The sequence below is a fragment of the Poecile atricapillus genome, chromosome Z, assembly GCF_030490865.1.
Source record: "Poecile atricapillus isolate bPoeAtr1 chromosome Z, bPoeAtr1.hap1, whole genome shotgun sequence".
Classification (NCBI taxonomy): domain Eukaryota; kingdom Metazoa; phylum Chordata; class Aves; order Passeriformes; family Paridae; genus Poecile; species Poecile atricapillus.
The window spans coordinates 3,309,822-3,598,179 of record NC_081289.1 but is presented as its reverse complement, the minus strand read 5'-3'; the positions used below and the strand labels follow the sequence as shown (position 1 = coordinate 3,598,179).

The 288,358-nt window shown below is 44.3% G+C and overlaps 6 protein-coding genes and 2 long non-coding RNA genes across 20 annotated transcripts in view; 2 read left to right on the top strand and 6 right to left on the bottom strand.

Annotated features, from left to right (window-relative positions):
* The window catches only part of LOC131593022 (6-phosphofructo-2-kinase/fructose-2,6-bisphosphatase 3), a 17,512-nt gene extending 8,152 nt beyond the window's left edge, over positions 1-9,360 (bottom strand). For 3 of the 5 annotated variants that reach the window (XM_058865168.1, XM_058865167.1, XM_058865171.1), the window contains exons 1-9: positions 8,751-9,360; positions 4,401-4,526; positions 4,007-4,103; positions 3,694-3,760; positions 3,486-3,560; positions 3,127-3,183; positions 1,221-1,345; positions 276-483; positions 1-23 (exon numbers count right to left, since the gene is read on the bottom strand). The exon at positions 1-23 is cut by the window's left edge and continues 124 nt beyond it. In XM_058865168.1, coding sequence (XP_058721151.1) covers positions 1-23; positions 276-483; positions 1,221-1,345; positions 3,127-3,183; positions 3,486-3,560; positions 3,694-3,760; positions 4,007-4,103; positions 4,401-4,526; positions 8,751-8,829 — 857 coding nt within the window. In that variant the 5' untranslated portion in view covers positions 8,830-9,360. The remainder of the gene's footprint in view (positions 24-275; positions 484-1,220; positions 1,346-3,126; positions 3,184-3,485; positions 3,561-3,693; positions 3,761-4,006; positions 4,104-4,400; positions 4,527-8,750) is intronic. The other 2 variants (XM_058865172.1, XM_058865169.1) reach the window with 2 other exon arrangements.
* A 31,031-nt stretch (positions 9,361-40,391) lies between these two features.
* LOC131573388 (splicing factor 45) lies at positions 40,392-52,736 on the bottom strand. 2 transcript variants are annotated; one of them, XM_058827314.1, is made up of 12 exons: positions 52,654-52,736; positions 51,314-51,454; positions 50,072-50,188; positions 49,078-49,244; positions 47,102-47,199; positions 46,526-46,582; positions 44,724-44,865; positions 43,619-43,770; positions 42,924-42,997; positions 42,493-42,591; positions 42,102-42,174; positions 40,392-41,956 (listed from the first exon to the last, which is right to left on the bottom strand). In XM_058827314.1, the coding sequence occupies exons 2-12, from the start codon at positions 51,434-51,436 to the stop codon at positions 41,853-41,855; spliced, it is 1,206 nt and encodes a 401-aa protein (XP_058683297.1). In that variant the 5' UTR covers positions 51,437-51,454; positions 52,654-52,736; the 3' UTR covers positions 40,392-41,852. The 2 variants fall into 2 exon arrangements, with proteins under 2 accessions (XP_058683297.1, XP_058683298.1); XM_058827315.1 differs by having other exon boundaries at positions 47,102-47,196.
* Positions 52,737-68,177: 15,441 nt separating this feature from the next.
* Positions 68,178-82,995, top strand: LOC131572994 (interleukin-2 receptor subunit alpha-like). The gene is made up of 7 exons (XM_058826485.1): positions 68,178-68,467; positions 77,044-77,229; positions 77,446-77,568; positions 77,867-78,094; positions 79,823-79,876; positions 80,764-80,836; positions 82,090-82,995. Exons 1-6 carry the CDS (start codon positions 68,392-68,394, stop codon positions 80,814-80,816), a joined length of 720 nt encoding a protein of 239 aa, XP_058682468.1. The 5' UTR covers positions 68,178-68,391; the 3' UTR covers positions 80,817-80,836; positions 82,090-82,995.
* Positions 82,996-88,228: 5,233 nt separating this feature from the next.
* Positions 88,229-108,173, bottom strand: LOC131592576 (endonuclease domain-containing 1 protein-like). The gene is made up of 3 exons (XM_058864155.1): positions 108,054-108,173; positions 92,071-92,389; positions 88,229-90,065 (listed from the first exon to the last, which is right to left on the bottom strand). The coding sequence occupies exons 2-3, from the start codon at positions 92,353-92,355 to the stop codon at positions 89,505-89,507; spliced, it is 846 nt and encodes a 281-aa protein (XP_058720138.1). The 5' UTR covers positions 92,356-92,389; positions 108,054-108,173; the 3' UTR covers positions 88,229-89,504.
* LOC131592573 (endonuclease domain-containing 1 protein-like) lies at positions 102,038-108,147 on the bottom strand. The gene is made up of 3 exons (XM_058864152.1): positions 108,054-108,147; positions 105,903-106,221; positions 102,038-103,902 (listed from the first exon to the last, which is right to left on the bottom strand). The coding sequence occupies exons 2-3, from the start codon at positions 106,185-106,187 to the stop codon at positions 103,339-103,341; spliced, it is 849 nt and encodes a 282-aa protein (XP_058720135.1). The 5' UTR covers positions 106,188-106,221; positions 108,054-108,147; the 3' UTR covers positions 102,038-103,338.
* Positions 108,174-111,554: 3,381 nt separating the features above from the next.
* On the bottom strand, positions 111,555-117,186 carry LOC131592574 (endonuclease domain-containing 1 protein-like). Of its 2 annotated transcripts, XM_058864153.1 has the most exons (4): positions 117,170-117,186; positions 116,977-117,089; positions 114,013-114,331; positions 111,555-112,928 (listed from the first exon to the last, which is right to left on the bottom strand). In XM_058864153.1, the coding sequence occupies exons 3-4, from the start codon at positions 114,295-114,297 to the stop codon at positions 112,383-112,385; spliced, it is 831 nt and encodes a 276-aa protein (XP_058720136.1). In that variant the 5' UTR covers positions 114,298-114,331; positions 116,977-117,089; positions 117,170-117,186; the 3' UTR covers positions 111,555-112,382. The 2 variants fall into 2 exon arrangements, with proteins under 2 accessions (XP_058720136.1, XP_058720137.1); XM_058864154.1 differs by lacking the exons at positions 116,977-117,089; positions 117,170-117,186 and adding an exon at positions 116,472-116,658.
* A 24,364-nt stretch (positions 117,187-141,550) lies between these two features.
* LOC131592578 (uncharacterized) lies at positions 141,551-145,899 on the top strand. The gene is made up of 3 exons (XR_009280671.1): positions 141,551-142,373; positions 142,532-143,037; positions 144,414-145,899. It is a non-coding gene; the product is annotated as an uncharacterized LOC131592578 (long non-coding RNA).
* A 1,186-nt stretch (positions 145,900-147,085) lies between these two features.
* Positions 147,086-271,360, bottom strand: LOC131592577 (uncharacterized). Of its 7 annotated transcripts, none has more exons than XR_009280666.1 (5): positions 270,139-271,360; positions 233,780-234,040; positions 211,091-211,140; positions 150,682-151,283; positions 149,574-149,627 (listed from the first exon to the last, which is right to left on the bottom strand). It is a non-coding gene; the product is annotated as an uncharacterized LOC131592577 (long non-coding RNA). The 7 variants fall into 7 exon arrangements; XR_009280669.1 differs by lacking the exons at positions 149,574-149,627; positions 150,682-151,283 and adding exons at positions 153,995-155,253; positions 159,082-159,147 and having other exon boundaries at positions 270,139-271,348; XR_009280665.1 differs by lacking the exons at positions 149,574-149,627; positions 150,682-151,283 and adding an exon at positions 147,086-148,079 and having other exon boundaries at positions 270,139-271,343.
* Between the last annotated feature and the right edge of the window lie 16,998 nt (positions 271,361-288,358).

Genomic DNA, 288,358 nt, shown 5'->3' with positions numbered 1-288,358 from the left:
AATTTGTTCAGTGCCACTGCAAACTGTGAGACATAAGAAAAAAGAGGTTGATTCCTGGTCCATAGCTTCCCAATGGGCCTTCTCCCAGTAGGGCAGAAAGAACAGCCTTCTGCTCTGAGAGGAAGGGCAGCCACACATTCATTGGTGCCCAAGAGCTACAGATGGACCCTCAGCAGCCCAGCTGTCATCAAACATCCACTTAACCCAAGGCACAGCATCTACTACAGCCAGATCACTCCTGGAAGCCACAGGGGAGTATTTTCCTTCTTCCTCACCTTCTTGCCCCTGTTGGAGAGGCCAGAGTCTCCTCCAATCCTCCCCTTGAGGTTGAACTCGCTCTCGCCATGCCGACAGAGGTAAATGGTGCGGGGCTGGACGTGGATGTTCATCAGGTAATAAACAATCCTGCTCTGGATGTGATCCTGAACCCTGTTGACCAGGAACCGCCGGCCAACATCGATGACTTTGATGAGAGAAAGTTCCCTGGGGACAGACAGACGTCATTCTCAAAAGCAGCCCTGTGAGTTATCTCTGTCCATGTAATCACGGGCTCAAAAGGATTTCCTGCAGGCTATTTTCAGCAGGGAGCCAACAGGTAATGGGGGTTCATGGAGGGCTGAATAGCAGCAGTGTAATCACCACCCCTCCTCTTGCAGCAGTAAAGAGGATTAAACAGGACTAACAGGGAACATGCTCCTCCCCAGGACAGGGATCAGCAGGACTGGGATAATCTGTGCAGGGCACACAGACGTGTTTGTGAGCAGTGGAGAGGCTGGGAGGTGCCTGCAGAGTCAGGCAGGACAGCAAAACTCTTCCAAGACACACAACAACCAGGCAGAAGCCACAGGGCTTGCTCAATCCTGTGGTTTGAGCCAAACAGTCCCTTCCTTTAACTGGGACAATGAAAAAAGCACCTCAACCACTCAAACTCAAGTGCTTTCCCAAAGCCTTTGTATTTAGACCAGCAGAACAAGGTTGAAAACAGCTCATCTGAGCCCAGAAAAGCCTGGGAAGGCAACAGTGCCCATTTCTCTGGCACAGGGCCTGGGGAAACCAGCATTTTCCTATAAAAGGCCTGAATTTGAGGTGAGGCCTGGCCATAAACCATTCTAGCACAGTCAAGTGTTTGAAGACAAAGTGAAATACAGCTCCACCCTTCACTGCTCCTCTCCTGGGAGAAGGCAGGTGCTCAAGGCAGCTCAGAAGCCAAGGTCTCTTACCTGTCATAGTCATCAGGGTCAAGGGGCTGGTAGCTGGCTTGGTAACAATTGATCCTCTTCATGAAATCCTCCATGGCATCGGTGGAATTACAGTCCCGGTAATCTGGGCTGGACAATTTGACTTCCTGCAACAGAAAAAAAAGCATGCCACAAGGAGAGGTTAGGAAGCTTTCCAGGCCAGACAATGCTAATCTGGAATTTCAAAGACCTGCCAAGATGCAGTGATTAGCTGAAACCAAGTGATGACTACTTTACAGTCATCACTCATCACAGGGCAGAAAAGAAGCAAACTAGACCTAGAATCAAGCATAATTTGATATCAACCATTGCATGATTAGTAGAGACACTCATCAGCCCACTCCCATTCTCCCAAGAGTTGGGGTAGCACTTCAGCACCCAACAGCAGGAAAACAGCTTCCTAATGGCTAAAAAAACCCCATCAGCTTCAAATTCAAGCTGAGAAAGGGAAGTGCATGAGCTTAGACAAGATGCTTATCCCAGCTCAGCAGCAGGACAACAGTAAGACGGCAACATTCAACCCTTTCTGTGCATTATTTGCTGCAAGCTGTTGGGCTGAGAGACATTAGAAACAGAATATGTGAATATCCACAAACCTCATGGACTAAGTCCTGCCTGAACTAATCTAACAGGCTCTTTTTCCTGAAGATTTGGGCTTGAACAGCAGCATTACACATTGGTAGCTTCACAAGCCATCCTGAAACCAACAGGATAACATAATGGATTGACACATGTGGCAGCATCCCAGGCCTGGGGTGTATTTTCCACACTGATCCACACTTAGCACTACTAAGAGCACCATTCATCTGCAGTTCCCTGTGGAGCAAAATCCCACGCTCAGCTAGGAGCTCATTTTCTCGCCCTTCAAGCATTAGTTTCCAAATAAAGGGATTAAAATCCTAAAAAAAAAAAAAAAAAAAAAATCCAGCTTGTGGAAAAAAATAAAAAGGAGCAAACTGATCATTTTGTTGTAGAAAAGGCTGTGTGCAACCTCCCATGAAGCTGGTCATTGGGACAGCAGCTCCCAGCAGGAGAAAAAGTCACTCTTCAGCACCAGCCGCTGGCTGGCAGCACCATTTTTCTCCAGTGAAGCCATGTTGGTTCTCACCAATCACCTTTTAATTTTCCATGTGTCTCAGCAGTTTCCAGAATGGTCTGCTCCATGATCTTCCCAAACACTGATGTGAGACTGAGCCTGTAGTCCTTCAGTTCTGTCAGGGCTTTGTCTTTCCTAACCCAATCCCTGCTGCTCAGACAATCTCTGTATTCCTCCCAGGCTGCCTGACCTTGTTTCCATCCTCTCTCTGTAGGCTTCCTTTTTGTGTTTGAGTTTGTCCAGGAGCTCCTTGTTCATCCTGGCATTTTTGATGGCTTCTCCTTTGCTGGGAATGCATCACAGCTGAATTTGGAGATTATCTTTGAGCATTAACCAGTTTTCTTGGGCCCCTCTTCCCTCTTGGGCTTTTTATCCCACAGTACTCCAGGCCAAAATCTGCTCTCCTGACATCTCACTTCATAGCCACTGCAGCCCAGGCTGCCCTGGAGCTTCACATTCCTCACCAACCCCTCCTTGTTGGTGATAAGGTGCAACATAGAGCAAACAAGGAGGGAGAAGGAAGTCATCAACACATTCCAGGAACCTCCTAGACTGCTGTGCTGTCCCTCCAGCAGATACCAGGGAGGTTCAAATCCACCATGAAGACCAGAGCTTGTGAAGAAGACATGCATCAGTAACAATCTTGATTTTACAGAACATAGCATTACAGAGTATCATATCTGCATGTTTAGTCGAACAAAAGGGTCTCTGTTTATCACAAAGGTGATGCCATTGCTACCTCTCTATGGAAGGAAAGTAGAAGCAGGACAATTCCACCAGTTCCACACTTACCATAACGTTGGTGGCAACTACGTTGGGATCATTGCAGACAGATTCAATGAAAAACACCTGCGAAGCAAAGCAAAGCCCAGCTGAAAGACACCAACAAGGTTTGTAACATCCAGCCAGCTCCTTGCTCAACCCAACCTCCTCCCTGCTTGACCAGAGAGCTCTCCCTCTGCCCCACTCCCATCCTTTCCTTCCCCATGGCTCAGAACATGGGATGAAGGAAGGGTTTAATATTTTTAATCAAACCCAGCACTGAAATCTCCCTCCCACAGGAGCAGCATGAGAATAACACAAGTAAAAGATACACCAACTCTACACCACAGTGGACTTCACAATGCAGGCATCAGCCCCATGGCACCAACCTTGAATCCGTTCTCTTTGGCAAAGTTTAGGATCATCCCTCTCCTCTCCCTTGTGGTATTGGTGGCATCAAAAACCTTTAAAAGCAAAAGATCTCAATTAGCACCACAAAGGCCTGGTTTCCCAGTGATCCCCTCCTCAGAAAAGGGACTGCAGAGGAACTCTAGGGCAGCACAGCTGCCAAACCCCAGAGCACATCTGGGAGCTCACCGCAATCTGCCCGGCCTCCTCCGTCAGGTACAACTTCACATCCCTCAAGGCAGCCATGGCACATTGCCTGCAAAAGAGGGGACAGACGTGTGGCCCTGATGTCTTCTGGCTGTGGTGATCACCCTGAAGTTACCAATCCTGTACAGATTCAGTTTTGAGCTCTCAGAACCCTCCTTGGGCAAGCAGGGGAAATTCAAATCCAGGGCAAACTCAGAGCCCAACTTCTCTGTTCATCACCCCCAAACTGGGTAACTGTGCTGCCAGCCACAGCTTCACCACCATGTGGGGTCAGGGACAGGGTGCCCACACTCACCTCCTGACTTTCATGGCTTCCTCGTTGTCAGGACGGAAGAAGTCATAGGAGCTGTAATGCTTCACGGCCTCGCGGCGATACTCCCCAACGTTGAAAACTGGGTGGAAAAACAAAACAAAACATCAGAATGAGGGACATGACTCAGTTGTGCAGCTTCTGCAGTTAAAGCAAGCTCAGACCAAGAAATTACATCCTCAGAGCAAAAGGCTCAGGGCATCCCTTGGACTTCATAGTGAAGGAGAACCTTAGCTGCAGCAGGATGTGAAAACAGATATTGGGCCTGTGGGATCTTGGAAACATCCCCCACTACCTCCCATCTCTCAAACCACTGATCTAGAGGAATTCCTGGGGACCAGACCTCCTGCTTTCCCCTGGAAGCCAGAGCAAGCCTTACCTTTTGTGGGGACACCAATCCAGTTGAGGTAGCGAGTCAGCTTCTTGGAGATGTAGGTCTTGCCACGGGCTGGGAGGCCAACCATGACAATCACAGTGGGGGAATTGGCAAGCTGAGGCCCACAGGCTGCAAGGAGAAAGAACAGGAGCTGTTAATTCTCCAGCTCTTCCTGCATCAACCCTACAAAGCACTTGTTTTTATCCTGACTCCTTCCAAGTCCTTCAGCAGCTGGAGGAAACCTGAAAGCCACAGCAAGAACATCCTGATAGGCATGAAGTAGTCAAGGGCCCAGGAGCTGGCCTAGTCTCCCAGAAAAGCCTGAGCCTTGGTTTCCTTATCTGCAACCAAAAATTAAAAAAAAAAAAAAATGAAGTCAAGCACACTTCACATCCCAATGGCTTGGCCAATTCCATGAAAAGATTAAGGATAGCCAAGGACTTTAAGACTCTGCAGCACTGCCTGTGCTGAAAAACCAGGCCTGGTCCAAGATCTTCACCCACAGAAAGCATCCCCCAAATTACTTGACTAGATTTTTAGCTGACACACAACCAACTAACTGGAACTACCAGCATTTAGAAGCAGATATCCAAGTGATTTATCACTTTTTTCCTCATAAACCCAAGCTGGGTTGTTGGGATTTTTTTTTTTTTTTTTTTTTTTTTGTGGTGGAGAGGGCCCATGTCAAACAGCTGGAAAGGAAATCCAGAGGCAGCATTTGCAGGACAGATGGGACCCTGCAGGGGATTTCTCACCCACCCTTCCATTCACCCTGTGAGCCCAGAGACCTCATAGGAAAGGAATGCAAGGAGTGAGTGGCTGGTGGCAGAGCCATAAAACCCAGCTTAATTATGGCCTGGGTGGAGAGCTCTGCCTGCCACAGCTGCCTGAAGGTGGGACCAGAGGATGGAGACAGGGCTGGGGTAGTTTTTTGTCAGTGTGGCTCTGGAAAGGGCAAACCGAGGGGTACCCACAGAACATGCAAAGTACATGGGATCACCTTCCCCTTCTAAGAAAAGGAATAAATCCAGCAGCTGGAGAAACCAAATTAAGGCCACGAGGAAGAGTTATGGCACTTGCAACCAGATGGCAGAGGAGAGACACCCATCATCCTCCTAAGTCTCTCACCAGAGCAAACTCAGCAGGCAAGAGATTAGAAACTACCTAAAATATATTTTCTCATTTTTTGTTTCATACATTTCACATTGCCCAGTTTGGAGCTGCCCTCACACTCACTCCCTTTGTGAAACCTGCTTCCCCCTCAGTGCAGCATTTCAAAACCCCAGGGCAGCTCCCAAAGATTTGGCAGCAAGTGCCAATCTTCTGTGCTGGGGCACAAGGGAACTGTGCAACATAGCCAGAAAAATACTTTTTCCCCCTCTAACAATCTCACATCCTCATCCAAGCTATGAGTGCAAGTCTGTTTTACACAAAACCCACACACTTATTAGACAAAGGAAGAGGAAGGAATTATACCTGAATAAGGAAACTCTTCCTTTCCCTACCTGCCAGTGGACAAAGGCTGTCAAAGAGTAAAGCCAAGAGTATTTGGGACCATTAAATAGCACTCCAGGAGTGAAGGGACAATGCTGGGTAGTGTTCATGTCCCTGCTGCTCCAGACAGCTGTGACAGCCCCAGGGCTGGCAGTGTGTGGCCACACAGGTGCCACCTCCCCAAGGGTGCTGCAAGGGTTAGACACGCCTAATTCAGGAATCTCCCCCCAATTTTTGCTGCCCTTGGACAATGGAACAGCACCTGGGAAGCACCTCCCAAAACACCATGGCATCAGGGAGCAACTTTTCATCAGGGATTTGAGCCCAAACCAAAAGTCTCCGGGAAACTTTGCATCAGGGATGAAACAGAAGCCAGTGTTTTGCTCCCAGTCTTTCACAAAGGCCTCATTCATCATTTCTTTTCATCACTGCTGGGAAGCTATCAGGGATTTCAATACATATTCATTACTCCTTATCGACATCTAGCCAGGTAAGTCAAGGGCAGGGATGACTTTCAGGCTCAATCAGAGGATATTTAGAAGGAGCTCATCACTTTTGCTATTTGCAAGGTCAGCTTCACCAGTGGGTAAAAAGGAAGAGGAGAAAAGAGAAGAACCAAAAACAAAAAAACCAAAAAAAAAAAAAAAAACCAAACAGCACGAGAGGGAAAGAGATTTGCTTCTATAAAAAGTCGAATAAAACAGCCACCTCTCCATTTCAGGCATTTTTACTGTTTCCACATGAGTATTCCCCAAAACCTCCCACAAGCCCGGAGGGCACGTTCCATTAGTCCTATTCCCCCCTTTTCCCAGCTTCTTCCCGCTGCAATTCCAACACCTTCACGGATGCACTCCCCATCGCAGGCACACATCCCAGGCGTGTGTTCCCAGCGAGCCGGAGGGACGGGCAAAAGCAGCGACGGGATGGAGAGAGGCAGCGGCAGCTCCTTCCTTTCCTCCCGGAGCATCCCCCTCCCCTCGCCCGCCTCTGCCCAGCCAGCGCCTTCGACGGCTCCGCTTTCCCAGCCCCTACGTGAGAGACGTGCGGCGTGACAGCAATTTAATGGATCGCCGTCAAAAGGCCAGCTGAAGGAATCACTGCAGCCTCCCCTGGACGAGAGATCACACAATCGGACTCGTTATTGCACGGCCGGGGAGCGAGCGAGCGTCCTTCCAGGGGATGCTCCCAGGGATGCGCCCGCTCCCTCCAGGCATCGCGCTGGATGTGGTCTCGTTATTCCTCCCTTCCCACACAGCTTTGGAGCCCTCGCTCTTTGTTGCTGCTGAGGAATTAATAGCACCTCGCACTTAAAGTACCTCGAGTTAAAAAAAGAGTAAGCTAAAAAAAGCCTAAAAACCCTCTTCTCACATTGCACAGCGTCCAGCGCGGCTTGTTCCCACCCCAAGAAAAAATAATTAGAAGCCACATTATGTTATTAATAAGCCCCTCGATGCCTTAATATGTTAAATATGTTCGGTTTTTTCCGCTACCAATAGGGAGCTCTCTCTGAGAAACCAGGTGACTGAAGTGGCAAAAAACCACTGCATGCACAAGGGATTTCTTTCAGAGGTGCCAGTCCTTGAGAAAAATCCAGCCACAGAGGTACACGTGCAAAGCATTAAGCCGGGAGACGTTTTACCCCACTCTAAGCAAAGCCCCTTGGCTGCCCAGATGTGCAGCCTGTTGCTGAAATCCATTTCCTCGGCAGCTCCCGCTGCAGAGCTGCCCTTGCCAGGCACAGGCTGCGCATCCCAACATCTGCTCCAGGGTGCCTGACCCACAGCCACGGGCAACAGCATCTGGCAAGTTCATAGGATATATATTTTTCTAAAAAATAATATTATTTAGAAGGGAAAACTTTTCAGCCAAGGTAAATAAACATCGGAAGGGACTTCAAACGCCTGATGAAGGCAAGCATCGGAAAGACTGATTCACCCAAGCCACTTCCATCCCTCGCCAGGCGAGTGCCACCCCCCCATCCCGGTTCCGCACATTCCTGCGACGCTCATTTAGAATTAGGAGTCGCACAACTGGCAGGTTGTCAGCGTAGCTGGTGGGCGACTTAAAGGAGCTGCTTCCCGAGATTTCGGATTGGATCACGATTCAAGATTTGTTTTATAGTAACACCGGGATGACCCAAACATTTTTATATTCCGACCTTCAGAGACAAGGGGAAGCTACTGCAGAAGTTTCAGCACTAATTTCTGCCTTCCCCTCCACCTGCCTCCTATCTCATCCCCACGGGGTTGTAAAGTGCACACGGCTGGTGTTTGGTTGGGTTTTTCTTTTTTTCCCCCTAAATCCACTGCCTGAATCCTCCCTCCACCTCCAAAAAAAAATAAAAAAAAATTAGCACACTAATTAGACTAATTAGGTTTGGAGCAACCTGGTCTAGTGGAAGGTGTCCTGTCACATGGCAGGAGGGTTGTGGAACGAGATTATCTTTACGGTCCCTTCCAACCCAAACCATTCATGATTCTGTCATTAATAAATCCCCGGTCGAGCCGCTTGACAATCCCAGCTGAGCTGGAGCCCCGGGTGCGAGGTGAACAACCTTTTAATGGCAGGGCTGGGAGCGGAGAGTGGAAATGGGGCCAGGCGTGTGCGGGCACCTCCCCGCAGCCTGCGCTCTGCCATGCGGGGCCATGTGACGGCTGCACCTTCCGAGCGAGTCACGGGATGGCAGCGCCGGGATGCGGGACCGCGGGGATGCTGGGCACGCCGAGGGGAAGGGATGCGGAAGGGATGCTGCAAAGAGCCCCGCCGCGGTGCGCACAGAAAGGGGAGAGAGCTCCCCACCCTTCCCATCCCTCCATCCCAATCCCCATCCCGCCGGGATGCTGCCGTGCCCGTACTCACAGCGGCGGGGCAGCGCAGGGCGGTTGTCATTGGGAAGCCAAATCTTCTGGATGCGGCTTTGCGTCAGCTCCATGGGCATTTTTAAAACAAAGGTCTTTTTGCGCTCCGCGTCCACCTTGATGCGTTTGCGGGAGGGAGGAGGAGGAGAAATAAAAAAAGGGGGGAGGGGGAAGGAGGTGGGGGAAATATATGATAAAAAAAAAAATAAATAAAAAGGGGTTTTGTTGCAGTCGGTGGTTTTCGGCGAGCGGCTGCGGCGCTTTCGGATGCTGCTCCGAGCCTCGTGAAGGTTTTACGGCAGGAGGGGGAGGAGGAGGAAAAGGAGGGCCGGGTCTGCAGGGCACAAAGCCGGGCAGGAACGGCCCCAGTGCAGCCGCTGCGTGCTGGGAGGGAGCGAGGGCGAGCCCCGCCGCGAACCGCGATGGAAAGCGGGGTGAAAAAATACAGTACTAAAAAAAAATAAAAATTATCTCCCCTTTTAAATTGGAAAAGAAAAAAATTACAATAGGAGAAGAAAGGCAAGAGAATCTCCACGCGAGGCAGCCGGCGAAGGAGCGGTGCTACAGTCCGGGCTGCTGCTGTGGCCGGCTCCGCTCACGATGTGCCGGCAGCCGCCGGGCCGCCTTTTCTATCCCGACAGGCCGGGACCGCCTCCGGGGCGGGGCGGGGACGGGAGCTGCGGCGGCGGAGGAGGAGGAGGAGGAGGGAGGGAGGAGGAGGAGGATGATGATGATGATGATGATGAAGGGGGGATATCGGCCCGGCCCCTGCTGCCCCCTGGCGCCCGCCCCCCGCACTGCAGCGCGGACAAAGGACGCGCTTTGTTCCGCGGGGGGGACGCGGCACCGACACCCCCCCCCCAATACCGCGGCTTTGGGGACCCCCAAACTAAAATATTTATAGTTAAATAAGTGCCCTGTTTAATTTCTCACGTCTTTTCAACCAACGAGGGGAAATGATGTAAAAATGATGGAAGTTGATTTTTTTATTAAAAAAGGAAAATTAAAACACGAAAATAAATCGCTTTTTCAAAAACTATTTTAAAAAATTAAAAACGCAGTGAAAGATGTAAAGAGAAAAAATAAAATTAATTAAAAAATAATTAAGAAAATAAAATAGGGAATAGAGGCGAAAATAAGAAGGGGGAAAGGAAATAAACTAAAAAAATGGGAATAAAGTTGAGCAAAATAAAAAAAAATGCATTTACAAAAAGAAGTAAACTAGCGATAAATAAAATTAATAAAATTTAAAAAAATAAAAATATAGGGGAAAAAAAAGAAAAAATAAAAAGGACCCCTAAGTACACAGCGGTGGGATGGGGGGTGGGCTCCGCCGGCGCGCCCCTTGCGCCCCTCACTCCGCGGCCAGCGGGTTCGGGCCGGGGGGTCCCGGGGGACCGGGGGATGCCGAGGGGTCCCGGGGGGCCGGGGGATGCCGGCCGGGCGCTCCTGCACGTCGCTCACGTCGCACATGCGGTGCCGAGCCGCCTCCCCCGGAGGGGATGCCCGGGATGCGGCGGCTCCGCCTCTGCCCGCGGCCACCGCGGCCGCTCCGCCCCGCTCCGCGCCCGGGCGGGGCCGGGAGGCGGCGGGGCCCCCCCGCATCCCTCCGCCAGCAGCGGCTCGGGGGCGGCCGCAGAGCTGGGGATGCTCCGAGGGGAGCCTCTGCTCACAAACTGGCGCAAAATGCTATCTTTTAATCGATATTTTTAAAATTTAATGTTATTTGAATTTAATAATCTCGTTTAATTATTTATTATTTAATGTTTTCATATCATTACTTTATTATCTATATTATTTTATAATTTTACTATTATTTTTTCTTAATTATGTCATGTTCATATACAATAAATATTACTATCATCATCATCATCATCATCATCATCATCATCATCATCATCATCATCATCATTGTCATCATTCTACTATTAGTTTATTAAACTTCTTGATCCACTTGCCAGGTTCCTGCAAGTTACGTTTCCACCCTAAATCAGGCACAAGCAGCACCCCAGCAATGCTGACACACCCACACTGCCTCTGTTTGCAGCACGGAAGGGTTGGGACCACCCTGAAAATTCCTGTGATGACGCCCAAATCCCAAACACACAACTGCTCAAACTCCCTTGTCCCCCAGCACTGATGGGGATGATCCCACCTGGCATGGAGGGGTCTCACTGGGAGGATTCTGGGTGGGAATTTGCCACAGCAGGGAAATGTGGGAATGTGTCGTGGGTGGGAAGAGCTGTAGAGGTGGGAGCATCTGCTTTGATGGTGTTTAATAAAGCAAATTTTGCTTCGAAATTTAAATCCTGATAAGGAGCATCTCAGATACCTAAAATGTTCAATCACTTTTTTTTACTTAGGGCATTTTCCTCCTCTGGAAGCCAAGGCTTGTATTTTTGTAATGCATTTAGAAAGAAGATATTTCTGGCTAATTCCTTACATGGAGCCAAGATGGAGTAAAAAGTGCACAATCTTTCCCTCTCCTACACAGGGAAAAAATATTCACAGGCAAAAAGGAAAAAAAATAAAAATAAATTTTAAAAAAAGCTACTATGAGGGAGCTGGAAAAGAACCAGAGATTTGGGATGTGGGAAGAAAGATGGGAGAGAGCTGTGAGTGCTCCAGTTGGCAAGGATAGGATGGGAGTCAGGCACAGCCCTCCCTGGACCACTCTACACAAAATCCCCAAATCCTTTTCACATGTAGGGCAACAGAAAGTCGGTTCTCAGCTAGAGCATGAGTCAGAAGGAGGACAAAAATTCACATGATTTTACAGGACAAGGAATTTGGGCATCATCCCCCTTCCTCCAGCAGCTCTCTCCCCTCTCTGTGGCTCTTTTCCACCTCACAAATCACCACCCCCACGACATGAAAAGGAGCCCGAAAGCGAAACCCTGCCTGAATTAAAATCACAGTCGCTTCAAATTAGATCAACCTAGTAACTCTTGGCTTAGAAACTCCTAAATAACTGGAGCGGAAAGCTTCAACTCCTAAATAAGTGGCCTGGATTTCAAAGGCACCAGCACCCAGCTGCTCCGAGGGAGGTCAGCTGGAAGAAGAACTACTATTTATAAGACACTTGCACCCCCGGGAGAGGGCAGGGAGCAGGACTGCACTAGGTGCACTCAGAGGATTATTTTTCCCCCTCCCAAACCGTGCTATGCAAAATCCCAGCTCCCTAAAAATAGCACCTGAACTGGTAAATAAGATGTTGCTCGCAGCTGCTGTGCAAAGAGCCCAAAGGGGTGCTTAGCTCAGCGATTTTTCGGGAAATCAAGTCACTGATGCAGCCTGAATGTTGTCAGGAATAGGTGTCAGCTCCTCTGGAGCCACAGAGGCACAGTGTGACATGGGACAGCCAGTGATGCTGACCCACAGCCACACTGTGTGACATGGGGTGGAGGGAGTATCAACAGCCAGTGTAGGCTGGAGGTGTGCCATACATACCTGTCCCTAAACCAGGACAATGCCACAACCAGGAGCTGGAAAATACATAATAAATGAGAAGGGACAGGGATATAAATGTAATGCCAGGGTTTGAAATACGAAAGTGGTAGATGGGAAAAAAAAACCTGGCCTTGAGCATCCAAAGGATGAATGCAGCAGGTCCAGAGAGATGGGAGAGGGAAGTACAAAAAGGGAGAGTCTGGGAGAGAAGGGGAAAAAAGAAAACATTTCTGTGAGAATGGGTATGGGGTTTAGTCTTCAAACTTCTCTGAAACACCAAAACTAAAACCTCTCAATTCCCTCTTTTGTTCCACTGCTGCTCCAACGTCAAACTCACCTAGCAACCCATCCTGAACAGTGGTATTAGGCTCTGGATACATCCCAAAATAACAGCTCCAGACTTCATTCTCCATCTCTTTTGGAAGAACCTACTGGTCACCAGCCAGCCTTCCCTGACATCCTCCCCCTGGCATTAAAATGCCAGCACCAGCAGTGATTGCTCTGGCGAGCCCCAACTCTGACTAAGCCATGATTCACTCTCCTCTTTTAATGTCTTTTTATTTAATTTATTTATTTATTTGATTCCCTCTAAAGGAAACTTGGAAGGGAAGGACCAGTCACGTTCTCGCCTGCATTCAGTGCAACACGCATCCTCTCCTTTGGACGTGGCACGGGGGTGCAGGGGAGGAGATGCCTGGTGGGATCCGAGTCACACATCCAGGAATTCTTTGCACAGTTAGAATTTGGAGAGGGTGGCTGGGAGCTGTGAGTGCATCACTGTGTAGGTGCAGCCACACATGGGCTCCATTCATGTCAGGGCAGCATCATCTGCAGCGGTTTCCAGTATGGCCTTGGATTATCAGCCTGGAATGTGGGCACAAAGTTCAGAATCACAGAGTGTTTTGGGTTCAAAGGGATTTTCAAGATCATCCAGTCCCACCACCCTGCCATGGGCAGGGACACCTTCCACTATCCCAGAGTGCTCCAAGCCCTCTCCAACCTGGCCTTGGACACTTCCAGGGATCCAGGGGCAGCCACAGCTTCTGTGGGCACCCTGTGCCAGGGCCTCAGCACACCCACACAAAAGAATTTCTCCCTAATATCCCATCTAAATCTACTCTCATCCGGTTTAAAGCCGTTCCAAAGTGCTCCCTACCCCGGGAGGGTGGTTGCAAAAGTCAGGCGGCAGCTGCCCAGATTCTTATTTGTGTGTTAATGACATTTTCTTGCAACAGAAAAATTTATTCCTCTGGGCTGACCAAGGGACATTTATATGGTTACCAGGGGAAAAGCACAAAAAAAAAAAAAAAAACTAAAACAAAAACAAAACAAACAAAATGCTACATTTTGCATTTTAGTGGGATACTAAAGAAGTCAAGAAAATTGTCTGCAATATTTTTCGGGGAATTAGACGCTTTCAGAAATGTCAGGAAGGAAACAAAGTGGTTGATCCCTCCTCTTGCCAGCTGGATGCTGAGTAGTTTTCACTGCTGATGGCGCTTTCTTTGGAAGGACTTGAAAAAAAGCTGCTAAGGGTCACGCTCGTGGCGGGGAAGGTGATAAATGTCTGATTTTTATCAGGCTGATAAAAATGTTTGGATTTGGAGAGGCAGCTGGAGTTCACGGTCCTTTGTGCCTGCAGTTTCCAATTGCCGCCCTCGCCCCTCGCAGGTATTTCTGTTACAGGAATAAACAAACAAGGAGCGAAGTGTGAACTGTACCTGTATCAGCAGGACATCACCGCTCCCTCTCCTTCATCCCGCCCAGCTCCTGATGCCCGGGAGGGAATACCAAGAGCTCCTGCATCTATCCCTGTAATGGATCGGGGTGTTTCTGCCATGGAAAAGAGGTTTTTTTATTTCCTCTCCTCTAAGCAAGTTGTGTTTTCCTTCCTCATTTCTCGCCTCTCACCCTCTGTTCTTGCAGTCTTTGCTTTTCCTTCTGCTGCCCCATCGGCCCCGCTGCCGGGCAAAAGGGAGCAGAAACCAAGCAAAACCATCTCTTCACGATATTATTTGCAGGGATTAAGGGATGTTGCTCAGCACGGGATTTAAAGACCCCTACCCTGAGATCAGGGGAGAGCTGCTGGTGCCTCTGCAGGACCCAGGCAGGGCAGGGAACATCGTGTGCCCCAGAGCTCTCCCTCCTTTCACCAGCCAGTGCAGACACGCGTTCTCCTGGCTGCAGACGAGCCGTGCAGTTTTTCAGCCTGTTGCACCCTCTAATTGCACCTGATGTGCTCATGAAACTCCTTTCTTGGTCGGTTGTAAGAAATTCCGATCATTGCTGACAACAGCAGGGCACTGGGACACCGCAGCAGCAAGACCTGGGCTGCCACACGCCTGCCTGTGGGTGCAGCTTTGCTTAAAAATAGCCACAAGCAGAGAAAAGGGGGAAATTCAACGGGGTTCAGCTTCTGCCATCGAGAAAGCAGGGCTGAGCCCCAGAGGGGGAAATCCCCACATGGGCACAGGGCATTGCTCACCCCGCATTATCAGCCCCAGTCAAACGCTGCACCCAGGGCTGGCCTTGCTTTCCTGGCAGCCAAGGGACAGGAAAAGCCAGGAAGGGGTTGCAGAAATGCAGAATTCAGCTGATTCCAGTTTGGGAACCTGCTGCTTTTGCTCAGCCCTCTGCACTGAGCTCCCCGTGTGCTGTCACTGTCACACTCAAAGCCATGCAGGAATTCTTTCAAGGACAGTAAACTCTTCCTGAAGCCAACACTTTGCAAAGTTGTTTGTTTGTTTAAATTCTTTTAATTTATAGCTCTTCAGGCAGGAGGACAAGGGTTCAAACCTTATTTGTTTTGAGTGGTCGGATCTGTGCCAGCTAGAGGTCTTTGGTTTTAATTGGCTGAGTTAAAGGGTAGCAGGAAAGGAAATAGGAGAGTTGTAAATGCAATGACTGGCTTTGATGAATATGGGGAAGAAGGAAGGATGAAAGCCTGTATTCAATCTCAATTAATCAAATTAAAAGCAAAATAATTCAAGGTTTCCTCTACTGTCCTCAGAGAGATGGATGCCTCCAAATGTTTCTTGGATGGTCCTTGGGAAGACCCAGTATATCTAAAGACCAAAAATGGGGAGGTGTACATTGGGTGTCCATTAGCCAGGACTGAGGACCCCAAAGAAGCCTCCCAGATAAAGGTTCATATTTAAGAAAGGAGGCTTATTTGTAATTTTTAAAAATAATTATATTCTGTAATTCTCAAAAACTGTAATTTGGAGATAACATTCTGAAGCTGCAAACATCCATTAAAGCAGGGACATTTCTCAAAGCTGGCAGGTCTGCTCAGAAACGGGTCCAGGAGGATTGAGCAACGTCCTGTGAAAGTTCCTGACTTTACAAGACTAGTGCAATACAAAACTCACCCCATAAATGGGCTAAGTCATAAAGCTAATTGACTCCATTAGTTGCAGAGAGGGTAGATTTAGGGTAGATATTATAAAGAGATTCTTCACTGTGAGGGTGGTGAGGCCCTGGCCCAAAGAAGTTGTAGCTGCCCCATCCCTGGAAGTGTCCAAGGTTGGACAGGGCTTGAAGCAACCTATGTTTTGTGGAAGATGTCCTTGCCCATGGCAGGGGGTTGGAACTGGATGATTTTAAAGGTCACTTCCAGCCCAGGCCATTCTGTGATTCCATGAAACATGGGTTTCTAAAGTTAATTAGAGGGTAACTAAATGACGAGACTTTGGATATTCCAGTCTCAGGAATTTAATACTGGTTCTCCTTGAAATAAAACCTGCCTGCAGAAGTTCAGACCCAATAGCAAGGGTCAAAGGGTGCAGATCAGTCAGAGAGCCGTAATTCAGGTTTTGGCACTGTCAGAGCTTCTGAAAAGACAATATTCATATTAGGCTGACACTGTGTTGAGCCTTCTACTCCCAGGTATTTTTAGTTATGTGAAAGGAACACTTCCCTATTTGCCCAGTTATTTTAAAGTGTGAAATTCCCCACTGAAAATCCTGAGATTGCTTTAGGGTGTAAATCCACAGGATGTTGAACTTGACTTTAGGTTACCTCATCCCTAATCAAGAGGCCACAACCACCTGCGACAAGGCACTGATCCAGCAGAAAAATCCTGCTGGTCTGAGGGAAAAGTGTGTTTACAGGGCTACTCTGTCCCTGCTGCCAGATCAGATATTCCCTGTCCTGCTGCTGCCAGCAGAACTTGGCATGTGTTACCACAGTGCCTTCTCCGGGAAAATCAGCAGAATTGCAGCCATTTGCTCACACCTGAACCAGACCTAATTTAGGATTTTCATGTTTTAACCCTGGCTGGGAGCTCAGCCCCACTCGCTCACACTCTCACAGTGGCATGGGGGAGAGAACTGGAAGGTAAAAGGGAGAAAACTCACGGGTTGAGGTACAAACAGTTTAATGGGTAAAGCAAAAGCCACGTGCACAAGCAAAGCAAAACAAGGAATTAATTCCCCACTTCCCACAGGTGTCCAGTGATCCCCAGGAAAGCAGGGCTCCATCACATGTAGTGGTGGCTTGGGAAGGCAAACACCATCACCCCAAATGTCCCCCCATTCCTAAACATGACAAAATATGTTATGGAATATTTTTGGTCAGATTGGGGTCAGCTCTCCTTGCTCTGCCCCTCCCAACTCCTTATGCCCACCCCCAGCCTCTTCACTGGTGGAATGGGGAGATGAAAAGCCTCGACTCTATGTAAGTCCTGCTCAGAAAAAGAGAGACATCTCTGTTACCAGCACTGTCTTGGTCACAAGTCAGAAACACAGCCCCAGAGCAGCTACTCTGAAGAAAATCACCCTGTCCCAGCCCAAGCAGGCACAGTGCTGCAAAGCAATGCAGCGTTTTGGAGATCTGATGGGAAGAACAAAGAATTCCAGCCCTCCTGTACGCATAGATTGTTATAAGATTTATTTTCATGGAGGTGCCCAGTGGCTGAAGTTGATTGTGCTCACGAAGAACTTAATTCCCAGCCTGGTGATGTACCTGGGATGCAGCTCTCCGGGTCTCCTGCCTGCAGGTGATCAGTGCTGGATGTGAAACCCCCCAGGGATGATGAGCGTGTTCAGCCCATTTACGGTGGAGGATGATCACCCTCCGGAAATCACAGCCTGTCATTATCCCATGGACTTTGCTATTGAACTCTTTCCTAACTTCTCATTACCACCCACCTTTCATTAAGAGCCTGGATCGTTATCTCATCATTGCAGGTTATTAAATCAAACAATGGCAAAGGCTGTGGCCTTTCTGGGGCTGACTCACCTCATTATGTAACAAGCCCGGGCCAGTGACAACCTCAGCATCGTCATGGTGACAGAGAAGCATCTAAAAAGTTGTAGGCAATGATGTGGTGAAGCCAGATACCCCAGAGATGCTGGGGAATCTCTTCAAAGTAATGCCAAAAACCTAAAACACAAAGCTCTGGGGGAGAACACGTGGTGGTTCGTATTTCTGATGATCAAGGAGGACGTGCTTGTAGGCAGCAGCGGGCAGCAGATTAATCAGAGCCTAGGAGAAAGGGTATTTTTTTATCTCAGGTCTCAACCCCCGCTGATAATCAGTTTGGCTCCTGATACAGGGGCTTTTGAAGCAGCATCCCAGAGGGATCTGCATTGCCTGGGAGGCTGAGATGGAAAGGTTCCCCTGAGGGATGCTGAGCAGGGAGGAGGCGTTGAAGCTCTCAGCTCCTGCTGTTCTGCCTCCATCCACAGCAAAGCTGTGGGTAGAGTTTGGGAAGGATTTATGTAATTTGGGGATGTCTACAAGGAACTGGTCACCTTTGACCACTTCTACCACTTGTGGAGAGAAATGGGCACTCGCTTGCACAGAGAGCAATTCAGCTGCCTTACTGTTGGTACTGACTGCAAACCAGAATAAGATGTGTCCTGGAGGAGTTTGTGTCCTCTGAGCACAGAGGGAACCTCAGAGCAAAACATTTCCATGCACATCTTAATGCATGAGGTGACCCAAAACACAAATCCTTGTCCAATCCAGAGTCTCATGCAGGGAGGAAAAGCGGAGCTGCATTTCGAAATTGTGTACGTGCTGAGGATCTTCCCACCTACACCTCACCTTTGTGAGCACGTCTGCCCCATGGAAAACCTGCTCATCCCTGCTTCCTCACAGGGCTGGGGTGATCCAGAAATTGGTTGCCCAACAGTGGCCCACACACCTCAGCTCTGGCCAAGAAGAACCACTTTTGGGACCAGCACCACTCCTGAGGTTGAGCTGTTCCCTGGATCAGCCTCCCCAAGGGCTCCCCTCTCCATTCAGCTGGTGGAAACCACAAGGCATCCAGAGGTGAGGTCTAAGTGTCCCACTTTTCCAGTGTTGCCATGTGCTTTTAAACTCAAGACCTGCAGGCACTGCTTTTAGGAGGTCTGTGAAAGACAAGTGAGAGGGAAAGTGTGTGGTCAACAAGCTGAAATTTAGAATAGTAAGGTCCAGTTTTGTTTCCATATCTTTTGCTGGAGGTCCTTACCGTCAAAACCTCTCTCATGGATCCTCTCCATACCAAGTTTTGGACCCAAGTCACTGGAATCAGATCACATAGACTGCTGGAATGCAGAAATTAAATAACCAAATTTCCTTGTCATGGTTTTCCTAAAATTCTTCCACTTACAGAGCAATGATTTTAATGCATTTAAGTTCTTGCAGGTGATTTTCATTTGTGTATTTCATTTACTTTTTTCTACACCATGGAGACCTGGCTGGGAAAGACAAAAAAGGCTTAAATTGTTAAAAACAACTACCGAAATTGTTTCCTCTTTCCCTGATATTTTCCAATCAGACATGAAAAATATTAATGGAAAAATTCTCTGGAATTTTGGGGCAAGCTGAAACAATATGGGGAGCTTGCTGCCAACATATTTTCTCAAATACATTTATATTTTCCAACCCGCAATGACAAGCTGTTAACAGCTCCTTGGGAAAAAAAGAAAAAAAGAAAACCGAGCTTGATGTTTAGATTTCTGCCCTGGAGTTTAACAGGGTGTAGCAAAGCAGCGTCTGGGTGCCTGGCAGGGGTCACAAGGATGCTCTGCTTCAAAGCACTTGGGAGGGCCTCAGTTTTCTCCCAAACAGCTGCTGTTACTTGAGCTGAGAGACAGAGCCAGGAGGGCATGGCACAGGTGGAAGCACATTTTGACCATTGATTGTGACTCATCCTCACTGAATAACCGTGGACATGGGGGGAAAACACTTTTATTGTGTCTGCTTCAGCATTTCCAGCAACACCACTCATTAGGGAATCAAAGAATGGTTTGGGTTGGAAGAGACATAAAAGATTATCCAGTTCCACCCCCCTGCCATGGGCAGGGACACCTTCCACTATCCCAGGTTGCTCCAAGCCCCATCCAACCTGGCCTTGGACACTTCCACGGATGGGGCAGCCACAGCTTCTCTGGGCAACCTGTTCCAGCACAAACTTTGTGCCATAAATAGGACACCTCTCAAACCAAACAAATGACCCCAGGAGAGGGGCTCCCTCACCTGTCCATCCCCCTGTGCCCCCCTGCACTGCTCTGGTGGGTTCGTGCTCTCCGCACGTCCCGGGCTGGCGCCTGCGGTGACAGCACGTCCCCAGCCAGGGTTTCACATTTCCCAGCCCAGCTGTTTACCCAGAGCTCAGCCTGGAGGAAAACAACTGCTAGACAGTCAACAAGAGATCTGAGGGCCACCCGACTCCTGGGCAGGCTTTCCTGCCAGCTTCCCTATAAAGAAGGAGAGCTGGGCTCAGGCTCAAGGCATGACCTTCCTTCAGTTCATGTTGTTGTAACCCAGGCTGGGACAGCCCCCAGCACCCGACTGATGGGCACCTTTCACCCACTGCTGGGTGAAGATGTTTGTGATGCCTCCAGAGTTCCATGGATGGTCACTGAGGCAGTGGGAGATACAGTTTGTACCCATGGAGCAGAGGCCAGAGCAATTCCCAAACCTGCCAGCTATGCAAAGGCAAGGTCTTTCTGCAGCTGTGGCTGAGGGGGATCCCACCAGGGTGGGTCTGAGATGAATGTGGGGTAGCCAGAGGGTCCCAGGAGCTGTAGTATCCATGCTTTGAGTATGGATGTGCTATGCCCCTCCCTGTCCTGCCCTAAACACCCATGCTCATTCCAGACCTGACCAGCTGAATATCCCTGAAAACCCATCTCAGCCCAGAGACTGAGCAGGCACAGCTCCCTTGCACACGTGCAGGAGCACACGCAACCACCCCAGTCCCTGGCAGCCGCCAGGGCCTTCAGATGCTGCTCAAAAATCTGGTCCTCTTGCATTCAGGCAGAGCCAGTCATGGATGGCAGGGGTGACTAAAGCTCAGCACTGGCACACGCCAGCCTCATCCCACGCTGCCTTGTCCCATCTTGCCTGCAGCCAGGCTGTTACCTGCCAGGCCACCCAACCCCGTGGCTGCCAGCACGGTGCGACAGCACATCCCGAGCCAGGCTGGAAAAGGTAACCTCAGGTCGTCCAGAATTTGGGCTAGGAAAGTCACATCCATAAGAAGAATGCTTCCCACCCTCATGCCTTCCACCTAATTGCTGCTGTTGCAACAGCCCTACATGATTTAATGGTTTATTGCATTGTTCTTTTATTTATGGTGTAAATGTGTTGGATGTGATTGGTTTCTCAGCAGCTGAGCTGCACTCAAAAATTATTAGGAGAAGAGAAAAAAAAAAAAAAAAAAAAAAGGAAAGGAGAAACATGGCAGCAACCAGAGGTGATTTAATGTTTAAGGGAAACAAAGGCTTTGCTGACTGTGTTCCCCCGTGCACAGGATCTTCACAGCTGGCAGGAGTCCATTCTCTGCCTTTGGCAAAGCCACCTTGGAAAAAAAATAAACATAAAAATCACTGCTGGCAGGTGCCTCTTCTGTCTCAAATCATCCTGCTCAGCTTGGTTCAGCAACATGAAGCTATTGGTGGTGAAGCTACTCCTGAGTCCCTCTTCCCACCCCAAGGCCTTGTTCTCAGCCAGGAATGAGATCCAGCCCTCCAGCTGGGAAATGGACCCAGACTGAAAAAAAACCCCCTACTAATTTATTTTTCTTTATTATTCTTCTATATACTGTTTATTCTATAAATTTGTTTTTCTTTATTTTGCTCTGAATGGGAATGTTGTTTTGTGAGCATGGATCCATCCCTGGAGCACCTGGTGTCAGCACAAAGCTATCCCACATTCCTTTTGTGGAAGGGCTTTATCGGGCTGCCTAAGCCCAAATCACAGCTATGTCCTAGTGTTCCTGTGAGAAATCCCTTGCTAACGAGGAGGATTTCTAAGAAGGTCAGTGAGAAGGAGAAAAAGAACAAGTAGAATTCTCAAATTTCTGCTCCAGCCATGTTAGAGTCTCCTATTGGTGTTAAGGTGGGGTGCTTGCCTGGGTCATGTTGTAGTGCATCTGGGTCATACGTGGCATAAGGGCACGAGTTGCCTCCAAATGAATTTATATGGGTGACTGAGGAGCCTTTATTTTGCACTTGTGCCAGGTGACCTGGCAGTCCCCACTTGCATTTTTAGGGGTGGAAAAATTTGGTCTCCCAGGCACAGAAATCAGCAGTTGCTCAGTCCTCACCTTCAAGCCCATGAGCAAGACCCAGGGCAACCCTGCTTATCCCCCAATAAAGGCAGCTAAAGCATCCTGGCTTGATAGAGACTGAAACTGGGAAACCACATCCCTCCTTGGGGCTCATGGATTTGGGAGCAGGAGACAAAATACCCAATTTTTCTCCCAGTACTTATGCCTTTTGGGCTTCCTAGAAACAAAGGCCAGACAAGAGAATAAAAGCAGATATATTTAATGAAGGGCCTTCAGGTACATTAAGGGCAGACAAAGCCTCTCCAAGGAGCTATGCCCAAAAATGGACTATGGTCAGGAGATTTTCAGACAGATACAAGTTTGGTCCATTTACATATCAGGGGTTAATCCTCCAATTACAGCTTCAGATAATGAAGCCATATACCCCCAGTTTGCTCCCCCCTCCCAATTCACTTTTGTTTAGACTTTTCAGGCCTGAGGCTGTGGAGTGTCCTTGGATCTCAGGCCCAGAGAGATTGTTTTGTCTGACCAAATGTGAAGACAGTTAACTAACACATTATATGGAGTTTAGAGTTATGCACTAACTCAGTACAGGATTTGAAAAACACAAAATCTAAGAGAGTAGGGCATCAGTACCACTGGGTGAAAACCAGCCCTGATTGTGGCGGGTTATCCCTGCTGTTTACCAGCCTCAGCTGCTCTTCCTGGAAAGAGCTGGAAAGCAGCAGCAGCATGGCTCTGGCATGCTCCTTTCGCGTGTCTCCGGATGAGGAGCAGCTGCCGGAGCCGCAGCGCTCCCTCCCCGTGCCCTCACCAACGGGACATGCAGGGCCCGTGCTCTGGTGTCCCCGACGTCCCTCATGCCAGCAGGGCAATAAAATAATAAATAAACGGCGTAAACAAGTTCACCCCGCTGCCCTGGGAAAGGTTCTCCCCGCGTCAGGTCGGGTAAACAAGCTCCAGAGGCGGTGGGGAGGGGAATAAATAAATGAATCAGGCTGGTTGAAGGGATGCAGCTGTTTCATACCAGCCCTGCCCGAAGAGAGCCCAAAGCGGGGCCAGGACTGCACAAGGACAGGACAATACCTCCTTTGCTCCGTGGATTTACAATCACCTTCCCCATCAGCATTGTTTCTCCCCAGACCATTCCATGAGGAGACACTTGTCTGTCTCAGCTTGCCCCCTGTCCTCAGATAATCCTTATCAGGGCTGAGCAAAGCTTTCTTTTCCTTGTTGATTTCCAACCCAAATCAACATCTCTCCAGGTGGGGTTTTAACACCCTGCTCCTGACTACAGGGGCTGATTTGGAAGCTCTGCACTGTACTACAATGGAGCGTGCACCAGTAACACGCCCCAAAATGTACCTGCACAGGGAACACACCTGAGGATGCTCTGGCACTGCCAGGATTGGTGCACAGAGAGCTGGATCCATGGATAACAGCAGGTAAAGGCACTGTCAGCACAGCCTCCAGTCCATTGCTGCACCCTCCTGTGCTTCAGTTTTCCCTGCCTAAATTGATAAAGCTGGAAATCATCCACCAAGGAGTAAAGGACAGGGGAGACAGGGAACAAAAAGGTCTCAGCAATCAATTCTGAACAAACAGCATGAAGTCCCTGGAGAAATGGAACAATATTGCTATTAGTATTATTATTATTCATAATAATGAAGGCAAATCAAAAAGAAAGCCCAATTCCATGATGTTTTAGCAACAGGGTGGCATACAAAATGCAGAAGGTTGGGTTTTCTGGATGGTGCTGGTTCCTCAGCACCAAGGAGGGGCACATCTTACTCCAGGCCCTGTGTTTTTGGGAAGGTATTTAATCTGGAATGGGACAGAGTGGGCAATACCAAGGAGATGTTTTCAGAATGGGGTACATGGGAGAGCACAAAATGAGAGTGATTTTGTTATCCAGGAAGGACAAAACTGGGGGATAGCTTTCAGCCTGGAAAAGGATGCTATGGAGAAGATAACAGCTCTTCTTTATACCAAGGAATATTTAAAGTTTATACAAGATATGCTTCCCCAGTGGAATCCTAATTAGTGGAATTCTAATACCCCTTGCCAGGACAAGGAATTCTCCATGGGAAAACACAGAGGAAATCTAAATCTGCTTGTGTGGTTTTGATCTTGAGTCCCAACTGAGCTCCATCCTTTTTTTTTTTTTTTTCCCCAACCTTAAAATGTAGTTATGATGGGGAAGAGAATCAGGTGCCCTGCAGAGATGTGTGTGCCTGCACGCACGCACCAGGAAAACAGGGCTCACACCTTGCTGGCTGCTGGTTTTGAAATCCTCCCACGTCCCTCCATGAAAAAAACCTGTGGTCATCTGATTTAAAGCCTTTGGAGCCGTTTTGTGCCGAGATCAATCTCTCCATCACAGAGGGTGTGTTAGGGAAGCGTTCGGCAGGGCAGCAGCTCCCAGTGGGACAAGGATGGTGGGATGCCAGGTGGAAAAGGGGCCTGGGGGGTGTTGGTGGTGGGATCTGAGCACTGGGGTGAAGCCCAAGCCCAGTCTGAGCTGCTTTCCTGTGTGGCACAGCCACTGAGCTTGGTTCCAGCTCGTGGCTGGAAATACAGCAATGGAGAGTCCTTCCCCATCCCTGTCAGGAGGACACAGAAAGGAGGGGTTTTCCAGCATCCTGAGTTGCTTGGTGGGATGCTGGCCCTGGCAGGGAGGTTATAGCTGTGTCTGCCTGCTCCCAGGTTAGGACATGAGGATATAGCTTCAATATTGTTCTTTGGTTTAATTCCCAGACTTAGGAAGTCTGAGAGGTGCTAACAACCCATATCTCTCCCCACCAGCTGGTTTCTGTGGAGTGAATGCAGAGTGGGTCCCAAAAATCCCACTGGACCTCACAGAGCTGCACCCCCCTTAGAAGCCTTCTACAAGAGTTTCTAGTGGAGTGGTGGTTCCACCTGCAGCTGGTGGCAGCCAAGGTTGTCCCACCTGGCCACCACAACCTGGCAGGTGCCCCCCTGCACCAGTACCACGAGATATGGTGGATTCTGCTGTTTGGTTGTGCATGACCCAGAGAGCAATAATGGGAACAAAACCAGGCATGGTGACCCTGAAATCCACTAAAAACTCCCCATGAGTGGCCATAAATGCTAAAGAAAGTGCAGACACCAAGAGGCAGTGGAAAGTTTGTGCTCACCGAGTGGAACGGTGCAGGGAGGTGCTGGGAGGGCTGTGATGGGGGACAGACACCTGCTCCTTTGGGTCCTTTGGCTCAAGAGGCTGCTGAGGTGAAAGGGGATGAAATGAAACCAAGAGCCAGAATGAAAATACCACAAGAAACACAGGTCAGGGGACAAAGCAGGATGGGAGGGGATTTCCAGCCTTCCAGGAAAGTGTTCAGTGAAAACAAGGTGATGGTTTGACTCAGGCACGAGCCAGTAAGTCAGGCGAGCTGGGGTCAGTTCTGCCACACGTTTCCTCCTTGCCCTTTGAGCAGACACCCTCAACCAGACTCCCCTCAAGCAGCTCCTGACTCCTCACATGGCTTCTCTGCATCCATCAGTGCTTTAAAATCCTGTCCAGTGCCTCTGACAGGAAATGCTGAATAAAACCTTTTCCAGGGCTGCCAGGAAGACACGACATCGAGGCACGAAGGTGACGTGACCGGCAAAGGCAGCAGCATGTTGGTTTGCAGGGCTTTGCCAGCAATCCAGAAAGCCTCCCAAAGCAACAAGATTATCCCTTCCAATACCTAAAAAAAGCTGCAGAAAGGCAGTTCTCCACCTTTAGCTGTAAGCACTCTGCAGAGGCAGAGTTTCCCATCAGGGGGTGTTCTAATCTGAGTCACTGCAGGAGCTGGGACAGCAAGGAAGTGCTCGGTGGCGCAGGGGACAGGCAGCAGAAATAACAGTGCTGGGATTTGGCACAGTCCTGCCCTTTCCCTTCATGCTGCAGGCAAAAGGCACATCTGCTCCTGCTAACAAGAGCCTCCTTGATCTCAGCAAGCAGAAATGAGACCAGGGGATGTTGTAACTCCTGCTAACAGAATGTACAAAGCAGTGAGAGCAGTAGGAGAGCGAGGGATTCTGCCCCTCCACTCCACTCTTGTGAGACCCCCACCTGGATCACCATGTCCAGCTTGGAGTCTCCAGTACAAGAAGGATGTGGAGCCACTGGAGCAAGTCCAGAAGAGGCCATGAAGATGCTCCAAGGGCTGGAGAACCTCTGTTATAGAGGTGGGCTGACAAAGCTGAGGTGTTCAGCCTCAAGAAGAGAAGGCTCTGGGCAGACCTTAGAGCCCCTTCCAGTGCCTAAATAGAACCTACAAGAAAGATATTTTAGCAGGATCTGTTGCAATAGGACAAGGGGTGATGGTTTAAAAGTGAAGGAGGATTGATTTATATTAGATACTATATATATATATATATATATATATATATATATTAGATATATTAGATATAAGGAAGAAATTCTTTATGATGAGGGTGGTGAGACCCTGGCACAGGTTGCCCAGAGAGGTGGTGGATACCCCATCCCTGGAAGTGTTCAAGGTGAGGTTGGATTAGACTTTAAATAACTTCATAGAGTACAAGATGTCCTTGTCCTGTCAGAGGGTTTGGAACTAGGTGATCTTTCATATCCATAACCCAGACTGTTCTGTGCTTCTATCATCATGTGTTCAATCTCTGCTCTCTGCCTTTCAGTCTTATCTCCAGCTCCTTCCCAGACAGCAGCACCGGGATTTCATTTGTCCTTTGACAGATGACAAATGTCCTGCTTGCTGGTAATGCCCTGCCAGCTTATCACCTGCACACTCCCAGGCTTCCTCGCGTCAGCTGCAGTAATTAAATCATATTTTTCAGGAGGGGCACTTTAGGTGAACTCTCCCAACACCTCCTGCCAGCAGAGCTGCAGCCACAGACAGGCCAGGGGATCAGGGCTCTCTCCAGTGCTCCCAGCTAATGCAGCAATGCTGGAAGAAATTAATTTCTGTCCTAAGCTCGTTCCTCCTGCCTGTCCTCGAGCATCCCTGCTAGAAATACCTTTCTTTAATATCTGAAACTGCCAAATGCCTTGAGTTGGCTAAATGGCAGCTATTACACAGCCATGAAGTGCAGATCCTGTGGCAATGCCACTAGCTACGATGCCCAAGGAGAAAGGAGGCAGAACAGAACCCAGACAACCAGGATTTCACACAGACTTCTTGAAGGGACACAGAAAAGTGATGCCAAAGCTGCAAGCAGTGAGAAACTGGCCAAGATGGGGGTGGAGCTTGCATTTTCTACTACAGGATGCTCCATTTCCACACACAGGGTGTGCAAAGATAGCTGAGAGCCTCCAAAATGCTCATCCCAAAGTGTCCTTGTGCCTAAAGCTACCAAGGGTCTACAGAGCAGCAGCCCTTGGGCAGGGCCTCCTCTTTGCACCCTGAATCAGGGTGGCTGTGAGCAGGCCCTGAGGTGAGATGCTGTTCCCAAAAGGCTCCCAGAGTAAAGGCTCAGCTCTTGCTGAGCTGCCTGGAGTCCCCATATTCCTCTGGGAGAGTCAGGAGCACAGCCAGATTCTAACCCAGCTGAAGCCACCAGCTTGAGCAAGGATTTTTATGCATCAAGTTGAACTAGAAGGGAAATATCTTCACCCCCAACTCTCCTGCAAACTCAGGATGTGCTCAGCTTGCTGTGGGCAACTTCTGAAGGGCAGCCACAAGGCCATGCTCTCCTGCCTGGTGGCTCATGGATGTGTCCCTGGGAAGCCCAGGCAGCCCAGCAGCAGCCACTGAGCAGTGCTCCAGGCAGGGCTGGTGGTGTGGGGTCCCACCAGCCCAACGGGATGCTCTAAACTGAGATTAAAGGCTGCAGCCAGGTCACAGCACCTCTTAAGCCACCCCTAAACCTTGTCCCCAAGTGCCACATCTACTTGTCTTAAATCCCTCCAGGGATGGTGGCTGCACCACTCCCACAGGCACCACTTTTCCGGTGCATGGCAACTCTTGTGGTGACAAAATTATTCGTAAAACACACGAGCAATGAACAAAACCCGTCCACTCCGGCCTGGCTGCCGCCCTGGACTCTCTGGAGCTGCAGGCTGATGCACGGAGCTGCTGGAAAGTGCTCTGGCATTTCAAGGTTGACCTCTAGAGGAAGTTTGTAGACAGACGAGCTACGGCTGCGACGGTGAACAGGGGCTGCAGGACGGAGCTGCCGGGGATTTGCAGGGGTCTGGCCAGGATGACAAGCACAGCACGGTGTCCCGACACAACTGAGGTGTGCTGGGCAGGAAAAGCCTCAACTGCTGCAGATCCGCAGTGTGTCCCCAGGTGCTGGAGTCCGTCATTCCTCCCCCTCCTGAGGCTGCAGCAGGGCCACGGGAGCTGCCCTCCAACACGGGAACTTCCCCCGGTCTCTCCCTGCTCCCCAGCTCGGCGCTTTTAAAGCCTCGCACTCTCTGCTTTCCTCCCACCGCCTACCCGCAGCATCTCTCCCTCTGCTCCAAATTAATCCGTTTATCACCTAAAATTAAACCGATCCCTGCAGTCTGCTGCGCTGTCAGGATGCGAGGGTGTGAAGCACATCACGCTCCGCTGAGCCTTAAAAGGCAGCAGAAACCTCGGCGCCGGAGATGCGGGTTCTGTGAGCATCACTGCGGGCACTGCCTCATCCCGTAACATCCTCCCCAGGCAGAGCGGAGAAAAACAATCCCAGCCCCCTCCTCGCTAATCTCATTCCCTCCCTGCTGCCCTTCGGTGCCGTGTCAGTGTGTGACACCTCTGTCCCTGCCCCAGCCCAGGGCTGCCCGCCGGCCGAGGCACCTGTGCTCTGAGCAGCACCTTCTGCCCGTGTCCGGGCACATCCCCGCCCAGCTCTGCCTCCTCCGGCTTCTTTGCCTTGTGAAGAAGATTTTTTCCCTTCCGTTTCTCCACCCAGGAGAGCTGCTGGGAAAAAGGGACCACCACAAGCATCCCACTCTGTGTCCCACCGTGCCAGAACTTCCCTCTGGAAAGAGGAGGAGGTGACATTTAAGAGTCACGGCTTCACAGCAGCCCGGAGAGGAGGGAAAACTCATCCACAGCAGCACAGGAGCACCCATCAGGGCTTTAGGTCCCGTACTCGGAGCTTCTTGCCCACACTGCCAAGCCAGGGGGTGGCAAGTGGGGATTTCTGTGGAAAAGGGATGGTTTGAGGTGCAGGTCTGGGGACACCACGGTATGAGAGGGGCTTGCCCAGGTGAGGGTCGTTTCCCTCTCCAGTCTCTCCTCAGCCGAGCCCCTCCCAAGGACAAAAATGCCCGCAGTTCTCAGACTGCAGCCCCCCTGCCCAGAGCCATCCTGCTGCCCCCTGTCCCCAGCCTCGCACCAGCCAGAGCAGCTCATTCCCCTCGCCCGGGGACAGACGAAAAACCCCACAGAGAAGGCGGAGAGGGGACAGTTGCCCTTTTCGGGCTGCACAGAACACACCCACACCCCACACAACCTCAGGGGTGTCCCCCATCCTCCTCCGGAGCCGGCGGTGCGGCAGAGCCGGGCACAGCCCGGTGCTCCCATCTCCCATCCCTGCAGGAGGCAGCGCCAGGGACACGGACCCACCCCTGGATGCCCAGGAGGTCCCTGCGGGGACATCCCGGGATGCTGCCCACCCAGCCAGCCCTACCTTTGCGGAACGGCATGGAGCGGGAGGAGGCAGGGCTGCACTCGGACGCCTGGGTTCCGCGGACTCGGACGCGTTCTCTTAGATATGCGTATAAAAAAACATATATATTTTCTTCTGTATCTCTATTTCTTTCTTTCCTCCTCCTCCTTCTTTCAGAAGGAAACGGACATATTTGGGCAAAGCCCGGCAGAAACCAGCGTCATTCCGAGGGTGGCACTGCAGAAAGGAGGAAGTTCTTGCAGTTTCAGAGCTTTTAACCCTTCGCTTCCCGGAGACAGCAGGGATAGGAAGGAGGTGACAGGAACAGGACAGGGAGCTGATTGCCTTAGAAGGGGTGGAATGCACTGGGAAAGGGGTTTTGAGTTGATTTGTGGTGTTTTTTTCTTGGTAGGACCAGTGCAGAACTGAGTGTAATGGATGTGATAATGGAATTCTGGCCTCCTGCATCACTTATGCAAATTTCTGAGCTCATCAGAGCACCAATCCCATCTTGTCTGTGGTGGCACTGGGACAAACTGGGAAAACCCAGCTGCTTTAGAAACAAGGAGGTCAGAAACTCAGATCCCCCTGTTCAGCATCTCCTGCCCTTGCACAGGGAGCTGGAAGTTCAGATCCTGCTGTGCTGGATCCTGGGGATGAGCAAATATCCCTTGCCTGCTATCACAGGGCTGGGATGAGCCACGAGCTTTGGAACAGCATCAGGTCTGTGTGTCCTCATCTCTGGAGCTCAGGTTGAAGCAGGAGGTGAAGGTGGAACATTTTAACCTGGGAGGGTTGTTTATTTTTACTGTGGTTCCTTTAAGCACTCCCTGGAGGTAGAAAGAGGCATTGGCTTGGAGGGAGTTCAAGACACACTCTGAACTGTGCACAGTGAGACCCCATCCTTTCATCTTGGTGCTTGACAGCAATACCATGAGCTCCATGCTGTGTCTCTGCTCCCTGCAAAACTGTTTTCCCCTCCTGGAGTCAACAAGACTTTCCTCAAACCATCCCTGGGGTGCTCTAAAGCCTCCCCATCCATCTCCTGCAGGCTCCAGCCCCACCCAGACCACCTCGATGCTCCAGGTGATTCTTCTTCATCCTCCCCAGGAAAAAGCCTGCCAGGTTTGGCTTAACCCCCACTGGAGAAAACTGTCTAGGGCAGTGGGTGAGGAACACTCCATAAAAACACCCCCCAGGCTGTCATGAGAGCTGTGCCTCCGACAGGAATGTCAGGGACAGGGACATCAATGTCCTACATGGCTTTGCTGTCCTGCTCAGGGAGCGTTGGCTGCTGCATGTGGAGCTGTTCCTGAGCCCCAGCACCAAAGGAGGAACAAAAGTGTTCAAGATTTGATGGCATGGGCTGCTGGGCCTCTTCCAGTGAGTGGAACCAGGTACAGCAGCTGGTTTATGCCCTGGAAAACACAGCAGGACAGGCTAGGAGTCTGCCCAAGCAAATTGAGCAGGCAACTGTTTCCCTGGGGAAAAAAAAAAAATCCAAAAATGGAATTTCCCAAGGTGTTTAGTAACCTTAAAGGGCCACAGGCTGGAAAAATTTAATGCAGATGGGTTGGACATCCATGTGCTGTTGCCAGACAGCCCAGAAGGTAAAGGAGAGTCCTCCTTCCCTCCATGTGTCCCAGCACCCAGGTGGAAGGGAAGGACACCCCAGCCATGCCCAAGGCCAGGGCAGCAGGACTCAGGAATTCTTCTTGTCCACCTCAACTCTAACCCAGTCCTCTGTTCTGGCAAATGAGTGAAATTCCTTGGAGTCATGAGCTTTCAAATCTCTACCAAACTAGATTTTCACAGTTTTATTTCCCAGGATGAATGTGGATTATCAGTTCATCTCTAGAAGGATATTTCCAGCACATGATTCCAGGGCTTAGCAAAAGAAACTTAATGCAATATACTCAGGGTTAGACCCAAAATGAGTGTCTTATCCATGAAAATCCATGTTTGGATATTCTTGTCCAAGTTTGTTGCCCATAACATCCTGCTCAGTGCCTGCACATCTTGGAAGGGGCTTAACTCCTCAATGTTTTTTTTTCCAACACTGACCTTGCCTGGACTTCAATGGCACCTCAGCTCCAAAATCTTCCCAGAAGGAGCATCCCAGAGTTTCGTAGCTGTGAGCAGGACCTGTATGACAGGATGATGGTTCAGGTCCCCATTAAGGCCCTTCTGTCACCTGGTCCTTGCCCTGGGATTTGCCCCAGTTATTCTGTCCATTGACCTAGGAAGATCTCGGATGAAACCATCCTTGGTGTCCATACATCTGCTTCCCATTTTCCAGAAAATTCCAGAAACCAGCTTCCAAGCTCCAGCCATCACAGGATCAGAGCATCATTCCCTATATCAGATAATATTTGGTTTCACCCACAGAAAGCACCTCAGGCATCTCAGTGGTGCCAGGCAGTTTAAGTAAGCAGAGACGACTTCAAACATAGTCTGGGGATTTCTGGTGTATGAGGATCTTCACCCCTTACTCACAGTTCAACATTTCTCTCTGGCGTCTAGAAAGAACAACTTTAAAGTTAAAATAGTCATAATTTAAAACTATTACTGAGAAACAAGCTGGTCCCAAAACAATATTTAGATGAAACTAAACAAACTCTGGTCTAGGACAGTGAAATCAGAGCATCTCTCCTCCTGGCAAGCACAAATGGCTGCACAGCCAGAGAGGGTGGCAGTGGCTCAGCATCACTTGAGGTTTCAGAACATGTTGAGCAAACATGGTGGGAAGCACTGATTGTGCCCCAGGGCTGAGGAATGGTCCAGGAAGCTTCCTGAGATCTTCCCAAATCCTGGTTTCTGTGGGAGAGGCATTTGGAGCCTCAGTGCTGCTACCAGCTTTCCCAGACGTGTCCTGTAGGAAGGTGTATACAAAGGAAACAAAAGCATAATTTAATGACTAATATGTTAGGGGGGGTTGTTTAGTTAGAACTGACACAGCAAAGAATCCTTTTACCTGTCTCACACGTTTAAAACCCATATTTCATAGACACATGGAAAAGTTTGGGTTGGAAAGGATCTTAAAGACAATCTAGTTCCAGACCCCCTGCCATGGGCAGGGACACCTTCCACAATTCCAGGTTGCTCCAAACTCTGGCCTTGGACACTTCCAGGGATGGTGCAGCCTCAGCTTCTCTGGGCAGCCAGGGCCTCCCCATCCTCACAGGGAAGAATTTTTCCCTCAACCTCATCCTTAAGCCCAAAAAAACCTCTTTATCCAGGATGGAAATCTAATTTGCCTTCCCCACCTTGCACTGAATCCATCTGTGTGCACAACCAGGCTTTGCATCAAGGGGCAGGGGGATGAAATGAGCTGATGAAATCAGTATTGAACTGTTCTCCCTTCCCAGGTGGTGAGATAATGGGTGGGAGCAGTGTGAGACAGGAATGTCAGTGCTTTCAGCCTGAGAAGCAGTCATGGGGATCTCCTTCGCTGCAAGGCTTGTACTCTACAAGCAAATAAGAATGCAAACATCTCCTTTGAAATATTTATAACATTTGGAATGACTTGCATGGCACAAACCCAAGGAAGACCAGGGTGCTGGGAATTGCTGGCGCTGGGTACACCAGGGGACTTGCTTACATGATTGATTCAGCTTGCAAAGTTCTGTTCTGTCCATTTATAAGATATCTGAGTGCTCAGGCAGGCTCTCCTCCTCCTCCTCCTCCCCTGGGTTACCCACTGCCTGAAGGTCCTGCTTTCCCTATCAGCATCAGGCCCCTTTCCCACTGCTCAGCTGTTCTCTGGCTGAGCTGCTGTGGTCAGACCTAAGCCAATCTCCAAGGTCACACCTCAGTGAGCAGGTTCTGACCATTGCACTTCTGCTTTCAGCCCAGCTTTTCAAGGCCTTTGCAGATCCTCCCACACTCCAGCAGCCAGGCACTGGTACCCAGCTCCCTTTCTCACAGCGAGCTCTCCCCATGTGCTGATCACCAGCCTGATGCTTCAGCCCTGCAAATTTAGCAGGGGAAAGTTGCAGAGAGGCTGGTGGCCTGGTTCTGCTGGGAGAACAGGCAGCACAACCAGGTCATCTGGGCTTAAAATGCAGAAGGGACTGGGAACAATGAGCTTTTGGAGAGTTTACAGCAAATCTCCCCAGTGTAGCCTGACCTTGAGAGATTACTTTCGTTAACCTTTGGTATTAGTGCTGGCATCTTCATATCATGGAGATTAGGTGCTCTATAAAGGTGTGGAGACAAGATTGGATTAGAGAGATGCAGGTCAAAGACTTAGGACAAGGAGGAATGGCTTTAAACTGACTGAGAGCAGTGCTAGATTAGAGATTAGGAAAAAAATTCTTCCCTGTGAGGGTGGGGAGGCCCTGGCAAAGGGTGCCCAGAGAAGCTGTGGCTGCCCCGTCCCTGGAAGTGTCCAAAGCCAGGTTGGATGGGGCTTGGAACAACCTGGGATGGTGGAAGGTGCTGGAATGAGATGATTTTCAGGGCGCCTTCTAACCCAAATAATTTTGTGACCAGGTACTCTTGGTCCCTTCCAGATCCCGGTCTCCTGTTTTACACAATTTTCAGCTTTTGGGTTTTGGAGAGAAAGAACTGGACAGCGTTTCCCAGGAGTGATCTGCAGGCAGTAGTTACTGCAGCTCTCAGGTACAAACCTTCCCAGCTTCTCTGCTGCTGCTGGCTTCAGCAGGTTCCTGAATTTGATTTTGCTCTTTCCATGCAAGAAATTCACTTTCCCATCTCCATTGATTTCTGTGGCTTTGAACTGCTACCACACACCCACCTGGCGCTGAAGAGGAAACGTCACATTTGGAGAAACATCTGCATCCTTCTTCTGATGCAGTATGAGTGACAGATAATCAATTCTATTTCACACAATCCAGGCTTGCTGAGGCAAATTCTTGCCATGCAGTTAACTCCCTCTGTTTTTACATCAGGGGCAAAAAAAAGAAGATGTATTGATTTTATAATGCTAACACCATTTTTTTTACATAAATGCTGATAGCAGCCTCAAGTTTCCAGGCTTTCCCCAACACTGCAGGAAATGTGAAAACCATCAGGCTTTGCCCATGAATAAATCAGGCTGCTGGATAGAAGTAAAACAAAGCAAAACACTTTTAAGTGATCAGATAGAAATCCAGGTGAAGAAAGGGGAAGAAACTATGACCAGTATGTGATAGCTGAAGATATTTTCAAAACTTAATTTCCTTCTTATCCCTAAATCTCTGATTTCCTGAGAAGAGCTGAGTCCTTGCAGGTGAATGTGATACTTCTGGGATCTGTGTCTTTGGATGCAATGGTGTTGTGTCATATGGGATGATGGGCAGGGCTGTAGCTGGTGCAGGGAGATGGATCTTCGTCTGAAATTTGTGCTTGAAACAAATCTCTGAACCCCAGTTTGAGTACACTTCATTGCCACGGGCTTATTTCCCTGGAAAAATCTTTAAATTTTTCTGTTCAGGTCCAACGTCCCTTCCTACGAAGAGGGAAGACAAGACACTGGGAATTGCTCACATCCTCTCCCGGTGGTAACTGCATCACTTCAACTGCACAAACCCAGCACTCTCCCAACGTGGAAAAACACAAAACCCCACCGGTTTTCACCTTCCATCCTCCCAAGAGGAGCTCGGTGTGTTTTGCCAGAGTATCGTTTGAGTTTTGGTTCACAGTTGCTATACAAGTTTTACAAGTTCAAAGCAGAGAAGTCCAAAAGTGCTACCCAGCTTTGTGCCTGCGGCAGAAGGTGGAGAAACCCAAGATGAGTGGAAGACCTTTGTCTTGGCAGGACCATGTGGATTCCTGAGCTGTTGACTTGCTGCAAGCTCTCAAATGGAGGCCAGAGATCAACACCTTAGAGACTGGGAGATGAAAAACAACTCAAGGGCTGTGAAGTGGCAAGATGCTTAAAAGCTGCTTTGAAAAAAACCCCATGCTCTTCCCAGAAGAGGAATAAGAAGCAGGAGAGAAGAAAGGAAAGGGTTAGGCACCTTCCTGGGAAAGATCTTATTTTCCATAGAGCTGAGGGTGTCTTGGGCTTTAAGCATGTGCTGCAGGTGCTGGGCAGGGGCATGTCCTGCGTGGGGAACAGGGCCTGGTGGGTGCAGGACATTTGTGCCCTATCCTCCGATTCCCACATACAGGGCTGAAAGCTTGGAGTGGGTAATGTTGGACACAAGACATAAGGCTGTGTTTCTACATTTCTGTACTAACAACCCCGTGCTCTGGGATTTCCCAATTTCCTGATGTTGAAAAAAAAAAAAAGAGAAAAAGACAAAGCCACAACCATGAGCTCAGCAGGGATCAGGAGTCGGGGTATGAGAGGAAACCTCTGCAGGAACACACAAACACTATCCCTTCAAAATGTGTCCTTTGGCTTTCATAGATGTTTTTCCATTGCACCTTTTACTCTTCAGTATCCATTTCTGCCCCTTTCAAACAGGACTTTGCCCACCCTGACATGGAAAGCTGTGCTTGTACCTGTATACAAAAAGCCACCAGTAAGATCCAGCCCCTCCTGACACAAACAGGCAGCAAGATCCCTAAAGGAGCACAGGATCTCATTTGTATTTATTGTCAGTTACTGTTCGGTTCTGGTTAAAGAACCAAACACAGGCACACAGGGCCTTTGTCATTCATTCTTTCTCTTCAGAAACAGAAGTGAAAGACTTAAGGTTTGCCCACCTTTTTGTCCAGCACTTAAAAGTCTTGCAGACTTCACAGCATTTTTTTTCTTCTTGCCACTAACTGGCTGGGTTGCACCTCGATTGGCACAAAATATTTTCTGCAGTAAATAGGAGGTAAAATCACTTAGACATACAAAGGCAAGCAGCACCTTTAACCCACTGACCCGCAGAAAGAAAGGCAATCTTACCAACCCAAGCACTCATTTAGAAAAAGTTTCAGAGTTAATAAATCCTCCAGTGAGGAGGAAAAAGGAGCAGCTACTCCTTTACTGCTCCTCACATGAGTATCTATTACTACATCCAGGGCTGCTCAGGGGTTAAGGTCTTTCAGCTCTGGCTGATGTTATGAACAGCTCGTATAATTATCAGCTTTTGCATCCTTAAAAAATCCTGTCATCCTCTGTGAAGCAGGAAATGTCACTGAAGTCTTTTGAGGAGAAGGTTAATTTTTGAGCAACCTGGTCTAGTGGAAAGTGTCTCTGCCCATGGCAGGGGTTTGGAACTAGATGGTCTTTGAGAGCCCTTACAATCCAAACCATTCTATGATTTTATGAATCAAAACAAGGCAAAGCAGATGAATTTACCCTCTAAACTACATCACAGGTAACAAAAAGCTGTGTTCACATATTAAACACAAAGTCAAGGGCCACGTGTCCTGCCAGGAGCTGCCTGATCATTTCCAGCTGGGCTTCAGAAGTACCTTCTACAGCCACAACCAGAAGCCAGTGGTGATGTGTGAGGATAAACCAAACGGATGATAAGACACTGGGATTGCTCTTTAACTGCTCTGCAGCTTGAATAAAATCAGCATCACAAGGCAAGAGGGAAGTCTTTCAATGAAAGTCCTGTCTATAGGACACACCAAAAAAATTCCTAAGCCCAGGTGCTACTTTCAAACCCATCTATGAAGAATCTACATCTCCCCAGAGCAGCACAGCAGGAATCCAAATCTCCTGGCTGTGTCCTCTCATTGCTCAGTGACAGCAAATTTACAGAGCACACACTGCTAAACACAATCAATCCCTGTTTGTGTTTAAGGACAACTATCGCATCACCTAAAGGCAGGGATTTCCCTAAGGACTCAATCCAGTACTGAACTTACTGTGACAGAAAGTGCTTGTAAGCAACACTAAGGCTTCCATGATCACAAGCAGCTCCTGCCTTTTTTGGGAAAAGGAATGGGGTTAGTCTTGTACCCAGCTAGGAGCACATTACCAGTGCCAGAGGCATCCCTACATTGACCTCAGCTGTATGGATGTTCTTGCTCTCTTTCAAGTTTTAGAGAATTTTAAATAATTTCTACAATTCTGGGAGAAGCTAGTCTAACACTGTTTCTATGAATGACAAGAAAAGCAGTAGCAGCCAGCTTGGATTCACTGAGGGGAAGTCATGCTCACCCAGCTCAACCTTCCACAATGAAAGACTGGCCTGGCAGGGAGAGCTGTGGGTATTGTCTACCTGGACTTCTGTAAAACTTCCAAACACTGTCATCTGTAAGGCCCTCCTAATAAAGAAGCTCTTGAAGCTGCAGGAGCAGACACCAAAAACTGTCTGAATGCCTGGTCCCAGTGATCAGTGGCTCAGGGTCTGGCTGGAGGCCAGGAGCTGCTGGTGAGCTCCAGGGGTCAGTGCTGGCTCCAGCCCTCTTTAAAACCTTCGTTAAAGCAAATTTGCAGCTCACATAGACTGGGAGGAGTGGCAGCTACCTCAGAGGGTCATGCTGCCACCCAGAGGGACCTGGGCAGGCTGGGAAGAGGCTGGCAGGAACACCACTGAGCTCCATGAGAAATGCCAAGCCCTGTACCTGAGGAGGAGCAATCCCAGGCACGAACATGGGATTGAATTAAATGTAACAGAGGGTGAATCTTAGTCTTGCTCAGGGCCTCTTGCACCAAGTGCTGTGAGGACTGAAAGTTCTTACTCCCCCATTAAGCTTCTGCTTGTGGAACAAGAAGGATCTGAGAGTTTAAGATCCTCCTTGAAACCTTCCAGATTTGTCTATCTTTAAGAAAATTGTATGAGGTTACAACACATATTTTCCATTGCACAGAAGGGTAAAATACCCTGACATGCTCAAATCTCCCACAGGAGCCTGGTTTCAGATAAACCCATCCTAAGGCAACCATTTACATGGACTGCAGCACATGAATTACATCTCCTTCTGAACTTGCTTCAGAATCCAAAGCTCAAGGCTAAGAGATTTTACCATTTTCTGTTGCCACAATAAAAAGCAGCTCCACGAGGAATGTGGGTTTTGGTTGCAGAGTTGCAAGTACAGGGGAATAGGGTGCAATCCCCACACTCCCAACCACCCTCTGCATGTCCTTGGGCAAGATATTTCTTGTACCTGCCTCCCTCCCTCCATGGCTATTCAGACAGAAAGTTCTTCAGGGCAACAATTCTCACTTTCATGTAACAGTGGCAAAGCAAACTTAAGATTTTGACAATAGCAATGTTAGAAATGTTCCCTGCAAGCTACATCTCACATCAGATTTTAGTCTGAGCAGACAAAGTGATAGTCTGACAGGTGAAATTCAACATAGCTTAAGTGCAGAACAGTGCAGGTGAGAATGTAAATCATAACCTATGTGCTTAACGATGGGCTCTGAAATAGCTGCTGCTGCTGCTCAGCAACAACACCTTGGGGTTTTAACAATTAGAAAAGTAATCAAGTCACTAAATCCCTCCTATTAAAATAGTAGCCAGTGTTCTGAATTAGGAAGAGAACAAGGCAGCAAAGGATGATGCCACTGTGCAAATCCCTGTTCTTAAGACCTCAGGGTTGTTAATACACCAGGCACCTCATTCAGCTTTGGGCTGACACGTCCTACACGTCCCTCTCAGCTTCCTGGTGGCTTCAGGACACTCAAGTCTCTCTAAGAAGGCATCTAATCTGAGTTCCCAGAAGCAATGAACAGTTCATATTTAGCCCAAGAGGAGAGACAGTTATTCAATGCATTAGAGAATCACAGCATTTACACAGGTGCTTAAACCAAGGAATTAAAGTTTAAATTCAGGAAATCATACCTGAAAAATACCCAGTGCTTCACCTGAAGCACTATAACCAATCCTGCACTGCCAGTAAGGTAAATATTCTTAACAGACCATCATCCTCTTCACTTGCTGTGAAATCAGAACCTTTTAGGGCATCACACAAAAACAAAAATATTATCGCTTCAGACCAGTCATTACATACGTACATGACAGAATGAGGTGGCTGCACAGTTTCCAGGGTGTAAAGACAAACCACCAAATAAAACTTGGTAGCTGCAAAGAGCTCCAAATTAAGCGCTGCTGAGCCTTTGGAAAGGGCACTGATGAAAGAGAGGAGAAAAAGGGATGTGTAAGCAGGAAGAGCTGGAGGTGTTAGAAAAAAACTTATTTGAGAAACTACTAGAAATAGAAGTCAGTGGCAAGATTCCAGAGGAGGCCAATTCTCCAGCAGAGAAGTAAATTCAGAACCAAATTTTTCATGACATGCAAGATACAAACATGCCTGAGAAAGTCTGAGCCAACACATTCAGAGTGTTGAAAAACAGGGAGAAGGTGCATTCGCAAAAAAATGCCTCCTGCTAAGGAAACAAAGTCTGACACAGAGCTCAGTGAGTGTCTGAACCTTTGCAGGTTTCCACACCTGTAGAGGTTTGTTTGCATCACCTGCTTACACACCTGGCTCCACTGTCACGTGTTTGTACAGCATCCACCATGCAGATGGAACTCAGGGGATGCAGATCTGCTCCAGGTTGGCTTGCTTCAGTGTCCCCATGGTACAGAAAAACACATTTACAGCATGAATCTCCTACACTAAATACTAAATGAACAAACCCTCTCCCCTACATTTTCATGGATAAACTTTACTCCTGTCTTCAACCACAATAAGGATTCTCAGAATGAAATGGTTCAAAAGTTGTCAATAAAGCCATTTTCAGCAAGTGGAAAACCTCCAAGTTACCAGACTGGAAGCTCAGAAGCTGGTGCTAAAAAGCTGAACAGCTGCTTAAAGGCACAAAATCCAGCCTGTGCACCTCAGGGAATGCTTACAGCCTAGTCACTCAAGAGGTATTTGCTGAAATAAGAGCCATAAATAAATCACTTTGCTTAAAACCAAGTCATATTTCAAGCTACGTTCAGATCACCTTCAATCTGTTACCTGTGGTTAAACTTCCTACAGCAGCCACTCAAATTATTTGAGTACCACAAGCAAACCTATGCTAATTCATACCAGGCTATCTTTGTTTTACTACACAGCAGCAAAATAGTGTTGCTCAAAGCCAAAGAGAAAATGAAGAGCAGAGGTAGGAACAGAATCTAGATTCTGTTTTTGCCCCAAGTCCCGTGGTTTTGGTGTCAGGCCTGTTCCTCACCTCTGCTGCAGTGAGGGTGAATCAGAGAAAGTGCCCAGCTCTGGGGGACTGCCTTACACAACACAAGAGCAGAGTAAGGAAGCCAACACACAGCAGGTAAAATACCAGTTTTTTAAAAAATTCTGTTTTACAAGCAAATGTTTGTACAGAGGTTAGTGGAACACAAGCAGACAAAATAGGCAAAACACAAGACCCAAGGGTTTGTCATAGAAATTTGCAGCCAAAACTCAACAGAAGGGCAAGAACTGGAGATATTCACAGCGTTGAACTACAGGTCTGTCCCCCCTCCCCCCAGTCCGTGTGTGTAACAGGAAGAAGATATCCAGCATGAGCTTTCAAACAGCTAAAATGCTCTCAGGGCTCACAGCCACTTCAGTATCTGCACAATTCTGGGTGCAATGGGGCAGAGACAACTGCCACCACTGCAGAGTCACCTCTTGCCAACTCTTTGTCACATACTGTTCCCAAACAAAAAGTAAACATAAAACCAGGAGCAGAGAGCTGTGTACTATTTTACAGCAAGTTAAAAATAAGAGTAGTAGTGTTTAGTAGTTTAGTCTGTCAGCTCTTTAGATTTTCATGAGAACTTCCCTCCATGGCCTCCTATGTTGAAAACTTCCACAGACACTCCTTCCCAAAAGGAAAAGAAATCCTAACCCTGATAGTGTTTGACCTCAAATATAGAAATATAAACAGAAAGAGCAAACAGCAGGTTTGAAATTATTAAACAAAGTCAGTTGCCTGTGTGTGAGTTAGAGAAGTGAGATTCTGACAGCTGGCCAGATACAGGAAGGAGTTTCCCATCTCCCTGCCTAATGACCTGAAATCAATTATCCCTGGATATTCCCAGCACAGACTGCCCAACAGCACAGAGCTCCTGCCAAGAGTCCATTAAATTCCCTCCTCTTTCCATTTCCATGGATTAGACATGGATTTTTTGTTTTGTTTTGTTTTTTTTTAATCTGTGAAGACAGACTCAATCCGTGTTATCTTAGTCTCCATTCTGGCACAGAAGCTTTGTCCTGGAGTCAGGAGAAAAATCAGCTGCAACTGTCCCAATGACCCAAATCACTGGTGTGCAGAGATGAGGACTCAGGAGAGCAAGGCTCTAACTCTAGGAGAGACCATCAGGGAAGAGAAGATCATACACACAGTCCTTGTCCAAAGCTCCAGACTTATTGTGGATCCAGCACAGGGACTCCATGATGAAGCACCAGAACAAAGAAAGCAGGAATACAGACAAAGCATCTCCTCAGCAGTGGGTTTTCAACAGAGCAGTCATCTGAAAGCTCAAAAAAACCAGGATTCCCAGAGCAGAAAGCAGAAATGTGCAATTCAAAACCACACAGACGTGAATCTTACTTTCAAAGGGCTTTATATTACAAAAAAACATAAGTCACAACGAATGTGTAAAATCCATTCAATGAGGCTTGTTTCCAGTCTGCTAGGAAAGCTACTTTTCTCTTCTTTATTCCCAGCCTACTGCTGAAAACGTGATTGCCAAAACAATGACACCTCGAGCTAGATTTTTAAAATCAAACTTGTTCCGCCAGATCCAGCACTCTGAACTTGTCCAGGTTGTAGAAACAAGCCTTCACCACTCTGCCTCCAAAATATCTTCCATTTAGATCCACAACAGCTGAAATTGAAACGAAGAGCAGATCAGCAAGCAGCAATTCAATAAAATAAACATCTCTTTAAATGAACAGCCTGACCAGTGAGACTGTTTAACCTCTCCACAGAAGTTAACTCTGAGGTTCACAGGACACAATTTAGGACCCTACCTTTGATGGCAGATTCAACCCGTTCAAACTCTAAAAATATTCTTACAGCCTCATCATCAGGGGCACCAGGGATCTGAAACAAAACAAAAACCCCAAGCCACATGTAATTAGAACAGTAATGAGAATATTGTCTTCAACTGCTGTTCTTCACAAAGACAGTGAAAGAACAAAATAAAAAGGTTCCAAAAACACAATACTCAAGTGATTTTTGCACAGTTGCTATTCATAGAAGCTTGTATCTTACAGATACAGAAAATCTGGAATTCCAACACAGTAAAGGACCCTGAGAGATCGTCTGTGTATGCCCTCTTAGGCAGTAACACTCCAGTTGTGAGGGATGAGTGCTCAATTTACTTACAGAGCAGCCAAAAAGAGACAGATTATTTCTCACCTCAAAGATGACACATTTTCCAACCTTGCCATATTTCTCACATTCCTCCTTAGTTTCAACTTCAAGGTCTTCATCCACCTCCCCAGCACCAACCATGTTCTGAAAGTCAAAGGATAAACCCAGCTCACTGGATGGAGTCTGTGCAGGTGACTGTGTAGACAAATCACAGATGCTCTGTGAACTGTGACCATGAATCCTTTACAAGCTCAACAGCTACAGGAGGAGACAGATCCCTGTCACTAAGACAAAGGAACTGAACAATTTAAAGCAGTGTTGATTTAATGTCACAGCCTGTACCCCAGGAAGTTACATAATTTCTCCAGAACACCACATGGGTGCAGGCCAGAACTGTTTGTACTGTGCAGTTTTGTATCAGGAACAGAGGTTTAAACATTTCAACACCAAGACACATTCCCTTACTCCCAACTCACCCTCAGTAAGACCACTTTAGTTGGACATTTCAGTATCTCAGTCAAGGGGTTGGAATCCGCCTTCTTGCCCGTTTCTGTTTGAAGACAGAACAGTGAATCATGGAATAATTTAAGATTAAAGCTCAATTAGGGACTTTTATCAGAATATTATTGATCAAACGATGGAATAAAAGACAAAATGTAATTTCATATTGGTGAGGAACAGTTACTTCACAATCACTGGAATGACAGTAAGCAGAAAAATCCATTCCAATGGTGTGAATTAAGCAGTAACACTGACAATGTAGTGCTTCTTTGAGGGAAATAATTCCTAAGTTCAGAACTGTATCATAAGAACTACAAGACTAAAAGTATTCTGACTTCCACCACTTGTGCTCAGAAGCCTGGATGTTGTCTCGAGATCATACAAGAGCAGGGAAATGACAGAAACATCACCAGGATGTGACAGGCAAAAAGCCATGAGGGCAGAGCAGGATCAGCCCTGGAAGTGAAGATGCTTCCCCAACACTAAAGGAGGACAACTGATGGAGGAAGGGGAGGATGAGCTAAAAAAAAAAAAAAATCTATACAGGATCACTTGTCCACAAGAACAAATATGAGTAATTTTTCCAACTCCAATGTTTTCAACAAGGACAGATGGTAAACAGAAACCCAGGAGCTTCATTTCTCACACACTTGGTGCAGGACACAATTACCTTTCTCTGTAGATTCACCAACAATGATCTTGCCACCCCTCTTGCTTGTTTTCTCTACTGACAGTGCTGTGCTGAGCCCCTGTTCATGTTTGCCCAGCCCCTGGCCCTCTCTGAAACCATATTTCTGCATGATTTTGTGAGCTACTGTCCCCCTGCAATGAGAAAAAAAACATCAGTTCATAAAGGCTCCTTCCACAAAACATTAACACTGTATTTCTCCTGAGTGCTCAAATATTCTACCTCCTAAAATTTCTTTACACAGAGGCAGAAAAGACAGGAGCTTCTACAAGTTATATGGCTTTTTTTTTTCCTAAGCAAAAGGCTAAAAAGTCTGGCTAGGTAATGCTAAAAGATTAAAACACTAAGTCACAGAAGAAATAACAAATTGTGAGGTCAAAGAAAGGCAGGTAAGGTCAGAGTTTTAGCCCTTCCTTCAATGAAGTGAGGGTTCCATGGTACTGTTAATTAGAGGTGGTAACAATGCACAAGCTGGTCCAACAGTACCAAGTTTGGTTATCCTTTTCTGGACAATTAAAAAAACCCACCAAACCCAAAAACGAAGTCTCTAAGCTGTTTTTAGCTGAAGATTCACCTTCACTCTGTGAAGTTAGTCACGGTAGTTAACACAAGCATCACATACAAGGCAGGAAAGTAAATGGGCAGATTTGCAGCCACAGCTGCTGTTACACTCATGCAAATACACTCTGAATTCTTGAACAAAGCAGAGCTGAAATGATTTGAAATACCAATTTGCTGCTATGCTATGCAGCAAATTTAAGACAAAGCTGGAAAAGAAACCTAGAACTAACATGCCACCTGTGTTTTCAAGTACACTGCATTGTTTGGCTTGTACAGGCCATAAACACTTTATGCTGGAGTGTGGCTTAAAAGCACGGCCCTGAATGCAACCACCTCAGATGTGTTTCCTCCAGTCCTGCCAATCCACATTTTTTCCTGTATCCTGCCAGTTTGGACTCTCTGAACTCAGACTAACCACATACATGCAATGGGTTGTGCTCTTCTTTCCTGACAAACTATTTCAGTTTTGGTTTCCACCACCTTCCAATGCCTTTCCCCACAAAATGTGCAGGAGTCACTCATTTACCCCATGTTGGCGAGGAAGGAGTTGCTGGGTCCCGTGGGAGAACGAGGTCTCTCTGGCTCATCATACACTGGAGGAGGAATGGCTGCTTTGGAAGAAGGTGCCCGAGGTCTTGACTCTTCCTCATATGGGAATGATGCTACAGCTGGAGAAAACAGACATTTGGGATTTTTTAAATAAAATCCTAACAAATTATGAAAAGGTCTCCCACATAAATCCAAATCAGAAGAATGTTTCCTTTGCACAGTCTGTTTTAACATCCCCTCACCTCTCTGTCTCTCTCAGAAACAACATGTCAGTTATTCTGGGTTTTCCTCACTGGATGCAGTTCTCCACAGCTCTATAATGCATTTATTAACCTCTTATTAAATGGAGAAAAGGAACATTAAGAAACCACCTGCACTACAAAGACTTTATCTGGAGGACAAACTCCCATTCATCAGAAACAGAATTATGACAAAAATAGATCAATGCACACAACTCAGGGCCCAAGGACTGTAATAAAAATACACTGCACATTTGAAGAGAAGAGAAGCCAGTCTATTAAAAAGAATGAATGAAACCCATCTCACTGGCAATTTCTGAACTGCAGCTCTTCCTGGGGATCTGGATATCTCAATCATACTGATTAGATTATTAAATCGCCTTTCACTGACAAGTTAAATAGCAAAATAAAAAAAAACCCATGTACTAAAACACTAGAAAAAATAACTTTTGAATGGACTTACAGACTTTTATTAGACTGACCTAATTTTAGAATATTTCCTTCTACACTAGCTATTGTATCTTATCAAATAGAAGGTCACACATGAAGTTTGAAGATATAATATGAGGAAAAATAATTCCTATTTAAAAAACAGATAGACTGGACTATGGGACTTTTGCTACACCAATATTTTCTTGGTTTTTTCCAGTCTGGATTTGAGCATCAAGTAAGAAGCCATACAAAGGTTTCTTTGTGGGACCATGTCACATTTTAAAATCTCCCTCCTTAAGGATATTTCTAACATTTCCAGACGGTGTTTACTTTTCCTTGACACTGATCAATTGTTCTTAATTATTTACTAAAAACAATGTCTTTCTGTTTTGAATGTTTACACATGTCAAATGCTTTCACTGTATCATTCACTTGAGCTTTGAGGTATTTTTTTCATTTTAATCTTGTCATAAATACAATGACTCCCAAAGAAAAGCTTGTGTGCATAAGATTTTTCCTTATTACTTTTAGAAATATACAACATACTGGTAATTATTTTAGATTTTAGAATTTACAACAGTTAGACATAGGAAAAAAAAGGGAATGATTTTGTTCCTATAGCAGGATGATGCCATCTCGTGGACAACTGAGATCCTCACACCACCACTGCACACAAATCTCTTCAGCTAAACTACCCTGAAAAACTTCTAAAATTTTGTCTCTAGTGCATAACTCCTTTAGTAAGTACCTCCTCAAGGAAAGAGCAATGGAAAAATTCCCTCTCCACACTGTGGAGATTTCTAGTCTACCCAGAAAACCTGACTGTGACATTTCCTCTTTTATATCAGAAGTGTGTAGCTGCACATGGTTGTAACAGCCAGTTTGCCAAGCCATTTGTCCAGCAATACAGAAAGATTTCTTCAGAACAGAGATGTGAAGCAGGGCAGCATGACAGGTGCCCCAGAGCCTGCCCCCATGAACCAAGAACTTGTTCATGTCCTGCTGCTAAAAGAATCCAATGGGAAAAGCAGGAGGACTGAACTGAATAGAAAGCTGAGGGAGAAATCAACACTGCTGGGTTTAGAGAAGAGGATTTTGGAGTACTCACGTTCTTTGTCCTTCTCAACGAGAGAAGTGGGTGGTGCAATGGCAGCTCCTCCCATACCTAGGAGCAAAATGGAACACAACACACTTGGAGGATATCACAACAAACCTGAATTATTTACTGTAACTTTGTTGCTGAAAGAGAATAAAGACTAATTTTGTTTATGCAAAGCCGTATTTCTGATCCACATGACCTGACAAACTCTAAGGGCACTGATGTAACAAACGCAGGAATGAAAAGCTACAATAGTGAAAAACTCAGTGATTCTCACAGCCTGATGTCATGTTTCACCCCTTCCCTGGAAACTACACCATGCAGGAACTTACTACAGGTATCTACAAAACAAGGTTAAACAGAGATTTCCACAAGTAATTTGGCTGCCATCTGCCTCCATGGAAAAATACCAGTATTCTGCATTATATTATGTTGTAATAAAATGCCAGATTTATTCTAAAGGCTCAGAATTAATAGTGTACTCATATGAGGACAGAGAAATACAGAATCCATGAAATAGAACTGTGAATTCCCCTCCCTCTTTTTCTTCTCTGTCCATACCAAAACCATAAGTAGCTCCCTTACTTCTTTTCCGTCTTTCCCTTTCATAATCTTCATCTTCATCAGAATCTGGATCTGGTCGTCTTGAAAACCCACTGGCTTCATGTCTGTCTTTACGCCTTCTAGGAGATACAGCAAGTTAGGATGAGAACCCATGGAAGTTACCTCTTTGTTTTAATTTGTGATCCCACCTCTGCAGGGTGAATTATTCTGCTCCATCCAACTGGCATTTAACATGTTTCCCATGAAAGTGCAAGTTAACACCTTCACCATTTGTTTCTTTGCTTTTACCCTCATGGGGCATTTTTGGTAAAACAGAAGATGGATCTAAACTAAGATCATTTTCCAAGTCAGCCAAGAAGAATGCATGGAAAGGAGGAAGCACCTGAATAAATCCTGTCCAAACACACCAGAGTGGCTGAATGACTACTGTGGAAAAGGTGCTGGAACAAAGAGCAAGGTAACAGACATTGATTAATCAATCACCCTGCTCTGGACAGAATCCCTTTTACATTTCCCATCACAGGCTATATAGAGTAGTATCATTTACTCAATTAAAAAATATCCTCATGCTTAAACATCAGATTGTTGAGAAGCTTGCTTGGCATTTAATGTAAGATTCAGGAATAATTTCTAACGTGAAATAAAAGAAATGCTTGAAAATTTGCTTGCACTTCAGGTGTTATCTGATGCGATCAGGAAATTACTCATTTTAAAATAAAAAAAAAAAGCACTTTTCCTCCAAAGTTAAGAGCACCACCTGGTACACAAATCACATCTCATTCTGAGATCACAGCCACCAAAACTGTGCTAAAGGATACTAAAAACAGGTCCTACTGTGGAGCCACACAGAATTTCTGAATCTCTACACTATGAAATCAAAACAAATGTACAGCCTGTACTCTCAAAGCACGCAACTGATGCAGGTTTGGCTGCAATTGTTTCCCCAGTCTGAAATCAGAATTTATTATGCATTTTTCATCTCTTTTCTATAATGTTTATATGTATAAAGACTCTTGGCCCACACACAAGTACAAATACAACCAAAGAGCAGTAAATGCTGAAGCTGTGGGAATGACATCCCAGAATCCTGAGGTCTTGCATGCCAGCAGGGCAGAGCCTCAGTCACTCCTTCTCCATCAAAACAACAAAGATGTAACCAAGAGAAGACACAGTAACTAGAAATATTAATTTCCACAATCTAAACAGGGCAGCAGAACTGTAATTCCAGACTTCAGATGATTCATACTGTGATGAAGACAGTTTATTCACTTCACTTGAAATGAGCAAATGTAATCTTCTGCCTGGCTGGCTGATATTTTACCACTTATAACAGTCAGATACTGAATCTGCATTCCATTTCTTTAACATGATCACAGAGATTTTCCTCTTCAGGGAGAGGGCATTAAAAATAAAGCAGTATTTTCTTTTGTGCAGAGACAATAGCTTAATAAGCATATAATTAACCTACTTAATAATTAAATTACTGATTGCAGAGTATTAAAAAAGGAAATGCAACTATGCCTCTCAAAGTCTGGGCTAGCTACATTTAAAACTGAATGCATTCATGGATCAGTTTGCAGTTTTTAGGAGAAGAAAGGATGGTTCATCACTCAGTGTGGAAAAGGTTTTTCTGTAGTCAGGTGACACTGACATCAAACACTCTAACACCCGCATGGTCAAAGTCTGATAACGATGCATGAAGTACCCAAATACTGCTGCTATTATTGAAACAAAGTAAATTTAGAATAATTTTGACAAGGGTCTTTCAGCTGAAGAGGCTGCAAAGCTGGTAATTCTTACTGGTTTTGCACTGTTAGGTGATTTCTACCAGGAGCATTAAAACATTTTTTAAAACACTGCACTTGTTTCTACAAGCATGCAATATACACAAAAACTCTAAGAACTTCCATGAAAGTAGAAAAATAAAATTGAACAAATTGATGTGTCTATTCTTTAGATAAGAGTCAATATGCCAAGTGTTAAAAAAAAAGCCTTACTTTTCTCTCTCTTCAATCTCCTTTTGCCTCTCCAGCTCCCTCTGCCGCTGCCGTTCCTCTCTCTGACGTTTCACCACCTTTTCGTAGTCATTTGGGAACATGGGATCATACTCATCTGCCAGGGGAATCAACACATCTCCTGCAGAAAAACCACTAGGGACAGGATCCTGGAAAACAAAATAAATAATTTAGCTGAGATCTGAAAACAACACCCAGTTGAAAAGCAAAAATTTAACACATCCAATTCCTGATTTCTGTAATGTCAGAAATATCCTAATCCCACCAGTGCTAGAAGAAATCTTGGTTTTATTTAAAACTAATATTTCATCCAGTCTCTCGTTACATCAAATTTTTCCCATGAAGAAAGAACCACCCCCTCCCGTTGCAAAATGCAAAGCAGCAGCAAATCAGCATGGACAGGAATTTTTCAAACCCCATTAATGCATTATTAGAAGCTTTACGGCATCTTGCTGCTGCAACCATCTGCCAGAGTCCTCCCACTCAATCTCATCAGGCTTTTTTATCAGCTGCTATTAATAAAATACCAACAGGGGCACACAGACTGCACTCCTCTAATCTGAAAGAATCATTTCAGAACTTTTTCTTTGAAAAAGCTACAGGGAGAGAGTTTCTCTTGATTCCTTACCATAAGAAATCAGTTTATAAGGTTAGGTGGCTTTTCTTTTATTTTTCAGGTCCAGTTCCAACACTGGTGCAAGCACAATTATAGTCATTATTTAGCTGCCCAAATTGATGTCTTAACAAGTAATTTGAAGCTCTCCAGGACTCTAAGAACACTGTTTTATAAGTGCACATTAACCATGGTAATTCCATGCTGTACCACACAGAAGTCTGAATAAAGTTGAAATGTTAATTAAATAATTCTCAGCAGAGGAAGACAGTCTCAGAAAATAATTACTTTTTTGACCACTAGAAAACATTCAATTTCCAAAACGTTTGTTAACAGCTGTGCTTTTAGCTGCTCTGCTCTTACCTTTAGCCCAGCTGCTACATGAGGGGGTGTGTCCACGATCTGTCTCTCATCAGAGGAGCTGCCTCGTTTCAGGTCAATCACTGGAGCAAGGACTGTGGTTTGTTTTGTTCTCTGACTCTGCAAAAATCACCAAAACACACAATGTCTAAAAAAGATAAAGCAGTTTTCTAAAAATCAGCTTACTTGATATACTTTGCAGTGGTAGGTGAATGGTCCTAGGTTTTGACTGGGACCAGAAATACACATTAAAAATTCATCCAATCACTTCAGGTGAGTTTGAACTGAGTTAGTTTCTAAGAAACTCAGATTTATTCTAAAGATCTACTGTTTTTCCCATTTATCATCAGATAAAATATTTTAATCTCTTCTGAACTCTTGAGTTTTCTAATCCTATCCTATTCTTCTGTTAGGCTATGGATACATTGCACATCAGTTACATGGACAAAGAATATAACTAATACAGAAGTCAGTAAATTTCATCCATGCAGTTTGTTCCAATTATCAACTAAATCTTGCCCCTAATTTCAGCAGCATAAATCAGGAATAATTCCAGTGAAAAAATGCTATGGCTACTTAAGTATCTGATATCAGTACTACTGCTTCTTTTAATTAAGTAGTCTCACTACAGAACCTGCACACCCCAAAGAGCACCTGTGTCCTGCCTGAATCAAAATATCAACACTGCTCAAAGAAAAAGGGTGAAATAAAAAGCAGCAGCAGTAAAAAGAGAAAATGGCTCTGTCACAGTCTAATAAAAATCAGCTTGCACTTCTCCCTTTTATCTACTCTGGAAATACTTGCTGTAAAAAATTCTAATACACGGTGACTTGCAGGTTAGCACCAAGATCCTTTTAAGTAACAACCATAATATGATGTAAACACGTAAATAATAAATCACAGTGTGACCCCTACTTGCATTAAAAAAAAAATGTATAAAGATGAATTTCATTATCTTTAAAGCTAAACTTGAAGATCAGCTTTTGGCTCTGCTGGTTAAAAGCTCAGCGATTTGCTGCACATACATCAGTGCTTCCTTCAGTTTAAATTTTGCAACACTCCCTCCAAGAGACATCAAGAAAAATGCATTTTCCCTTTTCCTCTTCAGCTTTGCCAGGCTCTTTGCTACAACCTTGCAGACAAATACCAGCAAAATTACCCCAAATCGGTATTCTGAAGTCACAAACACAATGCACTGAACACAGAAGAAGTCTGAAAGAAAGCAAAACCATAAAGGGACTGTACCTTTGCTTGTGTGAGAGCTGCTTTCTTCACCTGCAACTGAGACTGCAGCAGTTTGAAATTCTTGGACCAGCCTTCTGTTTTAGAATCGCTGGTCTCAACCCCCAAGTCATCGTAAAGTGACATTTTCCCTTCAATTTAAAACTGAAAGAAAATAGAAAAAAACCCACAAAACTCCAGATGACACCACAAACCTATTTCCAGGTTATTTGCTAATAGTTTGCATACATGGGTAGACCACCTTTTATTTAACTTTTCCTAAAGCCAGAGAAAATTGACCTTTTTCTGGCTACTTCTGGTAAATACACATAACTAGAGCAAAGCTGTACAAAAGGGATAGTTTGAAAGGTAATGAAAACTGTTCAAGAATTAATTTAATCCTGCAGTGGAATATGAACAATCAGGACTCAATAGCAAGAAGTTTACTGCATAAAGAAAAAAAGGAGGTTTTGAAGATTATTAAACATCTGGCCTCGGGATGAAACACAGCAGAGGTTATAAAGGCACAGATTCACAGGATGAGGACAGGGTGTTGTAGGAATTCCCACCTGCCACAGAGCAGTAGGATTTTGGCAGCAGGACTAATGCTATCCAAGGGGAGACAGAATGTACTGTCATAGGATCAATCAGGGTAGAAAAGACCTCTGAGATCATCGAGTCCAACCTGTGACTGAAAACCACCTTGTCACCCAGACCAGAGCAGTCAGTGCCACATCCAGTCTTCCCTTGGACACTTCCAGGGATGAGGACTTCACCACCTCCCTGGGCAGTCTGCTCCAACACTTAAACATCATTTCTGGTAAGAAATTCTTCCTAATGTCCAGCCTGAACCTCCCCAGGGGCAGCTTGATGCCATTTCCTATTGTCCTGTCGCTTGTTCCCTGGGAGCAGAGCCCGACCATCCCCCGGCTGTCCCCTCCTGTCAGGGAGTTGTGCAGAGTCACAAGGTCCCCCCTGAGCCTCCTTTTCTCCAGGCTGAGCCCCCCAGCCACTTCTCCTCAGACTTGCGCTCCAGACACTTCCCAGCTCTGCTGCCCTTCCCTGGACAACATACGGATGTACGGATGAATGCACGGAGGGCGCTGTCCCCGCGGGGAAGGGACAAGTGACAAGGCACAGGGGCTGTCCCCACGATAAAAGGAAGGGTGGGCTGCGATCTCCGTCGCTCCGGGAACAGAGGGGGCGAAGCAGGCCCTGACACCCCGCCCCACCTTCCACAGGCCCGGACCCCTCCGAGGAGCCTCTGAGCGCGGCACAGCCGCCCTGTCCTACCTCCACACACCCCGCGGGGCCCGGAGCCGCCTCCCCACACGGCCGGGGCCGGGCCTGAAGCCACCACTCACCAGTCCCGGCGCCGCCGCCGCCATGAGCCGGCGCTGAGCACGGCGGGAAGGGCCGCGCCTGCGCACTGCGCCCCGCGCCGCCTCGCTAGCGCCCCCCGGCGGCGGGAGGAGGGAGCGGCGCCGGCGCCATTGCAGCCCCTCAGAGCCGTCCCAGTACGGACCGGGCCGGCGGGGCCGGGGGCCGGGCGGGGCCGGGGGCTCCCGGAGACTGGGAGGGGAGGGGGCGGTAGGAGTGCTGCCCCGCCTCAGCTGCCCCTCCAGTGGCGAAGAAGCTGTCTGCCCGGAGAATAAGAAGCCCACGTTCCTTCGGGTTCTCACAGCGGACGTCGTGTGTAATCTGCGCTCGGAGCTTTTATTTAATCATGGAGTCCCTGAGCTACGGAGAGCGGCCGAAGCAGGCCACGGGGATGGGGAAGGGTCTGAAGGGGAAGCCCTGAGGGGGCTTGGGTTGTTCTGCGGAAGAAGAGGAGGCTGAGGGAGGACCTCCCTGGAGTCTCCAGCGTCCTCCCGAGAGCAGGGGATTGATCTGTGTGGTGACAGTGACAGGAACCGAGGGCAGGGCTGTATTTAAGTTCATCACTATTTGATGATGCAGATGAACATGCAAGACTGTCTGCAAAGCCAAACACAACCTCCAGCCCTGAAGCAGATAGATCTGGCACCTCAACCTCAAAACATTACAAACATTATCTCTGTATTTATCAGAAAGTCTTTATCTCCAGCATTGCTTCCGACTGTGCTACTCGTGTAGTTTATTTCTCCGTGGTTAAATGAAAAAATAAATAAAATAAAGCTACTACTTCCTCTCCCACTTACGCTGCTTTCTATTAACCCAGTCTTTCTAAAAACATTTATAGATGTGTCTGTTTTCATAATGACAGTGAAAACTTCTTAAATATAAGAAGCAATTATCTTCATTTTATTTATAGAGGATTTCTCAAGCATCTTCCTATGGTTTCTTCCTTTAGCAATGTCAGCATTTTTTAAAGGAAGGATTGATCTAATTCACATGTCTGTAACCTTGTGGAAGAAAAAAAAATCAGCAAGGCACTACTTTTACAGCTTAAGAATCCCACTGAGAAAATAACTATGTATCCTATGTTGAAGGAATCAAATAATTAATTGCATCAAAAGGTACTGAGAGAAATCCCTGTGGATTGAAATGTCACAGAGCAATACCACAGCATGACAGCCACAGGGGGAAACTCAAAGGAGATTAGAATCTGCAAAGGTGGAAAACACGATAGCAACAGGAGATTTCAGTTCCTTCTCAGAACAAGTCATAACAGGGAGGCTAAAGGTTGAATTATCAGACCTGTAAATAACTATCTATTAAAGCCATGAATCAGATAACTCACAAGGAGAGAAGCAGCTCTTGGTTAAGTCTAGAAAGTGCATTAGGCATGGATCAAAACCAGTCCGTCACTGTTTGTAGAAATAGCCGCAATGTATTTGTACACACCCATTGAGGAGCAAAGGAGCCAAGAAAATCCTTCTCATTAAATTTGGGGGGGGGGGGTTTGCAGGCAGATAAAGAAACCTCACCCTGCTGCTAAGGTCTCAGACAGATGAAATGGAGGAGAAATGTATGAGGTCATCCCCAACACTACACATCTTGAAGGTTGGTTAATTGTGGCTGAAATCTCCTTTGCAGCTACATCTGCAAAGGTGGGGGAGCACTGACCAGCTCTGTGCCTCCTACAGACCCTCACGGATGCTGAAGTCTGATCTTCCAGCTATTTTTACTTTTTTTCATTTGTATTTCAAACCCTTCCATGTTTGCTTTTCCTCTTGAATCCCACCCATCATTGCTGTGTCACCAGTCCCACCTCTGTACCTGCCTTTCTAATCTCATGTGGCTCTGTCTTTGTGTTTTCTTGCAGCTCTTTTCTCCCAGCCTCAGAATTTTCTCATCATTTTGAGATGAGTTTGATGCAGCTGGGTCTCCTGAACTCCGAAATGAGGTGAGGAGAGGAGGGGAGATGGGATTAATTACTGGGAGATCCAAAAAGCTGTGAATAAACTGATATTCTCACTGTGAGAAGACTTGATTGGAACCCCTCACTGTACCAACAGGCCAGCTGGAAAAGGTGAACAGCCAAGGTGGTGAAATTTGTTGCAAATCCCAATTTGTTCAGAGTAATCAGCCAAAAGCTGGAAGCAAGAAGTTGCAGAAGGATGGCATGGCACTGGCTGGTTGATGAGATGGCAGATGGGAGTCAGTGGTAATGAATGCAAAGCAATGCACACAAGAGAAAATAGCACTAACAAAACACACACAGCAGCAACTCTAAATCAGCTGCTTCCATTAAGGAAGGAGATGCTGCATTCATTGTGGATAATTTTCCAGAAATGCCTGCTTAGTGAAAGAAGGAAGGAAGTAGGAAAGCAAACAGGCTGCTGGGAAGCATTAAAATCTTAAAAAAGGAGAAAATATCCTCATAAATCTAACATGCACATGCATGTTTGAGTGGCCACCTGCACTCCTGGGTATCTCATCCTCTCTGAGAAGCAGCAGTGCAATAAAAAAACTAAAGAAATCAGATGTGTTGGGTGAAAAGAGGCAGCTGAAGGGGACCCTGGAAGCATCAAGCATCCAGAACGGTCCAGAAAATGTAAATAGGGAGTCCTTATTTTTCTCCCTGATGGTGGTCTCTAAGAATGTGTAAAATAAAGCAGTGCTGGGGGGGTTGGGGGAAGCAGCCTATAAATGTGTAATTTATGTCTCATTTCCCTAAAGCATTAACAGCAGTTTTTGGTGGATGTGGATGATTTGTTTTGTGTTACAGATCTATGAGGGTGAGGGCTGCTAATATGCCAAAATGGCATTAGAGGGCAGTGCATGGCAACCTAACTGGAGGTTTTTTGGGGTTGCTGTGAGAAACCACCCTCTGGAACCTCTGGGGACCAGGAGAACAGAGGGGCTCCCACTCACACAGGTGAGAAATGGCGGGGACCAGCACATGACACAAAAGGAAAACATAAGGGCTGATCAGCGCAGTGTCAACCTGCTGTAAAAGTAGTTAAAAGGCATTAGGTGGTGGTTTCCAACCACTGGTGGAGATCCCAAGCAGAGAACCAACCCTGCTACACATCACACTTTTTGTGATAACCCTGGCAGAACCTCCAAACCTTTCTGGATTTGATTTTCCTTCCCCCCCCCCCCCGAAAATGTTTTCTGCTATCCTCCCAATGATCTTCAGCTTTGCCCACAGGGTAAAATGAATTATGAAGAGGAAAATCCCTGTAGAAAACTTGTCCTGGCTTGGGAAGATCGGCTTAGGTTTGCTGGCTTAAAAAGAAAACAACCCAAACTTCAAGGAGTAACAACCTGAAGGAATTGAAAATGGTTAGAAAGGCATTTGAAATAATCTTTATTCTACTAAGGGAACAGCTGAAAACGTGGCTGTGAAAGCAGTGAAGGATGACTGTGAAAGCAGTGAAGGAAACAGTGCCTTTTGCCATATATAGAATAACCCAAACCCCCAGAAAATCGTGGGGGTTTTTCCCCTATTTTTTACTTGTTTCACATTTTCACCTAGTTTCATACTTTGGCTGAGTTCCATAACTAAAATGAGTAAGAAATGTCTCAGAACAGAAACATTTCAGCACAGATGAAGTTTCCAACATACTTCAATATTTTTGATGACAGCTAAAGAAAACTCCATTGCTTTTGACACTGCACAGGGAGTGTTGCAGTTTGGGCAGCCATGGGAAAAAAAACATGCTTTAAATGAGGAAATGACCATTTTGTCCTACCGCCGCTGTCTCAAGCTTGTTTGAAGAAGCGAGAAAACGTCAAAAACACAACAGTGAAAATATTACACATGACTAGACTCAGTACAGATGGGATATCTGCCATCACTGAGGAAAAAAAGAGTTGTGCTGCTCTGCTAGAGGAAGGATTTGGATAAGAAATTATTCAGAACTCCCCTGTGTTAGCCACACAGTGGGTTTCTGTGCCAAAAATGCAGGTTCTTTACATGTTGAAAATCCCACTGTCTGAGAAACTGGATGGATTTCAGGAGGTTTGTCTTTTCTCAAATTATAGAAGATCCTGAGTTGAAAGGGACCTACAAAGATCTGAATTAAGAACCTTTGCTGGGAGTTGGACTCAGTCATTCATCCCCATGTGTCACTTCCAGCTTAAAATGTTCTATGATTCTGAGATTTTATGAAAATGAGGGGGATGGGGAGAGTTAAAGCTCTGTTGCATTGGTCGCTGGTTTTAAAACTAATAACTGAGAAAGTTACTGAAAGCCAAGTCAAACAGTGAGGGAGGTTTTGGAAGTGGAGAGGAAAATCAGCTTTACAAACATCTGAATGAAAGCTCTATCCAAGGCAAAAAGACAGATAGTCTTTTTGGACTGAAATAAAATTCTGGATATGAGATTAAATTCTAAGAACTGTGGGTTGTTACCGGGCAGAGCAACATCGCTCTGGAAATGCCTCTGCTCTGATGATTCACAGATAGGTGAGGTTACTCTTCTGCTTGCTCAAGATCTATATCAAGTTCTCATGAACCACTGTTTTCAGCCCAAAACAGCTGAGTCCAAGAACTTGAAGTTCAAAGAGAATTCTCTGACGTCCTGTCATGGTGGCTGTCACAACATTCTTGGCATAAACAGAACTATTTGGTGTTAAAGCACAATGATGGGCACTGAGATGCTCATGGATAGTAACAGGTTGCCCAGAAAGATTGTGCAGTCTCCATCCTGATCCAATCCAATCTGAAATGTTTGATGAGTCTGTGATTATTTCTATGGCTTTGTTACTTGCTGCACTACTCCAGAGAGATGAAGAAGATTTAGCATTCAGACTTGCTCTGGATTTACTCAAGTGCTCTCACCACTGGGAAAATGTCAAAAGAAATTCTCCTCCTCCATTAGGTATCCCCAGCTTTTAAACAGATATTCAGCTTCTTTTCCATGCAGAATTTTATGCTGGGACATGGCTTCTTCTGTCTTTTTGCATGGATTTCTTCCCATGTGGATCATGTGCAGCATCCTGGGCCCTGAAGTGTATCCAGTGACACTGATATTCCAGGTGAACTTTTGAAGCTTAGACAGATGTTCAGATTCTGTCGAAAGAAGAAAATGCTGGTTTAGGGTAGTCCTAGAGGATTTATATGCTAACGCTTCCAGATTGTTTCTGCCACAGAGGTGTGTAATGCCAACAGAGACAAGAACACTGAAACATCCTCATGCCTGACCAGTCTGGTCTAAGGGATATGGTTTAGGATTTGGAACTTCCTCAAGCTCCAGGCAGCATTTTCCAGCTGTTTAGAAGTTACACTCTCCATCTTACAAGAGGACTATATATATATATATATGTGGAAATATAGACTCAGAAATGTTGTCCTGTACAATTATAATATAATTAATTGCATCCAGGTTTAACTTTCTAAAACTGAGATGCCCAATACATTTTCAAGCAGGGGCTGTGGCCAGTTGATCTCTAGAACACAATCCTTGGAACAGCACTTTCCTAATTTGCTGGGGCACTTTCCATATTCTACTTTATATTCCAGGACTTATTTTTGGTCATAGTTTTAATTTTATGAAAATACATAATTGCTTACCATGCAGTTTTTGATAACTCTACAATTCACAAGACTCTGCCAGACTAAGAAAAAAAGAGCTAGCTGTGTGTGTATTCTGAGTGTATATCTCATTCAAGACAGGAAAACTTTTATATGTTATAAAACAAGCTAATAACTGGAAGTTAAAACAAGATTAGGACCAAAGTCTGATTATTCTGCATTTTTCTGGGCAGGATTTCTTGCCTCTTCATTCAGAAATATTTACTGATTATTGAAAAGGGCTTGATACTGAACTGCCCTGATGGGTAATGTAGCCCAGCCTGTCAACTCTTATATTTCTTGAAAAAACAAAAGCAGTGTAGCCAGAGAGAGAGTCCTCTAAAGTAATTTCCACCATGGATCAGATCACTGTATCATGGAAGGCAAATGATGGAAATTGAGCATTGAGCTTTCATTTTTCCAACCTGAAAATGTTCACCATGTGCCTTGTTTTTCCTTCTACATTCATTCCAATGCCTTAAACCATAAATGAGCAATGGCCAGGTGTGAGCACTGTCCATCCTTCTGTTCCTGAAAACCAAGGAAGACATAAAAAAAAACCCACCCCAAACCTACTTTTCAGGTAAACAGCATTATCTCCACCATCAGACCAGACCACATGTGCGTAAAAGGATGTGTTATCAAAAATATCTGTAATGGTGACCTTAAAAAAGTACAAGCAGTGCTAATGAATTTCTTGTTATTTTAGAAAGGGACTTTCTTCTCCGTTGGTGCAGAGAACTTCCTGAAGCAAAAACAAATGAAGCTTTTCTTTCTTTCTTTTTAAATGTAAGGTAGAAACATTTTGACTAAACTTCTGCTCTGTTGTTTTCTAGTTATTCAGAATTAGGAGATGTTTTCAATGATCCTTCAGCCCAGAGAAGAGAAGGGTCTGGGGAGAACTTCAGACACCTTCCAGTACCTAAGCAGTCTCCAAGAGAGCTGGAAAGGGGCTTTGTATGAGGGCATGGAGTGACAGGACAAGGGGGGTGGGATGGCTTTAAAGTGACAGAGGACAGAATTACATTGGATATCAGGAAGAAATTCTTTACTGTGTGTGTAGTGAGCTTTGGCTGCCCCATCCCTGGAAATGTTCAAGGGCAGGTTGGACAGAGCTTGGAGCAACCTGGGATAGTGGAAGGTGTTCCTGCCCATGGCAGGGGATAGAACAAACTGATCTTTAAGGTTCCTTCCAACCCAAATGAGTCTGTGATTCTAAGACAGAACCCTATCTTAACTTGAACACTGAACATGACAAAGTACGAGAACATAGAGGCATCTCTGCAGTTAAGATGAGGGTTTTTATCGAGAATTTACTGTAATCAAGAGTTTACAGGTGTTGGGCAAGGAGAAAGGCAAGGAAGTAACTTCCCCAATCCACATTTAGAGTTAGTTGAGGAGCCAAAATTAGGACAAGGTGCCCTTAGCTGTCTCTTCTGGGCTCCTTCTGATGCTTGTTACCTTTGGCAGCAGGTCCTTCTCATGAAGCTCTCCCTCTCTTAGCTCCTCTTGTTTCCCATGTATCAGAAATTGCCATTTGTTGGTTATGATTTCTCATTTCAAAGCTCCACACTGGAGCTGGATGTTGCCAGAATGGAGAATTCCAAGGGCAGAGCCAGGCTGTGCCAGCATGGGGAACTCACAGCAATACCTGTGACAATCAGTGAGTGCCAGCAGCTCTGCTCAGATATGTCACTTTTTGGGGAGTGTGAGAAGCTGAGGTTTGGCTGTGCATGGATGTTTGAGATGGCACAGCAACCAGGATGCAAACCCAGTTGCATTAAAATGGGTGCAGTTACTGTCCTTGTGCAAATATTTAATTTTTGAATTTTCTTGATCCCACTAAAGAGAGATGATACAGATGTAATCATCTTAGTGAATACTGAACAGCCAAGCAGGTAGATACTATAATTCTATTATGATTTATTTTTTCATATTATCTTTCATCTATTCTTTTATAGTCTAAGCTGCACATATCTGGCAGAGCATCTGGAGTACTTTCCACTTCTAACTTTAAATGACCTGACAAAAACATTCCAAATTGAGGAGGCTCAATGTCAGGCTTTTATTAGTCACATCACATATTTCCACTTCCAAGGTTTTCCACTTGCTCACCATGAAAACGGCTAATGAGATGTTTTATGTGTGCTACTCTTTGTATCATGCAGGTGACAGATATAATGAAGATGGTCATGAGGTCATCTGAGCAAGGGGAAGTCTGGCTGATAGGAAGTAAATCAGCTCTGGAAATTGTCCTCCCTTTGTTCCTTCAACACAAGTGACATCAGCCTCTGTGTGACATGGGGACATGTGAAACTCTTTATCCCAAATATTCTCACTTTCAGAGGCTTATTTAATAATTCCCTATATTAAAAGTAAGTTGCAACTTACTCTCAAAAGGAGGGAATGTTGATCTCTGGGAACTAGAAATAAAGACATTTAGGAGTTGGAACCATCTACCTTAGGACAGGACCTAAAATTATAAGGTTGTTTAATGCTTTCTTCAGAGGACTGTATAGGGTTGTCCTTGGTTATCACCATGCAGTGATCAAAATAGACTGGACTTCAGAAGGGCTGAACTGTGATAATCAGAGGCATCAATAGAGGAGAGGGTGAGTATACATCCGGAAGAGATATAAAAGATCCCAGATGTTGGTTTTTTATCTGATTTCCTGCCTGCAGTGTCACTGTACTCTTGCAAAGCACAAGACCATCCCACACATGATGGAATTCTGCTGGATAAAGATGACCTCCAGCAAAATTTGCACATTTTGTGTAGTTGGTAAATACAATCAGATTCAAAGCAAATTGCACTCACTGTCTGAGCTCAGCATTTTGGGGTGAAGATCCCTTTTCAGCACTGAATGTTCTGAAGTTACAAAGAGCTTTGTCCTGATCTCTGGGAGGTTTGAGGACATTTGGCCCACATGAATGATTCCTCTGCAACCTCCAAAGCAAACCACCAGGCAGTTGCCTCAGTTGGATGGATGCAGGTGATGAAATAAGGTCTGGCTGTAAAATGTGCACAGTTTAATTCCTTAGGGTCAGGGGAGAACTTCCTCAGGGTAAGAATACTTGTGTTGAACAGCCTGATAAATAGCTGCTGTTTTCTTGAAAGAACAGCTCCAGGGCATGAAATATAAACTGCTTTATGGAAATAACTCCTGCATTTCGTTAGCATGCTTTATAGTCAGCTCGATCCTGTCTAGGTCACCTTCCTCTTTCCTTTTCCTCTTAAGAGTAGAGAGGCACTGACCATCAGAGGCCCTGAACAGAGCAGGTACTTGCATGGACTTGTGTGGACATCCTGGACCTTTCCATACCACAGATTTGTCAGCTGCAGGCCATTGCTTTCACCTTTAGTTGCATTACCCTTCAAGAGTGAAGCAGTCCAGAATTCAGCCCCAAACCTGCTGTGCTCAGGCATTTATGACCTGTACACTAGAGTCAGAGAGAGATGGTGGGGTTGGTGACAGGGTCTGGACCTGGGACAGCTGACAAATTTCTAGCTCATCTGATTGAAGAGATTAAACCTGGTGGTAGGGAGGTTGCTTTTGCCAAGTGCTGGGAGACTGTTGTGAACACCAAGGTAATGCAGGGCAATGTTTGGTGCTAATTATAGCAGGCAAAGTTTGTTCGTGGCAGTTGAATGCCAGGTGGGAGGATTGGTGGGTATCCTCATACCAAATGAGACATCTGCTGCATTTGGGTGATCACAGCCAGTGCAGAGAAGCAGCCCCTTCACAGTGGAGCTCATTTCACCCCAAGGCAGGCATCAGAAATAGGTCATCTGAGCTGCTGCCTGTCCTCTTCTTTCACTGTGACAGCAGATGGGTGACTAACTCAAAAGTCTGTGTCTACACCAACATCTCATTAACTGAGAAAATGTGAAAACCACCTTATTGATCCAAAATTCTTTTCTCATCTTGTCTCAGCAGTTGAGCTCCTTCAGGAGAAAGACTCAAAGTGCTCTGGAATCCTCCACAGGCTTGTCAAGTTACTCAGATCTTTTCATCTCAAACATCCATCATCTCATGGCCAGGGAGACCTTGGAGCAGCATTCCAGTACCTAAAGGAGACTCACAAGAGGGCTGGAGAGGCACTTCTCACAAGGGCATGGAGTGATAGGACAAGGGAAAATGGCCTTAAGCCAAAGGATGGTAGAGTTGGATTAGATATTAGGAAAAATTGCTTTACTCTGAAGGTGTTGAGGCGCTGGAATGGGTTTCCCAGAGAGATGGTTGATTCCTCATCTCTGGAAGTGTTCAAGGCCAGGTTGGACAGGGCTTGGAGCAACCTGGGATAGTGCAAAGTAGCACTACCCACAACAGGAGGGTTGAAACTGGATGATCTTTAAGGCCCCTTCCAACCCAAACCATTCTGTGACTCTATAATTGTATGATTTGATAATCCAAAGATCCCATCCCAAGCTCACCCTTCTCCTCTGCACAAATAGTGCTCAGTCGATGAAAATTGTTTTAGGTTAACTGCACCAAAGCAGGCCATGGAGATCTACCCAATGGAAAGGGTAACCCACCAGTGAGTTATTTATTTAATATCTTACCCATAATTTCCTGTCTTCCAATGTCCAGCTCTGCTGAACATCAGTGCTCCCTCATTAGTGCTTAATTGTCCCATTTTAATTTGCCCCTTCTACAACTGCTTGAATACTGCTGTCACTGCAGAATTTGAGAACCACTGAATGTGCATTAGAAAAATGTCCTACTGAGAAAATCCTACAGCAACCACAAGAAATCATGATTTCAAAATTCTGTCCCAAATCATCAGGTGTGACTTCTGTAATAAATCTCAGCCTGAGTTACTCTGGCAATAATTGGAAGGATTGCACTTGATTCTGTAAGAAGAGGATTTGGGATTCATCACAAAGATGTTGGACAAAGTCCTGAGCCTCATTTGAAGCGAAGAAACAAGGCATGAACCCTGATTCTGAATGAACTAAAGGGTCAGCTTTAATAATTTCTGCTCAAGAAGGAAAAATTCCTATTATTATCTGTTTCTTTAGCCTGGCTGAAGCAAAATGCATCCTGAGCTTTCTACACAGCTTTTCATTTCCTCTCACTCTGTACTTGTTTCCTGAGTATCATACCAATTTTCACACTTGAACAGCAACTTTTCTTGGTTAGTGGTTTGATCTAGAAATTTTCTAAGCTACCCAAGCTGAGAATTTCTCTAAATAGTTCCCACTACTATTTATTTGTATTTAGAAGTCCTAATTGTTTGCTTTTCTATAAGTAACCCTCAAAATCCATCCAGTTCAGAAGGGCTTTTTTCACCTCCAGGATAAGGCTCTACATTAGGGTCTAAGAACTGAAATGCAACTGTTTGCTTTTAATTTCTGTGGCAGAGAATTTAGCCCCAGTTCTTGGAACATCTACATCAGCTTCCTATGAGGTGGTAAATTCAGAGCTGACTCAACAAAATTCATACAGACAAGATTAGCTGTGCTTTCACTGAGCTAAAGGAAGGCACAGAGCTCTACCTTCCTAAACAGAAGCATCTACCCAGCCCATGAAGGCAAAGAAGATGCAGAAAGATGCCTTCTGACATGCAGCAGAAAGGCTTCTAATGGTGATCTTCAACCATGGGAAGTTCACATGGCAATTTAAGAGGCAAAGGTGGGATGGGAATAGTGGGATGTGCAAAACTGAGCATTAAAACTTGCTCACATTCGTCTCTCTTGATTTTAGATGCCTCTAATAAAGGGGATGTGCCCTATTTAAATAGTCCCTAGACTCCAGTGCTGGAAGGAGACTTGAGGGCTTATCTAGTCCTGCCTAGATAAGCTCCATCACTGCCACTGCTAAGGCTCTTACCTTGTCCCCCTCTCCATCATCATTCCTCAGTTTCAAGTTATTTGGTCCATTATTTTGGCAAAGGTTTTCTAGACTCTTTTTTTCATTCCCATTGCTGCTCCATGCTTTTCTCAGTGTGCAATGCCTACATCTTACCCGTGGCTTCACTGTCACAGCACAAAACAAGGGATTTCTTTGCATGTGCTGTACAGTTCAGAGTTCCATTTAAATTTTTCGTGTGTGACATTTCTAACTGGTCTTCATCATCCAGAGAACTGCTGGAAATACTGAAAAACCAAAGGCTCACCTGGGCACCACCTCTCAGTGCATCCTTCTCTTCTGGCAGTTAATCACTGCTTCTTAATATGCTCTTCCATTTGACACAGTTTTGTACCCTTTTAAAGGCACTTTCTTTTCAGGGATTTGCCAATAAATTTCATACTCACCTCATAATTCATCTAAGTTATATTTCCATAATTTTACAGATAATATAAACAATTGTTACTGAAATCAAGCAAAGAAATGGTATCTTGGGTAGAGAGCTCACTACAGGGGCTGTCTTAAGACTTGGGCACTGTATAGGATTTGTGCACTTTGCAGGATTAAATATACTTGATTCACTATAACTTCCTGATAATAAAAAGAAGAGAAGGAGCAAATATGACCATGCAATAATACACTTCATTTACCAGTTCCTCAATATTTTTTGCTCAGACCAAGGAAATTATGATTGCAAATAAGAATAGGAAGGAAGTTATCTGTATTATTCAGCTGTATTTACACGGGGAAGTATTAAGAAACCCAGTCTAGGCATTGGTGTGTTAAGAACCTTGTGGCAGTACTCACTAAATGAAAACAAATATATCCAAAAGTTTTTAATATTCCTCACATATTTATCTCACAACTCAGCATCAAAGAAAGGAATAGTTAATATGAGTCATGATGACCCTTATCCAGGATGCTTGGCAGAAAAATTCTCAGTCACTAAACAATCAATTTAAATTCTGTTTTCAAACTCAGGATGGATTTTCAGGATGGATTTGTCTCATCCAGCTGGGGATACCTAAAAGACCTGTTGTGCTGTTTAACAATTGTGGGCAGATGGAAGGCATAGAGAGAGGAGATAAGAGTGACTCATCTGATGGATGTAGATGTCCAGAAGAGGAGGTGAATCACTCTCTAGATGCCCTTACTGACTCTCCACTGACTCGAGGGGGAACTCTGACAACTGTACTGACCATACAACTACCTCTTGAATGGAACCCGGTGGACATGGTAAAGATGCTTCATTTAAGGTGTGAAGTTTGTGTGCCTCGTGTCAGCTCCATCTCAGTTTTATGGGAAATAAAAAGTGATTAAAACCTGTTTGGCCTTTATAGATAATTAGGCTGGATGAAAATTTTCTGATGATAATTTTGAGGACATGGTATAACTCTGGCTTCCCCAAACCTCTGCCCTGCAGCAGAGGTGGATGCTGCTGTGGAGATTGGGAAAGGCCCTTGTGGGTGCATAATGTGAGTTCACAACCACCATTACTGTAATTTTAAGGATGCATAAGCTGATTAACAGAGTTTAGGTAGCTGCTAGAGCCACCCCCACACCCTCCCTGGGAAGGTCCATATGAAATGTTATTTCCTTGAATAGAGGACTCACGTAAGAGTGATTCACAGCAGAAAAATTGAATAAAACACAAAGCTTGCTTATTTCAGTGAGTTACATGGATGTTTACAACTGCTTTGAACTGGGAAGGGCTCCAATAAGATCAAGTGTTGCTTTTTCTTCAAGCTGGCTGAGAGACCGGTTTAAGGAAAGGACACTACTCCAGACCAAATGAGTTTGTGCAGAGTTTTAAAAGCACTTACAGGGTTTCAAAAGGCCCTTGTTAAACCTAGACCTAAGAAGGCTGTAGCTCTGTGGTTTACTCCCTGACAACTCCATTTCTGTACTTGTGGTCTTGTGACATTGAATAAAAATAATCTTTATAATCTTGTCGGTGGTGGCCTGAGCTACGTGACAGTCTCTTTTCCTCCCAGCTCTCTGCTGAAAAATAGGACTTACTTGAGCAGCAAAACTCTGCTGGTCAATGGAGGAGAGTCAAGGAGCAGCAGATATACCAGCACCTTCTTTTCATCCTACATCTTCCTTAATTCTCAAAATGCCTTTTTTCCTTTTTTTCACCACTTCCCAGATACACACTGAGTTTTCACAAAACCTCCCTTCCTTTATTGCCGCACCTAATTCTGTTGCTAACATCTCATGTTAATCATCTAAATTATAATGCTAGTTTCTCATAAACCCCAGTTTTTATCTGTGCCTGGGTGTCTTTCTCCATTGCTGGGTCTCTCTGTTCTCACTCTCCTCTTCTCTACCGCGGGTCTGTTCCTTGCAGAATCCTCACTGTTTCTTTTTGTAGAATCAATCAGCAAAATGACTTATTTCCAAAAGCTGATCTGGCTAATTCTTCTCACAAATCATAACTGGTTTTTTCTGACCTTTAAGAGGTGTAAATGCTGAGTTACAGGTCTTTCTCATGCAATCTGTGTTTGTAGCAATGAGCCACCTGAAGTCACCATTCCTTCCAGTGCAACTGACTGTACTTTCCATTCATTTCTGGATAAAAACTCACATTTTCTCATAAAATCTTAGTGGCTGTTACTAACCTGTACTGAGGTTTGTTACCTGAAAGCAAATGTCTGCATGAAAGATTGAGCTGGAGGACTGCAGGAAACTTCCCTCTGTGTCCATCAGTAAAATAGCTGTGGAATTAAATAGTTGGACCAAGCAAGAAATTGAAGCAGATTTTGGCAAGTAAATCCCTTCACCTCAAAAGAACAGACCCCTTTCCTTTAGTAAGGGAAGTTTTGGATTTCTTTCCAGGCAACATAATAAATATGTTTTGCCAGCACAGATGACTGTAGGGTTCAGACAGTTACGTATGTCCAGGCATCTTGTAAAAAAGGTGAAGGATTGAGATCTAAGACTTTCAGACAGATTTTTCAGGAGTGAAACTCTCTACGTCCTTCTGAGGACTTTGGCATGAGCTTTTCCTATTACACTATTAAATACAGAAGATGATTTGATACTAAAGCAAAGGCAGTAAATACCTGTGGAGTGTGAAGCAGCCCCGGGGTGAGCAGAGCATTTTACCCACAGCAGTTGCTTCAGAAGTCTTACTTGTTCTCCATGCCCTGTTGCATTTGGATTTGAGAAGTAATCTCCTGGCAAAGCCTCGCAGCTGGCAAACCCTGCAGGAGGATTTGTCACCTGCATCACAAAGCTGCACAAAATCTCTCATGGAAAGAGCAAAGGGAGCTTTATCAGGAGAAAGGTGGCAAACTGATAGATGCAGCCATAGCAGCAGCTAAAAATGTATTGCATCTATTCCTTAGCTTGACTGTTCAGATGATTTAATTCCTTGAGGATTTATAAAGGAGAAATAAATGCCCAGCATGTATTAATCATGATAGAATACCACAGATAGTTTAAATATGGGTTTTTTTCTGTAGTCTATCCCAATTAATCCTCTAGTTACTAAAAGGAAATAATTTCTGTGGAAATGGCTGAAGAAAAACTACATAAAGTGTGATACTTCCTTGGTAATTTCCAGTTTTCCACTGGCATTTGGAAGAATTTCACTGAAGCATGTCACACCCAGACGATTTAGGAACAAGGGAAACCTTTTCCAAACCTGCCAGCCTCACCCTCATTTGTGTTTTTTTTAAATCAAGCTGTCCATCCTTCAGAAGCTCAACTGTGATTCAGAGAAACTGCACACATGCTTCCATCAAAATCAAATGCAGTGTGGCTTTATCATCACTAACAGAAGACCTCTGAAAAGCCAAAAAAGGATAAGCCATGGAACCTTTTTTTCTGCAGGTAGAGCCCAGAGATGTTGCCTGAGATCCATTGTCACACACCAGACATCTATTCCACAGCCATGGTCCCTCTCTGATACCTGTCCAGCCACAGATTTGGGGCTCAGTGTCTGAACAAACCTATTAAAGTCTCCCTGCTTCTACTGACCTCAGCTGTAGTGAAATGTGAAAGAGCTCTGGAGCCAGGAGCTCTGATGTGTCAAACCACTTCCTACACATGATGGCACGCTCTGCCACAGCGAGCATCGAGTTTGGTTTCCTGGATAACAGACTAATACCTGAACAGAAAGCAGCCTTTGTTCTTTCCCGTGGAGCCAGCAAAACGATGATTTGCTGACCAAAGCCCTCCCTGCACATGTGGGTGATGTTCCCAGACAGCCTCATCAGGCAGTAATCAGCTCCTTGGCTTGATTGGCAACAGCTCATCACTTCTGAGAAACTTCGCCATCCTCAGAGGTGTGGAGAAAAGATGTGGACAAGTCCCATGGAGCTCAAGTGGCTTTTGATGTGGGTCTTGTTTGGATTCATCAAGGGGGAAAATACAGGTAAGAGACTCTTTTTGCCTTTTGGGGAGGGAAAATATGATTTGGGTTTTTTGGTGGCTGTTAGAGGGTGTTCACAACATCCTGACTCCTTTCAGCAAAGGAAAGATGTTAAGGAGCTTAAGGAATTTATTATTCTAAGGAAATGAGAGAAATGGGTTCTGTGCCCACAAACTGTCAACTGCAGAAAATCCAGAGCTTTAGAGGATATTTTTTGTCTGACTAATGTATGTATCCTCCAACCCATCACTGGAACAGTGGGCAGATCAAAGCAGCCTGAGGCAGCCCTCTGAATTTCCTTTTTCCATTTTCCTTGTAACTTTAGGAAACAAAAATAGACACTGAAATGGCAGTACCTCTGTAGGTAAAATTGGTGGCAATGCTATTAGTTAAAAGGTACCATACAAATTTGCTATGGGTACTATAGATACGAAATATTTTTTCATCCATGCCTCTCAATCAGTAGTGCCTATAAACTGTGAATGGAGACAGCTAATCCAATTCAGCATAATTTTACACATTTAAAAATAGTGACACTGCTTAGATTTGGCTTATTTATCATGACAAGTGTGTGCATTGAGAAATGGTCTGGTGATGCATTAGTGTATTTAAATTTAAATTTCTTTGTTCAAAGACAGGGAAAAAATCTTCCATTCTCAAAGCTCCAAAAATGTGCTATTTCCTTCTGTGTCTGATGATGATGTCCAGGCTGAGAGGTATGAACAGACACAGCCTAAGGCAGGCTCTCAGATATGCCGCTACTGTAGCTGCTGATGGATCATCTTTAGCAGGGCTGGGAATTTTCCTTGGGGCTGGCTATCTCAAGGGAAAGTGTGTTGCTGATGTCTGAACTCATTAATGCAGGAAGGACCTTCACAAATGTTGAAGCCCCAGGTGATTTTATTCTCATTATTTTGCCAGTAAATGCTGCACCTTCTCCTTCATGGAGCATTTTCACTGCCAGATGAGGTGCTGGAGCCCACAGGAAGTGCTTGGTGCTGCGTGCAGGAGCAGCACCACGAGATGCTCAGAGGGATGACACACCACAGATGTGTCAGTGGGATCAGTTCTGGGATGAGTCAGGTCCCCCAGATCACACTTTCTGTATTACTCTGCCTGGAACATGTTGTGAAATTTCTTGCTGGCAGGTCTCGTTTATCAGAAACCTTTCTGTTTTTTTGGAAAAAAATTGAGGCGTGTCAGAGCAGTTGCATTTTGTGCTATTTGATGTAATTTTATTCACCACTGAATGAATAAATGCACAGCATTGCATTCTCCACTGTATCACTAAGCTCTTCTTTCCTCAGCTTCCTGTGCTTATTTTCAATGTTTCTCTCAATGTTTAAACATAATATTTATATATATATTTGTAATTTCTCCCTGCAAATAATATGCTAAGGTAAAAACACCACCTTTTACCTATTTAGGGGTTTTTATCACAGAGACACTTAAGGCATTGTGGCTGTAAGTTCTGTTGGTTTTAATTCCTTAGGGAATTAAACAAGGAGACCTGGGAATAGACATAAGCAAAGCAAAGGGAAAGGGGCTGGGTCGAACTGGTCAAAAATCAACCAGGCCTTAGCACATACAGTGCTTTTTTTTATTATTTTGCCTCAGTATCTTCAGCTTGTCCCAGCACTGCAAGTTCAGTTTTGTAAATAGATCCAACCCTAGATGGTGTTTGTCAAAATGCACTGTCAAGAATAAATGTAATTAGAGGGAAAAGGAAATTAAAAGTATTTGTTATACAGAACAGTTTCACTGATAGATTTCAAAATGCTTTGAGAAGGCAAAGCCCTGGGGGACTAGGGAAGCTAAGGCATGGGATGATCATTCATTTAATAACAATTAAACTGCACCTTAGTGCTAAAAAGAAGAGAAATGCTGGTTTTCCTATGGAGAGTATCACATTTATCTCCTTTACTCTCACAGCAGGAGTGCCTAGAAGCTGCAGGTATGGGTGAAGCCTGGAGGGAGGGTCAAGCACAAGGTAAAAGCTGGTCTGTGCTCCTACAACCTTTCCATCTTGCTGTCCATGGTACAGGGATACACTCAATAGATTTGCAAGTTAAACCTGGAAAGGATTAGAACTCACAAAAGAAAGAAATTGATTCAAGTGAATTTCATTCACACAAGATGGGTACCAGATCTCAGTCATTTAAATGAGAGGAATTTCTTTCCCATTATAATTGCATATTAGTGCTGGCTCCCATGGATTTGAAATGCAATGCAGAATACATTAAAGTTGTCAAACACAGCCGAGTGATTCTTTTAAGGTCAACTAGAGAGCAAATAACTTTACAAACTTTTTGGCTACAGTGGCCTTCAGCAACAAAGGGCTCAATATACAGCTACAATTAAAAAAAAATGTTAAAAAAGTGTTTCAAAAGTGTGATCCTACTGAGGAAAAGCAGATATTACAGACAGAGATCCTGCAGTACCTGCTTCTTCAGCTGGAGAAATTGTTTGCCAACTTCATCAGAGGTGAGATGTTATGCCCTTTTTCCTTTTATTGCAGAAAAAAGTCCACTCTTTATCTATTTCTAGAAAGCCACTGCTTCTGACTTTGCTCATTTCTGCCTTCAGAGTATTGTTATTTTGGTCTCTCTACCTCCTTAATGTTCAGCTCTGTCTGCCCTGTTTTCCCCTGTTGCATAAATGCTGTCTTCAAAGCCCAGCTTCTGGATATTTTCTACGCACGGATTCCATTCCCTGACCTTGGTCCTGAATTCTGGAACTACATATCTCACTGAGTCCTTGCTCCATCTCCTCTGATGCTTCCTCAAAATCCACATTTCCAGAGTCCTTCCATGACTTTTCTCACTTGATTCCCTGTTCCTCAGCCGTGCCAGGGGAGCAGCACACTGTCATCTGCTGCTTTTTCTTGATGTTCTTGATTTGTAAAGTGTGACCCCACACATAAAAATATATGACCCTCTCTATGTGGAAAAATACTTCATACATTAGAAAAATCATTACTAGGTGCAGAAAATTTCCATCTCACTCTTGTGATCTCCAGGACAAAGCTCCATGACCATGCTAAGTCCCTAAGTCAAGTGAGATGAATCCTTAAGGCATATTTGAAATAAAAAAATTTCCCCACCAGACCTTTTTTTTTCTTACTTTCCCAAGACTGGGACACACACTTGACAGACCATTCAATTATTCTCAGAGAGGATATTCTCTACTGCCCTTTCAACCCTATAAAAGGTAAGGCTGAGAAAGTTCCAGACAAAGGAAAGAATCTGTATTTCTGCTGCTGTTTAAAAAGACAATTTTTGTTTCCTTGTAGATTAAAATATCAAAGACATGTGTTTTAGTGAGGTTGTCTATTGAAGCAAAATTGTCACACACCAAAACAGGGCTTTCATGTATAATATTCTCAAAACTTGGCTCTGTGTTCTGCTACAAAACCATGTGCCATGGTTGCTTTTAGAGAGTCTGAGCACTGTGGCTTTACCACAGAACCAAGGATGTTACAAACACCCAGAAACAAAAACAAGTGTTCCCCATTCTTCACTTAGTGCACTTTCCATGCAGCACTCTGTGCCCAGGCTGGTCTTCCTCCCTCTCCCTCTTTCCTAATGTTCCCTCTTCTGATTCCACATTTTGAGTCCAAGTCTCCAGCCCAGCCCCTCTGCTAGGGCAGGCGAGAGATCCATCAATACATCAGGTAAATCCCTCTGATTATCAATGTGAACACGTAAGAGCATTCTCCCATCACTGCAGCTAATGAAAAGAAAGCAGCACCTTAAAGCTTTGCTTTGGAGAAGGTTAATTAGGTGTCTGCTGTGCTCTAGGGAGGTTTTTCCAGCTGCACTTCTCACAGAAGGAGCTAAGAATGCACATTTCTGAGGCTAAATTATTCTTAACATGAGAAAGCTTAGTCCACTGTGCAACCTACTCTGGCCTTGCTGTTTATGGAATTCTTTTGCATTGGATACCACTGCTTAGATCAATGGCAAACAGCCGGTCAGCAGGATTAAGCCAAGAGGCCAGAGAAGTGCATTTCTCCCAAACACAATTTTCTATGGTCCTAGAGCTCCTGACAGTTCATATTCCACTTTGTTTTATACTGTTTTTCAAACAGAGACATCTGGTACAGCAAACTCAGCAGGGACTGAAATTCCAGATCCTTAGAACAGCACATTCTTCTTCTCCACTGCTGGGAATATTCAAAACTACCTCCATCCCCCTAAGACTGGTCTCTCCTCCATTGCTGTTTGTATTAAAACTTGTGCCATTTTGGTAATTTTATCTGCACTGTATTTCTGGCTCTTACACTGCAGATTCACTACTACTCAATTATTTTTTAAGATAATCTCTCTATAATCTAAGGTACAGCCAACTATAATCTCACAGGCAAATTACAATAAAGTTTGGGTCTGTGCCCCAACCCCACATCCGTGATCTATTCCCACCTCACAATTTCACATAAGCAATAAATTACATGAATGGGGAAAAGAATCCTCCAGAGCTGAGGCTTGCTTGTTAAAGGATCCTTTGGGAAGAAGTTTTAAAGTTAGAAAAATTTAATTACCATTTCAGTCCTTTTGTCAGCATCAATTCCTTTGCTCTGCCTGTTCAGGTTCATCTTCATGAGACTGGACCATTTAGAGAGCCCAGTTTCACACAGCACATAAATCCCCAGGGCTGATTTAGCTTTTCAGGTACAGCTGGGGAAATATCTTCATTTTGGCCTGGTTTGATTTGTTGGTGCCTCTGGGGAGAGGTGCTCTTCATCCCTGAACTGGGCAGCTGTGTGCAGTGCCTGGTTTCTTCCACTGCTTCTGCCCAAAACGTCAGAACATCCAGTTTCCTACCAATCCCATCCTACTGCTTTTTTAGTAAGGGGAAAATCGTCCTGGTTTTGCACTTTGCTGCTTTAACTTGACATCAAAGTAATGTCAGCACTGGTGACACACAGCCACGTGACAGAGGAAGTTCTGAGTTTAGGTTATTGTGGCATGACTCACTGTGTTTTACCTAGCACTAAAAATACCTGTTACAAATTTTCCCCGCTCACTTCTTGTGGACTAAAGGACTAAAGCCTCATCTATCACTGCTCTGCCAGCTCAGACATGGAAGAGGAACAGGCAGGAGGGTTTCATGCAGCCTGGTACTGCCAGCTCACCAACTGAGAGCAGTTTCGTGGTTGGGTGAGTAACATACTTGGATGGGAAACATGAGGAAAGAAACCTGAAAGAACTGATGTTGATCTAGGTTCTGGGTTTCCGTCCCTCCAGTATCTCCTGTGTGATATCTGGCAGCTCCTGTGGAAATCCCAAATGCCCTGAGACATCTCAAATAGCATCAGACACCCCAGCTCATGCCTATCTGTTGGCTCAGATGACAAGGCTTGCAGATCTCAGAAAAGCTTTTCAGACTTAATTTAGGGAGCACTCCAGCAGAACCAATAAGTCCTTTTTAATTTTTGTGTTTCATGGCTGTCTATTGCCTCAATACACAAGCCTCCTTCTAATTCCAAGGGTTTGTCTCCATCCACTCCATCATAATAATGGAAATCACCTCCAGAATTTCTACAAATGCCGTAGACACCAAAAATCCATTAATATGGGGAGAAACAGAAATTCCCATCTGCCTTAGGAGACCTAAATGTTCTCATAATTCTGTAACTGACAGAAGGGCTAAATCCCTATGAACACAATTATACCAGCTTCTCTGTTTGACCTATTTACTACATCTGAGTGCAGATAAATGCACTCCCAGGACACTTTTGGGGTGTGGGAAGTGAGAATAGTTGGTAGGGGCTGATGAATTTTGTGAATGAAGGAAAGATAGAACAGTGGACATCAGCATAGAAAGAGAAGAAAATAGTGGCACACACCTTGTCATGGGGACGAAAAATTGGAATATGTGCAAAGGGAAAATTAGGAGGCAAACAGAACATCAAGACACCTTAAGGTAATGTGAGGACAGTATTTCAAACCAGTAATAGCAGAAGTGCAACCCTGGAGCAGCTGTGGAAGGGTGCAGAATCCAGGGAAAGCTGGGCTGGGCAAAACTAGGTCTCTACAGGCTGTGAGGCAGGTAATGCCCAGATGTGCTGGCCTTTTAAAAGATTGATATTTTCATATCACACAAACTCAAACAAGTTGATTGGCTAATTACCAGAAAGGTGCAAAACAAAAAAAAACCCAAAAAACAAAATTAATCTTCCTTAAAAATGTAAAAAGTCATAAATCTAGTGAAGGAAAAGATCTACCCTGCCATTCCCTACTCCCTGGATTCATCCAATCCCTTGGTTTTTTTACCACTCACACAGCAAAGATGTTGATTCTTTTAGGGGCAAACCATGAAGTTTCCTTGGGCACAAAGATGGAATGAAGTTTTAGGCATGATTCACTCCAGAGGTCAGTATGGTCCAGACCTCACCAGGTCTGCATCCTTTCTGCAGTCTTCCCAAACTATTCCAGGAGGTGCCATGACACAAAGTGGAAGAAAGACGTGGAGGTGCTGGAACAGGTCCAGAGAAGGGCATTAGAGCTGGGGAAGGGTCTGGAGCACAGGTGTGATGAGAAGAGGCTGTGGGATCTGAGGGAGCTCTGCCTGGAGAAAAGGAGGTTCAGGGAGGACCTTTCCACTCCCTACAACTGCCTGGCAGGAGGGTGCATGGGTTACATGCCCAGTACCTACTTCTTCTAGAAGGAGGAGTAAAAACTGCATAAAGAGAAGCACTTCTGAAGGTATATAAGATATTCTGAGACAATTAAAAGTAATCATGGCACAGGATATTTTGTAATATCCGTATTCATTCACAGCTCCTCCCAGTGTGAGGACTGGTACAACAATAAACCCAAAAGCTGATGACTTTGATATCAAACACATTGGTGATGAGCTCTAGTATGGGAGAAGACAGTGTTTTAAAATGTTATGATGGTTGTGAAAGAGAAGGTTCTTGAAAATGGGAGCAAAATATTTCATGTGCCAATGAAGCATTTAAAAGACAAAGGGATGCAGGCACAAGGTCACAATGAGACCTGGGAAACTCATCTTCCAAAATTCTTTCTGGATCAGAGAAAGGAATATGGTTGTAAAGGTCAAAGAAGATACTGCAGTTATTTAGATGTGAGAAGACAAGAATTTGAGCAATGTGGATGAAATTAAAAAGCTGGATCTAAGGAATGTTGTGTGAGATCCTGCTGCAATGTGGATGTTCACCATCTCCCAAGTGCACCATTTCTGCACAATCCCTGTCTGATGTGTGCAAGTTCAGAAGAACCCAACATTTGATCATCAATTAATAGAATGATTGCCCTTTATGATAGTAGGTTAAATGTTGTGGGTTTTCTTAAGAAGATACTAATGAGTTGTAGGTTTGAGTGCCTTGTGCTAAGATTCAGATCTGCAATCTGCTTCAAAGAGGCTTTTGAAGTCTTGAGGGAAACAAGCTTTTAGCTTTCAGGGAAAGTGAGAGTACATGATCTCAGCTTGCTGCTGATCTGATAACTCTTTAATTTTAATCACCCTGACAGTCTGTGGTAAACCATGTGGTTAACTATTTCGGGTACAATCGCTTCTCTCAAAGCCACAGTCTGATGTAGTTTACAAGGCAAATCCTTTGATAACACAAAGGTACAAGGGGATTAAAACAACCCTTATGCAGATTAGCTGTTAAACTGCTCACATACTTTTTGTTGTTGTCTTCTTCAACCTTTGTGACTTTTACTAAACAGCAAGACAATGTAAAGTGAGAAGGGTAGAAAATATCAAAGTGAGGAAATGAATGAAAAGGGCATTGCAGGGCTGGGGCTGGGAGTCGCTGTTGGTCTTTCAAGGAGAAGGCACTTTGGGAGTCAAGGGCAGACACCAAATGATGAACAGTTATCAGAGACTTGAGGGCCTTTTGCAGTCATTTGTGCTGGTTTTTAAGGCTGCATTAATTATAGCTGCAGAAAATGCAAGGCTATGATGACTAAGAAATTTCACTCCTGGTAGCTGTTACTGTTGTGCATTAGCACAAAAGGCCACAGATCGTGCACCCAAAGATCCAGAATGCCAACCCTTGTGCAACCAGACTATTTGATCCTTTAATTTCTCAGCCTTTAGGCCTTAAATAATCATTAAGTAGTGCCTTTATCAACCTCTGGATGCCCAGCTCAGCTTGAGCAGGCTTTTCAAATGTACTGAAATGATTTAACTTAATTCATTCCAGCTGATTGAGAAATATATTTAGACGTGATTTGCTGATGACACAACACTTCACGTCCTTGTTTTGGACAAGTTATATTTAGGTTTGCAACCTTATTTCACAGTAAGCTGCTCTTTGGTGTCCTCAGACAGAACTGAGAGTCTACACCCATTCCCAATGTTTGCTTGGAGCTGATTGCAACTTTTAATTGCTTACTTTTGCCTATTGCACCTCACTCCATAGACTCCATGCACACTCTGGTGTGGGTAGCTGCTCTCCAAAATGATTGTGTACAGCTTCATTAAGAAAATGTTGATAGTTTCATGTTGTCCATCTGCTGGACATGTCTAGTATTGAGAACAAGGACGCCCTTGATGCATAAAGTAAAATGCCAGGCTGTCCTGATTCTTGGGCTTTCTATCTGCAGGTATTTGCCCAGATCTTCCAAGGCCTGAATTTGCTGATGTTACTGCTGAAATGTATCCACCACAGACCAAACTGTACTATAAGTGTGACCCTGGCTATGACAGAGAAGCTGGTGCATACCAAGGAATTCAGTGTAAGAGTAAACAGCAGGGTGCTGTTTGGGAATACCCACTATTTAAATGCTTTGGTGAGTGAGTGTTGTTTTTTTTCTATACATAGAGGTGTTTCTCCAATGTGTTACTTGGTATAAAACAAATCTGAGCATTAACGAAAGATCTTTTGTGCTTATTTTTCTAAGTTAGAATTTGAAACAGTTCTATCCAACCTGTAAAAACTTGGGTGCTCTGGCACTTTGTTCCAATATTTGTCCTGCTGTAACTTAACAAATGTAACTTCTCCACAGATGTGAAAAATTTGTTGTCAGTGGCTCCCACGATGGAGTTAGAACTTACACAGAAGCCAGAAAGAGAACCAAGGAGCCCTGCAACCCAGAAGCAACGAGACCTTTCAGAGTCCAAACAAAAAGGTAAATAAGAACTCATTTAATACTGTAATGCTTCTCCTGCTGATTTTCATGGACGTAGTGTAAAAATGGTAAGTAATATTTAATTATTTCACAGACGGAAAGAAATTATTTCTGTAATATCTTGGCTGAGTTAAGGGATATGGTGTAAGCAAATGAGTGTTTTGTACCGTAACAAAGAATTAGAAAGGCTTGGTATATCCTGCTTGTCTATATTTTCTAAGAACACAAGATTTTCAGGAACAGAAGCAGTATATAAAATCTGTCTGCTTTAACCTTGTGCTGCCTTGTGCTCCCACAGATTTCTGTGGTCCTCCCAAGACTGTTCCACATGCCTCCATAAGTCTGCCCCGAAAGTATTACGTGGGACAAGTCTTACATTTCAAATGCCAGACAGGTTATGATAAAAGACCCCCCACCTCTGGCAACAGGACGTGCAAGGAGGTGAACGGCAAAATCGTCTGGACCCCCCTTGATATGAGATGCACCAATGACAGCAACCAGTGGCCACCACAGACCATTGGGCCAGGTAAGATGGTTGTGATTACACCACAACAATGTCCTGACCTGCTCATGTGGGGTTCAGACCCCCACAACTCTTGTGGGGAGAGCGGGAGCTTTAAAAACGTTTACTAAAGAAGTCCTGCCACTGAGAGGAAGAAAGAACTCCCTTGTGTATTTAAACACCTTCAGAGAAAGGGGTTTAAATGAAGGCAAATCCTTCCTTAGCCTCAGATTTTGTCAACAGTTTGAATTTAAGGAATCACTCTATCCTGCAAGTTCTATTGATGGCAAATCAGATGTATTTATATAAAAATTAATTGTTTATTAAGACTAATGAACAGGAGGTAACAGACAAAAGATCTTCACTACACAGTATCAAGCTAAGAGAACTACTAACAGATTATAGCATAACATAAAACAGTGCACTGTATCAAGATATCTATATTAAAGCCAAAAAAAGAAATAGTATTGATTATGAGTCAAATGTAACTTACCACTGAAATGATGATAATGTACACAGACAGATTTCTTCACTTAATCCTTTGGGAAGTAACTGTGAAATAGATTTCCCTAATCACAGGAGAAACTCCACACATTTCCAGGAAAATATACAGATTTCTGCTATGTGAAAGTTTGCTGTGGCTTTTATAGCTGTAAAATGAATGGCTGTCAGTGAGAAAATCAGCCTATTTTGTCATGCCAGCCCTTATGACCATACCAGACCACTGCACACACTGTTCCAGCATCAGCCCAGGACTTTCTCCCCTGTCTCATAAATCTGTTTGCCTGTGGTCCCTGGGAGTGCTCCCAGTACAGAAGTCACAATTTGCTGTCTGGTCTTTTCCATCATGACACCATTGAAGATTTCACTTGGTGCTACCAGGATAAAAGAACTTCTTGCTGCGATGGATATAACCCACCAACAAACCAGTCCTAGAAGATAATACAGGATATTGAAATTACATCCATTTAAAAAGTACAAATATTATAAAAAATTTAAATTGGGATTGTAAAAAACATGGGACTGGATCACAGAAGCAGCCCCCTCAGCCTTTAATTCAAGAGAATTAAATTTAATTTCAGTTTCCTGCAAAATGCTCCTTAACCTCAGCAAGGTCAGATCCTTGCAAATAGAACACCAAATATTTATTCCCCTAAGGTGTTGCCTTTGTATTTATTGTGATGTGATGTATGTAATGGGGCTGGAGCTTTCTCAGTTCAGCATTCAGCACAAAAGAAATTAATCAAGAAATCACTATTACAAGATGCCTTGTTAAAAGTCTATCCATATCTCATACTGGGGCAAGTTTAGAGCTTCCTTTTCAGGATAAGAGAGAAATTAAATTAATTTCTTGTACCAGAAAAGTTTTAGTTTACATTTCTGGGCAAAAAACTGGTCCTGGTTGAAACCATGTTTCCAAGTACTAGCTTGGCACCTTTAAAGTCATCATTCCAGTCTCATATGAAGTAAAGATCTTACATGGATTCCATTCCAGTTTACTTCATGCCCACCATTAACAGGTATCAGATCAGAAGAGATGTTATTATCCAGGCTGGAAAGATCTGTTGATGGCCAAGAAACAAACATGGCAATTTTCAAGTGTTCTGTGCAGAGGGCGAGCTGTCAGACTCCACCCTTGGCACTGCTTTGGTGTCAGAATGAGCTGGCTCTTTGCCTGACTCTGTCCTCATCACTGCTCTTCATCAGAAGAGCAAATTGATACAAATATCAAGAATTTCTCTCTCTCCATAGGTTTGACTCTTCTGTCCTCTTTCCCTGTTTCCTCAGGGACACTGCCAGTGACAGGTATGTTGTTTTATTAAAAACTTCACTCAATCACCCAGAGCACTTAGTTGGTCTTTCAGTTTGTTGTTCTATTCCAAAGAGATCCATTTCTGTTAGAAGTGCTACTAAATACGCTGCAAGACAAATCTATATCCATGTATTGTGTGAGGAGTCAATAAAGACAATATAAACAGATTGTTTAAGCACTAAAGCTTTTATAAAGAAGTTTTCAAAGATTTGTAAGGAATGTAAAAGAAAACAGATCAACCAAAAATCCGTTTTATAAATGGAGCCATTTTCAGATTCTTCTCTGAGACTTTATGTGAATTCAACAAATCAGTTCAACTGGAAAAGAGCAGGAAAAAAAGTAAATATTTAAATGCTGAGTTTTTTTCACATTTTCAAAGGAATAAAAAAAACATGGGCAAATAGAACATTTCTTCACAGCTAAACTAGTGCATTTAGATCAGTCTGAAGAGATTTTCTTCTCCCTCTTCCCCATCTTCCACTCAGACATTAGCTGATGAAATAGAAATTGTGTCTTAATGTACATATGTTCAAGATTTTGCACAAAGGCTCTTGATTCCAGCTGGAGTCTGTAGAAAACTGTGGTGCACGTTATGGTGAGAAGGAATAATGGAGTGAGATGAAGGAAGGGAAGGAGGAGTTTTGCAAACTACTCCAGAGACCACAACATCAGTAATCCCTGGTTATTTCACTGTGGTCAGTCTCTTGTTGCCTAAGTCCCCTCTTGCTGGGTCCTGGGAGCAGTGGAGCAACATGGAAAAATTCCTGCCTCTGGGCAGAGGGGCAAGATGAGAGCCTATCCCTAAGCTTGCCTGTTTCTCCCCATTGGAAAAAATGCAATAATTAAGATAACTCCAGGTGCTAATCATATTGATTTTCAGGTTTTACAGCTATCTGGTTTGTTCTGCTTATGATTCCCACTGCCTTTGTGTGATTCACCAAGCAGACAATAAGGTAAGTGGGACAGAATGAGGAAAATGTGAAATCAAACAAATCTGTAGAGGTGGAAGAGTTATCAACTGGATCAGCCTCTCCCTATTGCAGTGCTTAGATTTCTAGACCTCTTCTTTGGTTTTAAATATGACCGTGGATTGTCTGATTCAGCTATTAAATACTGGCACAAGGAAAGGAGGAATCAGAGCTTTTGAAATCAAAAAATCTCAGACCAAGTTGCCCAGAAAGGTTGTGGACTCCTCATCCCTGGAAGTGTCCAAGGCCAGGCTGGAAGGGGCTTGGAGCAGCCTGGGATAGTGGAAGGTATCCCTACCCATGGCAAGGGGATGGAATGAGATGGGCTTTAAGATCCCTTCCAACCCAAATCATTCTGTGATTCTATAATTCTAAAAAGCAGTCTGTGTCCCTTTGTCTCAGTGGAACTGAGAATGGCAATTCAAATAATGGATGAGAGATTAATTCTGTGGGAAAATTAAGGTTAATTATGCAAATACATTGTTTCAGATAGATTATCAGTCTTTTTCTCTCTGGCCAAAGTGTGGGAAGTCTGGGGGAGCATCTGCCACCACAACCATGTAATTCTGTTTTCTTCATCCCCTGATTTCAGAGTTGCATCATGACAACTTTGTACTTCAGATTTATTTCAGTCTGGCCTCCTCCCTGTTTCTGTTACTACACTGAGATGCACCAAGGCTGTTCCTGTTCACAGGCTCCCCAGCCTAGTTAAGCCAAGATGTCCCTGTTTAACATTTGGGAATTCTTCTCTTCTTCTCTCTCTTTGCTAATCCTTGTCCCTATTTCTCTTCATGTTCCTTACTAATTACTGATACTTCTTAGCTGAATGGCGATTTTTCTTGAAAAGTGAGAAGGAATGTCCTCAGGAAATCACATCAGAAGCAGATTTTTGTCAATTAATGACTGGATAATGCCATATAAAGTGTAAACAATGCTTTGAAACATGCTTTAGTGAAAATAGCCAACCATGGTGCAGATTGCCCTGGCCATTGTAGTATTTCTGAAAATATGCTATGCGAAAAAGTGTCAAGAATGATCCACATTTTACCAGCTCCGTGGTGGAATAAAGGTGAAATAGCCAATGCCAGATGAAATAGTAACTGACAAATGAAATAATAACTGGGATCCTAAATGATGTCTTTGTAAAAAATACTCTGTTTTTTCTCATAGTAAATATAGAAGAAGCCATAGAAAACCTGCTTCTTCCCACCTGTAGTGAAGTTTTTTTCCTGTTGTAGGGAAGACTTCTCAGGGAATTGCGGCATTCAGATGCAAACTTGTGAAATTAATGACTTGCCACAGAAGAAACCAGAATGTACCAGTGACCCCAAGACCAGCAGTGGCAAATGAGGAGGAGGCCCGGACACTCAAATCCAACGTGTGAAGGGGGCAGAAGATGTTACAGCTTAACTCTTATGGGGACAGCTTGACTTTCCACCTACAGAGTGCTGGTAGGAGGACTGCACCCCATCACTGACAGATGGGGAAGGAGCCCTGCCTAAAACTAATTCCCAAACCCACTTCTCCTCCTCCTACCATGCAGCAGATGTATTTCTAATATAACTGCAGCCCCTCCCAAGCCACCAGGAGTACATATGGACCATTCTCCCAAGCACATGAAATGGTGCCACCATCATTTCAGCCCACACACCACCCTCCCCACAAACAGAGCAGCTTTGCTGGACACCTGATGTCCCCCTTCCTCTTCCCCACCCAGGTGGGTCAGGCACAATTTTCTCCTCAAACTGTTCCCCTTGGAAATGAAACCCCTTCACGCCCTGCATTGCAGCTGAAAATCTGACTGTACTCCTTTATGGTTCACTATATCCATGCATTCCTCATCACTCCCCTCTTCCCAATTATTTTGGATTTGTGCCTTCCATGACAGTTCCTACATCATTCCTGCAGCTCAGACAAGGATGCTGCAGATCATGGCAGCTGATTAATCTGACAGCTCCTTTTGTAGCTGCAGAGCATGACAGAGCCCAGCACAGAGGCATCTGAGGACAGGCTCAAGCAGATATAATACTTGACATGTTCTTGTATTGTTGGGAATTTGCAAGGTCTGGATATTCTTCTGCCTCTTTTTAGCCATGCTTAGCTGGGTAAGATGGGCTTCACCTGTCTGAATGCAAGTATCTGTGTCTGAGGAAGGCAGTAGGGAGTAACAAGTCCCTTTAGAGACCAGTTTATGTCTATATTGCCTAGATATATGCAATAATAAATATATATAATATACAATAATATATATATTATTATTCTGTAATATATGTATGTGAATATGTATTTATTTATACACACACAGAGATATATAGTTACTTATGTATATATACAGGCCAAATGACTCAGGGTCATGACCTGTTTGTCTGTATTGACTTTAACAATGCCCACATTCACCAGATTAACTACAAATGCTTACATGGCATATGACAAAAGCCAAATGAGATGGATCGCTTCCTTTAGAATTCAGAAGACATGAGGTAGTTTTGGCATAGTTTTCTATTTCAAGATAGAGTGTATGTGATATTGATTTACTGGTTAGGATTACTGTTGAGTCATTCTCACTCTATAGCCTCGATGTTTATATTTCCCATGGCTTATTTTATTCCTGTTGGAACAGGACTTATTTGTATTACATATCTTATCACATGAACCCTCAGTAAGTTCATGGATAACATCAAGTATGCTGGGAATATTGATCTGCTGGAAGGCAGGTTTTCTCTCTCTGGGGTACACACTGAGACAGCTGGGGGTGCTCAGCCTGGAGAATAGATGACTCCAGGAAGACCTTGGAGCCACTTCCAGTGCTGAAAGGTGCTTCAGCAGAGCTGAAGAAGTACTTTGGACATGGGCATGAAGTGACGGGAAAAAGGGGACTGGCTTCCCACTGCCAGAGGGCAGGGTTAGACTAAATATTAGGGATACATTCTTAACTGTGAGGGTGGTGAGGCACAGGCTGCCCAGAGAAGCTGTGGCTGCCCCATCCTGGAAGTGTCCTAGGCCAGGCTGGACAGGGCTTGGAGCATCCTGGAATAGTGGAAGGTGTCCATGCCCATGGCATGGGGTTGGAACTGGATGATCTTTCATGTCCCTTCCAGCTCAAACCATTCCATAATTCAATGAAGTCCTAGGGAGTGGGACTCATGAGTTGTTTTTCCCCATATCCCATAGTAGTAGAGCAGCTTAAAACAAATTTTCTGCAGCTGTTAAAAGAAAACAATGTGATATGTTTACCTGGAACATCTGCATGTGTATTCACAAGAGCTGGCTTATACATTCCCAAACAATGGGGTCAATAGCTCAAATGTTCTGCCTTCTTCACCTGTGCTCTCTGATAATCACAATCTGTCTGATGCTCTTAAACTGCTGGTGTCTAGAGACTTCTCATGCTTGAAACTGGAAGATGCTTAGCAGCCAAACCTTCTCCTCATTCATTTTTTTCTTTTATTTTTTTTCCCATAAAAATCAAGATAAAAACACTTGCTTTTAAATCTTTTTACATATCTAAGATTCAGAATTTACCTAGACACAAAGTGTGGGTAGTCATAGTCATTAAATTCCACCTGCATATAAACCAGCATGGGATGGACAGAGATAAATCACTGCTCCTAGCATTTACTCTCTGAAGGATGGAGGCAGTGCAACCTGTGTACTTCCAGCTCAGAAACACTGGTTCAGCCTTCTTGAGATTGCAGGTTTTTCTATCATATTTATATCACACAGTTTCATTTGCTTTGGGTTTTGAATATTTTGTGAAGGTACTGGGGAAAAATGTAACTTAATATGAAAAGAAAAACCAAAGGATGCCAACTTGCACTCCCAAGCTACAGTACCACTGTTGAATAGTGTTGGCATTTTCTGGACTTCTTCAGTGTTTGATGCAAAACCCCTCAAACCCACCAGCACAGCAGAACCATCCATCCAGCACTTGATATGGATCAGGCTGATCTTGAGTGTATATTCCCTTTTAGTTCTCTTCAGTTTATGGATCTGCCTCCTTGGAAGGTTCTTTAGATTATCAAGCATTTTGAGGATCTGAGTTTACAATGAATCACAAATTAGCAGTTCTTTATAAATAATGTCAGGTAAAACCGGTCTTTGCTTAAATAGTTGCTGCTTTCAGAGTAAACATGAATGTGACCTGGATTCTCAGGAGCAGCTCATGTTGTGGCCTTTGAGTATTCCTTAGAATGGATCTGATGTTTACACAGACATAAATAATCATCTGGATAATTTTTCTGAGCTCCTCTTAAATGGAGTGCCATCTACCAGGGGAGGATACATTTGAAAGTGCAAAAAGACTTGATATGTTTGGGTTTTGTTGTTGGCTGTTGGAGCTCCAATATTTGTATGGTTGCTGTGTGAAATCTGAGTTTGCAAATCCCATTGGAGGAGAGCTCAGATGATAACCGAGAGCACCAGTGAAAAAAACAAATAGGAAAATTCTCCTATTGTGTAATTAGTTTGAATAGGTTTGGTGGTTCTTGTGTACATGGAATGGAACTTCACAGGATTCCGTCCAGGTACACAACAGATAAGTAGTTCCACAGAAATCATAGGAGATAAAATCTTATAAAACTTTCCTAACAGGTGTGGCCTGTGTATTCAGAGGCTAAGATGGTTAAATAAATATCTAATATTGACCTAATTTTTAATCTGACTTTGGATATAAAAATAACACATGAAAATAAACATTTGGGTTTTGATAAATTTAACTTTCCTCTCCTCTAAAAGATCCCAACAAGATAAAGCAATTAGATTAGTGGAAGTGATATTTTTTTTTCCTTTTCTAGATTAGCATTTAATTTAAGACAGGAAACTCCCAGAAAGACCTCCTGTGAGACTCAGGAATGACCCTCATGTCTTTGATCATCACTTCCCAGGAGAAAGCCTCTCTCTGCAGGGTGAGATGAAGAGATGTGCATTTCTCCTGGCCAAGCATCTGGAGATTGGCCTGGCAGCACCACAAACAGAAGGTGTTTCATGCAGAACCACACACAGTATGTTTGCTGCCTACATGGGAGAGATCCGGTAGCTCCCGTGTGCTCAACCCAGCAGATAGGGATGGCATCTCCTGTGCCCAGGGGATGGAAAAGCACCTGAAAGCACATCCCAGGCTGCCTTCAGAATGAGCAGCCAAAGATACTCCTGGGTGAACCAAAGGAGCTTTGCCCAGCAGAGGCCAGATTATGCCAATGTCTTGATTTTTTTATTTCTTCTCTTCCAGAGCAGCACTTAAGAATTGGTTCATCTAATGCAATCTGAACCCTTGCTGTTATTGGAAAAGGGCTAAGCAAGCTGCATGATCCAACCCACTTTGCAGTGAAGTGAGTTTAGGTCACAGTGTCCCCTCACAGCTCCTGGCAAAAATAGTTTTTCCTTAGTGTCTAAAATCCCTGTGACGCACTGGATCCAAGAGCTCTCCCCAGAGATGGACACACACAGAGTAAACTGCAAAATTACCCTCCCATGTCAGTGCAGCTGCCTCTTTCCAGGGAACAGAGGTACTTCCCACCCCACTGTGGGCATGGGCTGGCTCTGGGCTCAGCAAAGGGTTGTATCCCTGTTCCACATTCACACCAGGCTCAGCAGAAAACAGAGGCAATCCCAGATGAAAGGTGGCTGGCAGCATGCTTGTGGAGCTGGGGCAGCCCTCTGCTCAGTTCCAAGCTGGGCTCCTGTGAGAAACACCTCCAATACCTGTGGGAAGGCAGTAGTCAGGTGGATCTTTTACCTTGTGTTTTCCAAGTATTTCACCTGCCTGCTGTGGAAGGCAGGGCATTTCTGCCAAAGTGGTAAAATACTCTCAAATGCCTCTGCTGCAGTCTGATACTGGCTATTTGTACAGGATCTTCATGAAGGAAGTTGTCTAGGTTTTCCCAAAGAGGGTTTAGAGTGAATTTGTCCAGGAGTTCTGCCAGCACCTGTGTTTGTCTAGAGGACTTCTGCACTGCCTTGGGAGTGGTTTTGGTATTCAATATGCTCCCCCCCCATTCTAATTAAATGTTTGATGTTAGTTCTCAAGGTGACTTGGCTTGAGTTTTTTCCCAAGAAATAAACTAAGCAAACGCAGAGAAATGTAAACTCTGTTGTGATTGCAGAACAGGAGGAAGGGGATTTTGAAGTGACTCAGATGATTCTTTTCTTTGTTGGGCTTCCCAGGTGCTTCACAGGCTTGCTGTGGAGGGCAGGGCATTTCTGGGTAGTGCCAGGGGTAAAGGTCCTCAGGATCATGAGGGAGCTGATGGAGGTGGGAGTGATGGAGATGATCAGTGGTTCCAGAGCCTGGTTCCAGAGGGAGCAGTGGGGCATGGGATGAGCAGTGGTGAGGATGAGTGTGGTCTCAAGCCCCAGCAGATGTGCAGAGGTGGGTGAGCGAGTCAGAGGGAACCCCCTGAGGTACAGCAGAGGTGTCTGCAGATGTGCCTCAGCCTGAAATTGCACTGATGCTTTCATCCCATCAGGGGCTGTGTCAGCATTTGATCCCAGGAGAAAAAAATCCATCCTGACAGAGGACCTGGGATCTCAGGAGCTATCCAGCAAAGGGGGTGAGAGTGATGTCCTCACTTTGTTCTCCTAAAAGGCAAAATCTTCTCCTTGGTCTCTATGCAGCCCAGCAGGCACAAGGCAAGGCTCTTGCTGCTCTGCCCATGGCAGCTGGAGGTAACAGGAGCAGAGCTCCCTGGTGCTGCCAGATCCCAGCACAGACACAGTGCCCCGTGTCTGTACTGGGATCTGGTTCCCTGTGCTCAGGTGTCCAGAGCCTCCAGAGCTGCCCCAGGGGAATGGGCCTGGCCTCTGGCTGCTGGCCCAGGTGAGGGTGGGTGTTGCCCAGGGTTCTGCAGCACATCAGCCAGCCCCAGTGAGGCTCTCCAAACCTCAGGACAGCTGCAGTGGCCCGGGGTGTGTCTCCTTATGCAGCTGAGGCCGGCCTGGAGCTCTGCTGGCTGCGGTCAGAGCTGAGACACAGCACACCTGGAGACACCTGCATGGGGCTGCCTCACTCTGCACCTCCACCAGAACCTATGTTTTAGTGCAGCCCCCAAACAGCTTGGTCCCTGCTGCACAATGAGACCCAGCATGATGATGAACAACAACTCCTGAGCTGAGAACTGCAGTCCCAAGTTGTCACCTCTGAAAGTGACACGGCTTGTATGAGCCATTGGCATCCTGGCCCACTTTGTTCATTCCCTTTCACAGGAGAATAACTGGTGTCTGATGCTGACACTTGTGTAGCTGTCATGGCATCCTCAAATTGCATTTGGACACCCAATGTCCTGTGAGGATGCTCTGGGCACCGTAACATTACTGCTGGTGGTAGAAATCTCAGTGAGGAGCAACCAGTGGTTTATATAAATGTGACTCTGCAATCCAGCACTGCAACAAATAACTTTTATTGTAAGCTCTTGCAAACTAAATGATGTGGCACACACTGATCTTTTACAACCATTGAATACATTTCCCCAAATCAGTTTCCCATCAATCTGCAGAAAAGCTTCAGAAGCAGAGCAGAGATTGAAGGTATCCAAGCAGTACATAACAGGGATTTAGCTTTGGCTGCTCAAAGCTTTCTCTATATCTGATGCCAAAGCCTGTCTGTCTGATACAACAGCTGCTGCTCTCAAGGCACACTTTCAAAAGCAAGCAAACAAAAGCATGTCCCAGGATCACATCATCACTGAATTGTTGGGGTTTGGAGGGACTTCTCAAGATCTTCTAGTCCAGACTCCAGGCTCAAGCAGCATCAGCTAGAGCAGGTTGTCAGGACCATGTATTGTTGAGGTTTGAGTATTGCGAGACATGGAGATGTCCAGACAAGATCTCTGGGCAGCCTGAGGTGCCCTGGTCACACAGCCTTGCTAAGGAGGTGAGGGACAAGTCAGCTACACAATTGTGGAGAGCTAAGGGGGAGAGGACTCATTTCTGAGAGCTCTGTACTGAGATGGGCAGCAGAGCAAAGCAGTTAAAAGTTCTGCCCACATCTTTGTGCCTTTGAGCAGAGGAGGAGGTGCCCTGAGGGACAGAACTGGAAACACACCAGAGAATGAAGCAGCACAGACGCTGCACAGAACATTTGTCCCCCTCTACTCTGCTCTGCTGAGACCCCACCTGCAGTGCTGCCTCCAGCTCTGGGGCCCACAGCACAAGAAGGATATGGAGCTCTTGCAGTGGAGTCCAGTAGGGTCCATGAAGGTGCTCCAATGGCTGGGGCGTGTCTGCTCTGGAGAGAGGCTGAGAGAGCTGGGGATGTTCAGCCTGGAGAAGAGGCCCGAGAGTGCAGTACCTAAAGGGTCTCTAAGAGGGCTGGAGAGGGTCTTTGGTCAAGGGCATGGAGTGACAGGACAAGAGGGAATGGTTTCACACTGATGGAGGGCAGGGTTAGATGGGATATTATAAAGAAGTAAATCACTGTGAGCAGGCTGTGGTAGGAGGAAAAGTTACCCAGTGATGTTTTGACTTCTCCATCCCTGGAAGCACTCAAGGCCAGTCTGGGGAGGGCTTGGAACAACCTGGTGTAGTGGAAGGTGTCCCTGCCCATGACAGGCAGGTCAGAATGAGATGCTATTCAAGGCTTTAAGGTCCCATCAAAACCAACCCATTCAGTGATTCTGTGATTCTGTGACATGTGGGAAAAGCCACTGAGCCTTTTCCATCAAGGAAGTGAGGCTTGCTCCCGGGGACAGGCACTGTTGAACAGAGTAACCCTTCTCTCCCCATAGAGTGAAGTCAACCTGTTCTCCAGCTCCCCCAGGCTGTGGTTCTCCACCTGGTTCTTGTTGTTCTCAGCGATGACCCCCCAAGACTTCTTGGGCTGTGTTCCCACCAGGCAGCAGGCAGCTGACCAGATGTGGCTGGGTCTGTTAACCCTCCCACCGGCAACATTGGTGCTTCCAGGCACAGCTCCCGTGATGACGTAGGTGGTTGTACAGTCCTTGCTCATTTCGGTCATTGTTTTAGACTCGTACTTGTTCCACTGGCCATCATTGAGACTTTTGTCCTGGGGCACTATATTGGTGAGGGAGAAGGTAGCCGTCTTGTTCTCTTTACTATCCATATGGCCATTGGGGTTCAAATGGCCACGGGTCAAACCCGTCTTTTTGTCATAGTCGTCAAGGACAGCCTGGCTCTTTTTGATTTGGTCTAAGGTGAACTTGTGTTGATTTATGAGGACTGATTCTCTTTCAATCTCTTGAAGATCATTTTTACCTATCAGCTGGACAGGGAAAGAGAAACATGTTAGAATGTGTACTGAGAGTAATGGAGAAAATTTCTCTGGAGCTGAAGTCTCTGATGGGTAAGATTCCATTTTTTGTCATCTCAGTGAATGAAAATATATGAATCTAAGAAAAATCAGAGACAAGCTCTTCCTGCATGAATGCAAGAGCTGTAAAGAGAAAGGAGCTCAGAATCTGACTGGTCTCATTTTGATTTGTGACCTTTGTGGTCCAGCCTGCAGCCTGTGCTGGGAGCACAGATGGATGCATGAGACAAGGAGCATTTTCTACTCCTTGAATTGAAAGGTGACTTTGGTGACACACGTTCCCTGCCAAATCTGCTTCCCTGTCCTCCTGTCTTCACACCCCAAATCTGCCCAGGGCTCTCCCTGGTTGCCCTCATGCCACACTGGGATTCTGTGATTCTATGATTCTATGATTCTGTGATTCTTTTGTGTTGTTGCTACAAGTGTACCCCACTTGTGGAACACCAGAGGTTGCCTCCTCTAACCCCATACACCAGGAAATGTGCCAGGAAATCAGTCCTGGCACTGAGGTTTCCCTGGGAGGGCTACAGTTCATTCAAGGATGAACTTTTTTTTCTCAGTAAGCAAAAAGGTCTCAGTGTAAATGGAATCTGTTACAGAAGAGCTTAGAATGTATCTCAGAGCAGAACTTGGCCAGGGAGGATTTTCTGCAGCATCACTGAAAAGAAGTTACAAATTGGAGAGAGAGCTGTAACCTTAAAGGAGTCCTGGGGAAACTAAATACTTGAAAAGGGCCTCTGAAGAAAGTTAACAAATCAAAGATATTTTGAGTGTCCTGGGTCCAAGGTCCAGGAGGAAATGCCAGGTCAGATAGGGCTTGGAGTATGCTGATCTGGAGGCAAGTGGCCTGGCCCATGTAGGGGAGTTGAATGGAAATGACATTTAAAGTTCTTTCCAACACTAACCATTCTATGATCCCACAGAAAGAGAGAATGTGGAGGCTGCAGTGGTGCAAGACCAGATTATTTGCTCAAGTTCCTAAGGGTAATAAGATGAAATGATTATTTTTTCATAACTTCAACATCTTTTTGTTCATCTTTAGGGACACGTTGCTCTGGAGTAGGGCATGTGTCTTCCTTCTCTGCTCACCTTCCCCCAAATGCCATCCTGCTACTCTGTCCATAGCAATGGCAGGAATTACCTCTTTTCCTCTTCTGCAATTGGCCTGGTCTGTCTTACTGAAGTTTGTCTGAAAGACATTGCTGAGGGCTCTGTAGCTTGTGGAGTTCTGTCGGTCTGCTGGACCCTTCTGGATCTTTGAGCCTGAGCCAAAGGAGCTCAGGGGTCACTGCCCATGCATGGAGATCACACCCTTCTGACTGGACTGACACTGATGCTCCTCACTTTCCACTGCCTGAAATGTCACTCCAGAAATCCCTCCACAGTCAACCTGACCATGCATCTCTGGTGCCTGAGCCTGCCAAGGCTTTGTCCCTGGGCCATCTCACCTCCCTTTTTGAATTTCTCCTCACTTTTCTCACACCACTCACAAAGCCTGTTTGACTCTTCACTGGGAGCAGATAAGCTCTGTCAGGGATGCAGAACAGCTCAGGGAAAAGTGGGGATCATACCTAAGCAGGACTGTTGGTCCCTCAAGTTTAGCCTCCCTTGGATGCCTTTTCCCCATCACTTGGTCACCCACCACAGCAGGGCACAGGGAGGGGAATCATTTGACTTGTTAATGTAATGGGAAGTAATCTGCTTTGCTGTTCCTGTCAGGTCAAGGTAGCAAACTGGTCACCTTTGGGATATGCTTCATCTCATCCTCCTTCTGATGTCTCAGATGCATCAGAAAAATCATGTGGTGCAGGTGTTTGAAGTTGAATAAGAAAATTCCCACCCTCTATGTCTGTTTGCATGTGCACAGTGTGATGGTAAGAAATAGAAGTGGCAATTTAAATGCTGCAGCTCATCTCTGAGTGGCTGGAGGGTGATGTGCTGTAAGACAAACACTCACCTGCGGCTCAACAAACCACCACACATGAGGTCTTTTGGCAGGTCCAGGGTGATATTTGTAAGCAGAGTACACTGGAATTCTCCTGTCTCTGTCGTACAGGGTGGCATAGTGAGACGAGTTTCTATAGCGTTGACAGATCCAGGCTGGGTTCTGTGGGTGCAGGGCATCATTTGGGGTGGTTCCTGCATAGAAAAACTCAGGACAATCTGCAAAGGAGTTCACCACCTTGCTGTGTCCCAGCCAGAGGCAGCTCGCCAACACCTGCAGCAGCAGCAGCCCCAGCATGGTGCGCGGATTTCAGTGAAGGGCTCTTGTTCCCCTGGAAGGCAAATGCAGAGGGACATTCAGCTTGGAGAGAGCTGGTCAGGTTTTGGAGCCTTTTTGTGCAGGGGGCCAGAGCTGGCAGAGGAGGGCATTATGAGAGACCAGAAAAGGAGTAATTTCTGTCCTCCTAGATATGGAAAAGTCACAAGGGCAGTGAGGGTGAAACCTAAAACAGGGTTTAGGTGCCCAGAGGCAGCAGTGGGAGAAGTCAGCCTGTACGAGGAAGGAGCCAAACCCTCCGGGAGTGTAATCAGCTGTCACAGCAAAGTTATCTTGTAAGTGATGCACAGCCCTGGGACAAGGTCACCTTTTCTCACCTCCCTCCTGCTCTGAGCACCTTCCCACAGCAGACACCTGCAGCTGGGCACAGACTCTGCTCAGCCCCCTGCAATGCTGAGCTGGGCTTTAATCTCATGCGGCATTGGGTAGGGAAGAACAGCGATGCTGCACTTCCTACATGTCTCTGGCTCCATCCAGGTTCACACAGACATGCAGCTCTTCCAGCCAGACCCACTATTGAAGCCCAAATGATCCAATTGGGTTCCTGCCTAGCAGCTGACATTGGGCAATGGGTGTCCTGACCTTGCATTTCCACCTTATCCAACCCCAGCCTCTGGACTTGCAGACACATGGAGAGAGCAAATGAAGGGGCCAAGCAGATGGTAGCAGCAAGTACGAGGGATGACACTTCTATATTATCAGCACAATGCTGCTGCAATGCAAGCACTGAGGGACAGCTCTTCCTGTGCTTGCTTGGGATTCCTGCTGATGCCCATCTTCAGCTTTGATGATTGATTTTCCTGTGCAGTCAAAGACACCGTTGCAGGAATTTCCTGGACAGCCCAATGTTCCATTTTGTCTTTCTCAGTGCTGATGTGATTTTCAGCAGCCAGTGAGATCATTGCTTTATGAGAAAACTGCTGAAAAGCTCTCTGGGATGCTGGCAAGCAAGCAAGGGGCTTTGTGTCCTTTCAGAGGCGGCACAGGTTTGGGATAGCAGGGATGCTTGCATTTGCATTGCCAGACACTCAGTGGAATGATTTGATATCATCAGCATTTGGAAAAAGGTAGGTGGGACAAACTGTTGAAAGGGTTCCTGGGAGAGGAAGCTGCCACAGCCCCTAAAGCACAAAGCCAACTTTTGGCTGGGAAGGGTGTGAGTTGAGGACTGATGAAGGCTTGACAAGTCACCTTGCGCATTTGCTCTTTTCTTATTCTTCTCCCTGTCCCTTGTCTCTCCATTTTTATTGGATACAGGATGTTGAGTTGCACATAGCCCTGCTTTGATCTAAGATATGTGGTCCTTTTCCTCTTTATCAGCCCTGGATCAGGAACCTGGTGACCAGTGAGCTGGATACTGATAACATGATCCACAGGTGGTGACGTATTACAGTGCTCTGCAGAACATGCCCATAGCTGCCCCAAATCAAGCAGAGAAGCGTCTCAAAAGTCCTTTATCGTGAACCCCACAAAAAGATTAAAATTCATCTAATTTACTTAATATCTAATTTAATAGATATATATGAACCAACCTACCGTGAGAAAGAGCAGCACAGGATTCTGCTTGCAGTGCCGAAGTGGCAGGGGACTCTCAAATGCCTCTGCTGCAGTCTGAGACTGGATGGTTTTATAGGATTTCCAAGTTGACTTTTGCAACACCTTGCGTGGGGATTTGGTCCTTCTCCAAATGTTTCCAATGTTCTTCTCCACCCTTCCTAATCAGGCATTAGATATCAAATTTGCAGTTGACTTGGTTGAATTTCTACATCAAGAATGAAATTGATGAAATGCAGGGAAAGAAATGTAAACTCTGTTGTGATTGCAGTACTGGAGGAAGGGGATTTTGAAGTGACTCAGATGATTCTTTTCTTTGTTGGGCTTCCCAGGTGCTTCACAGGCTTGCTGTGGAGGGCAGGGCATTTCTGGGTAGTGCCAGGGGTAAAGGTCCTCAGGATCATGAGGGAGCTGATGGAGGTGGGAGTGATGGAGATGATCAGTGGTTCCAGAGCCTGGTTCCAGAGGGAGCAGTGGGGCATGGGATGAGCAGTGGTGAGGATGAGTGTGGTCTCAAGCCCCAGCAGATGTGCAGAGGTGGGTGAGCGAGTCAGAGGGAACCCCCTGAGGTACAGCAGAGGTGTCTGCAGATGTGCCTCAGCCTGAAATTGCACTGATGCTTTCATCCCATCAGGGGCTGTGTCAGCATTTGATCCCAGGAGAAAAAAAACATCCTGACAGAGGACCTGGGATCTCAGGAGCTATCCAGCAAAGGGGGTGAGAGTGATGTCCTCACTTTGTTCTCCTAAAAGGCAAAATCTTCTCCTCGGTCTCTGTGCAGCCCAGCAGGCACAAGGCAAGGCTCTTGCTGCTCTGCCCATGGCAGCTGGAGGTAACAGGAGCAGAGCTCCCTGGTGCTGCCAGGCAGTGCCCCGTGTCTGTGCTGGGATCTGGTTCCCTGTGCTCAGGTGTCCAGAGCCTCCAGAGCTGCCCCAGGGGAATGGGCCTGGCCTCTGGCTGCTGGCCCAGGTGAGGGTGGGTGTTGCCCAGGGTTCTGCAGCACATCAGCCAGCCCCAGTGGGGCTCTCCAAACCTCAGGACAGCTGCAGTGGCCCGGGATGCGTCTCCTTATGCAGCTGAGGCCGGCCTGGAGCTCTGCTGGCTGCGGTCAGAGCTGAGACACAGCACACCTGGAGACACCTGCATGGGGCTGCCTCACTCTGCACCTCAAGCCCACATTACTGAAGTACCTCTGGAGTTTCTTGCTCCACACACTGATGATGAGGGACATGAGCTTTCAGGAGAACATATAACCATTTCAGGTGCACAGCAGAGCTGGGACTTGGACCCAAGTACATTTTAAAAAGCCCTGATTCAAGGAAAGGTAGTAAAACCATATTGTCCTTCTCTGAGTGTGATAGGCTCTGAGCAGTCAATTTAGTGCAGTTGTGCAGTGGTTTAGATTAGTTAATTTGAGTTTTTTGGCTAACACCTTAATAATATAGGTTTTAGTGCTGGTTAAAATTTCTAGGGTACTTATTTATTTTTTATTACGACATATGGATTAGGAGGATGGTAAAACAGGTTTAAAATTTAGAAGGAATGAAATTTAAAAGGCTGAGCCAGGACTGTCCACCCCTCCCAGTGGCTGCCAGGCTGCGGGAGAAGCCCAGTGCAGCCTAAAATCCAACAGAGTGAGTTCTGTGGCTTGGGCAAAATCTACCCCTTTCACTACACAAATAAAACCTCCGAACCTTTATCCTTTCTCAAAAAAAAAAATGAAAAAAGTAATCAACACATAAAAAACCAACATAAAAATATCAAAATTAGAAGAAAAAAAAATCAAACCTCAAACAAAAGAGAGATGAGGAATTATCAAATAAAGCTAAAATATTCTTTTGGTAGGGCCATAAAAATAAACAATAGCATACAAAAAAAATCTCTTTTAATTCATAAAGATATTAAAAATATAAAATATTCAAACTATAAATCTAAACAAAAACATCCATTAATAAAACCAAACAAATCTTAAAATAACTGATCCCATAAAAATCTTAAAAAAAAAAAATCCTTTGCCCTCAGGGAGAGAAGAAAAAGCCCCTGTTCCCAGGGATGATCATAAAAACAAATAAAAAACCCCTTTACCTTTAAATAACTCATCCTTAAAATAATACTCCTTATGTTCATAACCCGTAAACACACCTCTAGGAGGGCTGTGAAAATAAAAGAAGTCACAATAATAAAATTTTTACTCAAGCAACTACTATTTGTAAAAATAAAAAAACACAAAAGAACTATTTCTTGTAAAAAAAAATCTCCATAACATAACAAAAAACCCTCCTCTCCCTACAAAAACTAATAAAAAACTATTGTATTATTAATACTGCTTTATCATCCCAAATTTTGTCTCTACATAATCAGTTAAGAAAAAGTTAAACAAAAAAAGTTTCTAAAAATTTTATTCTAGTTTCTTATTTTATAAGAATAAAATTTTTTTATTCCTTTAAAATTTTAAACCTGTTTTACCCTTCTCCTAATCCATATCTCACAAGAGAAAATAAATAAGTACTCTAGAAATTTTAACCCCACCACATTATTTAATACCTTAGCCAAAAAACTCAAATTAACAAATCTAAACCACTACAAGTTGGAAGGCCAGATCTCTTCCTCTGAGCACAGCATGGTGTAGGTGACACTTCTGGTACCCCAGCTCAGTCATGTGCAGCAATTTTCTATATCTGGATGTTGCTGTGTTGAGCTCTGTAAATTCTCTACGGTCACGCCACCCATGGCTCTGTCTCTAAGTGCAAAGCTGTCTGCATATAAGCTACAGTTTGCACATGTAAGAGAAGTAAAGTTTTGGTTTAATGGGTGCCCTTAGAGATTCTGTGATGTGGGTGTCAGCTGTTTGGGTACTTGTTTCAAATCTGTCTGCAGCGAAATCTGCCAGATGAACAGATAGTACACAAAACACATTATACAGCATATTCATTAGGAAATCACAATATCTTAAACATATATTTAGTAGCCTTGCAATTCCCACTCAGTGTTTTCTCTCCTTCCAAGATGAGGAATGAATGCTAGTTCAAACTTGTTCTCATTATGCCCATAAGAAAGGGAATTTGCCTTAAGAGTAAAATTTAGGACTTTCTTTTTATTTTATTTTTTTTTTGTATCTTTTCATAATTCTGAAGTACTTCAGAATATCAGAATATCCTTTTATATCATATGTGTACAGAGGAGGAGATAATGAGTTAAAGGACACCACGCCAGAAAAAATCATCCATGGAGCTTAGAATTAACACTTAAAACTCTGTGGAAAACTGTAGTGCAAAGTGAGAAGTACTTTTTTTAAAATGTAAGGATGGTAGAACAGAGAGATGGACTCTGGAGGTCTGTATGCTGTTTGTGCTCCTCTTTTCTTGCATAAGCTTGGACAAGCTCTTTTGCATTTTCTTGCTTCATTTCTCCTGTCAGAGATCTGTGTTTCACTTGCTGATGGTAAAGCACTTCAAAATCTTTAATGGATGTTGTCGTGGATTCTCTAAGCTTACTCCAAATCCATTTGCTCCTCACTTATGCCTTCTTAAAGACAAGAAATAGAACTTTATTTTTTTTTTTTAATTATATGGTATAACTGATATTCTGCAGCTGTTCAAGGCCATATTTAACTGATCCTTTCCACTGTCTGAGCATCCTCTGAGCAGCTCCAAATCCAGAGTCCTGTTGGGTACATTGTGTCACTAATTCTCTTAGGGACATGGTCTGCCAAGAGGTGTTTCCTTCTTCACTGTAATCAGCAGCCTGGAATTTCCAAAGCTCCTGGTGCAACAGAGCTTCACAGGCTGATCTTCCACAGAAATCAGCCAGAGCCTGGAGCACCGTGTGTGGGTGGCTGACGTGGGTGATGCTGGAAACTCAGTTTGTGTCCCCCAAAGCACTGCCAGGGTATCAATGCTCTCTGCAGCATCCTCAGGTGTGTGGCACAGCACTTGGGCAGCAGCATTCCTGAACACCTCCTCACCTGATCCTCAGAGGTTCTTGGCTGATATTCCTGTGTGCCAAAGTGCTGTTGCCCAACAGCAAGGGACATTTTGCCCAGGTAGAGCAAGTGAGAAGCTCAGTGCAGAAACCCACCCAAATGCACAATAGATTAGTAGTTCCTCGGAAATTGGAGGCGTAATCTTACTATGTAACCTTATCAAGGTTGTCTAACAGGAAAGTTTGGCTCCTGGATGGGCCAAAAGAGCTTTGCCCAGCTGCTCCCTCAAGCAGAGTCCAGAAGATGCCACTGTTTTCATTCTCCTGTTCCCTTCTCTTTTAGGACAGCACATGGCAACATGTTCAGTCCACAGAAAGTGAACCCTTGGTGTTACTGGGAAAAGACTAAGCAAGCTGCATGATCCAACCCACTTTGCAGTGAAGTGAGTTTAGGTCACAGTGTCCCCTCACAGCTCCTGGCAAAAATAATTTTTCCTTAGTGTCTAAAATCCCTGTGACACGCTGCATCCCAGAGCTCTCCTCAAAGATGGACAAACAGAGCAAACTGCAGCTGCCTCTTTCCAGGGAACAGAGGTGTTTCCCACCCCAGTGCGGGCATGGGCCGGCTCTGGGCTCAGCAAAGGGTTGTATCCCTGTTCCACATTCACACCAGGCTCAGCAGAAAACAGAGGCAATCCCAGATGAAAGGTGGCTGGCAGCATGCTTGTGGAGCTGGGGCAGCCCTCTGCTCAGCTCCAAGCTGGGCTCCTGTGAGAAGCACAGATTGGAAAAGGGCTCTGAGATCATGGAGTCCAACCTCTGACCTATCCTCACCTGGTCAGCTGGACCATGGCATTGAGTGCCACATCCAGTCTCCAGAGACTGGGATTCCACCACATCCTCAGGCAGTCCATTCCAGTGTTGTATCACCCTTTATGAGAAGAAATTCCTCCTGATGTCCCACCAGAATCTCCCCAGGTGCAGGTTGAGGCCTTGTCCTCTCATCGTCCTGCTGGTTGCTTAGGAGAAAATGCTGACCCCCACCTGGCTACACCCCCTTTTCAGGGAGCTGTAGAGAGAAATAATCTCTCAGAGCCCCCCCATTCAGGGCTAAAGAACTCCAGCAGCCTCAGCTGCTCCTCACAGGCCTTACCCTCCAGGGCCTTCACTAGCGTCATGGCCTTTCCCTGCACTGACTGCAAACGTGGCCTCAGCCTGTGGATCCAGCCTGTCCAGATCCCTCTGCAGAGCCTTCCTGCCCTCCAGCAGGCTGAGTCTCCCACCAAACTTGGTATCATCTGTGATCTTACTGAGGGTTCACTGGATGCCCTCATCCAGATCATCAGTAAAGTCTGATCAGGCCTGACACTGATCCCTGGGGGACGCTGCTTGCAGCCAGACGCCAGCTGGATGTGGCACTGTTCACCAACACTCTCTGGGCCTGGACATCCAGACAGTTCCTGACCCAGCCAACAGAGCACCTCTACAAGCTGTGGGCTGATGGCTTTTGCAGGAGAATGCCATGGGAGATTGTGCCAAAGGCTTTGTTGAAGTCCAGGTAGACACTTCCACAGCCTCCCCCCTCATCTACTAGGCCATCATCTGGTCATCAAAGGAGATCAGGCTCTCTAGGCAGGACCTGCCTTTCCTAAACCTCTGCTGGCTGGGACCTTGGTTATCCTGAATGTGCTGTGTGATCACACAGGACAATCTGCTCCATAACCCTTCTGGGAAGCAAGATCAGGTGGACGTGCTTATAGCTTCTCCTTCCAGGCCTGCTTGCAAATGGGTGTCACAAAAACTCCAGCCATCCGGGACTTCCCCAGTCACCCAGCACTGGTTAGAACTGATGGAAAGCAGCACTCCTCATATATGAAATAAGGAAGAATCCAAGCTGATCCTTTTCTCTGTTGGGCTTCCCATGTATTTCACAAGCTTGCTGTGGATGGCAGGGCATTTCTGATTACTGCCAGGGGTAAAGGTCCTGGGAAAAGCCTGACAAGTTGATAGAAGTGGCACTGGTGGGGTTGATGTGTAGGTTTTGCACAGCCTGGGTTTTGGTAGTGGAGGGGCCACAGAGGTGGCTTCTGTGAGAAGCTGCTAGAAGCTTCTACGGTGTCTGGCAGTCCCTAATGGCTCTGAAGATGGACATGCTGCTGGCCACAGCTGGGCCAATTAGAGCTGTTGGTAACACCTCTGCAATAACATCTTTAAGAAGAAAATAAAAACAAAGTGGGGTCTGCAGTTTTAATTCCAGCCAGAGAAGAGGAGGAGGTGAGACCATGTGAGGGAAACGACATGGGGACACCAGGGTCAGTGGAGAAGGTGAGAGAGGAGGTGCTTCAGGCCCCGGAGCCGAGATTCCACTGCAGGCTGTGGCGAAGATCATGTGGAAGCAGCAGTGCCCTGCAATCCACAAGGAGCCACAGGAGATGCAGAGTTCCTCCTGCAGCCTGTGGGGGAGCAGGTGGATGCCTGGAGGAGGCTGTGATCTAGTGGAAGACATGATGAAGAGAGGGGGTGCCCTGCTCCCAGGCTGCACCCTGTGGAAGAATGGCTCATGCTGCAGCAGTTTGGGAGGCCTGTGTGCCTGTGGGAGGGACTCACATTGCAACAGTTTTGTCAGGACTGCTGCTAGTGAGAGTGGAGTCATGCTGGAGAAGTTCAAGGAGACCTGTCTCCTGTGGGAAGGACCCCACAGTGCATTAGAGGAGGGACTCCTCTCCCTGAGGATTGGAAGAAAACCTTGGGTGATGAACTGACCAAATCCTCCCAACTCTGTCTCCCTGTGCTGTTGGTGGGAAGAAGGAAAGGGTTGGGGAAAGAAAAGGTGTTCTTTTTTTTATGAGGTACTTTGCTTCTCATTATCCACCTTTGATTTTGCTAATAATGAACTCACTTTCTATCTCGACCTTGAACGTGTTTTTCCCTTGGAGTGTTTTCCCTCAGTCCTCATCTCAGCTCATGAAGCCTCCATTAATTTATTTTTCTCTCCTCTGTCCAGACATGGCATGGGAGGGTGAGTGGGCAGCTTTTGTGGCTGCCTGGTACTTGCCAGTGTCAAACCACAACAGTTGGTCAAGCAGCCAGTGGTTCCAGAGCTGGGAATAGAGGGCAGTGGACATGGGATGAGCAGTGGTGAGGATGAGTGTGGTCTCAAGCCCCAGCAGATGTGCAGAGGTGGGTGAGCAAGTCAGAGGGAACCCCCTGAGGTACAGCAGAGGTGTCTGCAGAGGTGCCTCAGCCTGAAATTGCACTGATGCTTTCATCCCATCAGAGGCTGTGTCAGCATTTGATCCCAGGAGAAAAAATCCATCCAGGCAGAGGACCTGGGATCTCAGGAGCTATCCAGCAAAGGGGGTGAGAGTGATGTCCTCACTTTGTTCTCCTAAAAGGCAAAATCTTCTCCTTGGTCTCTGTGCAGCCCAGCAGGCACAAGGCAAGGCTCTTGCTGCTCTGGCCATGGCAGCTGGAGGTAACAGGAGCAGAGCTCCCTGGTGCTGCCAGGCAGTGCCCCGTGTCTGTGCTGGGATCTGGTTCCCTGTGCTCAGGTGTCCAGAGCCTCCAGAGCTGCCCCAGGGGAATAGGCCTGGCCTCTGGCTGCTGGCCCAGGTGAGGGTGGGTGTTGCCCAGGGTTCTGCAGCACATCAGCCAGCCCCAGTGGGGCTCTCCAGACCTCAGGACAGCTGCAGTGGCCCGGGATGCATCTCCTTATGCAGCTGAGGCCGGCCTGGAGCTCTGCTGGCTGCGGTCAGAGCTGGGACACAGCACACCTGGAGACACCTGCATGGGGCTGCCTCACTCTGCACCTCCACCAGAACCTATGTTTTAGTGCAGCCCCCAAACAGCTTGGTCCCTGCAGCACAATGAGACCCAGCATGATGATGAACAAAAGCTCCTGAGCTGAGAAGTGCAGTCCCAAGTTGTCACCTCTGAAAGTGACACGGCTTGTATGAGCCATTGGCATCCTGGCCCACTTTGTTCATTCCCTTTCACAGGAGAATAACTGGTGTCTGATGCTGACACTTGTGTGGCTGTCATGGCATCCTCAAATTGTATTTGGACACCCAATGTCCTGTGAGGATGCTCTGGGCACCGTAACATTACTGCTGGTGGTAGAAATCTCAGTGAGGAGCAACCAGTGGTTTATATAAATGTGACTCTGTAATCCAGCACTGCAACAAATAACTTTTATTGTAAGCTCTTGCAAACTAAATGATGTGGCACATACTGATCTTTTACAACCATTGAATACATTTCCCCAAATCAGTTTCCCATCAATCTGCAGAAAAGCTTCAGAAGCAGAGCAGAGATTGAAGGTATCCAAGCAGTACATAACAGGGATTTAGCTTTGGCTGCTCAAAGCTTTCTCTGTATCTGATGCCAAAGCCTGTCTGTCTGATACAACAGCTGCTGCTCTCAAGGCACACTTTCAAAAGCAAGCAAACAAAAGCATGTCCCAGGATCACATCATCACTGAATTGTTGGGGTTTGGAGGGACTTCTCAAGATCTTCTAGTCCAGACTCCAGGCTCAAGCAGCATCAGCTAGAGCAGGTTGTCAGGACCATGTATTGTTGAGGTTTGAGTATTGCGAGACATGGAGATGTCCAGACAAGATCTCTGGGCAGCCTGAGGTGCCCTGGTCACACAGCCTTGCTAAGGAGGTGAGGGACAAGTCAGCTGCACACTCTCGTGGAGAGCTAAGGGGGAGAGGACTTGTTCCTGAGAGCTCTGTCCTGAGATGGGCAGCAGAGCAAAGCAGTTGGAAGCTCTGCCCACATCTTTGTGCCTTTGAGCAGAGGAGGAGGTGCCCTGAGGGACAGAACTGGAAACACACCAGAGAATGAAGCAGCACAGACGCTGCACAGAACATTTGTCCCCCTCTACTCTGCTCTGCTGAGACCCCACCTGCAGTGCTGCCTCCAGCTCTGGGGCCCACAGCACAAGAAGGATATGGAGCTGTTGCAGTGGAGTCCAGTGGGGGCCATGAAGGTGCTCCGATGGCTGGGGCATGTCTGCTCTGGAGAGAGGCTGAGAGAGCTGGGGATGTTCAGCCTGGAGAAGAGGCCCGAGAGTGCAGTACCTAAAGGGTCTCTAAGAGGGCTGGAGAGGGTCTTTGGTCAAGGGCATGGAGTGACAGGACAAGAGGGAATGGTTTCACACTGATGGAGGGCAGGGTTAGATGGGATATTATAAAGAAGTAAATCACTGTGAGCAGGCTGTGGTAGGAGGAAAAGTTACCCAGTGATGTTTTGACTGCCCCATCCCTGGAAGCTTTCAAGGCCAGGCTGGAGAGGGCTTGGAACAACCTGGTGTAGTGGAAGGTGTCCCTGCCCATGACAGGCAGGTCAGAATGAGATGCTATTCAAAGCTTTAAGGTCCCATCAAAATCAACCCATTCAGTGATTCTGTCATTCTGTGATTCTGTGATTCTGTGACATGTGGGAAAAGCCACTGAGCCTTTTCCATCAAGCAAGTGAGGCTTCCTGCCGGGGACAGGCATTGTTGAACAGAGTAACCCTTCTCCCCTTGTAGAGTGTGGCCAACATGTTCTCCAGGTCCCCCAGACTGACTTTCTTCAACCTGTTCTTGTTGTTCTCAGCAATAACCCCCCAAGACTTCTTAGGCTGGTCTCCATCCAGGCAGCAGCCAGCTGACCAGATGTGGCTGGGTACATTAACCCTCCCATCGGCAGTGTTGGTGTTCCCAGGCACAGCTCCTGTGATGATGTAGGTGGTTGTACAGCCCTGGCTCATTTGGGGCACCGTTTTATACTCGTATTTGTTCCATTTGTCTTTGTTGAGATTTTCGTCCTGGGGCACTATGTTGGTGAGGGTGAAGGTAGATGTCTTGTTCTCTTTACTATCCATATGGCTACAGGCTGCCAAATGGCCACGGTTCAAACCAGTCATTTTGTTGTAGTCCTCAAGGACAGCTTGGCTCCTTTTGATTTCCTCTAAGGTGAATCTGTGAAGTTGGTCTACGAGGACTATTTCTCTTTCCATGTTCTGAAGTTCATTTTCACTTATCAGCTGGACAGGGAAAGAGAATGAGGTGTTAGAATGGAGGAGTACCAGAGAAAATTTCTCTGGAGCTGAAGTCTCTGGCTGTCAAGATTTGATTTTTTGTCATCTCAGTGAATGAAAATGTATGAATCTGAGAAAAATCAGAGACAAGCCCTTCCTGCATGACTGCAAGAGCTGTAAAGAGAAAGGAACTCAGAATCTGACTGGTCTCATTTTGATTTGTGACCTTTGTGGTCCATCCTGCAGCCTGTGCTGGGAGCACAGATGGATGCAAGAGACAAGGAGCATTTTCTACTCCTTGGATTGAAAGGTGACTTTGGTGGCACACGTTCCCTGCCAAATCTGCTTCCCTGTCCTCCTGTCTTCACACCCCAAATCTGCCCAGGGCTCTCTCTGGATGTCCTCACACCACACTGGGATTCTGTGATTCTATGATTCTGTGATTCTTTTGTGTTGTTGCTACAAGTGTACCCCACTTGTGGAACACCAGAGGTTGCCTCCTCTAACCCCATACACCAGGAAATGTGCCAGGAAATCAGTCCTGGCACTGAAGTTTCCCTGGGAGGGCTACAGTTCATTCATGGATGAACATTTTTGCTCAGTAAGCAAAAAGGTCTCAGTGTAAATGGAATCTGTTACAGCAGAGCTAAGAATGTATCTCAGGGCAGAACTGGGCCAGGGAGGGTTTTCTGCAGCATCACTGAAAAGAAGTTACAAACTGGAGAGAGAGCTGTAACCTCAGAAGAATCCTGGGGAAAATAAATACTCCAAGAAGTCCTCTGGAGAAAGGTAATAAAATCAAAGATTTTTTGGGTGGCCTGGGCCCAAAGTCCAGGAGGAAATGGCAGGTGAGATAGGGCTTGGAATATGCTGATCTGGAGGCAAGTGGCCTGGCCCATGCAGGGGAGTTGGATGGAGATGACATTTAAAGTTCTTTCCAACACTAACCATTCTATGATTCCACAGAAAGAGAGAATGTGGAGGCTGCAGTGGTGCAAGACCAGATTATTTGCTCAAGTTCCTATGCTTAATAAGAAGAAAGGATTATTTTTTTTGGTAACTTTAACATCTCTTTGTTCATCATTAGAGAAACATATTTAGCCTTCTTCTGGAGTAGGGCATGTGTCTTCCTTCTCTGCTCACCTTCCCCCAAATGCCATCCTGCTACTCTGTCCTTAGCAATGGCAGGAATTGCCTCTTTTCCTCTTCTGCAATTGGCCTGGCCTGTCTTACTGAAGTTTGTCTGAAAGACATTGCTGAGGGCTCTGTAGCTTGTGGAGTTCTGTTGATCTGCTGGACCCTTCTGGATCTTTGTGCCTGAGCCAAAGGAGCTCAGGGGTCACTGCCCATGCATGGAGATCACACCCTTCTGACTGGACTGACACTGATGCTCCTCACTTTCCACTGCCTGAAATGTCACTCCAGAAATCCCTCCACAGTCAACCTGACCATGCATCTGTGGTGCCTGAGCCTGCCATGGCTTTGTCCCTGGGCCATCTCACCTCCCTTTTTGAGTTTCTCCTCACTTTTCTCACACCACTCACAAAGCCTGTTTGACTCTTCACTGGGAGCAGATAAGCTCTGTCAGGGATGCAGAACAGCTCAGGGAAAAGTGGGGATCATACCTAAGCAGGACTGTTGGTCCCTCAAGTTTAGCCTCCCTTGGATGCCTTTTCCTTGTGGTCACCCACCACAGCAGGGCACAGGGAGGGGAATCATTTGACTTCTTAATGTAATGGGAGGTAACCTGCTTTGCTGATCCTGTCAGGTCAAGGCAGAAAACTGGTCACCTTTGGGATATGATTCATCTCATCCTCCTGCTGATGTGTCAGATGCATCAGAAGAATCATGTGGTGCAGGTGCTTGAAGCTGAATGAGAAAATTCCCACCCTCTATGTCTGTTTGCATGTGCATAGTGGGGTGTCAGGAAATAGAAGTGGCAATTTAAATGCTGCAGCTCATCTCTGAGTGGCTGGGGAGTGATGTGCTGTAAGACAAACACTCACCTGGGGCTCGACATACCAATACTTATGAGGTCTTTTGGCAGGTCCAGGGTGGTATTTGTAAGCAGAGTACACTGGAATTCTCCTCTCTCTGTCGTACAGGGTGGCATAGTGATAGGTGTCACTGTAGCTTTGACAGATCCAGGCTGGGTTCTGTGGGTGCAGGGCATCATTTGGGGTGGTTCCTGCGTAGAAAAACTCAAGACAATCTTCAAAATTCTTCACCACCTCGCTGTGTCCCAGCCAGAGGCAGCTCACCAACACCTGCAGCAGCAGCAGCCCCAGCATGGTGCGTGGATTTCAGTGAAGGGCTCTTGTTCCCCTGGAAGGCAAATGCAGAGGGACATTCAGCTTGGAGAGAGCTGGTCATGGCCTGGAGCCTTTTTGTGCAGGGGGCCAGAGCTGGCAGAGGAGGGCATTATGAGAAACCAGGAAAGGAGTAATTTCTGTCCTCCTAGATATGGAAAAGTCACAAGGGCAGTGAGGGTGAAACCTAAAACAGGGTTTAGGTGCCCAGAGATGGCAGCAGAGGGAGAAATCAGCCTGTACAAGGAAGGAGCCAAACCCTCCAGGAGTGTAATCAGCTGTCACAGCAAAGTTATCTTGTAAGTGATGCACAGCCCTGGGACAAGGTCACCTTTTCTCACCTCCCTCCTGCTCTGAGCACCTTCCCACAGCAGACACCTGCAGCTGGGCACAGACTCTGCTCAGCCCCCTGCAATACTGAGCTGGGCTTTAATCTCATGGGGCATTGGATAGGGAAGAACAGCGATGCTGCACTTCATACATGTCTTTGGCTCCATCCAGGTTCACACAGACATGCAGCTCTTCCAGCCAGACCCACTATTAAAGCCCAAATGATCCATTTGGGGTCCTGCCTAGCAGCTGACATTGGGCAATGGGTGTCCTGACCTTGCATTTCCACCTTATCCAACCCCAGCCTCTGGACTTGCAGACACATGGAGAGAGCAAATGAAGGGGCCAAGCAGATGGTAAGCAAGCAAGCACGAGGGATGACACCTCCATCTTATCAGCACAATGTTGCTGCAATGCAAGCACTGAGGGACAGCTCTTCCTGTGCTTGCTTGGGATTCCTGCTGATGCCCATCTTCAGCTTTGATGATTGATTTTCCCGTGCAGTCAAAGGCACCATTGCAGGAATTTCCTGGACAGCCCAATGTTCCATTTTGTCTTTCTCAGTGCTGATGTGATTCTCAGCAGTCAGCGAGATCATTGCTTTATGAGAAAACTGCTGAAAAGCTCTCTGGGATGCTGGCAAGCAAGCAAGGGGCTTTGTCTGCTTTCAGAGGCAGCACAGGTTTGGGAGAGCAGGGATGTGTGCATTTGCATTGCCAGACACTCAGTGGAATGATTTGATATCATCAGCATTTGGAATAAGGCAGCTAGGACAGGCAGATAAAGAGGTCTCTCTTTTTCAGCCCTGGATCAAGAAGGTGGTGACCAATGAGCTGGAAACTGAGAACTGGGACTACAAGTAGGGACTTTTCCCAGTACTCTGTAGAACATGCCCATAGCTGCCCCAGCTCAAGCAGAGAAGTGTCTGAAAAGGCCTTTTTCATAACCCACTGCATGAGATTAAAATTTATCTAACTTACTTAAAATCTGACTTAAGAGATATATAGTATAGAAACCATCCTGCTGTGGGAAAGAGTGACACAGGAGTCTGCTTGCATCCCCAAAGTGGCAGAGGACTCTCAAATGCCTCTGCTGCAGTCTCAGGCCTTCTGGGTTTCTATGTCTCCAGGAAGAGACAGTTGTTAGATTTCCCCAGCAGGGTTTAGAGTGAATTTTCCTAGGAGCTCAGACAGCACCTCTGTTTGTCCAGCATTTTTTGCAAGGTCACAACTGGAATTTTGGTACTCGATAATCTCCCCCTTCCTTCTTATAGAACAGTTTGATGTTAATTTTACAGGTGACTTGGCTTGAAATTCTTTCCCAAATCATTCCTTCTGTCCTTGCCCTTCTGACTGACAGAAAATACTAAACTGCTGCAAAATTTGTGCATGCATAGGCTCAGATTGCTCCTTGGAGCTCAGCAGCTCCAGTTTAGGCTTTATCTATATATATTTATTCCAAAGCTCAGGAAAGACTTTGAATATTGGAGGCAATGGTGAGGAAGGAGCAAGAGCTTACCTTGAAGCAGAGAAGCTCAGAACCAGCAGCTGAACTGTTCCTTCTGTCTTCTCCCTGGAGAAAGGACTGTTTGAATCCTCAGGAGTGCCAGTGCAATATATACGCAGTCATATATTCACCCCTTAAAAGGGAATTCCACAGAAAAGAGAAGGTTTTCTATTTTTAATCTGGAGTTTTGTTCACACCCACACTGAAATGTGTTGACAATTGGTTTTATAGTTCCCTCATAATTTCTCCTGAATTTGTTGGCTTGCAGCATGGTATGTCAGAATCAGTCAAATATTTACCCAGTCATGAATTTCCCCTTCCTTATAAACAGAGAATTCCACAGAAAAGAGAAGTTTTCTATATTTATTTAGGGGTGTTTGTTCATACCCTCACTGAAATGGGTTGATGTTTGTTATGGTTTCCTCAGAATTTCTCTCAAATTTGCTGACTTGCAGCATGGTATGTCAGGATCAGTTAACAGGGTCTGGTGACTTCCTTGTTCATTTAATCAATCACACCGGCTGCAGCTGCTCCTGCTGCAGCACCTACACGTGCCTCTGTTCCCAACAGAACATCTCTGGTGACATTAGATGGACTCGTCTGTCTCTGAGTACACTCAGGTATTCCCAGTCTGCTCCTCTGCAGCCTCACATAACATCATTCCCATGGCCAGGCTACACCTATTCCCTTGCCTGATTGCCGTGGCCTTGTAACAGCTTCATCCCAGCAGCCTGGGAAGGAGAAGGCTCAGGGGACACCTCAGGGCACCTGCCAGTACTCTGGGAGTCTACAGGAGAGCTGCAGAGAGACTTTGGACAAGGGCATGGAGTTGATGCGTGGGCTGGGGTCTGGGTTAATTTCTCGACAGTGGCAGGTATGGGACTGTGTTTTGGAGTTCTGCTGAACACACAGTTGATAACACAGAGATACTTTTGTTATTGCTGAGCAGAGCTGTCACAGAGCCAAGGCCTTTTCTGCTTTTTGTGCTTCTAGGCTGGCAAGGAGGGTGGGGGTACTTGGAGGTTGGGAGGAGACACAGCCAGGACAGATGACCCCAGCTGAGCACAGGGATATTCTATGTGGCATCATGCTGAGTATAGAAAGTGAGTGGATGGAGGAGGAAGGAGGGGACATTTGGAGTGGTGGGTTTTGTCTTCCCAGGTTACTGTTGGGTGGGATGGGGCCCTGCTCTCCTGTAGGTGGCTGAACACCTTTCTATCCATGGGAAATGGTGAAAGAATTCCTTGATGTGCTTGGCTTGTGTGCACAGCTTTTGCTTTTCCTGTTAAACTATATTTATCTCCACCCAGCGGTTTTCCAACTTTTACTTTTGCAGTTGTCTCCCTGGTCGTGGTGGGCAGGGAGTGAAGGAGAGGCTGCATGGGGCGTGGCTGCTGCCTGAGGTTAAACCACGACATTAGGACAAGGTGAAAGGGCTTGAAATGGAAGGAGTGTAGGTTTAGATTGGATATTAGGAAAATGTTTGTCACTGTGGAAGTGGTGAAGCCCCAGCACAGGTTGCCCACAGAAGCTGAGACTGCCCCATCCCTGGAAGTGTCCATGGCCAGGTTGGACAGGGCTTGGAGCAACCTGGGAGAGTGGAAGGTGTCCCTGCCCACGGGAGGGCATGGAACTAGCTGGTCATTAAGGTCCTTTCCAACCCAAAATGTTCTGTGTTTCAATGATCATTCACTCACTCCAAACGAAGCTGGACTCATTTTCTTCCATTTCCAAAAGTCCAGGAATAATAGAATGATGAGTTGGTTGTTACAATCAGAAATATCCAGGAAAGTGTGTGAGACCAAAGTTTGTTTAAATAAACTGGTTGAGTCATGCAGTTCCTTATGTCTCTGTTAACTTGGTACTGATGTCTTAAAGAAAGTGGGGTTTAGAGAGAATAAGTGAGAAGGCGAATAAGAAGCAGATCTGGTGGAGGTGGGGGAAATTCCTCCTATCTGATGAGATCTAACTGGCATAACAAAGCAGGGCCCAACAGTGTCACATCATTAGCAGGGACCATAAACCATCAAAGACCCCCAACTGAAGTATCCCCCAACTCCACAGTGCTGCATGACACAGGGGAAAAGTGGGACAATCCCATATAATCCTGAACTCACAGAACCTGCTGAACTCTTTGTTGTGCTGGGCCCCAGCCCCAAAGGATCAAGACTGAGGACATCGAACTTGCAAGTGTCATTGCTGGAGCCATGGGGATATCTTCCATGAGCTGTTGGCACCTGGCCTACTTTGTTCATGCCCACTCATAGGAGAAGTAAGTGGAATCTGATTCATAAACTTGTGTGGGTGATATTATGGCACCCCCTGTTTGTGTTTGGACACCCCATGTCCTGCAAGGATGCGCTGGGTACTGTGACATTACTGGTGGTAGAAATATCAGTGGGAAGAAACTGGTAGTTTACATATGAGGTGACCCTGCAATCCAGCACTGCAGCAAGTAAACTTTATTGGGAATGGCCAATGAGAGACTCAGTGGGTCTGACTGAAGTAAAGTTCACAGCTCCTACAGTGCTGTGCTTTGCACTGGTAGCTGGACAGGTGCCGATAACAGACCAGTGTTTTGGCTACTGCCAAGCAGCGCTGTCCCTCTGACATTTCTTCTCCCATCAAAGGGAATGGGAGTGGGCAAGATCCTGGGAGGGGACTCAACCAGGACAGCTGACCCAAATTAGCCCAAGGGATATTCCATACCATATGATTTCAGCTCAGATATATAAGTTAAGGGGAGAGAGGAGGAAGGGGAGACATTTGTGAGTTTTCAGTGTTGGCTCTCCAGAGGAACTGAAGCCCTGCTTCGCAGGAAATGTCCAAACATCACTGCTGATGTGAAATAGAGACTGACTTTTGCTCTCTTTAGCTCTTGCACATGCAGACACACACCTTCCTGGAGTGTGTGTGTGTGGAGATTCCTCCTTGGAGTGGAGATACCTCTCAAGGTCACTTCTCGAGGCTGAGCCAAAGAGATTTGACCATGATCATTGGTATGTCTGAGTAACATCAATCTCTGCTTAATTGTTTTTGCTGGTTTTAATATAAATGCTTTAATATATTTGCTTCAATACTGCTTCATAGTGCACAATACTATACTAGTAGTTATAGCTTCCAAACTGTGAACTAAATAATTCTGATTAACATATTTTTGCCTTATCATTATCATCATAAATCATATATAATTATGTAAATATGTATGGTTTGCAATCCTCAGACCTGTGGGACAAGTTATATAAAGTTTCAATTACATCTATATGATCTTTTAGACGTAAACAATTGACAAAATCTGGGGCTAAGATTGGATCCAGATGAACCCAGACAGCTCCCTGAGAAGGGGTGAGCAAGGGGGTCTTTTCTGCAGCTTATGTTTCAACATGAAGGTTTCTCTATTAACCTTTGCCCGAAGCTCCCATTCTGCCCATAAAACCACCCTCAAAGGAAAGGGACCACCCAGGATCCCTAAATGTTCATGGTCAAAAGGAACAACAAAAATAAGAAGATAGGTAAAATTTCACAGGGTTTTATTAGTAAATTATACACTTGGCATAGAAATTGTTGTTAGTCCCTAAACTACTCTGTAAGTACGTGGTCATTGGTACTCTTTTACGGATAAATTTCCCTGACCTGAAGACAGGTTTCTCACTTCCTAATGGAAATTAGATATCATGTGAAGTCTGTTATCTCAGACCTTCTTGGAAATAAATCAGAGGTCTTTGGGAGTCTTGGGTTGTCTTGTTCCCCTTTACTCCATTTGTTCCCCTCTACTCTGTTCTGGTGAGACCCCACCTGCAGCGCTGCCTCCAGCTCTGGGATCCACACCAGAAGAAGGACACAAAGCTGTTGGAGTGGGGTCCAGAGGAGTCCACAAGGATGCTCCAAGAGCTGGAGCACATCTGCCCTGGAGAGAGGGTGAGAGAGCCTGGAGAAAAGAAAGCTCTTGGGAGAACTTGGACCCCTTCCAGTGTCTAAAGGGTTTTAAAAGAGAGAGGAAGTTTGGACAAGGGTATGGAGTGACAGGACAAGAGGGAATGGCTTTAAACTGAGAGTAGGTGGGGTTAAATTAGATGTTAAGAAGAAATTCTTTACTGTGAGGGTGGTGAGGCCCTGGCACAGGTTGTCCAGAGAAGTTGTGGCTGCTCCATCCCTGGAAGTATTCAAAGCCAGGTTGGACAGGGCTTGGAGCCACTGAGGATAGTGAAAGGTGTCCCTGCCCATGGCATGAAAGCTGAGTCTACATGAATGGTCTTTGAAATTCCTTCCAACCCAAGCCATTCTGTGATTCTATGACATGTGGCAAAAGCTCCTAAGCCTGTTCCACCCAGGATGTGAAGCTTATTCCCGGGGACAGTCACTGTCAAACAGGGAAACCTGTCCCCTCCCATAGAGCTCAGTTAAAGTGTCCTCCAGCTCCCCCAGTGTGAGGAGCTGAACCTGGTTCTTGTCGTTCTCAGCGATGACCGCCCAAGCTTTTATGTAGTTGTTGTCCATCACACAGCAGGCAGCTGACCAGAGGTAGCTGGGTTTATTAACCCTCCCCTTGGCAATGTAGTTGTTCCCAGGCACAGCTCCCACGATGGCATAGGTGGTTTTACAGTCCCGGGTCCTCCTGATCATCGTTTGCTGCTCGTAGTTGTTCCAGGCACCGCCATTGAGTTTCTCATCCTGGGGCACTATGTTGGTGAGGGTGAAGGTGGCCATCCTGCTGCTGTAGTCATCATGGTGGCCATTGGGGTTCAAATGGCCTCGGTTCAAACCCGTCAGGTTCTTGTAATCATGAAGGATAGCCTGGCTCTGGCTGAGTTTCTCTAAGCTGACATTGTATCGATTTAAGAGTGTCCATTCTTTTTCCATAGTTTTAGGATAATTTAGGCCAATCAGCTTGACAAGAAAAGAGGAAAAGGTGTTAGTATTAGGGATGGGATAATGGAACAGATTTCCCTAGAGCAGAAGTCTCTTGAGTGTCAAGATCCCATTTTTTTGTCTGGTCCTGATGTGGTACAATATCAGATTAGTTACTTGAGTTCCTATGAGGAACTAGTGCAAATATCTTTTTATTTCAGAAATTCATTCCACATTTACTGCATTATATTTAGCTTTCCTTTGGAACACTGCATATGGGTTTATTCTGTGATTCATTTTCACCTAAATCAATCCTGCCACTCTGTCCTTAGCAATGGCAGGAATTGTCTCTTTTTATGTCTGTTTTCCTAAAGTTCTGAAGTTTGGCTGAAAGACATTTGTGAGGGCTCTGTGGGTCTGCTGGATCCTTCTGGATCTTTGAGCCTGAGCCAAAGGTGCTCAGGGGTCACTGCCCATGCATGGAGATCACACCCTTCTGACTGGACTGACACTGATGCTCCTCACTTTCCATGGCCTGAAATCCCTCCACAGTCAACCAGACCCTCTCATAAGCCAGGGTCTGTGTCTGCCAAGGCTTCATCACTGGACCATCTCACCCCCTTTTGAGTTTCTCCTCACTTCTCTTGCACCACTCACAAAGCCTGTTTGACTCTTCACTGGGAGCAGATAAGCTCTGTCAGGGATGCAGAACAGCTCAGAGCAAAGTGGGGATCAGATCCCTGCTGGACCACTGATTCCTTAAATTTAGCTGCTGCTGGATGTCTTTTGCCCATAACTTGTTCTCCCACCACAGGCACAGGGCACAGGGCACAGGGAGTAAAACAGTTTGACTTTGTAATGTAAGGCAAAGTAATTTGATTTACTCTTCCTGTCAGGTCAATGCTAAAAATTGGCACCTTTGGGATATGATTCATCTCATCCTCCTGCTGATGTCTCAGATGCATTAGGGGAATCATGTGATGAAGGTGTTTGAAGTTAAATGAGGAGAATCCCATCCAGTGTGTCCATTTGCATGTGTTTAGAGAGGTGGGACAAAGTAGAAATGGTTATTTTAATACTGCTTTTAATGACTGGATGGTGATGTGCTATAAGAGACACTCACCTGGGGCTCAACCAGCCATGTTTTAGGTCTTTTGCCAGGTCCAGGCTGGTAGATGTAAGCAGAGTAGACAGGAATACGCATCTTCCTGTCATACAGGGTGGCAAAGTAATACTGGTTCTTGTAGCGCTGGCAGATCCAGGCTGGTTTCTGCGGCTCCAGGGCTTCATTTGGGGGGACCTCCCGGAAAAAAAACTGAGGACATGAACTTTCAAAGGATTTCACCACCTCGCTGTGTCCCAGCCAGAGGCAGCTCGCCAGCACCTGCAGCAGCAGCAGCCACAGCATTGCAGGAGGATTTCAGTGAAGGGCTCTTGCTCCCCTGGAAGGCAAATGCAGAGGAAGGGACTATAAGAGACCAAGGAGGGGGTAACTTCTGTTCTCCTGGACATGGAAAAATCAGCGCTATAGAGTTGTGCAGGCAGACAACTGGAGGTAAAAGGATAACGGTAGAAAAGTTACATGGGAAAATACAGTTGCTCCTCCTTGGATGAAACACAGTCAGCATACCTGGCCTCCCAAACACAAGGACTAAATCTAAGGTGGGTCTAAACAGCAGGTGGAGTGGAGTGGAGACACCATGGCCAGGCTCTGTCAAAACCCTTACAGAAGAGACACCTCGGTGATATTTTCTAGCTGATAATCTGCATGGCAACTGAAAAACATGGGAGATAAATGAAGATGTCCTGCAGCTGAATCAGCAACCATGGCAAAATTCCTCTCCTTGGACAGACACACATCCCCATCTCAAGGTTACTTGGATGATATTATTGAGATATCCACCCCCAAGGCATAAGAACCCCTCACTGAGAAAGATGTATGACTACATGCAAACACCATCTAAATGTAAAGGAATAGTATAAAAGTGAATTAAAAATGGAGAGAAGTAATGGAAGACTCCATTGTAACTTCTGGGATCAGTTGATGAGCTAAACCTACCTTTTCTCCCTTAGGGATGCCTATCGGGTAAGAATCCTACTTTATGCATGCTGAATGATTACCTCATTGGGGATTAAAGTTTATTAATATGTTGTTCTGAATTAGTATCTTGCTTTGAGTATCTTTTTGCAATCAGATACTTTCACTGGCAAACCTCAAACCTTAACCTGTCACAGTTTTACTAATAGTATTATTCTGTTAAGAGTTAAAAGGAGTCCTCCAGAGGTGCTGGCAGTTTTTGGCAGTGAGTAAAGGTGTGGAGACCCAGGAGGGGTTTCTCTCTGGTTTTTCTCTGGTTGGTGTGTGAACAATCAGTCAAACCCTCCAGCCCAGAGAGCTGCTCAGTGTAGGGTCCCCACAACAGGACACCAACAGACTGATAAAGCAGGAGGGTTTTTGGCCTTCATGTGGCCCTGACAGACTGAACACACACTAGAGGTTTGAGCAAATCTCCCTTTTTCACATGAGAAGGTGAAATCTCAAATAGGTTTTAGGTGCCCAGAGAAGGCAATGGTGGGGAACATAGTCTGTCTGAGGGGTGCTCCAAACCCACCCAATGCCTAAACAGCTCTTGCAGCAAAGTTATCATGGAACTGAGATATGGCAGTGGGACAAGGTCACCTTTCCCAACCCACCTCTGTTGGTCAAGAGCTCAGCTTTTGCACTGGCACCGGAGAAAAAATCCTGCAAGAAAACAGGGCCTGGAAGCCCCTACTTCCAAATGTGGTCTCATAGAATCACAGAGGATGCTGTGTTGGAATGGACCCATCAGGATCATTGAATCCAACTTCTGGCCCTGCCCAGGACAGCCCCAGAAATCCCACCATGTGCCTGACAGAATTATACAAACACATCATGTACTCAGGCAGGTGTGGGGATGTGACCACTTTCCTGGGGAGCCTGTTTCAGGGCTCAGACACCCTCTAGGTGAAAAACCTCTTCCTGATATCCAGCTTAATTCTTCCCTGACTCAGTTTCAGGCCATTCTCACTCCCTCCTGCTCTGAGCACCTTCCCACAGCAGACACCTGCAGCTGGGCACGGACTCTGCTCAGCCTCCTGCAATGCTGAGCTGGGCTTTAATCTCATGGGGCAATGGGCAGGGAAAGAACAGCAATGCTGCACTTCCTACATGTCTCTGGCCCCATTCATGTTCACACAGACATGCAGCTCTTCCAGCCAGACCCACTACTGAACCCAAAGTAATCCAGCTTGGGTTCCTGCCTCTCAGCTGACATTTGGATATTAAGCTACATATACCCTTGGCTCTGACACAGGAAATCTGGTCCTTTTCTTCTTTAGCAACCCCGGATCAGGAATGTGGTGACCAGTAAACTGGAAACTAAGAGCAGGAACAAGAAGTGGTGACTTTTTTCAGTACTCTGCAGAACATGCTCATAGCTGCCCCAAATCAAGCAGAGAAGTTCCTAAAAAGTTCTTTTGCATGATCCCCTCCACAAGCTTAAAATATATTTAACTAACTTAATAACTAAGTTAATATCAGATATATAGAAACCAACCTACCTTGGGAAAGAGCTGCACAGGATTCTACTCACAGCCCCAAAGTGGCAGAGGACTCTCAAATGCCTCTGCTGCAGTCCCAGACTGTTTTTATTTATATGCTCTCCAAGTAGGCAGAGCTGTCAGATTTCCCCAGCGGGGTTTAGAGTGAGTTTGTCCAGGAGTTCAGCCACCTGTGTTTGTCCAGAGGCCTCTTGCAAGGTCATGGGTGGAGTTTTGGTGCTCAATAAACTCACCCCTCCTTTTTATTCAACAGTTTGTTGTTAATTTTACAGGTGACTTGGCTTGAAATTCTTTCCCAAATCATTCCTTCTGTCCTTGCCCTCCTTTACAAAAAGTGGTAAAGAGCTGCAAAATTCAGTGCATGCATAGGCTCTGATTGCTCCTTGGAGAGCAGATGGTGGAACTCAGCAACTCCAGCCTAGGCTTTCTCTCTATATATTTATTCCACAGCTCAGGAAAGACTTGAAATATTGGAATAAATGCTGAGGGAGGAGCAAGAGCTTACCTTGAAGCAGAGTCTCAGAACAGGCAGCCAAATAGTTCTTTTTGTCTTGTCCCTGGAGAAACACTTGACTGATCCCTCAGGAGTCCCAGAGCAATATATACCCGGTCATAAATCTGCTTGTTGTGGTAAACAGGGAATTTCACTGAAAAGATAGGTTTTCTGTTACTATTCAAGGAGATTTGTTCACACCTACCCTGAAGTGGGGTGACAGTTGCTATTTGCAATTTCCTCAGGATTTCTCCCAGGTTCTTGCAGCATCACGTGTAAGGGGAAAATAACCGGGTCTGGTGACTTATCTGTTCATTTCCTCATTCCCCACGAATGGGGACCTACAAGTGTTTCTGTTCCTGGCAGAACATCTCTTGTGGCATTAGACTGACTGGCCTGTCTCTGAGTACACCCAGATGTTCACAGTCTGCTCTTCTGCAGCCTCTCAGACACAATTAGTATGGTCAGGCTGCGTATTTTCCCTTGTCTGATTGCAAAAGCTTCATAAGAGCTCTTATTCGCATAAAGCCTCCTGCTGAGCAGGTTCTGGGAGACCTTAGAGCCCCTTTCTGTGCCTGAGAGTGGTTCACACAGAGAGGAACTTTTGAGAAGGGTGTGAAATGACAGGACAACAGAGAGCAGCTTCAAACTGACAGAAGGCAGGGTTAGATTAGATGTTAGGATTAGATTTTAGTCTCAAGAAGAGCAGGCTCAGGGCACTCTACAATTACCTGAAAGGAAGCTGTAATGAGGTTGAGGTTGGTCTCTTCTACCATGCCAGTAGTGAGAGGACTAGAGGAAAAGGCTTTAAGATGAGACAGGGAAAATTCAGATTAGATATTTATAAAAACGCTTTCAACTGTCACATAAGCAATGGAAAAAGTTGCCTAGAGAGGTGCTGGAGTCACCATCCCTGGGGTGTTTCAGAGGCATCTGGATTTGGACTGGGTGATATGGATTTAAGGTTTACAGTAGTAGAAGTTCACAGTAGTGCTGGGAGGATGGTGCAACAGGATGACCCCAGAGATCTCTTCCAACCTTGGATTCTGTCATTTCTCTTTTTGGCTTCCCAAGTATTTCAAAAGCTTGCTGTGGATGGCAGGGCATTTCCGGGTGCTGCCAGGGGTAAAGGACAGCCCAGGGAGCTGATGGAGGTGGGATTCATGGGGTTGGTCAATCACCCATAGCTCCAGAGCCTGGAAAGCAGAAGCAATGGGCATGGGATGAGCAGTGGTGAGGATGAGTGTGGTCTCAAGCCCCAGCAGGTGTACAGAGGTGGGTGAGTGAGTCAGAGGGAGCCCCCTGAGGTACAGCAGAGCTGTCTGCAGATGTCCCTCAGCCTGAAATTGCACTGATGTTCTGGTAACTGTGACATTATTGGTAGTAGAAATATCAGCAAGAAGCAACTTGTGATTTATATGTGAGGTGACCCTGCAAACCACCACTGCAGCAAATAATTTTTACTGTGAACTACTCAGAAACTAAATGATCTGTCCTATGCTGATCACCAATGCCTATTTACTGGATCTTCTCTGCCTTTCAACTTAGTGGAGGCAGTGCCTACATGTTGCCCTGAGCTGTGCACTTTCTAGATGAGAGATATTTAGTGAGCTCTGCTGCCCAGTGATCCAAATCCCCTGTGCTCTTTTCCATAAGACAAACCTCCATTTCTTCAACTTACAAAAAATTCTGTTGGATCCTCTAGTCTTCTTACAGTTGGGAGATCAGAGATTACTACATGAAGTACTTTTGGTAAATTTTCCATATTATGGTAGAAAAAATCCCCCAGGATTTAGCTCACGTTTTTAGGGAAATGATTTTGAAGTCCAGATCTGGCTTCTCCCAGTGGATGTTCTCCTGATTTTTCGCTCAGTTTTCTTTCTATTTGCCTTTAGATGCTAAAGGCCGCAGTCCAACTTTGTGCTCAAAGCAGGGGAAGCTGTGAAGTAGCTGAGCAAAACAGGGAAATGGAAATAGCTCTTATGACTGCAATAGTGGAAAAAGGGGATTTTGAAGGAGAGTGCAGTACTATTTCTATTTCAATGACTGGACGTGGCACTCAGTGCCATAGTCTGGTTAAAAGGTGGTGATTGATCAGAGGTGTGACTTGGACATCTTTTCCAATCTAAATGATGCTGTGATTCTACTGGGAAATAAAATGAGGTGTCATCAAAGTCTTCTCCTGAGCTTTCAGTCCCTGTGGAATAAGGAAATGAATAGCCAAAGAGATGCTAAGGAGATGGAAGGCTGCAGGTCTTCAAGGCAAAGCGAATCACAGCAGCAGAAGCCAAATGCACATGAGAAAACAAAATGCAAGAAGGTGAAATGTTGCTTGGACAGGTGGATTGAGGAGATTTTTGCTCTTCTGGACTGTTCTTGTTCAAGGGCAGCAAACAGTCCATGGCCACAGGCAGGATCTGTGAGTGAGGACAGTGAGGGAGTGCCGACACCTCAAGGCCAGCACACTCTTTACATTAGCCAGGATGGTGATGCAGGTCTCACCTTACACACCAAGTATGTTCATAGAATCACAGAAAGAATCATGGAATGGTTTGGATTGGAAGGGACCTTAGGGATCATGCAGTTCCATGCCGCTGTTACCAAGCAATGACACCTTCCACTAGACCAAGTTGCTCAAAGTCCAACCCAACCTGGCCTTGAACACTTCCAGAGATGGGGCATTCACATGTTCACCTTTGCCAAGTGTACAAATAAGAGTGAGCTTCAAGTGATGGGTAAAACACTGACCCAATCAAATCAAAGATTAGAGGTTCACAGAAAAGGCAACGACTGCTTCTTCTGTCTTCCCCTGTGTCCCAGAAGTGATCCTAAAGCATCTCCCTCAAGGAACATTTTCTATGTGAAGAATAGAACCCTTGTCCAAAGCCATATGAAAAGTATCAATTTTATGGAGAAAAGTGCAAGGAAAAAGTAAGGATATAAAAGATTGACTGTGTTACCAAATCCCCCTAAGGACAGCAGATGTACATTATTCATTTTAAACAATTTTCCTCAAACCTTTCTATGCAACACTCCAAATGCTAGCTCATGACAGCTCTTGAATTTTGGAAATAAATGTATTCAACCCATTATTTCCTCATAAGGATTAACAGCTTTTTAAATATCATACAGTTCAGCTGAAAAAGTTGGTGTGGGATTTGGATATCTTTGGCTACATTAACTCCACCAGCCCAGGTGCCATGGTCCCTGTGCTTGCAGAGCAGGTAACACTGAGGTGACAGAGGGGTCACCTCTTTGCCACCAATGAAGCAACACCCTGCTTCAAACATTGACAGTTGAGAGCTGCCAGGTTCCCTGTGGTTACTCTCACTCTTTCAGTTTCTTTTCTTTCAGCTTTGGAGACCAAAAAGCAGTACATTATTTTCGCTTTCTTATCTTCATGGCAAAACCTCTGAACTGCATACTACAGAGGGAGTGAACAACCACCACTGGAAGCTACAAGCCAGGTTTTGAGCCAGATGAAGGAGAAGGATGGTAAGAAGCACACCTCGTGGAGGCAGGAGGGTGTTTTTATCATGGCAGTTGTCCTTCCTTACACAACTGCTCAGCTGTGGAACTCCCACCCCTCGCCCCTGGGCAAGGTCACATTCACACCTGGGCTCAACTCCCTGATGTGAGAGGCAGCTGGGAAGACTTCATAAAGCACCAAAGACCTCCTGAAGTGTCCCCAGACTCATTCCTGAGGCCTTCCACCAAAGGACTAAAAGCTTCCCCCCCAGGTGAGGTACCTGGGCATTCCCACCCAGCCTGAGCATATTTTAACTCACTGGATGTTTTATCTGGGGGCTTTTCCCCCCACACCTGATGGATCAAGACTGTGACCATCACTTCAACCAACAGACATCAAAATAGCAACAATAAAATCTTGTCCCTGGTTCCATACGTGGTGAGGGCTTTCTACTCTTATCCTTTCTTTCTCTTTCTTTTTTCTTTTATATATTTTTCTAAGTGATATTTTAATAGATATATACAGATATATATGGATATATATATATAAAATACATATAAATAAAAATAGAAAAATAAATATATAAAATATTTATATGTAATTGATATATGTATATTTATATAAATAAAAATATGGATATATGCATGTATGCATATATGGATATGTATATATATATATATGTATATATATATTATATGGCTATATAATATGGATACTAATAAGGATAATACTAACCAAAATGGCTACAACCTCCTTTCCACTGCAACCAAATTATTCTAAAATAAACCCATATACATATATACATGTATATATTCTTAAAAACACTGGTCATTGTTGTTTCATCCTCATCCACCCCAAGGAATCTATTAACAAGAAACTGGAGCATGAGTCTATTAACAAGAACCAAGGACCCTTCCCTTCTGGTCTCTCACACTCTGCAGTTGTTCCTCAGGTAAAGTGGAAGTCCCAGTGTATTAAAGCAGCTCTGGAGCCTGAATTCTGAATTTGTGAAATTTTCTTTCCACCATCCAGTGGTAACAATACAATTCCTCATAAGCTACAGCAACACTCCTAAGTGTACTTCAGTTTCATGAACATTTTGGTCTGTATAGAAATTAATCCATGCAGTGGATTCATACAGATACATTTTTAAGAAGATGAAATATCTTTACTTATTAATACAACCTGCTTATTAAGCCTCCTTTGATTTTTCTTCCTGGAAGATGTTTGTATATTAGGGCTAGGATTTCACCACATATGTGGACTCCAGCTGTTGAGATTTAGCTGTTTTAAAGTTGCTCTCAGATATGCTACCAAGGTGGTCTGAGGCATGGAGCACATACCTTTGGAAAACAGGAATTCAGACCTGTTGAATCTGGCCAAAGGGAGGCTGAAGGGCAGCCCAACAGCCACCTACAGGCACTGAAAAGGTCAAGAACAACAAAGCTGAGCTCTTTGTGGCACAGCCAGGCAGTGTAACAAAGCACAGCACCCACAGATGGCTTGGGAGGCACAGGTTGCACAGCAGGATAAAAATTGCCTCTAGGCAGGTACTACAGCACTGGGACAGGTTGTTGGGAAATGACAAATGATCAGTTGCAGAGGTGACTCAAGGCTTAGCTGGATGAAAACAGCTGAATTAGAGTCCTGAGGCTGATGTTGCCAAACAGCATTTCTTTGATCCTATGGTAGATACATCTCCCATCTTCTCCCTGCCCCACCCCACCCTGGCCTGCCACACTCAGATATTGCCTGGAAAATTATGTCAACATAGTAAATGGCAAAATCCTCTGGTTCTGAGAGTTGTATTTCTAAGTCTTTCTATAGCCCAAAGTCATAGAAAACACACCACATACCTCAGAGGGCCAGGAGGAAGACACAGTTCCAGAATCCTGGTTCAGACTCCTCCAGGGAAAAGACAGCAACTAGTGAGACCCCAGCCACTCATCTCTTTCCCTAAGGAGAGGCTGATCTTTTTCAACAGTGTCTGGACCAATTTGGTTCATCTGCCAGCCATCCCCACACTACAGTAAATACAAGCTTTGCTACTGCACATTAGTTATGCCAAGGGTAATTAGCAGTTACGTCAACATGATTTCCAGTTTGACTGCTGGCTGACTCCATGTGGAAATGAGGCTGTTGATTGCAAGAGGAAATGTCAGACGAGGTTTCAGAGGATGAGCCTTGTTGCTCATGAAGAAAAGCAGCCCTTGTGCTCAGGGGCTGTGCCTTTGCTCATCTCTGCTGGCCTTGGCATCCCCTGGAGCCCGTGGATGTGGCACAGAAGGGAGGGGCAGCTGTGTGCAGCGAGCAACGCTGATCTTCCCTTCACCTCTGAAGGTGTCACCCAGAGCTCACTGCCTCCAGCCAGAAAAGGTGTGATAATGCTGTGTTGTAGGAGGTGGCAGACTCAAATCCTGGCTTAATTAAGAACATGTCCTCATTACAATGATTTCACAAGAAACTGGCCCTTGAGGACAGACTAACACAACCAACTCGCTCCTGTCTCACCCCATCTAAATGACTTGTAGTCCCAGGAACTCTGGGTTTGGCTAAGCAGGATTTGCCCTGCTTAAGGGCTGGTTCTCAGCACTCCCTGTAGAGTCAATACAAGAGGAATATCCACATTTCCAGGGCAAAGTTCACAACTGGAAGATGAAGGGAATTACACTATAAAAGTGTTTCTTCCTCTTAAGCTCTGACTTACACCTCCAACATTACATGAGCTGAGTCCCACTTTATGTTGCCATCTCTAAACCCATGATGTCTATATCACATTACTTAGCCAAAGCATAACAGAAAAATACAAAAGCCATCCATTTCCAAAGCCCTTTCCTTCTGGACAGAACTTCAAAGCAAACAGCCTCTCCTCTTTTATTTTCATGGGCTTGATGTGTCAATCCAGCAGGAATTTCAGGGGAGTTTTATAACCTGTGTTGGAGGATGTTTTCTTGAGAGCACAACAAACAAATAATCAGCATAGCAAGGAACAGGAGGGAAGGATCGTGGAAGACAACAGAGGGTAAGGAATAGAGATTATTTTTCTAACTTCCCGGTGGGGTTAGCTGGGTGTTTTAGGTCTTACACAAGCCCAAAAGAGCTGATAGCACTACAAGATCACCTGGTTTAAAGATGAGCTTATATTAAACTGGCCATGGACTAGTTGCAAATTTGGATTCTTGAGAAGTGAAGTCAAAAGTTTTTTGTGCAGGTGACTTGCTCTGAGTCAGACCTCCTGATGGACTAAAAGCCAGCTCATGCATGCAATGAAGCAAGTCAAAAGTCACCTTAGGCCTTCTCTGGGCTCCCCTTGTGATCCAGCCTTAGTTTGCAACACTCCTCTTCTGAGGTGACCTCAGAGGGGATGTGTGATGCTTCATTTGTGATTTGGTTTTCTGCTGCAGATACCATTTCATGGGACATGACCATTACCAATGGGATGTGCCAGAAAATCCTGAGTCAGGATGCCCAATTTGATGCTCCTTTTCACTCAGAAAGATCCAGAGAACAAGATTATGGTAAATATATACCTCTGTCCATAACAAGCATCTGTGAATATTTTAGATGGGTATTTCCAGCACTAGGTCAACAAGATGTGATAAATCATGAAATGTGGTAAGCAAACTCAGATTTTCCTTTGTTTGGTGAGATTCTGAACTGAAGTGGTTCTGAAAGTGTTGTATGGGCAGCATCTCATTTCCCAAGCAGGAGAGAGAGGAATGGGAACATGGAGGGTGGATGGGTTTGCAGGGTTAACTCAGAACAGGATGAGAAAATCAGCCATAAGAATAAGCAAATGCTTCAGCGATGAGCCAAGATTTTCCTCAAACTGAACCAGACAGGAACCTATCAGGTAAAGACAGAAAGCTGGACGTAGCCAGCTCTGACCTCACCTCAGCTGACTCTTGGACAATGAAGGTACTTCCCTAGAACACAACCTTCCCACCAGAGACTGACTGCCAGGACCCAGCTCTCAGTGAGAGATATTTGCTGGGGCAGAGAAGGCAGCTGATGAGGTTAGGGAAGTATTGGGCAAGCAGTACCCACAGCCCAGCTATGGGTCTAAGGAGAGGCTGTTTCATTCTTGAAAAACAAAAGCAAAAGCATCTGTTGTCACAAGTGAGGAAACCAGCCCAGCAAAACTGGTTTAGAGGAGGTGAATTTGAAATCCAGACTGGCTGGTAAAAGGCAGATCCTATAACAATGAAATTTTGGAGGGCTTTTGAGGTGTTTGTGCCCGTTTAACCTCTGGGGTTAGACCACATCTGGTTGCCCTCATTGGAGCTCTTGGTTGCCTTGGTAGAAAAAGTCAGATTCACCAGTTGTGTTAAAGTCTGTTGTGCCTGGACAAAGCAAGAGCAAATGCTACCATCATAATTTGGGTGTGGGGAGCCCTAAACCAGGAGCAACCTCAAGATGGAGGTACTGGAAGCAAAGAGATGGATTTGATCCAACTCTCCCATGGGAACCCTTGGAGACACCATGAAGCTCAGGATGGAGCCAATCTTGAGCAGTCTGATCCAGCACTGATGGTAGATCTGCTGCAAGGATCTCAATGATCTTAGAGGTCTTTTCCAGCCTAAATGATTCTGTGATCCTAAAAAAATACCTTTCTAGTTACAGAGGTTGGTGCAGAGGTTTCCCCTCTGAGAATGGTGGGGAGAAAGAGTCAGAGTGAGTCAAGTCCAACCTCAAATGCCAAAAGGCAAATCTTTATGCAGCCATGGGCATTGTGAAAAAAATGTGCAGAGTTATTCAAAATAATACCAAAGTACAGATCAGCATGGGCAAAGCTGGAGCAATAAGGAAATTGAAAGTACCAAGTTTAGCACTTTGTTTATATGTCCTGGTTCTTGTTTTTCAGTCAGCTGCAGATCAAAATCACAGAAATCAGCACAAAATGCAATGGTTGATACTTTTTTTTTTTTTTTTCTTTTTTTTTTTTTTTTTTTTTTTTTGTGTTAACAACTGTTTCTTATAAATACACAGCTGTTATCATCAGCCCCAACAGGGTATCCTGTGAGTCTGTACTACAGGAAACACAGCACTGAGAACATGACCCTTTCTTCACATGCCACTCTCACACTTGCTGCTGAGTATTATAATCAGAATTACAGAAGGGTTTGGATTGGAAAGCACCTTCAAGATCATCTCATTCCAACACACTGCCATGGGCAGGGACACCTTTGACAAGATGAGGTTTCTCCAAGCCCCATCCAACCTTGGACACTTCCAGGGATGGGGCAGCCACAGCTTCTCTGAGTAACCTATGCCAGGGCCTCCCCACCCTCACAGGGAAGAATTTCTTCCCAATATCCCACCTAAACCTTCCCTCTGGCAGTGGGAAGCCATTCCCCCTTCTCTTGTCCTCCCAGGCACTTGCCCCACATCCCTTTCCAGCTCTCTTGGAGTCCCTTTAGGCACTGGAACGACCTCTAAGGTCTTCCTGGAGCCTTCTCTTCTCCAGACTGAACACTCCCAACTCAGACTGTCTCCAGAGCAGAGGTGTTCCAGCCCTCCATACATTCCCTGTGGATTCATTATTTGGAAGGCACATTGGCGTTAGTGGCACAAACTTGCCATTAAAATCTATGGAATTATTTAATATCAACCTTTTCAGAACATCCTCTTTCTTCAGGATTAAAACAGGGAACACCCCTCTTTATTGCAACCTAGGGCAACTGCTCGGCCAGATTATTCCATTACAGAGTTCTTCTCTCCTAAAGATCACAGGTGCCCTGCAGCTATTTGGGCATTATCTGTCAGTGCTTTTACCATGAAGTCTTCCGCTCATCTGAGATTCTTTCTCTGTGTGTCACATTGTGTATTGAACTTTGGTTTTTAGTCTTGGAAATCACTCAAGTGTTCAGAAAACAGAGGAACAGAGTTAAAGGTATTATTAACTCTCAAACTATTCTTTCTTTCTCCAAATTATTTTCATTTAGTACCCATTCAAGCAGCTCATCTTTAAAAGGCTGCATGTTTTTTATCCTCAGTCATCCAAACAAATTAACCTGCAGAAACAAAAAGCCCAAAGATAAGCAAATAATATTTACTAAGGGAAGGTAAAAACTCACAGATTTTATTGGTTTGTCTGCCAGAGACTGACTTTGCTGTAGAAGACAAATTTCAGTATGTTATAAACATTGCAATTAATATTTTTCAATTTCAATTTTGCAATTAAGTGTAATAAAGTTAGACGATTTTACTGATAGGCTTTGAGAAAAAATAATATGCCAGTCTGGAGAATTTCATTTTCTTCCTTCTGCTTGGTGATGTTCAAGAGCAAAACACACAAGGTATAAAAACTCCAGCCTTTTTGTTGCCTGACTATGTTCTTTGAAGAAACCCCATCATGAAAGTCCCGTCTTCCCAACCCCAAAGCTGCTGGGCTCTCAGCAACCTACACCAGCAGTAAAACACAAGGCAATCAAGTTTTACTTTCAAAAGCCTCCAACTATTTTTAGTACATATATTTCACTCCATCCTACCCAGAGCACTGCAAAGATGTCGCATGGAGAAGGAAAGAGCCAGGCTGTCACATCGTGCTGAGATGGGTAAGAGGCTTTCCTGGAACCAGGGATGCTTTTTGGCCTTTTTTTTTTAAGGCGAAACAGAGCAGTGCCAATGAGCCTGGCACAGGAAAGAGGTTGTCTGTGCTGGATCGTGCTCAGCAACTGCACGCAGGAAGTGGCGCAACTCTTCCCTGTACACAGCGGCTGCTGAGACCACAGCACCCTGGTCTTGGTTGGGGATTGACATGAGCCCCATGAGGCAGCTGTATGGGATCCTTTCCTCAAAGCAGAAAAACTCTTTACCTTTGCCATGAGCCACTCCAGCCAGCAAGAGTTTCGCTGGCAAAGCACAATGGAGTGTGCTCAACTTGTGAACACAGGCAAAATTCTTTATGAGAAATGTCAGGCTTGGTCTTCCTTTGGCTTGTCTCCGCTCTTATGAACAACACCCCTCTGGCTGCAGGATGGGAGCCAGGGTTTCCTGACCTCAGCTTTCACAGGTACTTGCCAAAGGACCACTGCAAACTCCTAAACCCTCTGTCTCAGCCTCCCTACCTTGATTTGACTGACATGAAACACTTGGGAGCTTGCGAGTGTCCCAAATGACACAGCAGATTATCCTGGAAAGGGCATTTAGTCCACCAGCAGCCTCCAGAAGGGTTCAATCCAGAATGCACCAATCCTGGCAGCTGCCTGTTCCTTCTGCTCACAAAAAATTATTTATTGTAGACTCCACCACATGCCTGGGCAGCACATCCTTACCTGCATTACCTAACTGCATTGGCTGCTCTTACTGCTGGTTTATTATTTTATTCCTATTGTACATCCTAAACGTGTTTGTTACTGGCATTGCTGAAAGGTAGATTTAACATTCTGTCCATCAGCATATCAAGGAAGAGGAGGGGGTCAGCATTATTATAAAATTGTTTTGGTTGGAAAAGACTTCTGAGATCACCAAGTCCAAACACCAACCCAGCACTGCCAAGGCCACCACTAAACCACATCTCCAAATGCCACATTTACACATCTTTCAAATCCTTCCAGGGATGGTGACTCTACCACTGCCCTGGACAGCCTGTTCCTACACTTGACAACCCTTTCAGTGAATACAGTTTTGCTAATATCCAATCTAAACCTCCCCAGGCACAATTTGAGGCCATTTCCTGTACTACAATTGGTGATTCAGGACAGCTTTCAATGATTGAAAAGATTCTTTTTTTTAACACGAGTCATGCCAATGGGGAAATAACCCACAAAATCACCCTCTATTTTAGGTTCTAAAATCTGCTCTTTCCCTTCTATGACTAACCATATTTTTTTTTTTTCTTTAAAGGTGTTTTAGAAGAGTTTTGAAATTCAGATTTGCAAATGCTTATAGCTAAACACACGTGCCTGTCCTCTTGACTTGTTCCTAACATAAAATAAACACTAATATCTCAAGGTCCAAGTTCTCTAAAGTGAAGGAAAGGAGCATCACTATAGGTCAGATAAGCTCTTCACTGACCTCAGCTTCAGGAAGCAGCATAAAGTAGAAACCAGGTCAGCTTCAAAGAGATGAGCCTCCTTATGCTGAGCTTACTGGGACTAAATGAGAAAGGCCAAACACAGCTCACACCTGATCTGGGGCAATGGAAAAATCCCTTTTTAGGTGTTCTGACCATCATCATATGACCAGGAGGATGTCTGAATGTGCTGCTCAGTGCACAGGGTGGTTATTGATGGGGACATCTACAAAGCAGAGAGTACCCAGGAGCAGGAGATGCCTTCACCTCGCCTGTCTCAGGGACTCTTATGCAATACTTAAAAACAGCTGCTAGGAACTGACTTGAGGAACTTGAGCAGCGTAAGAAAATGTTTTCACATGAAGAAAGAGGGGAAGTCATGGTTATCTTTAAAAATACAGGTTTGAAAGGAAAAGATGGACCCCACAATCGATAAACCTGGGAGGATGAGCTTCATTTAATTCCAGAACAACTGCTGAGGTCACCTTTCTGCAAGCACCTGTAAAGTAGCGTGAGAGAGAGGGTTTGTAAAGACCAAATTTTCTCAGACCAGTCTGATTTCCTCTTGTGAGCTGGTAGCAGACGTCGTGGGTGAGGGAGAGACAGATGATTTCATATTGCTTCTTTTTAGAAAGACTTTGGATTGTGTCTCCCATGGCAGTGTTTGAGAGACCAGAGACTGACACAATGCATTGGGAGACCTGTGGGAAGTGATGTGGAAATGCTCCCAGGGAACTGCCTTTAGTGGTCCACACCAGAGTGGAAGAACATGGGTTTCCACACAGGCTCCCAAGGTCCTGTTCAATGCCTTCATTGGTAACTCAGCTGATGGAGGAGACTATATCCTTGTTAAATTCACATTCTCTTGCAAGCAGGAAAGGAGTTCAAGGACATGGGGGAGCAGGATTAATATTTAACAGGATTAAAACAAGTTAGAGAGATATTCTAGGCAGAAAAATACCACCTTGAAATTCATAACCATGGTAGGAGGTCTTTCAAGATAAAATTTTTCTACTTCATCACCACTCCACTTCCACCATGAGAGTCAACAAAGATCTGAGACATGGAATGGATTGGATTGGGACAGAAGTACTGTGGGGTCAGACCAGCCTGGGCATGCACCAGAGGAGGACAGAGCCTATCCAGTACTGGAGATATCAGAACTAATCCAGAAGTTACGGTGCCTGAAGTTGTGGGTGTCTGGTGTGATGTGACAGTGCTGAATCCTGCAGCCCATCACAACACAGAACACAATGGCACCGGGATACAGCACTTGGCAGAAGATTTCTCCAAGATTGAAACACCATCCCTGATATCCCACACCAGCTCAGGATGGGTTTATTATTGGGTTGGGGTCCCAGCTCAGGATGGGCAAGGATAGGGAGGAACAGTTTCGTGAAAACAATGATGAACAAAATCAGGAAGCAGTTGCACTTTGTCAATGTTTTGAGGAAAGTAAGAAGCAACACAAGTCATACAAAAACCACAGGGAAGACCTTCAGGAAGAATGTTTTGGAGGTGGAAACAAGGGTGGATGCCATGATCAAAAGCAGAGTCCCAGCAACTCAGCCACTGGGAAAGAAAGCTTTCCATGAACACACAGGGTGGGATTGCTCAGAAGATAACATGTGGACCACGCTTTCCCTCTCTACCCTTTAAAATATTGAACAATAGAAAGGGATGGATTAGAATGAAGTCAAGGTCACAGCTTGGGTGTTCAGGCAGGATGGCATGGAATCCTGTATTCCCTGAGTTCTCCATGATCCCACTTGGGTAAGGGACAACATTGCAGGACACACTGTACAAAAGCTGAATGTAACACACTTGGCACTCAAGCCCAGAGAGGCTGCAAGAATTGGCAGTCCCTGGACAGCAGCACTTTTTGGATACCTCCAGTCCTGGGTGGCCTCCCCATGGTGATTAAAGCTCCCTGGAGGAGGGATGAGCACACCCATGATGGGGAGGTTCAGAAGATGCTGAAATTTAAAAAGCAAAGACTCACAGAGGAGCAGAAGGGAGGGAGTCCCAAAGCTCTGCAGGGGCTGGAGTGACTGAAAAAAAATCACTACATCTGTGTTAGGTGGCTTCTCAGGGCAGGGAGAAGTGGATGGTTACAAAGCACTTGCAGGACAGAAGGTACAAATCTTATTGCAGCCCTTAGAGCCCCTTCCAGTACCTAAAAGGGGCTCACAGGATGGCTGGAGAAGGAGCTTTTGCATTAAAAAGCAGTGATAGTACAAAGATTTAAGCTGAAGGAGGGTAGATTTAGATACGATACAAGCAAGAAGCTCTTCCCTGTGAGGGTGGGAAGGCCCTGGCTCAGGGTGCCTCTTCCTTTGTGAAGACCATAGAATCACAAATTGGGTAAATTAAAAATCATCTCATTCCAACCCCCTGCCATGGGCAAGGACACCTCCCACTATCCCAGGAAGTTTCAAGCCCTGTCCAACCTGACCTTGAACATTTCCAGGGATGGGGCAGCCACAGCTTCTCTGGTCAACCTGTGCCTCGCTACCTTCACAGTGAAGAATTTTTTCCTAATACCTGATCTAATTCTGTCCTCTGTAATTTTCCCTCTTGTCCTGTCACTCTTTGCTCTTGTAAAGGGCTCCTCTCCCCCTGCTGCCCAGGGAGGAGGGGGAGAAGGATGATTGTAGGAGTAAAAAATGGATTCGAGGTGGGAGACTTCTCCAAGCCAGGCTGCTCTTGGGATAAGCAGTTTATTATTTAGGTAGAGGGTGGAAGAAATCCATTTATCCTGCCAGACACAGTGTAAACATGCTCTAAGGGGGAGAGAGAGAGAGTGGAATAGAGGAGGCTGAGAGCATGAGGGCAGAAGGTAATTAAGGGGGTAGAGAGAGAGGGGCAAGAGACGGTAAGAGAGGATTAGAACTTAAGAGTAAAGAGAAGGTAAGAGAGTAAGAGAGAGTAAGTAAGAGAGAGTAAGAGGTAAAGAGAAGTCAAGAGAGGAGAGTAAGAGGTTAAAAGAGTAAGAGAGGGAAGTTCTTGTTACAATACATGTATCTTTTTCTATAGTGAATATTCTAATTCCCAGTAACCAACCAGTACATGACACACATTCTATAGAATTTACATATAGCCTATAAGAGCTACTACATTACCATAAAGTGTTAAATTTTAAACTCTGAAAGCTACTCTTCAAATTTTTCACTTGCTGCTTGATCTTTGTATTCTCTATTAGCAGAAAGGTATTGTTCAATCAACAGGGATTCTCCTTCAGCTGGCTAGGCTATTGTTCTTTGGTTATATCGTAACTAACACTCTGTAACCTATAGCTCAAAGCTAGTTTTCATTTATGTTTCAATTCTAGGTTTCACATTTTCAGAATCTTTTGCTAAACAATCATATTCATAAGGTTTCCCTGTTTCATCTTCCCCAACACATGATGATGATGACGATGATGATGGTGATAACAGCATCAAAGCCATCCATTTTCTGCAGACACTCCTAGAAATTGTCCTCAAAGCACCACTAGAAGCACCAAGTGACATTTCACGGAGGGAGCCCTCACAAACAAGGAGGAGGAGGAAGAGAAGGGGTTTATGATTCAATCCCATAAATGTCTCGCACCCCACTGACTCCCAAAGCAGGCCACAAATCTGCCCCCCTCCAGAGATGAGCCTCTGACCAATTGACAGGACACCACATGGCAACTTGTGAAAGGAGACTTTGACAGTATTTATCAAACACACTGTCCCTGCTGCCTCACCCAGGAGGGTTCCAGCCCTGAAACTTGAACTCCTGTTGATGATCAATGGCAACTCAACTCCCCAGAGCAACTACTGGCCAAGGGTGGGAAGCAGAGAGAAGTTCTCTGTCCTGTGTTTTCTGCACTGCAGGGAGCTTTGGTCATGAAAAGGAAGCTTGGTGACTGGGAGCATGTGGCGTCACCAGCACAGATGCTTACCACACAAAAATGAAAAGCAGAAGTTGAGAAGGTCAGATTTCTTACACTTGAGTTCAAAAGAACAAGAGTTTTTCCTCTTAAAAAAATGCCCAAGTGCAGCCAGGGGCCAGGAGCAGGATGGTGCCTCAGTCAAGTGTTCTCCAGCAGCTCACTGGGCATTATTCCCAGTCACTTTTGACAAGACAGAGCCCTGCTTGGTGTGGGGTGAGGTCAGGAGGAGGCTTTGCCAGGCTGCTCCAAATCCCTAATCCCTCTTGGGAGCAATCTCAGTGTCATCCTGTCCCTTTGAGGGCATGTTACCAAAGGGAGAGAGCAGCAATTTTGTGGGCACTGTGGGGTGGATAAAGTCCTGTGGGACCAGAGAAAAAGCTCTAAGTCCTGGAGATGGGAGACAAACTTGCAGGCAAGCATTAGCCCTGCAGTCCCTTGGCATTCTGAGTGTTTTTTTCCATCATTCCCTGCTGTCAGGTTTCTCCTGCAGCAGTGCCAGTGATGGGCAAATCCATGCAACACCTACAACAAGTCCTCAGCCAGGTCCACTGGCCAGCCCCTAAGAGACATCTCCCCTCCAAACAGCTCTCTGGCCAGAAATTCACTTCATGAGATCTGGCAGAGAAGAAGGGCTGGATGGCTGCCCACCCTCGAGTTTTGCCTAAGTGTGCTCAGCACTGCATCCTCTGGACCCCAGAGTGGTGTCTGGAGGTACCAGGGGATGACTGGGGGTCCTGGGGCCAGGGCAGGATCTGGGGCTGGTTGTCCATGATCATCCATGTCTATATCCCGAGTCTATAGGTTTTTGTCTGGCTACATGGTGTGTGCTTAAATCCACAGGGCTGTAACTGCAGCTACTGACACAAATCAGCACTTGTGCATGGAAGAACATCAACTGCAGCTCTTCACCTGGAAAATGAGCCATTGGACTAATCCTACCTGCTCTTTCCCCCATGTGAAAATGATGTTGGAGCAGACTTGCTGTCCCAGTGGAGTTACTTTGCACTACATCTATCAGCACAGTCCTGGCTGAATTTTTACATTTTTTACAGAATCACAGAATCTTTAATAATGGAAGGGAGGTCTTGAGATCAAACCCCCCTGCCTGCCTAGAGTAGGTTACATAGGGGCACATCCAGGTGGGGTTGGAATGTCTCTAGAGAGGGAGAGTCCACACCCTCCCTGGGCAGCCTTTTCCAGTGCCAACCTCACTGTAAAGAAATTCTTCCTTGTGTTGAGGTGGAACTTCTTGGGCTTTAGTTTATGGCCATTGCTCCTTGTCCTGTCATTGGGCACCACTGAGAAGAGTCTGGCACCATCCACTTGACACCCACCTTTACATTTTTATGTACTGGTGATATCTTACTCTTGCAAGGTCCTCATGCAGGCTGGGGTCCCAGCAACAAAACAAAACAGTGGAGCTGAACATATGAAGGCAGATATTTAATTCTGCTGCTAATGGCAGCCCAGAAACCTTGGTGGAAAAGAGGAAAACAGGCAATAAAACAAGTTACCACATCAGACAAATGGCAAACCCAATGAGTCGATGTCAAGAGTGAACTTGTGAGCTTTAAACTCACAGAATGGTTCCATACCTGGGGGAATGTCATAACGGACCAGCTCCAGGGGCACCATAAAAATGGGCAAAATGCCCCAGGGTACAGATTGTGGGTACAGAGGATGTGTTATCACCCAAATGCTGAGCTCTGTCCCCAGGCTGAACTCAACCCAGTGAAGAAGTTGTCCCTACCAACTCTGCTGGACTGCCCCATGGCCCATAGCCTTGGAGGGAACAGGTGACCAGTGACACAGCCAGTGTACAAGCTGGTCTTACTGGCTTTTAGGGCCAATTATAGGTTGATTTAACCTTTACTGAGAGCTCCAGCTACAGGGGATCACAAAGCCATTGGTGGTGCTGGAAGCATCCGCAGCCATGGCATTCCATGGCATTGATTTCCACTGTGTGGGACTTTGAGATTTGGTAAGAACCTCAAGCACTGATTTGCTCTTTCTAGGCCTCGATTTAGACCTCAATTGCTTGGTTTGGCTGGTGACTGGGGCCACTTAACCAGACTGAAGCAGCCCTTGCCACATGCCCATGTGTCCAGGAGTTTGTCAGCTCATAGAGTGCCACAGAAGCATTTTTCAAGCAGCTCCTTCTCAAACAGAAAATTTGAAAGAAAGAAAGAAATAAAGAAAAAAAAAAAAAAAAAAAAAAAAGAAGCAGCTGCAGGAAGTTCTCTGCTGGGGAGAAAACTTCCTTTTAAAAACAAGGCATTCATTAGCACTTCTTGTTCTTCTCTTCGAAATTGCCTTCAGGTAATCACAATACTGCAGCCTTTTTGCATCCATCATCCAGCCTGCTGTTGATCCAGTGGACAATAATCCCCCCCAGGAGTTCCAGTGGCCTCCACTCCTCAGGAACAAAATACAAAATATACAACACTATTTTTATCTTGCAGTGTTTTTTTGTTGGTTATTTTTTTTGCCTCTGTCCTCCTGGGCAAGTCATTTTGCCTATGTGTTTCTCCCTCCTCACCCAAATCACTCCTGCTGACAGTAATTTTTAGCTGTTGAGCACAAGATCTAATGCCAGCTGATATTTTATCTCCTTTTTCCAAACCAGCACTTCCCAGCAGACAAACAAAGCCATTTCCTCATTGCAATGATTTTTTATGTACCATAAACCTGCTATCATCCCCATTTGCTGAGGATATTCCTTCCCCCCCAAGCTTGGCTGAGCTCTCAATTACCTTTAGTTTGGTCACACATTTGAAAGTGTCACCAGAAAGGACCAGTTTGGGTGTCTCTGATGCAGATTTATCACCTTGGGCTAAAATACCTGGGCTGTTTTCCAGCTCTCTCCTCTGTGGCATCAACAATGTGAGCTCAAGAGTAACAAAAATCCAGCTCTGAACATTCTTTGCTAATAACGAGCTGAGCAAACACCAGCTCTAACAGTGACCTGTAAGAGAAAGTTCTGGAGGTATAAAACCTCAAACCACAATTATTTATGGGCAACCTGGTCTTGTGGAAGGTGTCCCTTCCCATGGCAGGGATGTTGGAACTAGAGGATCCCTAAGGTCCCTTCCAACACAGAGCATTCTATGGCTCTGTGATTTCCCAGCATGTCAGAATTGAGGTTTCTGTTGTTGTGAGGTTTATATGAAGTATTTAACCTGGCAGCATGGGAATGGTGCATGGGAGTGACTTGCTGGTGGCTCCCCATGGAAATTCCTTAGGTTGCATCCATGGCTGCACCTGCCCCATGGCTTACACAAAAGCTGCTGTGCTGGGACCAAAGGAAGTGTCTTTTATCCATTACCTGAGAAACATCACTTCTGGTCATCCATGCTGACATTGTCAGCTTGTGTCTTCTCCTGATATTCTGCCTTCCCCCAGAAACCCAGAGGCACCACATAGATCCTCCTGCCCTGTCTCCTGCCAAGGGATCAATGCAGTTTTCCAAGACTGGCATGGCTGAGCTACCAAAAGGCCTTTTGGAATTTCTCTGCAGGAGAGATGGCATTGAGAAAAACAGCAAGTTAACCGGTATTGCACGAGGCTGGCAGACAGATACAGCCCTGTGCTGGCCAAAGCAGCAAGTCCTGGCATTTCCAGGCTCCATGACCTGCACTGGAAGAACACAATGATTGAGGCTTGTACTGACATGGGCAGAGCTCCGTCAGCAAGAGTTGTTATTGAACTAAACTCCTGGCAGCTGCTGGTGAATAGCCTGACTTTGTGTCAAAATCTCTCAGGAGCAGTGGAAAACTGAAGAAATTTACAGGAAGCATTTGCTTCCAAATATGCCGGGAAATTATCCTGATCTGCAGCTGACAAATGTTTGGGGGAAGATTTCCCCAGAGATGTGGATGGGCTGAAGGTGGGCTGTGGCCAAGGCAGCCCCATGGGAGAGCTCAGGGTGCCAGTGGATCCAAGCCCAGCACGCAGGGAGAGGAGGGGAATCCTCCAAACCTCCAGAGGTGAAGGGAGAAGTGACTAATTTGGCTGCTCATCTCCATAAAAGAGAAAATCTCCAGGTCCCAAGCAGCTGGTTTGGAGACAAGCCTTGTCTGTGGGTGGTGTGGCTTCCACGAGTGTGTGCTGCACATTCCCCAAGGTCCACAGACCAGCAGAACCGCCAACACAACGTGGTCACCCCCATCATCATCCTTCCATTGTCATCCCCCCACAGTCATCCCTCCAAGGGCAGTCTGGGGCCCTGTCCCCTTCCTGCCACCTCGTGTCTCCCCCACCTTTGCCCCCAGACCCCCAAATCCCTCCCGTTAACCCATGCCAGGAGGGTCACGGCTGCCAGCAGGGTGGTGGCAGAGGGATGCCCCGCCCGATGAGCTGTCCCCACTGTCCCCAGGAGCAGTGCCACCTCCTCGGCAGAGCCAACTCTGCTCAAAGTCCCCAGCCAGCCCGGCTGGCCACGACCCTGCATTATGGGGTGCCCCTGACCCCTATTTCTGCCCCCATTGAGGGGCACTGCAGCGAGGGGACACGGGAGCCAAGTGTGTCCCTGGAGAGAGCAGCATCCCTTCAGCCGCTCCTGTCGCTGTCGCTCTCACCCACCGGCCCTCGCTGCCTGCCCAGCCCAAGGGGACGAAGATGTCCCCTTCCCCCAGCGGAAAGCTGCTCTGGGTGTCTCTGCACAGTCCCCTCGCTGCCACAGTGCCAGCCCAGCCCCACGCACATGGCTCTGCTTCCCTCTAGTGACAGCACGGCCGCACATCAGCAGCATCACTGCTCCTCCCTGCAGCCTTGGGAATGGAGCGCTCCCTGCAAACCCCATGGATGGGGACTGGGAGCACCTCCATTCCCCACTGAGCTGTGGAGAACTTGACATAAAAGATTCTGTGTCCATGTGAATAATCTTGATTTCTCTCTGTCCATTTCTCTGCCTGCACCTGTTCATGGACATTCCCTTCCCCAGCAGTGCTGGGATGTTGGAGACCTTTGGGATGGTAACTGGGAAAGGCTGATTTGGAGAGCAGCTGCACAGGGAGGGGGTAGTTGGAAGATATGACCCCTTCCCACAGACACACAAACTCAGCTCCCAAATCCTTCCAGCCCTCTAATCCTGCCTTGATGCCCACCATCCTTTTCCTAGAACAGCCTCATGGAGCAGGGAATGGAGGAGGATGGAACAGGGGCAGAGCTGGACTGCAGTCTCAAGTCTGGGGCACTCAGCTTGGAAAAAAGCAGCCCCAAATTCCCTCTTTTCTGATAAAACACCCGAAACTCATTTACAAATTATGGTTCCTTGCTCTACTCAGGTTCTCTCCTATGGTGGCCAAAAGCAGCCATGTCCTAATAAAAAAATCTGTGTCTTCTGCAAGATGCAATCTCTGTGATGTCTCACCACAGTTTTTGTTTTTTTTAAATTCCAAAGCTTCTGTACACAAAGCATTTTCTTCAAGTTTCTCTCCACAATTTTCCTAGGCTCTCCTCATCATCTTTTAAAAGCTAGACAGCCTCTTGAGGAGCTTTGAATGTAACTTCTATTAAATTTTAGCCACCCTCAAAGGTTGTTCCATGACCCAGACGATGATCTCAATGTCTGTTGTCTGTGATGCTCCAAGTGTCTCATCCCATGCCCCAGAAATGTGTTTTGGAGCTTAGGGGACTTTGCATCCTGGTCCCTGGGACCTACCACCCATCCCATGGCAGTGACAAATATCCCCTCCTCTGCCCAGCTCAACATTTGCAGCCCACTTCCCCATGCCTGAGACTCCTTGTCCTCCCATCACCTGGGGACTGGCACTGGAGGAGCATCTCCAGGTCCTCCATGTCCCCATGGCAGCCCTGCAGCCCCTCTGTTGGGTGGACATGTCAAGGAATCATCGCTCCAGGAGCCTCTGGCAGCCAGGCCCTACCACCAGGGCTTGTTCACTCTGATTTATCCACTCACTGACTGACTCCCTGACTTCTGGTCAGCCAGTTCTGCATGTTTATTCACCGGGGGGGAAACTTCCCTTTGCCCCATAATTGTTTCTGTCTCTGCCATTTTCTGCTTCATCACTGCCTGGTTTTGGGAAAAGGGGCTTTTTGGGGAGGTGATTCATTGCTCTGTGGATTTTCCTGCATACTCAGTTCATCAGCTTCCCCATCCTCTCCCCCTTGCTGTTGCTTCCCCCATTCACCCATTCCCCAGAGTGAATTGATTCACTGTTGAGGTTTATTTTTGGCTTCCAGCTGTTGGGCTCCTTGCAGCTGCCTCGAGCTGATGTGCTCCTCTCTGCTCCCCCAGAGTCTCTCCTCCTCCTCCTCACTTCCCTCCTCCTGCTACTCCTGGCTATATTCCTCCATCTAATTCCCCTGCTGCCTTCTCCATGCAATGTTTGGCTATTTTTAATGGTCTGAGTGTGCCCCACCGATGACAACCAGAAGCTGGAGGGCAGCAGGAGTGTGGGGGATGTTTTGCACGGCACAGATCTGGTGGCAGGACACGTGGCATGAGCAGGGATTCAGGGTAAGGTGCCACTAGCCTCTGGGCACCAGGCTGAAGGGCTGCCACCCGTTCCCTGATCCAGGGTGAGCAGGATCAAGCCTATCCCTTCATTCCTCCATGTTCAGAAGGAATAAAATTCAGTAGCTGTGATTTACTTGAGGTGACACTGTAAGCACAAGGTGTCCAGGGTGGCCTTAACCACTGGTCCCCACCAAATCCAAAGGAGCTGCTGTCTGTGGGTCAGTGAAGCCACAGAGACGTGGAGGGGGCCATTTAGGTAGCTCGATGCCAACTGCAGCACCCAAAGCCAAGCCCTGGGTCTGTAAATCCCCCAGCTCAGCTGTTATTTAATCCTGGAGGCATCTTAGCTCTGCAATGCCCTGGGCACAAGAGGGATCCTGGCCAGGCAGAGGCTGTGTCCCAGGCAGCCCCAGGGAGCTTCCCCTGTCCCTTCCCTTGTTTCAAACCCTCCTGGATGTACAAATTCCGGTGGGGTCTCAGCAGAGGGGTTTAGTCCCTGGGTGCTCTCCAGGCCACCCACCTCAGGAACCAAGGACTGGGGTCCCTTGGACACAAGACACGGTGGTGGTGGGCTGAAATCCACCCTCCTCACTTGGGAAACACACTGAGCTCAGCTTCACCCCTCTGAGAATTTTTCCTCACTCCCGGGGCTCTCCTTTGAAATCCCTCCCATTTTCCAGCCCCTTTTTGCAGCATGGACCCTGAGCCTGGGCACAACATCCCTGTGCCTTTCCCCACACGCTTTCCCTGCGCTGGTTTGGCATTTACTCACAGTAGCCTTTAGCTCAGGTGCTGTTTGTGTCTCCCATTTGGGTGATTACTGACCCAAAACCTGTGTTTTAGGGATTTTCCACTTCCTGAGTCCAGGTGCTCTGGCACTGGATCTCATCCCAGACCGTGCCAAGCTCAGGCTTACACAGCTGCAGGCAATTCATCTCACCAGTGATGAATTTCCCCCCCATTTTTGCCAGCAAACAGTTTCTTCTCCAATCCCAGTTCCTGCTGGGGCTGGATGAAGTACTTGGGAGCACAGATCCCAGCCCAAGTGGACACTGCTGGGAGCAGACCTTTATCCACCCCGTTTGCAGACACATTGGAGTTGTGCTGGGTTTAACGTGATGGTCACAGCCCCTTTATTACAGAAACACAGAATCACAGAGCGGTTTGGAATGCAAGGGACCTTAAATATCATCTAGTTACAAGCCCCAGATCATTTAGGGCTAAGCTGAGCACCTTCTGGAAACCTGAACAGTCTACAGACCACGTTCTCAGCTGTGAAATCCCGTAAAAATAAGCCGCACTAGCAGAGCTTTCTGCGGTGCAGCCTCCACCAGGCACAAATTCCACAAACTTCTGCTTTCCCCTCGCCTCGATCAGCTCTGCCGTGACTCTGCATGTCTATTTTTTCTCCACTAGGTCGCAGCATTAACTTCTATTTTCCTCTCCTTACTAAACCAACAAACTGGGGACTTTTATTTATTTATTTATTTATTTTCAGTAGGCAGCTCTGCCTTGTCACCCCTCCGTCCCCTCCTGGCTCCTGCCGGGGGCTCTGGTGACTCAGTGTGGGGTGGCTGGGGCGTCCCCTGGGGTCCCTGCAGAAGGGCCTCGGCTCCTATTTGCATCTGGGCTCGCCTTGCTCACATTCATTGTGAAATTAAAAGTGAAAAATTAAATATCAATCACTAATTACATCACCAGCATGAAGCCTGGAGGAAGGGGACACTGAAGGACCACCAACGCACTCCTTATCTTTCCCCCAGACAGTTCTTTCCCCCGGTGGTGATGGTGAGGACTGAGAAGTTTTTCCGGCTGATTTACAGCTTCATCCTCATCAACTGGCACGTAGGGAGGTTTCCAGCATGGAAAACACGAGCGGTGTGTCCAGCTCCTTCCCCTGGCCCAACCCTGCTGCCACCCCTTCCAAGGGCAGGATAGGATGCTCTGGATGTTCTCTCGGGCATGGGGCTGGCTCTAGCAGGAAATACGGAGCAGTTGCCCCTTCCAGGGCTTCCCATCTCCCCAGTTCAGCACTCTGGAGGTTCTGGTGTGGGGGGGAGTTGTAAGCTGCTCTCTGGACCCCTCCACATGGACAGAAAGCCCCCAGCGTGGGAGATGGGGCTGGGTCCCATGGGAGATGCAGGTGCTGGTGACTCATGTCCCACAGGTGTGCCCACAAATGCTCTGGCTGCTGCCCTGGTTTTGGGGGAGCACAGGGGGTTTGAAGGAGGGTTTCTGTGCTTTCACTATGAGCAAATGGTGCCAGCAGTGGGGAAAAAAGCCCTGCACAGTCCTGAGGATCTGATGGTGAGCTAAGAACCGGCTACAAACACAGGAGAGGTGGGTTTCAGAGACACAGCCAAGCTCCTCCCCACCGTGCTGGACTGTGGCAAAAGGCACCAGTGGCAAAGTGGGACACAGGTGGCTCACATTCAGCTCTTGCTGGGAGACACTGCTACCCTGGGACACAGACCACCTGAACTGTACCCCCCTTACTTAGGGGATTTAGGGCTTGGCCAGAACGTGGCTGACACACTGGCTACAGTCCTGCTCAGAGTGGGAGTCTGGACTTAAGGTTAAGATGTTCCTTGGCCCCAACATTTCTATGCAAGTTTGATTAAAAAAAAAGAAAAAATGAATTGCTTTTCCTGCTTCTGTATGTCCTCGAGCTGCTTTTGTGCTGTTTCTGCAGCCCTGAGCTCTCCAGCTTATGAAATACTGGTGTTTCCAACAGCAACAGTGATGCAGAGATCCAAAGGTGGAGGAAGCAGCAAGGAGGAGCACAGGAATCCCCTGTGGCATCAGGAAATGCCTGGACCGATGGGTGCCAGGTCCCCTTCGGAGCCATCCAGGCATTGTTCCACAGTGAATTATCATTTCTCCTTTTCCCAAATCCTTCTCAGCTCTCTCCTACTCAAACCCACACCCCAGGGGCCATCTGAGGTCTCAGCTGTGCTCATCTCCCCAGCTCCTGTCCCAAGTTTGGGGTAGATCCTTTGCAAACTCACCAGCCACCGGCCAATGCAGGCTCACAAATTCTCCCCTCGCTGCCCCACTGCTTCCCTGTGCCAAAGCCAAGTGCTGAGGCTGGAGAGTGTTTTCAGATGTGGTACACAGTCACTCAAAACCTTCCTGGCCAGAGGACTCTGCAGCAGGAATAAAAAAGGTGGATGTGCTGGAAGCTCCAGCTTGGAGGGAGCCCAGGACACGTGTCCTTTGTGGATGGATCCGGCTGTGCCTGGGGCAGCTGAGAGCACACAGTGTTCAGCAGTGCTGTTCCCAAGGGCTCCAGGGGCTGGAACATCTCAAGAGGAGCACTGCAGCCTCACCCTCAGGGTTTTCCTGGCATTTGACCAAGTCCCACAAGTACAAGCTATTCCCAACACAAGAGGCACACGCTCGGTACCGCTGGCTTCCCTCTGCCCTCCCACTCCTGCCGTGGTCTCCTCTGCTTCCCCAAACACAATTCCTCCACAGCTGCCTCTGCTAAAGCAACAATGGACCCAAGCCCTGAGCACCTGAGGTAACCCCCAGTTTTTTCTATCCCAGATCCAGCTTATTTGTGCTGCCCTTGCTCTGTGATGAGCTTCGTGGGAGCTGCAGAGGGTAGGAGAGGTGAAGAGATCTCCACATTGCTCATGAGTACTTTGGCTTGAATTATGTCCTGTTCTTTTCTTCCAGACCTGTGGCTTTTTACCTGGAGTGACCTTCCCTGACTCGTTGTTTACCTTGAGAGAAAGGGAACATTTGCTGCCTAGTGGATCTCAGCTACAGCTTTTCAGGCAGCGATGAAAACACTCGAAGCCTAAGAGCAACATTTGAATTTAAAAAATAATAATTACAGCGCCCAAGAGGCAGAAGTTGGACGAGGGCAATGAACAAAGCAGGGGGTTGGAAGAAAACAAAGAAAGGCATGAGAGGAATCTGCGCTTTGAACAGAGAGTCCTGAATATCTTGCACTGGCTACTTCAAATTGGGCACCCGAAATTAATAGATTCTTTGACCTTTGCTTCTCTGTGCTCTGGTTCTTTGTTTGTAAAGCAGAAACTACAATAGAGCCTCACCAAAGGAAAAAAAAAAAATGTCATCAGAGCAACTGCTCTGGCCAAAGCACTCAGATGCTGCAGAGATGAGGACGAAGAAGGAAAAAAAAAAACAAACCCTAACCCTGAATGGCTTTTCAGCAAGTGAGTACCAGCATCGCGTGCGGGGAATGGGGCAGTGTCCTCTGGAATAAAAAATACCTCTCAAAAGTGTAATTAAGGATGAACCACACACGCCCACAGGGGCTCTGTGGGCATCCTAAAGGCAGCCATCTCTTAACTTTTAAATGCCTTCTCAACCTTGTCACTTCTGGTGTTATTTTGATGGGTTTTACGCATAGGACTCTGCTATATTAGGAGCACGTCTACATATCTCACAATATTCCTCTCCTGCAGAGGAATGCCTGGTACAAACAAACAGAGCCTTGAGGCTGCTCCCTCTGGTCTGAGGAGCTGGATATTGTGCTTGGGCAATTCCAAGAACAGGTAGAGAGAACGGATGGGGAGCAGCCCTGGGGAGAAGGATTTGGGGGTGTTGGTGGATGAGAAGCTCAACATGACCCAGCAATGGCTGATGGCAGCCCAGACACCTCAGTCCTGTGCTGCATCACAAGTGTGGGCAGCAGGTCAGGGAGGGGATTGTGCCTCTCTGCTCCATTCAGGTGAGATCTCACCTGCAGAGCTTCCTCCAGCCCTGGGGCTCACAACACAGGAAAAACAAGGGATGCGTTGGGGTGAATCAGGAGGAGGCCACAAAGATGCTCCTAGGGATGCGGGCCTGCTGCTCTGGAGCCAGGCTGGGGAAAAAAAAGGCTCCAGGAAAACCTGAGAGCCCCTTCCAGTGCTTAAAGGGGCTCCAAGAGAGCTGGAGAGGGACTTGGGACAGTGGCATGGAGTGACAACACAACTGGAAATGGCTTCCCACTTCCAGAGGGGAGGGTTACGTGGGATATTGGGAAGGAAATCTTGTCTGTGAGGGTGGTGAGACACTGGCACAGGCTGCCCAGAGAAACTGTGGCTGCTCCATCCCTTTAAGTGTCCAGGGCCAGGTTGGACAGGGCTTGGAGCACCCTGGTCTAGTGGAAGGTGTTGGGAAGTTGAAACAAAGGGATTTTTTCAAGGTCCCTTCCAATCCAAACTACTCTGTGATTCTGTTCTGGTGATCATCACCGACCACACCATCACGTTACTTCACTGGACCTCACTGCTGGATCCTGTTGGATTTATTACACCGTGGTCTCTGCAATGGCTGCTCTTGCTGCTGTGCAGGATGCAAGAGGAAGGATAAAATCCACATGCCCTAATTCTGGAGTCTTGCTCCTTTAAACAGATGTGGGAGGGAGGGTTGGTAAATCCTTGGACAATTTTTCATCTTGCCTCAACTGGGCTGGGCTTCGGGCTCAGTCTGTTGTCTGGTCCCCTGTCATAGCTGCTGTTGTAATGATTCATCCATCTGGTTTTCTGGGAAAAGAAAATGAGCTAGGGGAATGGTTTTTGGTTGATTTTTTTTTTTTTGGCAGTATCTTTCCTGAAACAGTTACAACTTTGCACCCACTGGAGTTGACGGGGGGAGAAGGAGTCTTACGCATCACTTTTCGCTTGCTGGAGCAGAGACAGAAGTGCTGAGAATCCCATTCCTCAAAGTCAGACTGTGACGGTTTTGTCCTGAATTGTGTTTGCAAGGAGCAAAAAGGATCCAACAAAACCCAGCAGAAGATTCAGGCTGTCTTCAGTGGGTGCACTGGACAAAACCTCGTGCTGATCACTCCAGGGACACCCGCTCCTTCTGCTGGCTCTTCACCTGCCTGAGCTCTCCAGAATGATGTGGGAGGAGCTGCAGGGAGGCAGCTTGGACACAAATTCAGGTGGAAAACAAGGACACTGAAGGTCTTCTCACTGGATTGAAATAGTTACTCTCATGAGTGGTGTAATTTATCATAAATCAGATAAATATGGGGGAGAAAAAAAATCCAAGTAGTTCATACTGGGCAATGTTCAGTCCCAAAGTGTAACAAAGAAGCCACAATGGACTTTTTCCTTGTTGGTTTGCACAGTAAGGATGAGACAATGTGCCCATCCAACTGGGAACACTGAGGCAACCTACTTCTTGGTTAAGGGAAGTGGCACTGTAAAGTCCCTTTCTCAGCAGCCCTTAAAAACACTGTTATAACCAGCCAGCTCCTCCTCGCTCCAGGAATGCATCTTCCTTGGTCCAAGCTTGGTTAGAGGTTAGGCTGGGAAAGCAGCAGCCTGCCTGGGAGCAATCACTCTGTTCAGACACATGCTAATGAATTTCCATCAAAGGGGTCAGGTATCAAAGTTCTTTTCTATGCTGCTGGAGCAAACCTTCCTGTGACAAATTCCTGCCCTTATTCCAGCTCCGTATCTGTTACAAGCGACTCCTGTGAGAACCAGATCCTCCTCGAACCCACCAGCACAGGAACTACCCTCCTTGCTGGTCCAGCATCCTTCCTCTCCTGCCCCCCACCCTTTTTTTTAGGTCTCCTTCTCCTCACCAGCCTTTCCTCGCGCTTGCCCATTCCATGATTTCATCCGAGGTGGGTGGTGAGCTCGCTCTCCCCCGCGCAGCCTCTTGCCAGCGGCTCCTGGGATCTCTGCCAGCTCCTCTCCACCCACGGCCTCTCCTGACGAGCCGAACCGCGTGGCTCTGCCCGCGCCAAGGCAGCATCTCACATCTGCTGGGCTGGCTTGGCAAGGGGCAGGGGAGCCAAGGAGCACCTCAGTGATTCCCCCTGCACCACTGCCTTCCAGGGGCTGGCATCTCCACCCCTGCATCCCACAGGACCCCCGGCTTCCCGCCCAGGACACGGCGATGGGTCACTGAAGTGACTCTTGAACGCTGCAAACCCAAATCTGAGTTTAGAAAACAGCTTTGCGAGTTGAAAACCAAATGAAAACTGCCTTTTTTTAACCCTTTTTTCCTGAGTTGCTCCTACACATAAAACCTCTGCGTGGATTCAAGCATTCCCAGCCTGGCTAATGCAGGAGCACCAGGCAGTGAAGTCAGCTGGGTCCTATGGCTTCAGAGATTGTGGAGCTGAAGGTGGCAAAGCAGATTTGAATCAGATTTTGAATTTGTTAAGCCAAAGTGTTAAAATTGAAAACAGAGCACAGGACAGCTTCTCAAACCTCTCAGATTATTCCCTCCGCTCTTCTGCCACGATTTAAAAAAATTAATCTTTTCACTATTGCTCCCAATGCCATTTCTGTGAGTCCATAAAACCACTTTCTTCTTGTCAGAGAATTCCGACGCCGGTGATTTATAGGCTTTGCTTGGAACACAGCACATAAGTACTTCACTTTTTCATTCGCCCTTTCTAAACGTTTTTAACGATCTGCTTCCTCAGATCTGTTTACATTTGGGACATTAAAAGCTAAGCAACAACTCCATTATGAGAAAGAACACCATAAAAATTCCACCATTGCCAGGAAACATCTCAATACAGTGACAAACGTAGCCACTCTCTCGTCCTGCTGCTCATCCGTAGGAAGACTGGTTTATAAATTATTCATGAGTGCCTTAAAATTTCCAAGCTAATCTCAACTAAAAAGTGGGGTTTTTTACACCATTGTTTCGCTCCAAAGTTCTCCAACTGGAATTTTGATTTGCATAGTGAAATCTTTAAATTTACTTGCACTGAATTTCTCTTTCCTTCAAGTTGTGATTTCAGTTCTCACACTGGAAACATAGTGGAGAGCTTTTACGTGACAACTTATTTGGAAGCCTGGAAATCCGCGATAATCCCCATGAATTTCCTGAGAAATTTAGGTTTTCCCAGAGGTGGTTTTTGAGCAGGTTTGGATTTGTAAGGGTTTTGGCACCTTTCAGCAGGCAATCCCATCACCCCATGGCATTATTAGTAAGGATGAACTATATGGGGGACTATCAAGCCATTCTCTTCCCAGTGTGTTTCACAGTAAGGACAGGCAAGATTGAAGATTAAATCATGGCAAAATCTAATGGAGAAAATCACTTTGGGGTCCTCTGGAGGCTACCAACAGAGCAGCTCACTCACCTGTGCTCGTGGATTTTACAGCTTTCAGTCTGTTCTGGGATTTAATCTGCACAGTGGCATTGGAGTATCTTCCACATATATCATCAATTATAAATAAATCCCACTGTGTTTTTATTCAGTAATGTTATTTGAAGCAATCATGATATTTGAAGCAATGAAGTTAAAAGAGCTGATGTCCGTGCTCTGCCATGCATTGCTCAGCAAACTGTTGCCACAGCCGGCTCCTCCACACAGCGCTGATGCCCCTTCCCAGCCACTTCACCCCAAACTGTGCTGCTCCAAATGAGGGTCAGTGTGTGGTTCTCCAGGCGGGAATCCAGCCAGAGATATGCAGGGCTTGACACACTGATTGCTTTGGGAGAGTAGAGACCAAAGAAAACTTTCCTCTTCAGCAAAATGTGAATAATTCTTCCCTGTAAGGGTGGGCAGGCCCTGGCACAGGGTGCCCAGAGAAGCTGTGGCTGCCCCTGGATCCCTGGAAGTGGCCAAGGCCAGGCTGGATGGGGATTGGAGCAATCTGGGATAATGGAAGGTGTCCTTGCCCATGGCAGGGGGATGGAACTGGATGGGCTTTAAGGTCCCTTCCAACCCAAACCAAACTGTGACTCTGAATTTCATTAGCACCAAAACACTGAAGTCAAATCTTTGTGATCCCAAGGCGCATCTCATCTTTTTGAGCCAAGGGGGCATTAAAAACCTTCTTTGACATGGAGTAAATTATGTTACTGACTTGCCCCCAGGACTGAAGACAGATCATCTGCTTCCATGGCAGGTTCTCCATAGAGAAATCCTCTGGGGGAGACAGACATGATGCTGAGAAGGCAGCACAGACAGAAACTGCCTATGAGGGGACTAAAATACCCAGCAATCCAGGCAGCAGAGCAGGCAGTCACACATCCCTCCATGGACTGTTCTTGGAAATCCAGTAGAGTGAGAACGTCATCAGGAAAAACATTTTTTGCCTCCTATTTCAAGGAACTGAGTGGGAACATCTTCTGACCCAGAGTCTGTAACCATTACACTGACCAGTACACACTGAACATCCTCTTGTCCGCTCAACAGCAGAGGGGGGAGCACGCAGCTGGTCCAGCTTTTCTGCTTGAAGCCCCAAAGTTCTGGATGTTTCCAGAGGAGATGCACCTGCAGCACCTGCAGAAAAAAACCCAGCAGTCTGATGGACCATTGTCAGAAAACAGGAGAGCAGAACTGTTTTTGTGATACCTATAAAGTGACAACCTTGTGTTGTAGGCAGCTTAACCCAGGTTGCTTCACTGGAGTTTGCTTCACTGCCCTCACTGGATCTGATTCACCAGATAGTTAGAAATTCTAACACTATTTTCATTGGGATTACCCAAACAAGGAGGAATTTGCTCTGCTGGCACCTTTGCACTGCTGTGAGCTCTAACAGCCTGTTTTACTGCACAGCAAAGCTCTGCCAACACAAGCCTCTGCTCTTCATACTTAGCAAAGGTCCCAGCAGGACTCGACCAGCCCACAGTAAAAGCCACAATATCCGAATTTATCCTCCTCGTACCTCTGCTGCCCATTCTGCACTGCAAATGTGTGCTAAGGACACAGCAGATCCCACACAAACAAGTTATTTTTGGTTAAGAAGTCTCAAACTGGCTTGAAGAAATCAGGGAGCATCTTGTAGAATATCACAATTTTGTCTCATTTACTGTTCCACTCTTTCATAACCATCTTGCGCCTGGATGTTTCATTAATTAATATTGAATATTATATCAATTTTAATGAAAATTATAGTTCTGAACCTCAATTTATTTGCTGAGAAAACAAAGCAGTTTGTCACTACCACTCCCAAGCCCCTACTCAACGCGACCAGGTTATTTCCCCCCCCGATTCCCAATATACAATGGATTTCACAGAACATCCTTATGTAGAAGCCTGACATTTTGAGGCTGTGATGCAAGATCACAAAAATTTCAGACAAATTAATTGCAACAATTGAAATTTTGGCTTGATGTAGCAGAATGAAGTGGTTTCAGGACTCATTAATAAAAAATGTCAGACATTTCCGAAATATTTTTGCATTAAAAATTTCCCAAGAGACATCATCTTTCTCTCCCTCTTATCCTACCATCCAGCACATTTTATATTAATCCAGAAGTGAGAGGGTTTTTTGGGAGAAGCAGATGACTTCCAGTGCTGCTTTTGGCTTAGTCCAAGTGTTGATTTCATTTTAAAATCATTCCAGAACACTGGCAACGGGACAAACTTTTCTGGCCATGGAAACAATCCCCCTGCACATTGCATTTTGTGATTGCTGCAGGGTCTGTCAACAGGAGAACAGAGCAGACTTGCAAACAAATAGTTTAAGCTATCCACTGTGGTACCTGACTGGCGTTTTGAGACTCGTGTAGGTTTTGTAGGGACCATTTTGCACCCAAATCTGAGTTGAGAGCAAATAGGATAAATTAAAAATAAAAAACAAAAAACTTCTCATTATATATGTCTTCATGTTCCTTAGATATATTTTAAACTGAAATGCTTTCGTATTCATCAGCACTTTTCTTCCTTTTTTCATCCTTTCTTTCCCTGTTGCTGTAAAGAAGATCCACCATGAGCAGGACACAATCTGCACCACAGCAGCAATGCTCATGTCTGAAAATACTTCCACGAGATCCAATCACTTGGCAGCTCCATTTTTCTGACTACATGGTGCAAAGAACCTCTTGCCTTTCAAGAGAAAGAATGAAAACGTTATTAACCTTCTTCACCTCTTTCTGCACCACTCTGTAACTGGTTTGAACCTTAAGACTGGCTTTTGTGTTAACAAGTTTCCTTGAAGTCAGACGTTTTGATCCTACATGCACAGCACAAGCAGCAGATCCAAACAGATCCATCTGCTCCTTCAGGGACTTCCCACAAGAAATCATTTAAGCAGCTGACTGCATGGGAGCTCCTTAGGCAGTGGATGTACTTAAAACATGGTGATTACTTGCAAGTCACGCTTCCAACACCACTTAATTCTGCACAGCTTTTAACCTCCACAAGAACATCTGTCAAACCCCCTTAAACATGCAGTGCTCTGCATTGTACTGCAAACCCCTCATGCTGCTAGCCAGTCTGCATTTTCCATATTTCAGTAATTTGTTCCATTAATTTAAGGGCTTAACCTACAGTCTTCTGTACTAAACACGACCACTTTTTTTTTTTGGTACTAAAACTCACCACTTCTCAAAGCTCTATGAAAAATGAGACAAGAGCATGAAGGTGGATTTTGTGAACGGACGGAAGCAAGAGACTTGAGAGAAGTCACAAAACTCCTTTTTGGTTTGTGATTATCTTAATTAGAAATAAATTCCAACCCCCTCCCACTACCCCAGGTTGTTCCAAGCCTTGTTCAACCTGGCCCCGGACACTTCCAGGGATCCAGGGACAGCCACAGCTTCTCTGGGCACCCTGTGCCAGGGCCTCACCACCCTCACAGGGAAAAATTTCCTCCTGATATCTAATCTAACCCTGCTCTGTGTTTGAAGCCATTCCCCCTTTCCTGTCACTCCATCCCCTCGCCAAAATTCCTTCTCTGGCTTTCAATATACTCTCAATATATTTTCATGTACATAAAAAAAATTGGAGGGGATAAAAGGAAGGTAGATTTGCTTCCAACAACCAGCCACAACCTTAGAAATTCCTCTGAATATTCAAAAGCTCCACTTGTTCACAAAAAACCTCTTTTTTAGTTACCCTATATGGAATAGTGGGAAAAGCAGTACGTTGCTGAACTCACCAGGACATCCAGGAAAACATCCCCTGCTACAGGGATGCCTTGCTGCAGGCTGGTGTGTGACTCTTGCTGTAGCTTGGTTGGTTTTATTAATTGCCAAAAAGCTGGATGTAGCATGACCAGCTGATTGCAGGATGATTTTCAGAGATTGTCTTCATGGTTAATGAGATCCTGCTGGAAGTGGAGACAGGACCCACCTCTGACTCTGCCTCCAGCCAGCTGTGTCTCTGAAGAGCTGAAATTTCGGAGAAATTCTTACATATTACACACCCTTGGAGAGGTGACTCAGGCTGTTTATGGTTTACTCTGCAACGAGTGTACAAGAGGAGACTGCAAGAAGCTCTTAGGCTGGCAGGGAAAACCTCCATGAGATCTTGCTTTCAGCACGTCCAGAGTACAGGAGCTGCAGATTGGAAGGTTTCCTGCTGCTCCTAATTTCCTCATACCTCACAGACAGATCATTAAACCAACAGGGTGGGGTTCTTCTTCTTTGATCCAAAGTCCACACTGGTTATTCTCACTGGGAAAACCATCTCCCTTCATCTTCCCTCTCAGCACTGCGAGGCTTTCCAAACCATTCCAAGGATAGTCTTCACACAGAGGACCTAAACCAAGACCTTGGGTTATACATTTTACAATTCTCCGCCTCTCAGAGTTTAAACTTGTAGCATTTCTGAATTCAGCAACTCCATTCACTAAAATAACACACTTCCCTAATTTCATACCATTAAAGCTTCTCTCTGGAGCCTCTCGTGCAAAAATTCAGGAGGTGCAATTCCCCAATCACTATAACCGATTTCAAATGGTGCTAGAAATTATTATTGACTCTGAACACCAAAAGAAATCAGTCATCCTCTAAAGGGGTTACGGAGATCTGCAAGGATGAAGAATTATGTGCTGGACAGCATTTCACATTGGAGAAATTCCACATATTTGATATAATTCTTATTAAAGCACTGCTGAGAAAACAAAGGTTTAGACAGTGAAAATTTTCAAAATCAACCATTAGGTACACACAATTTTTAATACAATAAAAAACTTCAAAAAATATAATCTTGAAACACTTGTGCAGATTTCAGCAGACCTGGACAATGTGACCAACCACCTGTGGTCTAATTCTCAGCTGCTGGCCATTTCCATGAGCACATCCAGCCACCAACCTGCACGCTGGCAAGTCTTGCCACACAAAATAGATCAACACATTCTTATCTGCCTAACACACCACAACAAAAATCTGAACATGCAGGAGGGGTGCAAACAGCATCCAGAACTCCCAGTGCTTCAGTGCAGAATTACCTGTTTCAAATTCGACTGTCTGTCTTGTATGATACGCATACAAAGTATTTACAAGTGTGATGAGGTGGTAAGAAAAAACACTGAAAACAGGTTTTGAGTTAAAAATTAAGAGCACAGGTAGATCCCTTCCTTACTCCTCACCATGTTGTATGAACTAGTTGTAGTAGTTTTTACTAGTTGTGGCATTAAAATCAGCATCATCTATACTGAGTTACAGTTCTGTGTTTTACTTTTTTGCCTTGCTTCTGTCTCAAAACCTTCCTGGGTTCTGAAGCTGTTCCTCACCACTTACAAATATTATAAACATGATGACAGCAGAATTTCTGCCTTTGAAATCTTTGCATTGCTCTCCCAGAGGTCACCTGGGTCACAGACCCCCAGAGTCCCACTGAGGGACTTTGTTTGGTGGTGGACGTTAATTGGAATGGCAGAACCACACAAGGAGGATCTTGACTTTCTCTTCTTTTCCTCTGAGGCTCCCGAGGGTCCGTTTCCCTGATGAAGGCAGGCATTCTTCCTCCAAGAACACTGATTTCAAATGGTGCTAGACAATGAATAGTTAAATCTAAACCACCATATGAAACCAGCTTCCTGAGGGAGCTTGAGTCTAGCTGGGAGGATATTCCTGTAACAATAAATTGGAAATGCCACAGAAGAATACCTAGCCACGTCGGGTTTTTATTTTTCCTGTTAAACAGTTGATGCTTTTTTCTTATTCTTACCCTTGATTTTGGTTTGAGTCACTCAAATGCTCGCTTCTGTTTTCTATTACAGTGCTACCAACAGCAAGAGAATTGCTTGCAGCATTGTCACTCAGAGGAATTTTGTTAGTCAAGCCTGAACAACACGTACAAGGCTTTAACAAGGAATGAAGGACCTTCATCCTGCTTGTGCTGCTGCCTTTTATTAACACATTCTGTCTGCTGAGCTCTGCCCACAGCACGACTACACCCAGACAAACCAGCAAGGGCAGCACTGCTGCAAAACTCCCTCTTGTGACAGCAAAACATGTAAGATGTTACCGAATCTTCAACAGCACAAAGATCAGTGTGTGTGACAGAAGCTGCACATCAGTGCCTAAAGGTTGAATATTCATCCCAAAGGTTATGCAGGGAGCCTGGAAACCTGCCCACCTGTCAGCCAGCTCTAGCTGAGGTGGGATTTGCAAATTAGGGGAAAAGTGTGTCTCCAAACCTTATGTTAAGGACTGAGTTGATTATGGGCTATTCAGACCTGGCACTTAGCACCTGGAGCCAGCACAGCTTCTAAGAAGTCTGACAGAGGGTTCTTTCTTGGAAATCTGCTACTGAAGTGTGTTCTAGACAATTTATCCCCTTTCAAACTGATTTTTTTTTTTAATAACCTCTCTACAGCTCCTCATCTCAGCTGGCAGAACAAACATCAGACCCAGAGCACATCTGCAGAGCGGTGTCGAGCAAGTCTTGAGTGTTTGCACAGCCCTGCTCCCACTGACACATCCTGGGAAGCACTCAGGTACACCACAGCCTCTCAGAAAGGAACAAATCACCACGGGCAGTGGCACAGAAGGCACCACAAAGTTTCTGCATGGCAGAGGGAGGCACAGACACAGCGTGCCCCATCTGCAGCAGAACAACAGTTTCAAGGAAAACAACCCATCGGAGCAGGCTGGGCCTCCGCAAGCAGGCAGTTCCTGCAGTTACTGGAAGAGCTGTCACCACGCCAGGCCACATCAGCACTGGATTTATTGTGCAGCTTTTCTGTCCAGAAAGTGCCTGTGTGGAGCAGAGCAGGCAGGAAGCAGCAGGACAGAGCTGTGCCCATGTCCCCAGGCTCTGCCCTGAGCATGCAGCTTCCTGGGAATCTTCCACACTCACAAAACACTAATGGGTAAAATAAAGCTGCTTTAGAGTGCAGGCAGAACCAAACTCTTTTTCCTTCAGCCATGCAGAATTCTGGAATTTTGCCTTGCTGCAATGTTTTCAAGAATGAAGCACTTTTTCCCTCTTGCAGTATATTACACCTGGATGTGCTCCGTACCTGCCTCTGGAAGCCCAGTGAAAGCTGATTTTAATTGACCAGAACTAAAGAACCACTGAGGTTGGAGAAGACCTCCGAGATTATTGAGTCCAACCTTTGGCTTAATACCACCATGCTCACTAAACTGTATCATGAAGTGCCAGGTCCACTTGTTTTTTGAACACTTCCAGGGATGGTGACTCCATCACTGCCCTCAGCCTGTTTCAATGGCTAACGACTCTTTCAGTGGAGAAATTTTTCCTGATATCCAACCTGAACCTCTGCTGGTGAAACTTGAGGCTGTTTGCCATCATCCTGTCACTTGTCACCTGGCAGAAGAGGCTGATTCCACCTCACCAGATAAATTCCCTCAGATAAATGTTGGTCTTCAGGTAAATAAGGTCTTCCCTGAGTCTCCTCTTCAACCCTCAGCCAGTCCTTGTAGAATTGACATTCCAGACCCCAAACCACCATCCAGGATGAACCCATCTGTCGAGTCCTGAGGACAGGCAGCTCTCAATCTCCTTCTCTTCAGGGGGCAGAAAACCATGTGAACAAAATAATTACACCCGTTCCTCAAGTTTTATCACCTGCTGACATGCAGATCTCTTTTCATTTACCCCAAGGACAACAAACCCAACCAGCTCAGACTAGGAATCCAACTCCTGAAGAGGGAAATCAAGCCAGTGTGGACAGTTCTCACAGAGGGTATCTGTCAGCAGCACAGCTAACACAATCCTCTCCAAGAAAATCTTCATGAAAAAAACCAAAGAAACATGAGATCCATCTGTGAAACAAGGAAAAGCAGGGGCACTTCCCAACTGTCTCCCCTGGACAAGGCTAATTCCTGCTGCAGCATCTTTTCCATGCAGTTGTATCCATGACATCCACGGATTTGGAGCTGAAGTCCGGCTGCCTGGCTCTGCCTTTACCACCAGCCTTAGGATGGTTGCAGACCACAGCTTCTCCGTGTGGCTGTCCAGACAGCAAATCCTGCTATTTAATATCATTTGCACTTTTGAAGAAAGCATCTTTCAAAACTTGTAATAACTCTGTGTGTTTCTAGAACAGGCTAACGAGAAACACGCTCGCACCAGGGCTGTAAACTGTCATTTCTAAATTGGAAAACCAAATGAACTGCAGATAGAGAGCTATTGTGCTGCTCCAAGATGCCTCCTTCTAATTAGGTGCTGGAAGTTTTAAAACAGTTTCAAATCTTGGACTGCTCCATCCTTCCCAGATTTAATGATCAGAAGAGCTGAGGGGAATTTCCTCGTTGAACTGGGAAGAAGAAAAACAGAGAAGTTAATGTCTTCACATTTACAAGTAAGAACTTGGGAAACAGGAAAGAACAAACTCAGAGTTCAATGACTTAGATAAAAACTGTAGATGGAAGAGCATCTTGCTACACTTGGGTTTCTGCAGTTACAAATTAAGTGCTCTGTAATCCTCCAGAGAAAATTATAGGAATGACATGTCATTGACTTTAAGCTCTGATCTTACAAGCTTCATAATTCATGTTTTTATTTGACATTGATGGGATCACTTGAATGACTAAAGTTTTGTCTGCAATTAAAGAACTGCAATAATGGAGTTTACTAAAGCTTTATTTTGCTGTTGAATCATTTTAGTGATTTACAGGTGGTTTAACCGCATTTAAATGCTTACTAGAGAACCCTCTCTCTTCCAATGATGAATTCCTACAGAATTCCTACACTTGGAATGACATGAGAATGGTCTGTGGCTCCAAGTGACAACTGTGGGCACTTTATCCCATTAATCAGGGATAATCAGACACAACATGCACTGGGTGCAACTTGGAAAAACTTCCACAGTGGACTAATGATTCTGTACAGGAAATTAATTAAAAAATAAGTCCTACTGCTTCCTTTCCATGCTCTGCCATAACAGGAGCTGTGTAAATGGATTTTGTTAGAGCTGCACTCACGACAGCTTTATGATCCATCTGAATCTGCAGACAATGGCCTGTGAGAACATCACATCTGACAAACTGCTCAACTTACTGTAACTTTTTAAATCCCTTTTTTTGAAAATAATAATAAAATGTGGAGCCAAGGGAAGATGACAGAGTGACAAGTCTGCAGAAAGGCTCTGTCTGTACCATGGGAAGGGACTGTGTGAACTTCCTACTTAACATCTGGCCATGGATCTCATTTATGAGCTGCTGCAGACACCCCATGGCATGATGGAGATGGAGGAGCCACTGAGAAATTATCTGTCAACTGAAAAACCAATTAATACTAACTGCAGTGAGAAAGAACTGTCTACCCAGATAGAAACTGGGATTGTGAAGTCAGTTACAGATGTCTTCAAGGGATTTTTTTTTTTTGGTCATTTTTAACTTGAACTTAAACCACAGCTATTGGGGAAAAGCTGCTTTATCTTTTCTTTTTCTGCACCATCAATCCCCCAGCGTTTTCACCACCAGCTTAATGAATTCCAACTATCAAGAGAGCTCATCCGCTCTGTAATTTGTCTTTTTTTGTTCCCTTCACTAAACAAGCAGGAAAAATGTTTTTAATTTGCAAGGCTGAATAAATACCTACTGTGTTTGCCAAGACTTTATTGACATTCATGGCTGTCTACAAAGCTGACTGACTTCTCACAGAGATGGTTTATCTCCTCAAGTAAAAAAAATAAACCTGCCCTAACAAGGAGATGTTAATCTTCCTTAATAAAATAAATGAAAAGCAGTAGTTCAATAAATAATCCTGTGGCTAGTGGAAGCCCTTCATTCAGGATATGGTCCCAGAGCAGATTTTTGTTGACAGCAAGATCACACAGCACTGGGACACCCTCCAGTGCTCACTGCTGCCTCTGATGCTGCACTTCTTGTCACCTTCAGCAGTACTAATACGACTGCCTGTGGGCCATGAAATTCATTCAAATTATTCTAACACAAAGAAAAAAAAAAAAATGAAGCATTTCTTTTCTTGACTGAGTTATTTTCAGTCATCTGGTTTTCCACATGGTCAGGGAAGAGGTGGCACTGCATTGCTGCTGGGCTGGAAATGAATGGCTGGGAGTGGGCAGAAACTGATTAAGCTGGCACTAGAAAAAGACATGAAGTGTGGAATTACACCTTGGATAGCATCAAATCCCATCTCTCTTGCTCAGCTGGTCATGAGGAGCTGAGATGAGTTTCAGCCTGCAAGGAAACACAGTTCTTGAACTTTCACAAGAAAATCAATACTCTGAACTCTGAGGTTCTTATTCAAGTTTTACTGGATTTCTACACAAGGCTCAACCTTCCCCATAGGCAGGCTTGCCTGAATTTTTCCATTTGAATTTCTCTCACTGAACAATTCTGTCATCTTAAAAAGAGCAATGTGTAAGAAACAATCGAAGCCTCCACAGCTGGAATTTAATCTTCAGAAGGTCTGTGGTGGCTTGATATAAACAGTAAGAAAAAAATTTGGGTCATTTGGGAGAAAAATAATGACAAACCATTACTGAAAAGATTCCTACACTGATGACAGTACTTCACATTCCCTCCTGTTTAGCTGCACTGAGAAGTGCTATAAAGTGAAGAGATCTGGGGAACATTCCTCTGGAACAGGCAAAGAGCCCTCAAATGAAGGCAATTATTTCCCACTAGTGAAACATCCCATTTACCCATTATTCAGGCACACCATGCATTTATCTCTGTACTTTCAAAGCTCCTCAAAGCTTTGAGCAGGAAAGGCCTGATGGCTACAAGGTATTTACAGCAACTGATACCAAGGAGGGACAAGGATGTGCTGTACCTGAGAAAAAACAGGATCTACCATCTACAGCTTTATTTATGTACTTCTGGAACAATTCATTACTGACAGGTTTGTCCTCAGAATCTGGAAGAAGAGAACACCAGAAACTGTTTGAATTAGTCCCCTCTGTGTTGTTCTGCAAAGAGATGAATTAAAACACAACTTGAGAATCATCTTTCTTTTTCTCCAGGTTTCACACAGACTTTTTAACCACATTATGACTCCTCACAATCTGTACTTGTGTGAGTGCACTCACAGTCAGAACAGGCAATTGAGGTGTGCCACTAACCCATCACTAAATACAGGCATCATGTTCCCTATGGAAAGAGTAATTCTGGATTAGAGCTCACCAAAAATTCATCAGAAAAAACCTGCTGTCTTTGTTTCATAACAAAATGTGTGTGTAGGCACTCCTTGTGAGATGTATCCAAAGATACATCCAAACCTCCTGGCAGAATCCCTGGAGCTGCAGTCCACTTGTGCACTGACTGTGGCAGTGGTGCCACAGGGAAGTAATTCTTTGTGGAGGCAGAATCCATAAATAGCAGGTGCCAGAGAATCACCTGCTGCACAGAGCAACATCCTTGACGTAAAAGTTGTCTCAGATTTACTCTGAACTCTGTTTTGAAACCCCATCAGGCTGATTTTGGGGATTAGCAGGGAAGGAAATCCTAAAAATACAAAAGCAGGCTTATCAAGCTGGGGGAAAGGCAGTTAAGATGTTTTTGTGACAAAGGCTTCAGGATATGAATTATGCATTAACAAAAACTGACTTCAGTCTGGATGGGAGGAGGGAGATTTCTGTGCATCCAAATCCCAGCACAACGGGCACAAGCTGCTCTGCAGGGAATTACATACATCCTGTACAAACATTATCCATTTCAGAATCTCACTCTCCTTTTTGCCTGCGTATTATTTTGTGCTAATTGTGAGAATCTGAGGCAGAAAACCACAAATAACCTGAGAAATCCTTGGAATCCATCTCCATCCAATTCAGAGAGGGCTACTGAAACCATAAGGAAGCAGGAACAATCTGGCTTCAGCCTCCCTCTATTTCTGTCCACATTCCCACCCTGTGCCCATCACCATAGCAGCTGACTGCTCCTTCTGCAAAACACCAACCTTTGGGGCAGCAGAGGCAGGAAAATAGAGTTTGTTTTTTTTTCCCCAAATGGATCATCATATGCTGGACAAAAGCAGCTGATGTTGTATTTTAGAAATTGGACAGGACAGCCATAATAAAAAATGTAATTCCCTGCTGATTGCTGAGGTACGTTAATGAGGGTATGATAACGAAGCAGCCACCCACAATAGAACTCACTGTTGATTGTCCACGTCTTACATTATAAAAACACTTCATTTTCATTGCCACCGCTGCTGTAGACATTTAAAATCATCTCTGTGGGGTCTGTGAGAGAAACAATGGCCATTAAGAATAAAAAACAAAAATATTTCTTCAGCTTAAAATAGTTCTTCTGACTTAAAGCTTTTGGGACGTAAGAGCGATAAGCATCATTTTTAGCAACCACCCCGGCACCGTGGCTGTTATATAACTTTCAATAGGAGCTCTAATCCCACCCCTGAGCAGAAATGCCCCTGTCATGAAGCACTCCAAAGCTACACCTGCTGTTTGTATCCTCGTGCCATGAGCTGGACCACAGCCACTTCTGTCCCTACAAAGTGAGCTCTCAAAAGCAGGCACCCGCACCCGCTCACTCCCTGCTTATCTCCAGCACTGGATTAATTTGTGCTGCTCCACACATCATCGTGGCACTTTGTGTCTGTCAAAGCATGCAAAGTGACCTGGAAGGAACTGCTCTCATCTGTCTTTGAAAAATAACAATAATCAGCACGAAAACATTTATTAGTCTGTGTTTTTTTTTGTCTGATGTAACACAAACTCAAGACTACTCCACGATTACCAGGGAGGAAGCGAAATTAAAATTATCACACAGAACAAAGATAACAATTAAGAAAGATAGGAAGTTCAATCAGACCACTTCAAGTTTTAACCTCAGCTTAATTCCCACGCCTCAGGAACATACTGCAGAGGAGCTTTCAAAGACAAATATTCTGTACTACTCCTATCACACATGACACTGCAAAAAAACCCCTGCAACCCAAGTCAGGAATATTTTCAGCACTTTAGAGAACCTTTCCTTGTTATGCTGAAGAAGAAAAGAGGCTGGACGGGGCAACCTGAGATAGTGGAAGGCGTCCCTACCCATGGCAGAGGGTTGGAAGTAGATGGTCTTGAAGGCCCCTTCCAACCCAAGCCACTCCGTTATTCTGTGAAGCAGAAATCAGTATTTTTTAAAGATATTCACTTCCTACATTCTGCTGCTGCACAGTGACAAATACACATGTCAGATACATTTATATACTACATACTTCACAGCAGGGAAAATAACCAGTGCAGAGATCTTACTCCATCAATGTACTGGAAACAGAAATTATTTACCTTTCAATTTGCACAAATTTATAAGCAGGTTTTCCCTCAAACAACATGTTCTTTCTCTGGCATATGCAAGATGCACTCTTGAAATCAGCACCTGGAATTTATAAAATAGTTTATTTAAATGTGTGTTTGCATTTCCACTTTAGCTTCCCCTCATGAAATGCGGAGAAGTCACATGGCTGTGGTAAAAATAAAGATTTGAGGGATAGGGACTGGAAGGTCCAGATGAGAGGGATCTTCACCGCATGCTGAGCAAGGATCATCTGGATCAACTGGTAAGCATCTGGCAGTGCTGGAATCAAATACATCTGCACAACCATGCACAGCTTAGAATATTTACTGATCCTCACTCCTGAACCCCTTTCACTACTCAGTTTGTGCACGTGACTTCTGTGACAGGACAGTCACATCATGAGAATAAAAGCAGACATTGTGCTTCAATAATAAACGCTGATGCTGGCACACACCATGGAAATTACAGAGCTAATTAGAGGACAACATAATGCTCCATGTATTGAACACAGCCAGGCAAGGGATGGGAAAAGAGGCTGCTGGATCCTGAAAATAAATTTGTTTTACAGACTAGTTTTTGCTTTGATCTACAACATCCATTAAGCAACCTCAGCTGCATTATAAAAAGATGCCCCTGTCCATCAGAAAATATAACGTACACATACCCAAATTATTCGTGATCTTTTTGGTGTCCTCCCCACAAATGACTCCACCTTTTGAAGCTACAAACAAGGTCAGCATCTCATAACTGGAGCATTAAAGGATGGATGAAGTTCTGATTTTCTCTGGGACCTGAGAAACTCTGTGCAGCAGGTGTTCATCTTCCCAGTGATTGCCAAGGAAGGGAAGTGCTGTAGCAGGGTCCCTGTCATGGATCAAGACACTCTGATCTAGAAGCTTCATATGAAACAGAGTAAAATGAGCTTCGTTTCTAGTTTACTGCCTGAGGCAAGAAAGAGAGACATAAAAAAAAGAGAAAGTATAAGGAATAATAAGACAATAAAACCTGGTATAAAGGCAGATTGACAGCTTTTCTCTTGTAGGCATCATAGGAAGATAAAGTTTTAAAATAGAGGCTTAAATACAAAGGTGTTTTTGTGGCATTTACAGAGGGCTGGCATGGGAGAAAGCTCCTTTCTGTTGACACAGAACTGAGCTGCAGCAGATTGCTATCAATCCACGTGTACAAGCCACACAAACATCCTGGAAGGAAAACAAAATGATGCACGCAGGTGCAGGCCTGGAACTTGACTACAGAGGAGGAGAGAGAGAGAGAATAATCAAATCCATTACTGCAATGGAAATCTGGGAAGAGAGAAGATGCACAATGTGCACACAGAGAACATAACATCACTCTGCACATTAAAAGTATGATTAAGAAAGACCACAAACTCCCCAGAATCATGGTCATCCAGTCAAGGTGGAATCTCAAATGGAAACTTGATTGATGCTCTTGAAAGTTTGACCAGTGTAAAAAAGGAAGGATGAAGAACTGGTGTTAATATTTGGTTAAGATAAAGCAACTAGAAATGTCGAAGTTTCCAATGAATTCAAGAGGCAGATGTCAGTCTGGAAATGGCGTAGGATGGACTCACAGAGGTGAACCCTAAATTGAAAATGACTGGTGCAACTTCCTAATTCTGAAAGTACAACCATTACTAAACTAAGGAAAAATAAACCTAAAAAAACCCCTAGTGATTCAGTCAATGAGAGATTCCACTGTTTATTCTGCCAGCATTCAAGTTCTCCTGTTTGTAACAGACATATTAAGTTAATTCATCAATTACTAAATGAGTTCAGTTAGTTCACAGCGTGTAATTAATTTATTCTCCTCTGTTAACAGGCACATCCTAATGTCACTTTGTACTATTTTGCAAATTCAATTTAATTTACTAGACACAATGAGAAAAAGGGAATTTTGAAGGCAGAAATAAAGCTGCAGCAAAGACAGATGCAAAACCTATGGAGGTAATGTACAACACAACATCTGGCAGCAAGGTCCTTTCCCTGCCCAGCAGGGCTGACTGTTTTAAATTAACTTTTAAGTGGTTGGAACAGGTCTGGGATGTTGGGTGCAGAAATGTGGCAGCTGCCAGCCCACGGTGGTGTCCCCACAGCTATGTCCCTGCAGCTGGACTGGCTTCTCCTTTCTCTCACCCCTTCCAGTCCTTTGCAAACAGTTTCATCAAGAGATCCCTTTTTTCATGGAACTACTCTGGATTTCTTTGTGGTTTTAACAGTGCCCAAGGAAACTCACTCAAGAGGAAATTCACTCCCCATAATTCCTACTGTAGCCACTGTGAAGGTTAAAAGGATTAAACGGTTGAAGTGATGACTGGGATAATAAAGTATGTGCTGTGTAATGCCAGCTGCACAGGCCTTGACAGAGTAAAGCTTCAGAAAAAAATAGAAGAGGAAAGTCTTTAAATATAAAACCTGACAGTCCCTTGAATATAACTACACTCCAAAGTCCATGTGTAAAGCAGGAGCTGGGAGGAGAGCTCTGGATGGGTGTTGAGATGGAGGTTTCAGGCAGCAGTGCCAAGGTGGGAGCAACCTCAGCGAGGTCAAATCTGCCTCTCACACTCACCAACCCTTCCAGCACAGAGGGAAAATAGGGCTAGATGCACCCTCAGCCAAGGAGGGAAATCAGCTGAACCACGACAGTAATGGACTTCAATTACAGCTTCATTAACAGGAAAATTAAGTTAGGTTTCCGTCAGTAACAAGCCATAAAATTTTTCTTGTGTTGGTGCAACACACACAGGGCTGGAGCTCTGGGAAGGCCAGTCCTGTTTGATGGGTCATGCAGCATCTGGCAGGGAGACACGGCTCTCCACAGTGTCCCCTGCCCTGAGAGGGGAGCCTGCAGGCATCAGCCACGTGGCCTCAGTTCTGTCCGGATTTTGGCAGGATTTAGGTGCCTAGACTCTGGAGTGACGGAACTTTCTATTCAGTAGCTGCTGGGGCATCAGAATGTGCTGTACCACAGTCAAAGTGTCCCAGCTGGTGTGAGGGAACCTGCTTCTCACTTAGACTTTTCTGCAATCAAAAAGCAGCCTAAACACCACTAAGTGCTCTGGAAGTGCCTGAAACCCACCAAATTCCATGCTAACACCAGAGCTCTTTCCAGAACAAGGCTGCACAGAGGCCCTGGTGGTCACCACCTTCCACACTGGACACTGAAGAACCACCTGAAAAGCAGAAGAGACCCTTTCCAAGCCTGTTCAGCCTTCAGCTTCACACCACTCTGGAAAACTGGAGCAGCACAGATACAAAATGTGAGGCTGAACATCCTCCTGCATCATTTGTGTGGCTCCTGGTACCCAACAGGCTGTTCCTGAACCTGGGCTGCCCTGTGCTCTCTGCCAGGCACACCCAACCTTGGAGCAACTGATGCCCAAATCCCTGTCTAACGTGTCACAAGTCCCTCTGGAGTGTCTCCCTGTGCAGTGCTTGTTCTGATTCCAAAATTACACGACATCCATACCCCTGCCACCTTCTCAACACCTCAAAAGTCCCCCCAGTCTTTTCAGTCTCATTCTGTCCCATTCTGGTGGAAACTGAGCTGTGCCCTGTGATCCAGGACTTTTTCACATCATGTGTAGGAAGTATTTCCTAATTCTGGCCCAGGCAGTTCAGTTCCACACCCAAGAGCAAAAGTCCAGCATGGACACAATAAACTGGGCATCTGTGTGCTTCAGAAAGCTCAGTACTGGATATTTGTAAAAAGAGTGTATGTTGCATGTACAGGGAGACACAGCTAAGCATGATTTTGACCTGAAGCTTAAAATACACAGCCCTCCCTGAACTACATCTGTGTTTGCATAGAAAGTTGGTGATATTCTTGATGAAAAAATAATAATTAAAGTAATTTTCAAAGTGCTTAAAAGACAGTAATGGAGAAAAGACAAAGCTGATTCAGACTACAGCACAGCACTGCAGTGAGACAGGCAATGACCACAAGTATGTTTGAGGTGTTGTAGTTTAAGACAAACTGTAGCAGAACTGCTACAGCAGCTTGCTAATTCTATTACTAATCCTTACATCACACTTTCCAGACTCCTTATGGATTTCCCTTTTAACAGCCTCTACTTTATCAGCATTTTTTTGTCCAAAGGAGTTACAGTAACTTCTGCTATGAGGGAATAATTGTGTCAGGGGGCTGGTGAGGAATATTCCCTTGCATTTCCAGACTGGAGCAGCACTCTGCTTACTGTGCTCTCTACAAAACCAAACCAGAACAACCCTCATCCTGTCCTCAGGGCCATGAAAGTTGTATTAGGGTTCCATTTAAAGTGAGGATAATGTGTAACCTGTGTCCATGTGACAAGATAGGCTAAACCAGCTAAAATAATTGAAGTAAAAATGCAAACTGCACTGTGCTGCACTGTAAAATACCATACAGATCTATAAAACAATGCAGACTCAAAGCAAGAAGTCAGAAGCCTGGCAGACCATAGGAATACAGATTATGAAACCGTAACAATTAATTTAACCCTAAGCCCACACCACAAATACTTCCTTTTTCCTCTCCTTAAATACAACAGCCCTCACTTCATGTGTCAATATTATTAATACATTGCTTTTTATCATTACCCATGGGTACAAACCTCTTTCTTTAAACACCCCAGTCCTAGATATTTTCAGATGCAAAGGAATGGAGGGCACCAGTCAAACTTGTGGGGTTTTTTTCTGCCCAAATCCATAGTTCTGTGTCCTGAAAGACAGATGCTGAGCATATCTGCTGCATCACTTCCCTGAATCCCTGCCAGCTCTATCTGCTCTCTGAAATCCCCTGCGGAGATTTCCAACACACGGTGAGCCCTGCACAGCTCCGCCTCCGACCCTTCCTGTTAGGGACTCCTGAGCAATGGGTTTTATCTCATTAATTCAGTGTTTTTTAGGAAACCACTTTTCCCTGCCAGTTTTTAAACCCAGAGGAATTTTCTAGATGTGCAGTGACAGCGCATGAGTAATAGCTCCCTCATTAAACTACCAGGGAGTCATAAAACAAAACAAATTGTTCAGCTTCCCAGTGTTTTTCCGATTTGCTTTCCCTTTCCAAGTCCTGTAGTGCTCACAAACATCCAAACTATCTAAGTGACGTCATTTCTAGTCAGAATTCTTAAAGGAAACAACATGTCCTTTGCCTGTTGCTCAATCCTCTGGTATTCTTGCCGTCATTTATTTGTGCCCCTGAGTAGTTTCAAGTCATTTTATTTTTTTAAATCAGGAGCTAGTTGTGCCCATGTGAAACATGTACTTCCAAAACACACCACGAAAAGCTTGTCTGGCATCGGACAGGAGCTGTGTTTTGTTTATTCCTGCTAGGAACAGGTTCTTTACCCCATTTTGAAACCTGGGAGTCACAACTACACAACCAGAGCAGTGATTCAAGGAGTATTTTGAAAGGCCGCAATTTCTGCACTGGTTTGTGAGAAGATCTTCTGTATTTCTGTTCAGGATGAAGAACAAGATAAAAGAACAAGATACCAAAACAACTCTGGGAGGTGAAAAGGCTTAAAAATGAGTGCTTTTAGTATGTATTTTGGCAGGCTTGCGGAAGTGCCAACTACCATAGTTTTCACAACAATCCTTTAAGGTGCTCTTGCAATCCTCACCTTGAGATAGCAAAGGAAGGATTGAGTTAGAGTCAGCCTGAGGTGACCTGAATTCAACGTTCAGTGTTTTTACTGAAAAATGTGGTTTGCTTCAGGAAAACTTCAGCTCCTTTAGCCTGAACAAAATCTGGGAGCCACAGAATGAAAACCATTTCAGACAGCTCGAACGTCTCACACTGCTGAGATTTTTATTCTTTTTAAATCTTCTAATGAGCAGCAGAAAGCAAAGGAATGAGATAAACTGGGAGCTCCAGACCACAGTCCCTAACACGTTTGGCAGCCGTGAGGAGACCCATTACACACGCCAGGCTCACTGACCTTGCATATTTCTCCAGGATTAGAAAACAAACCAGCTGAAAGCTCATTCCCTTTTACAGGGAACTGTGCTCTCTGTATCTACAAGTAAATGTTTTGATGCTGATGAATAATCAGCAGCTTTAAATACAAATCTGAGTCAGGCAAAGAAGTGATGAATGTCAGGGAAAGACTACTTGAGCAAAAGGTGAGTGGAGACCCCAGCCCAGAGCCTCAGGGATGCTCAAGAGCCTCACTGCTGATAATTTCACTATGAGTGAAGTATTCAAACACCTCTGAGGACACAGGCTGTCAGAATTTGCCTCTTTACACTGCTTTATAATTGGCAACAAAGGTGGGAACAACTTGCCAGCTAGGCTTGTCACATCATCCTTACGACAGCGTGTGGAGGTACCGCTGAGGAAGGGGGATTTCGTCAGGACTGAAATACATCGCAGACACCGTGGCAGATGGCACTGGGTGAACTGAAATGGAATTGTAAAGTTCAGGGTATTTTAGAGAAGGTTCATTTAAGATGAAATGAGGTAACAGCTTAAGAAATACAGAACAGTGGAGAGAGACAAGAACGTATCCTCCTCATCCTTCTCCCGACATACGGAGATGCTCAATGAACTAAAACAACTGTAAATATTTTGGCATTTACATCACGGCTACACCTGAATGCTGACTTTTCCTGATACCCTGGAACCTCCCCAGATATACAGCCCCCACTGCCCAGCACATTTTGCAGTCCAAAGGGTGAGGAAATCTCTCTTGTCATCTGCTCAAATGCAAAGCACAGGTGAAGTGGGGACCTCACGAAAATATGCCAAAGCCAAGAGTGGAGAGGGGTTGAAGAAATTAAACCTTTGGATAGATAATGGAAACACCCAAGATTATTAGACTAGCATGAAAGAGCAGAAGTAATCCTTTGAATTTTTAGTAATTGTCCTCTACAAGGACTCCATCACCTCTCCCCACAGTCTTTTGTACTGGCTGCTGCCAGAGGTGTTACTGGAATGGGCACACCACAGGTCTGAGACTCTGCTGATGCCCTAAGATACAACTCAGTTTAACGCTTCAGGAACAAGCCTGCTACTGAAGCCGAGTTTGGACAGCATTCCCAAAGCCACAGAGCCCATCAGGCCTGTGGATAGCTCCTCATTAAAAGAAGCAACAAGGAACAAAAACCCCAACCTCTTTTCCAGGCAGTGAATGACACCAGCATGAGACTGACAACTTTCAGGATGAGGTCACCTCCGTTTCCCTTCAGAAATGAAGCTGGCAAGTACAATTAACAATAATTAAAAACTCCTTTCACAAAGGGACACTACACTTTTATTATCTCTGCTGAAGCCTAATCAAAAGCATCACAATGGGCTTGTTGATTTTTTTTTTTTAAACCAAGACATGATAAAAGACAGAAAGAAAACTGGCAATTAAGAACAGAAACCCTATTTTCTTAGGTGCCATCGTATTTTAGCTCAAAATACATACTGTCCCACCGCTTCCCTAAAAGAAACTCAGTATGTACTAGATAGCTATGGGAAAAAATAACCAAACATTTTAATTTACCAAAAAAAGAAGCTTAATGAATGCATAGAAGTGCTTGTGACACTGAAAGTTACATGGGAAGTGCAAGCAACAAGCTGTAATCACAGTCACGAAAAGTTAATGGTGTTGGATTGAATGATTTTCTTCAGCACAGAGCTCCAGCCACAGCAAGTTCCTTTGCAACCCAATTTATTATTAAAAAATACAATTACATGAGAGCCAAACCCCATCCATGCATTCTGCTGCACATCTACAGTGCAATAACAACTTTATAAACCGTTTAAAATGTTTTTATTTTTGCTGTGGACCTTGTAGGTCCCACTGCTCTTTATCAGGGAAGGTATTGCTATCGGTGTCTTCCCCCATATGCAGGCAGAACTTCCAGATCAGATTTACCAGCAGAGCTTTAGGGTGCAGATTAAACCCTGGCAATTGGCTTTCACCCAGAAACTTGAGTGCTTAAATCACTTCTAAAAGTGTGATTACTTTTGAAAGATTTAGTGTTACAACCCCAAAATGACCCCGCTGCTGTGCAGAACAGGCTGCGCTCCTGAGCGAGCCGAACGGCATCGGGCACATGGGTCTCCCTCTCCCAGGAGCGGGGGTGGATGATTTTCCCAAGACTGAGCCAATTTTAGGACAGAAGGGTAAGCCCAGGGAGTGAGGAATGGGAGGGTTAAGTGGGAAGCAGGCAGAGTGGAGGGTGAGCCCACCTGCCCCCAGAGCGATGCCCGCGCACGGGGAGCGGTGCCAGCCCACAGCCCGGAATAGCAGCAGGGCTGGCGGAAGGGAAGGAAATGAGCAGTCTTAGGCAAGAGGTCACCCCAGCCTGACCACACCAGCACTTGAAGCATGGTTTTGCAAGGCCCTGACTCCACAAATCCCCGCTGGTACCGAGGGTCGTGACATGTGAGGCCAAGGAGCAAGGACGCTGTGACACGATCTGGTCACTGTCACTTCACAGACATGGGCTGAGTGTCAACAGGGAAGCCACGTGGCATCCCCAGTGTCATGTAGTGACTTCCTGAGTGCCACCCAGGCTCGGAACATCGCCTGCAACCTCTCTTGGCACACACAGTGCCTAAAAAATGGGAACCTTTAGGCACCTCCTATTACTGACAGCCATCCTCCGTGACTCAGGAATCCGCTTCTGGATGCTAGCGTGCATTCCCGCTCCCTTTCCCTGCAGTGCACAGAAGAGAAACGGAGCTGAGTGCTGACACAGTAAGTAGATTGATTGCAGTATTTTGCTTTTTGGACCAAGTCCCAATTTCAGTCTGATCTGGTTCTCAGATAGGAGGCTGTACATTGTCACAGCGTTTGTAAGAGCGGTTGCTACACTGATTCCACGAGATAGGCGAGGCTGTGCATCTGCGTATCAGAAAACCAGATCGTGCACGCTGCAGATGCATCGAATTTTCTCAGAATAATAAAGTGGAGAGACACTGAAAACAGCATGGAAATCATATGATGGGCTTCTTCCAAACATACTGGTATAAATACAGGTCAAATTTGCAGGGAGTGCTCAAATTTGCATCGTTATGTTTTTAAAGCCTTTTGAAAAGCAAAGATTTTATAACAGTTGAGACAAGCAGCCTGGGAGAAAGCAGATTTGGACTGGTTTGTCCTATTACTCCCAACACTGACTGTGGATCATGCCATGGAAAAACTCAACTTTCAATCAACTACTCAAATAACAGGTGAAATTTCCCCAGTGCTCAGTATCCAGAAGATGTCACCACAAGCTGGAATTAAGCACATAGGTGCTTCCTGCTGCCTGGCAAGTTGAAAAGCACACCTTCCACAGGATGGTTATACACTTAAAATGGAGATGTATTAAGCAGTCCTTATCACTAAATGTATCTGAAGTACACAAGCAGCTCAGAAGCTCCTTTTCTACAATCTATGATCCCAACAGACCCCTGCACCTTCTCTTTGACACTATTTTATTAAGTTTCCTCCAGAAAGAATGCATCCTTGCTGATCCACATGGCATGACCATTGTATTTTAACAGCCGTACCATTTTGAGACGATTTTTGCCAGGAATTCACATGCTGTGATACCACTCAGATTTGATCTACACATATTTTAGACCAAAACCTTAAAGCTTCCAGGCATCTCCTGAGGGACTGGAAGAGGAAGGTCTTCAGACCCCTCACTTTGTGTTAGTTGCTCAGCATTTCTTCTAATAAATGAACCATGACATTTTAAGCAGACAAATTGCCTCTCACAAACACAGTGGTTCTACCAGACTGACTAAGACAGACAAATAGTGAAAACTTATTTCTGGCAATAAATAATAAGCTGCTTTGAACTATTTTTCAGCCCAGAACTGCAAATTAACAGTCTCCATCACGAAGCCCTGTAATATGTAAAAAGGGTGCTATGAATTTTAATGCAAAGGTGTGTGATGTATCTTCCAGATGTGAAGCATTAGAAAAAATGTTATTACACACACGTATTTTTAATATTAGGCAAATGAGACATGTTCTTGGGGCAGCTATCACAACTGAAATGTGTAGTTGATTGTACAGAATTAAAAAAAATAAAATAAAATATTCAGACAAAACCACAAAATCACAAGGGATGGGCGATGTATTTTTTTACCACCCTCCTTGCCCTACCCCTTTGCAGCAATTTAAATGGTTTCAACATGTTAAAAAAAGCAACACAAACAATTAAAAAAAAAAATCTTACTTCTTGAAGCTGTCTGGTTGTTTTCCTACAGACACTATCTCAGCATTCCACAGCCACTACAGCCATGAACTGCTGCTTTCTGGTTTGCTGACATCAAGTGAGTGGTTCCCTTCACTTTCTCTTGAGCAACAAACAGAAAAAACTCTGGGTAATGAAAGCATTAGAAGACAGACCCTCCAGTAATAAAATCTATTTTACTGTAGCAGGAAACACATTTAAGATAATATGCAGGGACTTCAGAGAGAGCAGGAAACAGCTTTCTCCCACCTAGAGGAGATGTAAGAGAGCTGGAGAGGGACTCTGGACAAGGACAGGGAGTGACAGGACACGGGGAATGGCTTCCCACTAGCAGAGGGCAGGGTTAGATTTGGTACTGGAGAGAAATTATTCACTGTAAGGGTAGTGAGGCTCTGGAACAGGCTGCCCAGGGAAGATGCCCCATCCCTTAAGTGTTCAAGGCCAGGTTGGATGGGGCTTGGAGCAACCTGGGATAGCGGAAGGTGTCCTTGCCCATGGCAGGGGGTTGGAACAAGATGATCTTTGAGGTCCCTTCCAACCAAGCCATCCTGTGATCCTGTAACTTCACGTCAGTGTGATGGTTAAAATACGAGCTGAAAGGCTCAGAACTCTTTGGGGAAGAATCAAGTGAAACAAACCAAGCCAAAATTACTTCTCATCAACGCACCTTTGATCATGCTGTTCACAACTTTCACTGCAGCAGCTACAACATGCTACAACGTACTGACCCCTTATGTAACCCAAACCTTGGGGAAGTCAGTAACCTCCACTCCTGCAGCAGCTTCCTGCTCCTGCCCCTACAGGTAATAAAGGATTACACGGATCAGAACTGCACTGTTTATGAAACTTTGGTTTTTTTCTGCTCAGCAAGCAGCTCATTTATTCTTAAAATAAAAGGAGTGGCTGTGTTAGGGAAGAAAGAAAAAGAAAAAAAAAAAAAAAAAAGCAAAGAAAAACAACAGAATGAAAAGGAAGAACACACCCATATGGAAAAAAAATGGCCAAAGACAAAGCAAACTTACTGCAAATGCTGCGCAACCCTGTCACTGACAAAAACAAACTATTAATTAGCCAGAAGGGAAACTTTGAGGTTCTTGTTCCTGTGTGCACTGAGAATCTGTCCACACTTCCACAGAGGTCTCACGCTGCCTCTTACAATTGTTGTGGTTAAGTTTTAATATCAAGCAGAACAATAAACAAACTTTAGTTAGTCTTGCCACTGTAAATATTTTAACTGTGTCCCTGCAGACCCACAGGTGGCAATTGGCAGCAGAGTTTTTTGACTAAGCACTTCAGTTCCTGCAGTTCCCAAAGCATGTGTAAACACCACCAGGATCTCTGCTTATGTGAAGAATGCAAATTTGAGGGTTTGACAGATCTACAACACAATAGGATTGTATTAAATACAGCCCCACGTTCCTCTGGATATTCTGCCCAGTTACTACAGCATTTGAACATCAGCAAGAGATTTGGGCTGTTTCAACAGTAACAAATATCTGCTTAAGTACAGCAATTTTTTTCTGGATTTGTCTAGGATTAAAAAAAAGTGTAAACACTGACTACTGTACAAGCTGTCTTGGCTGCAGTTCCAAGCATTATTGGAAACTTAGTTTGCAACAGGTGACCATGTTCAAGATGAAGATTTCATTTGGAAATGGTCCAAAGTCGAGCACGCCTGCCATAAGGACAGGCCAGAGGGTTGGGGTTGATCGGCCTGGAGAAGGCTCCAAGGAGACCTTAGAGCTCCTTCCAGTGCCTAAAGGGGCTCCAAGAGAGCTGTAGAAGAACTTGGGACAAGGGCCTGCAGTCACCTGACAAGAAGGAATGACTTCACACTGCCAGAGGGCAGGATTAGATTCGGTATTAGGGAGAAATTCTTTATTTTGAGGGTGGTAAGGCATCTTATCTGGCTACCGATGGAAACCTGCAGGGACTGGTGTTTTCAGAACACTGTATATGAAGTTATTCCTTAGTAAATACCTTTTTGGCAGCTAAGACAAGAACTGTCACTTCCTGTAGTCACTCACCTCTATCTGGGCTTCAAAAGGACTTGCTCTATTCAGTAAATATTGAGACTGAACTGTGTACAACTCAGTATGACTTAACAGGGCAGCAGAGACCTTACCTTAGACAACAGCCTGACTGCACCCAACTACAGAGAGGTCACAGCTGGGGCTGTAACTCTGCCATAGTAATTGATAAAAACAGGTTCAGATTAGTCACACTGAGCTACATCCAACCTTACAGCATTTATAGTTAAATATACTAATAAAAGCCTTGTCAGGCAGGGTCTGGTAATGATTTAAAGTTACTTTACTTTCCCATCTCTTCCATTAAAATTAAAGGAATTTCAAGTTTGGGAGCTGTCTTTATGCTGAGGCATTGCAGGTTTGTAATTCCAGCACCTTTTATTAATCAGGTAACTCCTTCTCCCTGCAGCTCTCAAGTCCTTTCAGCTCCTGGGAATGCCCACTACAAGCTGCAATAAACCATAGGGACTAAAAGTTTCTCTCTGTAACTGTGAGAGCCAGAAAAACCCCGCAATGCATAATTACGGTCTGACATCTTTCTGCAGGAACAGCAGCAGCATGCAACCAGCTGACCAGGGTGAGGATTATTGTTTACTTCATGCCAGACACAGTGAAGTTCAGGCAGAGTAAATCACATGCCATCCAAACCAGCTGGGAAGCAGCAGAGGTCAGCAGGGTCTGTGTGATGCCCTGCACATCCCACACCCCTGTCAGCTCTGCCTGTCTAAAAGAGGGTGCTTCTTCCCAGTCTCTCAGGTATCCTCACAGAGCCAGCCCATAACACTACTCCAACTTTTTTGCTACCTCCCTCCCCCCTGCACTCACCCCCTCCCACCTCCTCTCTCACTTGCCAGTCTAGTTCCACACCCACTCACTTTCCCTTACTCACTCTGTAACCCACCCGTTTTCACATTCCTCATTCATCTCCCTGTTCAGTTACAGACCTGAACTTCAAACACCTCCAGTACACTCAGGGAGAGGAACTCTGCCTGCCAAGACTCACCTGCCCGTGCCTCTCTCATCAACATCCCCATGCCTGCATCTGGCTTCCTGGAATCTGAGGGAAGGCAGCTTACTGCTCCATGCTCCCTGTGTCCATCAGGCTCCATAAAATCAATCTCCACCCAAATCACTGCTAATCTTTCCTGCCATCCCTTCTGGATGAGCCAAATGCTTTCTTTGGACAGAGTGAGGATGGATGGAATAAGGACTGGGCAGTTCTGGCTGTGTCTCTGCCACATCCACACGTGCTGTGCCTCCAGTAGGCACCCAACACACCCCCACCCTGCCAAAACCCCATTTCTGGAGGCTTCCATTCCAACCCTCTCAACCTCTGGGAAAGAAAAACAGAGGTAATGCCTCAGGAACGTGTAGAGGACTGGGGTAAAGGTGCTGTTTCATGACCAGAGGGCAGCTCTGAAGGGACTGGCTCAAGCCAGCGTGGCTGTGTGCCAGCTCACACCAACCACCCCGTCCTTCTCCCATGGTGACTGCAAAAAAAGAACTCCATTTGTCCTTTTTATAGACACTGAATGTTTTTCTTTTTAAGGGGGGGATACTGATCTAGCTCTTAGTGGTCAAGACAAAGGAAAACTTTTGAGACAACCCTCCCTGGGCGCCCAAAGCCTCTGGTAGTGAAGAGCAGGCTCTGAGGAAGAAACAACAACCAGGCAAACCCCAAATCCCACAGAAACAAGTAAAACTATAAAAAGAACAATAGTTATGAAGAACTTGAATGGAAAGCTGGGATGGGGGGGCTGGGGAAGACTCCAGTAACTAGACTGCAACTTCCACTAATTCTGTCACTAATAGAAAACTAGATTTTTTGGTTTCCCTGCAATGCCCTCTGCAGACTTGCCTGCACACAGTCTCCTCACAGTTTAAATGACACAATGGAGTTAAAAATCACTTAAATTTTATCTCCTCCATAGAAAAACATTTTCATTTCCAATTCAAATTGGCCTTTTCAGGTAATTTTCAACAATTTCTCAAATGACACCAGAACAGACCACTCTTATACTACAATAAAATATGCGTCTGAGAAATTATACTATTAGCAGTTCAATTTAAAACCCATCTTCAATCAGTAGAATTTTCCCAAATCCTGAAAAACTGAACATGCAGCACTTAAGATAAGTGATACATTTAATATTCAAGAGCACATAATACTATTCCACTCATATTTACGGGCTGTTAACACCAGAGAGAATTACTGAAAGATGAGAATGTAGACTTGAAATAATATGAAATATTATGAAATAAAGAAATGGAAAAATTTAGGCCACGTATTAGGCAATGAAAAATTTTGCCATCAAACTTTGTGGGTAAGATTCCAGAGGATTTAAGTGGAAGGCTCAGTTCTTCGAGTATCTTCAGCCATAAAATGCAATGGAAAAAAAAAACCAAACAAACCCACAACCACCCAAAACCATGCAGCAGGAAACATGTACTGGCAAGACGAAGGCCTGGATGATCTAATGCACTTTCCATCTCCAACATCTCTGATTCTGTAATTCCATAGGAGCTCTTAGCACAGGGCTGGCCAACTTCTGCAGCAACTCAATTGTCTGATTGGTGTGTGATAATCACACAGCTCGATTAAAAGGAGGCTCTTGTAGATGGGTGTTGTAGCTACTCCCCATCAAAGCTGTGCCAGTAGGGATGTGACTGGCGGGGGCACAGTAATGACAGGGTTGTGGGGAATTCTCCTAAACAGGCACAACAGAATTTATGTCATTAAAGAGACAACCATCATCTTCCTTGCAAAACGCCCGGGGTCAGCTTTTGACAGTGGATTTGATAACGCAGAGCTCAACTGTGTCAACATTTATGTAGGCAAATAACTTCGCTCCTACGTGGGAGTGAGCCTTAGAGCGGCTGGATCTATATTATACAGCATTTTTAACTATTTAACTCTTGATTTGTGCGCTGAGAAAATCTTCCCTTAGGGTAAAATACCAGCTTGTTTCTCAGATCATGTGCTTTGTTTGCTATTTCCAAGTTGTTAGGTAAGCACACATGCAGGAAGAAGACGGCGCAGAAAGACGCATGGCATGAGCGCACCTCTGGTGTTTTCAAGGAGGCTGTATGAGAAAAATGCATTATAGCAACAGCAGTAAGAATCAATCAGGAAAATTGACAGAAAAATGCAGAAGAAGAGAAAAAACTCCAAAGCAGTAGAGTAGAAAGCAGAGGCATGAAGAAAGATAATCCTTCCCAACTGTGCTGTGCCTGCTGGAAGCCAACTGCCCAAACTATTTCTGCCCCAAAACCTCCTGCAGAGAGGGGTTTGGGGGTATTTTGCCTTTTTATTTTTTCCCCCTTTTTCCTCCCTGGCCAATGCAAATTCTATCCTGAATATCTATTACTACAGGATGTGATTTGTGGAATAATAGACAAAGGGAAGTTTTGTGGAAAGTATGAACAGAAGAACAATTTGTGATGCTGTTTGAAAAAATGCCAGTTTGATAAATGGCATGAGCCTATCAGGCTCTATAAAGCTTATTTCTATAGATTTATATATAACAGTAAGATTTAAGGTTGAGATTGGATATTGGGAAGAAATTCTTGGCTGGGGAGGCCCTGGCACAGGTTGCCCAGAGAAGCTGTGGCTGCCCCTGGATCCCTGAAGTGTCCAAGGCCAGGCTGGATGAGGCCTGGAGCAGCCTGGGATGGTGGAACGTGTCCCTGCCCAAGACAGAAGGGCTGGAATTAGTTATTCTTACGGTTCCTCCCAATCCAAACCACCCTTTGATTTTATGATCAATAACCAGAAATTTTAGCAAGGGATGGACTCCTTTCTGGCACTACACATTATTATCTGTTACTTTTCTTTTTCTTAGGTACTTCTGCTCTTTAAATGCAGACACCTAAAATCCAGATGCCAAAGGAATACAGGCAAGAGTGTTCAACAGATTGCTTGTTTTGGAGAAAAAGGTTAAGTTAGCTCTTCCTTGAGCTCCACTGTGATGAACTGACAGGGAAGGTGAGGTTTCCTGAACATGCTGATGAACTTCATGCAGCTGTCACTGTAAGTGACAGTGTCACCTTCTCCTTTGCTTCTGGCCATTAATTCCTCCCACCTCCCCATCAGCACCAGCAGCCCTGTAGTCATGTCATGGGATGGAGCAGCTCTAATTTCCCAAGAGAAAAGAAATTGAGAAGAAAAACCACTTTTTCAAACCAGCTCAGCAAACTGAGCTGTTCAGTTTGGATCACTCCAAGCCCACTTGGTCATTAGGGATGGTCATGGAAGGAGCTGACCTTGAAACCACATGTGAAACCTGCAGAGCAGGTACCCTCTGCTCACACTGAAACACCAATGGCAAAACAATGTCCAACAACCCAAAGCCACATCCACAGAAGACAATACTGTCACCTTGAAACAGTACCCCACTGGTTAAGAGCTCACTTGGGAGGCTGGGAACTTCTCCCAGGGCTGGGCATTTTTTCCCCTGCAGATGCCACCTCCTGCAAAGTCCCTGAACCAGCAGGCTTCAAGCAGACCATGGGCTGAGGCTGCTTTCTGCCCTCCTGCTGGAGCTGGGCCAGCTCACAGGAATTCAAAACTCACAAAGCCATGAAGAGAAAGCCCTGGAGGGCAAGTATGACTCCATGAGAAAGAGACTCCCAGGAGAAGGGGCAGAGCCCTATATTCTGGTCCCTTCTCCAGGAACTGCTCATGCCTACTGCATTGAAGATTACATAAAATGTATACATAGCTCCTTTTATACTGAAGCTTCACAAATACATCCTATGAGCTATATAAACACACCGAAGAGCCAGTGAGAGCTCTGCCCTAACAGGAGAACAGCATATTCCTACCTGTATTCTTGGAAATATTTTTATACTTGATGGATAAAAGTAAATCAAAGAGCAAAGCTGAGATCTTCCCAGGTATGACTCATTTCTGCCAACCTCATGTTTTGGCAATAAAACAGCATGTACACTCTCACCTGAGCCTGTAATAACAGGTCATGTGGGGAATTTCTGTAGCCCCTTGGGTTCTTAAAGGTACAATTCAGGTGCCCAAACTTTGGTGAGAAGTGAAAACTGCCTGTTAGTGTCCATTTGCTGCACCAGGGAACACCTGCAGTGCCAGCAGGACACGGCAGCACTGCCTAGAGGTACCCCAGTTCGGCAGCAGAAATAAATCCAATTCTGGATGTCCCATCCCTGGAAATGTTCCAGGGCAGACTGGACAGGGCTTAGAGCAACCTGGTCCAGTGGAAAGTGTCCCTGCTCATGGCAGGGTATTGGAATTGGATGTTCTTTAAGGTCCCTTCCCACCCAAACTATTCTGTGATTTTATGATGTGATAAGGAAGCAAGGGGATGAGATACCAGAGACCATCACACACAGCACTACCCTGAACGTGCACTAATAAAAGTGGCTTCCTTCCACACCTCACACTGCTGGATGTGTTTTTATTTGCCTCAATTACCTCTTCTTTTTCAGATGTTGGTGTTACCATTCCAGCAAAGTGATGGAAGAGGAAGACTCCTCACTCCTCTTTTCTAGGTCCAATTTTGAGCTCACCATTTCCTATGCAAACTTTAGCTGCAAACTCTGGATAGCTACAGGCCATAAAAGAACCTTGAAAATTTACACAACAAACAACACCCTGTGAACTTCCACATGGGAATCCCTCAGATAATCAGTACAGATAAACACTATCAAAACACTAGCCAGACCTAAAACATCAAACACTCAGTACAAGACATCACACTACACACCTGTGCATCCAGCTTTGGACACTTAAGTGTTTTCCTTACATGCAATTTATGACTTAAGTTTCAAAAGCTACTATTTACGATAAAGGCAGTATTTTTGGTTAATTTTGTTAGTTTGACTGTTTTTTTTTTAAAAATCCACACTTTCAGTAACTACTGCAATGAATAATACTCTGCTTCAGAGACAGAGTGCTGCTCCACCTGCCTCCATGTGCTGCCTTTTTTTTTGCTCAAGATAACAACTAAAGGCATGGGAAAACATCACCTTTGCAACATATAATTTAGATTCTTTCAGTCACATTAGGCAACATTTTCAAAGCTGCCACTAAAAAGAGATGCATGACCAACTCAGCATATCCTATGATTCTATGAACCTATGTAAAAAAAAAAAAATCAGGTTTCAAAATATGTTTTATTCAATTTTTGGGGGGCAAACCATCTCTGTGCACTGCATCAGTGGTAAAAGCCCCAAAATTTCCCCCCAAAAAATCCCCTATTTCCCAAAATAGGTGATTTTCAAGAGCAGCACTTTCCCTGTCCCACAGATAAGTACACAGCAGTGAACTCAAGATCTAAGACTCTTTCTCCTCAAGCAGGGCCTGCTTGGGATTTTTCAGTAAATGGAACTGCTCCACTGTGATCCAGAGGAAATTTGATCTGCTGCTTCAATACAGGTTTAACAGTTAACAATTTAGCAGCAATAAAAATCTGCAACTTCCTTTCTTTTCATCTGAAGTGATAAGAAAACAATGATTTTCTTTTCTTTTGGAAAAAAAAATCACTCCTGAGAACATTCTGATAAGGTTACAGTTAAATAAATTATTTTCAGGAGATATGCAGTTAATTCACAAAAATACTTGGCAAAAAATGTATCTCTGAATATCTAATTCATATAACGTTCTCCTTTATTTGTTTAATTCAAGTAAAATATTTTCCTCCACCCTTTCCTTTTCATAGGCTTTTCACACCCACATAACAACCAAGTGACTCTTCCCTGACCCGGCCTCCCACGCCTTTTGGTACAACTGCTCCCCGCTCTTGAGCTCTTCTCCCAAGATCCAAAGGAAGCACTTAAGGAAGGGAAAGGAAACCCAGTACAATGCTGAACCTTCCTTTTTCTTTTTTTTTTTCATTAAACCACTGGGTTTATTTGCTGTTCTGCAAGGGTATGTGGTGCATGGAGAGCCTCCTCCGTGGCTGTTTTGGAGAAAAGGGAAAAAATATCCCTGGAGTGCTCCTTGCAAATGCCAACACAAGTGGGTTTGGGAAGACAAGGTGTCCTGGTGTCACCATGCAGGGAAACTACAGCAGCAGTGGATCCCTCCCTTTGTGGAGAACCTGCAATTCCTACAGCTGTTGTTTGGAGAAGACACGTCACAGAGCAAGACAAATTCAATAATCACTATTCTGCTTTTCCCATTTTCTAATCTCAGTGTTCCAAACGATGCTCTGGAAATCCAAGAGCTACAGTATCCCATATCAGCACCCTCTCTAAATGGAAAATACAGTCTTAATGCTGGTAAAGCACCAAAGCAAAGTTAAATATCACTGCCCTCATTTCATCGACAACTAAAAATAAACTACTTGCCCAAGAAGCTCCCCCCTCCAAAGAATTCCTCCCAAATACAGTGACAGAGTCGACAGCAGATTCAGGGAGCACAACTTCCAGACCCAGCTCTGTCAGCCAACGTGATTCTTTCCAGCCAATAGTATGTTAATGATTTGGGGTTTTTTTGAGAAACCACTAACTGATATATTTTTTCTTGGCATTTTACGGAGCCACTTAAAAATAACACCATTTCTATTCTAGGTATATTTTAGGGAAAGTATCATTAGATTTAATTCTAGGGATGAACATCTGATTCTCATGTGAAATTCTAGAAGACCAGAGCCTTGTTCATTCAGTGTAACAGGGAAATTACAGCTTAGCCATGACTCTGGGGTGATGTGATCCCAAAGCTGGAGCTCTGGTCCATCCCCTTTGCTCAGTACCAATGTCAGCAGAGGTTTGTAGGCGAAAGGTGGGAGGGAAAAGCAGTTTCAAACTGTTTCTGTCACCCTGATCAAAAAAAATTTCCCCCTCATTCACAGACTCCTAACCTGTGGCAGGGCAGCCAGTGCTTTCTGCAAAAGCTCCAGTGGGAAAAAAATAATGAAAGCACCTCTTCAAAGAGCTGCTGAAGGGCTTTCTCTCAATCACATTTAGCAAGATACCATCTCAGCGCTGAAAATAAGCACATAAACTTACCAATGCACTATCGGGAGAAGCATCAGAAATAAAGTTCAGGTGTTACTCAGCCGTCAGCACCTCAGCTCCTCCCTGGCACCAAGTAAATCCCACAGCAGCAGGTACCAGAACTGCCTCTCCTCTGCTGCTCACACCCGAACGCTCACAGCCAGGCTCTGAATCTGCCACCAACAAAAGAAACCACAGGAAGACTGCTTCCCTAATGCTTCAGAACTGAGTCAGTGGGTCAACAATTCCTCCGGTTTAGGAGCCAGACCAATTCCCTTAAACACCCCTTCTTCTCTTTTCTCTTTTTTTTCTGATGGAGAAGCCAACTGCCTCCTGCCAGTGGCAGCCCATCTGCTTCCAGAACAGAACCAAACCACTCCAAACCACCACCTCGTTTTGGCACAGGCACCCGTCCTGACGCAACTCCATTTTGTCTCCCACGTCTGGGAAAAGCCATGAGAAAATACTTACAATTGAAAAGGCAGCAGGGAAAACTGCTCCTCGTGCACCTTGCACAGGCTGTGCCGGCTCGCAGCCCACGCTCGCATCTCCCATGCCCGGGATGGAGCGGCACAAAGGAGAGCACTTCATGTGAGCCCACACCTGTCCCCTGGTGCCTCGCTCCGTGCAGGCACAGAATATCCCGGGTGTGCATTTCAGGAGCAGTGCCTGAACAAAGAGAGAGCTCTGGAGCTGCTATCCCTCTTCCCCATCCATGACTCAAAACGTCTGGTTGAAAATTGGTTTCGTAATAACCCTTTAGTTCCACCTACTCACATCACAGAGCGATTCTTGCAGCAAATGCACAGGAAATCACCAACGAGTGCCAATGGAGCTACTATTCCAAGAACCAGCTCTTTCGGTTATTCCTTCATCACTTGGAAACCAAGATGCTTTTACTTTCCCTATTGCACAGGGTGTAATTTTTTTTTAAGATCAGACTTTAACTATGATCCTGTAAAATACTTTGTTGATAAATCACCAGCTGAAAACTTGCCCACTGTATTTAAAAAAAAAAAAAAAAAAAGGAAAAAAAGAAAGAGACAGAGAGAAAGAATTTCACAATAGTCATTCCAGAAAATACAGTAACTCCTTTCTGGAAATAATTCACTGGACAAATCAAGTGGGGAGGATTAATTTTTGGAGACAGTCTGCATCCTGCAGAGCACACAAAGGCGGTGTCGTCAGCCACGTGCCTTTGTGACCACCAACAGCAGACCCCTGACTCACCCAACCACGAGATGAGTCGCTATGAATGGTTTCCTCTTCTTCCACGCTCCCCTGGGGTGCTCTGTGCCACTGGCATATCCTGAGCCTAATCCCGACTTTGGTGGAAATTCCAAAACTCATCTGGGAAGGCTGTGGCCACCAGCTAACGACGTGGCCATCTGCTCGCTCCTGCTTTGAGTCACCTGTCAGCAATACAAAAGGAAATTACTCAGCAGCGAGCACGTGGAAGCCTCTGCTACAGCCTCTGGCGTACCCCTTACGGGAATGCAACATTCTGGAGCGCTCGGATCACCCTGAACGGAAAGTGTTACGTCCTGTAGCACTCCCATTCAAAAAAAGTGAAATTTGGTTTAAAATGAAGATAAAAACGAATGCCAGGAGTGCGGGGAGAGCGTGTTTCAGCGGGGTTCTCAGTGCCAGCATCACTGAGGCTGCCATGGAAGGGGGGACAAAAATAAAAGAAGACATTTCACAAACACGAGACCTTCACTGTGCGTGACAAGAAAAATAATTAAAACAACTGAGAGAACTAATCTGTGGCTGCTTAGGAAGTTAACTCTTCGAAGGAAGTGATTAAGAGAACAAAAGCTAAGTGTTATGTTTATCAAACAAGTGAACTTAACCCATGGAGAGGGCTTACTCCTGTGAGTAAAGGTGGAGTACTGTCACAGCCCTCCCTGCAGGCATCAGTTCATACTGGGCTGGGAGCTTAGTGAATATTAATGAATTACTATTTCAAAGAAGTAAGTCTTATAAGAAATACGAAGCACAGCTTTGCCAAAACACCAAATACTAGCAAGAAAGGCAGCCACAATGTCCCGTGCCTCTTTACAAAATCCCCTTGATCTAATGCCTATTCAGGATAAAATTCACAACTATTTTCCTGAGAAGACCTGATTAACCACTTAAACATTCACGAATTCAGTCCCAGCAACAGACATTTTTTGTTTCATCACACAAATTCAGCCCTCTGTAACAAGGCTCCCAACTTCTCCCCAAAAAAACAACCGACAAATATGAGACAGTTACTACAAACGCTGCTTTGAATCTTCAGGAATTTCACAAAAATTAATTAATACTAAAGATCTAATTGTCTAACCTGCTTCTGCATGCAGAAAGAGCCAGACCTGGTGCCTCTACGGGGGGGAGGGAAGCATTTCTTGTTCCTGTTTCGTACTTGACTTTTTTCCTGCGCAGGAGATGATCTAATTATCCAACGTGTCAGTATATTGCTTCACCCTTCCTTGTATGTCTCCTTACATTAACATATTTTAACAATTCAGCTCATTAGGAAGGAGGCGAGGAACAAAATGGCAAATTATCCTTAAAAATCAATCACAAAGGCAGAAGTCTTCCCATGTTTTGTCCTGTACCTCTCCAAAACTCTACCGGAGCACACAACCAACGATGCTGAATGTAAACGCGTCACAAATCTCCCCAGATCTCACATCCTCACGCTGCTCGGATGGAAGTGTACCTGTTGAAGACAGGAGCCTGATGGGTGAGCTGTGCAAGGGAGTCATTTTGGGTCCTGCCCAATTAGAAGGGAAAGAAACTCCCAAATGCCAGCCCCTTATTGTTCCCAACCGTGCTGATGCTCAGCTGCAGGCACTGTGGCTTCAAGGGGGCTGGTGGATCTCATGTATAATAATTGACGATGGGTGATGAAAGCAAGCCATTAAACCACATAAGACTGCTACCCATCGCCTTGAAATGCATCTGAAAAACCCTGAAATCCAAATATAACACGGACAGCACCTGCATTTGCATATGTAGGATGCCAGGCGAAGTTCCCGAGCCTTTTTATCAAATGCTCTTTTTTACAGCAAAGAGCCATTACAACACCCAGCCCTGCCAGCAGACACGGATTTGAGAGACGATCTTGTGTTTTAAACCTTCCCGCAAATTCCTACAACAGGTTTAGCCTAAGCAGAGTCTCCATGGCACACAGTAAAACCACGGGATCTCAGGAAACGTTTCTTCAGCAAGTTTTGTGTATAATAGCAGTGCCTATATATAAACGTGTTTACGGCTATTCCCAAAGAAGAGCCTGCTCTGAAGCAGCTCCTTTATTGTGATCGAACATGCTGGATTCGTTCCCAGTTTTAAGCCTTATATAAGGCCTTCAAGGAAACAGAAACTTATTTTGTACAAAATAATGCCAGTATGGTAGTAGGTGCAACGGAATTATTCTGTTACACATTAAGTTTTACTAATAAAAGACTTACATTGCCGTCATAAAGTCAAATGCTGCTTCCCACTAGTACAAACAAATATTTCCTGCCAGGTACGTCCACTCTGACTAATAAATAACACAGCTTTCTGAACCGTGGGCTGCAGCATAAACGTGTTGGATTATCCCTGTGGCTTGTCAGGAGGGAGCACAGCCCAGCGTGCTTGCAGGGATGGCTCACTCCAAAAACCCTCAGGTCACAGGTCAGGCCACGTCGGGTTTGGTTCTCACATCCCCATGCAGGCTTCTGGCACTGCTCCTGCAGAATCTACACTTCCCAGGACCACCAGGGAGTCAAATCACTCCAAATTCCAATCATAATCAGGACCAAAAAGCTGGGTGTGTGACCAGGTCTTAAAACTCAAGCTCTTTTACTCATAATAAAACCACTAAATTGGTAATAAGCATCAGAAGCTTTAAAATGAAAAATACCACCAAAACCCAACAAACCAACAAAAAAACCCCCACTTGACAGAAATGACAGGTTGTGGTTAACATCTTATGGTGGTCTCCACGCTGTGTTGCCACAGAGAATCTGCCTGGGCAGAACACATCTATGCCTGACACGGGCTGGGAGGACAGCACAGCTCCCTGGGTGGTGCAGGCAGCACAGACACAGCCAGGGAGACAGAAACACCCCCTCTGGTGCCATCTGGGTGTCTGCATCCAAATAAATCAATCAATCAGTCTGTACTGGATTAGCACAGGCACTCTGCACAGCACTTCATTGATAGCACCAAGGCGTTTTCCCTGCGGCCACGTCCCATTTTGCGTTACCACGCAGAGGCAGCTCAAGGACTAAACCAGATCAAAACTAAACCTCCTCTTGCTTAAGAATAAATTATTACAGGACTGACCTTGCAGATACCTTGGCCCGACTTTTCAGAGGGGTTCCCAACTCAGCACTGAAGTTTAGCACAAAGCACAACACTAACATTTTCTTCGGGAAAGAGATACTTCTCACCCTTCTGCATCCACCCATTGCAAAGCCTCTTGCCTGGGAAGCAGGAGACTTGTGTTCTGCTTTTTCCTCCTATGCCCACAGCCCAGCACTGTGCTGTAATTTTGATACTACACATTTATGAGCAGAGTAGCGACCTCCCACCTCTCCTTCTGAAACACGCCATTGCTCCCAAATCACATAAAAGATTCAAAATGGGACAATATGCAAGCACAGTTTGTCCCTTACCCTACAGTGAAAAGGACTTCTCAATGGCATTTGGAAGGCTAGGTTTTAGTTTCTTTTCTTAATTCTGTTTCTGTGCTTTATCCAAATTGTTTAAGCAGACCCCAAGTCAGGACAACATTTAATATTGCCATAACTTTTTCTTCCCACTTCACTTGCTAGCAATTCAGAGATACTTAACTCCTCTTATTCATTCTACAGGTGTCTCCTGTATTTATTTTTTGTATGCAGTTGCAGGACTAGCAGTTTTTTATATTTCATTTCATGGGCCTGCACACAAGCCATGTTCACAAATACATTCTGGAGCTGTAGAAGCTGACAGGAATGGTTGAATTCTGACCCTGGCATGGAAAGGATGACGTGAGGGGCAGGCGAGGCAGGATGGAATTGGTCTCCTGACTTGCTCTGGTAGCTACAACAGATGGATCACATAATCCAATGCAAACAGCGAGCAAGTTTCTTGGTAATGAGAGAAAAGGACACGATGACCTCTAGGTAAAAATCTTGGGAACAGCAAGCACACATAAACATCAACCTGAGCTACTTTAATTCTGTGCCAGAGCCTGAACTGAAGATAACAGCAAAGACAAACACCCAAGATAGATTTAATTCAGGCTGTAATTCACTGCATGAACATGCCAAAATTGTGGTTCAAACCTCATGCCTTTTAACACTCCTCACTGTAAGCTTATTCTTATCTTGGTGATGAATGTAGGATTTTAGAAAGTTTTTTGTTTGGTTTTTTTTCAAGCCTCTTGAAATTTTGGTGCTGTGTTCTTTAGCAGGGAGGAAGCTGAAGTACTTCAGGTTATGAGCTGGGGTGGAATATGTCCTAATACCGATCCACAAACACACGGCATCTCATGACAGGGCACTGATAATGAATTGTTGCATGAATACAGACAAGCGCATTACTGTTACCGCCCCCTCCCCTCCTCACCAATAAAGGGTATTTTAATTTAAGATTTATTTTGTTTGTAAAGTTTGTTCAGCTCCTCCAATGGGAAGCAACAGCTGCATGAACTAACTATGTTTTCTTGGTACGAAGGTACAGATTATCTTAGCATATGCTTTAAATAACAGACTAACTCTCCCTGTTCCTTCTTCTGATTAAGAAATCCTTGAACAGCTCAGTTCCCCAACACTCAGAAACCCCAACAGGGTAGCAGGGGCCATAAACACTCATTTTCTGCCCCAAGCACAGGAACATTTCAGAAATAACGAGCATTTGGAGGAGGGTGGATTTTTGGGGGGATTTCCTTTATTTTGAGTGCTCCAAGCTCATACCACTAGATGGCACGTTTGAAACTCTTGGCATCTCAGTGAAATCACAAGTCTCAGCTCAGCATCACACCATGCTTATCCTCTCCTGGGATGGAAAAGTACAGGTAAAATGATATCTCAGGAGCCAAAGAATTGGGACAGGCAGACAATGGCATGGAAAAATGTGCCTGCATGGGAGGGCAGAGTCTGCCAGCGAGCTGAGGGAGCGATTGCCATAGAGAGCTGAGCTCCAGCACTTCCAGCTCTCATCTTGGTGTGGCCTTGGTAAATCTCTTTTAAGTCTTGGGAGAGTATCTGAATGCCAGAGGGAGCTGAGACAAGAGGAAAATGGCAAAGGAGGGAGAGTTGAGCCTCTGAATGCACAATGGCACACTGCACCGCGAGCTGAGCAATGCTCTGCTCTCTGTACATCCCTGAGAGCTCAACAGACCAAAAACCATCCACAGTTTCTCCAAAACATCACTGACATGACCTGATGGCAGGGAGACATTCAGGGCACCACCAAACAACATGGGAATATGTAGCCAACCCACAGCATCCCATACAAGATGTGACTTTTCCCAAAGTGTCAAGCTCTTCCCACCCCACAGACCTCCATGACAGATAAGCAAACACACAGCAGCCCCTGACACTGAGTCACAGCCTCATGAGCAAGTCCCCTCTTGTGCAGGACACGTTTTGGAGTGTACCTAGTTGTGCCCCGGTGTACTGGCCTTGGCAGGGATGCCAGAGCCTGGCAGCAGCACTTCCTTATGGCTTCTGGCTCGCTCTTGCTGCCAGTTCCTTAATTTAACTCAACCCACTTAGAAAGTGCATTAGCACAAGCATGTACCAACATTCCAACCAACCAAGTAACATTCCCTCCAAGGAGAACAAGTCGGTTCAGCACCGCTCTAACGATCGCGGGCGCTCGGAGCTGGTACTTGTCATGGCATTGCACCCCACATTCCCTCCGTGGGCAACTTCAATAGATGGGGATTAACAATTTACTATGAGCACTTCAACATCTGACTCAGTCCTTGGAACGGGCACTCGTGTCAATGGAAAAAAAAGAACCCTGTCAATTTGAGCTGGAGAAGGAGGGAGATGTTGTTGAGAGACCTGCAAGGGCAATGGCAGAAAGTGCTTCTTGTCTGGTGGAAGAAAAAAAAAAAATCTTCCTTCTTCCAAACAAGAACTACAGCAAAAAGAAAAAAACCCCAATGTTTTCCTTATGTAGGATTTGGTGCTGAAGTGCCCAAAGTGCCCTCACCATCATTGCCCTCACTGAGGGACCAAAATACACTCCTGAGGCAGCACAGGAAAGCTCTGCCATAGCACCATCTATCCTATACTCTTCAGGAATTCTGCTCTTCCCTGATCCATCAGTTTGCCACTATTTCGTGTATTTACATGCTCCTGTTTACACAGTATGGACCTGTTGGGCAAATACTCCTCAAAACAAGCCAGAATACATTTCTGTGTCGATGTCTGCAGGCTCTTCCAGCAAGTCTGTAGACATCAACACGTGGCTGTATCAAGCTGCTGAAATATTCCAGCAAGGCCTCTAATTTCAATGGACAAACAACTCAAGAGAATTCAATTTCAAACATAATGATGCAATCATCTCATATGAATCTTTCCAGTCCCCTCTGGATGCAGCTCCATCCCTCTAATCATCTCTCTCTCTAGTGGTAGATGATGCTGAACCTCTTGCAAATAAGAATATACCATGGTGCCTTGACTGCTTTTAAATGAAAACCACAAGTACTCCAAAGCAAGACAGGAAAATTCCTCAGTGTAACTACAAAAACCACTGCAAAATTTTGTGGGGGAAAAAATGGTGGATCATCCATAAATGAAAATCCTTGGAGTTCTGGTCCAGATTTTCCTCCTAATGAACCACTCAGTACACTGCATCCTAACTGAAAGCAAGGAAAATACTTCATGAGTGGGATTATTCTCACTTCTATTTAAATACCTGCAGCACAGATGTTGTTATCTGGGTTAGTCACAGGGAACTCCTTTAAAGTCAGAGCAAAGAAACTGTCACTTGCATGACATGATTCATCTGACTTATTCCAGGCAGTTATTTGGGATGTTTTCCCTCTTAGAAGGGAAGCCAGGAATGTCACAGCCCTGTCAGATGAGTTACAGCGATACCAAATTCTCAAATGCTGCTTTAAGCTAGTGTAAAAAAAAAAAAAAAGAGAACTTTTAAATAATTAATGATTTGTGGCATAAACTTTTATATACTTGTTTAAATGGAAAACTGTAAGTAAAAATGCTGCCCCTTACAGGTTTTGTTCCACGAATTTTTGTCCTCAAATTTGCAAACTAAATTTTGCAGCACTGGCCCAGAACACAGATAGGCAAAGAACATTGGGCAATGTGAAAGTAACCAATCCATTTCCCTCCTAAAATAGTTAATTTGAAAGCAAACAAAGTAACCTAAAGAGCAGACAGCGGATTTCATCACGCAATACCCTTTTATGTTAATAAAAAGATTTTTATGAGGAAGGAAGAACAGTCTTGTGGTTAAGGGCAAGATGTTCAAAGTGCACTGCTAGCTCTGGACTGTTGTATTTTTCGTGACTAAGTCTCCACCTTGATGTCACACACATTATGTTTATTGCCTCATATTTATATTTTCGGAGAGGACACAGTCAGGGAAGGAAGTACTGGGAGGATGATGAGGCTGTTTTTCTCTAGCAGAGCATCAAAAGCTGAGCCCCCCTTGTATGGCAAAGCTGACTGAAGAGGATGGATCTCATGGACAGTCACAAGGACGTGGCTATTAATGAGCAGAGCTGAAACTCATGACATTGCTCTGGCCTCTGCAGCACGGCTGCATTTGATATATCTTATCTGGAAACTCCCTGGCCACTCAGCCTTGTTCTCAGCAAAAGGAGAATGAGCATCAGCGTTTCCTTAACCTCACTGCCCTTGCTGCTCTGCTCCTCAGCAGACAACCACAGGTATATAAACAGCTTTCTGAAGAAACTGGAGAGACCACAGGGATCACCTTCTGTGGAAGTGATGCGAGCTCTCAGCGCTCGGTTGCGTCCCAGGGTGGTGGCCCCAGCCTGGCCATGCCCTCTGCAGTGTGCCAGGACTGACTTCTGAGGCACCAAACTCACCAGGAACATGGCAGGCATTTTGTCATTTCTGAGCTCTCTCCTGCCGGGGCAGAATCAGGAATGTAACAGTGATTCAGACAATCACAGAATGGTTTGGGTTGGAAGGGACCTTAAAGCTCACATCATTCCAAGCCCCTGCCATGGACAGGGACACCTTCCACTATTCCAGATTGCTCTAAGCCCTGTCCAACCTTACTTGGAACACTTCCAGGGATGGGACAGCCACAGCTTCTCTGGGCAACCTGTGCCAGGGCCTCACCAGACTCGCAGTAAAGAATTTCTTCGTAATACCTAACCTAACCCTGCCCTCTGTCAGTTTAAAGCCATTCCCCCTTTCAATACATGCCCTTGTCAAAAGTCCCTCTCCAGCTTTTCAGTTCTCTTTTTATTTATCTCCCATCTACAAAAACAGACCTACTCCACTCTCACCAACGCTCCTAACTGAATTACTGTATTATGGTAGATTAGCAGCTTCTTCTGAAAAGCCTGCCTGCCTGCCAGGGAAAGTCAACATCCTCGGTCAAAGAGCACCCAACAATTAACAAACTTCATTTAGCTGCCACCAAATGATGTCACCAAGAGCAAAGTACAACAACAGAAGTGACAGCCAGGCGGGACATGAGCTTTTCCCAAGTATTGTTCGGGTAACAACAGAACAAACCGCTCATTGTTGGTGTGCCCGTGGAAGCGGACGGCACACACACAGCTACCTACGTGTCTCCCAACACATACTGCGAGATGCTCAGGCAAATTTATCTCTGCAAGAGAACATCACCTCCAACAGACTGCAAGCTGAATCATGTAAATTTGGGTAAAGAGAATCCCATTAAAGAAGCAAAATTAACGCTAAGTGTATCAGATGAAAGACTTCACTTCTAAAGCCAGCGCCTGAGCGCAAATTCAAGCTACTTCGAAGATATTCAGGTCATTCAGACAATTATTTTAAAATGGCAGAGAAAGACAGCCTGATGATCCATGTATGGAAACAGGAGCCAGAAGCTCTGAATCATTCATAACAACACTTAGCAGCTCTATCATCTGCAGATCTCAAAGCCACTCCACAAAATGGATATGAATCGCTGGCACCCAGCTGTGGTTCCTCTGCAGTGGGTTGGCATTGCAGGGCTGCACTGGGAGGCCTGGAGAGCACCAGGGTGCTTTCCAAACAGCAGGCAGTAATTACAGCTTCTGTCCCTGTTTATCCACCTACCTACCTGCAATTCTCATTTAGCATTCCCATGGCCGACAGCTATGGCTGTACCCAATCGCCCTCCACAGGAACCCCTTCATTTAATTCTGTGAATTCTCTGGCAAGTCTCACATTTCAGAAAAATAATAAAAAGAACGTGTTTTTTTCCCTACCCCGAATAGCCACATGGATTCAGTGGATTCCTCAGTACCTGCTGTATCTGGGAGTCACTTTTCATGCTATCCTTGTACTGATGAACAACAGAGCTGAGCCAAACCTACCTTTCCCATCCCTATACCCCTGTGTTTTTCCTCACTCAAATTGACAGACTGAAACCTTTAGATTTACTTTGCAAAAATCAGGAGGCTAACGCACAGAGAAAGTAAGTGGTGTGCTGAAATAACAGCATGACTCTCCAACATAAATGCAGGCTCCACATCACCTGAGTCCTGGCCTCCCACCTGATCCAGTCAGGGCTGCTACACCCAGTTTGAGCATTTATCTGGAGGTTGCGTAAGACTCCTATAAACTGTCTGTGCCCCAACACCCCTCTGTTGATGCCAACAGCTGTTTCCCAGGGCAGAAGCAGAGGTCTGAAGGGGTATTTGCCTTTTACCTGAAGAACATTTTGTTAACAACACTGTGCTGCTATTACCCATCATTGTTTCTGTGGCTGATGTTACAGGTTAGAAACAGGTTCCTGCTTCCACACTGCCTTTATCCACCCCATTCCTGCTGTGTCTGTGTGCCAAATAACAGGGATATCAGCTGCTGCAATCTCCTGTCCGAGGAACATCTGAAGTAGTGCTGGAACCTTAAGTAGATGTAAAGCACATGGTCCTGCAGGTAAAACTCCATGACAGGACATATTTCCCAAAACAAGAGATGCAACTAAACAGAAAAAAGGAAGAAAAAAGCTGCTACTAAAACCCTGTCAATTTCTGCTGGGTATGAAAGACTTGGACACCAGAAGTCTCTTCTGCACTGTTCATCCCTCAATCAGGTTTTCCTACACATTAGAGGCCCAACTTAAACCAATACCTAATAATATAATTTAATAAAGCCTTTACTCTGCAAGTCCATTTTACTCACTACCACTACATTTAGTGTAGGATTAAAACTTTACATTCTCTCTGATGCTCTCTTTTAACTCTATCTGCTCTGATAACTAAGTTATAATTCAGTTCTTGATACTCTCTTTCTTTCCCCTCCTGTGATGGGTTGATGGAAAGAGAAGCAAAATTCCTCTGCAGGTTGAGCCTGAATTAGGAGGGACAAAGATTTTACTAAAACTGGGAAATGACAGGTTGCACAGGAAAGCATGGACTAAACCCACTGGGACAAATGAGATTTTATCTCATAAACCCACTTTGGCGAGCAGGGTCCTCATTTTTCTGTAAAGATTTTTCTCTCACCTTCTGGGAATTTTCTGTAGCATGTAAGTTACCTTGTAAATGTGTTTGAGATACTTCTCCCAACATTGCAAACATCATATAATGGAGCTACAGGAACTTCAAAGGAAGTGGCTGCTTAGGTCAAAGCTGAAAACATTTACTGTCACCCAGACACACTTTTATCAATTTGCTCAGGCAGAGTCATTTGTGGTACACCTTCCCCAGACGTGCCTTCAAAGAGAAGCGAAGCTGCTTCCCCTCAACACTGAGCTCCAGAAAAAATCATTTCCTGGTCCAGCCCAGCTCATGCCAAGATATTCCTTGGACAAGCCGCAGTGCCAAGCAGCGCCGAGACCTGCAGCTCACAGCAAGGACTGATTTTAACAAGCACAACTTCCTGCTTTTCAAAGGGGCTTATCTGAACTCCTCTTCTTCCAAATGTGCTGGATAGTTCTAAGATTTGTCATGTAATTTTTTCCCTCAGTACATGTACCCATGTCCCTCCACTGGCCTCAGCTGGTACCCAGGAATTAACTCTCTCCTTAGCCCATTACACACACCAAAAAAAAAAAAAAAAATCAGCCTTCCACTTCTTTCCAGGTCCAACATTTGCGTCACATTATTTTCACTTCAGGTATCATTTAAATTCAGCAATAATGGTCCCTGGTCTTCACTGGGAATACTGAGACTCTGAAGTCCATTACGTCTAATTATGAAGTCAGGAAATTCCAGTTTTTAGAAGACATATAATATTTCAATAATTATTTTATTGTTGTTCTTTCAGTCCATAAAGGAATTTCAGAAGTAACTTAGTAAAAGTTAAGGTCTCAGTAGGCACAAGATCCCAATTTCATGTGGATTACTGACATGCATAAAACACTTTCCTAGATAAGGACCTATCAGGAGATCTCCAATTCTTCCAGCAATTCCAGCGCAGTCCAGTGTGAAACACAGCTCTGCTGAAACAAGGAACTCACATGGCCTCCTGCCATTCACACTCTCCCAACTCTGCACCAAGTCTGCCTCTGTTTGCAGCCACCCCACTGCACAAATCCTGCACCACAGCAGGGTACAAGCCTGGATTAAGGATAAAGATGGGGAGAACAGCCCAAATACTGGTATCACTTAATGGGTTGGTTAAACTCATTTGTGGTAACTGATAAAAAACAGTACAGGGATGATCAGTTAAAGAAAGTTCATTAGTTCTGTGTCTGATCTTCCCTTTATCCTCTTTGCCTCCATCCCCCAAAAACACCTGCTTCTTGGAAATTCATTATTTTCTTTCCACTGCATTGACCGGTGGCCTTTATTCTGCCAGGTATTTTTTCACTACAATGACTAAATAATCACAACTAGTTCTAAAATTTCTTTTGCAGCAACATTACCAGGTAAATGCCAGAGAAAGCTTATCCTGCTCTGAGTAGGAGGTTGGACTGGAGACCTCATGAAGTCCCTTCCAACTTAAATTATTCTGTGATCCCATGATGTGAGTATCATGTTATAAAAATCCATACAGGCTTGTTCATGTTTTTTGAGTCTCATGGAGAAAAAAACAAAACAAAACAAAACCTTCAGCTGCTGCCAGAAAGTAGGGAACTGGGTGGCAGTGAAAAAAAAACCAACAAAAAAACCTACCAACTTTCACTTCTACTGGTAATGCTTCAAACTTGTCTATACTCCTCCGAAATTATTTTCATCTTGGGATCTGAAAATTCCCTACACCCGACTTGCTCCATTTCATAACACCATTCACCCTCACGTGTCTTTAAGCAAATTCACTCTGGCACAGTCAGTGATACCTTATTTATTTCCCTGTGAGTTCCTCTTTGGAAAGAACAAGGATATGGAGCACCCAGACGAGTACGACTGAAGAAAGGTCACCAAAAGAAACAGTATGTTCTTACTGACTGCCCATGTTTGAGGGAAAATTTGACCATGTACTTCCACCCAACACTGCTGCTCTCAGTACATCGTTCTATTCCCCAGAGCTTGAGTGCAGACTTTAGGTCAGCCCTAATTTTGTTTTCACCCCACTTCAGCTCAGCCTCTCCTTGAGCCTCCCCCAGCCCACACGCACACAAGTAACGTGTTAAAGGTCACAGCATGGCACACGTGAACAAATCTGCTTTATGCCTTCTAAAGCCTTGAGAACTTAATCCTTTGAGAACCAGTTCCCTTCCACGTCTTTGTCCACAAGAAATGACACAGACCTGGAGCTCTTGGGTTAAATTTTTCCAGCCAAGCCCAGGGATTTCACTCCCAGTACAGCGAGCGCGCGTTGCCCATCGCATCCCGAACTCTCCACCAGTGCTTTGGTATGTGCTGGCTGCTCTCCATGGCAAGTAAAGGTTAAGGTTACAGAAGGTCTCTCCCAGGTTTCAACATGCAAGCATTCAAGAGCGAAGATTTAGGACTTGGTGTGCAAGTGAAAAGGAGAGGATCATTAGCAGGATGTTGGGGACAAAGGTACTGAGAAAGAAGGATGAAATTTCATTCTAGAAAGACTGACAACAAAATGCATTTTGTGTAATTTCTTTCCTTTGCACAGTCACTGTAATCCAGATTATTATGCAGCTGTAACATGAGATTTGAGAAGTATTCCACACAAGAAACTTCCAACTGGGCTCAGGCAGGAGCTTCAGATTTAAAAATTGTCACCAGGTTTGTCAGGCAAACCACAGAAATTAAATGTGTAAGTAACTACAAGATTATACAAATTCCCCATACTAAAAGCCCCCTGAACGCTCTTTTCATTGTAAAAAAGGATTAGCAGCATATAAACAATTTATGTAAGGAGGCTTGAACGATTTTATTGTGATGTACTATTTAGCATTTGCGGAGGCTCCAATTATAAAACTTTTACTTAATTTTCCACAAGTCACCCAGTGAAATAGCATGTTTTGATTTATTTAACAGCAAGAACCCTTGGTAGGAGACTGTTTTACTAAATGTGGTCATGAAGCCCTATCATCACATTTCTGCTGGATGCAAGTTCCGTACAGAAAAAGGAAATTTTGCTCACTGAACATTAACCAATTGTTCAATCTCACCCAGCTTTGAAGAAGCTCATACAGTGGCCACAGTGATACTGAAGATTTGTGTCCCAAAACAATGTGGCCACGTTTGGATCACAAGGGACACTGAATAAACAGCTTAATGCTATCTCAAAAGAAAAGCCGAACTTCTGGACCATAAAGCAGGAGAAAGGAACTCTGATACAATACAGCACAATCAACTCTCAAATATGTCTGGTAACAGGAAGCTGGAGTAACCTAGTTAATGAAAAACCATCAATAACAATACTATTCTTTGCAAAGCCAGCTCCTGGCATCTTTGGGTGGTTTTACTGCCTTGGCCATGGTATTTCCGAGAGGCACGGATCCAGCCTGGATCCCAGAGCGACGTGGCCCTGTTCCTCTAACTCAGCACCTGAGCCTCGAGGGCTTGTGCACAGCAGTTTGTGTCTTTGCTCAAGTCCAGAGTCAACACGGCTGCTCTGGTGTTTGGCCACCGCAGTGTCACCACCCCAAGGTCTGCACACGGACGTCACCAGCCGGACCGCGCACACCAGAGCGCTCCAGCTCAAACAGCAGAGGACTCCTGGTGTCCCAGGGGCTGGGGCTGTTCTTGCCCAGCTTTAGATCTTCTTTAGAGAGACGAGAAAGAAGCCACCTTCATCCTTGGAGAGCGATGCCCTCCTGGGAGTGCAGGTCCCAGCATACAGAGGTCCACCAGGACAAAATATGTAACCATACATGCCCCAGGCAAACTGCAGCCCCAAAACAACCAAAGCACTTGTGCCCATTCCCCTGAAGGAACCATACAGGTGAAATTTACACCCATTTCCATTTTCTCCACGACCAACAGCTTGCATAACACCAGCAACAAATCCCAGGCTGCTGACAAAAGGTGGACTAAACAACAACAGAGGGATACTCTGGAGGGTGGAAAGTCAGTAAACAAAACAAAAATAAAATGCAAATGGTATGTAGCTAAAGCAAACTGTATGGTTCACTGCATACCTAGCAGGCCAAGAAGGAAGGGAAATTCCTTCTCAGGGTTTATGTGAACAATGAGTTTCCCTGAAAACTCCAGGAGGCCGTTCCCAGCTCCTCCACTGGCACCATTACTAGGAAAAGCAAATGCTGGAAAGGTTGTTTCAGTTCATTACTGACCTCAGCTGAAGTCTGAGGACCAGTGAACTCCAGTGTGGATCAATGTGACCTCTTGCTTCAGAGTGTTATTGTTGTTACAGCGTGTACAGCACAGAGTGCTGCTTTTAAAAGAAAATACAGCTGTGGCTGTGCCACCACGCTCAAATACGTGTTCCAGCAGTCACACAGGTCTGATCAAACCCTGTTCCATGTGCTGCTGCTCAGTCCCATGCTTAGGATACAGCCAAATTCTCCCCCATTTTAAGTCAAAGCATGAAAACAACATAATGGGTGACTGTAGGGAAGCAACCCAGATATTCCACATAAAAATCAGCAAGAGCTGCAGGAATCCTTATCAGAGTTATGCATAAAATCTACATTTTGGGATATGTCTGTCACTCTGTTATCAAGCAATTGGGCATGGGAATACAAATGAATGGGCCTCTAAAAATCTTCATTAAAATATGCTCAAAAATCTATCAAGACACTCTTTAAATCTTCTTAAAGCAGTGAGATGGCACCAATGTATCTAATGGCTATTTTCAAAAGAACAGTGGCTCCTCTGCTGCATTGTTTCTATCACATGAAAATGTCAAAAATGGTTGAAATGTGAAAAATAGGAAAGTCTCACCAATTCAGACCAAACCGCAAACCACTTTGTAAGATCATGGAATTCTACAAGTGAAGAGACAAATGAACAAACATGCACACCAATAAAACTGCACAAGAAGAAACATGCCAGCTTCTATTTATTTTCATTTGCTCCTTTCTGCAGATTAGGAAAAGAAGGGCTATAGCAGTAAAGTGTTGCTGGAGCTGGACATAAATTTTGGAAGTTTTCATTAGAGAATGCAAAATAATTTTCAACATGGCTTCAATTCAAGGCAGGGATGTGAATGGAAAAAGTTTCAGAAGCATTTCAGAACCTCAAAATAAGGGAGACTGGAATAAACATGAAGTCATCTATGGATAATGCTCTTCAGATATGAATTCCTTCGCTCAATTTTTTGGTAATACTTTGATGTGTGCTGTGGTTAAGCAGAGGGTTGAAAGAAAGGGCAAAAAGTAGGCAGGTTCTTCAGCAGCCATGTAGGTGCAAGCTCATGGCAAAGTTTTGGTTCTAAAAGCCAGCTAAAAACACTGACACAAATAATTACAGAAGTTTCCATCTCTTGTTCTCATAGGGGCTTAGAATCACTGAAGAATTTCTAACCTGTGAATAATTCCATGTATCACTGTCGTTTTGACCCAGCAAGCCAGGCAATGGAAAACTCAGCTCCTCACATGTCCATTTTTCAGCAAAAATAAGACCAACCTTTCCTCCCTGAACAACTTGGAAATGGGTGGTAAAACTACAAATATTTTAAAAAACAGTTCACTGATCTGCCACTTTAAATCCCAGCTTAAATGGAACAAGAAAAGGCAGTATCACCTTGCTTACCTAGTGTACACTGCATTTCTATTTAGTCAGCTTCGTACACCCAGTAAATGTATGTTAGCACATTCACAGTTTTTTGACCGAAGAGGCTGAAATCCAAATTTGAAAGAGCTGAGTTATTTTTTAAGCGTGGAGAAATGCACATTAAAAAGGATTTTTTAAAAACCACATGCAGTTAATCATTGAACACAACTGCCATGCTGGCAAATCTATTGGTGAGGATTTTGTCATCTTGGGTTGGTCACTGAAGGTGTCAGGTTAGGCAGGGACTTCAAGATCACCTAGTTACACCCCCCTATCATGTATTACTGCACAATTTTAATTTAAATAAAATCTTATTTAGTTGATGGTAATGACTACCCTTCATGTAAACTCTTCTTGCTCTTCAACAAACCTAATTTTAGGCTCTAATCAGCTTGCAACTCAACAGAAGCAATCAGAGTACTGGCATGAGCTGCTATAGGAATAGAGTTTAACCATTAATTGTAACTTATCGTGTCTTGTTTGTCAAACCTTTACGGTCACTTGGAAGAATTCCTGACTGTAACAATTCTTGATTCTTACAGATTATGCTGAGACAACAACAGTAATGAATTAATTCCGTTTCCTTCACATAAGGAAATACAAGCAGAATCATTAAGGATGGAAAAGCCCTGCAAGATCATTGTGTCAACCATTAACCCATCACTGCCAGGTCCACCACTACACCTCATCCCTAAGCACCACCTCTACCAAGAGGTATTATTAATCCTGATTTTCCAGATAGGAAACTGCAATGTGGAAGAATGCGATCACATGCCCAAGATCACAGGCAGAGAACTCTAATTTTAACCTTTAATTTAAGGGTTCTGATGTGCATTTTCCCTCCCCAATACAGCTGACTGCTGTTCTTCCAAGTCCTCGGACTGACAAACACAAAGTTCACCGAGCACTTCAGAAAACTTGTATTTTCAGAGACAAACTGACCTATACTGCAGCCATGGAAATTAATGCAAACATCAGAAGCCACACTTAGACATATCATTAAACACTTGGCAATACTCTTTTAAAACCAGGGCATGTATCAGAGTATCCTTCTTTCTTTAAACTTGTCATCTTGCCTCTTCCCACAGAGCCACAACTCCCCCTTGCACAGACACACATTCAGAGTCACCACGTTTGTTGGTGCTACACAAGAAGAGCCAAGACCTTCCAGGATTAATGCTCCTGGAAAAGTTTCACATGAAGAACACAGAAATACACCCAGTAAAATTTCTGGAATAGCTCCAGAAGTGGCTATCTAAGGTAGTGTTAGCAAAATCTAAAGGATTTCCGTTTGTCCTTCCTTCCCCCACGCAAAAAAACCTTGCAAAGGCGTTAAGGAGCACAAAATTACCGGCGATATTTTAAGAGGCTTTTTTGCCAGTGCTGCTTCAGCCACCAGCCAAACCAAACTTTTCTTTGGTCGTTAACATACCTCTGGTCTCATAACTCTAACAACCTGCACTCGCAGCCAGGGACCAGGAACACTTCCCGTGCCTCGGGAGAGAGATCCTCTCGGAACTTAAACGCTGTCAGTCCCGCGTTTTCAGTTGGAAGCGAATTCACAAGAAAGTTTCAGGAAGTTCTACACTTCTGAATTGACTTTCTAAAAATATCCCACCCCGCCAGAGCAAACAGCAACAAGAATTTGCTCATCAGTTTACAGTAATGTACTTTCCCGAACACAAAAGTGCTGGCAACACCAACCGCACAGAGAGATGTTCATCGTGGTAGATGTGGATGATTAAAGCAAAAACCCATTACAGACTGAATTCTGCCTGCTGATGTCTGCTGGAAGCTGCTTTGTAACTTCCAGTGAAGAGAGCTGGGATTTCCACCTGTAAAATATGGATCTGAATCTAACTCCCACCCCCCCCCCCTTTCTTTACTCAAAAAAAACCCACCAAAGTTCCTGGAAAAGGAGCTTGTCCAGATCGACAGAGCATGCCCATCAGGCAGCTCTATGCACATATTTAAAGTAGTTAAAATAACAGATAATCATAAAGATATAAATAGCTTTTCTGGCAAAATTAAAGCACTATTAAAAGGAAAGAGACACACAAAGAATTACCTCTGCTCTTGCTGACAGACACGTAGTCAGAACAAGACAGGCTGCACATTTCGAGCCGTTAATAAAAAGAGGAGCAAGCAAATGAACAGCTTTCGGATGAATCCAAATAGTTTTTGTTTCTCTGCTGCAGTTTCACCACTCCCACACGGTCATTTCTACATTTGCTTTATAACGAAAGCAAAGTACAGGTCAGAATAAGAAAGGGAGGAGACAAAAAAACTCCGTTTTATTAGTCAAAGTTTGTCATTCTTGCTGTCTTCTTTCCAAATGAGGGGAAAACAGGGCTGGTGTGACCAAAGGGGATTTAGAGGGGGTGCTTTGCTTATGCTTAATAAACCAGAAGCTGGGCTCATCTGCATTTTACATGATCTGATTGGTAAAAGCAGGAAGTAAGAAAACCTTTCAAGTACACGATTTATGGAAAGATTATCACATGACTAAAATGCACAGAACAAGAAGGACCAAATTCAGCTTTCACTTGCAGCAATGTCGGTCTATTACCTTTGGCAGATTTATGATGTTTAAAACAAGATAAAATACTTTGTCTTCGTGAGGACATAAATCCATTTTTAAATCAGAATTTAACCTCTGCTTTTCAAACGCAATTGCTTCAGGTCTGCTCAGTGAAGAACTTCTGTACTGCACAAGAACCACGTGAACTATCTGGAGGGTATTTTCAAATATATTTCTGCTATCTCTACCTCTCTGCCTCCAAATAATCCTGCTATTCACTGCTGTGCTACATGCTCTTGTACACTTGCACACCCCTATGAATGTTTTAAAATTTAATTCAAAATATTAGAAGACAGGGCAGCCCACAAGTGCACTGGAAATTCTTTCCTGCATTTCACAAAGGAAGTTAAAGCGTTCACTCACTTTATTACTTGGGGAAGAAAATATGAGTACGATTTTATGATGTAACATCCAGCAAAGTATGGAAATCTTTGTCCAAGTGACAGTAAGAAAGTAATGGTCTAGTTTTTTGCTCTGTTGCCAGCAATTAAGTCTACATTTTGATGAAAAGCTGATAAATTATATGAGCTACAAACCCTTTTTTCTCCCCTCTATCTCACACATGTATTTCTATACTAGAAGGGGAAAGTGTTAGAGGTGAAAGAATAAGAGGAATGTTTACCAGGATGCCACTTGAGTGAAAAATAGAGAGTAACAAAGGGCTAAGAAATGAAAGCAAACATTGTGAGACAGTGAAACAGAGCTCTCCCAGCAGAGGCATTTTTTTCAGTGATGGCCTCACAGCTCTGCTGTCCCCTGAGCTGCTCACTCAGATGGCAAAAGGTTAAAAGCACTGAGGAAAACCTGAATCATCTGACCCAAAAATGGAAAAGAGGAGAGAGAAAAAAAGACACTGTGGTACGAGCCCAGTTTTAATGTGATGCCCTCTTTTAAATACCGAAGGACTCTACACCCTTTTGACAAACACTTGGTGAAACACAGACTTTACGTGTGCAGACAACAAAACCTTAACAGCCATTCATTTTCTTAGGGGTCAGAAACCTCAATTCTGTTTCACACACTGTAGCAACAAAATATGAATCAACTGGGTGAATTTCATACATGGGGTTAGTGATACTGTCCAGTGTTTCAGAACAATGTGATTTTATTCCTGTGCTTAAAAATGACACACACATTCAATGAAGACAGATTTCTCTGTACTGTCTGAGAAGACATGGCAAATATAAAGAGCTGAGCAATAATGTATGTGGTTGAAAATACAACTGGTACTCCCTAAAGTGGTTTTTCATAGCCTTTAAACACCAGATCCTCATGCATTTTCCTGTACATCAAAACAGCCAGATCTGTCATTAGCATGTGGGGCAGCAACCCCAAGAAAGATTCCAAACAAGATAAAAAGATTTCTTTTTTAAATTTTTTTTTTTCAAGTAACTGTTTATCATACTGCCCAGGAAGTGGTGCAAAATCATGAATAAAAGTGAGTGCTGATTATAAACCTGTCTTCTCTGGAATCACTCCAGCACCCCTAACCATCTGCAGGGAATAGGATACAGCACTCATGTACACAAAACACCTTCTGGGAGGCTCTGCATCCATACAACAGTGACTAGATTATTGGTATGGATCAGTACTGCATTTATCTTACTCAGCTACAGGTGCCAAAAAATTACAGGCTTACTTTAAACGACATCCTTGAGCAGCTGACAGTGGTGAATCTTGTTAAATTCCTTAGAAATAAAAATTTACATGAGCATCCGAGAGAGAAACAGCTTTGCAGGTCAGCATGACAGGGAAGCAGACTTCTGAATTCCCTCAGGCAAAAGATACTTTCTCCAGTTGGAACACAGAGTTTCCCAAAATGAAAGCTTAGCATGAAAAAAAATCTCAAACCTGTTGCTGTCAGCTTCTTGCTAATTAACTCAGAAATTACTGGCAGATTGGAGATGAAGGAAGGTAATGGAGTCACAAAGTCATGTAGATGGAACAAGTCAGGAATGAGACAGAAAAGGAGTAAAAAAGCACAGAGCACCTTTTAAAGACTCTGTTTCACAAAAGCTTGCCAGAATTAAACTAAAGGAAAAAAAAAAACCCCACAAAAATCGAAGTGACAGAATTGCTGCTGGAATTCTGAATTCCACTCTTCTACAATCATCATTTTACAAATCAAAACTTTTTAGAACAGATAATGAGGATCTGAATGATCTATACCAAATAAATTTCGAAAACACGACCTTCTTCACTGACTGTGAAGACAACTCAGTGCTGGTTTGAGTTATAGAAGAATTAAAACCATCCAGGGACCTCCAAGGGATTGCACATATCACGTATCTGATGCTGCCAACCCATCTTTGTACCACAAATAAGTCATGACAAAAATCTTTCAACTGCTGCATTTGAATTCCATCACTCACTTCCCCTGGGTCCCCACCAAAAAAACTGCAGAAAGAAAGCAAAATTCAAAAGTTCCTTCTAGGTTGATTACACACAGGAATAGGGAAAATAAATGCATGCCTGTCTACCAGTTCAATCAGCACAGGAGGGATTAGTCACTTTTCTGAGCACAATATTAGGATGTTTGCTGACTGCGGCCAGTCAAAGAGCAACACTTGAGAATGGAGCCATCAAATTCACTTCCCAGTCAAAAAGTCACAATCCAAAGAGAGAGTTCTGGGAGGGAGGGTTAAACATGGGAACAGAGGAGAAGAAACTGAGACTTGGAAGGTGCTTGTGGCTCGAGGTTTAATGGTCATGTAGTTCCTTCCGAGGAAAGGGAGTGTTCCTGCATGACACAGCAAGCAAACCATGCGGGAGTCACATCCTGGTGAAGGGTGGCAGCTCCAGACACTTGACCTGGGAGGACAGCTTCATGCACAGGAATGCTGGCTGAAGGAATGGAAAGCATGTGGAAAGGCATTTATTTCCAGGAAGGTATTAGAATATTGCTCATTGTGAGAGTGGCATCTGGAAGCTCAACACACCTCCCCCCAAGGGATGAGTTGAGTAAGGTTTTGCCATAGTTCTTTTCAGTCCCAGGGACAATGCCCATCCTTGAGTCTGTGGGGCTGTCAGGAGAAAGGCACAGCTGAGCAGCATCACCCAGGATGAGCACACCCACATTAATCACCTCTCAGGCCCTGGACGGCTCCCACGGGAGCAATGAGCTAAAGGGAACCTGTGTCCACCCTCTGTGCTGCAGGAGGATTCCCAGCCCCTCCTGGGCTCCCAGGCAAACCTGAATTGCTGCACTTGCTCATCACCTCTGTCCACCCTGTCCCCCCAGCACTCACAGGGACACTGCAAACTAGATCAGCTTCAGAAACCATTTCTGTGCACAGTAATAACACTGGTCTAATTTATACATCCATTAGTGTCTTAAACGAATCCGAGGACAGGTTTGACTCATTTAGCAAAATCTGACTCACACTTCTTGGGTATGGAAAAAAACCATTCTGCAGACTTGACTCCTGCAAGCTCTGAACGCCTGAATCTCAGTGCAGTTTTATCTAACAACAGCCAGGTTTTGAGACAGTTTCCTTGTGCACCTTAAGCACTGGAGTAGAGCACAGGGAGAAAACAGAAAGCACAAAGGGAGTTAAAAGAGTCACCTTTTGCTAAGGCAGACGCTCATGGCAAACATACTTTTTTGGGGAAGAAGATAAGTACATTTTTTCAAAAACAGGCATGTTTCATTTTGGTAGAGATACTTTTCACACCCAAAGCCAGACTAAGAAATTAAGTCAATATTAGATTTTCGCTTAACCATCTAAGCGGTTGGATAAAAAGGCCATGGTTTCCTATTATGAAAGTTTTTTAAGATTAAACTTCCTTTGATTTCTGAGGAACTAGTTATCTGTTGTGTACCTGGATGGAATCCTGTGAAGTTACACTTCATGTACACAAGAACCACCAAACCTATTCAAACTAATTACACAATAGGAGAATTTTCCTATTTGTTTTTTTCACTGGTGCTCTCAGTTATCATCTGAGCTCTCCTCCAATGGGATTTACAAACTCAGATTTCACACAGCAACCGTACAAATATTGGAGCTCCAACAGCCAACAACAAAACCCAAACATATCAAGTCTTTTTGCTCTTTCAAATGTATCCTCCCCTGGTGGATGGCACTCCATTTAAGAGGGCTCAGAAAAATTATCCAGATGATTATTTATGTCTGTGTAAACATCAGATCCATTCTAAGGAATACTCAAAGGCCACAACATGAGCTGCTCCTGAGAATCCAGGTCACATTCACGCTTACTCTGAAAGGAGCAACAATTTAAGCAAAAACCGGTTTTACTTGACATTATCTTTAAGGAACTGCTAATTTGTGATTCATTGTAAACTCAGATCCTCAAAATGCTTGATAATCTAAAGAACCTTCCAAGGAGGCAGATCCATAAACTGAAGAGACCTAAAAGGGAATATACACTCAAGATCAGCCTGATCTGTCTCAAGTGCTGGATGGATGGTTCTGCTGTGCTGGTGGGTTTGAGGGGTTTTACATCAAACACTGAAGAAGTCCAGAAAATGCCAACATCATTCAACCTCCAACCTCGGAATGCAAGTTGGCTTCCTCCCAGCAGTTCCATGACTGAAGGCCAGAATCCCAGGACTCCTGCTGGAGCACCAGGCACGGCTGTGCAGATGGAGTGCAGCTACACGCTGCCCTCCAGACCCAAAGGCTTCTGCTGCTTCTCCAGGTTGTGCTTCCCCACTGACTGCTCTTACTGTGCCCTAGCAGAAGAGGTGAGAGGGAGATCCAGGTCCTACATGCTTTGGATTTCCTCAGGTAAGCCACTCAAAGAAAAAAACACTGTGCAGCAATTTGATCAGAAAGAGTTGTCAAGCATGAGTTGTGGATGGGGACTGTGAGGTCGCTGCCAGCCAGCTCACCTACCCCAACAGTGCCAGGCATCAGGCAATCCCTCACACCAGCTGAGGAACATTATTCCAACAGGCTTTTCCTCCACAGAAACACCTCCTCTCTTCTCACAAAATCAGCTCTAGTAATTATTAAAATTAGTCAACCATTTCCCAAAGTCACAAGCTGCAGAAGAAAACCAGAGCTGGCCAAAAACCTCCCAAACACAACTATTTTGCACTGCAAAGCACCAATTGCGTGGAAATGTGCTGATTTCACCAAAAAGCTCTATAAAAGGCAACAAGATTGGCCGGCAGGCCAGTCTGTCCAGCTTCCTGCCAGGCTGCCTGCCAGCCCCAAGGGTGGGTACTCCCAGCTCCCTAATTCAAAAAATAAAAATCGGCTACGAGAAGGCTTCCAAGGGATGGGTATTTTGCTTCCTGTAGCTCTCCGATTAAAATAAATGTTGCACAGGTGTGTGTGTGTGTGTCAGGAAGGCAGGGACAGCTCTGCTGTACACAGCAAGAATGGCTTCTCTACAACAGAAAAATTTAACAAAAACCGTATTTTGAAAGACAGATGCCACTGCTAACAGCACAGGAGGGAGAGGATGAGACATCCCTGCACGAATCTGTGAGTGGGAAGACAATGGCAAAGAAATCCAAACAGCAAGACGATAAATCAGAGGTGGGGAATCCCTGTCTTATCCCTTCTGCAGCGTGCATGCAGCTATTGTATTTAATTAAAATAAATTACAGCTCGCTTGTGTACAGCCTGCAGGGCTTTTAACACCCCTGAACGGAAGCACAGGGATGAGCAGCCATCCTTCAGGAGCTCACTCTCCGTGCCTCCAGACGCGGAATGCAGATGCTCTGTCACAGCACAGTCACAGCAAGGCTGACGGATCGAGGCAGAACAAAAAGCCCAAAGAGTTCTGCTTTTACACCATCCACTTCCTCAGCTCTGTCCCTGGGAGCCCTGCCAGGATGCTGGTAACATTTTAAATTGAGAACGCAGAGCTGCCCAGCAGTGTGGCAGCTGCTTCTGAGCACGGATGTTTCACTGGAGAGGGGTTTCTTCTAAAGGCAGTGATTTAACACTCTATCAACTAAATTTCTGGAACACTTGGTTGAGCAGGATCGATGCACTTTCCTGCTTAACCACTGCATCCACACCCTCTAATTCCTGCTTGAATTCACTTCACGTATTTGCAGCAGCAGCACCTGAGGACAAGAACGTCTCCCTGCACTGAGTTCCACGCTCGCTGTTCCCCAGTGTGACACAGGAATATCAGTCCTGCACTTGTGAGGATCAGGAGGTGCACAGATGGTGAAGTCCTGTGCCACACACCTGAGGATGCTGCAGAGAGCATTGATACCCTGGCAGTGCCTTGGGGGACACAAACTGAGTTTCCAGCATCACCCACGTCAGCCACCCACACACGGTGCTCCAGGCTCTGGCTGATTTCTGTGGAAGATCAGCCTGTGAAGCTCTGTTGCACCAGGAGCTTTGGAAATTCCAGGCTGCTGATTACAATGAAGAAGGAAACACCTCTTGGCAGACCATGTCCCTAAGAGAATTAGTGACACAATGCACCCAACAGGACTCTGGATTTGGAGCTGCTCAGAGGATGCTCAGACAGTGGAAAGGATCAGTTAAATATGGCCTTGAACAGCTGCAGAATATCAGTCAATCCATAGCATTTGGGAAAAAAATAAATTTCTATTTATTCTTGTCCTTAGAAAAGCATAAGTGAGGAGGAAATGGATTTTAAGTAAGCTCTGAGAAGTCCATGATAATACTAATTCAAGATTTTGAAGTGCTTTACCATCAGCAAGTAAAACACACAGATCTCTGACAGGAGAAATGAAGCAGGAAAATGCAAAGCAGCTTGTCCAAGCTTATGCAACAGATGAGAAGCACAAACAACACACAGATCTCCAGGCTTCATCTCTGTGTCTTTCCATTCTTCCATTTTAAAAACCTAAATCCTTTTTACACTCCAACAAGGATTTCCACATAGATTTAAGTGTTAATTCTGGGCTGTGCAGACTTTCTTTTTTCCTGATGTGGTATCTCACCCATTATGTCCTCCTCTGTACACGTAAAATTAAGAGGAATTAGTGTTTCAGAACCAAGAAAACAGGAAAAAAGAAGAAAGTCCTAAGTTTTTATCTAAAGGCAAATTCCTTTTCATATGGGCACACTGAATACAGATTTGAAGAAGAACTCCATCTTATGAAGAGAGAAAACATTGCTTGGAAACTATGAAAATTGAAATAGCTGAGATGATACTAAATATATATATTTATGATGCTTCTATTTCCCACACTAATATCATGTATAATGCATTTTATGTATTATCTGTTCAGATACACTCCACTGCAGGCAGAAATGAGGCAATTATCTGAAACACTGACAAACCATCCTTTAGCCCCATGAAGTGCAGTGAGTAACACAGATCACTCCAGCACACAGCTCATGTGGCACAAGGACTGCTCCTACAAAGACACATAAAAGGTTCTCAGTGTCCATGGTGCTGCCAGAGTTTCTGTGTGGAGCTGCCTCACCACAGAGACAAGCACAAAAAGGAAATCTAAGAACTGGTCTTAGCAAGCTCCTCTTTTTTTGCAGAGCACACATTAAACTTACAGGTACTTTCACATCTGACATAAATTAAAATCCCTTTTTTAAAACCAGCTTGTGTTTTTAGGCTTCTAAATCATCTAGAAGACAGCACTGTCAAATGGAGAGTTTCTCTTTGAATACCCACTGCCTGTGTGAATGGCTGCTCCCCTCACTTCCAACAACATGACCTCTTCAGGGTTTGTCTCCTTTTATGCCATCCATGCCTGTGGACCTTCTCAGAAGAAAAGGAAGAGGAAAATGGCTTTCTTTACCCTTGCTGCCTGTAATTTTCTTTTCAAACCCTCCTTCTCATTCAGAGTAAAGGGGAATATGCTCCAAGATACCTACTTGCTCAGAGATGAGCCACGAGTGAGCTCCTCCTGAGGTCAGATACTGGGCTTTTACTGATGAAGAGTAAAATATTAATATTTATTGTTGTGCCTGAGATCTGAAGCAGCCCTGGTATCCTCACTTCACAGGTCCAGGAGATAAACACGACTGACAAAGCCACTTTGTGGAAGCTACGTGAGTTAGCAGAATGCTTCTTCAGCCAGTGAAGAGCTTCTGATCATCTGGTCCATTTTAAGACCAACCTCGCACAGCCAACCAACCATTTAAATAAGGCTATGACAGAAAATACTTCTACCAACCCTAAATATGTCTGTGTGCATGGTACACCTGCTCTTTCTGTAAGACATAAACTGGAATCAATACAATGCCATGACACAGCGTACTCTTGCCAAGATCCTACAGGGCAGATGGAATTTTGGAGTCCATCTCTTAAGTGCAGAGGTTGTTCTCTATCGTGACTGTAACAGAAGTTCTTTAGGATCATTTTAAAGGATATCATTTAAAAAATGAAGGTTTACGTCTTGCAGTAAAAGCACCTGATGAAAATACAGTTTAAATGGAATTCTCTGCTTGTAGGAATGCAAGGCTCCCTTTTCTAAAACTAATATAAGAGATTTAATCTAATTTTATACATTAATCTGCTCTAAACCTTGGGGAAGCTGCAAAGCTTTGCTTCCTGTGCTGACGCAGTAAAGAGAATCAAGAATCCCAGATCTCAAAGCCTGATTATTCTAAGGAAATGTTTATGTGAAGAATTACAACCAGAACTTACTGTTGTCCTCAGCATGAAACTTAAAGGATGATTCAAGTGTCATAAAAAGGCTTGGATTTGAAAGGACATTAAAGACCATCTTGTTCCAACCCCCCTTCCATGGTTGATGTTCCAACCTTCCACCATCCCAGGGTGCTCCAGACCCATCCAGCCTGGCCTTGGACACTTCCAGGGATGGAGCAGCCACAGCTCCTCTGGGCAAGCACAGAGGTTGCAGCTGTAGCTGATGCTCAACTTGGAAACCACCACAGAAAGAATTCACAGAGCAGTAATTCACAGAGATACACAGTTCTGGTCAAGGGATACCATCTCTCTTTGAATTCTGCTCTAACCTGCTGGTTGTTTACCTGGAACTCCAGATGTGCTGAGTTTTGACCAAAACCACACTTCCTCTGTCTTTGCTGAGGGGATGTTCTAGATGAGATACTTAATAGACAGAACTCCTCACGGACTCCTGGCTAATTCCCTCCTGGCCTGCTCCCAGTCAGCAATGGCCAATTTAAACAGCCTTTTCCAGGTGTCAGAAAGCCACAAGGGATTACGTAACGCATGACTACCCTGCAGAGACTGACAGACCTGGCATCACAACCACCCTCACATACCTGGCAATTTATAAAATCAACCTCTACCCCGAGGACAGACCCCACCCTCAGGTGCAATTGAAGAGGAAATACAGGAAGTCTTGGGTAATTTCATTGGTATTTTTATATGAATTTTGAGACAGACCGTTTTTAACATGAGAAGTTCCATCACCTCATGACAAATCTTTTATTCTACATCTAGCTCAGGATTTCTCAGCGCAATTTAGTACCTCTAACAGAAAACTGACTGTAAATTAGCAAGAAATTAACAGGGAACACTGGAGAACTGCAGTTCACCAGAACAAATGTTGGCAACTTTTTTATCACTTCCAGCATTGACCACATGTATTGCAGGGAAAAAGCTGACCTGGTTAAGGACTTTTCCATTTCTATCTATGATCTCCCAGGGAATGTGCTAAGGAAACGATTGTCCTAGTGAATCATTTCAAGAATTTTACAGCCCAGATGATTTATTACTATAAAATAGGTCTTGGAAACAAAGATATTTGAGGAGACTCAATAGCTATTAAATCATTGTGGAAAACATGATGCTGAAGGAATTGCAGATGCCTGACACATGCTCTACCACTTTTTTTTTTTAAATATTGAGTGTCTATAAAAAGCAACTCTGTAGAATTACTTAAAAACTTTTCCAACAGAAAAAATTAAAAAGAGAGATATAGGTATAGATTAAAATGGCATCCATAAAAGTAAAATTAAATTAAAACTTAAAAAAAAATTAAACTAAATTAAACTAAAATTGAACTAAAAACTAAATTAAAACTAGAACACCCCACAAATGCTGTTGGAAAAACTGGAGTCACTGATAATTTCAAAACCTATGCATTAAAAATACACTTCTCACTTAGTAAACAAGCTGAGACGCACTTTGCAGAGTTATAGAAATTTTAGAGTTGAGTCAACAATATACAGAAAACCTCCCATCATCTTATAATGAGTCCACTTGTTAGCTGGTTCAGAATCACCTTTGGTTTTGTTATTACAATTGGAATGTAGATGTTGTTCTCACATAGAACATGCTCTGTTCAAGACAGTTGGAAGCCTCTCTCTTTAAAATGTGCCATTGAACTCTACAAGTGGATCAGGAAGATGCTCTGTAAGGCTTGCTATGCAAAATGCCACTGAAGAACACACTGCTCCTCTTGAGCAAAATGGAAAAACTCTTGTGCTAAACCTTCTGATAGACCAGGCTGCTCCAAGCCACATCAAACCATGCACTTTTAGAGTACCCAAGTAAATGTTTTAAACGTATTCCAAAATACTCAGCCAAAATACAGCAGCCTCAAAATAAGGTCCAAGCTTTTCTTACACCAGCTGATATTACAGACAGTACTAACAACTTTTGGAAGCCAAAATCCCTTTCCAGTCCTTCTTACCTTCCAACCTCTCCTCTTCACATCCCTGGATCACCACAGCTACAACAGCAATAATTAAGAAGACATGACCCAGCCCTGAATGCCTCTGTGCCTTGACACAGTGATGACAAAGGGAGAGGGAAGATCCACCTTGTGCCACTCACATTGAGCCAAGTGGCTCAAAAACAGGGAATCCAGACAGCTCTACCAACTGCACTCACCAACAGGGAAATGAGGAAAACTGATGGCCTTTGTAATTAAAGGGATGTCTTATAGGAAAGCCGACCAACAGTCTTATAAAATAGGAAAATGAGCATTCCTCTTTGACTTACATTTTGTGTTGTCCTGGTTCACTTGTGCAACTCAGCCACCGTTTCTTTTTCTGCAACACAACAAAGAAAACAGATTCTGTTTAGAAAAAAGAAGTATTTGTTTGAACTGACGTTTCTCATTACATTGTTAAGTAATGCTTCAAGCTTACTGCTTGCTTTTAGTCAACACTGGAAAATATTTCCATCCTTCTTGTCTCTCTGATTTTGATTGCCAGCGTATTCCAGTTACATGAAATTGCTCTATCAAGATGAACCTTGGAAGCTGCTTGTTGATTTGAGCCTAATACTGACAAACCACAAATAAATTCCAAAACCTTCTGTGGAGTTGACCAAAGAAATTCACTGTAGCCACAGAGAAAGTGAATAAACGTTTTTTTAAAAGGATCTAATTGCTCAAAGATATCTTAGTGGTGTCTTTGTTAGATCTGTGAGTGTTCCTTGTTGGCCTCCAGCACCTAATTCAGAGAGGTGATGACTTTCCTTTGGTTTGGGGTCATACCTGGTACCCCTGTTCTCCAGACACCCTAAGACACTTCAGTGGGAGTTGAATATTGGAAGGGGTGTTCCTTATGTCCTGCTCTGTGCTTTAGATTCAAACTGATAGAAACACAGAAATTCTATCCATAAGTTACTGGGAATTGAAGCAAAATAAGAGCAAGTAACCAGAAAAACACACAGAAAAATCTACTAAGTAGAGTTATGAGAGTATTGTCCTGAAAAAGAATGCTCTGATGCTACATTCTCTATTTAACCACATAATTAGTAAACTTCCAGCAGAAGTAGCAAAAAAAAAAAAATTCCTCATTCCCTTACTAGGCTAAGTAGCAACCTGGAAGAACTACTCAAACCTCCACGAGGAAGAACTGGATTGCTCCAGATAATGGAATAACTAAATAACTGAGGACAGAGTGGAAAATGAAGCACAGAGACATCACTCAAGGTCAGCGTAGTTCTTGTTCTGCTGAAAATGGTAAAATGGTAACTGGCAAGAAAAGAAAAAAAAAAAAAAAAGAAAGCATTTGCCAAAAAAAAAAAGAAAAGAAGAAAAAAAATAGAGATGGAAAGAAGAGGACACCAGTCAGAAAGAATCCTGACTCTGGCTACATTTTCCAGCCAGGAAGGGATAACAAAGCAACAAGTAAATGCCAGCATGGATTTGTCAAACTGATTCCCTTCCCTTCCAACAAGTTAGAAAGCCCCAAGATACAGAAACAGTTCAATGATGACCAAAGTCACCTGAGCACAGCATTTTTCATGCCATGTCACTGTCCCAAATCAATAAAGGATCATGAATTTGGATAGAAAAACACATCCAAATAAATTTTAGTAGCTCACAAATGATCATCCAGATCTTAGCAAGTGGCACCCAACCTTTAGCACCAGAAGAACCCCAACACATTCAGAAAGAAGCTGAGTATCTCATTAATTCATCAGACAACTATGCCCAAAAAGTGTTCTCTTAATCCTAATTTCTAAAATCTCAATATGAAATAAATACATGTATCATTAGGGGGTATGAAATCATCAACTCATTTATAAGGGGCACAGTTAAACTTCAAGCTATTTAATTTAGCAGAACAATAGAGCTCTACGAAGTGTGTTTTTCACTAATGACCTGAACACTATTTTTGTTACTTCTGCCTCTAAAATGCACAGCCAATATTTGTGGTTTTTTAAAAAATGGCATTTCTTTCTCAAAATATTGTTGTGCAGAGAAAAAAACAATCAAGAAAAAAATTTAACTCCGAGTACAATCAAATATACAAAGGAAAACTACACAAGTACAGATTTCATCATACTCCTCCAGATTTTAAATAGACCAACATATTTTGGAGATGGGTGTGATTTTATGTGAGCTGTCCCCCTTTAAAATTGGCAACTAGATTTAATTCAGTGCCGCCTTATTCCAGGTTCCAAACTCCAGTTGAAAATAGATCTCACAATGGAATCCTACAGCTGAATATACTCTGGGAGAAAATTAATACTTTAATTTATTCCAAATTCATTTGCATGACAGTATATCATTAGTATATACAAAAAAAAATATGTATTATACCAACAAAGGAAAAATTCTGTGCAAACAGTGAAAGAAATTCACATCCCACATGAGATGAGCTTAAAACTTGAAGCAACAAAGCTGGTTTATTTCTCTGAGAAACAAACACATTAAAAAAAAAGAAAAATCAAACAAAAAGAGATGTTAATAGTCTAGGCTGTCATTTAAAAAAATACCATGTGACCTTAAAAAAACCCACAAAGCAAATACGAATTCTTGCATGCCAGGTATCTCCTAAATAGCTAAAAAGAGCCACATGGACAATCAAGTGCAGACTAAAAATAACTGATGTAACACCGCTTACATACAAAGCAAAGTTTTCCTACCTCACTGATTAACCAGTTGAAGAGGAAAGAAAACACACGCTCACTTTGTAACTCCATCAACCCTGGTGTCCTGGAAACAACTCTGCTACAAGAGAAATCCTTAACTGCCAAAACATCTTCTGCTACCAATTCTTGGGTTTTTTTCTTCCCCCCATTTCCCTCTCTGCAGTGCTCTCAATGTTTGATAAGCAGCCAGTACCAAATCTAACCCATCAAATGGCACAGAAATTGGATCTCCTGCTCTTAAAAAGAAATATGTAATTCCATTTGAGTATGCAGCACTTAGGGAACACCAGGTTTGCACAAAGGCTATGGAACTGACTGCGTAATTTTGTTGTTGCTGTTGTTGCTAAAATGGGCTATTAACTAAACCTTTCATTTTAGGAAATGGCCTCAAGTTGTGCCAGGGGAGGTTTATTTTTTAGATATTCGAAAGAATTTGTTCACAGGAAGAGTGGTCAAGCACTGGAACAGGCTGCCCAAGGTAGTGGTAGAGGAACTATCCCTGGAAGTGCCAAAAAATAAAAATGCATATAAAAATTGACGACATGGTTTGAGACGGTGAACCTGATGGAACTGCTAAGCTGATAGTTGGATTTAACCTTAAAGGTCCTTTCCAACCCAAAAAACTCCATGATTCCATAAAAACCAGCAAACCTACAGGGTGAGCTCAGCCTTCCTTATTAACGTGCCCAAGTACTTGGGGTTAGAGTCCTTTCTCAATCCTCACTCAACAGCTCTGTGGGAGTGCAACAAGGTCATAAAACACAAAAAAAATTATCTTCTTTAGGTTTTATGGTTACTGTCAGTGTGAAGGGAACAGAACTTTCAAACCCAGGTCTTGGCAATTTGTGACACACTGATGGCCAAAAATTTAAAGAACATTTGTGACCTCCCTTTCTTGCCACAGAATCCTTTTTGAAACAGGTCTGTGCTTTTACTAGAAAACTTAATTTTAACCTTTGCATGAAATAAAACCTGGGTTTAGAAACCAGATTTATCTAGGAAACAGCAGTTTTGTTTCAGACCACAACGTTACCCTCCACATCTCTCCACTGTTCGTTTTGCTACACGGCCTGTTTGGGTCAGACACAGCAATCTGGCCTTACCTAAACTGCTTCAATCCAGTGCAACAAATATACTTGTTTAAACATTTGTAAATTCCTAATTTCTAAACTACCAGTGTTTTAAAAAATTTGGCATCTGAGCCTCTCAGTCCCACACACACTGCCCACACCTGTTTTCCAGGAAAATGCCAGTCTGCACTGGTCTCAGATGGGAAAAAAAACACTATTCACTGTTTTCAAATGAGACCTGTTAATTACCAAAATTATTTCTACAGCAAGTACAAAGGGATTTTGGTTCCCTCAGAAGATCCATGATCAAACACAGTAACACTCAGCAGTTTTATTAAGTATGGGATCTGTGATTTATTCTCTTCACTCTGCTAAGGAGAACTGCATTTTCCCTTGACTTCCTCCAATTTCCAATGTATTCACAAGGTTTTTTGATGTTTCTTAGCAAAGTTGGTTTTCCATCTTTCTGTACCTTAGATTTTCATATAAACCCTATCTAAGTGTCATCCAGAGAAGCTGTGACTGCCCCAGCCCTGGAAGTGTTCACAGCCAGGCTGGACAGGGCTTGGAGCAACCTGGGACAGTGGAAGGTGTCCCTGCCCATAGCAAGGGGTGGATCAAGATGGTCTTTAAGGTCTTTTCCAACCCAAACCATTTTATGCTTTTAATACGCTTTTACACTGATTTTAAATTGTATCCTTGTATCTGCTTTTGAAATTACTTATCTTTAATATCAACGTGAGGCACAGATTTGTTTTCCCTTTTCTAATTTTATTCTAGACACTGTAAACTTTCAAGTCTCTGTGTAACTTCTTTTTTCTTTTAAGCATGTTCTGGAGAGATCACAGAACCATGAACAAATTTGGTTGGAAGGGACCTTTAAGACCCTCTAGCTCTTACCCCTGCCATGTGCAGGGACACTTTCCACTAGACCATGACCTTCCCCTAGGCCAGGTCATATGTTTAGCTGGCAAAATTAGCTGAAACCCCAATTAATCATGATCTGGAGTTGCTACCAATAAACAACTACCACTAAGAGACGCAAAAATCTCATCCTCACAGTCTTGAGCTGCCTCTGCAAAATGCCAGAGTTAGGGATTAGAATTTCTCATCTCCTCCACTACAGATCCAGTTGCCTCGGCAGCATTTTACTGCACAGGCTCAATATAAACATTCCATGTGTCATCAAGCAGGCAGTGAACATCCACAGAAGTCTGCCTTAACACGTCAAAGATCCAGGGATTTTCAGCATCCCATCCCTCATACCATGCACAAGAAAACTCAACGGCAGAGACAGAGAGGAGGAAGGTATTTGGAAACTTGGTACATACGAGCAAATTTAAGATTATGAAAATTGTGGTGCCTTACAGTAGCAGTGCTGTTACACGCGTTACAAACACTGAATTTTGTCAAACTATTTCCAGTAAATGCATTCTTTTTTTCCCCACCTCAGCACTAGAAATTCCCAGTGCATAGTACAAATCGTTATATTCTGCACTTTCTAGCTCAAACGAGGACCAAGTTTTACCAGCCAGCTTTTAGGAGTGTTTAGACCCTCTCTCTCTGGTACAGAAGCACACTGATCTCAGGCTGGAAAAACATTTCTTATACTGATTTCTTCCTTCTATTTCAGGCAAAAGTTCCTAACCATAGCAAAGCTTTTGCCTTCTGCTGCCACTGAATACCAGTTGCTGCACAAGCAAAACAGAAAAAGTCTGAAGTTATTTTAAAACAGCTACTTTTCTCTATTTAAGTGTTTAGTCTTCAGTAGTTGACTATGTTATGAGTGGGAAATAAGTGTCCGAAGTGATGCAACCACCAACGCCCCTGAGTAGGGCAGTGGCAACAAGTGAAGGAAAAAAACTTGCAGGGTAATGTAAAAACATAATTTAGGTAGGGTAGAACAGCATTATTAACTGGGGAGAAAAACCCATAAAACAAACACAACAAAACAACACCCTCTGATGATTCTTTTTAGTCTTGGGTAATACTGCTACAAAATACCTAATAAAGGTGACACAAAGAACTTCTAAACCATTTATTAATTACTTGAGGCTATTTTTCATTTTACTGCTTCACTGCAATTTCCATTAGCATGGGAAATGGTACCATTTTTTTCCAAAGAGATATTTCCAGCGAACTCAGTGTGGATTTAACAAGACCAGGACCATCATATAAATAGAAATCAGAAAATAGTATTTCCATAAGAAACCGCTCAGATTTATTGGATTAACAAGCACTTACAAGTGACTCACGCTGACACAGCCTATAGTAATCCAATCTATTTGAGATAAGAATAAATTCAAAGGAAACCTTAAATTTAGAAAATCACCTCTGTGGCTGCACACATAGCTGGCTTTATTACACGAAATCATATTAAGTGTTCTCTCCAAATGGGAGGACAAATAAATTAAAAGCTAAATTCTAGCAATTTTTTTTTTTTTCTATGAGTGCAGCATGTCCTTAACAGCAGTAGCTGACACACTGAGCATAATTAGAGAGGGATAAGAGAGCCCCGTGTGGAAGTGCCTTGTGGAACACAGCAGTTTTCCTGCCTGACAATCCCACAGGAATATGCTGTGCTAAAAGGAATGGGAAAAAGAAAAGCCACCAAGCCACCTCACCTTGTGTCAGGAGAACTAAGGCAGATTGTTGAATCTACAGTGGCAACAACCATTTCTCCTGCGTGTACACTGGTCTGCGTTTCCATCTGGGATTTCTTGGGGAATTATCTCTAGGGGATGTTACTAAATCCTAACAAACACTGAGGTGTTCTGGCTCAGCACATTGAAACATCAATGCTTTCCTGAAACCCTGAAGGACGCATTCACAGCTCACACCTCCTTTAAAACATGCCAGCACGCAGGGAGCTGGGATGGAGCTTATTGCTATAAATACTCCTCTGCAGCAATAAAAGAATTTTTACCTCTTGATATCGCCATGAATAGTAACAGTCTGGAAGAAAGTATTATTAAATATTACAGAGTCATAGAATAGCTTGGGTTGGAAAGGACTTTCAAGAATATCTAGTTCAGACTCCCTGCCATGGGCAGGGACACCTTCCACTATCCCAAGTTGCTCCAAGCCCTGTCCAGCCTGGCCTTGGGTCCTTCCAGGGATGGGGCAGCCACAGCCTCTCTGGGCAAGCTGAGCAGGGCCTCACCACCCTCAGAGGGAAGAATTTCTTCCTAATATCCCATCTAAACTGCTTTCTTTTCATGTGAAAAGAACAAAACCAATATAAGGAAAGGTGACACTGGCCAGAGCAAGGGGTCACGCACTGAGGACTGGACTTTTATCTTTATCACCAATTACTGTAAGATAGAATTAAATGCCACCTGTGCATAAGGATATTTGAAAGCCACGTATCTTCTGCCATCTATAAAGCAAAGACACTTCTCTGTGTGCAGGGACGTAAATCACTGAGTACACAGATGAAAACTCCTTTGTAAGAACCAGCTGCACACTACTGAGGCCAAAAAAATCTTATCAAATGCAGACTTCAAGGCTGAAGTGACTTATTTAGAGAACTGCTGTGCTGCTCTCACCTGTAGTATCCAGTTAAGTCAGATCAAGGACAACAGCACATACCAACTACATCATGAGCAGGAGGCTTTAATTTTTTATGCACACTTTCCTTCAGGCATACACACCCACTCTCAGAAAATTCCCATTAATGGCCATTCTACAATCCTGAAAAGCAGTATGTTATAGCCTTGGGCTAACTAAATTAGAGTGAGCTATGCTGAAGCTGCAATCAGTGAAAACCTGCTGTATGACTTTTACTGCAATAAAGATACTCCCTCAGAGAGCCTCTTCACAGTATAATATTTTCAAAAAAAACTAACCAAAGCCTGCACCTCCTGTGAATTTGGTCATGACAGCCTGGGGCCTTGCCCAAGGACACTCAGAATAAAGATCAAAAATTAACCAGTAGTCAAAAAATGCTGATTATACCCAAGATTTTTAATGTACTTCAAGTGGGGATGCAGATCTTGGCTTGAAGGAGTGCAGAACAGATGAGAACTCAAATGGCAAAGTGCAAGGGGACAAGGCACAATTTGTTCTGATTGAAAGACAAGGTTAAAAATCTCATTTTCTGTCACAATGAATTGGGTTTTCAAAGTGAGACCTCCTCACCCTTGTGCTTTTTTCAGATTAGATTTTTGGAGAAATTCTAGCCTTTACATTACAGTAAAATGCTGTAAAATTTTCAAATAGCTAGATTTTGTGCTAACCCTAATTCATAATCATTCTGGCCTTGCAACCATGGTGTGAAATTCACTGAGCTAGACAGCTGGGAAGGGGGGGGTGTGAAGAGTGGGGGTGGTGTTGTGGTTTTTTTATTATTATTGCACTTCTGGTGTTCAACCCTTCTACTCTATACGAAATCCATATTCAGAAGTCTGTAAGCATGAAGATGCTTTTACGTACAAGGATTTGGTCAGACTCTAAAAGCATCTGCACCTTCACTTGCAATGAATGAATCTCTCTTCAAATTTCCTTTGGTGACCAAAATATGTGTTTCTAGCCTATAGTCCTTACTTATGTAAAAAGTGGTGCTGCTCAGAAAATTGTTTTCTCAATCTAAAATTTTTTGCTCTCCAAAATAATTTTCATCCCTTCAAAACCCTCTAAAGGACACTACTGAGAAATGCTTTCCAATGAAACCTAAAGAAAAACTGCCTGAGATCACAGTACTGGTACAAAACTAAACCTTAAATGAAGTTCTAGGAAAGAACCACCAGCTTTTCACGTAAACTTGTGGTGAGTTTTCACTGAAGCCCTCAAGCCTGCCAAGCCATGGCTAAATGTCATACCTCATTTCCTATCCTAAATCAGCCATAACAGCAAGACGGGGTTTTGCTCTGTCATTTTCAGACCTCATTAAAACCCAACGCTGAGTGTAATTCCTAGCAGTGGAACTTGGCTGTGGAATGAAAGAAAAAATTCCCCAACATTTAGACAATCTAGGAAATTTTTTTTTTTTTCTACTTAAATGGGCCTTGGGCACAGCTCTTCACAAAGATATGGTTTTATTTTTTTACATGCTCTTGATACATGCTGGATCAACATCATGAGGTATGTGAATTTAAACAGAATTATTTAGGTTGAAAAACCTCTCTGAGATCACAGAGTCCAACCATTAGTCCATCACTGCCAAGGCTACCATTAATCCACATCCCCAAGTGTCACATCCTTTAAATCCCTCCAGGGATGGCAACTCCACCACTGCCATAGGCAGCCTGTGACAGGGTCTGACAACACTTTTGGTGGAGGAAATTTTTACTAAAATCTAAACTGAACCTCTCCTGGTGCAACTTGAGGCCATTTCCTCCTGTCCCATCACTGGGAAAAGACAACCACAACCTACAGCTGCTTTGTAAGACAAGCACATCAGAAAGTCAAACTCTGCTCCATTTCTTATGCAACTATCAGTCAACTTTTAATTATTTTCCCCTGCCAAAAATCTATTCTTAACAATTCTTTAAAGGCCACTTAAGACAGACCAAGAACTAAGAAAAGCAACACTGGGCTGTTTCATGGATCACCTCCCAAGGTATCATGCTCCAAAGCACACAGCGTCACTGCATTTCTGCCTCTGTAATATTGTCTTTAGGCAGCTACAAGGTGTCTCAGTGAGAAAACATTATCTTGTGCTTGTCCTATTAAAAAAGATTGATCTGTTCAACACCTGATGATTCACTCACCCACATGTTACAAGTCCACACAAAAATGACTCATTCTGTCCGTAAGAATATTCACCTGGGATACCCAAGTCCTCTCATCTTTTCCAGAGCTGCTAACTGCTTTTTCTTGTAAAGGTGGTGGATGGTGGCTTCCCTATGAGAGCAATGGGTGACATGAAGGAGAAACAGGCACGGGACTGTGCCCTGGGAATTTTAAAAACAATCCCCATAATAATAATAATAATAATAATAATAATAATAATAATAATAATAATAATAATAATACTTGAGAGTTAAGTTTGTGGATAACTGAAGCACTGGCAGAGGAAACAGAAACACTCCACAGTGAGATGGTGGTTGAAGGCAACAACTAATTTTAATCCTAACGAATCAGCGTCACCCAGATTTGAAGGAGTTCAGGCTACTCCTCCGTGATTTGGACACTTTCTCCCAGAAAAGGGCTCAGGAGCAGCCGTCCTGAATCACCCTGGGAGGGACAGCCAGTGCAGGGCAAAGCCATATTTAAGGGCTTGGCTGATGACATCAGATTCGTTGTGTTTGTCCAACAAATCAAGCTGAGTTCTAGGCTAGAACTTCATGTCCAGTTCTGATACCCACGCTGCGGAGACGCCAAAGGACTGGCAAGCGTTCAGGGAAGAGCTTAGGAAATAGTGGGTCTGGCTGGGATACAGACTCCGTGACGCCAGGCCAAACGTCTCCTTCATTAGGGAGATGAGTCCCTGACCTTGTTTTCATAGGTACTATGAATATGACAAATAACAAGCAGCTCTTCGATCCTTGGAGAGAAAGGCACAGCAAGATATTACAGCTGGAAGGCAAACAAGCTTGAATTCGAAGTAATTTCTTGCCTTTTAGCAACAGCACTGCTAAATATTTACCATTAATCGATGTTTTAGGACGGCAGAGCTTCTAACAGCACTCCAAGATGCACCTCTGAGGAAAACTTCTTATCTTCTTTCACAGAGAACCACACAGGCTTGATACAGAGACATGAATCTAAAAATTCCATGGAATTGTAGGATAATTTGGGACCTAAAGACCATCCAGTTCCAATCCCCTGCCATGGCCAGGGACACCTTCCACTATCCCAGGTTGCTCCAAGCCCCATCCAATGTGGTCGTGAAAAATTCCAGAGGTGAGACAGCCACAGCTTCTCTGGGCACCCTGTGCCAGGGCCTCCCCACCCTCTTAGCCAAGAATTTCTGTCTAATATCCAACCTAAATCTACTCTCTTTCAGCTTTAATCCATTCCCTTGCACTAACGCTGCTTGCCTTTTATTAAAAATAAAAATGCTAAAGTTAGTATTGAAGTTAATTTTCATGTTTAATTTTGTTGTTACTGCTATGTAATGCCTACTGTTTTATGCTGTCTCAAGATCAGCTGTGCTCCTTTGCCTTGAAAGAAGCATTTTTTAGATGGTTTTCCTTCTTGGTAAACTTATCTGCAAAAACACTGTCATGGAAATTACCTGGTTTGCTATTTTTATTGCACCTCATTATCACAAGAAGTAACATGGAAAATAAACAGAGAAAAAAAAAGAGAATGTAAGACCTTAATGTAAGGGAAAAGCAAATGGTGACTCTGATTGTGTATTATTAGAATATGATGAGAATTTATGTGAGATGACACTAGTTTAGCCAGAAAAGCACTTAACAGAAGTGACTAAAGACATGCTTGCTGCTGGCATGACACAGCTCTCTCCTTCCAGCCCTTCTATCATCCAAACACATTTTACTGCCACCCCTTCTGCAACTCCTGAACCTGAATTTTTGACTGAAGTTTAGACAGTACTTGGAGGCACCAAAGTGCACAGCACACCCAGTTCAGTAATCCAGGAAAAGATAAGACTTTTACATGTACTTGTTCTACCAACACCTTGCATTCTGTGGGGAAAGGGGAACAAACAGAACCAACACCACAAATGAGCCCTGAGAAATGAGAAACACAAAAAGAAATAATCTAATGAAGGAAGACAGTTTCCTGACACAAGAAATAAAGTATATAGATTCTGAATTCTTGCTTATTTCTAATCCTGTCTGTAAAAAAAGAAATAAAACTGAACCGAATAAGGCTTAACTGACTCATTGTTAATTCTGAGTCATCCCAAATCAGTGGATTCCTGTGTCAGACTATCTGTGCCCTCAAGAAGGTAATGGAATATGGCAATTTCTAATCCACTTAAGAATCAGGAAATTCACACAGCAGGTGTGAACACTAAAAAGCCACCATTTTCACTTTATACTGAAAAAAAAAAAAAAATTCAATCAAGCTCTCTCTATGGAATATAATAAGAGTTCTGAAGAGAGTGGATAAGATAAGCCACACTGTTTTACATGAAAAAAGCAGGGCAAGTCCTTTCCTGGCTTGTCCCGCTAGAATTACAGACCTTGAACTTGTAGAAGACAAATAAAAAACCTCTTGACAGCAGTGAGAGATCAGGGCAAACTCCTTCACAGCACCCTGTGCTGGGGGCTGCACACACAAACCACATCCCAAACAGCACCAGCTCCCTCCTGATGCCACGAGCAACTCCTCACCTTCCCCTCACACTTCCAACGTACCCCAATTTAATATTCTGCAAAAACAAACACGCTGGGTTTATGCAATAACTGCCAGAGTGTCATTCACTCCTTGGGATTTGGAGTTTTAACTCCTTAAGGACGCAATCCTAGAAAAATTAATGTATTCCAGGAGCTTGGAATACTCGTATTTCTGGGGAATTTATCACAGAAGTATTTAGCACAGTGGTTTTAAATCTTCTAATTTTACGAGGAGATTCGAACTGCTCAGCATTTTTCTGAAAATTCTTGTTCCCAGAATTACCAAGTTACATAAGAATCTCATATGCCAATAATGAAACATTTTCTAGTCTCCAAGGTAGCACAGAAACGCCAGAAATTTGTCTGACATTCCTCCCCCTTCCAAAAAAAACCCAACAGGCACGTAAAAAGAACTCAAAGTGTTATTTATAAAGTCTCATTAATTGTCAATTATTGAAATACTAGTAGCCCAATTGTTCCTGAATACTTGGTGAGGAATGTTGTTGATAATTTCCATGCATTCCTGTCAGTTCTTCTCTATCCAGGGAAAGAAACAGAGGGGAAAAAAAGAAAAAAGAAGACAAAAAAAAAGAAGAAAAAAGAAAAATAACTGGTTTGCATCACAGTTTTCCACTCTTTTTAAGATTACAAGTACCTGATGTTTTTATTAAAATAAATATCTATGGTTTTAATAAAACACATGATCTAAACTAAGATGTTTCCTCCCAATATCACGGCATCAACCACTATGGGATCAGCATTTGGAATAAAATCAGCAGGAGCACTTCCCCATCAGTGACAGCAATATACAGCTCTGTTAATTTATTGCTCATTATTATTCATCATTACTCTGGCTCAAAACAACTTTCAGGGAGGAATAGCTGGGAAACTTTGCACTTTTCCTCAGCAAGTATCTATGTAAAACATAAAAATGAGGCATCTAAAATATCTGTTCCCAATTAAAAGGGCTGTTTCTATGGTCCACAAATTCTCCTACAATACAAGAGTAGATCTTAAAAGATTAACACACACATTAAAAAAGTCCAAATCCTAGCTAACACTTAAATATTGCTGTCTTAAAGCTATTTTAAGTAAAGAGCAGCAGTAGAGACGAGTGTGAAATTATAGCTACAGTTCTGGAAGCTACCGAATATCTGGATTAGTCCCATGGAAAAGCACAGCTGGATGTCCAATGAAGTATCTCAATTCTTGAGCTGCTTATAAAATTTCCCTTATCTCTCTACTTGCTATAGGTGGAACACTGGCACTAAGTCACCTGTGCCTGCCTCTAGATTAGGACAAGAAAATTGGAAAATAATCTTTTTTCTCCCTCTCAACCTCTTCATCTTCGTTTCAGACCCAAAGCCTCCAAACTGTTTTGCACAGGCATGTTGTAAAACTAACTTTAGGTGTTTAGTAGAGTGAAAAAGGGAACCATTTTGGATCCCTCTGCAGAACTGAAGCCTCAAACTGCAGTTCTGTTCATTTGTATTTTAATCCAGTTTGTGTGCTGGTATTCCAGCAGCATATGGCAGTGTGTATTTCTGTTGGAAGAGCTTCAAGGAGGAGAAGCAGCACCATTCTAAAAAACTGCTTATGTACCAAATCAAGTTTTGTTTTTTTCAAGTGAGTTTCACGTAATTCTTTAGGATGCTCATCCTTTTCTATCAACACAAAAACCCCTCCACATCCAGAACCAAGTTTCCTTTGCCCAGTTATCTTTAGACTGTTCTCCACTTTTTATGGCAGAACACCAAGAAATAACAACTATGAAGGAAGCTTACGTTCCCTCTTTAGAACCACGATGATAAAAGGAAGATAAGATCTTACTACTTGCTGTTTGGAATTATTCCAGCAATTAGGGTACTGTGGATAAATCTCATCTCACTTTAAAAATCAGATACCCAGGTGAGATTAATCTTAATCCAACAGGATTACATGGATATCACCTTTCACAATGCCAGTTAGGTGAAATCCTCTGTTGCAGGGGAACCAGAGCTCTGAAAACCTGCAGAAGGGATGGTATTTGCATTACAAATCTGGGCAGGAGTTACCATAAACCAGCCACATGTTGTACCACTGCCAACACCTCAGCAGAGTCTGAAATCCCACATCAGGTGTCTAAAACAGGCAACAGCAGAAACATCATTCCTGAAATAACCTTAGGACCTGCATAGAAGGTGAAAATAGACAACTTGAAGGAAACAAACTCTCTGAATAAACACCGAGCTGATTATTCACTGATTGCTGAGGAGTCCTCAAACTTAAAGCATTGCAAATGCCTTTTCAGGCCTTGATACCAACAAAATCTTACCGCTGATTCCAGTAAAATATCTGCCTGAGCAAGGACTGTGGGCTCTTTCCCTTGAGAAGTGCTCAACCACTAACTACAAATTACTGTATCTAAAGAGGTGAAACATCCCCCTACAAACTGTACATGAACCCTTGCTTCAAACCAGTTATCCCAAGCGCTGTGTACAGCCCCCATCTGTGGAGCAGACAACTCCTCCAGTGAGTATTCTCCCAAACCACAAGAATTTTGTGTTAATTTTCCTTAATTCTTGGCAGACATTAACTGAAAACACCCCTCATCCTCTCTGTCCTGACACCATCCCTGAACATTTGCATTCAATCCAAGCTTGTTTGATGGGAACAAATAAATACTGAGCTCTCAGCATCCTTCAGACCTCCATAAAATACTGCCTTTCCCCAAATTAACATAACAACGAGATCAGCAAATGCCACTGCTGAAGCAAACACCTGCTCTGAGGTTTGGTGGGCAGAAGAGCTTTTCAAACCTGCTAGAAACTGAGATCAGCTACCACTCAGCTGGAAGAAACTCCAGCCCTACATTATGTAATCTACATAGTTTTTAGACCAGTCTGCATTCTTGCAGAGCCCAAACCGAGGAAGCTACAGACAGAACAAAAGAGAACAGAAAAAGTTCATTAACCTCAGCCTAGAGGCTGCTAAGAGCCTGTATTTGCACACTAAGGCAGGACTGCCCTGTCGCCCACACAACCCTGAGCTCTGCAATCTCATAATACCAAGGGTAAAGCACCACAAAATTTCCAGCGAGTCAGATCAGCCCTTTATTTGGATGAACAACCACTAACAACTAGTAAATTAGAAGATCCACTTCAGGGTTGGGTTTGGGTTTTCCTTTTCTTGGTAGTGTGTGAATAAGTCCAGACACAAACTCATCTTAGAAACAGAAACAGCTCAACTGATGCTGCCACTGACCATACGGAATGAACAGAAAGTGGTAACACCCAAATTCAATCTGACCTTTAAAGACAGATTCATCTCACCCAGTTTCTTCTGTTGAGTATGCTGGGTTTTTTTTCCTCATTTCACAGAATCACAGAATGGTTTCAGTAAGAAGAGACCTTAAAGCCCATCCAGTCCCACCCCCTGCCATGGGCAGGGACGCCTTCCACTACCCTGGACCAGACATTTCCAGGGATGGGGCAGCCACAGCTTCTCTCTGTAACCTGTGCCAGGGCCTCCCCACCCCCACAGTAAAGAATTTATTCCCAGTATCTCATCTAAAACTGCTCTCTTTCAGTTTGAAGCCATTCCCCCCTGTCCTGTGACCACATGCTTTTGTAGTCTCTGAAATGGAATATATACCACTAGAAATGCAGTCCCTGAGTACATCTCCAAGTTGCAGACTTTTCACTTATTTATGTAAGAATGAAGAAAAACAGGTGAAACTATCAAGCACCCAATTCAAACCAAGCTGTTTCTTGAAATCAACATTGTTTCATAATATCTTTTTATGTGATTTAAAATTCCACTCTCATTTTATCCTTTTAGGTCACCCACAGAACTACAGCTTCTTTGCATCCAAAGAGACTTTTGCAAGCCTTCTCCTCACTTTTAACCAAGCATCAAATTACTCTTTCCTAACCATCATGACTGAAAAAACCTCTCTAAAAGTGAAAATACTCACCAGTTTGAAACACTGAAATACCAGAGTGGGATTTCATTCACTCCATTTCAAATACCTGCAGTGGGTCTATGAGGATTTTGGGTGTCTAAATCCCTCACTACAGCACAGGGAACGCAGACAACAGCTCATCTGACCACACAGAGATGATGACAGAAGGATGAACCAAACTGCTCATTCCACTTCACTGGCTGGGGCAGCACCCTCCAATTATTCCAATTATCCTCCAGTTAGCAGGATGAGAGCTTTTTCTTGCATCGTTTTGCCTGACAAGAGTATCTTAAAGTGCATGGAACCCCAAGAAGCTCAAAACTTCTTCCTTCCAACAAAAGCACTTTAAGAAAGGACACACAACCTAGTTCAGCAGCAGAGAGAGACCTCCCAGTTCCAGACAATGCTCCATGTCTGGAATTGCCCAAAGCCAGGCTGGAGAGGGACTGGAACCACCTGGTCTAGTGGAAAGTGTCCCTGCCCATGTCAGGCGGTGGAACTGGATGGTCTTTAATGTCTCTTCCAACTCAAACCATTCTGTGATTCTGCAACTTCCCAGCCCCATGAAGGTACCTGATAGTTATCAGCATCAAACATCACCTCTTGAAATTAAAGTGGCCAAACTGCAGAATTTTGGAGACAGATAAATTCTTAGTGTAGTCACTGTAATGTAAACACTGCATTTTTAAGACACCGTTAATTAGGACTCCTTCAAACAACTCCAAAAACCCAGAGCAGAGGCAAAGCTTGACCCAGTCCTGACCTGCATACAGGATCTTCACTGCTGAAGAGCGGCTGCATTACTGATTACAAAGCACTTAAGTTCAGTACTTGAAGCAGTATTTTTCTCTATTTTTAGTTGTGCAACTAAAAAAAAAAAACCCACTTGAGCATGAGGGTTAGACCAGATGACCTTAGTCAGGTCCTCAATAGGCTCAAGCATTCTGTGATGAATAAACAAGGAAACTGCTTTAAAGAAAACTAAAATGAACAGGCAAAAAAAGGTAAAGGTATTAAGGGGGTGACAGCTCGCTAAAGACCCCACATTGCATGTGGAAGAATAGAGTAAGTGCAACTTAAAACAAAAATAATATTAAGAATATTAATAAATTGTTAAGATTATTAAGAAATATTAAGAAAGCATTCAAAAGCATGTCCTTCAAGAAGGCAAGTCATACTGTGATTCCAGGAAAAAGAATAAAGACTTTAACAAACTAAACACAAAATTTTAAGCTGAAAAAAAAATAAAATACTGAGAACTGATGGGTTAAGAGGAAATTTTATCAAATACACCAGAAGGGTGAAGTTTATGAGAAAGCCTGCTGGGCCAGTAGGTGACAAAAGATAAAAGGCTCGACAGGACAAAGCTGTGGGGAGGGCGCAAAGCTTCAGAAATGCTTCTTTGCCACATGAAAAACCCAAATGAACCCATTCTTCAGTACGTAAGAGTTTAGGGACCTTCCAGCTCTGGCTGCAGCCTGCAGAGAGGACCAGGAAAGAGGATCCTCTCCGGGAAGTTGAACACTGCTCCCTGCCAAAGCCTACCAGGAATTACGCAGTCGGAAGCACATGGACACAGCCAGATTTCTAAGGAAACCAAGTTATTAAAAATACCAACTGATGGACTGCAATCTGCAGGTCACAGACAGGAGGGCTCTGAAAGGGCTCTGTGGATATTTGGAGTCCCTAAAAATGACCAACTTCTCCACAAGATCATGAAGAAAACTCAGCTGTAGAGCAGAAAGGAGGAAGGTCTCGTTAATCAACAGTTAATTTACATGCAGAGAACATAAACTCTCATACACACACATAAAATCAGACTCCTGTACAGGTCTGGAGTTAGACCTCTTTCATTTAACTGAACAATAAATTATGCTGAAAAGGACACACTGTGAGGTCACAGGTCTACTACAGATAAAGCAGTAAATGCATCAAAGCAGCTCTCCTCAGTCTTTTCTTCCAGCTAGTTATTATACAGCGTGACTGGGAGCGAAAACAGAAGATGAAATTTAAGTAGATTAATTCCAAGGCCCTGTATATAGAAAAAACCAGCCGAACACACACTGAAAATGAGGGGTTCTAAATTAGTTTTTTTTCCTGATTAGGAGAGACCTTGAAGTCACTGCAGATAGCTTTGCGAAAATACAGTTTTCACAGTGGTTGATAATAGGAGCAGTGAAAAAGCAAACAGAATTTTAGGAGTAATTAGGAAGAGAGGCGGTAAGAGGAAGCAGCAGTGGGACATTGGGACACTGCACTCATGTGCAGCACATTCATGTCCTCAGCTCCCCACTTCCATAAGCTGCAGCTGCAGGACACCATTGGAAAAATTATTTTGTGATACAGGTGCTTTAGTTTTACTAAGGCCCAGTTTTACATCTGATGTTGGAAAACAAGAGCAAGTAACAGTTCTACTGCTCAGGCAAATTCCTACACTTAATAGCCTAAAACAAGCATGTATTTATGACTGTGGAGATTGATTCTGTTGCCTAATTTCCCTTACTCAATATGATTTTCTGTTTACTGGCAATGCAAAGAATGACAGACCAGCAGGTTCCAATCAAGTTGGTTTTGAGACTAAAAACTCAGAAGATGAAAATTGCTGTGAACAAAGAAGGTGCAGACCTTTTAAACTTTAAACATTAAACATTATCCTCAGTCATCCAAAAAGACAAATCCCTTACCCACCCCATCTTTTAAAGGTGAAATTACAAACAGGCAGCACTGGAACACTGTATCCAGGGAAGTGGTGGAGTCAAAAAATTAATGGATATGGCCCTTGAGGATATGGTTTAGTGGGGAATATGGTGGTGGCTGGAGGTAGAACTTGGTGGTCTTAGAGGTCTTTTCCACCTTTAATGATTCCATGATGGAGAATGACATTATATCTAACATATTATTATCCATTCCTACAGAGTATTTCACAGTGACTCCACATTTGCAAGTGTACCAAAACAGCACAGTGATTCTACCACAAATTCAGCCGTGCCACGTGCAAAAGTGGGCAAACCCACTCTGCTTTTGGCAGGACTTGGTGCCATTTCAGCTCTTCTTTCCACAGGGATCTGTTCCCAGAAGTGTTCAATGAATTCATAAATGACATGAAAAGGGCTCAACAGTGAGATGACAACATCTGCTGATGATAGTAAAGTTATTCACAGTAGCAAAAGCAGTAAATAACTAGGAAAAACCAAAAAGAAATGCATGCAGATTACTCACTGGACATTGTAACCGATAAAGGAATTTAAGGAGTGAAATTAATGAGGAATCTCAATGAAATTAAGTGTGAAGTAAGATGACTGGAGGTGGGGCAAGTGGTTCTATTTCATAAATGTAAGCCAGCAAGCTTTGAACTGACTCAACACTTGCAGCAGGCTGAGCTCTAGGAAATTATAGCTGAAATGGAAATAGTTATGTATGAATTACTTAAATCTTTTCCAGTTCAAGAAGTGGATTTTAAATGGCATTCAGGTTCAAAAGTTAACAAAAGAATATGATTCCTCACTGAACAAGCTGATGTGCTAGTTAAGCTGGGGAACCACAGAGCTTTACACTTCCCAGCACTTCTCACTAACCAATTCCAAAAGACAAGATCAGTAAACACTGCAAAGAAACCCCAGAACACCCAGCTCAGTTAATCCATGTACTACAGATGTCTGGACAATGAAGGGTGTGCAGGAAGAGGATTCTACTCCCATTCTGTAGCTGTGCTCCTCAATAACCCCACTGTGGCCACTGCTGGAGACAAATCACTGCTCTAGGTCTGTGTATGACAAGAGCTGCTTTTCTCCTCACACCTTCACTACCTCTCTGCAAATTGCCAGACCTTTTTATTCTCTCCTGAACTTTCTGTGTTGTCTATCAGGGAAAACCATCAAAACTATGCTGGAAAAGAATATCCAAAATGCCCAGCAGGAGCAGCTGGAGGGGTGAAAGGGATCAAGTGCCTAAGCATGAAGTCTGTCATCTTGTAGATAATTCTGTTTGCATTAAAGTTGCAATGCAGCTTTGCTCCCCATAAAACATCTATCCAACAAAGTGCAGAGGAACAGCTCCCTCCTTCTCAAAGGAAAATCAAGCCTAGGCAAAAAGGTCCATTCATTATTTGAGTTCCTTTTCCACAAGGGTGACTTGAGCTTATTGCTCTTTCCCTGAATTCCCCCTACATTTCCACTCCTACTAGAAGGAAAAACTCCCTTTGAAAAATCCCAACCTGAAAAATTACCTGGATTTCCAAGCAACAAGATGAAAGCCTGATCTATTCCAGGAAACAGTCCTAATCCATTTAACAAAATTAATGGGTATTTTAATGACACTTTCAGATCACCACACTGTAACTGACTCTTGATACAACTGATCTGATGGTATAAAAATAGGAAAATATTAACCACTGTATCAAAAAAATCTTTGATATAATTACCGTATCACTATATCCCATTTTTTTTCCTCTCCAAAAAACACCAAGTTACTCCAACATGGAGCAAAATAAATCTTCTGCCACAGAAAAAGAATGAGAAAGAGAATTTTACTTTTCTGGGTGCATACAGCACTAGTTCTTACTAGTCAAACCTACAGAACCAATTACTATGTCAACAAGAACTGAATCATGTTAAGAGATTAAAATTATTGAATAAATCACTACCTCTAACCATCTATTCCCTTCAGTCCTGTAAAACTTCCTGGGGATAAAGACTATTAAAACATAACCTATATAAAAAACATCAGAAATCAATTTTGCCTGGTTACTGTATTTTCTTTCACACAGCGCAGCTGCCTAAATTTAGCATGGATGTTTTTATTTCTCTTACAAACTATGTTAACAAACTCCATGGGGCTCTTCACTACGCCTGATACTGAACCACAGGCTTGCAGATGAAGGCTGGGAAAACTGACAGGGTCAAATGCCCAAGTTGGGACGAGGAGGATGAATAAGGGGGCAGTACCAGTAATGAAGTTCAACTCCACGTAGCTCTGGAAGCTCTGGAATAGGAATGGAATATGGAGAAACAAGCACAGATGGATTAATTTCATATACAAATATATCTAACTGCACACTTCAAGTTCCTGGAATGTTTGCCACCTGGGCTAAATCAGCTGTCCAGGCTGAACTATCCATGGAAAAGATGGACTCCTTTCCACAGACACCTTTTTAGAGACAAGTCATCCCCTTCAAGGGGGTCTGGAATAGGAACTGTCAGGAAGCTGTTCACCCTACCTGCTGTTCACCTCTGGCTTCAGCATCACCTGGACATTTAAGCTTCATGAGAAAAACCTCACCCACAGCATTTGAGGTCAAACAGAAAAATGGAGGTATTTGTATGTGTTCGGGATGTTTTGTACAAGCATCCAAGCTGAAATTCCTCTGTGTACACTCCTGGGAATCCTGCATTACTGTACCTGATTGCTACTACATTAGGCTTCCACAAATACACTCATGTGCTCTTTCACAAGTACCCACTTCCACCTTTGAGAGTTATTTATGCTGCTTGTAAAGCTCAAGGATCTGGATCCACACACACCAACTACCTTCACTCTGCTTACAGTGTCTCAGCTCTGTATCCTCCTCACTGTGCTTGGTGCTGACATTTTGCCAGCTCACTCCTTCCACAGGTGAAAACAGCATTAGCCTGAAAGACCCACTTTCCTCAGCTTCATACTGAAAGGAATTAACAGGCTGAAGAACTGCTTCAGAAAGAAAGCCATTTTGGCATTTAAGATGTGGTGAAAACCAACCAATGAACAGGAAATCAAGTATTATTGTCAAGTATTGCAGTGGAACACTGCAGCTGTACTCAGTTGGTACCTGCAAATACTCGCTGTTGAAATTAGGTAACATCTGTAAAAGTTGAGAATCATTACTGGATAGATTCTATTTGTATTCCCTCAGATGACAGCGCTGCCACCACACAATTCTTACTTCTTCTTGGACCCACCATATCTAAAAAACAATGAACTTCTTGTGCTGTGGAAGGGATAGAATGTGAAATCCCATCCACATCCCAACAGAATCCCACAAACATTTTGGCAGGAAAAATTTATTATGTAAAGCCCAGATGGCATCCCAAATATTTCTGCTTCAAAATTTAGGACTTTTTTTTTTTTTCCCCTTAAAATAAATTACACAAAAGCATCATGCCTAAAATTAACTGCACAAGAGCATCAGGCAAGGTAACCAGACTTAACTGAGCAGTTATTTGGACTATGGGAAGAATGGGAATGTGGTTTTTCTCCATTTAACTCCATTGTCAGAAATGAATAACATTTTTCTATTCAACTATATTTGAATGACTGGCAGAGAAGGAAGATATAATGAGCAAATATATCCAGTAATATATAATACTTGGAGAAGAACTTTTCCAGTTGTCTGAAGTCTAACACCTTTGCCATCAGCTTCTGAAGCAACGTTTTAAACTTTCAGAACCAGGAAATTTGCCAGTTTTTGCTATTCTAACAGGCTTCTTTGGCTTAATATTTGTTTTTTCTCACTGTGCAATTTCAGCTCTGAATCTGGGAATATGTGACTTCAAAAAGGTTTTAGCTGTTGCTTCACTGAAGCAGCTAAACCTGATTATCAGTTTGGTTCAACATGGACTTAGTCACTGCCCACCCTTTAAGCTCTGGGATCAACCCTTGATTCCGACTGTCATTTTGCAGTGAGCCCACTCCTAGATTCCTTTTATATCTATCACTTCACTGAATGCCAAAGAAATCTCAGTGTACTTGGCATGAAGGCTGCACTTCCTATATTTATGCTCCAACTAATGTATGCTCCATTTTAGTTCTTCCCAGCTTAAAATCATCTGAGGGAAGACGGCATAAAGTGCAAAACAGTCCAAACTGTTTTACTAATACAAAATACTGATCACCCACACTGCCTTTCCATCACCACCTTTCTCGTGCATTTTCCATTTAAATCCACGCAAGATATTAACCCAGAAGGAACCATGGTCATTTCTGTATAGCATACAGTCATAGCAGGCTTGTTGCTCCACCTCAAACTTCCAGAAAATAAACCATTACTTTTTAATTGTACTACCTTAACTTTGCTGGCAGAAGCACGTTTGATTCTTCAAGACGGAAGAAAGTGAAACGCTCTCTCCAGGCAAGAATTCCTTATATCTGGCACGCTAACACTTCATCCTTTTTAATTATTCCACAGGTGGTTGCCTTGGAAACTGCCAAGTAGCTCTTGGATTTGAGGGACCCAGCATGAGACAGTAACAAGCCTTTGTAGCCTCGGCATTCGGATCCAGCAGCAGCAGCAGCAGCAGCAGGACGCGGAACAGTCACAGAAAACCTGGAAGAGATGGTTAAAATTAACAGGCATTAATTACATGGCTCAGTTCTTCAAATACAGAATACAAGGAATGTTGATAGTCCCTGAACAGTGGATAAAAACCACGTTTTAGAGGCATCTGCTCCTGCAGCTCCCCAGCACAGCCCCGGATTTCACCTTCGGAGGACGGCACTGAAATGGAGATGCCGGCGGAGCTCCCGAGCTCAGCCCTCAAGATCCAAAAAGATCTCGAGATTTTTTTTTTTCCCCTCTCAGCTTCCAGTGAGACCTTCCTGAGTGTCTGGTCCAACTGCCTGAAATTCAGTGCTATTGTTTTGCTTTGAATAAAAATAGAGTAACTATAAATAGCTGCCATCGCAAATGCTGATTCACTGTACTCCGTATCATACAGCAAATTGCTCCCAACTTCACTCAGCCTGAAAAACTAGGAAAATGTTATTTACTTAAAACACAGCTAAGAAGCCCAGCAAAGCATCCAATTCTGCATTCATGTCACTGGTCCGAAAGTACAGAATATTTTCTTTTTCCCTTTCTGATTTCTCATAATTTCAAAAGCTGATTTACACTTAAATATATAAATAAAACCACCAAAAATCAAACCAAAGCAAAACCTTATTACGCTTTCTATTACTAGTCAAAACTGTAAACTTCAATTTTTCAAAAATCTTTTTCTGTTTCCCCATTTTCACTTTTTAAACAAAGAACTGGTTAATATAAGCCTTAAAAAAAATAATTTTCATTAAAACTACACATGATGGAAATGGTCACTCCTGCACTCAGAGGCTTCCCTCTCTTTGCTGATATGATTATGTCCAAGTCAGTGATTTCTTGAGACCTCACTGGTATGTAAGTGCTTGGATTTGTGGTATCGCAAATTGCCTGGCAGCACCTCAAGAGTAAAAGGTGGATTTTCACTCACTCACACTCTTCCATGATGAGACACCCAAAAGACACAAGTGCACATTTGTTAATTCCAGAGCTGAGTTTTACTAGAACCACCTAGATTAAATATACATTTATTGCAGAGAAAAAAATTACAGCACAGTAAAAGAAATAAAACTGTTTCCCTATGATCTCCCCAGAGCTCACTTTGCCTGTCCAGGGCAGGTCCTTCTCTCTTTCTTCCTTTCTTTAATCACCTGCTTGATTAAAAATTAGAATCTGAAACCTATGGATGCAGGGAGCACAGTGCCTGTGGAACAGCAGACCACATAACTTTCTCAGTCTCGCCTGAGAAAAGTGGCCTGGGAAACCATAAGGAGGAACTAAAACAATCCTCAGAGATAGAAGACAGCCCTGCAGGTGCTGTTTGTCTGCTCCTTGTTTTCTTCCAAGAGAAGGTCGAGGGGCTGGTGTACCCCACTGAGCAAGGATGGTGATGTGTTAGTTCACTGACCAATACGAGTTTTACTTTCCTGTACTTTCACATACTGGTCTATAAAAGAAGATCTGAGGTAATAAACCTGAAGAGAAAGAACTTTCCTGTTCAACTCACAAGTGAGCCTGTGTCGTTCTTCTTGCCATTCCCAACATAGCGACGGAAACCATTTTCTTTGTCACTGAACTCCACCAAAGACTAAGCAAATCCTGGTGGGTTCCTTTCTTACTTTTTTTCCTTTCTTACTTCTCTCTCCATATCCCTTTTAGTCATCTAATTTTCCCATTTACAAACATTTATAAACAAGGTTTCTGAAAAATGACATGACAAAACCAGGCATTTTATCTCCCTCGTTTCCAGCAGTTCCAGACGTGAGACCTGTTTAATCCTTTCTGGATTCAATTTAGGATGAACACGAGTTTTGCCAATTCCCTCATCCCACCATCCCAGGGCACACTTGCCATGCAGCCATCCACCTCCACACTTTCGGAAGGGAAATTTGCCTCCTTTTCAGCCCATCAGGTTTGTTTTATTAAGCATCTTTAGGGGATTTTTTCCATGCAAAAGCGGCATTGTAAAACATTGTGGAATTTTCAGAGCATTTTCTCTGTTGCTCTCTTTCTAATTGCAGCTGCAACATCCTGCATATCCTGCTAGTGCAGGAGAAAACATCTCCTTTGCCCCAGTTCCCTCAAGTGCCTCTGACAAACCAAGTCTCCAAAACCTCAAAATGACCCTTTTATCACAGATGGTTTTTTCCTCTGAGGAAAGGTGGATTTTTCATCCCTGCCTCAGTTAACACCACTCTCAAGCACATCCTCACTCTGCACTCTTGATCCCATTTTGTTTTTTTCTTACAGGGCAGACAGATGAATTTATCTACAGTGTTCACTCAGACCAAATCTGGTGCTTGACCAATTTCCCAGTGTTAGTCCTTTCAACCCACTGAGATGTTTTGAAAACCAGGGCATGCAGCTCTCAACAGGCACCAATGCCTGTCATTTTCATTTGCCTTATTCTCAGAGCAGTACCACCCTGACATTAAGTCAAAAGTTGTGTTGCAAGTCTTCTTCCAATTTGATTTAAATCCTGCACCTTTCTAAAGGAATGTCTCAACAAGCTGATTTCTGAAGTCTTCACCTATAGGAGGTGACGAAACCACTGCATTTCTTCCCTATCCCCATCATCTCAGACTAAATAAATAACTTTAAAGACTGTAAGAGAGTTCTTGCTAGCTTTTTTTCCTTTTTAAAATATGTATTTTGGAAACCTCAATACAATGTATTTATGTTAAATATGCTCATTTTAACACCTACTCTTCAGACATTCTGTTTCTGTGAATGGCCCCACCTGTGCAGTGGTTTATCTCTGCTATGTTCCTCCAAACTTCTCAATCCCAGTTTAATCTCTGCCTGTCTGGATTCTTGGGCTCTTAGACTTCCCCTCTTCTTCATATAAAGGTTATGCATGGGAGCCATGGGATGAACTCAATGAAAGACTTGGATTTCTTTTTTTTTTCTGTAACATTCATCCATCTCAGGTGCCACAAACATGCCTGGATCAACAGGGAGCTCCACCAGCTCAGCTTCTGACCAACCCTTTGAAGAAAGGGATGTCACACTTTGCAATTCTTTTCCACGCTCGTGTGGAAGAGTGCTACTGACTCTACAAAATACAAATAACACCTTCTGTCTCAGCCTTCAAAGGACACAGGTTTTTGCTCATTTCCAGCCTCCTGGCCTAAGGCTCTGCCTCAAGGCCCACATTTGGCCTCTACCACCCCTGCTCTGGGACCCTGAGTGACTGAGTGATGGAGGAGCTCTGCTCCCTCCTTCAGAACGAGCATCATTAAACACTAAAAGTACTGTAAACTCCAGAGCTCTGTGTTATTAGTAAAATACATAAAACATGGGACTCATGGACAGTAAAACTAAAAGCAAGATGAATAAAATACCTTTAAGTAACTCCCCTGGTCCAGTGTGGGGTTTTTTTTTCAAACTTGTTTCAAACTAATTTCACAAATCCCTATGCATCCCCGAAATAAGTCTTTCTTTCCCTGCTTGAACACTTCTAGACACTGCTGGTTTTCTCCTCCTCAGTCTCCATTCCTGCCAAAGGCTTCTTTCTGACCAGTCTCTATCCCATCCCCCAAAAAGCTGCTTCCCAAAAATACCCTCAGATACTCTCAGGGAATGCTCCATCTCCCTCCTACCAGAGACTTGCACCTGATGGCAAGCACAGCGCAATAAGGAACTTCTCCCCCCACCATGGTCAGAAGAGACAGGAGAAATTCAAACACCACTGATGATGCATCCCACACTGGGGTTTCCAAAAAGGCCCAAAAGGTCAGCTTGCCAAAACTGTAATTAACAAGATCCAAATTCTTATTTCCCCTTTTTTCTCTGCAGAATTTCTTGTTTGGTTCGTGTCAGGTACGTTTTAGCCACAACTTCTTTGTGGAAAATTCTTTGCCCTGTTCTTGGTTTCAACCACTGCTCAATGAATAGATGACCATTAGTTTAAGTTTTTGGTTTTTCTAGTTGTATTTTTTTTTTTTACGTTCTTCAGAACTTGCTATGCATAGAAGTGATACACAACCACAACCACCTTTTTTAGCTAACTATAAAATTGATGTTTCCTTGATAACTGTACTTTTATATCTGCAAAAGGCACCCAGACAGCTCAGCTTGAACCAAGTCCAAAACTTAATTTTTGTTCAATGTTTTAAATACTATATACATACATACATTATATATATGTATGTATGTATGTATGTATGTATGTATGTATACAGGTAGTAAGTCATAGACACAACAGCAGATTGGAACTGCATTAAGAGTCCCACTGCCATCTTTGGAAAACTCTGAAGCCACTGCATTAAGGTTCCAGAAGCAATTAATCATTTAAAATTCGTTCTTAAAAAAACAAACCAAAAAACCCCAAACAGCTTCTATTTCAGTATTTTTTACTGATTTTTTCTTCTGATAGCTATTATTTTCCACCTGAAAATAAGTTAAATGGTACTTTAGCAAATAGTGTCAATCTTGGGTATCTATTTTTTTAAAAAGCTTGTCAACAATTTTTTATGTTTTACTATTTGAATAATATGCATAATATGGAGAAAATAAAGAGCAATCTCCTGAAAACTTTGACAGCTGGCAAGAATCCCATCTTTTCACCAAAAAAAAAAAATAATTCTATGTTGTAAAGAAAATTATTTACTATTTGCTGTGATGGGTTTTTCAGATTTACTTGCAAATGCTTGGTAAATAAAAAGGCACCCTTCTCTTAAATTATTTTGAAGTATAATCAACTAAAGCAGACCACAAAGTCTTCTTTAAACTATTCCACCTCCAGTGAAGATCAGCACAGCCTGGCTGCTTTACAGCTTTACCAGGGTAATAGGCATCTGCACAATGAATACTGAAAAACTAATTAAAAAAAGAAACAAAACCAACAACATAAACAAACCAGAAAATGCACCCTTTGCTGTCTTCAATAAAAACCTTAAGTAAGAAATGAGAAATATGGGAATTTCCCCTGTAAAAACTGCAGGTTGCCAGAAAAATTTCAGCCAAGCAAGTTTTTCCACAGATTCAACTAAAAGATTTTACAAAATAGAGGTAAAAAGAATAATCAGAATACAACTCACTGCCTGGGGACAGGACTACTCAGGATCAGATGCCAATGAAAAATGAAGTATAAAGGGAAGTAAAACAGGTAAGAAAGGTTATCAAAGTTTAGAGGCTCAATAGTAGCAACAAAAATACCTGAAGAAGGGAATCACTGAATTATTTAGGTTGGAAAAAGACATCCAAGGCCAACCATGAACCCAAGAGGGCCAAGGTACAGCAATAGAACATCCTTGGGACAAGGGTGGCCACACAACTTTGAGAAGCTTTCAATTAGGGCAGCCCAAAATCAGATGGTCACTTTAAAAGATGTTTTTGAGTTGAATGTACACTTGGTCAGATCTCAAAGGAAAGGGTTTCCAGCTAGGTGGAACAGCTCTGATGACCTGGGCTGTCAGGAGCTCCTGAACAAAAACAGAAGGGGAAAGAAGACTCCTCTGCAAAACAAGCTTGTACAGCTGAGTTCATCAGTTCCCATGGCTAAAATGAGATCTGTACCAGCTAAAACTTGTGAAGGTGAACTCTTCCTGAAATAATTCACAATCAGATTATCCAAAACCAAATCCATCTCAAAAGAAAACTGAATACTATTCAGTCTTAAACACAAGAAAGTTTTGCTCTGTGCTACCAGAAGAGACATGGAATCACGGTGCTGAATAGTGACTTTGTGCTTCCACCATTCAGCACCGCTGCTTGAACAATACTGGAGTCTTTTGGCAAGAAAATACAGGACAATTTTATGTAACAACTTTCACTACAGTAAGAGTTACTGGTAAACTGAAATGAAAACAACAAAAATTATTTTGACAGTACTAAAAAAACGATCAGTCAACACTTTCAGCAGTATCTGGAAAAAAATCTTTTTCTATCTATGGAGAAAAACATCAGCATGTGACGCTCCAGGAGAGGGGTATATTCTGAATTTCTGGTTCATAACTCTGTACAGTGTTTTGTGGTGATAGAGACTTTCCCTTGCCCAGACTGCACAATCCTCTGTTGCTGGGGTTGACTTGTCCTCAAATCTTGTTCTTTACAGCTTCAGCTCTTTCTTCTTCTATCTCAGAAAACCTCCCCCTTCCCCAGACTACAAAGGAAGCACAGTAAACTAATACCATGTTAGTATGATGCACAGCTCAGATTTTTACAGGCTGAAGATGCTCTCCTCTTACTACAGAACACGATAAAGTATTACAAGCATGAGAGCTGGCACAGAGATTTCTTAACAAATGCTCTACTAAGAGAAATAATCATTCAGCAGAGAGAACAAAACTTCTTAGTGTGAAGGTCACCTGGTTTAGCATTAAATACCGTTCAACATCTGCTTAAGATAGATATCAATTTGTGTCTCTACAGCAGTTTATTTTTTGAAAAAATCTTTAATAAAAACAGTCATCACATACTGAGAATTTCCACATTCAACCTGCTAACACTCAGACTAATTTGCCTCATATAAGCCCTCCAGTAAATCCAAAGCCCTTTTCCCCTGTGTATTAGCTACCAATTACTATAACACAGATACTAAAAACTCAACAAAATAAATGCTAATACCTAGATAACACTTGAACAGCTTTTGCTACATCAAATAACTGTATTTTTTTTTCATTCCAGCATTCTGATGCACACCTGGTTGTGAAGTTTTGGTGTTTAACACCAGGAGGATGAACCCACATACACTGCTGGCTGCGGAGCAACATAAACCTCCTCTACTGCCATCAGAAAAGGGCCAAGAACCAACATCACTCCCCCAGGAAGAGGCCAAGAACCAACAGCTGAAAGCAACTCTATGGCTTCACAACCTGCTGCTGAAGCAACCTTTACCCATTTCTCACCCCTGACTGTTCATTCCCCTTCATGCAGCTGTGCCATGAACTACATCTAGGTACTGACCCTGGAGAAATCTGATTTTGCTGCTTTTGGGGCTGGTTCTGCAGTGGGCTCACCCACAGCTGCAGGATCACCAGGCCAGGACCAGGGGCCAGCTGCCATCCAGGCAAAAACTGGGGGATGCTTCTTTCAGCAATTCTGTCAGTTCATGCCAGCTTAAAATTCCCATGAAACAACATAGAATTAGACATATCCAAGTTAGAAATGCAGCAAAACACCAAAAAAAAAAAAAAAAAAGACGAAAGCACAGACTGTTTGTCCCATAGAACAAGTTACTAAGAGACATGTTGAAACCCTCATTTCTAAGTAACTCCCAAATAAGCCAGCCTGCCCTTCTGCAAAGCATTTTCAGCAGATGCCTGTTAATATTTCAATTTTTCAGTCAAGCATAAGCTACTGAGCTCAAAACAGGGAGTAACAGTTACATGTAATGACCTGCAACACCCTAAATGTCAGACTAAATTACCCCACAGTTCCTTCTGCCTCCCATCTTTGCAACACAGATATATTTTAGTTCTATCCCTTGCTGTGTCAGATCAGCCGGCTTTAACAGTCTGAAACACAAGAGTCAAAAGTAATGATATCCCTGCTTGGAACAAGTCCAGGGGCTGAATCTGATTTCTTCACGTAGAAACAAGCAGTTCTTAACATTTGATCTGGAATTCATACCTCGTTAGGAGGGAAGCAGCAGAAGTCTCACCCATTACTGGTTCCAAGCTGGTGATGATGGAGAAGGAAAAGGAGAAGGAAAAGGAGAAGGAAAAGGAGAAGGAAAAGGAGAAGGAAAAGGAGAAGGAAAAGGAGAAGGAAAAGGAGAAGGAAAAGGAGAAGGAAAAGGAGAAGGAAAAGGAGAAGGAAAAGGAGAAGGAAAAGGAGAAGGAAAAGGAGAAGGAAAAGGAGAAGGAAAAGGAGAAGGAAAAGGAGAAGGAAAAGGAGAAGGAAAAGGAGAAGGAAAAGGAGAAGGAAAAGGAGAAGGAAAAGGAGAAGGAAAAGGAGAAGGAAAAGGAGAAGGAAAAGGAGAAGGAAAAGGAGAAGGAAAAGGAGAAGGAAAAGGAGAAGGAAAAGGAGAAGGAAAAGGAGAAGGAAAAGGAGAAGGAAAAGGAGAAGGAAAAGGAGAAGGAAAAGGAGAAGGAAAAGGAGAAGGAAAAGGAGAAGGAAAAGGAGAAGGAAAAGGAGAAGGAAAAGGAGAAGGAAAAGGAGAAGGAAAAGGAGAAGGAAAAGGAGAAGGAAAAGGAGAAGGAAAAGGAGAAGGAAAAGGAGAAGGAAAAGGAGAAGGAAAAGGAGAAGGAAAAGGAGAAGGAAAAGGAGAAGGAAAAGGAGAAGGAAAAGGAGAAGGAAAAGGAGAAGGAAAAGGAGAAGGAAAAGGAGAAGGAAAAGGAGAAGGAAAAGGAGCTGTGCTGTGCTAGAGCTGGTCACCAACCCCGTCAAAACCCTCAGCTGTGAGCGCAGGGAATGATAATTTTGCCTGCCACGAGCAGACAGCTTCTGTGAGTCGGGAATCTTCACGTTCAGAAGCTCTGAGGAGGAGGGTCAAATCTGAAACCTTGGCTTTCAGCATCGTTCTTCGTGCCTCAGTATGTTACGGGTGAAGGAAGATGCCTTCTCTCTGCCCCAGTAACTGTGTAGTATTTCATCCTTTGCAAATTAAAAAAAACCCAAATAACTCTAAATTTACAAGACGTGTAGCACTTGGCAGGATTTCATAACTGCTGAGTGACTGAGATGAGCTCATTTAACACAATTTTGAAATAAATGTATTATTTTATATAGCTGAGCCCATACATTCTGCAAGGCAATGGGAGAAGGGAGGGATGATACATAGCGTGGCCTGAAGAGTATGGCCTGTTGCCAGTGCCCACACACACTCATCCCTCTCTTTTCCAGCCTCTGTCACATACACACACCCCCTGGAAAGAAACAATCCGCTCAGGGCAAGTAGGAGCATTTTTCCAGTACTGCCAGCTTCTGCCAAAATCATATTTTCACTTTAAAATACTGCACTCGTTTAACTACAAGATCCTTGACTTACATAGCAACACCTGTCAGAGAAGTAGAAATAAAACAAGCAGGGGGGAAAAAAATTCAGGATTTTTTTCAATTCTCTGCTGCTTTCAGTGTGACATGGGAAGTGGAATTTGTCACCAGCACGGGCAAACTGCACCTTTAAATCCAGCATTCAGAGACAGACTGTGGATTGGGGAGGAGTGGTCAGAAACAGTCATGGATACACAGGATGGGGTTGGAGTGCTGGGAGAGCCAAGCCCATCACCGCTCACACCTGATGCTTCTGGCTTTACACACCTTGAAAACCAACTGTAAAGGAAGACACTGCACAGAAATATCTTCAGCAACATGAGGCTTTAAAGTCCTTTTGCACTTTCTGCAAATTCACAGCCTCTGTTTATATCTGCTCCTTTAAGTAGCTCAGGTGTGGGATTTAAGAAAAGCTCCTCAGCTGAATGAGCTGCATGTCACAGTCAGCATAAAAATCCATTGCTAGAGATTCCTCATCCTATAATTTGTATTAGTCAATAGCATTAACTAGGTTTCAGAAAAAAAGGTAAAGTATCAGTGTTACTTCTAATTACCTAAAACAAACACAACAAAAAAGCATTTCAGTCTTTCAGAAAATTAATACCTGAAATTATCAGCCTCCAGTACACATACAAAACCACCCAGTTAAGAGATACCAGCAAGCTAAGGATGACTGAGAAATATTTTTTTTCTGCAGTTTAATTCCAACACTGACTGCCAGACTGTCTAAAAACGAGATTGAGCAAGCCAGGGGGACAAGTGGCAGCCTACTCATGTACCAGGCAATACAGCAAAGGCTGAGAAACAGGACAAATTAACCCATTTTCAGCTTGCACTGATCTGGTTATATCACCAAGCCGAGCTAAAACCAGCTCAGGAATCAGAGCAGAGACACTGCTGTGGCTGAGTAAGCACATAAAGGAGGCCAGAGGCATCAATCAAATTCAGGAGAGAACTGTGTAGGTAATAATCACATAAATATGTATGTTTAGGGATAAACTAAGAAAGGTTTGGTTTGGGGTTTTTTGGCTTTTTTGGGGATTTTTTTTTTTTTTTAAATGGGCATGTTTTAAAAAACTCAAGAAAATTCTTTCTCTTTTTTAAAAGCCAAGCCTGAGCTGTTCACCGTGGAAGGATCCCTGCTTGATCATTGCTGACAACACATGACCAGCACTGGAATTCTGTCCCTGAGCTACCGTGATTATGGTCCAAGTAATGCAAAGGTCAAGAATGAACACACCCAGAACACAAAAAGACACCCACTCTTGTGCATTAGAGAAATACTTACTTAATTAGTCATGAAGAAGTTAATTTACCCTTTGAATAACTGAAAATACCTTAAAATTGCATCAGTTTTTCCTTTGCTAAAAAATAATTAAGGACCTAAATCAGTTCCACAAGAGAAACTCATTCCTAACCACAACTAAGGCATGAGCACTGCAAAATCTCCTCATTGAAAAATAATTATATTGATTTAAATAAAACAATGAAATTATTGTTAGTAATAGGAGCTGCAAGCTTGCAGGAATTTACTAGTTCAAGCAAAAATTAACAGCATTTAAAAACATTTCTAGACAAATTCCATATAAAATCACTTCATTTGAAACCATGTCCTTTTGTGAGCACCACAGTAAGTTATACTCAACTATTACATGAGTATTAAACTAACCCAGTTTTCCTTTATAGAAGTTGTCAAGAGAATATTCTTTCTCTTCAACCTTTTCTGATTTCCAGAAAAAATGTCTTGAAAAACTGCTCCTGCTAGAATTACTGGAGTGAAGTATGACCAGTAATTTACAATCAGCAAAGGACTAACTCGCTTATCCCTAAAAATTTAGAGATAAAAATATTTTTAAGTCGAAGTACAAAAAATTAAAAAAAAATAAAAAAATCCCAGTAGTCATGACAACCCCATTCCCTTTCCTTCTGCTCACCCATGTCATCAATATGAAACCTAAAATAATCCACGGTAATTAAACTATCTGCAAGAGACATCGACTTGTGCAGAAAATAATTCTAGAAGAACTTACACCAAAAAGTGTTGTGGTTTAATGCCAGCCAGGAACTAAGTTCCACACAGCCCCTCACTCCCAGCACAGGGGGATGGGGAGAACTGGAAAAAGCTAAAACCTGTGGGTTGAGGTAAGAGCAGTTTAATAATTTAAATTAAGTCAAATACCATTATAATAACAGCATATAATATAATGAGAAGGAAGATAATAAAAAGAAAGAAAACAAGTGATGCACAAGTCGCCAGTCACTGACTTGATACCCAGAACATCCCAAAATACCACTGACTCCTCCTGGGTAACATCCCCCAGTTTATATACCAGGCACGATGTCCCATGGTGTGGAATATCCTTTGGCCAGCTCAGAGCCATTGCCCCAACTGTGTCCTCATCACCAGAGCCTGGGAAATCAAAAGTCCTTGACTTGGAATAACTACTCCTTTGCAGCAACCAAAAACATCATTGTGTTATCAGCGTTGTTTCTCACACTGAATCCCAAACAAAGCACTGCACCAGCTACTAGGGAAAATTAACTCTATCCCAGCCAAAAACAGGACAGACTTGTTAGTTCCTGAAAAAAATATGGAGAGGATTATACTGGGTGCTGCTGAGAGTCTTTTGAAGACTATATCTGCCAGACCTCGTCAACACAAGGTTAATTAATTTGATATCCCATCCATGATTAGGTGAACTGGGAATGAAGGAGAGGAAGGGCATTTCATTTTTCTGGAATTCAGTAAGGTTTTTGGCATTGCCAGCATCCTTCTGGACAAGTTGTCCCAGTGTGGGATGAGCAAGTTCACAGTGCTCTGGGTGACAAACTGGCTGAAGTGCAGAGCTCAAAAAGGTTCCAGCTGCCTGGGGACTGTCACCAGCAGTGCTCCTCAGGGATCAGCCCTAGGGCCAGTCCTGTTCAATGCATTTATCAATGCTTCAACTCTTTAGCATGCCCTGAATTGCTCAGGCAGTTGGACTAGATGATCACTGTAGGTCCCTTCCAACTGAAATATTCTATTCTGTGCTAACATTTACACCTGGATGTAAAGCAAGCACCAAGTGGGAAAAATCTCACCTAATCCTTCCAGCAGGGCACTTAGTGCCTGCCTAAACTTTCCAATAAAATCTCTAATTTCACCAATATGACTCAACTGTTACATTTCCTCCCATTATTTGAACAGCAGGTGACACGTCCAGAGATGGTGAAATCATTTGGGAACATCAGAGCACAGCCCTGTAATTCTGCACCTCTTTAATCAATCCATACAAGTATTTTAAGACTAGTCAACTGCACCACGGAGTCTGATTACAAGAACAGAATAAAACTCATCAGGACTATTTCTGGGATTTTAATGACAGAGTGGCCAAGGTAGCACCATGATGTCTATTATGTATCTACACTTGACATGCTAATTTTGTTCTAACCCAGTACATTCCCCTCCAACTGCTTGACTCAATTCTTACAACTCAAGAAAGATTCTAAATCAACACCTATGTTAAAAAAGGAGAAGTGCAATGTTAATAATTCTCTGCTGTGCCTTCAAAAGCCTATTTTGACATATAGCGTATTCATTTTGGGAAATTAAAGACCTGGATTCTACAGATTTTCTACAGAAAAACAGCACACTTGTAATAAACCCGTATTTCTTACAAACCACAGTAATCACATCACGGAATATTGGGATTTATCTCAACTGTCCACACCAAGTACCAGCTGTCTGAGCTCTCCTGTAGGTAAAGGAGGTCTACTTAAACTTGCAGGGCTTTTAGTATGGTTCACTCCACCAAATCCAGTCTCTCCATGATAAAATGAGGAATCGCATCCTAAACTTCTTAAGGTAGCTCTCCACTGACTGTAAAGTTCAGAATGACCTGCTCAGATCAGTAATTCCCTGACACTGCTGTTCCTGGAGTCTGGAGGGATTAATCTTGTTGGCAACTCTAGGTTTCTCCTAGGCGGTTTCAAGGCAATGCTCCCATCTAAACAATTAAACACTTGGCAAAAGGAATATTTTTACTTCTGATATCAAAAATTATATACGCAAGCCCAGAATATTAATTAAAGACATGGTGACCCCATGGTCAGCAGCCAAGGAAATGACACCGAGGACAAAGACATTCTGCCCTCCTGGTCTGACCACAACCTCCCTCTGTTGACAAGATGATATTTCATCCTTCTATGAGAGAAATGAACCATCACATCTGATTTTATTTCCTGAAACTGTGGAGTCTTTTATACCTAGAGAGGATACAGCAGATAGACAAGAATCTTAGAGTGAAGGAAACAGAAATTAAATGGAGATAGCCAAGCACGACTTCTCTCCATCACAGTATCCAACAGTTCCCCCCTCACCTTATCTTTACATCAGTCAATTACCAATGTCTTAAAATTATATAATAATAATAATAATATATAAATTATATAATAACAATATTGTTACCCACATAACACAAAGTGCAAGATTGGAACACCTAATACTATTTTACTCAGCATTTGGTTAGAAAACCAAACCAGAATGCCAAAAAAAGAACCCGAAAAGAAACCCAGCAAACTCAACGCTTTCTCTTCTTTAAAAAAAAATTTTTTAAAAAAATCAACTCCTAAGTTTTCTAACCAAAAAAGAAAATTACCTCTTACTGAGTATTTGCCACATTGAGATCCAGAAAAGCTCCTGGGCTGTTTTAACATGCACTTCACTAACTTTGACCTGGTGTCATCAAGGGGTTTGATTCCTTAGTATCAGGTCTGATCACCACACTCCCTTCCAAGCTTCCTAGTTTGTCATTCCTGTTACTGATTCAACTGTATTCCACAGAAGAGAAAAACACCCTGAACAATACCAAGAATAACATCCTTCCTTTCCTGTTCAGATACATTTATGTCAGTCATCTTCCTCTCCCAAGAAATTTCAAGGTATCTTCTGAAACATGGAGCCATAATTCCATTGGAACTTATCAGTCCTGTGGTTAAGGCAAGCTGAGCAAGCTTCACCCTTAGTGGCCAACAGCTCCGAGATAACTGAGAATAAATGGAGCTGGAAAATTCTCTCTGGATATCAATTTGCACTGTTTCTCTTGGAATAAAAACCACCTGACCAACCCTCATATACTGTGCAGATTTCAGCCCCCATTTCTACACAAGATTTGATTTATTTCTTTATTTCTATTCTATTCACATTATATAGGGTGCACACTTTCCTTCGTTCTTCTCTTGTTCTGCAACTCTCTGTTTCGATTCAAACTTGAAGAATATGTTATCAAATAACATCAAATATTGTTATCAAATTCAACAAACTGACTAAAGCAAATGAAGGGAACAACTGAAGGCCCTGGAAAATTGTGTCTGGGGAAACCGACTGCCAAATGGCCACGGACACGCTCTGTACTTTTCCACTGTTTGGTTAAAAGCTGTCAGGTCACATGGAGAGATGGAAAAGCCTTATTTAATCCCATGTTGGTTCAATTACCTTTCATCTTCAATAAGCCAACTCCACTGGACTGCAGCATCTATTTCCCGTAAGACAGCTAAAAAAACAAGTGTAAAACACTCTCTGCCACCCAAGGCACTCTGTGTGACTGCTGCACCCTGGATCTCCCCTCCTGCACCCTGCAGCTCCATCAGAACTGTACAACAGATGGATTGGGGTAAAGCCCCTGAACATGAACTTCTCTGCTCCAGCTCTCAGAGCTATTTACATGACAATACAAACACAAAACGCACAGAGAAATTGCTCTCCTGTTAAACCAAATCCTTCAGGTCAAAACAAAACATTATGTTCCAATATTGACAGCTGCACAATGTACAGTTCTTTGTCATTCCCAAACTTGCCCAGTACCCCAATACTGCTACCACCTGTGGAACTCAAAATCAGAAAATCCACTTGGCAACTAGAACCATTTTTAGTTAAAAAAAAGTCAAAAGGGTGAAAAAAAAAAAGGATGGAAAGATTTTAGTGTAAAGTATGAGGGAAAAAATATAAAATATTGATTACAGCAAAACTAAGACATTTACTACTGGCAAATAGTTGATATAACCCTTTGATTGTTTGTTATGATGGTAAAATCAATTCTACAATTTCTGTTTTATCCTTCAAATTTTCAAAAAGCCAAATGCAGATGACTTCTTGAAAATTTTGTTACTTGTGCAAAAATGGTTTCTTACTTTTTAGGCTTATACTAGGAGAAACTGGCAAAAATTAGAGAGAAACACCAACAAATCTACAATAAAGCTACAATTACAAGACCTGATTCTGTACACCTTTACTGTGTAAAAGACGCCAATCTTAGCAAGACAGTGTTTCAAACACAGAGTTTTTCACCAGCACTAATGCACTTCTACACCAAGGCAAACAAGTACCAAATCTGATTATTCACTGCAACAACAGCATAAAAATCCTGAAGACTTGTGGAGAGAAGGAAAGCCTTCCCCTTTACCTGTTGGTTTGGGGTTTTTTTTTCTGGTCTTCTGATTAGAGCAAAATATATGCTTCATGTTTGGTGTATTTTGAAAATAAACCTGCAACAACTTGAGAGAAGCACTGCAGTTCTGGCAACCAGCTGAGAAAAGCTCATCTATAGCAACCTTCTATTTCAGCATGTCTGAACTTCCTCAGCCCCTGCCCCTGTTCAGCAATTCCTTCCCCCACCTCACGTTATCCAACCTGGGAAGCTGAAGGCAGAAAGCTGCTTCATCCCTGATCTGCTCCTTGCAACACCTCACAGGGCTGCAAAACGCAAGTCTGGCAAACCTGTCGTCACGGAGCCCAAACGCTGCAGAAATTAGGATTTCACGTGTGAGTACACTCCTAGCGGCAAATGCACACAGGATCCTCATGTGCTACGCTACAAATACCAATACTCACAGGAGTGGTGCCATCTGCACTGCTCCTTTTGAAGTGTCTGCCCCTCAGATGGTCGCCTGCTGTAACCTCCTGCCTCCCTCCATCCTGCCCTGCTCCTGCTTCCAAGTGTGCTCCAGCTGTCCATCCCTCAGTCTCACAGCTGAGTTTATGAGGATTTAATTTGATATTACTCACAGAGCAAGAACTCAGTATTGATCTGTTGTCATTGCTCTCAAAATCTGAGTGATTATCTTGATGCGCCGCCTTGAATGACTTCCACTGGACTTGCTTTTAGTCAAAGGTTAAAAAATCTCTGTTGTAAAACAAAAACCTGATCAAATTGGCGTGTGTAATTGAATATAACTCACAATGCAATTTTTAATTTAAAGAGTCTGAATAATCAAATATCTGCTTTGCTACAACACTGCAAATATTCCATGGTAGTATAATTACCCTCTGTGTTAACACCCTGACAGTACAATCAACTACTCCCTAGTATGAACAAGAAATGTACTTCAATATTTAATCATCCATACTTATTCCAGTAATCGAGTGTAACTCCTCAGTATACAGCATTTCATTCAGCTTTTGGGGGAAAAAAACCCAAAAACAAATCAGCAAAACCCCTCCAACAAAACTCAACCCTTATTCTTAGCATTCTACAATTCAGTGTTGCAGCTTCATCCTCATTCTCCTCATTAAATTAAAAAAGATCCTCATCTTTCCTCTGGGTAGTAATGGGAGGTCTCATCTTCACCTTCCGTGCTCAGAATTTTCCAAAATTCAAATTAGATCATCCACAACACCAGTGCAGACCTCTAATGACATTATACAGTGCTCATACATCAATCACTGTTTTGGGTATTCCACGCTATTTTTAGGATGAGTGATTAAAAGGTCTTTTTAAAAATCATAAAGACAGACTAAGAAGCCTCAGTCATTAAAACTTCTGTAGTAAATAAAAAGAACCTGAACTACTTTGCTGAGTCAGGTCCTACTCCAGACTTCTAGAGTGCTGCAAAATACAGAAAATCTCTGCAGGGTCAGAAAATAAACTGGCCCTGATGAACCTTGACAATTTAGCCCAAATGATGAAGAATTAATTGACCCAAGAGGCTGACGCTTGAGATGTGCAGAGTGCCCAGTCTTGTCCACACAGTCAGAACAGACATTTGACTCAAGAGTTTGGAATGAGGCTGGATCCTTGTTTTCCAGCAACTGAGAGCCTCATACAGAACACCAAATTTTTGTTAGAAGGCAGAGACTGATTCCACAAAAAAATAGTGATAAAGTCAACTGAACTGAAGGGAATACAAATGGATGGACATGTGGCCTGCAGGAAAAGTAAAATGCAGGATTTGTAGCAAAGATGAAAGAAATGTGTGAAAAATTAAACTGTTTTAGACAAAGACACTGAGGGAAAGGTGAAGCAGTGTGTCCCCATACAGAGATTTTGACAAAACAACTATGCAACAGTTCCAGACCACGCGTTTTTCATCAAAGGGAGATTCAGTGGTTTTCTTTTTAGTCTGAGGCAATGGAACTACAGAAACAAGTTTCAGTACTGAGGAAAATGTCTCCCGGTGATAGTTTATGAAGCCAGAGATGTAAAATCACATTAATTCCACAAATACTATTTTTCAGGAAGATATGGTTCAATCTTGACCATCTACCACGGCAGAACAATTAGGACATTTTCAAAAGTGACTTAGAATTGGCTTGTGCTACTTTTTGTAGCCTCGGGGACTGTAAATTTGGGGAGTGAAATGATGCATTTTCACTTTTACACATCACAGGCACTACTACCAAAGTAACAAGATTTATACACTGAAAGCCTGTAGGATTCTATTCTATGCAACAGCAACGCAGCACACTTATTAAAAATCTCCGTCTTAGTTTCTCTTTCTCTCCATCTGGTGTTATTTCCGTGCATCCTTCAGTAACTTCAAATTTGAAACCATTTTTCATTTTCTTGTGTCATTTTATTTGAAGCATATGCTTCAGTTATCATCTTTGTCTGCATGTGTGATATCAATAATGATTCTATACAGAAAGAGTCAGATTCCAAAGTCTTTATTAGGTAACAGCTTGCCTCAGCAACATGGGCAGTCTACAAACTATTTAAATCAATTAGACTAATTTCCATATTACTCAACCTGACACAGACACTGTACATCACAATCTAAGTAAACACATATAGACATGTAAAATAAAAGCTATTTGCAAACACTGTGAAAGACCACAAACAGATTAAATGAAGATTACAGCCAACGCCGCATCAAATCCCAGCCTGTGATCCACTCACACCCTGTCCTGACCAGCAGGAAACACCACAGACATTTGACAGAAAGGTGCAAGGAATTCCTGCAATACAAAGCTGTAAAGTAAATGGGGAAAAAAGGGACCACTTCTACCTAAATTTCACCTATTTCTGGCGGACTAACACCCTCGAGAATCAGTGTTCTGCTTCACCGACAAAGTAATCCCCGGAGATTTCCTCATGTCGTTACATTCCAGTTTTGTCCATTACAAAACCCTCTCTTTTAATTTCTAGTAAAAGAAAGTATCTTAATTAACACATTACTATATGGCTCCCATTCAAGACAAAATTTTCCAATACCAAACCAGTTAAGAGGAAAAGGTAAACAATTAGTTCTTTAATATCACGGTCTGTGTGTCCTCCTAGTGATAACTATCTGAAACTGCACTGATTCGCTGCTGCGAGCTCCTGTCCTTGCTTTAACTCTTCATTTCCTTCATTTCACTTTGATTTTGGGAAATTCCAGCTGTCAAGCCCCATACTGCTCACTGCTACTCACCCGAATAAAGCCCCCCCAAGCTCAGCACTAGGTATTCACTGGGGATAAAATCAAGATGTGAAGATAACTAGTAATTACTGCATAGTGGATGTAAAACCAATAAAACAATTTACCGTTTCAGAAGAACGTACTAAGTGCAAAGTACTTCAAGGATTAGGCTTTTAAGCAACATAGAAAACTGATTCCAACACAATTTTCAGCTAAGTCTATGTGCCAGTTTCACTCAAAGATTAAACTTTTAAAAAGTGAATAAACACAAATGTTGCTCCAATGTGATCATTACTGAAGATTCATGAACTTCAGTTTCATTTCTACAACGCAGCTGGACTACAGCTCTGCAGGCCAAAGGCTTTAGGTCACTTTATCTGAACCCTTTCTTATTACAGGTTATTGCATTTCATCCAAAACAGAACAAAGAAGAACTTTATCTGAGTTTTTTTTCCACCTGTCAGGTGACTATGCACTCACCCTAGAACTGACAGAAAAAAAAGAGATATTAAAGAGATATTCCCAGATTATTTCAGATGAATCACAACACCACCTACAATAAAATGCAAAAAACATCAAGGGCTCTACCAGACTGAAAAGAAAGTTCACCTGGATCCGAATCCAGTACAACTCTTTGGCATAACCTGCACTTCTTATGACCACACTGCATCCTCCCTAAGACCCAGGATAAAAGAGAACACACACCAGAAGATGTTGGTGTCACAGCTACAAGTTTAAAACCCAGAAAATGAGAGGAAAAAAAAAAAAAAAGAATAGCATCAACACAACAGTGAACACAGGCACATTGAGGGAGTTCCAACCCCTGGTTCTTCCTACAGGGATGACAAAAGCCACAAAGTTGAATTTTAGGAATCTCACTGTTGTACAGGCAGAAGAGGTTTCAGACATATAAGGGTTATGACAGACAAGCTATTGACAAATGCTAATTACCAATAAAATTACCATGGAAATTCACAGGAATGTTGCCAGCTTTAGGTTGACAGGCAGCAAGTCTTTCTGGAAATAGAGTTTATAGCTGTTATAAAACAGCATGATGACTGGCTAAAACCATAGCATTGTTAAAAGTGCTTGTAAATTTAAGAACTATTTGTATTTAAGAATTTCCCATTGTTATTACTTCTGTGAAGTCTGGCAAGTTTCAGTATATTGTGATTGGTCATCAACAAAATAACCTGATTTGAAATGAATATGTTACTAATCCCAGAAATTCACATTTATCTTCAACCCTCAAACTGACACATGATGTTCAAACACTCATTTTCACAGCAAAATGTCTATATTTTCATAAACTGCAACACTTAGATCATTTATAAATCAAAGCTCTCCTTCAAAAGTGTTCTAGCTAGACATTACTCTGCTAGGTTAGGTATTAGCCATAAGTAGTATTTTAGCTAATTAATATGAAGAAAAAAATCCCCACAGAATAGAAAAAAATATTCAACTCATATATGTCATCCAGGCATTTTAGGATTATACTGTTTTTAAAAAAAAAAAAATACATACACTTTTGAATTATTTCAGTTCTTCTAATCTGGTTAAAAAAAATAAAACAGACATAACTCTATTAAAACTACTTTTGAATTCTAATTTTTCCTTCAGACACACCTTTCATCTTTCCTGGTTCCCACACATGCTGAGCTGCCACAGTTTAGTTAATTTACATTGCTCTATGAGGACCATATTTCACTTCAAAGAATGCATTTTGGTTGGAATCATCTCTTTTACATTATAAATGTCATACAATCCAAAACTCTGTTCTATGTGATGAGTAATAAAGCTTGGCTTCTTGTTTCCTTTATCACACAAACACATATATATGCTTGTGCTTGGGGGTTTTTTATTATTGCCAAATCCTTCATGTCTTACAGCAATTTGATGGCTACTTCCATCTCCTGAGCAACAAGAGACAGGACAAGAAGAAACTGCTTCAAGTTCCACCAGGGGAGGTTTAGGTTGGATATTCTGCAAAATTTCTTCACCAAAAGGGTTGTTAAGCATTAGAACAGGCTGTCCAGGATAGTGTTAGAGTCCCCACACATGCAGGGATTTAAGGGATGTGAAGATGAGGCATTTGGAAATTATTTTTTTGCCAGTGCTGAGGGAATGGTTGGGCTCCATGACCTTAGAGGTCTTTTCCAAGCCCACTGATTTCATGATTCCCAAACATAAAATTTAGAAGCCACCGACAGCTTGAGAACTTTGCATTAAAAAAATAAAATTACTTAATTTCAACAGGTTTTGCAAGTAAGTAATTGCTTCTTACATACTTGAAACTCAACAGGAAAAGAGGAACACAGAGCAGTTTTGCTGATGCTGGTTTTACCTCACTATTTCAAACCTGACTGCATCACTTATCAATGCATGACTCACATTTTGCTAAAGCCTGAGACTGTCAATACTTTCTACATGTCAGGCTATGTGTTTAAGTTGTTTCCATGTTTCCACTGCCTGATTTGGGTTTTGTGAACCCAATTTCTTTGTGGTACCTTCTCCAGTACATCCTGTGCCCTCTGCAGCACCACCCTCATCCCAAGGGATCACTACCCTGCAGTGCTATTCAAGCTCTGGAGTAGAATCGAGAATCAGGTGGCCAAGGCAGCAGCACGAGAATGAAAAACAAAAACCAGCTGATTTTTCTAAGAAGTACATTTTTAGATCTACCACGTAAAAGAAAGTTTTCAGGAAGCAGCTCGTACCGGAAGCCAGTGACCTCACAGCTTCATGTAAACACCACACAATTACAGCATGAAAAAATGCAGTATTTTTTCGCTGCCACTCTCTTTTAGCATGTTCACTATTCACTCAACGCTTCCCAATTATGAAAACTGCAGATCAAAGGAACTGGGTTTTTACAGGTCTAAAAATACAGATCAATGCAACACTCGTGCCATATCCAAGCAGTGAAACACCATTAAATCTCTGTAATATCACAACCTTTCAATGATTTTCTTACATTTTAAATATTAACTCCCATTGTGCCAAGCCCCAGCAGGCAGATGATGTGACAGCCACTCCAATCACCAAAAATCCATATATTTTCTACCAACCCATCCTTTTCCTTCCTTTCCAAAATACCTGTCCCTACCTCTTACCCACCTTCTAAACCATCATGTCCCTTAATTACCCTGACTTCCCTCATTGTTACAAAGGACAGAACCAGCTGCTAAATACCATTACCTACAATGACAGCTGTGCTCCCCCATTCTATTTCTGATATGAATTGACTGAAGACTATTTATTTATCATTGTCTGACACGTGTTAGAGTGGCTTTCAGGTTCTATTTATCTTTTCATTTTCTACAAAAGGTTTAATCCTTTCTCAATTCTTTATGTTGTCTCTTCTTTAACGAACTTAGACCAGCATTTGAATTTGAAGCCTTCATTATTTCTACCCAAATAACACAAAAATGTAATCACTCTCTTAAGAGCTCTTCTACCACTGATTTGAAAAACATCCCACATTTCTCCATTCTCAAATCTGCAGGATCTGTCTGGTTTACCTCACTGAGCAGAGTATTTCCAAGTGAGCTGCAACACCTCCAAGAAGAACTGGACCTCACCATCCACTTTTTAAATCCACCCATGTATACTGGGACATGTTTTAAGTCTTGCTAAAAAAGAACATGCAAAATCCAAGTTTTTTCAACACAGAGGCTGCACTAAGTTCTTCATATATAACTGGTCATGGTCTTGTTAGTGGATGCATGTAGATGCTGAGAATTATAAATCTGTCAGGGTGGGGTAAGTTTTGGGGTTTTTTTCCCCCACTAGTAATCCTGGCTTTTGATGAAACTGAGTTAGGAAAGGAAAACCAGGAGAATGTACAAAAAGAACTTAAAAAAACAGACTTAAGTAATAGAAGCGGGATGAATTTCAACCGCAGCAGATGTGCAGTCACATACCTGGGTAAAATACTTATTCCCACCAGGTGAACAGCTCCTTAATTTGGAAATTATGAAGGAGGAAAAATCCTAGCCCGTTACTATGTGACCATGGGTCATCAGAATGACACACCAGCTAAATAAAGCAACTGTGACCCCAATTTATGGCTGCCTGGAAAATTCACCTAATTACTGTACGTGCCCTGCTTAAGGGAACTGGATTCACACTGGAGCACGGAAAGAAAGGTGGTTTTAGGTAGCAGGAATGGCAGCAGATGGTTAAGCTCTGCCTTGAAACTGCAATTTCTGTGTTTGGCAGATCAACCTGGCCACTTCACTGCAAGTTTAAGAGGACCAAAAAAACAAAGAATAAAGGACATTGTCTGACCAGCCTTAGACCTAGAACTCTGACTTTTCAGTCAAGATCAGTGTCAGCAAACACAGGACAGTGGTTGCTGGTTCTTGCTGCCTCCCAGAACCGGTGAATCCCTGCCTGGAAAAGCTCCGTCCTCTGCTCCATCCATAGTTTGTGTTCAAGCATTCAATGCAGGAATCAGCTGAGTGGAGAGAGAAAAAGCAGCACCTGCAGCCTCCACACTGGAAAACAACATGAGAGCCCCAGCTCCAAAATGAAAGGCAGGACCATGAGGTTTGTGAGGCAGGAAATGGAGGGCGAGCCGAGCACTCATTTCGTGCAGCCTCAGCTGCAGCAAACAACAGCAACACGATTAAGAATAGTTCCTTAAATCATGTTTGTGCTTTGATGAACGATTCCAACTGCACGTCAGAGCCCAGCACAGCAGGCTGAACTCACCACAGACGTTCTGGAGGAATAGAGAGATCCTCAGGGACACTGTGTCCCATGCTGGTTTAACTGTGCTGGCTGCAGGCAAACCAAGGTGCAACGCCAGCTCTGAGCTGAGCCAAGAATGCAGAGCAGGCACAGTTTGGGGCAGTCAGGAGAATGGAAAATTCAATACTGAACATAGACTAGAGGCTTTGTTTGCTTACCTGACTGAAGAGGTAGTAACAGATATAATTCCTGGTCATAAAAGCATTTGAGTAATAAATACGAGCAAAAAGGCATAAGGCAAACTCTGCAATTATCATTAAAAAGTGAGCATGAAATGGCTCTTCAAAATGTTAGGCTGGCAATTTGATGATTTTCAAGATCCTGGATGCTCTGAAAATTGTAATCTTTCCTTTAATTCCAATAATGGAAGTAAAAAAACCCCGTTCTTAAGATGGAGTTTGATTATTTTAAAGTACAAATTATATAGCAATTATACAACATCAAGCTTCCTATATCAAGTGACAAGACTTAGAATCCTAGGAAACCATTTCCAGTTCAATATTCTTACTAGCAGTTAGCATTAATACTGCAGGAATATCACAAACACCATCAGCAATAAGTATCTTAGACAGGAAGCCAAAGTAAGGAAAGAGAATTATCCAATACTGATGAAATAATGAACAAAACTGACTCAATCAAAAGTTCTCATATCTAAAATAACCCCTTCAGCAATAAAAAAAAAATAAATAACAGGAACTGCAAGATCATCCTTTAGAAAGCAAACAAAACCAGAAATTCTAATTCTCTGACTGTAAAAAAAAGTCTTAAAGAAACCAAAACATACATAATAATGCAAGGAGAAAGACAAATGGTCACTAGCTATTAATGGAATACATTAGTGAGAACAGGAATATATGGACAATGTTTCTTCATGTTTTTTCAAGTCCAAATGATGAGTAATAACATTTGCCACAATAGTTCACTTGTTATTTCATCAGTACAAACATACACCACTGCTACTGAGCAAGTGAGAGCACCTCGAGCAGCTGAACTCCCCCAAACACATCAAAAGCAACACTTTTGACACCTTAAATAAGTTTTAAGATTCACACGTGCACTAGGGCAACATAACCTCACTGAAGCTCTAATTTAGACTAACGGAGAAGTAATAAGAGGACTGCTAATTTTATGGGCAAGCAGCCTAAAACATTTATTTGGAAGCTAGCAGTCCCTGGAGGAATTTCTACGTTGGTAATAAGTCAAACCTGAATACCCCAAAACATGATAATTAAAGGGCAGAACAAATCCTTTAAGAGAAAATAACCATAGTTACAAATGCATGGTAATGAGTCATGTTAAAAGAAAAACAAAATATTTCCAGTATGTGAGCCAGATGACTGCTGGACCACATCAGTTTATGGTAAAACACAAGAACAGATTTTTAAACATTTGAAGATAAGCTCTTCAAAAGCCAGCATTATCCCGGGCCAACACATTAATCTAGTGGTAACACAAAGACATATCTTTCCATGAAATCTGAATTTAAGATCCATGCATTATTCCTGAACTAACTTCTGCGCCACAGCTCCAGGCACTTCACATCCCTGAAGTTAATTCTTCCGTCATTTCTAAGTTTCCTTCAATAAAAGGCACCAAACCCTCCTGTGCTTACACAACCAGGTCGAGCACTAGCACTCATTAGGAAGAGCAATAAGCAAATCAACAGGAAGCACAGCCAGCTGGAAAGATTATGGAAGATCCCAGTAGAAATCCAACATGTAGGAAGATGAGAAGGCAAAGGTGGGAGACTCAGAACTACTGCCTTGTCCTAGAGCTGAGCACAGAATAACATCTTCCCAGATGGATAAACAGCTGTCTTTCCCACCAAGAGGTAAGTAATATAATACTACAATTATATAACAATAAAATAATGTAACACAGAGTTTATTGAAGTCAATTGATAAGCCCTTAAAGTTAGCAAAAATGCCTAATAATATGTACTAGGAACATGAATTAGTAATAAGCAGAAGTAATATAGAGAAGTTCTATGCACTCTTCAAATTTCATTTTTGTGTACAGAGGAACACAGTTTTGTTTGACTTTTTATATTAAGCTGTGGACTTGGCAGCACTGAGTTAATGGCTGGACTCAATCTTAAAGGTCTTTTCTAATTTGAATGATTTTATGATTCTAATCTGGTCTCCCTGTGTTAGCCACTTGTCTCTGCTTCACAGTCTCTGATTTTTAAATCTTACCCAGCTGAGGTTCCTGTGCTTCTACACTTTCAGAACTGGTGCTCACAGACATCACGGAGTCTCACAGAGAATCCCCTCCCTACCTCTGCTGTGCCCTCAGTGCTGGTGACAGTGACACACACACACCAAATTCCCCAGGAGCAAAGGTGGCTGTGGATCCATCTTTGGACATCCCTTTCCCTTCAGGGCTGGGGAATCCCATCCCCTGCTGCCCAGACCTCCTTCTCCTCATGTCCAAATCTTATTTACAACATTCACAGGAGATGAGGGACTTAGCAGCAGAACTGCAAATACAAACAGCTTGAATTCTGAGCTACCAGTGAAGCTGGTTAACATAATGTAATACTTAAATATGCTCTTATAAACCACAGGAGGGATTCAGCAGTAGATGGTACTATTAATATAAATATTATTTAACAGAACCCTTGAGAGACACAGAATGTAGAAGTAGAGGGGTCAGCTGAGTAAGATCAGATGAAAAAACATGTATTTATGATCTTCATCCATTTTAAACTAAATGCTAGCAGGGAAATTCATTCTGAAGTCAGTTCTGCAAGAAAGACTGCTACAAAAGCATTCTTAAAATCTAAGTATCCTGAAAACCTTCATCCATCTAGCACACACAGTGGAGATGCCAGGAAACCATTCCTTACAACCACGGTATGGGAAGTCACTTAATTACAGGCCCTATCAAGAGGAAAACCTGGAATTATTATTTTATAGGAAGAAATTCCTCCCTGCGAGGGTGGGGAGGCCCTGGCACAGGTTGCCCAGAGAAGCTGTGGCTGCCCCTGGATCCCTGGAAGTGTCCAGGGCCAGGCTGGATGGGTTTTGGAGCAACCTGGGATAGTGGAAGGCGTTCCTGCCCACAGCAGGGGGTGGCACTGGATGATCTTTAATGTCCCTTCCAACCAAAACCATTCTATGACTCCACAATCCCATTCCTCACTCCAGAAAACTCTAAGCTATGAACCACACTGCTGCAACTCATGGGAACACTGCCTTAGGCAGTGCTGAGAGCCTAGGATGGATTTTATCCATCCCTATGCTTTGGATTCCTGGTGGCAGTGATGGGCAGAAGGGAACAAAACACACATCAGGATGGAAAACTGATCTTAGGAGTCTGCCTGTGACTGGGTGAGGAGAGAACCTCCCTACTGCTGTCCTTCCCTGCTGGAATTTCTGCTCTTGCAGATTCTCTCTTTGCCTATCCAGAATCAACAAACCACAAAGATAACCCAGCACTCAGGAATGAGGCAAAGTCTCCTTTTGCTGCAGGAAAAGCAGAAAAACAACGGAAGAAAACAGACAAATCATGAATGCCACTTGCAGGGAAAGGACAGACTTATTAGTCACCTCATTTTTGATTCCTGCAAGGCAGCAGCAGCCTGAAAACAAGACCTAGGATGGACAGTGGCTGCAGGCACAACCACGAAGGAACATTTCAAGGGAAAAGTCGTGAGCTGGGAGAGAATCACTGCAACCTCTTTCAAAGACATGACGCGTATCTGTCCACGTTACCAGAAAGAACAATGAACAGCTGAACAACACAGTTTAAGATCTTTGCAAAGATTTACCTATCAAATATGAAAACTAAATAAGCCAAGCATAGTTTGCCCAGGAGAAATGTCGCAGGCCAGAAGAGGTGTCACTTTATACATAACATTAGAGCTATACAATAATTAATGTTGACACAACTCCCAAAGAGACTGCATCTGAAAGTCTCAGAGCTGACTTACAGTTTTCATCTAGTCAAGGAGATTTTTCTGAAGTAGCAGAATTAAAAAAAAAATAGATTACAATCTTTGTCTACCAGGAAATGTGCGCACAACATCACAAACCCATGCTCCAAAGCAGACTTTACTTAGGGTAAATACAATTTTTTCATGGAAACTGATCTCACAAGAAACTGCCAGAAGACGCATTAGCACTTTATCAGCTCACAGCATCTGGAACAGAATTAAACCTGTTCATGTTATAGGAGTACTCTGTAACTGCAAAAGAGAACATCAACAAAAGGGATAAATACAACCAGATATATCCTACAGAGAACTTGACTAGGAGAACATTAGACATGACAAATTATGTTTATAGTATTTACCTGATCCAGGCAACCAGGAGAATAATCTTCCATAAACCTTCTCAGAGTAACTCTACCTACAAGAACACAAAATTTGCTTCACAGGAAAAGGTTACAAGGGCTTGTTTTTCAAACTAGTGGTCTTTAAACGACCAGGGATTGCAATATACCCTGGAAAGGGGGAAGGGCACAAAAAAGCTGAGAAATGGAGCAACAAGAGTTTCAATTCGGAGCCTGAAATCTGCTTCAGGAATCATACTGCACTTCTGCTTGGAGTAGTGAAGGGCTGGATCCTGCCCTCCAGTGCACCACTGAGGATCTATTTTCCATGCTTCTGTAATTGAAAGAGTGCTCTGACAGATGCTGCTCTCCCATCACAATGCTGGAGGCCTGGGTTAACCCATCAAACATCCTTACCAGCATTCTTCGCCCACTGTATTACACAATTTTGGTCTCCAGTACAAATTATTGCTGCTTATAGATGTGACTCATTCACTGCTGAAGTAATACTGCTTTTGAGGAATTCAGTTTTATTCAACAAATAGCATTTCAGCTCACAATTCCCAGTTACGGCTCCACAGTCATCATGTCTGCCTTTTTTCACTCTGATATTCAGCAAGGACTTCCCCGTGAATGTCAGCACTTCCATTAACAACGACTGGGAGAACAGAGGTCCCTGCTCAACTTCCACTGAAATAGTACAGCTGAGCTCTGCCCTCCTTAACTCCTTTTAACATCAACACCAGCAATACATGAAACCTGAAGTTTCTTGAAAACCAAAAAGAAGGCCTTTTCCTAAGTCACAAAAAACACAATGGAAAATAAAATTTCACCCCTCACCAAAAGACCCGATAATAATTATCTTATTAATATAATAATAATCCAAAAAAAAAAACCACAAAAAAACCCCAAGAACCAAATAAAAATAAAAAGTATAAAACCACAAAAAAACAGACAAATAACAACAAAAAAAAATCAAAGAAAACCCACAACATATACTTGTGCTTTACAAGTTGATGAGAACATCAGATGTAGTCAGTGTTAGTAAGATTTCGTACATTTAATTGCTCCTAATTACTGTTTCATATTGTGTGAACACCAAACAAATATAAACCAAATTTAAGTGTATTTACGTTCGAAATACTGATTTTTTTTATCAATATTACTTTAAAAGCATCTGGATTACCAAAGCCAGACAGGGCTAACAATCCAAAGATTAAAGTTGTTTTATGGGAAAGGTGCACAACTCCCTGCCAGAATTAGTTGTGGCTCCAGGACAATAACCTTTGGAGAAGCAGCTGATCCCATAATGCTGGATCCACTGTTTGGCTTGCAGTTTATCCAAACAAGCAGCGGCTGCCCTGAACAGATGCCCGTGGACACAGACGGGAGGGAAGAGCAGGACTCAGACGCTCTGGCTGGAGCAGGGGCCCCTGCGGCAGCTCCAGGAGGACGGTGGGCTCTTGGAACTGGAGCTGCCAAGGAAGTGCCAAGTGCCAGGGACTCCATCCAGAGAGTCCACACAGCAATCCCTGGCGCTGCGGGTCTCCTCCGGCAGAGGGCAACGCTGGAAAAAGCGCCTGGGAAGGAGCGGAGTATTCCATGGAAGTGAGACACGGCCGGGATCTGCCTCGGAGCACACGCAGCACCGCACGCTGCGGGGTCTGAACGCTGCCGCTCCGCCGGGGCTTCTCCTCCACACGGATTTCCTTCCTGCCCTTGCGTTTTACAGAGCGAAAAATATACCTGCTGCTTTCCAGATTTGGGATCCTGTTCTCTGTGAGTGGGATAAACGTAATCCCGATTGCTCCAGGGTCCTGGAACACTGCCACGAAGCCAGAGAAATTAGGATGTAAGGATCTCCCAAGAGCTGCAGATGATCTATCAGTACCCAGCAGATGTTGACAGACGAACACTGAAGTTATGCTAAAATTTAAAAAAAGGGGTGGAGAACGACACTGCAGAATGATACAGCAACTACACCCTGCTCGGGAGCACTAAAAGCGCTTTCAGTTTACAAAACACATCCAGATAATAGCCAGAAATGTCCTTTTCCTCCTCCTGCTGGAAGTAAACACGGTGGCTGGAGGCTTCATCTCCCTCCCAGGAGACCTGACAGCTGCTCCCATGAGCTGCTGCGTAGCAAGAAATCTCCAAGTTCCAATAATCCAAACACAAGGATCCTTCTCCTGCTTCAGACACATCTCACAAGCATCTGATCACAGGTAAACACCTTCCTGTGCTGATGTAAATAATCATCACGATAAAACCCAGGCAAATGCTTGTTTTCCTTCTGAACCTCAGTCTGATTTTCCTTTGTTTCCTCAGCACACTGGAATTTATTCAAGGCCAGTACCTGCCTTCATTTTACAACTCTATTTTTGCAGAAGCTCCTGGAGAAGCTACTTTAATTGTGTTAAAATTCAGCAACCTGAGTATAATGCAAGTATTATTCAAAACAGGACATTTTAGGGGCATTCCATACACACTGCAATTAAATTAACACAAAAATCATCTTGCTTTTCTGAAAATCTGAAAGCTACCAAGAAATATACCCAATAACAACACAGATAAAAAAGAATTAGCCCTGATTCAAGGTATATTTTCCAGAGAGATCCAAACTTGCTCCACCAGTACCAGGAGAAGCTCTGTGGATGATATTCAGCCCAAGCTAATAATCATTACAAAAAACAAGGATTATTTCAGGCTTCACACTGAAATTGGTACATCTTGGTGTAGCTCACAGGTAAATTGGGGCAGAAATATCTAAGTTTTATAACAGCAGAAAATTACGTTTACTAGGTTTTCCTCTCCCCATCCTGTTCACCTCACCTTCCCCCCCACCCCCGACAACTAATTGCTACTTCTGATAATTGGCAAGATGACACAAATGAAAAGTAAAATAAATTAAAATAAATAATAATGCCACGTCACTATTATTGGCAGGCTGACTTCACACATTTTTTGTTTAGATGAGACTACTGTTCAGCACTCTGCACATGTAAGCACACCACAAGCTTGGCTGCAAGAGTGCGAGGATTTGAAATACAGAACAGAAAAAACACGATGACTGCTTCAGAATTTACCAACTCCGCTGATTTTCTACGCAATTGCACAATTTACGTTCCCTAATAGGACCTGCTCCTTACACAGGACACATTCAGAGGAGTGTTTGTAAAATCAGGGCTTGCAAGTGGTGTTATAAATCCCCTCTAAACCATTTGTTTCTCAATTTCCTTTGCTTATACTTGAGTAAATTTATGCCACAGTAAGAATTGGAAAAAAAAAACCCAAACGTTTACCATGGGCTTAGTAATATGTCATAGTTATGAAAAACTATTTCTTAGGTAACAGAACACAGAAATTCAGCCCACTGTGAGACAGAGTAGGACCATCTTTCCTCATCCAAATTACTTTCCATAAGTCATGAACCTCCATCAAAAGAAAACTTCAGTGCCCATATTGACCCAAATTATTTAAAACAGGAATATTACTACAATTATCGCCTTTTTTTGTCCTGCCAATTAGATCAGTTTTATGTAAGAAACTTGGATTTTCAGCTTGACTGCTTTATTACCATCATGAATATTTCTGCCACACAGACGTCACTACTTAAGGCATTTCCAAACTTACGTTTGGGAAGAAGCACAACACAGAGACATTTAAATTCCTTCCAGAGCTCCAAGAAGTTCATGATAATTCCTAAATCAGGACTGACTGCAAGTGTTAAATCCCCACGTCAGGAATCTACGGAAGGATGAAATCTCTGACCTTGGTAAGGGTAAAACTCAGCACAAACAACTCCCATTTCCAGCCTCGCTGTTAGACAACAACGCTACGTCTGCTGGCTGAGGTGCAGCATCCTGAGGGACTGGAAAAGGACAGGGGATTTTTCACTGCATTTGCGTGAAATCCAAAGCCGAAAGAAAAATATTGTTTATGCTGAAATTCACGACAAAGCGTTGCAGCCCCATTAATTCCATCTCCAGCCATTTAGAAAACCACGAGTCAGGATCCAAAATTATCATCAAACGGACTTGAAAGAACTGCTGGAGAGAGGTTGCTTTTTTAAAAAAAAAAACTTTGAATTTCAGCATTCCTGTTTGCAAGTGCTCTAACCCTTTATGTGTCAGTATTTTCAAGCTCATATCCTGGTGCTACCAATAATTCCAGGAGCAAAATGTTTACGGAAAAACACCGTGCAAATACAGCATGAACTACAGACAGTCATGCTATACACGAGGTCAAAAAAACATGACCCTGTGTTTTTATTTATAAATACAAAAGAAATATAGTAAACATGTGATTACAGCAATTAAAATCTAGCTTGGATTAAAGAAATCCTCTTAATTTTAACAATGTAACAGACTAATACAGCATAAACAAACACATTTTTAAAGTAAGATCACAATTTCCCTTTTTATTAAAACTGAAGAAAGGTTTTACTACTTCCTACTGCAAAACCAATACAAACACTAATTTAAATATTTCCTTTTCAGCTGAATTTTGAATACTTATGAAGACTAAAACAGCTACCTTTTTGCCACTGAAACTGACACGGCATGAGACCCTAATACGACATTTTTTGAGTACTTCAGAGAAAAATGGGGATTGTTTATATAAAAAGTAGAGAGAACTGGCACATTACCTATTTTTCATAGCATTTTTTTTCATATACATTGTATTTGTCACCAAAACAGCTCAGTGGAACACAGTGTGCAGCACACATTGTGCCTTGTCATGAGCTGACAGCAAATGAAGAGAAGGTGAACCAAGTTGCAAAACAAAAGTATTTTTTTTCCCCTTCTCACCGCCTGAGAAGATAAATGATCTTAGTTATATTAAAGACAAATGGGATATGGGATCCAAAGGGCTCGTTTTACGTTAACTGCATCTCACCAACAAAAATAGAGAAAGCAATTTCCTGGTGCATCAATTCCATGCCAGCACTTCCATGTACATGCTGAATTCCAAGGCACTGGCACACCGTGCACCTCCAGGTATCCTCACATCTCCAGCACGTCAACTGCTCCCTAGCAATTTCCTCTATTAAGGGAGGGCTCTTTCCCCCCCAAAAAAATACAAAGGTAAGGTGGATATGCCAGTACAAACCACCACGGCTGAATAAACATCTTCCTGTAGGTAACACCGTGTCAGATTACTCCTGTAACCAACACAAAGCACCAGCTCTCTCTCATATGACGTGTGTCACCACCCCAGTTCTTTCACCACTACAGTGCCCCTCACTCCTTTCTGTAATTTCTTGTTATTTTAAGGCCAGATTTCTTTCCTCACCCACAGCGGTCAGTATCTGGAAGTTCTCATCACTTCGGATTGCAAAGAATTGTACCAAAAAAGTCAAGATGGAAGAGAAGCTGAAGAACGTGAAGTATCATAAAGTATTTCTCATCCATTTACCGGACTAGACCAGCATAAAACTGCAAACCTCATCTTTCCATCCTCCTTCTCATATTCTGTATTTATAGGGTATTAAAATCCTCCTCCCTCCTAAGCAAAGACTTGTTTCTAGTGCAATACCAAAGCAGTTTTTAAATATCTGCGTACAGTCCTCAGCATTATAAAACCCTCTCTTCCTCTTCTCGACCCAGTCTCGTTGATCTGCTGTTATTTAACTCTTGAAGGCTACTTGAGACTCACCACGTTACTAAAGGTTATGTAACTCTTAAAAATACACTAAATTTTACATTTTTAAGCCTTACAATAGAAACATACACAACAAAACACAGTTGAGAGGTTTTTTCCCACCCCTCCTCCACTTATTCTAAACCAAAACATCTCAGGGATCTAGAATAGTGGATTTCTTTTTTTTTTTTTTTACCAGCTTGTCGGCCACAAAACCTTTAGCAGTGCACAAAACAGTATAATGAACATAAGCCTACAGAAAACACAATGTCCTTTCCTCTGTGGCTTCCCACTGACCCTGCCTGAGTTGTCCACTGCCTGCAAAGCCGAAAGCTGCTGATCTAGAACCGAGTATCCTCTTACTGGTTGCTCTGCCACCCGAGAAGTTGCATTAAAATGGCATCACGTTCCTTAACTCCAAACTGACTCGCCTTTCTCCACATAACCTATTAACAACCCGTCCTCCAGAGCGTCTCATAAAACCTTACTCCCAGGAACAACCACCCAAACCAAAACACCATAGTTTAAGACGCCTCGTTTTGCCACGGATTTGAACGTGGAACAAGTCCTGCACACAGAACACTGCCCAACCCACCTATAAATAGGCTCAAAGCTCCAGGCTCAGGAGACTGAGAGCTCCACATGATCCTTGCAGCGTTCCCCGGCTTCACCTACATAAGAGCTGTGCCATAACACTGCCGGGCTGGGCAGACACCAAGCTGCTGCTGTGGCTTATGCAGGAGAGCACAGAGGGAGGGGAAAGAAATAAAAAAAAAAAAAAATCGAGGAAAAAAAAAAATCACTGGGCATAAACAGCTCTTCTCGGGAGAGAAACACCTCCCTCTCCGGAGGCCAGAGCCAGCCACGGACAGGCTGTCACAGCTCGGCCATGACAGGAACAGCCAGGGACAGGCCCTTCAGAGAAGGTTTAATGGGGCCAGGGCCGAATGGACGCTCATGGTGAGCACAGGCCTGGGGGCAATGGCAAGCGGGTCCTGGCCACATTCCCTGCACAGGGGGTATTCAGGCTTGGGTAGGCAGCCAGAGCCAAACCCAGTCAGACTCCTTTGGAAAGGGGGCTTCAGGCTCCTCCCAAGCTGGCAGCCAGTTCTGTTCCCTATCAGACCCCACATACAGGGCAGCTCCAGACCCCCCTGTTCCCAGTCACTTGCCGTGGACAGGAGGGCTCCAGGCCCCAGAGTGTCACCCCATCAGATCCTATAGGCAGGACACCTCCAAGTCCCCATCAGATCCCCCCACCCCCAGACAGGAGAGCTCCAGACCCCCATGGAACCCATCAGACCCCCAAGGACAGGAAAGCTGCAGACCCCATGGTCCCCATCAGAGCCCATGGTCCCTGTTAGAGCCCCATAGTCCCTGTCAGAGCCCCAAGGACAGGAAAGCTCCAGACCCCATGGTCCCCGTCAGACCCCCCAGCCCCAGGGCCACGTGACCGGCCCGAGGCGCCGGCACGTGGCCCCGACCGTAACAAACAGGCGGGTGGGCGAAGAGGGGCGATGAAGGGGGGGCCGAGTTGCGCTGCGATTGGTCGGGAGGGCGCGGCGCGCGCCGGGGGGGCGTGTCCCCGCCGCGCCGCCCCCGGCGATTGGCCGGCGGGGGGGCGCGGTGGGCGTGGCCGCCACCTCCCCCCTGCGCCCCCCCCCCCCGCGCCCCGCCGCCTTGGTGCAGTGCTGAGGAGGCGCCAGGCGGGGGCCGCGCGCGCTTTTCCCGCCCTCGGCGGGGCCGCCGGGACCCCCCTGAGGGCGCCGCTCCCTCACACCCGCCATGGCGGCACCGCCGTCACCCCCGCACCGCTTTCGGCACCCGGAGCTGCGCCACTCAGCAGTCCGCGGCTGCCAGGTCTTGTCCCCGCACCCCACTTCACTCTCAGCCCCGGCAGCGCCTCCCGCCGCGAGTCCGCGGAGTGCGAAACCGCTCTGACGCTCCCCACACGACCAGCGCTTCGGCCCTTCTCCCCGCACGCACCCACCTGTGGGGCGGCCTCGGCTGCCTCCATCATCGCCCCGCCGGGGAGCGCTTAAATATCCCCTCGGCGGCACCGCCTGTGCCACGGACCGGGTCTGCGAACGGCAGTGCGGCCCTCCCCGCCTCCCCCCCCCCGGCCCGGCCCGCCCCGCTCCGCATCTTGTTTTCTCCATACGCACTTGGAAATGCGTATGGAGAAAAGCGGGACCGGGGGGGGCACCGCTGTTATTCCCGCTTTATTCGGGATACCCACGCAGCACCGAGGAAAACAACGCGGCGCAGCCCCGTCCTTTCTCCACCCCCCCCCACCACCACCACTCCGCGCTGTCACTTGGCTGCTTCCCCCATGTCGCGACGCGCACACCCCCCTCCCCCCCCCCGCCATGTCGCGACAGCACCCTGCGCACCTGCCGCGCCGCGAACCCCCCAGCTCCCGACCCGCCCTGTCCTACCGGGGTGCGGGGAAAGGGACGCTCGGTTCTCCCTCCCCGGGGGAAGCAGCGAGGTGCCGGCGCTCCGCCAGGTGCGCGGGGGCTCCGCGGGTGCGGAGCGGGGGGAGCGGCGGGGAGGGGGTGGCAGGAGCCGAGATGGAACCGGGATGAAGCCGGGATGTAGCGAGCCTCCCTCCTCCCGAGTTCCCTGTCCGCCCCCCCCCGCCGCTTGTGTTTACCTCAAGTTTGAATTTTATCTGCGCAACATGAGCTGGAATGCGGACATGGAGGGCGGGAGGGCGCGCACACACCCGGCGCTCCGCGGGGACACCGCGGACACCCCGCGCACACACACCCCGCATCCCCTCGGCTCACACAACGCGCCCGCACCCTGCGCCCCCCGCCCCGGTCCCGCCGGTAACTTACCTCCGCCACCGGCTCGCCTCCTTCTCCTCCTCCTCCTCCTCCTTCTCCTTCTCCTCCTCCCCGGAGGAAGGTGCCGCCCGCAGCCCCATCAGCGGGGCGGACACCGCGCTCCCGGCGCGCCGAGACAGGTGCAACCGGGGCGGGCGGGTCGGGGGGCACCGCCGCCTCCCCGGGCTCCCCCACTGCTTCCCTCCGTCCCTCCCCACGATGTTGTTTCGTTATATCATGTCCATCATGTGACACCCGGAGGCCTCTCTATGGAAACTTAAAGGGGACTTTCACGTCCGCCGCCGCCGGACCTGCCGGTACCCCCGTGGGGCTGCGAGCCCTGCCGGTGCCAGCCTGCCCTCCCTCCGCTACCTCCCTTCCCGGGGGGCTGCGCTCCGTGGTCCTACCGCCCTTTGCTTAAAGCAAGTTGCTGCGCTTCCTTCTTCTATTATTATTTATTAGGGGTTGGTTTGGTGTTTGTGTTTTAGGTTCTTTTGGTCTTTTTTTGCTTTTTCCCCTTCTCTTTTCGCAGAAAGGAATAGCCGGGGAATAAACGGCCGGGCAGGCACCGTGCGGAAGGATGGACCCCGCTCCTGGACGCTGCGGTATCCGGTGCTCGTCTGCGGCCGCGGCGAGTCGGGTGCTGGAAGCGGCAGAAAAAACCAAAAAATCCAAATCAACCAAAAGAAAAAAAACCAAAATAAATAAGGCGGAAAAACCTCTTGTTTGTGTCGGAGGGAAGAGGAGCAGATGTGAGCGGTTCTGCCCGTGCGGGGTCGATGCGGTGGTCGCTACCGCCGCGTTTTTAACTCTGCCGGTCGGTAGCGAAGCGATTTCGCCGTCGCGACCCGTCGCACCGCCGGCTCCCGACAGCCGGCTCTGTGCCGAGCTGCTGGAAGGAGCCGCTCCTAGGGATGTGCGCTGGCCACGGCAACACTACCAGCAAGCAGCCAGCCCTCACAGAAAGAAAAAGGGAAGATGCCGACAATTACCCGTGGTTCGGACAGCCCCCGGTTCCCCGCGCATCCCGCTGCCCGGCCGCAGCCGCCGGGGGTTCGGGGCCGGCCGGCGGCAGCGCCGCACTCCTCCGGCTGCTGTTCCGCCTTCGGTGCTGAAGTGGGTTTTATTCCCTGCTCTCCACCAGCCCCCAGGATTTGGGTTCAGGGAGCTGAAGCCCACCCGTTCCACGGTCCCACCACCGGGCTGACAACGCGCAGGGGGCTCTGGGGGTTTTCCCCGTGGAAGGTTTCTGCAGGAGGCCTCCAAATTCTGTTCCTTAACTGGTGGCATCACGTCGGTGTTGGTAATCAAGTGCAAGGCTTTAGGGGCTAGACTGAGAAGGAGATAGATTTGTTGTTTAAAACTGAAGGAGGAAAAGCAATCCCGCATTCACTCCTTCCTTCCAGCCTCCAGCAACCCCTCAACAGATTAAAAAAGCATGATCCACAAATGCAGTAAATTATAAGTTGGGGGTTTAATTTTTTTTATGTTCCACCACGTTTTCTTTAAGGAAGACATATAAACTACTTTTTTCCAGCTGCTGGGTTGGTGATGATGGCTGTTAGCCACTGGAGGGGACTGGAGCCACCCGGCCACTCGGCACAGGCCCAATCCTGCAGGGACAGTGGATCATCTCCCTTAGCTCTCCCATTTGTGCTTTGGACTTTAAATACCTGTTCTTTGCCCCACTCATTTCCAGGTGCCCATGCAATGGGCTGTGTATCTAGCAGATTCGTGTTTCAGATATCTCTACTATTATTTTTTAATTTTTTTAATTTTTTTTTTTAGTTTTGTAAAAATTACTAATGATTTTAGCTAAAAAGAGTTAACAGACTGAGGAGCAGTTCATCCTTCTTTCCTTACTTCTTCTCAGAGTCTTCCTTCTATCCACCCTACACACTGTTTATGTTTATCTCTCTTTCCCATCCAATTTTGGGGGAATTTTCTCTCTGGGCTCCTTTCTGCTGTTTATCCAGGCTGTCCCACTGCTGTGGAGCCTAAGTACAATTTTCCTTGCTTCCCGTATCTCCGGGCCTCCTTTCCCTGCCTCACTAAGCCTCTTTTTATTCCGTATTCCCTTCTTCAGATCATCCTTAAAGGAGGAAGAGGCTGGAGCTGGGATTTAAAGTAGTCTTTTAGGAGTACTGCCAGAACTGATCTGTTTTACTCTGCTGCTGCTGCTGTTGCTGTTCTGCTGTGTCATGGGAAGAGTTTCCTCTCCACACCAACCCTTGGAAGCGGCACCTCAGGCAGAGCCGCTCTCTGCAAACCCCGGCCGTGTTTTACAAAGCCCTGGGTAAGTTTGTCTGCTGCAGGATCGAGCCTGGAAGGAGAATGCCTTCCTGTGCTCTGACCTGGAGGGCTGTGCACGATTTTGGGAGATTTGCAGGAGGCAGAGTGGCGGCAGCAGCAGTGACAGCGCATCATCGCTCAGCTTTATTTCATTTTCTCAAGCCAAGATGCTCTAGGTTACAGCCCAGCAGAAAAGGAAAATGAAGCATTTCTGTCAAAAGGCAGCTATTTCCCAAATTTGCTTTAAATTATTGCAAGATCTTGCACTAAAAAAGAGCAGAGATTCTGTCTCCTCTTAAAAAATGTTGTTAGTTATAAAATCTTTACGATCTTGGCTCTCTCCTCCTCAGCCTGTCTCCTTCAAAAACTTACTTTCAAAAATGTGAGGTTTAAAGATGACTCTTCTCTCTCTCTCTGTCCCCCCTCCCAAATTTATGTTCCTTGGAAAGGCCTGAAGAAGCCTGAGGCTGTGTCTGCCCATGAATAAACACCGACGTGTACATACACGTGCATATCCACGCACACACACAGGATTTAAAGCATCCCATTGAAGTCCACATATAGGAAAATCCTTCATCATGTGATAGGCTTTAATATCTGACTTAATATTAATCCCTAACTGATGCACTCTGTCTTCATATGGTGGCAGATCACAGGAGGTTCAGTAGCTGGGGCTCCTGTGCAAGTTTTTTAAAACTGCCAGATAAAATCCCCTGTTTGCCATTGGATTAATTTGTTTTTTCATAGCAGCTACCTGGGAAATGCTCATCTAATGAAACCAAGTAAGAAAACTTTATAGGGCTTTGATCTTGTTTTTCCACAGTTAAAAAGAAAGACCTTGTCATGAGGTCAGGACAAGATCTGATGTTATTACACAAGGAAATGGCTAAAGGACCCTGCAGAGTTCTTCAGGTGCTCGGTTGGTGATAACGCTCCTAGATTTTATTGTAGCTTGAGTTTTGGAGATGGTCCTGCTTAATTGTCAGAGTTGTCTTTGCTACTTTTGATCCATTTTTGTTGTTGACACAGAATTTTCTTGTTTCACTTCTCTTTCAAATTAATTTCGCTTTTTAGTTCCCATGTGTTAAAAAGTGCAGTTTCATTTAGACTCTCAAGAGAAAAAAATCTGATTCCAGACAGCAATTTGCAGCAATATATTTTCCTTGCCACTCACAGAAAAACATCACCACTCCAACAGATCTGGGTATAAACAATGCTGACAGGCCCTCAAAACCAAAATCAAATTGTGAAATTGAGGCAAATAGCCCAGAGAACCTGAAACGTTCTGGTTTCTAAAATGCTGGCTGCTATCAAAAATAGGATAGAATAAAGCTTTGTTTACGTGTAAAGCAGAGTGTTTGTTGATCAAGTTTCTAAGGTGATGTAGCAGGAAATACTGTTCTTGGGGAAAATGACATGAACAAAGCATGAAACTATAATTCAGCAGCTATTTGTCAACTGATAGCAGAAGAAAAAACGTGTATTTATAAAGCAGTGAGAGGTTTTCATTGAACTTTTTCCTTTCCTTTGCTGGCATCTATGAAGGCAGCTTCTCACCTGCTCTGCTCCTGGATATAACTACTTGCAAGAGCAGAGCTAAATCATTTATCAGAAGGAATGTTTCTATCAAATCCAAATATCTATACTGGCTGCTGTTTCTATGTCACGTCACAGATGAGATTGATGCTCAAGCAAGGTTATAATGTACCTGCATTTTCTCCAGATTGGTGCCAAGCTTGCTGAGTCATTTTCCCTGTTCCCATTCTGCAGCCGGCTGCTCGCTCGCTATTCCCTGTTATTTGTGTGGGTCGTAAGCTCAGCAACAGATGAGAATAAATGCTAATATTTCTTTAGGCTGCCTCCCTAAGGAAATAAAGGTTCTGCTGCGCTGCTTTTCTGTGCAGGTATGTGTCCATCCTCCTCTCCCAAAAGCTTCTGAACCCGTTAATGAGTTCCAAATGAATTTGGGAGGAAGCAGGTACTTCAAACTCAGTTATATTCCTGCAAGGTGCACACAGGCAGGAGAGAGAGACTCAGATCAGGAATTGAAGCAGAACTCAGCCCTAACGCCTCCGGGTTGGCATCCACCTTCAAGCCACCAACCCACCCGTGGCAGGCAATTAATCTCTGTGTAGTGACTCTGAGCCACAGCACTGCCTGATCCTGCCTAGTACAGTTTTCCCTGGCTGGCAAGGGATATAATGGAGAAGCAGAGGAACAGGGCTAACTCAAGAAACGAGTTGTTTTCAAGGCAAAATAACAGGGAAATTTAAAGAATATCACTATAAGCAACAGAAAAGTTAATACCTGGGAATGGCTGTACATTGTTTGGGGGAACGATTTAGCTTTTGTGTCGGTCCCAAAACAAACCATGGCAGAGGAGCAGGTCAGGCTGTTCCTAAGGCCAGCACAGCTGTCAGGCTGGTGCCATTTTGCTCTTGGCACTAAAGCTAAAGGCCAAGATCCCCCACCCGCTCATCTTCCAGACGTGGATGCGTTTCCTCTGCAATGCCAGCATCAGGTGAAGAGCAGCCTCAACCACAGGCTTCAGGCTGCTGCATCTGACAGCCTCACTCTCCCACCCTCCTTTCTGGCATAGCCTGGCTGTAGCTGAGGCTCAGAATTGGTTTATGTTTGAGAAGAGCCAAGCCTGGGGTGTCTCCTCACGGATAGTGCTGGGTCTCTACCTTGGCTGGAGCTTCCTGGCTGCCTAATGGAGATGGGAGAGCTCCAGCCCTTCATGTTCACCTCAGGGAATGCTGGTCAGGTCAGGACTGCAGACAGGATCAGATCCATTCTCACCTGAGAGCAAAGGATTAATTTATGTGTCCTTTCTCCACCAGCTGCACCTTTCTGGGAGCAGCCACTGGAGGGGGGACACCCTGATGCTGCACATACCATACACGCTCATCTCCATTGCAATTAGTTTGATGCAACAAACAGCTCCAGCGTGACAAACTCCAGGCTAAAAAAAGCCAGGACTTCATCTGCATAAACTGGATGCACAAAGTATGTATTGTGTGTCACCTCCCTTATGTCCCACATTTGTTCCTGCAGCAAATGGCATATGCTCCAGCAGTACCACGTGGTCTGAACGGACTCCTGGAAATACAGCAGGGATCTGATGCTGGTAGTCTTTGAAATTAAGACATTAATTGTGATCCTGCTTATGGACCTCTTCTGGAAGGAAGGTTTTTGCATATAAATTAAGATTCATTGTCTTCTGATGAATAATCTATAAAACTGGAGTCACCCTCTCCATCGATGAGCAAGTTATTATTTCTGGTTTAGCTGTTAGACACCAACTGGCACCAGAGGCCTCGTTCTCCTGGCCACTGTGTAGTCACACCCAAGAAGATAACCTCTGCCTTCAAGAGCTTACAAAGCAGAACAACAAAAGAGGGAGCAATGTAACACTCAGGCAGAGCAAACACAGTGACCTTTTGCAAATGTCAAGTTAATACCATGATCTGGAAGTGGAAGGGGCTCATCAGAGGGTGGGTGGGTCAATGAAGACAGGACACACTTTAGAGCGGGGGGATGAGATGAAGGAAAAGCCACAGCAGAAGCTGCCTGGTGTGAGACGCAGAGGGAAGTGCATGCAGAGCATTCTGTGGTCAATTGGCACGTCCAGGATAAAAAACAGGGGAAGGAATCTGATGACCCCAGCCACAGCTCACAGAATAACCAGCTCCCCGAAGACTCACAGCCTGGAGAAGGGAGCTAGAGAGAGCAGGGGTGGACAGAACAGTTCCTCCTAAGTGCTGGTTCTGCACTGGTGGCTGGAGGTGTGATAACCCTGTTTTGGGGCTGTTGCTCCCTGTGGCTCAGCCTCCTGCAGCTGTGTTTGCTGCAGCTGAGCCTCAGGGCTGGAGTGAGATGTAGTTCAGCTCTAAGCTGCTCCAAGTCCAGGGCAGCACATAATTGAATATTAACAGGAGCAGCTCTAGGAGCTGCTGGGACTCAGGAAGTCACAATTCCTTCTCTGCTGCTCCTTTGCCTTCGTGGGAGGTGATTGCTGGAGGCCTTAATGGATGTGAGACATAATACGCTTCCCTCACATTAGCCCCAGTTAGCAACCTGAGGCTTTAACCACATCCTACCCTCTCTGATCATTTCCTCATGCACCTCTTGAGCAACATGAGAAGTGCAGTAGCTGCAGCCAGCTCAGCGACCAAGCAGAGAGGTGCAGAGACTATATGAACATTGATTTCACACCTTATCTCCCCAGAGAACAAAGGGGTCCCACCCTTGAGGAGCATCAAAATTTACTAAATATACATTATTGAATTCCTGGTCTCTGTATCATCCTCCTGCAAACAGGAATTACTTAGTTGCTGGGTGGGGATGCCATGAGCATCATACAAGATCCATAAAGTGATATCTAAGTTGAAAATCTTTGGTACCATGCCTTTGTTAAATATTCAAGGTAAAATACAGCAGCAAGTTCATAAGCACTGGGGTCTCTCCATGCTGCCTGACCAGCTGAACTGACTAGTTGCCCTGTCTAAAAATATGGATGGATATCTTTCTCTCCTCAAATTCATGCTTCACTGAGTTTAGTCTTTAGTCATGCTACCTTTATGGAGGAAGCAAAGTGCTTTACAAGAAAAGAGATGCCTACAGAAACCCATCCCTGCCATCTGATCATTCAGAACTTGGTGTTAGTCTAAGAAGGAGGAAGGCAACATGTTCAGAGTACCAGAAAATTCCCTAAGACCCTGAGGGCTGTGCTCAACATCAATCAAAGTCTAAAGTTCCTCCTCTCGTCTTTTTAGTCTCTTTTCCGTTTTTTTTTTTTCTCTCTTTTTTCTCACTTTAAAATTCACAATATCCTTGACTTATCATTTTCCTTCAAGTCCACCAGAACTTGTTTATTACATAATTGCTTTCTTTTTCAAAAAACACGCTCCTCTATCTCCTTTTTTTCATTAGTTGAAGTACAATGGACTCTACCATGAGACTGCTCCTGGTTTTGTTTGATTTCTCTTTTCCTTTATCACTACCCAGAGACATCCAGCAGATTGTTTCATAATCTTCCTAGAGTTCAAAGAAAGTATATTTCTTCCAGATAGGAATATAGCCTGCAAACGTCCTCCTCCTTTTTCCTCACCACCTGCTCCTCTTGAACAACACTTCTGGCAAACTTTATCCATGTATTATTCCTTTATTCACAAATTAGATGTTCCTTTTTAGGGAAAAGTGAGGAACACACTGTTTCCCTGGCATGCAATGTGTGTTTTTGCATGGCTTCTTTGCTCTCCAGCATGCTCCTCAATTTTTGGAGCCCTCAGGAGCAAGGACCTCATCACCACATTCAGCCCCAGCAGCCACATGCTGTCTGTGGGAGGTCTGCAGAAAAGGAGGCTCTTCATTCTGCTTGTGGTGCATTAGGGAAGAGAATTGGTGGAGTACTGCAATGCACAGGAGGAAGGATTGCTTTTGTTATTGGTCAGGGAATCTCTGTGCTGCATTTGGTATCACTGGCTTCCTGCTGTTGTTGGATAATTAATTAACACCAACAGAGTGTTTGAAGCTCTGCTAAAGTGCAAACACAGGATTAGCATCAATATTTCACATTCTGGTCAGGCATGGGGAAGATGGAAGCACTATCACACCTTGAGGAGACAGTCATGGAACAGAGGAGATGGAGAAAGACCACAAATTTTCCTTGGTGCCTTGAGCAGGATCCAAACATCCCTGAGAGAAGCTGATCAAATTCCAGAGAAAAATACTTACAGATTGATTTAGAAATTATAATTCAAAGAAATTTGCTTTGAATTAGAAAGCTTTTGAGTTTAATTTGTGGAGTTTTCTTCTTTCCCAACTATCCAGTAACAACAATCTTTGCAAATTTATTTCTGTGGGACCCAGAACAATTGTCAATAACCTTTTTATAAGTCTTCTCTGCCTTGAAGGCAGTTTTCATCTTCTCACATGTTTTTCCTTTCTGGAAAAAGCAAGGAAAATCCTCCACTGGATTTTTTGAGCCACTCATAATTCTCATTGCTTTCCTTCAGCCCCTGTATGATTTCTCTATGGCATTCTTCTACCTTCTCCTAGCACAGCATCCAAACCCACACCTGGTATTTCCTTGTTAGAGTGGAATCATTGCTTCTGATGTTTCACTCTTGTTCATATGCTCCAGAATAAGATTTGCTGTATTTTGCAACAGCTGTGTCATCTCCAGTGCCTCTTTCACAGCTCTTTTTTATTGAATGCCTGCTTGACCAGCATTTTGCCACTTTGCACTGACATATTTTGTTGCTTTCTACCTTACCAAATCTGGTTGATTTTATATTGTTACTCCGATTTCCCAGCCACATTTTGGAACACATCCTCTGGAGTATTTATATAGTCTTTATTTTGTCTTCCAAATCACTAATGAAAATATTAGAATCAGGTCCAGGAGCAAACCCTGAGGGAGCCCTTTTGGAAAACCTTCTAAATCCAAAGGAAAGGAATTAGTAATTCTTATGTGAATACATTTATTTTCTGTCAAGTATGTCTTAAGATGATTTCACAGAGATCATAGTTCCTGGTCAGCTTATGGAAATGTCATGTGAAATGGTGTTAAAAACTCTGCTTCTTTCAAAATACATGACATATCCTCCCTCTTCCTTATTCTACAACACAGTTGTTGAGTTCAAGGATGGAAACTGGACGGTTTTAACATCATTCCTCCATGACAAATCAAGTCTGACTGACTGTATGTTTTTCTATTGTCAGTCAAATGCTCACAAAGAGATTGTTGCACAGTTTATTGTATTACAGTTTTTGCATTACATGCTGAACTGGCTGCTGTGTAGTTCCCCAAGTCTTGCTTCCCCTTCTTTAAAGACAGGCACTGTGTTTGCCCTTCTCACCTCCTCTGGGATCGCCTCCTTTCTCCATGAGCTCTTGCAGATAATTACTCATGAGTCAGATTGCTCTGCCCAGTGCCCAAAGTGCTCTAGAGGGAACTTCATCCAGTCCTGCGGACTTGAATCTGCCTAACTTCTCTGAATGATTTTAGCAGTGTTTATTTGCTAGTTTGGATTGTCTTATCCTCTGCAGTAAAAGTGGTCCTGATAAATACCAGTTCATAATCTTTTTTTAAAATATTTTATTTTTCTCCATAGCTAAAGCATAAAAACTAATGAATGCTCCAGTCTTTTCTCTGTTGTTATTCCTGTTCTCTCATTTTCCATTAATTCAGTTATGTATAATTTCCATTGCCTTCCTCCTATTTCAATATCTTGAAAAGAGCATTCTTTTATCGCCCTCTATATCCCTTCCTAATTGAAACTCATTTTGCCCCTGTTTTTTATCATTTTAATCCTCCACAGTCACACTATTCTTTTACAGACATAGTCTGTAAAAGACAAGTTCCTAGTCTTTTTTTCCACCTTAGTATAACTTGATGTTATTCCTCCTTTTTCTGCTTCCCTCACTCCTTCCTTTCCGTGGAGGAAGATGTTCCATCATTTTGTTATGGCTTTCAACTTAATTACCCCCCACCTTCCTGTCCTCACCAATCTCCTCCGCGTTAGTCAGTCCAATCCCAAAGATCTCAAATGTCCTTGTCCCACAGGAACTTTGCTCCATCATTTGCACTTCTGTTCCCTCCAAAGACAGTTTCACACCCTCCTGCTGGGCTTGCAAAGCAGTTTTTGTACAGTTCCTCTTTGCAGAGCACTCTCGGCTCGTTTGCCAGATAGAAAACCATTATTCATTTTACTCCATTTTTGCAGATCTAATTAATGATCAGTTTGTCTCTTAAATCTTTGCTCACCTCTGCAATATGCCAGTCCTTACCCTGTCTTTTTTCTCCATCCAGAAGGATTGGAAGAGGACATTTCCCATCCCCTCATCTCTTTCCCTCTTCTTCCCAGGGTCTGCATTTAGAGCTAGGAGGCTTCATTAAAACCCTTTCTAGGGTAGTAGATGAGGACGATGCTCCTGCAGGCACTACAGAGATCACCTGCCTGCTGAGGCTCCCCTCTCCAGCTCAGTGTGAGACCAAGAAGGCTTTTAGAAAAGGCAATTAAGGGGTCTGAGTGTACCATGCGCTGAAGCATCCCTTTACCCTTTCAGATTTATAGTGCCCAGCACACAGATGGCATTTTTTTTTTTCCCCACCAAAAATTGTGCTGCTATCTTTTAATAAATCAGACAACAAACCCAGGCCTATGTGAGATGTATTAAATTAAGTCCCCAGCTCTCTGGGTCACTGTTCCTCATAAAATGATTACATCTCTAAACAAGGAAGAACACAAACCTGCAAGGTCATAGAGACCTGCAGTTCCATGTAGATCCACCTGCCTCTTCTTTCTCATTAACTGCACACAACTGACTCTTGCTCAAGGCTTTCCTTAGGCTCTCCAGGCTCATGGGCACTCTCCACTGAGCAGGTCCAAGGGCTGAGGTAGCATTTAAGCTCAGTGGATATATCTGCCCACTTCTATTTTGACAGAGAGCATTAAACAAGCAGTTCTCGATGTCTGAGCAGTCTGTTCCACATCAGAGGGGCTACTGGTGAAGCTGAACATTTCTCCACAGTGGAAGGAGCCCTGGGCCCACAGAGAACACTTGGTGGGACCCAGAAGTGTAGAGGTTATTAAGGTAACAAGGCTTGTTGCTGTCATTAACTGCCTATAGGAGATTATTGAAAAGACAACACCAGATTTTGCTTGAAGGGGCACAGTGATGGGACGAGAGAAAATCAACCCAAGGGGCAGAAAAGGTTGTTAAAACTAGATATTAGGAGGGGGGAAAATACAACTAAAATAATTAACTACTAGAACAGGCATCCAGAGAGCTTTTGGGATCTCCATCCTTGCAAAACTTCCCTGGGAAGGGCTCTGGGAAATCTGATGGAAGGATGTGAGAGAGGAGCCTGGAGATTCCTGAAGGTCTTTCCCTCCCCAAATCTCTGTGATGCTTAAATTCTGTATGGGTGGGTCTGGGGCAGTCTTGTTGCTGTCCTGCTCGTTCCAGCTGATTGCCAACAAAATTACAAAGCTGCCTGAGCGTGTTGGTTCTGTTCTGCATAAATTTGTAAGGAGAATCCAAAGACTTTGCAGAATCCAAAGACTGTATAATAGGAAAATCACAGGTAATTACAAATTCATTGGTTTAAACCTGATCCCAAACAGCATCAAAGAAAATCTGATACAGGCTGTGATTAGTAATGAATTAAAGGATGCTAACCTGATTGATATGCCTGAACAGTTTTATGGAAAGTCTGTCATGTCAAACAAATGAATGTTTTTTTAATGAGAATGTAAGTTTGGTTAATAAAGATAAGCCTGTTATAAATTACTTAGATTTCTGCAAGTTATTGAACAGTTCCTGAACACAGTCCCAATTAAAGGAAAACGGTACAAAACCTAATCTGGGATACTAAATGGATTAAAAACTATTTCAGCAAGAGATCTTATAATGCAATTTGAAATTCAATTAGACTAGAGATATTGAAGTCTTCCATTTATTTATTTTGGACCCTGGCTTGTTCAGTGTCTTTGGGATTGACCCAGAGGAAATGATAATAATCATCACTGATAAACTTGAAGATGACGTGGAAGTTCCAGGCTCATGGCAGGAGAAAGCCAAGGAAATAAGGTGAATTTAAATAGAATGAAGTGCAGTGTCACTGTTGTTAAATGTATGGATTGTGTTGGCAAGAAGAAAGACAACAGCCCAGTGTGGGAACAATGAAACAGCCCAAATAATCCACTAAATGGGAACACGCTGAGAAAATTTTGCAGTATCCCAAGTTAACTAACAGCAACCAAAGTTGTTTTTTCTTTTTCTCCCAAGAAAAAGACTCTTCAGAATGTTCTTGAAGATGAAGAAGAGATTGATTTGCCACCCAGGATGGCATTCAAGGATCTGTTGCCAAGAGGTACATTCACCACCATGCAGGGATTTATATCAAGACAGGAGGAGGATGTTGCTGCTATCCGCCTACTCTGCACCTTGCAGGCTCTTGGGACACCACGGCCAGGATCCAGGGTGCCAGGCAGCTCCAGAAGGGAGCAAACCTCCACAGCGTGCTCCAGATTTCTCTTCATCCTCCCTCTTCCTCACTCACCAGCACTGGGCACCAACTGGTTTGTTGGTACAAGAGAGGCTGCAGCCTCCTTCAGCTGTCACATCCTGAATCCCTGCCAAGTTTGTGTTGCAAGAACTGATGCCAGTGTTTTTAACCCAGAGTGTATTTGGCCCCTAGTGTTCTCCATGACATAGAATAAACATTAGGGAGGAGATTCAGGCTTCAATGAGAAATGCTTTCCCATGATACGTTTTCATTTTGGCATGCACACTGTTTATGATGAAAGGATCCTAAAATAATTGTATTAGATGAACCGTCTGTTCTTCTTGCTTTGAGGCCAGTACAGCATGACATTTCAGAGATAAAATGTTGTGGAACAGCCTCTGACTTACAGCCCAATGGAACTTTTCCGAAGCCATCTTTCCCTCTCTTTTTATTTGCTTGAGGTTTATAACCTGAAAACATCAAGCTTGCATCACACTGTTGCCAAAAGATTGTCCTGTGCATTAGCTAAATCTTAAATTATCACCAAATTATTTTTTTTCTTCAGAAGTCTGATTCACAAGCAGTCAGCTCCCCTGTGGAAAAAACTCCACCTTTCCAATTCAAAGGAATTCTAGGATTCACAAGAAGTACTAGATTTCCAGGAGGGGACTAGCTGTCCTTAGAAGAACTTATTTCTGCCTACAAGTTCAAGTGAGTCTACGGGACCTTAAATCAAAGGAGCCCAGTGCCAGGTCAGTTGCTGAGTAACTGATCCTGATCGTCACATTTTGGCCAGCTGGATGAATGACAGCAACAATTTCTTGGGACTGCATCTGGAGTCTTTTGCATTTTCTTTCCTGCAATTAACTCATGACTTCAACCTTAACGAGAGGAGATTATTTTGAGTTGCAGGTAGGCGGTTTTGTGCCACGTCCTTTGCACAAAGGTATGGAATGATAAAACCTCTGAATCATTATGTGCATTACTGCAATTATTGTAATTACTGGAAAGTGAGGGGAGCCCCTTGCCAAATACTTTGAGAGCCACAGGTGAAAAGCGCTAGCCGAAAGCCACATCATTCACGCTGGGCCAGATCCTGCCTGGCTCCTTTGGGAAGCACTCTGTAGCTGGAAACCAAAGGGGAAAAGGTTTAGCAGGTCCTTGTTGCTCTTTTATAGAATAGTTTGAATTGGAAGGAACTATAAACATCACCCAGGTCCAGCCCCCTGCCATGGGCAGGGACACCTTCCACCATCCCAGGTTGCTCCAAGCCTCATCCAACCTGACCTTCAACATTTCCAGAGATAGGGCAGCCTCAACCTGTTACAAACTCTACTTTATGGGGAAAGGTGGGATCCCATCAGGCTGTTCTTGATGGATGGACATGGTGCTCTTTGAAGGAATTCGAAGGTGCCTCTCTACTTTCACCAGGCCACTCAACAGCAGCCCTGGGGAACATAAGCTGTCCCCAACACATTCTGTGGCCTTTGATGCACCTTGGAGGAATCTCCTCTGCATGTCTGCAGCTCTTTGGCTGTAGACAGTGATCACACAGGACTCAAGCTGAGCCTTTACCAGCACAACTATTTCTGTCGCATTCACTTGGGATAGTTGCTTCATAGCTGAGATTTTTGAAAACTACTGAGGACAGTGATAAATGGAGGATGCTGGAAGTCTCAGCCTAAAACATGACAGCTCCTGGCTCTAGGAGCTTGGGACTGGCACTCCTGCCTGCACCTTAGTGAAGAAATGGGACAAGCCCAGCAAGGCATTTTTGTTGGATCATTTATTTATTGTTCTGTGCAAAGCACAGGGTGTAACTATCACCAGTCATTTTTGGCTATTGAGCTTGCACCAGACATCACTACGTTACTATTAGAGCAAAACATATTAGCTCATCATGAATTTACTTTTAGCCACAGTGACTGCACGGCTTTCCTGTTTTTGCGCAATGCTGCAGGACGTGAGACAGATCCACAGTCACAAATTCCTCCTGGGTGGAGACTTGCTTATTGCAAGCTGCCCCCTGGGTGTGTGGGCATCGCAGAAGGTTGTCTGTTGGACTGCTTGGAGCTTGGTCTGATCCAACAGTGACATCTACATCAGGATCAGGGCACAAGGACAAGCGTTGCCCACATATTTAAATTTTTAGTGTGGTCCCTGCTCTAGTTTTGGCCAAGGCTAATGAATGCTCTCCCAGATCATGTCGGGGCACAATTCTGACCTCTTCTGCTGGCTGGTTGGACTACGAGGTCCCTGTTCTGGAGGGTGAAAGAGCTTATCCTGGTGGCCAGGTGCTGCCAGTTGGACTCAGGGCCAGAGAAGACAGACACTATTGCTGATACTCCTCTGCTCTTTCATAGCAGGGTACACCATCACCCAGGTGTACTCCAGGCCTTTGGTTTGTCACATGCTTTTAATGCAACTGAGAGATGTATTTCCAATTGCTTCATAGCTGATTTTCCCCAAAGTACGTGGAAGTATAGTCCTAAAAACCTCTTGCTCTTCAGTTCATGCTATTTTTCCAGCATCCCTTTTTCTGCCCTCCTGTGACTTCTCCAGATAAACACCTCAGAGAGAGGTGCTAGGAAATACTCAGTAGGCGAGGTTGTCCCAAAGCAGAGCACTTGGCAGCACAGCCAGCACATACAAACCATGGCTGGGACACAGCCCTGGGCCCTTGTCTGCTCTTTCTTGGGGGTTGTTGATGTGGTTTGCATAAGAACATCCAAAAATGTCCTCTAAGGACCCGGAATAGGCATTACAGGTGTATGTTCTGAACAGATCCCTGGATCTCACAATCCACTGTATGGGCTGAAGCTTGGCCTGGGATGTTCTAAAAGGGACATTAGCAGTGCCCACACTGAAAAAACAGCTCCTTGGCTCCTGGGCCTTCTTTGTGTGTCCAGAGCTGGGCAACAGAGCTGGGGAAGGGTCTGGAGCCCCAGGAGAGGCTGAGGGAGCTGGGAAAGGGGCTCAGCCTGGAGAAAAGGAGGCTCAGGGGGGACCTTGTGGCTCTGCAGATCTCCTTGACAGGAGGGGACAGCCGGGGGAAGTCCTGTCATTCCCAGGGACAGGACAAGAGGAAATGGCATCAAGTTGCACCAGGGGAAGTTTAAGTTGAATATTAGGAAAAATGTGTTCATGGAAAGGGTGGTCAAACATTGGAACAATCTGCTCAGTGAAGTGGTGAAGTCACCATCCCTGAAGAGATTTAAAAGACATGTGGATGTGGCAGTTGGGGACATGGTTTAGTGATGGGTTTGGCAGTGTTGGGTTAATGGTAGAACTGGATGACCTTAAAGGTGTTTTCTGCCCTTAATGATTCTGTGATTCTATGGCCATGTCCTTAATCTGTACTCAAGGACAGCCAACGTGCACCATCCTGTTCTCTGTGCCAGGGACATGCCACAAGCCCTGGAGCAAGAGGACCAGGGCTATCACAGGAAGCCCCCTGAGGCAGCACCCATGGGACGCTGCCCACACTCTCCTGGCTGCCTCTTCCTGTCACTCCCAGGCTGGCTCCTTGCTCTTTAAGCCACCAATCACAGAATCCCAGAATGGTTTGGGTGGGAAGGGACCTTCAAGATCATCCAGTCCCACCTCCTGCAATGGGCAAGGACGCCTTCCACTATCCCAGGGTGCTCCAAACCCCATCCAACCTGGCCTTGGGCACTTCCATGGGGAAGGAGCTATTCAACCCTGCAGGTCTTCCCTGACCCAGCCTGGAAGTTGTGGGGCTGTGCAGCCTCAATGGGGATATGACACACACCTTCTGTTGACACTTCAGTTTTTGTTAATTTGGGGTAAACACGCTCTCTCCAGCAGAATAAGCTGTCTTTTGCATTATGCTGACTTTTTGCTGCTAAAATATAAAAAGCACATGGGCTTCTGCTGACGCAGTTATTCCAGCAAAATGTTTAAGTACGGGTTTAGCCTAATTCTTTGACAATATTCCCAGATTTATTACATGCAATGAGCAAGCACAGAACAAGTATTTCACTGACAACCTCTGCATTGGAAACAGACACAAAGAAATCATTTCTCTTCTCTGCAACATCCTAATTGCCCCTTTTACTCTCTGATGGACTGAAAGATTGCCAGTTTCCTTCCAGATTTCCTTACTCTGTCTCATACATTAAGAAAATCTGATTTTTTTTCTAATGCCCTTTCTTGTTTGCAGTTTGATTCTCCCTTAGTCTTTTCAATATCCAGGTGATACCAGACCTTCCAAGGTTTAAACACATTTTAAGTGATTTTAAGATCGCTTTTATTTCCATTTGTATCTGTAGATATTTAATGTGATTTTTGTGCTGTGCTACCAATTTTTTAGTACTATCAAGTTGTACATTTTAATAAATACTAAAATAGCTGAAAGACAGTCCACTTGCAAATGAAAATCAACTGCAATTTTAATGTTACGCAATATAGCTTTATGGGGAAAAAATCTCGTAGAACTGGGTAAGAAAAGAAAGCAGTGGGTCAATAGAAATGTGACTCAGTTTTATGGAAGTTATTTTAAAAATCTTCAGAGTTAAACAGAGAATAATTTAATTTTTACAGAGTTTTTAATAACCTCTGAAATTCTATTGCACTGATTTAATATCAGCTAAGAGCTCAACAGAAAGGTATAATTTCCTGCTAAATTCTATAGGATCATAACGTAGGTTTGTAACCTAAAAATAATTTTATGCTCAGGAGAGCATCGTCTCTAAGAGAAGACTGCCTCCCCCCAGCTGCATCTCTTTTTAAGGTGTTTTAGCTCCAGAACCCTTTGCTTGCATTTTGTTTCTTATATTTCATTTCTACGCTGTTGGGAGGAAAAGAAGAAAGAGGCTACCTATTTCTCGTCTGCTTAATAAACTCAACATCTTCCCCTGTTTCCCCAAATCTCTGCTTTTGGAAGCTCCATATCATGTCATAAATGCTACTTATTTGAACAAACGGGGATTTATTTACGGCACTGAAAGAACTTTTTGTGCTCCCTGCCTCATTTGCAACATTATTCCCGATTGATTTCTGCCATACCTATTATTGACTTGCCAGCAATATTCCAAAGTAAGGTTGGGTCTATGTCAGAAAAATTTGTTGTCTCACACTGAGCCTTTTTCAGCACCGTTTACTCAATATTGTTCCTCTACCCAGCTACTGCTCCAATAAACCAAAACAGCTCGCTGTTGTCTGAAATGAAGAATAATTGGAAACACCATGCCTGCTTCTTTCAGCACAAGTAACAATTCAGCCATTTAGGGCTCCTCTAACACTCCTGAGCGCTGAACAACTCAAACCTTGGCTTCCTGCTATATATTCTGAATATTCAAACTCACAAACTCCTGGCAGCGTTTGCCTCCGCGCTGCACAAGGACAGGGTGGTCGGGATAAAGCCACACAAGGGATCTGAATCACCACGTGAAAAAGCTGATGGGCAGAGCAGCAGCAATTCACCTGAGCACTTCCCAGCCCAGGGCTTGCCTGGCATGTGGGAAGTAAGGAAGCCTTGAAAATGTTCTCCAGGAAAAAGCTGCAGTGGGTCTGCTGGTCAGCTTTTTAGGATTCCCTTTGGTTCCCTGGGTTTGTGTAGATCCCTCATGAGTCTCCTGGGCTCACAGTGTGAGAATGGAAAAAACCACCCATATTTCACCTGGGATGTTGAAACTCTCAGAGGATTGGATGTGGGACCCTGGAGGACACACAGGATACCAGAGGTAAGGCTGGGACTGATCCCACCAGGGCTGGATGGCAGTGTCCTTTTCCAGGTACTTGACTCCATCCCTCAGAGGGAACATTCCAGGACCTTGCTGGGTGATCACACTGAGCTATAAACTGAGCAAGGCAGTCCTCTGCCTGAGATAGCAAAGGGAATGTAGATCCAGCACAAAGCACGCCAGTGTTGTTTCCCTCCCAGCAGCTGGCTCTGAC

What these genes read in the sequence shown, in the direction of transcription:
- LOC131592576 (XM_058864155.1), bottom strand. Translation starts at nt 92,355, where the DNA reads ATGCTGGGGCTGCTGCTGCTGCAGGTGTTGGCGAGCTGCCTCTGGCTG. An exon ending in GGTGGTTTGTTGAGCCGCAG is followed by an intron (nt 90,066 to 92,070) that starts GTGAGTGTTTGT and finishes TTCCCTGTCCAG; the next exon opens with CTGATAGGTAAAAATGATCT.
- LOC131592573 (XM_058864152.1), bottom strand. Translation starts at nt 106,187, where the DNA reads ATGCTGGGGCTGCTGCTGCTGCAGGTGTTGGTGAGCTGCCTCTGGCTG. An exon ending in ATTGGTATGTCGAGCCCCAG is followed by an intron (nt 103,903 to 105,902) that starts GTGAGTGTTTGT and finishes TTCCCTGTCCAG; the next exon opens with CTGATAAGTGAAAATGAACT.
- LOC131572994 (XM_058826485.1), top strand. Translation starts at nt 68,392, where the DNA reads ATGTGGACAAGTCCCATGGAGCTCAAGTGGCTTTTGATGTGGGTCTTG. An exon ending in TTCAGAGTCCAAACAAAAAG is followed by an intron (nt 77,569 to 77,866) that starts GTAAATAAGAAC and finishes GTGCTCCCACAG; the next exon opens with ATTTCTGTGGTCCTCCCAAG. An exon ending in AGGGACACTGCCAGTGACAG is followed by an intron (nt 79,877 to 80,763) that starts GTATGTTGTTTT and finishes ATTGATTTTCAG; the next exon opens with GTTTTACAGCTATCTGGTTT.
- LOC131573388 (XM_058827314.1), bottom strand. Translation starts at nt 51,436, where the DNA reads ATGTCACTTTACGATGACTTGGGGGTTGAGACCAGCGATTCTAAAACA. An exon ending in GAGATTGAAGAGAGAGAAAA is followed by an intron (nt 47,200 to 49,077) that starts GTAAGGCTTTTT and finishes TGTATCTCCTAG; the next exon opens with AAGGCGTAAAGACAGACATG. An exon ending in TGGTGAATCTACAGAGAAAG is followed by an intron (nt 42,998 to 43,618) that starts GTAATTGTGTCC and finishes GTCTTCAAACAG; the next exon opens with AAACGGGCAAGAAGGCGGAT.
- LOC131592574 (XM_058864153.1), bottom strand. Translation starts at nt 114,297, where the DNA reads ATGCTGTGGCTGCTGCTGCTGCAGGTGCTGGCGAGCTGCCTCTGGCTG. An exon ending in CATGGCTGGTTGAGCCCCAG is followed by an intron (nt 112,929 to 114,012) that starts GTGAGTGTCTCT and finishes TTTCTTGTCAAG; the next exon opens with CTGATTGGCCTAAATTATCC.